At 37.2% G+C, this 263,424-nt stretch overlaps 4 protein-coding genes and 1 long non-coding RNA gene across 6 annotated transcripts; 4 read left to right on the forward strand and 1 right to left on the reverse strand.

The window, feature by feature from the left end:
* The first annotated feature begins 81,022 nt into the window (after positions 1-81,022).
* Positions 81,023-103,945, forward strand: LOC308640149 (transport and Golgi organization protein 1 homolog). Its single transcript, XM_081312161.1, has 5 exons — positions 81,023-81,481; positions 83,099-83,302; positions 85,478-85,581; positions 101,259-101,390; positions 103,641-103,945. Exons 1-5 carry the CDS (start codon positions 81,370-81,372, stop codon positions 103,689-103,691), a joined length of 603 nt encoding a protein of 200 aa, XP_081168287.1. The 5' UTR covers positions 81,023-81,369; the 3' UTR covers positions 103,692-103,945.
* Positions 103,811-119,863, forward strand: LOC308640142 (transport and Golgi organization protein 1 homolog; the record flags this gene model as incomplete). Its single annotated transcript, XM_081312156.1, has 20 exons — positions 103,811-103,898; positions 104,587-104,675; positions 105,081-105,191; positions 106,421-106,492; positions 106,672-106,776; positions 107,408-107,530; positions 107,629-107,734; positions 108,406-108,461; positions 108,550-108,640; positions 108,812-108,950; positions 113,475-113,576; positions 114,420-114,480; positions 114,592-114,627; positions 114,704-114,771; positions 114,891-114,991; positions 115,173-115,310; positions 116,283-116,359; positions 116,486-116,557; positions 117,966-118,116; positions 119,127-119,863. The coding sequence occupies 20 exons, from the start codon at positions 103,811-103,813 to the stop codon at positions 119,444-119,446; spliced, it is 2,106 nt and encodes a 701-aa protein (XP_081168282.1). The 3' UTR covers positions 119,447-119,863.
* Positions 119,864-123,179: 3,316 nt separating this feature from the next.
* On the reverse strand, positions 123,180-127,376 carry LOC308640155 (axin interactor, dorsalization-associated protein-like). 2 transcript variants are annotated; one of them, XM_081312165.1, is made up of 4 exons: positions 127,064-127,376; positions 124,937-125,059; positions 124,005-124,122; positions 123,180-123,859 (listed from the first exon to the last, which is right to left on the reverse strand). In XM_081312165.1, exons 1-4 carry the CDS (start codon positions 127,149-127,151, stop codon positions 123,763-123,765), a joined length of 426 nt encoding a protein of 141 aa, XP_081168291.1. In that variant the 5' UTR covers positions 127,152-127,376; the 3' UTR covers positions 123,180-123,762. The 2 variants fall into 2 exon arrangements, 1 of the variants encoding a protein (XP_081168291.1); XR_014020185.1 differs by lacking the exon at positions 127,064-127,376 and having other exon boundaries at positions 123,180-124,308; positions 124,937-125,060.
* An 18,136-nt stretch (positions 127,377-145,512) lies between these two features.
* Positions 145,513-243,043, forward strand: LOC308640144 (serine/threonine-protein phosphatase 2A 56 kDa regulatory subunit epsilon isoform-like; the record flags this gene model as incomplete). The annotated part of the gene is made up of 6 exons (XM_081312157.1): positions 145,513-145,629; positions 239,870-240,000; positions 240,159-240,218; positions 241,175-241,283; positions 242,864-242,921; positions 243,036-243,043. 6 exons carry the CDS (start codon positions 145,513-145,515, stop codon positions 243,041-243,043), a joined length of 483 nt encoding a protein of 160 aa, XP_081168283.1.
* A 1,494-nt stretch (positions 243,044-244,537) lies between these two features.
* On the forward strand, positions 244,538-250,319 carry LOC308640156. Its single transcript, XR_014020186.1, has 3 exons — positions 244,538-244,659; positions 247,597-247,724; positions 250,221-250,319. It is a non-coding gene; the product is annotated as an uncharacterized lncRNA (long non-coding RNA).
* Positions 250,320-263,424: the final 13,105 nt, after the last annotated feature.

Genomic DNA, 263,424 nt, shown 5'->3' on the forward strand with positions numbered 1-263,424 from the left:
CTCTCTCTTCACCTCTTTACTTATTTTTTGATGTAAATAATCTACAAAACTCTTCAGACCTCAGGGACTTATGAAGCCACTTAACAGTGAGTCTGTTTCACTGAACAATAGGCCATTGAAATATTTAGACCTGTTGCTGTCATCAGATGATCTACCTCATCTAATGAAATTTCAATTTAATTTATGTGTTAAGCATCAATTCCTTTGAAACCACTTCAATTAATACAAATTTATTCTCAGTTATTAGATGGGGAATTCAGAAGATTTATTTATATTTCAACAGAATTTGATTCATTTTATAATTACTGGCTTCTTGAAATTCCTTTATCCCCTGAATTCCAGTCTAACAGACTTCTTGGCCTTCATTATAGGCTGCTTCTTTTCAGACTTTTACGCTGGTACCTCTTCTTTCCTTAAATGTTAGCGTACTGCAGAGGTAAGTCTTCAACCTTCCTCATGGTTACTTCTGCCCTGGATGATTTCATTCAGGCCCATCTCAGATCCCTAACACTTTTGTGAGTTCTCTTCCTCTTCACATCTCCACTTGGTACTTAAGATTATAAGCAGCATATTCAAAATAGAATTTTTATTGTGGTTCAAACTATTTCTCTTTCTAGTTTTCTCCACTTTAGTTTATGGCATTATAAGAACAACTTTAAAGGAGGAAAACTTTATCTTGGCTCATGGTTTCAGAAGTACCGTCTACAACTGACCAAATCTGCGCCCAAGGTGAGGGGGAGCACCATGGCAGAAGGGTGTGGAAAAGGAGAGCAGCTGAGGACATGGCAACTGAGAAGCTGAGAGAGAGCTCTGATCACCAGGAACAAAATATAAACTCCACAATCCCACCCCATTGACCATCTCCAGCCGCACCTTAACTGCTCACAGTTACCACCACATCAATGGATTAATCTATGAATAAAGTTACAACTGTCATAATCTAATCATTTCATCTCTGAACACTCTTGTCTCACATAGGAGCTTTAGGGTACACCTCATATCTAAATCATAACACTCCTAAGATAAAAGTCATGTCTCATCTGGATTTAAAATTTTAAGCAAGGAAGTCATATGACCTAATTTATAATTTCAAAAGACAATGAGCTTCTAGCTAACGTTTTCTTTTCTCCCTTTGATTATTTTGGAAAATAGAGAGTGAGCCTTTTTTAGCAGAAGTCAAATCATATACCTTCCCAGCTTAAAAATCCACAGGTGATTCTGTATTTTTTTTAATAAACTCTAAATCTGTACCATGATGTCCATCTTCATTTCATAACATTATCTATGAACTGGTATAAAGCTATGAAAGACTGTAATAACCATTGGATGAAAGAGTTAAATTATAATATGCTTTTATAAGTCAGAACAATGGCTCATAATTTATCAGCTAGATGAAATTTAGCAAAACATGTAGGTTGAATAATGAATCAACTAATAGTTCTCTTATCTAGGTTTATATAGTCTATAAATCCAAATAAACCTCTCCTTTTAAAAAATATTTGTATGAATTATATTCAAAGCAAGATATGAAAATTTCTAAATCTCCTTATTATCTATATATTTTTACCCTATCGTTTTATTTCTTAATGAAACCAGAACGATTGTCCTAAATTCTATAGAGATTCTATTCTATGGATTTTACTTGATTCATTTTTGTTAAATAGGATATATTTTCTCATCTATACATAGGAGAACATAGTCAATGCTGTATTCTTTCACCAAGAGAAATACAACTGAAGGAATGAATATTTATCATTTCTCTTTGCATAAATATTATGGCATGCTCACAATTGATTTCCTGGGCATTAATATTTAGAAAAGTGTCAAAAGTTTTTCTGATGTATTTATCTAGTTAAGTTTATAAGTTAATAAGTTGTCTTATAAGTTTTCTTATGTTCCCAATATAATCTACCAACAAAAGGAAGAAATTTTCTGAGTTTATTTCATGTCCAATATGATTGGTATTTAAAAAAAATAAAAAGATAATCAAAGAATAGAGGAAGCAACTTTGTTTCATTTTTCATACCTGAACTTTTATTTTAGTTCAAATGCTTTATTATCTGAGTCATATTATTCATAAATTTTTATGGAAATGAATAATGTAAATCAGTATTTTCCAAACTTATATGATCATTAGGAAGATATGCCTTGACAAATTAAGATTCTTGGTATCCACAACAGCAATTATCAGAATCTCTAGGGAAAAGGCTTGGGGGTCTAGATTTAAAACAATTATACCAAATAACTTTTATGTAAAGGTATATTAAGAAAACAACTGCAAACACTAAAAAAGAAAAAATAAATAAATTTTAGAATTTATTGCTGAATCACAGGGAAAGATTTTCCTTACTTTGGGATTTATAATGGCCATTCTCAATTCTGTCATGTAAGAATCTTAAAGTATAAGATGATTATTAGAGCCATTTTTATAATAAGGAAACAGGTGTAAGAGGTGAACAAACTCCTTCAATGGAGGCACTTGGATTCAGATCTGGATACTAAATTATTAGCTTTGAATTATGGCATGTCTTTCTACACTTGTTTTTCCTCAGCTAATAATACCAATCCTTATGAATCCAATGATTTATGAATCAAAGACTTCATGGGAGAAGTCTATGTTACCCCTTTTTAAATAAACTCTTCTTTATATGCTTGCCTTTGGCGTGCTTCTCTAATGTTCAAACTTCAACATGTGGGGAAGCAGGACTCGTCACTGATAAACAGCTGTATCAATATTACTAGCAATCATGGTGATCTGAATTTTGGAGAAGTGCTGACTATGGGCACTCTCCTCATTATAGATCTGATTCTAATTATGTGATAATTGTGTAGCAGTCTACCAGAAGTGAAAGCTATATTTATAACTACATTATCTTCCCTGTGGTTGGAATTCCAATATAATATTTTGTCAGATGTGAAAGATACATTTCACATGTTTCCAAGTAAATGATATTTTAGATGAGTTTCCTTAAAATAGCAGCAAAAACTAGGAAGGGCCTAGTTTACCTGGGTTTGGAGAATTTGGTATACCTAATTTTAGCAATCACATAAGGAGTAACTTTAGTGTGATTGGTCTGATATACAGAGCATATCTTCACAGAACTAGGATTCACATCTGTAGATGGCACTCTTAATCAAGAGACCAAACCTTAAAAGAAAACAGTATGCCTTTTTTTTCCTAATGAAATTGAACTTTGGTCTCAGCAATTATTAATTTCATTTTCAGTCTTTCTTTTTGAAAAGTAGAATAAAATTCAATGAAAATCCAAGAATACAAACCAACTTAGTGGAATTAGATCATGACATTGACTAAAATTATAGCTTGGCTTTTATATTTCCAAGTAATGTTGATTGAACTACAATCATATATGTTCTGAAAACTTTTAATCAGTGTTCCATGATGATTATTGTGACTATGTGAAATACCTATGGAAATATAACCAAATAAATTTCATATAAAATGAAAGTGATTTGAGTTGGTCTTAAGGCAATATGGTCTTAATGCCACCAAAGAATTAAATACACAGATATTAAAACTGAGCTTGGAAAAATTATATTGTTTTGTTTTTAAAAGTTTTATGTGCATGTTTTACTTTTTTTTCAAGCTGTATAATTGTTATATTACTTGTTAAGTCTAGAAAGAGGCCACGCCATTCACTGGATAGTCCAACCTTTCTCTCCTTTTATGTGATACCAGGAGTCAGAAAAACCCATCTCGCCCTTTGATTTTAAAAACAAAGTTTTATTGGAACACAGCCACGTTCATTTATTTACATAAGGATTTTATACGGCTGCTTTTGTATTAAAGAGAGAGCAAAGACTCAAAGTGTTTACAAAGACTGCCTGGAAAAACAGTAAATTTTATATTATATAGCCCTTTGCTGACATGGGAGCAATGTATATAAAAGCAATTAGAAAGAGCTAGAGAGAGAAGGCGGGCGGGGGATAAGATTAAGGTTAGAAACACACAAGCACATGCACACACATCTGGGGATTCTCATAATTTATTCTATTTCATTCATCTTGCTTACATTTTGAAATTTATGGGGAAGGTCTATTTTCCTATTTTTTTATTTTCTTTAACATAGTTGTGTCATATTCTGAATTATTAATTTATGTATTTTTAAATTTTTCCTTTCTCTTTTCTTCCATTAGTGACTTCAGTGCCATTTTTTTACTTTATTGGAAAATACAAAACAAAAAATAAAGGCTGATAGGTGGCACTGGCTTTAACATTAGACAGAAATGTTTGGGTGCATATAAACAGGGATCGCTTTCTCATTCCCTAAACTAGAAGGCAGTGAGCTGAAGAGGAACATAAAGAGGAAAATGTCATTATCTGATTCCACTACTTTGCATTAGACAAAGGGGAATGAAGGGAAGGGAGCAGAGGATAGGAATAGGAAAGACAGTAGAATGAATAGGACATTACTTTCCTATGTTCATATATGAAAACAGGACCAGCGTAACTCTGCATCATGATGTACAACCACAAGAATGGGAAGTTAAACTCCATGAATGCATAATATGTCAAAATATATTCTACTGTCATGTATAATTTTTAAAAAAATAAAAAAGAAAAAGAAAAGGTTAGAAAGCTTGGGGTGCAGACAGAAGAGTCTCAATTTACAACTCTTCTATGTGAGTATTCACACAAAACCATCAATACATTCTGTTCTACCTAGCTGACCAACAGACCTGGACAATTATCTAAGTGTATATATCTAGGTAGAAGCCCATTGAACAGATGATGTGGAACATGGACACACTGAATGCCAGTGTGGATATTGAAGAGAGCTCTCTTGTTCTTGTTCAACTAAAATAATCCTGAAGAGAACATGGAGAGAATTTCCCTATATGCTGGAATGCTGTTGGAAACATTGACAGAGTTATAAGTATTTTAACTTTTTTGCTGTAATTTAATTTAAATTAAAATTTTAAACATTTATTTTTTTTACTTTTTAAGTAAACTTTCTTGCATCAAATATATTACATTATTCTTTTATTCATACTAAAATAATTTTAAAGTAATGATTTTAAGAATCTTATTCCATGCTTAATATAAACTTAGTTGGAAACTTGAAAGGTTGCAAATTTAAAATTTTGAATATGCATATCTTTCCAGCAAAGTAACTTGTATGCTTATATATCATCTGTAAGAATCTCAAAGTTCAGAGTCTCTAGATCTTGTTAAGTTTAAAGTGCTTGGATTTCCTCCCATGGATTCTTTTTTGTTGGTTTGTGATTTTAGGGAGCATATAAATAGTGTCCCTTCATTTCCTCCTGAGTTCAAAACAAGCTGAGAGATATACCTAGGAATTGATCAGATGGGGATGAGAATTTTACTTTTAATGGACAATCATACTGAGAGTAGAGTTTGGGGTTAGCAGGTAAATGAGTTTACTCAGATCTTACTCATGAATTAGCCAGGTATTTCCAACCTGCACCTGCAGTACAGATAATCCCAGGGCTCTGCAGGGGAGAAAGCCTCTCACCAGAATTTGGGCATTTTAGAAAAAGCTGACTTCAAAGAAAGATGGTGAGCTAATGAGGATCAGTTCCTTCTCCCAAACCAATGCTGGAAATAAATCTTCCCTCCTCTCAGGAAGAATAAATGAAATGTGAGTAGTGACCACTATTGTTAATTTATCTTAAAAACTTCCATGAGCAACATTTAGAATATATGAAAAGAAGTCACTTCCATCAATACAATAGTCTGTAGTTCTTTTACAATTTGAGTCAAAGTAGTTACTAATATAAAATGATAACGAGACATGCACAGTTTTGTCTATTCATATTAGTCTGTAAAAATGTTGAATCATATTTCTGTGACTCTGAAAGGCTTGACCCTATTAAATATTGTGCTAAAGTACTGTGCATTTTTAATTAAACTCAGTGAGTGAGACTATTCGGCATTTTATTTTTTTTAACAAGAAAAGAATGAGAAAAATCAACAAAAATTAGAGAGATTATTTTTAGATAGAAATTTATCATTATCAAAGTGGGCAATCTTAAAAAAATTACATTATAAAGTAGAAGCAGACAGTGAAACAAAGGTCCTAGGGAAAATAATTTATTTATTTTTTTATTTTTTAAGAGAGAGAGAGAGAGAATTTTTTAATATTTATTTTTTAGTTATTGGCAGACACAACATCTTTGTATGTGGTGCTGAGGATCAAACCCGGGCTGCACAGATGCCAGGTGAGCGCGCTACCCCTTGAGCCATATCCCCAGCCTGGGAAAATAATTTATTAAGGAAACAGAAAAAGGGAAGAAAGGTAAGATGGTCAATAAAGGATGGCTGCTTCTTCATGAGATAATGAAACTTTCACACTGGAGAGAAACTCTAGGAGCCAATATAAGACATGTGCCTTCCGTTATTCCACACAAATGCATATGGCAGGGTAGGTAGGCAGCAAGTCTTGGCAGCCAGGAAGAGAGTTGTCCTTGGGGCCATTCATTCCATGCCACATCTTGTCACAGGAACTACAGAGCTGGCTCCAGCAGCAGGAGATAGCTCTCAGGCAGGGGAATGTGCATGTTGGTCTTTGAATATTAAGCTGATTTTTACCTGATCTGTTAAGGTCCCAGAAATTAGAAAGAAAGCATTTTATGTTTCACCTTCCTGTTTGCTCTATATTTCTGAAAATATGTGACATCAGGTCAAAAAAAATTTTTTCTTCTATACCTAGTGTTCTGCTATGAAAATGGATGTCAAATTTTATCAACAACTTTATTTGCATCTAGTTAAAATATTATGTATTCTGGGGTCTTTAATCTATGGGTGTAGGAAAGTATAATGACTGCTTTTTGAATGTTAAACTAAACAAGCATTCTTTGTATACATGTTCTTCATTTATTATTCATTCCGTATCTTGTTGACTTTAAGGTTTTAGCTTCAGCATTCATGAGGAGAAAGACTAGTAACTTTAAATTCTCTTAATAATCTCTATCTACTTAGCATAAAGTTTATGCTGGATTCATAGTACAAGCAGTCACTCTTCCTAAATTTCAATGCTCTTTAAAACTTTAATATTGACAGTAATTAGTTTTTAAAATAATTTATATAATTTATCAGTAAAGCTTTTGAGAAACTTTGAAATTGAAAATTCAATGCTTAATAATAATGCTATGAGCTTTTTCTTCTTATAATAATTAGTAGGTTGAATTTTGCTAGAAAGTCATAAATTTAGTCTATTTTATTAAATTTTTAAATAAAAAATGGGCATCATTTTATATTTTTATCATAATATCTACACACCTTTTTGTAAAACATTTTTTTTTTATTTTTGACATTGAATTTAAATATTTTTGTCTTATATTTGATTCCTCAGTCTTAAAGTGTTAAAATATTACATTAAGAAAATTTTCAGGGGTTGGGGATGTGGCTCAAGCAGTAATGCGCTCACCTGGCATGCGCGGGGCGCTGGATTCGATCCTCAGCACCACATAAAATAAAGATGTTGTGTCCACCAAAAACTGAAAAATAAATATTAAAAAATTCTCTCTCTCTCTCTCTCTCTCTCTCTCTCTCTCTCTCTCTCTCTCTCTGAAAAAGAAAAAGAAAGAAAAAGAAAATTTTCAATGTATATAAAATAGCGAAATTATACCCTCCTCCCATTTACAGAAATCTCAATATAAATAACTGTTAATTATGATTAGTCATGTTATCTACCCCCATTCTAGTACATGTGCGTACATTTGCATAGGTCATAAATTTCATCCAAAAAATTACAGTGTTTTCTTTCACTCCACAATCACCACCACATTGTAATCATTACACCATTTTTTTTGTCCAAATTTTTCTTTTTTTTATGATTACCCATCCTGTAATCACTGTGTGGCGTGTCTCATTGCTTAAAAGGTAAACAGCAGGAATGCATGCACCAGTGACATAGGGACACTTTAGTCTTCCTACACATTGCAAACCCTGAATCTAGAATTCTCAGTGCACTTATGTTACATTGTCTATACATTCTAATGCTAACTTGCCTGGTTTGCTTCCAGCACTGCAGTACTAACAGTAAGCACATCAGTTATTTAATTATTACTTTTGTTTTCTTACTGGAGATTGAACCCAGGGGTGCTTTACTACTGAGTCATATCCCCAGCCCTTTTTATTTTTAATTTTGAGACAGGGTCTTGCTTAGTTGCTTAAGATCTCACTAAGTTTCTGAGGCTGGTGTTGAACTTAGGATCCTCCTACCTCAGCCTCTGGAGTCCCTGAGATTAAAAGTGAGGGCCACTGGGTCTGGCATGATTTATTTATTTTTATTTTTTATTTCATTTTGTTTGCCTACGCTGCCTTTGCAACCCTCCTGCCTCAGTCTGCTGATCTCTAGGATTACAATATGAGTAGGATGGCTCCTAAGATAATAAATCCAAAGATAGCAGAGCAGAAAAATATATTTTGAAAGGAATAAGTCATAGTTAATGCTGAGTACTGCCTTACCAAGACTTACCTTTTCTGCTTGTTTCTTTTGTAAATTTTGGAATTCATAATTGTCAACACTGTGGCAAAATGTCTGAAGTGTAATAGTATGACTATAAGTGTAATAAAATGACTTTTTTAGATCAGAAAAATGTCCCCAAAACTGTCATAAAGAAATTATGTGTATCGATTTAACCTACTTAATTTTAATGTATATTCATGAGTATTTTTGTGCATCCTATCTTGCACCAAAAACAGTTTAATAATATGATATTTAGGTTAAACTGGCACAATTTTTTTAAAAAGGGCTTTATATAATTGTCATAGCCCACTGTTTTGCAAACAGATTTGGCATAAAGTATTCCATGGTAAATATAGGATGCTTCTGAAATATAATAAGAAATCATTATCATCATAATATTTTTAATAACAACATAATATTCTTGAACTTCCAGTTGCCAAATTTGTCTAGGTTTTCATCTTTCTGTGTTCACTTTGATTAAATCAGGATTTAAGAAAAAGGCCCCCACATTTTATTGGATTCTGATGTACTTCCAGTGTTCTTTAGCTATAGTTTTTACTTGTCAATTATTGTCCCCTTGTACTGTACTTATTGAATATATCATGTCTTTTATTCCATTAGTTATTTCTAGGTATAGGAATTTGCTCACCATCTTCTATCCTTACTCTTACCTATTTCTGTGCTTCCCTAAATTTCTTATAAACAGTAGTTAGATTTAGTGGCTTGATGAGATTAAGGTCTGAAGGAATACTTCATAGCTAATGTTGAGTCTTCTTACCAAGACTTACCTTTTCTGTTTGCGGCTTTCTGGGGATGTTGAGAAGAATGAGCTAGTTCAGTTGTCACCTGACTGCTTTAGCCACTATAAATTTTACTATTTCCATTTCATCTATAGTTTTAGTGGCCTTTGGTACTTATTGTCTATACCCATTATATTACTGCAGGTTACAAGATACTAAAACTTTATTAGAGATTATTAACTAAATATTTTTAGACATTTATCATTGTCTTTTGGTACACAAGTCATCTCATTTTGTTAAACTTTTAAAATTATTTCTAAGTCTTGTTGAGTTTTCCAGTGATTTTTGAAAATTTTCTTCACTTTGGTTTTTCACAATAGGTTTTAAGTTCATTTTGTTCATATCCACCCCAATAATGAATCAGTTAATTTCCTCAGGACCTCGACTTCATTTTAGAAAATAACATAGATGTCAGTATTCTGTATTATTTTTTAATTTACTTAAACATTTTTCTTTGGGCTGAGGTTGTGGCTCAGTGGTAGAGCACTTGCCTAGCATATGTGAGGCACTGGGTTCAATTCTCAGCACTGCATATAAATAAAATAAAGGTTTATCAACAACTAAAAAACAATTTAAAAAACTCTTATTTTTCTTTGAATTATGGCATATTTATAAGTGTCCTTAATTTGTTTTATATAAGGATATTATCATTTTCTTTTTGTTATTGTTTTCTTATTATATTATAACTAGGGAGCATGTTCTATATAAGAGGCAAACTATGCCCTGTTGGCCAAATCTAGCACTCTACCATTTCTGTTTTACTGAAGTATTATTGATACCCAGCTATATTCTCCCACTTTTTAGCCCTCCTTCCCTCCATATTGTCTAGGGCTTCTTCCACACTACAATGACAAAGACCATATTGCCCATAAAACCTAGGATATTTACGGTCTACTGTTTTACATAAAATGTTTCATAAAACGTTTGCTGAACCTTAGTAGGAATTCTGATCATTGAAATGCATTATGACTTGCTTACAGCCTGATACAATTCCACTTTGAAAAAGATTTCATGTGTGTTTGAAAAGATGGTGTATCTCAAAGTAGTTAGGTTCAATGCCCTGTGTGTTCAATGCCCTGTAGGTTCCATTTACTAGCGGGCTGTTTAAAACGTTTGTATACTAATGAATTTTTAATCTGCTTATTTTATCAAAAACAGAGATTTATTTAAATATCCTATTTTAGTTCTCTATTTCTGTCTTTATTGTTGATTTTTAATGTGTTTCACCATCCTTTGCTTTTTATAATAGTTGAAACATGATTCATTTGTTATTCAATTAATTATTGACAATTATTACAAGGTGGATCCTTATAAAAGTCTGCTGTTTATTGGCAGCTTCATTATCTTACTAGGAAAATGCAAATCACTACAGCACTTTGGCTCTATTTCCTCCCATCCTGGGAAAAATATGCACATTTTCTTGTAGTTATATATCCACATATATTTTTCACAGTCACTTTTCATTTCAATTAACTTTCCATTCTTCTTTGTTCTTTCTCACATTTCTATGATTCTAAAATTAACTTTCTGGCTGAAATTACCAATCTTTTATTATTTCCTTTAATTCAGGTCTCCTGATTGTGAATCCTCAGAATTTTTCTTTATGAATCATATAATGTTTTTATTTTCCTCTTATCATTAAAGGGTATTTTTCAATCAGGTATAGAATTCTAATGTGAAAATTATTGTCTTTTAGCATATGAAAATATATTTCTATGGTAATCTGGTTGACATTATTACTTTTGTGAACTATCATTCTAAATGCTGCTAATTTGATGATAAGACAAATACTATGCAAACATAATATTATCAGGTGTGTGTGTGTGTAGCGGGGGAGACAAGGAGAGAGTGAATTTAATAAAACTGCATGTGAATTTCTTTCCTATTTCTACTTGAAACATATTGGGCTTTTTGGAATATCTTAGATCTTGCTTATCTGACTCTTTTCTAAAATATACACTAGACATCCTTGCCCTATTCTTTGTTCATTATCTTCTTACATCCATTTTTTTTATCTTTTCTTTATTTGCTTCTTCATTAATGATTTACTTTTAAATATGTTTTACTACACTAATATTACTTTAAATGTATTGTTATTTTTAAATTCACAATTAGGTTCTAATTTGTTCATTATATTTATTTAATTATACCAATTTTAGTTGTCCTTTTTTAAAAAATATGCTATTTCATTGTTTTCTAGTGTTAGTTCTCTCCTAAAATGTTTAATTTGGTTTTACTTCCATAAACTAAAAGCTGCATCCATTAATTTCAGTACTTGAAACATGTAAGTTTTTTTTCTTCAAATTATGCTTAATGTTTATTTCCATTTATATTTCTTTAATTTTATAAATGACTCACTTTGACTTTGTTCTATAGCTGTATATTTAAAAATATTTCTACAAATAATGTGTAGCCTATGATCTTGTTTTCCTTCAGAATGAATATTATCATATTTTGATTAATTACTTGGTGCACTAATAATGTGAGGCCATTTTAATCCATTTCAGATGTTGAGATTTCCAACATATCCTGATGATAAGAGCTGGGATTCACTACAAGCTCAATATGCTTCTTGTAGTTAACTCTTACTGAAAGAGAATGATTACTTTAGTTTTTCCTAATAATAACTTCTCTTTGATTTTCAAAGCAACACCCCTGACACATATCCTACTAGCTCTGTAAATTTGATAAATTTTTTTCTCAACATCTCATTTATTTAGAAATATCTCTTGAGGAAAGTAGGGTTAAATGTAAGCCCAATTTATTTGGATTTCTCTCTAAGTGTTACCTGGAGCCACATAAAATGATGTTTTGTACTATTAAACCAGAAGTTACATTACCATTCCTGACATGTAAACCTACATATAAAAAATCTTCAAAAATTACCACTAAAATTAGTTATTAGTAATAACTAGTTTATATCTATCTACAATATATAACTAGTTTATATCTATCTACAATATATCAATCATCTATGGAAAATGCTTAATATAATTTCTGTTCTACTTCTTAAGTATTGGTCAATGTTTTTATTCCTACATAGGCAGAACAATTAGTGTTCAAAATAATTTATTTCCCACAGGAATTCAGTTGCTACATAGGTCTTATTGAATACTCTTATTATCTCTTTTGTGAACTTTGGTCTACAAAGTTGGAACTAACATTTTTTTGTTTGCTTATTCACTTGTTTCAATTATGAACAGTGGTATTGTTTAAAGATTATATTTGTGTGCAAAGAAAAAACAAGGGAAAGGCCAAGTTGAAAAAAAATATATAAACTTTTATGAGAATTTGAGGATCCTTGAAGGGAAAGAAATACTTAAGATTAAGCCAGTAGCTTATTTTTTTACTGAATCAAAATATAATCTATAAGGGTATTTGACATTTTACAGAGTTTGAGTTTATTATTAAGGTATAGTGCCAATAATACCACTACATTTCAGTCTTGTGCTTTATTAAAATTTTTGATCATGATTTTTTAACAAATTGTCATTCATGGTCATGTTCTTGAAGCTTTTGTCTTAACTACACTTGGAAGTGGCTGAAAAGCAATGAGGAAACCAGAGGAAATGAGCAAACACTAAGTAACTGATTTCTCTCTTCTGCTTCATCAATATTTTTTGCAGAAGATGATGCATCCAACTGTCCCCGTCTGTTTACCACCCTCCTAATGTCACATCCTCTTTCTGTAATTAAATTATATAGAAAAATATATGTATTAGTGGGAAATATTGGGATATTTTCAGTTATTCTAGTTTTAGAATGCCAGCAGATACTTCTCTCTCTCTCTCTCTCTCTCTCTCTCTCTCTCTCTCTCTCTCTCTCTCTCTCTTCTGTGAACCAATAGTTAGAAAGAGCTCTTTATTTGAATGACTATTCTCTCACTTATGTACAATTGAAAATAAAAATAATGACTTAATAATATATTATCCATGACCCATTTTTGGTCAATCATAATAATAGTTTGAATTACATGACTTTTCTGTTTCTTACTCGCTGCTGTGCAGTCCCTATATTAGTCATGAATATCTGCTGAATAAAAGCATGGCTGAATGAGTAAAAATGGATTGATGGAAAGATTCATACCAATGTCCACAGTATTTGTTAGGAAATGAATACTCTTCATCCTGGTTGCTGTTCAGGTTTGCTATCATTTCTCTTTCCCTCATTGTCACACTGCCCTACAATAGGGTCCCTTCATGGAAGCACTATGGATCATTTGGACAGAATAATTCTTGCTGGGGTAGGTTCCAGGAATGGTAGGGTGGTTTTCCACACCTTTGGCCTGTATTCAGAAGATGCCATTGGTACCCTTCCAGTTCTGCCAACCCTAAATATCTAGAAATATTGTCCAATATCCCAGGGATGAAAATATAACTCCGGTTATAAACCATGACTCTAAAAATGGCAGAAATGGCCCAATTAGGGTTAAATTTCTAAGGTTTGCCAGTAACAATCACAGCCTGCTCACACCGTTTCTTCATCCATGTTTGAGATAGCCTCAGTGAGCAGTCATTCATCATGTCTCATTAATTTAGCGCTATTGATGAGCTTGCTCTCAGTACTTGAACAAACATCTGGAAAGACTGGATGTTGAAAATCAAATATCACTTGGGATTTACTGTGTCAATGCTTCTCAAACTCTCTGTGGTGAATGACCTTTTTATTTTTCTTTTATCTAACCCACTGTGGGCTAACATCCACCAATCATACTAATAAAAAAATGAACTCATGGAAAGAAAAGCCACAAATTTGGGTATTGCCTATTGCAAGGTCAAGTTGCTAGAAAAGAATGAATAGTTTGGTCTAACTCAATTTGGAAAAACATTTTATTTAAATATTCACAGGGTTTATTATTTGTTTTCAGTAATTTTAAGTAAAGAAGAGAATGTAAATAGTCACCAAGGCCCTTGGGTTCTCGGTCTGTAGGAAAACAAAATAATACTTTCAAAACAAATAGTTGTTTGTTTATTTATTTATTTATTTATTTATTTATTTATTTATTTAACACTACTGGATATTGAACCCAGGGAAACTCTATGCAGTCTTACTAAGTGGCTTATGGTCTCTATAAGTTGCAGAGGCTAGCCTCAAACTTGGGATCCACAGCCCTTATTGTAAACATTTTTTTTTGTAGCAGGGTCTCAGCTAAATTGCCAATATTGGCCTCAAATATGTAATCCTCCTTCCTTGGTCTTCCAAGTCACTGGAATTATAGGTGTGTACACAGAGCCCTGCTTAAAAATAATATTTTAAAACAAAAATATAAATATATTATTTCTGCAAAGAACTATCCATTATTATTCACATTTAATAACTGAGGACATTGAGCATCAGAAAATTTAAGAAAACTTTGCCAAATTCATAGAAGTTTGTGTTCATTTGTCAATACTGGGTATTGAACCGAGGGGCACTTTACCATTGAGCCACTTCCCCAGCCATTTTATTTTCTATTTTGAGACAGAGTCAGGGTCTCACCAAGTTTCTGAGGCTGGCCTCAAACTCATGATTTTTCTGCATCAGCATCTCAAGTTGTTGGGATTATAGGTGTGCCTACTAATAGAAGTATTAACTAATAAAATCAGGTTGGTAAATCAGGTCTGAAATCAAGAAGTTAGCAACTTACTTTTAATCTTTACAAAATACTTCATATGTTTTATTCCCAAGTCTTTCCTAAGAACCAAAATGTATATGTTTTAAAAATGCAATAAAAGAGGAAAATAAAAAAAGGAGAGAAGAAGTCAATAATGTACCACATAGTTTGCATGATGTTCTTCTCCATCTCAGAGCAGTATAGCAGAAGTATAGTTTTTCATAACCTAGTAACCTAAATGTTGAAGCCCTGGAGTAATTATTTCATTATCTGGGTCTCCACCACCTGTCATTCCTTCTTTTTTTCCTACTGACTACATATCACAATAGTACCCATGAATTTATCCTTTAAAGAAAAGTCTTATGTGGAATAGTGAGAGATTATTTTGACACTCCCATTAACAGTAGTGGAATACTTTTAGCAACTATTTTCCACTTATCTCCTTCATGAAAACAAATTATATTTAGATGCTTAAAAAGTCTTTCCATTACTTGCTATTGCCAGCTGTTCTCTGTTAAGTGACAAGAGTCGTTTGGCACTCACATTACAGATCACATTGGTTTTGAGCCATAATAGAGATGAAAATGAATATTTAAAACAAATAAAATGTACTTCAGTTTTATATTACAAATTCTCTTTATTCTGATTTTACATTTAGCACATAAGTGTGTGAGAAATTGGAAGAGATGAGAACAATAAAAATAACATCTTATTTCTAAATATTTTATTCTGGCATTTTTCATTCAATACCAAGTATATGTAATATAGAATAAACACATGTAATGGATGCTTATTACTCTGCACACTATTAATCTATGAGCACTCAGATGGCCAATATGATAATTACTCAGAACTCCCTTTGGATTGTCAAGAAAATCTGACCTTTGCACATTATGATCTATATATAAAATTGTCAAAATTGTGCTTATCTCTGCTTTAAAGAACATAAAAAGAGAGACTATTGATTTGGAAACATAAACATCTAGAGTAACTTTATAAGCCTTGAATATAGGTAAACAGAGTCCATGTCAAGTCCTTCTCTGATGATTCCCCAGAAGACTCCAGCCATGGCTCCCACTGTCATAGAGCCATAGATCTATAGAATCAGTGTTCTGGCACACCACATTCTTGTGAGAATTAGAAGTGATTTCTACATAAAATACTGAGGAAAATATGTGGTCTGTGTGTGTGCGTGCAAAAAACTTTGAAAAAAAATTGTTTCCAAAAACAAAACTTTACTTCATTTGATATTAGTACTCTATAATTCAGTCAGTGTTGAACAATAAATATGCAAATAAACAGTGGTCAGATGATATATATAAAACAATAGAACTCTGGCCTATAGTGTCTGAAGCAACTAGTCTTGGAAGCCAAAACAGGACTTCTACAGCCCAGAGTCAAACTTGTGCAGCAGTTAGCCCAGAACTGTTAAGGAGTTGACCAAAGACTGCCACCTTTCCTATGTTTTGATTGCCCATTTCAACTGAGGACCAACCTAAGAGATTCAAATATGTTCCCCAAATCAATTATGTAAGAGGACCCACTTCTATTTATTTATTTGATACTGAGGCTTGAACCCAGGATTACTTAACCACTGAGCTACATCCACCACCCTTTTTATGTTTTATTGTCATACAGTCTTACTAAGTGGCTTAGGGTCTCTATAAGTTGCAGAGGCTAGCCTCAAACTTGGGATCCTCCTGCCTGTCTCTGAAGTGACTGGGATTACAAGAATGCACCGCCATGTGCCTGCCTAAAAGGCCAAACTAGACATTTCAACTTCTATATGGCAAAAGTCCTATCACAGCACAGCTGAAAATCTGTCCTTTTTTTCATTATGAAACTTTCCCACTATCCTGCCAACTTTTGAGTCTCAACAAAATGCAAATGATGATGGTTGACTTGCTCACTTATGTATTTTAGTTAGGAAATGTTTAAAATTTAACACAATAACACCAAAGGTCTATCAGCAGCTAGGTACAGAGGAGCATGCTTATATACCAGCAACTCCGAAGCCTGAGGCAGATGGATCTCAAGTTCAAGGCCAACCAAGGTAAGTTAGGGAGCCCCATCTCAAAATCACAAGGACTGAGGTGTAACTCATTAGCAGAGTGCCCCTAGGTTTAATCCCTAGTACCCACCCCACCAAAAAATTCAATCAGCTTCTTTACCATCTGTCATGGTATCAACCAAACAGAACCCATACATTCCCTAAATAATGCAGTGCAAGTTAAGAGCAGATTCTCATGTCACATTTCAGAAAGGACCATTGACTATTTATGACATGATTAGGGTTGAGCTGATGCAAAGCTTCATCCACAGTTATTTTAGATTTATTTGGCAGTGCAGTGATTGCCACATCAAAAGTAAATTACATTTTGGAGAAAAACTCCAGGGTATGTCTTTCAAAACTCAAAAGAAGAATTTGAAAAAATTGTCATCCATTTTTCTTTCTTCCAAAAAGAATGCTAACCTGAATGGGGGTTACAGAAGTGTTCAGTAATTGAGATAAATATATTTTGAATGTATTATTTTGTGCTGGGATTCTCTGTAGTCATTTTAGATGTTGAGGGTCTGCATTTCATGAATATTATATTGAAATTATTGTAAATGATGAATGGGGAGATAATAATACATTAATTATAAATGATTTAGGGGTGACTTCCTTATGACTTGGATTTACCTGATTGGCCAGTGTGCCCAGATCTCAGTGGCTTTTGCCTGAGATGTGCAGGTTATGGATTTACTTACTTGTTCCACAACTGGAGAGACGGATTATGTAAGAATAATTGTCTTTAAACATTTTCACAAAAAGTATTAGGATTTCATTTCTAACTTGTAGAATATTCTACATCTTTAGTATTTCTTCTAAATGGTGCTAGAAATCAATGAACAATACGAATATTGAAGATTTCTCTTTCTGTGAATTCAGTTGGAAATGTGAACATTTGGCTAGTCAGAAGCCCATTGTAATTAGGTCTTATTGTAGTGAGATCCTATAGATGGCTGGGTTAAAGCCAATTTTCAGACAGACCAGGAAACCAGTCACTGAACCATCTTGGGAACCACAGAAATAATAACAAGATGGGAAATAATTCAGATATTCTCCCAGCCATCCCAGGGCTTGCTTATGTTAATTCCCTTTGGAGAATATATCATTACTAAGTTTCTGCTCTCCTTTACTAAGTAGTACAAAGAGTGAGGTCAGTGTTCTAAAATTTGTTTCTAGAAGAATCTTGTTCATTGAAAGCATCATTCTATAAAGTGGTGGCTTCCTACCAAACTCCATACCTGCATAGGATGTGTTCATTTATAAGATAAAAAGATTCCTCTGTATTTCCTACATCCAGGAAATTTTCATTTTGCTTTTTCCATGTTTGAAGCTCACAGGTCAGGCTGAGAAGGAAAAATTCAAAATGATCTTTTTCAGGTTTAACATTTTATTTTTCAACTATTGTATCTTCAATTCACACTAATAATTTCCATTTTAATCACAACTCTCATTTAGAATATCTCTGTTTGCTTTGAGTAGTTATTTGGAGCCATTCATTTCACAAAAAAATTTTTCCTATGCTTGTGGATAAAAAACCATAATATATTTTCACAAGAAAAAATATACATGGCAAAATATGTTTATTTATTTGTCTACTTATTCTTGATGTTGATCTATATTTGTATATTTACCCATCTTTGTTTTACCTGTCTGGTAACCGGGTAAACAAGAAATCTGCAGGATTTTTCATCATAATATAGGTAAACTAAAAAAAACAAATTTACAGAACTTAAATGACATTTTTAAATTTCAAATGACATTTTAAAGGGCTAATAGAGATTTTTTTTATTTTTACTTTTTAAAAACAAATGTTATTGCACTGGAATAGGAAAGTGATTGATACAAGTGGATTTAAAATCAGAGTTTATTATATTGATACATAGAGAAATTCAGCCCAAATTAGCTTATACAAATAACACAACACAGTCAGGCATTTGGTAACAATGGAGATGTGTTTTGAGAAATGTGTCATCTGGTGATTTAGTCACTGTTAAAAACATCACAAGTGTACTTACATAAACCCAGATGGTACAGGTCAATCACTTGACATGGCTTCTTTGTGCAATCAAGAGACATTGTAAACCCAAGACGAATGAGACTACTGCTACTACAACAGGGCGTCTTATTTTACTGTAAATTTTTATAAGTAGAAAACATACACAATAAAATGATGATTAGAAAACATAGTAAAACCTAAGCTAGTAAAATATTCATTATAATTATCAATTAATATGTACTTTATATAATTGTGTCTTGTATTTTATATGACTGATACACAAGAGCATCGCCACGAATGCAGAGCAATGTATAGCACTAGGCAGTAGGATGGTTGTTACTTCTTCAGGAGATGGGGATTTTTCAGCTCCATTATAATTATCTTAACGAATCATTATTGTATATGTGGTCAATCATCAACAGAAATATCATCAGGAGTATCTTATGTATATTTACCCTTATAAACAAAAACTCCAATGATATTTGATTCCAGGTACATCCAGATCATCAAGACTATATGATTTCCAGCACAGGACTATATAAAGATCTGGCCCATTTCCACCACCCATATCTCCCCATTTCTTTCATTTAGGTTTACTTCACTGTTGAGCAGCATTATCCTGAAACATGGTATCCCTCGGGTCCTTGCAAACTTTATAGCCAGTGGTTTCAGTAGAGAGGATTTTCGTTCTGAGTATTTAAGTAAACTGTGGAATTGAGTCTCATTTTTTCGATAGAGTCATTCTGGAACACCTGAAATAGGCACAATAAATGTACTCAGTGACTAAGTCCAGGCTAGACACTTCACTGGAGATGAGGTTGGGTCACCTTGACCCAAAACACATGGGTATAGATGGGAAAAGGTTATTTACAAAATAAAAATTGATTAGAAAAGAGCAGAATGAAAGACTGCAGGCAAAATTAGATATGCTAAATATAAGAATCAAAAGAGAAAAATAGCTTTATACTATGGAAAGAATTTGTTTAACAGGAGTTTTGATTGAAATTGAGAGCCAGTAATGAGAATGATAGAAGGTACAAAATTATCACTTAAAAATAACAAGCAGATTAATAGCTACTAAATGTTGTAAAGTTCAGGGAAAATGATCAGAGTGACCAAATGCATCATTTAGTGATTTCTTTGTTAGGAAAGAAAAATTTCTACAGTGTTGAGGCTCTGAGGGGAATAATGCTCAGAATGATAAAGTAGCTCTGTTTCTTTGTTAAACAACTCTCTAGAAATGTGATTTTAGAGTGGTATTTTTTGTTTTATTTCCACATCAAGAGATAAATTAGTGTATCCTTTTCCTGTTAAAACCTGTTATTATTGTGTATGGCTGAGTGATGTCTTCACTAGATGCTTTTTATAGAAGATAAAAAAGATTTTCCATTAAAGACTAGCAGAACTTTCATAACAGAAGTGTATTTTGGTATCTGTACATCAAAGTGCAGCTCAAATTAGGGAGAGAAACTCCATGCTCTGTTCTGCGAATTTCTCAGCACTGGTGAAGAACCTCACTACCTGGTGGATCTTGGAGGAGCAATTTAGTGCACACCACCTGTGGGCCCCGCAGACTAGTATCACCAGTGAGACATGGGAGAAGACCATTGCTTGAGGAAAGACTAAAATGTGAAAAAAAGATACTTGGGACCATATTGACAAATAGAATTATGAAAACATGCAAATCCCTTGAAAGACATGAGAAAAGTGATTACACTGCAATAAATGAAAGATCACATGGTCAAAAATGAAAATGAAAATATGAACTTTATAGTATCAATATCAATGCAACCTTATTGATTAATGCTTATTGGGGTGTTTTGATCACAATATATGACTATGTTCTGTAGGGTTTCAAATAGACAGCGACAAAACTGAAGCAACACTTCTCTCATAAATCTGAAGTGAAAAGCAACAAGCAACATAAGCAACAGATTTGGGGAGTTGACAAGTGTTGGGGATTGGCTCAGGGGCACTCAACCACTGAGCCACATCCTCAGCCCTATTTTGTATTTTATTTAGAGACAGGGTCTCACTGAGTTGCTTAGCACCTTGCTTTTGCTGAAGCTGGCTTTGAACTCATGATTGTCCTGCCTCAGCCTCCCTAGCCACTGTGATTACAGGCATGCACCACTGTGCCTGGCAAGCAACAGATATTTAAAGAAAAGAAGGTACATGAAAAAAAAACTCATATGATAAACAGGAAACTGATTTTAAGGAAATTGAGATAGTTAGAGAAAGAGGAGAGAAGAAAAAAAGTTTTAAAGTTTTTCTGGTATTACCAGAAATATGGAGAAAATATTTTACACATAAATACAATGAGGGTGTTATAAAAATTAAAAAAAATAGAAGGAAGAAGAGTTCTTAGAAACCGGAATATGACTACTGTTATAAAAAATAATTAGATATAATGAACAGTAAAATGTCAAAGGTTGAATATGAAATAAAACAGAAGAAAACTGAACATACTGCCTGTAGAAAGCCTACTGAACATTTATTTTAAAAATTTTAAAAATAGAACATAAGTCTAGGAAGAACTCTATGCATATACTGAAATTTCCATAAAATTAGAACAATTTAAAATGGGGTTGAAAGAAACAAAATGAGAGAAAAAATTAGGAGGAAAATTCACAGCACTGAAAATAAATAGTAGTCTTCTGATTGAATCAACACTTGATTAAATAAAAAAGACTCAAAGATTCAACTTTGTAAAATAGCAGATAGAAATGATAAAAGAGAAAGGACTAAAATATTTTGGTAGATTTTTTTCGAGTTATAAATTTATAAACCCAGCACTTACAGGTTTAAAAAAGTATACAAAAGTTGTTATACCTGGAGAGAAAGAATGAAGATAAAGGAGAGGGGGATATCCTATTTTTTATTCTCTCATGAAGTTCTTTGAATTGTTGTATTTGTCTTTGTGCACACATTATTTCTATGGTTTAAAAATTTTAACGTAAAAATCAAGTGCATGTGATAGTACCATCTTCATCACTGCAATTTTTTTCTTCTTAAAATATAAATAGCCTTTACAATTTGTATGTAAGTCAAGTTCACAGGTTTTTATTGATATGATGGGATGTAATGTGTACAGAGGAGTTCATGACCAGCCTGTATCCTAAATATTTTAGTTTACTCCTGAGAACTTCCAGAGTCCACCTCATTGGGGCTGAGGGCTTTCCCTGAAATTTCTAGAGGACATGTGCTCCTTGGTGTTCTGGTTTCTGTTGTGGTGAATGAACACCTCCTGGTTTCAGCCCTTGATAAATGACTCCTGAGAGCTGGTACTGGCCTCTAATATGATCGTTTCATGGTGTAGGGTTTCAGGAAACTTAATATCACATCCTTACTGGCTGCCTTAACTTTCAATTTTTACACTTTCCTGTTCCTCTAACTGATCTTTTTATATTTATGAGAACTCTTCAAATTCCTGCCCCAGGGTCTTTTCTATTCTGCAATGGGGGCACATGTGGGGAGAACTCAAACTTTGAGTAGGTCTGTTCCCAGAAAGCCTTATTTATATAAAAAATATTATATATATATATACATATGTAAATTTATAAAAACATGTGAATTTATATAAGTATATAAATATAAAATATATATATACATATATATGATCCATTGTGGGGTTTGATGAACATCTCATGTGAAAGATCTCTCATTAAAATGAAGAAAGTTATTAACACTGAATTTCGAGCTGAGAGTTTTATGTAAGATCAAATGTTATAATTTCAAATTCTTAGAGATGTGTCTTTTTTTCCCCCCTCAGGGAAATACATCGTTAGTGAGAAGTCAAAAGGAGTAATTCACATGAGGAGAAAAGTAGTGTAAATTCCTGGATGTGTAGTCTTCATTTTAGCCAGTCCATTAAAGGGCTTCTGGTCATAAATCCCATAACATTTTGAAATAATTGCTAATAGTTTTAGAAGAGCATATGTCAAGGGGCACTGCTTTAGTCAGCTTTTTTGCTGCTGTTATTACAAGACCTGAGAAGAACAACTTTAGAGGAGGAAAGTTTATTTGGGCTCACAGTTTCAGAGGTCTCAGTCCATAGACAGAAGGTTCCCCCATTCCTCAGGGCTCAAGGTGAAGCAGAACTTCATGGTGAAAGAGTGTGGTGGAGGGAAGCAGCTCACATGATGATCAGAAAGCAGAGAGACTAAGATTTGCTCACCAAATATGTACCCCCAAGACACACCCCCAATGACCCACCTTTTCTACCATGCCCTACCCATCTTCAGTTACCAGTCAGTTAATCCCCTCAGGGGATAATGCACTAATTGAGTTAAGACCCTCCTAACTCAATCATTAATTTCACCTCTGAATGTTCTTGCATTGTCTCACAGATGAGCTTCTTGGGGAATACCTCACAACTAAACCATAACAAGAATGCAGTAAAATGTTGTGAAGAACATGAGGATAAATAAGAACATTACAGCTAAGACAGAGAACAAAGAATATTTATGTTTCTTTCCTTATTACCTTGGGTAAACCTCTGAAACAGCGGAGACTAGAAATGGGTATGATGATCATCCTTCCCTTTTTTTTAATTTCCATTTCAGCGCAGAGCTGTCAATATTTCACCATAAAAACAACAACAACAAAGTTTTCTGTGGATTGCCATATTATAGTAATTTTTAATATCCCAAGAAACGTTTTTCTTCATTACAAAGAGATGTTTATTATCAATTGACAACTCTTTACAATATTACATGATTTCTTTATCTGCCAATGTGTATTATATTAATTGATTTTCTAATGGAAAAACAACCTAGCACTTTGTAAGTTAAACTCAGCTTGACTGTTGGAATGTACTGTGTACAAGCAGGTGTATTAATTTTGCTAATAATAGATATTTGGGTTAGGATAGTAGTATATACATTCCCAAGAGAGGCTGACGAACTTTCTCTACTGGCCCCATGAATATCATCTAGAAACTTCTAACCCTCACTCCCCTTAGGATTACATGTTTTGTTTTGTTTTCAAATTTGATGCATTTTTAAATATGGGTAAGCTCAACTTCAGGTAACTTTTTAAATATATATTTTCTTATCTCATTTGAAAGTAATGTGACTGGAATTAAAATGTCAGTTCTGAAGTGATTTTCCCTTGGAAACATTTCCCTCAGAGACATTGCTTTATAATCTTTCAGTTTCAATGTGCTACTGAGATATGTGATGCAATTTTGTTATTCTTTGGAATCGTAGCAATTCATGAAAGGAGGGCAGTGTTTACTTCTAAGGAGCTGTAATATTTTACCAAGTGAAAAGATTACATTGTGTGCAGAAGTTGGTTTCTTTTAGAGCAGGATTAGAGATGTGTTAGGGGAGGGGGACCACAATAAGCTTCAATGTGTCTGTAATAACATTTCTTGCACAAAGAAATTTATCAGAAGAAAAAATAGAAATTTACTAGGTTTAATGAAGTTTAAATTATGCTCTGGATTATTCTGCATGTATCACACACACATATATGCATAGGTTTGTTTACATGTGTATCACTCCCTGATAACAGAAAGACAGGTACTTCTTTGTAAACTTGTTTTTTGAAACACGATTATATCAATTTGAAAGTTTTTATTCAAGTTTAGGTACAATTAGGAACATATTCAAAATAGATATTTTCAGGAGAAAAAGCTCATCAGTGTGTAAATGTGTTGATGAGACAAGAAGTTAAATAAGATGAAAGATTTGGGAGAATTGGTGAAGAAAGACTGACATGCAGAAGTATGTTTTTGTACCACACCTTTTTCAAGAATTTATTAAAGGTCTAAGTCTGTGCTTGGATATTCATTTATAAAATGGAAATATAATCTATACAGTGTATACATTTTATAGAATACATTTTCACAAGCAATGTGTTTCTTTTAGCATAATACTTAAGTGACAAAGAAATCAAAAATACATAATCAGGAACAGACAGAAAAGTTTCATCATTTAGGTTTTGGTTTCTCAACTGTTGTACCTCTGTGTAACTACAAACCTCTCTCATTTAGCCTATTCTTCTTGAACATATTATGCAAAAATTAATCTGTTCTTCACATAAAATATAACAAAAAAGAGGTATATCACTGTACTCAGTAGCTTTACTTGGGAAATATTCAACAATTAGTCTGTTTTCCTATATATTATTTTACAAGTGGGGGGAAAATATATTTGTCTGCTGTTTTGTGATTGCAATGATCAATGTGGGTTGTCCATATACTGTTACTTAATGAATCTATTGTCTTCTCATTGCTATTGTTGTCTTCTAGACTGGATTTTTTTAGATTTCTAGATTTTCTATTTACTTCTGAAGCTGAAATTGTATCTTTTTAAAATCTATCTTTATCTTTTTAATGGTGTGTTTATTTTTATATAAGGTATTATAAATGTGAAAACAGATAAGCTTTAAATATCATCATTAAGTATAACTTAATATTTTGGAATACATGTTTTCAGGTTTTTTTTCAATTTGTTTATTAAAGGTTTAATCCTTTCTGATAAGATATTCATTTATAAAATGGAAAATTTTATCCTTATACATAATGAATAGATTTGTTAGGAAAAAAGTTTCATGCATACTGTTTTTCCTTGAAATATTTAATTTTAGTATCATAGATGAACTGTTTTAAGTCAAACAAAAACATGATTCCCAATATGTGTTTTAAAATGAACACAAAAGTAGAAATAAAGCTAGTCTCACAGGTATCAAAACTACTATAAATCTCATCAGATTTGGAAGAAGTATCAGAGGACAATCATAAAAGCAAAATGAAAATCATGGTACCTTGTCTATATTTTCTGTTTTGATTTTTTAAATTATGATTTTATCACAATTAAAATGTGATATATTTTATACTTTAGATTATTTAAATTTTATTATTTAAATGATAGCTTTATTATGTGTCTTGGTGATTGGTGATGCTACCTGTCTTTGTTCCTTTATTCCAAAGTTTATTGTCACATCACATGTAAATTTTAGAATTAGCTATTAAGTATCATAATTGCAATTATACTGAAATTATGAAAGATTTTAGGAAGAATGGACACATTTTTTCCAATAACAGGCTTTTACATACATTAACATTAAATTTATATAATCATCAAAAAGACTCCTTTTACCAAATGACAGAAAGTGGCATGCTATGTTGTTTTGTGTGGGGATGTTTGCAGTTAAACGAGCAAATCCTTTATGATTTAGAGAATTTAGAAAATTGAGATATAAAATATTAACTTGCTTTACTACTTAACGTTAGGCCCCCAATCCTCAAAAACAAACAAACAAAAAACCCCCCAACTCTTTAGAAATGCATAAACCCAGGCCCCATTCAAGATCTGTAAGACCTGAATTTTCTTTTTCTTTTTCTTTTTTTTTTAGTTGTAGAGGGACACAATACCTTTATTATTTATATCTGGTGTTGAAGATTGAACCCAGTGCCTCACATATGCAAGGCAAGTGCTCTACCACTGAGCCACAACCCCATCCCCTGAATTTGCTTTTTTTTTTGCAAAATTTAGCAATGTGATTCATTTACACATTGAATTTTGAAAGGTATTTGCCAGAAACACAGTAAGTTCTGTAGCTGGTGTTTGCACCTGGAACATTCTATCTCCTGTTCTCTTTACCTTTTCCTTTTCCTTTACCAAATTCTTTTTGTACAGAATCCTAACAAATTGTCTCCTTTTTGTTTTGACCCCTCCATTATTAGGGAAGTAACATCTTCTCATGAGAAAACACATATCATTTTGACCAGATAAACATTATTTTATGAAACAAGAAATCAACTTTTCTCTGACTTCTGTTAAATAGTATGCATTAGTTATTTTACAGGGAAAAACCAATAAATCCAATCTCTTTTAATTTCATTGACCTGTCAATATTTGAAAATAATTTCATGTTACCATTCATTTTTTCTAAGATGATAATTTTAACCCATTCCCAGATTTTAATATTTTTATCACTACAGCCTTCCTTCAGATATATTCTGATTTTATCATTGTACAACCTTAACATTCTATTCATTGACTAACTTAGTCAAGACACTTTTATTAAGAATCTATTAAATTCCAGTGCTTGTTGCTTGAAGATAAAATAAGAAGCAAGGTCTGCAAGTCACTGCCTTTATGGATATTGGGGATTGAACCTAGCAAAAGACACTTTAGCTTCATAATACTGCTATTTCTCTTGTTTTGAATGGTAAACATCTATTAATGGAGACAGACTTTGTCACTATATGAGTACAGGCCAGTTTTGTATCATTCAGTTTTAAGAGTAATTTTTTTCCACATTTTCTTATTGGTACATTATACTTGTACAGAATAGTGGAACTTTTTTGGTTACATATCTGTACATACACACAATATAACAATGTAATTTGGCCAATATTTTAAAACTATTTTTAGGACTGGCAGTTTAAAAAAATGAATAAATAATTTCTGCATACATGAAAATAATAATAGATTTTATAAAATACCTTACACATTTTCAAAATATTACATGTATAATAATTTTTAAATCACAGAACAGTCTAAAGAGGTATAAAAATACATGGAAGATATATACCATTTTAAAAACTAAGGAAATTGCTGTTCAAAAAAAAATAAATGATCTGAACAAGCTCAGATTTGGTTATTACTATCCTATCTTCAAAACCCTAATTTAAGGATATTTTTCACTTTTCTGTGCTGCCATTTTTGAAAGAACATGACCAGTTATCATTTATTGTTTTCTCTTTTTTTGACTTCCTTTTATTTTTTTTATTATTTCTTTTATCCAAAATCTTAATATTAGTAAATACTCCATGTGAATGTAACTAAACAGTGTCATTATTAGCCAAAAATAAAATCATCATTCAACCTGCCAAGAGACTTGATAATGGTGTGCTTTGCAAATCATATTAACAGGAACTTAGATTCCTTGATGTAACATTAGAAATTCCCCAAATCCCCACAGGTCCAATTTCAGCTATTATCATTGTAATGCTACTGTGCTTTTAGCATTATGCATTTAGCAGGCTCATTTCCATAAGTAAGCTTTATAAACATCCATTCACAAGTCTTACACTCACCAATAATTTTAGCAAACAGAATGTTTTATGCAATGGAAAGATGAAAATGATTTCATGCTATTTTTCTCAACATGGGACTCATATATAGACAAGTGTATTGAAGACACAGTGAGGCTTTTCTATGAGGTATTTGTCATTTATTCTCTTATTTTTAATCTTAATATAGATTTGCAGCATACACATTGTGTTATTAATGGGCATATAATTAGGGTTCAGGAAGTGTGTGCTTTTGGAGGCACTGAGAAACCAGGTTTGTTGACATGTTCTTGATTCAGATAGATTATCACCACAACTCAATCACATCAGTCAAGTATATGAGAAGTGAAAAGAAAAGTGTGAAGGAATTAAATACCTCACAGTACACATATTACTTCCTGATTTAAAAACACAATTAGTAAGTAATGACACAAAGGAAGATGTAATTTGCTTAAGAAATAATAAAAAAGTATTTATATACATATATATATATATATATACACACACACACATATATACACACATATATACACACATATATACACATACATTTAGATATGTCTATTTATTTGTATATATATAAACATGCTTGATAAAATATTGCTATAATTTGTTTCATTTTTCAGAATTTTATTATATGATTAATGTATTAGAATATATCATATGATAGAAAGACAAAGCATGAATTATATTTGGGAAATGATGAAAACATGTATATACATAAGTGTGTGTGTATATATATATATGTATGTATTTTGAGGGGGATGTTTAGGGATTGAACCCAGGGACATATAATCACTGAGCAACATTCCCAGCCCTTTTTTGTATTTTATTTAGAGACAGGTTCTTGCAAAGTTGCTTAAGGCCTCTCTAAATTGCTGAGTCTGGCTTTGAATTTATAATCCTCCTGCCTCAGCCTCCCAAACCTCTGGGATTACAGGCATGTGCCACACTCCCAATTGACAATAATATTTTATCAGTAATTGAGCTATTATTATTCTGTATTCTCTTACTCCTGTATTTTATATCTGTGTATATATATACTTTATGCAAACATGTGGTTCATTGAATAGGCTGAACTCAGTGGGATTACAAGATGAAAATGGCATTTTTAAAATCAACAATATTGAACCAGAATATTGCTAAGTCACTTACAATGTTCATCTCTTGATTGGGTGATCCCATAGGGCAATAGAGAGGTTTTACCCAGGTGAAAATACCTCAGTTAAAGAAGAGTTTCAGCTGCAAAGTTGCCATTGCATGATAACCATTAAGCAAATCTGTTTCTCTTCTGAACAATATTTTCAAAGCAAATATCAGGCTGATTAACTATTTCTAAGATTTAAAACTCTATGCAAGATAGTGGTGAAACCAAAGTTTTGAGGTGAAGCTGTATTCACTGCTTCTGCTGGCAGGAGAGGTCTGCCCTAGCTGCAGGCCTCTGCAGCCCAGGAGTGCTACAGCTCTTAAAGGCGGGCCATGCCCTGCAGTGTTGCAGAACACCCCAGCAGCTCAATGTCAATTTCTTTTTCTTTCAATGTTCTTGTCTCTTTTTTCAATATTCTTGTCTCTAGAATTTGAAGAATAAAATCCACAGACCAGGATGAGTGAGTGTAAGAAGAGTAGGGTTTACTGAATAATAGAAACAGGAAGAGAAACTGCCAGGACAAGAGGAGACTTGATAGCAAGTTTTCTCTCACAGAGTGTGCTAGTCTGGGGGTCTATATAATATTTAGGTTACTGCTATTGGCCCAAACTTAAGCTAACTATGGTTTGAAAAAGTAATAATGCTGTTAGTCAGCCCCGTATTCCGCTGAGTTTGCCTTTCTTCTGTTCTGCTTGGGGAAGCAGGAGGGTCAAGTCTGGAAGTGCGCATGCACAGTGATGTCTGGCGCTGTGTTACTGGGTGGAGTGTACTTCTGCTGCTGTCCTCACCACTCTCTGAAGGCCTAGCTGTAATAAGGTGACGGGTTGCCTTGCTTGGCTTACCTCTGCACTGGCTGTAGCGTCTCAGGCCTGCCATACCTTAGGCCCATCCACCCTCCTTGGCAAGCTGTGCCTGGAAGCCTGCTTGCTTCCTGCTTTGAGCCCACGGAGGGATGCCACTCTTACCACTTCACCAAACCCCTGCTGCTTCTCAGCAGGCACCAGTGGGCTGGCTGCAGGGCTTGCTGGCTGGGGAGCCCTGTAGTGGTTATGGAGCTTCAGATTGGACTCCCAACTAAACAGCTCCCAAGGTATGTGATGTTATTATTTTATATTGGGCTAACTCACATTTTTGAAATGCACATTGTGAAACTTTTAGAAAGGGAAAATGAAGTTCTTTAGACATATTTAAATATAGATCTCAAACTTACACAGGAATGTAGGAATAGGTATATTATACATCTTCTTATAAATTAAAAATAGATTTTGACAGTTGATACTATTAATATTTGCAATATCAATTAAAATTACTATCTTAAGGGTCACTTTGGGAAACCATCCGGGTGTTTAATTATTTTATGGGTAAAATGTCAAGATAAATTGCTTTCTTGGTGTACAAAAATGCACAATGAGAGATAATAAATGTACCCTAAGTAGATAGATTAACCTTGTGAGGAGATCAGTGTTAGCTTGAGCTTTCTCTTAATAAAATTATGAAGAAATATTTTTTGAGAAAAATAGCTACTGGCAAAGTATGTTTTAGTAATGTTGAAGGCAGCATACAGTGGCTGCCCTGTAGTTTTCATAGTGAACTTATGTAAGTGGTATGTGCTCAAATTAGGTACTGTGTCATTAATAGCTTTTGTTTTGAAAATGTAGGCACTCAAACAAAATGAAGACCCATCCCAATATACTAGGAGTTAGTAGTTAAATTTTTCTAACATTTTATGTTTTTAATAAATAACTTAAAATCTCTTAGTACAATAAAATAGTCATTCAAAAACATAGAGGTATAGTTTATTTCCTAGTAATTTCTAAAAATTTAGCACATATTTTAGAATCTTAGGAGTTATACTGCTCTAAACCTTGCTAAGCATCAAACCTCAATCACAGTGATTGATCAGAGGTGTGTGAAATTTTAACACACTTTGTGTTCAGCTAATAAGAGCAACTAATCTTAAAATTAAAAAAAAGATGAATCTGAATAAAGTAATTCATTATCTATAAGTATAGATAGAACCATATTTATAGTTTTTGGAATTTAAATTAACAAAAAACTGAAGCAAAATTTAAAACATTCATTGTTTTCAAATACTCATGAAATATTCATAAAAACCAAGGAGGGTTATCAAAGTTCTGAAAAACCTTAATAAATTCCCCAAACAGATGAAACCTTTCTCTTTACAATTAATTTAAAAATTTAAAAAGTAAGGCCAAAAGTGAAATCAAATAATTAATGACAGAAAGGTTAAATAAATAATACTATTGCATTAAGTATCAAAGTCTCCCTAATGTGCCCAGAGTGGTAATATGAAGAAAACTGTATTGATTTAAATCCAGTACTTAACTGCAAAATGGATTTAAAAAAAAACAAATACACCATCTTGTAACACAGGTAAATGTTCAACATATATACAGCTTTTGAAAGTGTGAGGAATTAAATTATAAAGCAGAAATGATGAAGATTGAAAACAGGCAATCAGATTCAATAACATTTTACCATTTATATAAAGTATAATACTTTAGAATACAAACTTTGTTTGGATGAAATAAAATAATAATTGCAAATAAAGTAGATTAATAATCATAAATTTGAGTTTGATATGCTTATATGATAACAAACTGGAAAAGTCAGGATAAAAATGCTGAGATTTTAGTAAAATATCAACATAACAGATTTTAAAAAGGTAAAATAAATATTAGAGCAAGTAAAAAGAAAACCTACATTTATTTTGAGTGTCACACCAGGGAGTTTTATAGGGAAGGAAATTAATTAGCTATGTAAATATAATAATAAACATTTATTGTGCACCTACTCTGTGCTTAATAATATGCTACATGTTAGAGTTATGAGAGAGAATAAGAGAATGTGAGAGGAGTGAGAGATGTCATACTCTTTTGAAGTTTATAATCAACTAATAAGAATATATTTGAAAAATCATAATAATGAGTGTATACTTTCCAACAATGTCAGTAATTCTGAGAAAAAAATGCTATTCTTCTCAAACTTCAAAGGAAATAATCTGGCATAGAATGATGGTTTTAAAGTCACCTTTGAGAAAGTGTGATTGATAGTGAGATAAAGATGTTGAACATGAATTACCTGGGCTAGGTGAAGATTAAGTATATATGGGAGGTACATTCGCAGAGTGCCTTATTATGTGTGGTATATGATAAGAGCACATTCATACTAGTTAATGCTATTATTGGTATTCCATGCCATTTTTACTTTTTATTTTATTTTCATGTAGATTTTTTTTAAATTTCTGGGAGAATCAGCCTCTGAGTTGGGAAGTGAGATGAATTCTTTGCATTAATTATCAACCAGTAATATGACAATATATGGAAATCAGTTTTTTACAAAAAAAAAGGTAACTAAGCTTGTCACTTAATATCTGTGCTTTTATGTAGATGAAATATAAATTGAGATACATTGTTGCTTTGGTTTAGGAAGTGGACATCTATGGTCTTTCCCCACTTTTCAGTAACCCGTACACCCATACTGTCTTGCTTTAATGGAACTTTCATAGTATTTTTTTCAGAAAGTATGATTTTAATATGATTAAAAATTAAACTCCATGATTAAGAATTAAATTCTATCTTTAATTTACTGTTGTTTCTTTTTAAATTATGTATGCAATTGCATGAAGAATCGCTAAAGAAGCCAAATAGTTGTGTTTTTTTTTTTTTCTGAAGGTGAGCATAGAGAAATATGGGAGGACAGCAAAGAGCTGTGAAATAAGATGGAAAATGTGTGACCTCATATTTATGAGAGCTCAAAAATAAAAAGGGAGGACTATTGACAGAAGATAAATTACTTGGTAATTGCAACTAGAAATAGATTTATTTAAAATATAGTAAATAAATGTCAGACAATTCATCAAATAGTTTCAAATAGGATGAATAAAATGAAAGTTGATGTGGTAGCTTGAGGGAGGCAAGTTGATTGACATTCTTCTGAAACAGTTTTCAAAAAGAAGTGAAAAAAAAAGGCAACTAGAATTTCCATTATTAGAAGGAATGTCTTGATGCTTCTCTGATACCACCATGGAACAACCCGGTCTACCTCTAAGCAAACTTTTATTATAGATATTGTCTTGAGTTATGGCGTACAAAATAATACCAAAATTATTTATACTATAACTGAAGCTGGTTATATATTTTTAACCAGGATATCATTCTGCTTTCCTCAAGTGGAGTCAATTTCAGTTCTGCACTTTTATCTGGGGCTATGATCTAACCTTTTATTTTTTTTATTTTTATTTGTGGTGCTGACGATTGAACCCAGGGTGTTGCACATGCAAGGCAAGCACCCTACCAACTGAGTTATATCTCCCTTCCCAGAGATCTGTGATTTACAAGGCTGTGTAGACTTCAGCTCTGACTAGAGTGGTGGCTAGAATCAACACATATCTCACAGGAGATAGTATCTAGAATCCCAATCCTGTTCAATCCAAGATGGAATTGGAATAGGCTATAAAGTTTGTTAAAGCTAGAAGCACTTCAAAAAGTAATTTCCTATTGAGGACATCCTTTCAACCCACCCACAATCTTTTATGGACATTCTAACCCTAAGGTTACAAACCATTGGCTTAGAAATAAAGTTGAATCAAGGAAATCTTCACAAATGATCATCATCAGAATTGCTGTGACCAGCTCATCAACAACAAAAGATCACAAGAAGGGGCAACAGGAGAATAAGAAAAATACAAAGACATTTTTAAATAAAGGTGGGGCTAGGTGGGACACTGTCCTCTGATGGAGAAACAGTGACCCAGAGCTAGCACAGCATGTGTATTATTATAGGGTCTCATGATCATGAAGTTTAACTATAGAAGCTCTGCAAATTGCTCAAAGCCTGTGAGTTATCAAGACGCTTCTTGGTGCACTAAAATGTTACAGTGTTTAGAACACCTTGTGGCTATCCTGCTGAATCTGGAAAACCCATTGTACTGGAACATGTAATAACTGTTGGTGTGAGAGCTGAGTGTCAAGGCTATTACATATCCTAGCCTTTTGGCAAGGAGTGTTTCCCAGGCTTGGCTTTTGCAGGTACCATAGGATCAACTGATGACCCATGCTCACTCTTTCTCTACTCAGAATATAATTTATTTTAGAAGTTGTAGAATTCATACTCATAGTTTATTTTGTTGTTGTTGAATATTGTTTTCTCATATAGACCCAGTATTGATGGGTCCCCCAGAGTAGGGGGAAAACAGTTCACATGGTTGGTTAGTGTGCAACTGATAAAACCCTTCCCTTCCCTTCCCTTCTAAGAGGAAGAGTTTTGAAATATCTTTAAGGAAAAGACAATTACCATTCTTTAGCAGCTCTTGCTAAAATATTTTAATGAATTTTTCAAAACTTATGAAGAATTGAGCAAATTTCATGGTTTTCTATAATCTGCCCTTGTGAAACACCAGATGATAACAAGGAATGTAATCTGAAAACAAAACAAACAACAGCCTTTGGAGATACTTGGGGTTTTGTAGGTTACATGCTCTGTGCCTATCCAGAGAAAAAGCATATACAGAATGCTTAGAATGAATCTGAATTTTTTGGCTTGACATATCCTTTCATGGGTAATTTCTATCTGTCATGATGGGGCTTATGGTAGTCCTAATAAGACCAGCCCATGTTATTCTCCAATGAAATGCTCAAGGGAGTACTCATTGTATTCTTTGAGCCTTTAAGGTTTTTCCCAAAATTCATGTAGATAGTACTTTAGGGTCTAGAGAATGTATTAATAAATCTTCTGTGGGTCATGAGAAAAGGATTCAACTAGTATCCAAGGAGCACAGGAAGTAATGAGAGTAGCTTTATTTTAAAATGCAGAGGTTAATCTCAGATCCCAGAAATGAACATTGCTTCAGGATTATCAACAATCCAAATTTTCCTCTATTCACAGTCTTTAATAAAGTCTCCTGGTGATAGCAAATAATATTTCCTTTCTCAGAAATATGTTTCTCAGCCTTGAAAGTGCCTTTGAATCATTAACTACAAGCTGATCCACAGAGATTCTGATTTAACTGATGTTGAGTAATACCTGAAATTTATTTTAATAGCTTATGTATTTCAAATGTCTTAAAATAATTATCTTTATAAATGTTGCTATATAGTTATATAAAGAAACTAACACATGTATACAAAGGAGTAATTCAATTGTATTTATATGTATATCATAAGATGTTGCAAATTCACAAAGAAGCACTATATAGGACTGGTATTTCTGACCAGAGGATGAATGCCAAAGACACACAGTTTTTCATTGGTTATTTAAAATCTCTGCTTCTTTAGTATAAAATGTGGGATGGAATTTTACAGTGTTGGAATAGAACTGCAATGAAAATACTTTAATGTTTTGCAGTAGGAAGCATTTTGCCCTTTTACATATAAGGTATGTTCAATATGTCTATTTTAAATTATCTCATGAAATTCATTGTTTCAGTTCCCAGACTCAATGTGGTGGCACCTAGAATGTTGTCTAATATTTCTAAAAGATTATAAAATTTGCTCACATTCTCAAAAGTAGAAGCAGACTTTTAAAATTTAAGTAGCATTTATAAAATTATTCTAAGAATTAGTATAGACCTCATAGTTATCCCTATTTGTCCTCCCCATGTAGTAGAATTAAATCACCACTCATAGCTATGGGATTTTCCTGTGCATCTACTGGGAGTTGTACACATCTTGCCTCATTGATTGGGGGTTTGTTGATATGACAGTTTGGCTAATGGTATGAAGGCATGATAAATTTTTCCCCATCATGACAGAAGCTTTAGTGATTACATAGTTTGACTTAAGAGCTTTTGCTCTTCCTCATAGTCATCAGTGAGCCAATTTGTGTGTTAGAATAGGCAGATACGTAGACTAGACCCCTAGTCAATCTGCAGACTTGGAAAAGGTAACTTATCAACCCATCTTCAGAATGATAGCAACCTGCAGCTGAAATGTAATGTGAGTAAAATAACAGATAAACTTTGTAGTTCTAAAAGTAGTGAGAATTGATTTTAGTTTTTGTTTGTTTGCTATTGTACAAAGTTACTCTAGGAAAATTATACATGCTTATTGAAGAAACACAGAGCTGTTAATAAAATTTTTCTTAAAATTTGGTAAGTATATGGCTCAAGGGCATGTCAAACAGTCTTCTTTGTTGATGACATCAGGAGTGAAAATATCTATTTTACAATGTGTAAACCATTGAGAAAATGGAGCTTCCCAGAGAAACTTAACAGAAACAAGAGACATTGAAATGATTCTAAAATTTGAAATTAAACACAATCCCTGAACACCAATAAGAACAAATTTTAGGAAGATATCTAAAATCATTGAGATAATACAAACCATATTTTAAAATAGAGGCATAAAACACTTGAAGAGGATTGACCAAGATAAAAAGGCAATAGGACAAAATAAGAGAGAAAAAAAATGAAGGATTACAAAGCAAGTAAATTCAAAATTAAAACTAAATTTTACATTGTATACATTAAAATACAGAGCTGAGGGCTGATGTTGTGGCTCAGCGGTAGAGCACTTATCTAGCATGTGTGAGGCCCTGGGTTCGATCCTTAGCACCATGTAAAAATAAATAAATAAAATAAAGTTAGTGTGTCCAACTATACCTAAAAATAAATATTTTTAAAAAATATAGAGCTGATCTGTGCATATTTGATCCATGATGTGTACAGAAAAAATGAGAAGTATGATTAGAATAAAATTTAAAAATTGATGAGAGAAATAAAACCAACAGTTTACAAATACAGAACATAAAATCACATTCTAAATATTTCTGAGAAAGAAGCCAGGGTTATTGAAATATGTGGAAATTTTGAAGAAAAATATGCTAAGCTTGAAAAAAATAACTGAGGTGATGTAATATATTCTATTAACATCCAGAAATAAAGAAAACACTTTATTAACTCAGAAGAAAAATACAGCTTCCTTCTTCTCTGTAGTCCTTTGATCTGGGATTGAAGTCAGATCTGAGGCAATTGTTACCACAGTCACTGGTAATTGGTTCATTTTAGTTCAATAAGACTAAAAAGCAGACTATTCTTAGGGAAGAAAACCTTTCCCTTCCCAAACCAACACACACATACCCCTCTGATAAACAAGTGCCTTGATCATAGTTGTTGGACATCTTACAGACACAAAAAGAATCGAAACCCCAAATTCTCTTTGCCTAGTGGAAGGATGGGAAGATATACCATTGAGGGCATTTGTCAATGACTAAGAAGTTAGCCTTACATTGTGAAATTTATCATCAGTTGAACTAATACATTGCCTTTTGATGTAAGCTACTTTTTTGAATATTCATATTATTTTCAACCAAAGTTACCCTAACTATGACCAACTCTTCAACTGTCAATGATCCACTTTCTATTTTCTATTTGCTGAGTTTATATTTCCTATTTACTCACTTTCTCAAAAATTTGAAAGTTGTATGATATACAAAGTCATTTAAACAAAAAACTTTAAGTGTTTTTGATCAATATGGTGTTAATACAGAATACAAATAATTTTAAAATATTCTTTGAAATAAATGCACATTGTGAAAATTGTTTAATAAAAATTATGTAACTGAATAATCAATGACAAACATAATAAATGACTACATAGAAAAGAAAATATCCATAAAAGTAGACATTTAAAATACTAAAAATAATATATTCTAAGAGGAATGTGACATAAGTTGTATGCACTTGTTTTTCTCAATATAGTCATTCACTCCTAATCACTCCACAAGTTTTGATTGAGTTACATGCACTTTTCAGAGTATGCCAATAAATAGGGAGATAATAGAAAAGTGATTATATACAGCTATATATGACAGCCTTAGAGAATGGATACACAAAATTGGGGGGTGGGAATAGTGGAGGTTAAATATAACAGTATTTTGAAAGTTATTTATTCTGCATCAGAAAATCAAAACTTGTATGAATCTCATAATCAGAAAAAGAACAATTTAAATAAACTAAGAATAATCATCCCAATAATATGAAATTGCTGAAGTTTTCATGCACCATACCGTCAGCTCAGGGTGGTGGAGAATACTTAAATCAGGTAACTTCATATTTAATAACCTGTTTTTTCTGTGAAATAAGATAAACTTAACATTGATTTATATAAGGTTTCTCTGAATGATAGTGAACAGACAAATGATGTAGCTTGCATTTTCCTGATCCTAATATGGAACTGACTTACAGAAAAAGAAAGGAATTAAAAACCTCTGAAGTTGAATGTTTTTGGTTAATATGCAGAATGCATAGTTCATAAGGACAGATTTTATCACACAGACTTCAGCCAAACTATATTTTAATCTTTAGTTTCATTATTGAGTTTCTGGATAACAAATTCTAGTTTTAGCCATCAAGGAAGAACTTTTTCAATAAGAGATCTCGGACTCTGGTTTTAAAAGAGAGACATTAATTTTAAATTAACCACAATCATTTTATTTTTTTATTTTTTTTTATTTTTGTATTGGTTGTTCAAAACATTACAAAGCTCATGACATATCATCTTTCATACATTTGATTCAAGTGGGTTATGAACTCCCATTTTTTACCCCAAATACAAGTTGCAGAATCACATCAGTTACACATCCACATTTTTACATAATACCATATTAATGACTATTGTATTTTGCTACCTTTCCTATCCTCTACTATCTCCCCTCCCCTTCCCTCTCATTTTCCCTCTCTACCCCATCTGCTGTTGTTTAATTCTCTCCCTTGTTTTTTTCCCCCTTTCCCCTCACAAACTCTTATATGTAATTTTGTGTAACAATGAGGGTCTCCTTCCATTTCCATACAGTTTCCCTTCTCTCTCCCTTTCTCCCACCCCTCATGCTCTTCTTCTGTGTTCTGATCTTAGTTGCTCTCTTTATATCAAAGAAAACATTTGGCATTTGTTTTTTAAGGATTGGCTAGCTTCACTTAGCATTATCTGCTCTAATGCCATCCATTTCCCTGCAAAATCCATGATTTTGTCATTTTTTAGTGCTGCGTAATACTCCATTGTGTATAAATGCCATAGTTTTTTAATCCATTCATCTATTGAAGGGCACAATCATTTTATATAAGATTAACCTAAGAGAATTCATACCTGTCTTATATTAACTAAATGAAAACGTAAAAAGAGATATGTTTATTAGAAATATAAAATGACTAAAATAGATTTAAAACCAGAATCATAAATATGTCCTTAATATTTTAATAACATCTAAGCAATATGCTATTAAGTCAAGACTCATGTGTCCTTAATTTACATGATTCTCTATAACAATGAAATTTAATAATAGAATACTACTGAAAAATAAACCCTTATAAATATAGTCTTTCCAATGATATGAAAAATATTAATATTCTCTAAAATACCTCATAATTGACTAAATAAAACTTGTTAATGTCCAAGTTTTATATTCAGTTTTTAATATGGTTTAATTTTTCTGCCTTTACTTATTTCCTTCATAAAATAATGGTAAAACCATCAAGAGTTGAAGGGATTATTGAAAATATGTGATGAGCTTGCATATGGCAGACAAACTGAAAGGTATAAAACTAGAAATAGTAAAATCAAGGTATTTAGCAAAGTAGTAACACTGTATTACTGTACTTCCTAAAATCAATAAAGAAAAACAAAGGGAGGAAAATTGAAGGAAGCAGGAAAATGGGGGAAAAGAAAAGAAATAAAATTGTCCATCTTTTTCTTCTGAGAGTGGAGTTAGTTGTCAGGTTACAAATATCACTCTATATATTTTTGTGGTACTAGGGATTGAACCCAGTGCCTTGCACTTTTTACTCAAGCACTCTGCCAGACCCAAGAGGAGTTATGGTTAGCATACAAATTTCACTCTTGTCTTCTCATGTGCAGTTGCAAATTAATCATCATAGGGATTTTAAAAATTATTTTCCTGTTCAAAATGCCCTATCACTAATCGTATATAAGTTCATTTCTACTTTCCTGAGCTTCTAGAACATGCCCCAAAGTCAAAAGACTTGGACTAACAATGATGAAGCAAAAGCTAAACAAAAACCAACCATACAAACAAAACCCTAAAACTGTAAATACATGAAATTAGAATATCTTTTAGTGGTTGGCCAGAATATAGTACTTGGTGGTGCGGCAGAAATGAATAAGAGGCAGGAAAAGATTAAATACTAACTACTGAAATAAGAAGGTTAATTTCTAGATCAGGAATAAAGGAAAAACATAATTCTCTGGAGTAGCATAGAGACAAAAATCAAGGAGAACAAATCAAGAAATAAAAGATATGAAATAAAAAGAAAATGTGGCTAACCTGGACTAATAACATGGCAGGTATTTCAAAGAAGTCACAATGTTGAAGGACTGAGACTCTGAGTTGCCCATTCTTCCCTTAAAGAAACTTCTACCTAAAACCTGCATCCCAGAGTTATCAATAAGAAGTATTATGGTCTATCTCTGTATTTCTGTATACCACCCAATTTATTTACAAAGGGCGATATGCATGATAGACATTTCCACAAAGAAATTATACTTTAAGTATTTAGTATTCTCCAGAATCTATATGAAGTGCTGTTGTTAAAATAAGAGGTGGACAAAAAAAGAAAAGAAAATATTTGTACTGGGCTGGGATGTGGCTCAAGTGATAGCGCACTTGCCTGGCATGCGCAGGGCGCTGGGTTCCATCCTCAGCACCACATAAAAATAAAATAAAGTTGTTGTGTCCACCGAAAACTAAAAAATAAATATTAAAAAATTCTCTCTCTCTCTCTCTCTCTCAAAAAAAAATTGTACTAACAATACCAAATAAAATATCAGAGAGGAAATCATGATATAGGTCTTGGGAGATTGATGCTTTATGGAAAGACATTTTCCTGTAAGAAATTACCGCTGAAATAAAGTCTTTCTGAACATTATCAAAAGACAAATAAAGGATGTCTTCTAGCAAATTAAGGACTTAAGGAATTCCCAGTGGCCAGGATGAGATGAATTATTTCACAGGAATTACACTATGTGTTGAGAAAAACAGATTTAGCTGGTAGTTAGTGAAAAGGTATATGATGGGCTGATCTGATCTTAAGATAGTATAAAATTACCATTAACCAAGACCCAGGACTAATTCCCAAGTATTTGTCATATAAAGCTGAAAATCTGATATTTGATACTGAGGTTCTTTTGTATATTGACTTCAAATTATGTGTTCTGTTCATTATAATCCACAATGGCCTCTTTCATTTCAAATAGGAAAATTTATTTACTGTCTCAGGATTATAGCTTTTTTGGTCTCCTCTGAGTTTTATATTGTTATTCTCAGTAATATACTTATTTAGATATTATTTATTTTTAAGTCTACAATATTCTCAAAGAAATTTTAAACTATTCAATGTTTATTGAGTTTTAGTCTTTCATTCGATAACCATTGAATTATTTCCTGCTGTTTATTGATCACCTACTATGTAAAGATAATTACATGGGTCATATGAAGCACAGGTAAATAAATAGAAAATGGCCTGTACTAACTAAGGTATTCATTCTCTTGAATAAAAGTATCATATGGTGATAAATATCTTCTAAGGAATGTAGATCATGATGAATGCATAAAAGGGGTATAAATTTACTTATTCGAGAATTCTGAGGAGGGTGATATTTCTGGCAAACTTAAAGGAACAGCAAGAACAAGACAAATTACAGTGCTTTATATGGTTCATAAAAAGTAATCTTGAGTAATGAATTTTCTAGACAAATAGTACAAAAATGTGTGATATACATTTAATTAATACAGACCATTAATAATGATTATTTTTAATACTAGTCTTCTTCATAAAAGGGATATTTCTCATACTTTTTAATCTATATTTATGAATGTGCAAAGTCTAGTACTGGTCATAAAGTAGCAGATCAACAAACATGTGCTGATTGTTTATCAGAGAATCAGATTTAGAAAAATACGTTTAAAAAGAAGGAAACAAATGTTCTGAACAGTACCACATGGCTTCTGAAAGTAATATTTTTCTTAAGTGGGATATTGAGAGAAGTTAGATGGTATTTTAACATATGGCGGACATCACTGATACAATAGCAACTTTATAAAAGAGTGATACGATTGGGGTAGTTAATGGTATAAAAATGGCGACATCATGAAAGGGAAAATAGTAGACATTTTGTACAAAATTATAATTTTGTTTCTTTCTAACGTAGAATAAAAGAAAATAACAGGAACTATTCCCAGCAGTTCCATGTTTAGTGGAGTATACACTCTATAGTCTTGTTTTATTTACATCTGCTTTTTTTCGTGGAGTTCCTGGTAGAATCGGAGGGAAAAAGAAACAACAATTTAATAATAAGTCTGTGAAAGTCACTGAAAAGGGTAATCAAGAGTTCCCAAGTATTGCAATGCAAGTAGCTCTACCTCAGAAAGAAATAACAGCATTAAGTTTCAGTCCCTTGGGAAAAATTACACCAGGCAGCCTGAGTGAGTGAAAACTATCCAATAAACTGTTCATGGACTTTACAATCAGTGAACTGTATAAAAGAGACTCAATTTCCTGAATTTCATGTCAAGGACTAAATTTACATGACATACCACTTCAAGTAAACATAAGCAAGCATGCTGGTACATGAACTCCTTGGGGACAAATGGGTTATCACTAAGTAACTGCCTGACCTCCCAGCCAGAATACTTTATGTGACTATAAATGAGCATTATTGCTCATGTTCTCTCTCTCTCTCTCTCTCTCTCTCTCTCTATATATATATATATATATATATATATATATATATACATATATATATATATATATATATATATATATACACACACACACACACACACACACATACTAGATAATTATTGTCTTCCATAGATGAATTTATCTGTAAAGTTTCCTAGAAACAGAAATAATTAAAAAAAAGAGAAAGAAAAATGTGTTACAGTAGATGGGGTAGAGAGAGGTGATGGGAGGGGAAGGGAGGGGAGGGGAGGGGGGATAGGAAGGGCAACAGAATACAACAGACACTAGTATGGCAGTATGTATAAACATGGCTGTATAACCAATGTGATCCTGCAATCTGTACATGTGGAAAAATAAGAATTCATACCCCATTTGAATCAAATATGTCAAGATCATTGTAATGTTTTGAGCAACTAATAATAATAATAATAAAAGAAACAGAAATAATAGTCTTCTAGTCTTCCAGTAGTGGTTGACAAGTAAATCAGATCAACCTTCCTCCAAAAGATGGCTAGAAATGGCAGTGTATGCCAGTTCTGAGCCCAGATTTCAAATGGGGTTTCAAGTTTCCTTTCCCTTTCTTGGAATTCTATGACCATGGTTGAACAAGCCCAGAATATCCTGCCAGAGGGTGATACAATACATGGAACAGGACTAGTCAGGCTAGCAAAGACTGCCATAGAGCCTTGAGCCCTCAGCAATTCCTCCACATAATCTCATATGCATAGGCTGAGAATAGCCAAGAACAAATACATCTAGTCTGTACAAGAAGAACTATAAAAGCAATACATTTGTTGTGAGAGATAACATATAGGTATTATTATAAGCACTAAGTAACTTGAAATGCCACTGAATATTTTATACCCTAGGCCATAAAAAAGGATTTAATATAGGTTTAGGGAAGTAAGCCCAGTGTTTGGGACCAATTTTCCTTTTAATCTGTTTACCCCTTCTTGAGAATGTAGTTGAGATGAAGGGAAGTTTAATAGTTCTTTCTATGGCCTTGTAGAGTTTAAGAGATTCATATATGGCTTATGCAGATAACAGTCTCTAGTAAATTCTCATACTAAGGCAAGACAAGTCCAGTGTTCATGGTATAAAATTAAGACCTTGAAGGACAACACCAGAAGTCAGAGTAAGTCAGAGATCAAATAGCCTCTTCAGATCCTTTGGTTTAAAATCATCTCAATCCTTAAAATTGAATTACTGTGATCCCAGGTTAATTCATCCAGAATCCTGACAAAATGAAAGTATAATATCAACAATGAAAGCAATATCACTCTGGACTTCAAAATCTAAAATTTAGATCTATCTATCTGTCTATCTATGAATATATGTATATATTAATTAATACCTTGCCCCTCCCCCTCCCCAAATTAACAAAGCATAACAGAGACAGGTAATAGAATCAAAATGTAGCTGAACCAGGTATAGTGGCACACACCCGTGATCCCATCAACTTGGAAGTTCAGAGTCAGGTACTTTGTAAGACCCTCAGCAACTTAGTGACACTGTGTTTCAAAATGAAAAATAAAAAGGACTGGGGGTAGAGCTCAGTAGTAAAGTGCCTCTGGGTTCAATTTGTGGATGGGGCTGGGTGGTGATGTGGAAATCAGCAGAAAGCCATAGAAATACATAGAGTAGGAATTTTAATATTGGAGCTATCAGATGCATATTTAAAACGACAATGCTTACTATGTCTACCAACATAAGAGATAGGATTATGGATGTCTGTAAAAAATTGAACAGAGAAGTTTTCTACTTGAAAAGACATAATAATTGAAATTAAAAATTCAATGGGTGATTTAGGAGAAACTAGGTACAGACAAAAAGTGAATTAGTGATCTCTGAAACTAACTTCTATGAAAATATAGGAGACCTACTTTTCCCAATTCCTCCTACTATATATAACTAAAAACCCTGAACATATAAAACAAGCATAATAAGACTTTGAAAGGTGTAGAAAATAGCAAACTGGCAAGGCATCTTTAGACCCAAGGAGCAATATGGTGGTGAGTTCCTTAAATGTCCATTTAACTCATATGTCCAGCATTTAAATCAGAAAAATATGGTAGCTTAGAAATGCTAATAGCATTTAATTGCGTTTCTAAGACAACCCCACTCTTCTACAAAGCCTGCATTCTGTAGCTAAAAGACTGTGAAAGGTACAACTAAGCAAGGCAGAAGTCTTTAGATAATAGTTGTTATAACCTAACACCAAAAAAAAAAAAAAAGAGAGAAAGAAAGAAAGAATAAATCTCTGACCATACTCCTAACCCCACCAGCAAAGGCTGGGCTGAAAATTGAAATTTATACACTTGCCAGGCTATAAAAAACACTCTACTCCATGCAGGAGTTGTAACAGAGAAGGTAGATATTCAGGAATTGAATCCTGGTGGATGGTTATGACCTTCTTTCTTGCAATGCCTTTAGGAGTCCATAGTGATTCTAGGCCTCACCTCCATTTGACAATAACAAGTCTCATACCTTACTGGTGTCAAAGTAGACATAGTAGGGGAGTTTGTACTTTTGCCTCTTCCCTGTGGTTAGGAGGATCCCCATACCCTGTGAAGTCAGTAAGCAGCAAAATAGCAACAGTAACAAGGTGCTCCTAACACTACAAGATTAGCATGTATCAAGAAAGCCTATTGGGAAGGTAGAACTTCTACCAGAAGTGACAACACCCCACCCTTGGGTGTTCACAGAGGCCAAGCCGGAGCCTTGGATTTGTCATAGAAAAGCATCACATTAACTGCCCTGTTAAAGGTGTCTTAGGGAAGCATAGTAAACCTAAAATCTCAAGAATTTCATTCATATACCAAAAATATGCAGGTTCAATGGAAAAATAACTTATACCAGGAACCACAAAGATCTAAGGAAGAATGCAAAAAGACAAAAAATAAATGACAACACCAAGTTTATAGATATAAGTATCTGACAATGTTATTAAACAATCATAACAAAAATATTTTAAAAAGCAGTCAGCAACATATTTATGAAAAAACAAAAGATAGCAAGTCTCAGTGAAGGAAGATAAGATGAAAGAAAGAAAGGGATACTGCTAGGCATGTGATGGACATCATTATCTCAAAGTACATGTAAGAAGACATGAATTGGTGTGAACATAATATATATACAGAGATATGAAAAAATATTCTCTATATGTGTAATAAGAATTGTAATGCATTCCACTGTCATGTATTTAAAAAATAAAATCAATTAAAAATTTTAAAAAATGGATACTTTAAACTGAAAAATATAATAAATGAAATTTTTAAAAAGAAAGGAAAAAATATATATGGCATCACAAGAGAATGGAAGGGATGGAGGGAAGAATTGGTGAGCTAGAAGATGGAACAATAGAAATGGAATCATCAGAAGGCTGGAGAAAAAATAGATTGAGCAAAATGAACAGAGCCTTGGGAACCTGATGGGCTAAAATAAGAGATCTAATACTGATGTAATCATTCTTTAGAATGGAAGAAAGGGAAGATGAAACTGAAACAGTGATTGGAGAAATAATGACTGAAAGAGTCCACAAATTTGGCAAAAGATATAAATGTACAGATATAAGAAGCCAAACAAATCAGATATCCTTCACCTAAAAATACATTACATATCAAGACACATCATATTCAAACTCTTGAAAACTAAAGACAAAGGTAAATCATAAAAGCAGCAAGATAACAAGGACATCTTACCTGAACAGAAAAAAAATGTGAATGGAAGTGGATTTCTTGTAAATAAACAAACATAAAATGGAGATCAGAAAGGATTAGCTAAGCATTTCAATTGATGAAAGAAAAGAACTGTGAACATGGCTCTATATTTTTGACAGTTTCTTTCAGGAATGAAGAAGAGATTAATATGTTCTCAGAATAAAGACAATCTGTCACCAGTAGATCTACTGTAAATGAATGGCTAAACACAATTCTATAAACAAAAAATAAAGTATAAATGAAGAAGTTTTATGTCTCTAGGAACATGGCAAAATATATATATATATATATATATACACACACACACACACACACACATAATTGACAATCCTCCTTCTTTTGAGTTTACTACAATGTTTGATAATTATATACATACAACTAACTATCTGATGTGCTTCTACTGTAAGTAGAACACTTCTATGAACATATACCATATTTCTCAAATATTCTGTGATAAACACCAATAAATTTTTAAATGAAATTATATGGAGTAAATTCTGTAACCACATGGAAGCAAACTAGAAATGAAAGAAAAAGGAAAGGCTCCAATAGTTTAAATAGCAAATACATAAATGACTCAGGTTAAAGGGAAAGTTTCAAGGGAAATGAGAAAATATGTTGGTCTGAATGAAAATGAAAATGAAACATAGCAACATTTGTGGATTATAAATAAAAAATGATGAGAGTGAAAGTTATAGCATGCATTAGGGAAAATGAAATGACTAAAATTAATAATGTGATCTTTTATGTCAAGAACATAGGAATATAAGAGCAAACTAAGCCCAAACAACAAAGAATAAAGAAATAAGGGTAACAGCAGAAGTAAATTTAAATTAAAAATATAATAGTGAAAATCAATAAAGAACTGATTGTAGATAGAGATCAATAAAACTGATGAATCTTCATTAAGAAAGACAGTGAAAAAAGTGATTATCAACATGAAAAAATGAAACAAGAGATATCACTACAGATCCTGCAGGAATAAAAAATAACAATAAGTAAATAGTAAGCCTATAATCATAGGTATAAGTTCAAGAAGTTAGCAGTAGTAGACAAATATTTTTTAAAAATTAGCAAGCAACCAAAACGCAACAAGAATGTAATAAATAATATGTCTAGCTTGGGCTGGGGATGTGGCTCAAGCAGTAGCACGCTCACCTGGCTTGCGTGCGGCCCGGGTTCGATCCTCAGCACCACATACAAACAAAGATATTGTGTCTGCTGAAAAACTAAAAAATAAATATTAAAAAATTCTCTCTTTCTCTTTCTCACACTCTCTCTTTAAAAAAAAAATCTACAAAAAAAAAAGTCTAGCTCTGTAACTATTAAGGAAATTGCATTTGAAATTTAAAAACTTCCAAGAAAGAAATTTCCAATCCCATATGGTTTCAGTTAAGGAATTCACCAAATGTTTAAAAATGGATAATACTAGTTTTACACATCTCTTCCAGAAGAATAGAAGAGGAGGGGATATTTTAAAATTCATTTTAAGAAGCTTAGATTACTTTGATACCAAAACTAAAAATAAAAAATGCTTACAAACCACATATTTGAAAAAAGACCACAATTTAAAATGTGTAAAGAGCTTTTAGAATTCAACATTAAAGAAATTAGAAACTTGGCAAAAGATAGGAAGGCATGTTTCATCAAAGAGGCTATCCAGATGGAAAATAAGTACATAAAATATGTTAAAATCATCAGCCATCAGGGAAATAAAAATTAAAATCACAATTAGAAATTACTAGAAAGTTACCAGAATTGTGAATATTAAAAAAAAGAAAAAACACAAATGTTGGCAAGAATTCATAGAAACTAGATTACTCATATCTTACTGGTAAGTGGAAAGTCATTTGACAGCCACTCAGGAAAAAAAATGGCCATTTTTAAAAAACTGAACATGCAACTACCATATGACTGAGAAATGCTCTTGTGCATTTATCCCAGAGAAATCAATTCTTATGTTTACACCAAATATGCTCATATGTATTTATAGCAGCTTTATTTTTAATAAGCAAAACTTGGAAATGGCCCAAATATCCTTTGCTGTGTGAATGGCCAGATTGCAGCACATTTATACTAATAACTCCTCAAATGTTTGATTTATACCAAGTATATGAGTGAATGCAATTGGATCAAAAAGCCAGGTAAAAGGGCGAAGATTATCCTTCCTTAAAAGGGTTTTGATTCTTGTAAGAAGCATTTCTAAACTGTAAGGGTGAAAACCACTTAAATATTTAAAAATATTATTAAAATATTAATCTCTAGTAAGTTTTATCTACATTATAACAGTCAAATCAGACTTTAAGACAAAAGCATTAATAGAGACAACAAGTTGTACATCATCTTCTGAGAAGTGTCTATTTAGTTCCTTGGCCCATTTATTGATTGAGAGTTTTTTTAGGTTAATTTTTTTGAGATCTTTATATAACCTGGATAGTAATGCTCTATCTGAGGTGTGTTGCAGTGAGACTCATATTTCTAATGTTTTGTTTCTTGAATTTCAATAATGAGAATTTACCCTTTAATGTTTCATCTGGTTATATTTTACCACTGTGGATAGCAACAAAATCTGACTATTAAAATATAGTTGCAAAGCACTATCAGTTTGTACAGCAAAATAAGTAAGCCTTCAAAGGGGCTTTTCCAACCTGGTAGACATCACCTTAACTAACTAATGAAAATCAACATGAACAGTAAAGGGACAACCCACCTCCATCTGCCTTCTGACACACTGCCCCAGGAAAGACTCGGTAGCGCTTTTGCTAGTATTTATCTCCAAAGCAAAATAACCTGAATCAAATCATGAGAAATACCAGAAACAACCAAATTATGAAATGTGCCATCTTGTTTATTCCACACTAGAGAACACTATAGAGATTTGACAAATGCGTGTATTTCGTGAACCCTGGACTATAATAACAAGTACTATTTATTGCTATGAAGGGCATTATTGACATCATTGGGAAAACCTTCTTAAGCTTTGTACACTAGCTATATAAGAGAATACCCTTATTTTTATACAGGAATGCTGAAGTATTTAGCGTTATCTCTCTTTTACTTTCTACCCACTAAACCTGCCTCTTTCCATAAATGTTTTTCTTCTCTCTCTCTCTCTCTCTCTCTCTCTCTTTCTCTCTTTTTGATATCCCAAAATATTTTTTAAAGAGAGAGTGAGAGAGGGGAGAGAGAGAGAGAGAATTTTTAATATTTATTTTTTAGTTCTCGGCGGACACAACATCTTTGTTGGTATGTGGTGCTGAGGATCGAACCCGGGTCGCACACACGCTAGGTGAGTGCGCTACCGCTTGAGCCACATCCCCAGCCCATCCCAAAATATTTAAGAAAGGGATTTGGGTACATGAAGAGGAGAGAGAGGGGTGATAAAGAAGGAATGAGGAAAAAATGTGGTAAACTTTTAATAATTGAAAAATATAAATGAAAGATACAGGAATTCTGTGTACATAAAATTACTGTAAACTTTAAATACATAATTTTTTTCTGTGATTCAAAATTTAAAAATGAAAATTACCCCAAAACAAGAGTGTTTTCTACATATGAAGGAAATGTACTTAAACAAATTGATTTCTAAATTATTTGGGTTTTGAGTTAATATGATGAAAATGAGGTGCACATTTTTAACAACTTGTAGAATTAACAAAAGCCCACAGAGCAAGAAAACTCTTTTCTCTGTAATTATGCTTCATGTGACTCCTCATGGCCCTCGGGGGTGGAACCCATCATGTTCCCCTGTGCTTTCAATTTTCTTTCCAATTAAAAGAATTATGGTTATCTGTTTACTCTTTAGGCCAAATTAAGTTGAGCTTCTGTCTTTGTCTTGAGGACCTTTCAGATTTCATATATTACCTGGAATATACAAGAAGTCTCTGATTATCATTCAAAGATGAAAGACATAATTTATAGATTATAATGTAAAATGGTAGGATACATCATTTTTCTGTGACAGAAAGTGTCTACATTACTGCACTCACTGAATGCTTTCCAGAAGCTCCAAAGTCTGACCAAGTCTTCTGGTTGATGAGTTCTTCTGAAGAGATAAATCTCAAGGTGGAATTTTCCACCAAGGCATGCATCTCTCTCATTATTTCCAACTGTATCTTTGACCTGATTTTTGATACATTTTACAGGGTTTTTGTTTTGCAATGTTAATGTTTTTAGAAACTTGCTAAACTGGATGTTGTCACCAAAACCAAAAATACTATACCCCATCTGCCATTGAAAATTCAGAAAGAAAGTTGAGCCAACTCATAGGAGCTGTGGCTAGGAAGCTGAGGGTGGAAGGAGAGGGGGTTCGGCTAGAGGTAAAATGCAGCAGCGCACCTCATCTGTCGCTCTGGGAACTGATGCTGGCCTCCAGAGGAGGCTTTCCAAAAGGGATTAAAAATCTCACTGCTAACCATTGAAGCTCTTCTAGCCGGCCTGATGAGGAGGCTTGGATTCCCAAGCACTGCAACTGGAATAGAGGAGAACTGCGGAATGGCCAGGCCAGAGGACTGAGCAGCCAGCAGAGGAGGGAGCCGCCCACCAGGACCATGTCCCCCATGGACAGATGAGGGTGGAATCTATCAGTTTACTTATTTAAACAAAATGTCTCTGGAGTTGCCTTCACAGACTGGTTATGACCGACCTGTTGCTTATTTATATGAACAATTGTTTTAGGAGTATGTTCTGGAAAGTCATCAGCCTCTTCTACAGAAATGTGATCCTAGTAGAGCGAAAACTCCACTTGTACGATGAGTGATTTTAGATTTGTCTGTGAGAGGCAGATTTGTAGGAAAAATAGAGCATTATCAACTTTGTGTAATACTCTAATAATACCTAATTAAAGGTGCTAGTATAAATTGTTCTTTAATAATTCAAAAGGCATTTCAAATCATTATTCTAAGTTAAATTCTATATGCTACTGCTTAGATTATGTTAAGGGATCCTGAAATATTTTAACAGCCAAACTGCACCTTTAAATAGAATAGGTGACACAATTTTCAAAAGTCTTAAGACATCCATTACATGAAAATGAGAGTTAAATGTAAAAAGAAAAATAAATGTAAGGTTTTTTTTTACCGATTTCTATAGTTCATGCAATTTATAGTTAATCAGACTAAAGAGACTCCTTAATGTATCTCTAATATCTCAAAGGTCACGGTCTTTTGTCACTTTTCTGATTGACTGAGTCTAATAGAAACTTGAGTTGGAGGAAGTACTTGTATTTATTTAACATGGACTCATGCTACCATCATTTTCTCTTATCTTTCAGAGTGAACACATATTGAATCCTTTCTCCATTTTGCTAAAAATGTAAAAAAAAACTATCAAAGAAATAAATAATTTATATTACTAAACACAACATGACAAGTTAGTTAAACAAAATGGAAATACACACACACACACACACACACACACACACACACATATATATATATATATATATATATATATATATATATGGCCTATACCACTTAACAATTATGAGGATGACATCTGATACCTTGTGATCCTCCCCAAGAATCCCAATACTAATTCTCATTTTCTTTTTAGGAGTTAATTTAAGAAGAAAAAAATAAATCCAGGCTCTCAAACTAATGCAAATATTCCTATAGAGTATTGGGACTTGAAGGTGCTACTGCTAAAGAAGGTCAAAGGGAAACATCCTCTAAAGGCCCCAGGTGAAAAGAAGGCCAACAATTAAGCAGAATCAGCTTACTGAGCCCTCCACTCTCACCCAGACAGACTCCTGGAGCAGCAGTCAATCAGAAGGGATTGCAAAGGATTGTGCTTACCTTAACCTGGGCATCAAATCTTCCCCACTGTGTCACAAGCCACAGGACCCGAGATGTCAGTGTGTACAAGATTTAAAAAGGGGCAGGGGACAGAGAATGCACATGAAAGCAGGAAACCCCATCTTTTTTTCTCTGAACTTTAGAATTTGGATTGGCTCAGCTGAACACAGGGGACCAATTCTATTGTTAGCAGCTCAGTAGACAGTGGGCAATTGTAACTTATAGCTGTAAAGGTTAGTCTGTGTTCAAAAAAGACACGTAAAGACAGCATGGAGTCTGGCATTATTTATCATCTGTAGACACAGTCACTACATAATGTCACTGACTTCTGAGTCAGTAGAGCACTCGGAGCAGCCCTGCTCAGCGGCAGCCCCCTGAGACAGCACAGGTACCCTGGGCCCCAGCAGAAGATGAATCAGACTGACGTTTGCTTGTAAGTCAGCCACTCTTATGAGCAGTCTCTTCTATAGCGTAAGTGGTTGAAATTATGCAATGACAGACTTCTCATATTTTTTAAAGGAAAAATACAAAAATACCTAAATATAACCTGAGTGTTCCTAGAAACATTACAATAACAACATTTTAAACTTTTCTTCCTTTCTTTCCAAAGAAGTATTTCAAATATAAATGAAAACTCTGATTAAGATGTATCCAATTGAACATTGAAAAAGACAAATAAGAAAAGAACATTTACTATGTATCAGGCACTTTGCAATTTGCTTTGGATGGGATAAGCAGAAAAAAAGATTGATTGCAAATCTTGCTATATAGTGAGAAAAATAAATGTAGAAAAATAGAACATAAACACTTTTTTAACATGCAATATTAGGGCAAAGAAATAAGAGTGAAATCAGAACCCCAAGTAATGAATCTGGCCAAGAAAGAGTATTGAAGAGTTTGAAGTATCAGTTAGGCCTTGAATGTTACCTGTTACTGTTACTGTCCACAGGCAGAGAAAACTATGAAGGACATTTGCTATAATTTGTATCATGACTGTCCAAAGGCTCATGCATTAGGGGCTTGGTCCCTATCTTGATGCCACTGGGAGGTGGGGGGAACTTAAAGATGGGGGGATTTTCTGGTCAATGGAGGCAGAGTGGGAGCCCAACATCTTCTCTTCCTCTTCCCTTCCAGGCTGTGAGGTCAACAAGTTGTTCCACCATGAGTTCCCACCATGATGGTCCAGTAGCAACAGGGACAACCAGTCTTGTGAAGCCTCCAGAACTGGGAGCCAAAGTAAACCTTTCTTTTCTTTAAGTAGACTCTCCCTAGTGTTATACTGACAGAAAACAGACCAACACAGATCTTCTAGAGAAACAGAACAGAATTATGGAGGACTGAGTCTGGTATCCAATTTACAGAAATTTGAGAGTGATTAGCAGGGTGTTTTATTTGATTGCAGACTTCAAAGTTGGGGTGCACGTAATTTCTTACTCCAACAAGGCCTGTCACCTAGCACTCACACCACCAGACCTGGCCCTCTTCTTCCTCCTCTCCCTCCAGCACAAAAGGTAAAAAGGCTACTTACTGACAACCAGAGATATGAGAAACTTGTGCTCTATATGTCTCATATGAACTGTAATGCATTCTGCTGTCATATGTCTATAAAAAAATCAATTAAAAAAGGAAAAAAAAGGTGTGTTGATGCTGACCTTCCTCTTCTTTCTGCCTCCAAACCCTATTTATTTCAGGGTAAAATGTATAATGGATACAAATACCTGCATGTATTAGCAATTTACAAGTTAAAGAAGGGAGAGTACCTGAGCTCCATATAATCTACCAGCCAGTTTACGAAATATCCAGTTTTCTTCAATTTTTCCACTGGTGTTCTCTCTGTAGTAAAGGCTTCTTTCAGAAGTAGGATGACATTTATACTTAGGAGTGACGCATTAGAGTCCTACACAATCTGAGATTGCTAATTGTCTTGTTATTGGGCACATGTATAGGTTTTCATTCGTGGACCATAAAAGTTCAGTACCTGTGGATCTATTCTTTGGGGCTCCTTATTAATTTTTTCCAGAAAACATTCTCTTTTCCTATTGGGGCAGTGATGGCTTCTGCTTGTGACAAGGACCAAGAGAATGAAGAGGTGGTGTCCATGGCACCATGTGGCAGACCAACCTGTCCTCCTTCTTATGAACTAATAATGAAATCCAATCGTTCAGGCTGTTGTTGGTCAATATTTCATTATTTCCTGCTGAGTGTTCCTAACTGATGTATCACACCAAGAATGATTCAAGAATAAAATGAATGCATGAATTCTGGAGAAAAACTAAACCTCCTCCCAGCTACCTTTACTTTCTACTGAAAATAAGTAACATCCCAATTTGTATCTGAGAAGAGTTACTAAAATTCAATGTTTTTCATTTTGTCCCAGCAGGAGATAGGATAATGACTGGAGAATAAAGCAAATGTAAGAGTGTCAGATGAGATGGGAATAGTCATCACAAAACGAGGACATAATGGGAAAGTTAAATAGTTGAAACCTAAATAAATCCATCGGAAATGAACATAGTTTGCCAAGAAATCTAGACTCGTGCATTATAGAAAAAGATGTTGTTCATCAGATAAGGTTGAGAAGTGCTGTACAGAATTGGGGGGGTGGGGACAAAAACAGATCCATTTAGTCCTCAACCCCCAAATATACGAAAGCAGGTATCAAAGTCACCCAGCTAGAAAGAGCAAAGAATTCAGTCATGATTTTAGAAGCTGACAACAGACCCATATTATCTCCAAAGATAAACGGGCCAAAAGGAAAACAATGAAGCCAATGTGATATGGAATACATAATAATAAGTAAACCAATAAGAAGAGGAGAAGACGGTTTGGAAACTGCAGATAAAAGGCCTGTTTGGGAAATCAATTTGCATCCAACGCCAAGAGATAACAAAGAGCACTGATTTCGTGAAACGAGGGTTCAGTGGTGAGATGTTAGGATGATGGTAGGAAATTTAAAAGAAGCTGTCAGAAGACAGGTGGCAAAGGGAAACAGAACTTACCAGGAAAGGCAAGGAGCCAACACCAACGAGTTCTGAGCAGAATAGGGCAGGGAAAATCGGTGCTGGAGGAAATGCTGAGAAGGAGAGTCACTGAGGACAGATGGGGAAGACGTTTTGTCACAGAGTGACTGTTCCTGAAGAGCAGAGCACACAACACCCCAAACACTCCAAACCTGAAATACAAGAGGGAAGATGTGCGTACCTAAAGGAGAGAGGAGCCAAGTTAACCAGAGAAACTGGTTACCATGTTCTAGGAGATTTAAAAGAACATGATTAAAAAGCAATTTATTTAAAGGAAATTCCCCACGTCTAAGAAAACAGAATAATAACAAAAACAGTCAGTTATTGCCAGGCCCATGAATTATTTCACTTCAGCCATCAAAGGAAAAGAAAACCCTATGTTGGAAATGGTACTGTTTCCTTATTTTACAGAAGAGTAATGTGGCTAAGCTCACCCATCAAGCGAGTGACAGATTTAAATGTTGAAGGCAACATGGTGCCAGTATAGAAGCTGTGTTCTTAGGCATATTTCTACCCACAGGAAGTCCAGATAATCAATCAATCAATCAATCAATATCTAAGTTATGAGGTTAAGAATAAGTAGAAATAAAATATTAGACAAAATTGTCATAAAAATTGTGTGATGCAATCAGACCTAAAGCATCTCTATTACTCAGGAAGAAGGTAGATTCATTGATATGCTGCATACTTCATTAAGTATAAAGGTAAAAGCTATAGAATTACTAAAAATGAGCTGTACAAATACAATTATCAAAACAGTGGAGAGAAAATATTAGAATGGGGGAAAGGAACAAACCAAAATAAGGCCCAAAGTTATGGGAATACATATAAAATATCACAAAAGATAAAAGTGAAATATACTTAACAAGTATAAGAGAAAGATTGCTAGATTTATGAAAAAGTAAGTAAATTAATACAGTGCTGTGCTATTATTAAGATCTGCACCTTAAACTTAAGGACACGGGAAAGTCCAAAGATGACAGCAAGAAGCATGTACAGCAAATACTTACTATCTCTCTACCTTTCCCCTGCCCACAGAAAAGAACAACAAACTGTCATGGCTATAACAATGACAAATTAGACTCAACAGCAAAAATATATTGCTAGAGAGAAAACTGACTACTTACTGACAAAAGTTTCAATTTCCTAAGAGAACATGATGATTACAAATTTATATCTCTTAAATAACTTTCAAAACTTGGCAGAATTACCCACAGTCATTGATAAACCCATGGAATAAAGTAAAATGTTTAACACATTTCAGTAAATGACAGATTAAACGAAAAAAATAAAATAAACTACCAAGTCCTAAATGTTATAATGTAAAGACTAACAAGACTGAATTTTTAGAAGTACAAGTAAAAAGTAGTTAGAAAATATCATAAAATGTCTGGGAATTAATCCAACCAAAGATGTGCAGCATCTATGTTACAAATTATAAAATTTTATTGAAAGGCAATAAAAGAAGCCTAAATGTGATTGGATAGGAAAAATCAATTTCACAAACTGACATTTTTATGAATTTGATTTATAGATATAATTCAATTTCAATCAACAGAGATTTTTCTGAAAATTGATAATTTAGGTCTAAAATTTATATGGAAAAAAACAGATAAAGAACTGTCATGACAGGTTGGAAGAAGATTGAGATCAGAGACAATAGTCAATGTACTGATAGAATGTTCTACTGTTAATTTTAATGCTGGATTTAAACATGTCTGTTTTACCATTTTAGCCCTCAAGTTTATTTTATATACATTTTATGTTCATGTGCTCTATTTAACAATAAATTCTTTTTGGAAATTCATACAGTATAAATTTGAAACTCATTTATTTGTAGAGTCAACAACTAAAAAATAGCATAACTTAGAGGTATACATATAGATTTCTTACTAATAGTTACTTACTTTTGAAAACTAAAATGCATTTTAATATAAAAATAATACATGTCTAATTTAGATTATTTGGAAAATATGAAGAAATGAATAAAAAAGTCACTACAACCCAAACCATTCACCTTGACCACCACGAATATTGCTATATGTCTTCTAGTCATTTTATCCATGAAGATGTGTGTCTGTTTGTGCATTTGTTTGTAAACTTTGATAAAATTATTGTATTATGTATTCATCTTGTGTTGTTTATTTTATTTGCCATTACAAATTAATATTTAATGTGCTTGGAACCTCATAAACTAGATTTTTTTAAAAAACAAAGGTACAGTGAAAATTATAATTGCTCAAGCAATTCTTTCAAGAAATAGCAATATTTTACAAAATAAAACTAGAAAACTCAGCAAAGATGGCTAATATAGCAAGGAAAATGCCTAATTGTAGGGAATATGTATTTTCAGCTCCCCCTCCCCCACTGAAAAATGGCAGGGGATAAGAGAAGATGCACATCTCATCCATTGGGTTTAGTCTGAATTATAATACTTCCTACTACATATGACATTGAATTTGTTAGTTATTAAACATACTCTACTGTCATGTATATCTTAAAAGAACAAATTAAAAAACTAACAAAAGCTTTTATAAAAAAGGAAAACCAAAATACAGTACAAAGGGTTTTCCTCTGTGCTTCCCTTACAGAGACTGTTCCCAATAGTTTGCATAACAGATGCCATTATTTCAAGTCCTGAGAAAGGGAATATTATATTGAACTTAAGAGTATGACCAAACACTTAATACACTATGCTTTCATCTCATTACTAAAATCAGAATTATCTTCAAAGCCAGGGAATCCCCTGAGCAGTGTTCCAAGGGAGAAATTTCTAGCAGGTTGACAAATTCTTCCTTTGAGGTCCATATCTTTTCCTCCAGCTTGCAGAAGAGAATTACAGGCCTTGGGGTGGATCTGGTCCCCAGCAAGTTATTTTATAAATCCTCCAGTGCCAGTACCAATTGAGACTTTTCTACATGCTGTTTTCAGTAGGTGAAGTATATTCCTGTCGTCGCCGAACTAGAAAGAGAAGGATGGTATTTGCATTGCCATGTTCCAATTCTGCCTTTGCCACTTATTGGCTGTTTGGTCATCATCAGTTTCTCAGCCTCCTCCGATCTCAGATTTTCCTAAATCTAGGAGATACAGATGGGTAAGCCTTCCTAACTAGGACTGTACTTTTTCAACTTCCCAAATGAGAGGTTGAAATGGAGTGTTAAGGCCACCAGGCGCATCCCCGCCCTAGCAGCGGCTCCGACTGGCTCAAAGCTTGGGGAGGAGGGACAGGGCGGGAGGAGAGGAGCCTATTCTGATCAATCCTGTGGCTGGCGGGACCGCAGTTCCCGCCTCTGGGTGGCGTGCGCGTGCATCACACACGCACGCTCAGCACGCACGCTGCGGAAGCGCGCGCGCAGGCCCAGCCCTCGTCGCCGCCGCCATTTTAGCTCCTGGTTCCGGCCTCACGGTGTGGACCGCTCGCTCGAAGAGGTTGGACCTGGGGGAGGATTACCCCTCCGGCAAGAAGCCTGCGGGGACCGATGGGTAAGCCAGGCCTGGGGCGCGAGGCAGCGGCTCGGGCTTTGTTGGGGTCCGGGCGGGGAGCGGGCCACGACCGGCGTGGCCGAGCAGGTCGCGGAGCCCGAGCCTTTGTTTTCTTTGGGGCTCCGTTCAGCGGCGGTCCGGGCGGAGCGGCGCCGGTTCGGCCGGCAAGGGCGCCGCGGATGTCGGCGGGGCCGGGTCGGGAGGTGGAGAGGCCTGTGGCGGCCACCAGGGCGCCGCCTCCGCCAGGCCCAGCCTGCCAGAGCCATTTTGGACGGAGCGGGAGCGGAGCGCGGACCTCGTGGCTTGGCTCCCGACTGAGGCCTGGCGAGGGTGGGGGAGGGCGCGGCGAGCGTTCGCGCCCAAGGGCACCGGGTTCCGGGCCGAGGGCCGGGAGAGGGCCTGGGAAGGGGACGGCGCCGGGCCGCGAGGGCGGGGAGCGCGTGGGTTCTCGTGTGGGCTGCGGCGGGGGTGGCGGGAGTTGAGCGCGGAGTCCGGGGGCAGGGGGAGCGGAGGCCTGCGGGAGGAAGGCACCGGAAGGCTGCCTGGTGGGCCGGGGGCCGCGTTCTGGAGCCTAGGGGCGCAGCGTGGCGGGAGAGCGCTCCTCCGTCCATTCAAACACTTCGGAGTAGACGGCAGGCAAACTTCCGTCTGCCGCCCACTCTCCCGCCATCTCCTTTATTTCCTGCTTTGGTGAAGACGGTGCTAGGGCTAGGAGTTGGCAGGCATACTTTTCCCCCCTAAGTTTTTATTTGAAGGAGCTTTTGAAATACGGAGACTTATTCAAGAAGTGGTTTTCATGCTCATGGCAAAATATCGCCATGTGGAGGTTGAGAAATACAAGATTCATAGGGTTCCGGATTCCTTTTCCTTAGCCATTCTCTAAAGGTACCGAGGAATTTAGCAGTTAACTTGAGGAATTGTATCACAGTCATTTTCTGGTCCAGTCAGTGTGTGTTTTCACTCTTGAAGAGCAGAATTCTCTGGGTAATAGGCAAAAAGAAAAACCTCAAACAAAAGTTCGAATGTCCAAATACCTTGCATAATTTCATCAGTTTTCCACGTAATCTTTACTGTCAAGGTGGAGTATAAATCAGAATGGGATGTACTTTTTGATACCTAACGTATATTTAATTGTAAATACAGAAATATTTATGCTGTTTTATTTTTGTAGGTTTTTTAGAAATTATGATATTAGGTATAGTAATCATACAATAACATAATAACATAGCATCTTAGACTGCTCCCTCAAAAAACATGAGCACGTTTAAGCTCTGTCACAGACCCTTAGAGTTGGAAACAACTTTCAAAAGAGTATAATCAACTCCATTCAAGAAATGAGAAATGGAGACTCAAGAAATGAGAAATGCAGACGGGGTGGAGTTAAGTGGATTGTGCAAGTTAACAGTTTTATAGTGGAATCTGGAATACTGCTTTTTGAATTTCCACTCTCTGACACACAGTCTGATACTGTACTTAGAATCATTACAGCTTGTTTTAGTGACATTTATAATAGGTTGGTAAAGCAGGGAACACTTGGTTCTTGATTTCCTTTCAAGTAAAAATAAAATTGCTTGTCGTTGGCTAAGATGCAGCTAATATCTCCAGTAAGAGGTCAGGTTGGATCAAAGTATACTGGAGAATTGACTCATCAGGTTTATTGTGTATGTGCACCATTTAAAAGGGCTTTCCTTGGGATTAATAGTCTCATGATACACTTAGGTGAATGCTCCAAAACAGATATCCTAAGTGGATTTTTTGGGTCTCTGATTCCCCATAATATTTGAGATTTGCCTGTATTGTGGAGTTCATCCATGAAATAGTGCTTAAGGTCTGGATAAATTCTGGAGGAAGTTTTCAAACTAACTTCTGTGTCATTTGAGTGCTATTTCTCACAGCGCTAGTTTTCTTTAGCAGTGGACTTCTGAAGTTTGTTATGGCTCAAGGCGTGAAATATCAAATTTCCCCCATTTGATAATTTTAAGTAACTTGTTGAATGACCAACAAACCTGTAGTGTTTTTTGTTGTTGTTGTTGTTGTCGTTGTGTTTTAGTGCTGATAGTTAGGAGGCGTATTTGTTTGAGAGCATAGGCATATCACTTTTGTGAACTCTTTTGTTAAACATGATTGTCCCATTTCTCTAGTACTAAAAAGGGAGGGTCATTTATTTAGTGGGAGATTTCATCCATGTTCTTGCTCGTATACTATATAAGGGTTTATTTACTCCTGCATGTTTTGTTTGGGAGCAGGTGGAGAAGTTATAGGTCTCTTACGTATTCTGCCTCTTTCCTTTTTTCCATGACCCTATAGAGTCTTCAGTATAATGTTACTAACAACAAAACAAACCTCTATGAAGTGTGGAAAACACACTAGATGTTGGCTTTTCGATATTTCCTGATCGATACATTGGTTGTTTATTATATACATTGATATAATACAAATAGAGCACATAATGTACATGTGACACTTCCAGACTTTTTACATGTATAAACACATTTTTATGACAGTCCTATATGATAGGTGAAGAAAGTTGCAGAAACAAAACAGAAAAGGCAAATTCCTGGAAATCTTCGGAAAACATTTTGTGATGAACAATTTTGGACAGTCTTGGCATTTTTACTCATGACTATGAAGTATAATATGAATATCAGTAGAATCTCTATTGTGTGCTTTTAGTTTTGCTCAGATGTCAGTAACTATCCTTTTCATTGGCTGTGTAGTACTCCACTTGTAAAGGTATATCATAACTTACCCAGTATCCTGTTCCTTGCTTTTTAGGTGGTTTCCCAGTTGTCATTTTATAGGTTAAAAGTATCATGAACATCCTTACGTATACATATTTGCACACTCATGGGATTGGAAGCTTGTGGAAATAAGATTGCCAGAAAAACTGTGTGTGTTCAAAATATTCTGATTTTGATGACCAGCTTATATCTTCATTTGCAGCATTTTAATACCTATTATCCCTCGTGAATTTTAAATCCCCCCCACCCCCCACCATACCAGGGATTGAACCCAGGGCTGCTTAACCACTGGGCCACTTCCCCAGCCCTTTTTATTTTTTATTTTGAGATAGGGTTTTGCTAAGTTGCAGAGGCTGGCTTTGAACTTGTGATCCTCCTGGCTTAGCCTCCTGAGTCACTGGGATTACAGGCATGTCCCTCCATGCCTGGCTTTAACATGGTAATTCTAACTTTAAAAAAAAAAAAAAACTTTAATAATAACCAACATTTACTGGGCATTTTCAGAGTTAGACAACACTTTCTCGTGTTAATTCATTTAATCTTTTCAATACCTCACAAGGCATTAATAGCTGTGTTTTGAGATGAGAAAAGAAATACTGTTATATAGCTATCTTAAGTGCTGAGCCAGAATTGAGCTGAAAAATTGTATAGAATCATACAATTTTTGTGCTTGACAAAAATACATATTTAAAAAAGAAAATATGCATAAGTACAAGCCTATACATATTTATGAAGCAGAGGGTTTAAGTTCCCACTTAACAGACTTAATTTTTATTCTTCCTATCCTATTGAAGATAGATAGCTTGAACCATAAGGCAGTATTTCTAGGTGATTGAATTGTTTTCTACATCTGCCTCTTTCCTTTTTTCCATGACCCTATAAAGTCTTCTCTGTTACTTTCTTACTTTAATCTTACTAATACTTTTCACTATGCAAATTAATAAATTGAGGCTTACGCCTTACCTGTGGTTATACTCCTTTTCTTTCTATACTATGATTGCCTTCATTTCTTGGTCAGCTCCTAATCTTGTGTCTTCAGAATGTATTTGATATTTGCTTCCTGTGTTGTAGAGTTTTTTTTTTTTTTTTTTTTTTTTTTTTTTTTTTTTTTAATGAAGCTATGGATGAAGTTGGTCTCTGAAAACCAATCTTTGTTGGCACAGGACTACAAGAGTATGTAATACATAGTTTACTTCTTCCATAATCCCTCTTCCCCCCAGTTTTGTAACTATTGAATTTTTGGTCCATATCTTAAGTATCTGATATTATGTGAGAAGTACAAGAGGAATTTATTAAACATTTTCTTTTCTCGGTCCTTCTTTTCTCCCCCATGATGGTATGAGTATTAGAAACAATCCTTTTCATTTAGACCAGATGTTCTTAAAGAGTTCACTCTAGTTATGTGTACCATTATCTTTCAGATGGCTACTCTGAATTATTTGTGACTATAGTGCTTCTCACTTGGTGAGCATATTTCTGCTTGCCCAATTGTAAACTATTCCCCATCCACATTTTGGGCTAATATGAATGCTTATTAAATATGTTGAGCACTATGATAAGGTAGAAGGAGGGAAAGAAAGCAGGTAGTTGATAGCATATTTCAAAGATAGGTCAGGACTCTAAAATTTTGAATTGTGAGACTTCATTTTATGGTTAGTCATTTTTCACATTTTCTTTTGGTTTTGAGTAAAACTTTCTAGCTTGTATACCCTATAATTCTGTAGCATGTGGACATTGAAATGGAAGAAGAAAAAAAAATCACCTGTTTAAAACAAGGATTTTACCCCATAAGTCTTTTTTTTTTTTAATGGAATAGAATGGCATATTTTTAGAAGGAAAGGATCCGATTTGATTGGTCAGCCTACCATTTCTGTAAATGGACCATTCTGACTCAGTGCTGGGTTTAGTATTTTATCTTTGGTCTGTCAAGAATTTACTATTGCCCCATTGATGTACCATTATGGAGAATGACTGCTCTTTCTCTGCTACTGATACTTACAGCACAGGAAACTTGTACTCATTTGTGTATTGTGAATAAGGAGCAATGACACATTTAGCTTCCTGTTGGTCCTCATTATTTTTAATCTGGGTCCCAACACCTCGTGGCAAGTTTCTTTGCTACAAACTCCTTCTTTGCTATAGGAGTTTGTCTGAAATAAAGTGGATTAGTAAAATGAGCAAGGAAAGATTATTTTATTTCTGTCACCAGGCCCTCAGAGGCCACCAGATACAGTCCTTTGTTTTGCTGCTTGTCAGGTTTCCTCACCTAGATTAGTTAAGGTTATCATCGTATTGGGACAATCTAGTAACTAGAAGTAGACATCATAATTGACTACTTAAAACTGGCCTAAGTTTAATAAAGTGGCTGCCTGCATAATTTTAGCATTTTTTAAACAGCAGTAAAATGATGAAGCTAGTTTTAATTCTGCTTTATTTCATTTATGGTTGGCCAGTATATGCGGATTTACCTTTTACTTCCAGTGTTTTACTATCCCCAAAGGCTAAATGCAAGAGTAGACACTGAAAGCAAAGGAATAAAAGTGTTTTAGAATTTTCGTTTTTCTTGTAAAGCAGTATACACTTACTGAATAAAATTGAGGAAGTACTGGAAAGTATAATTAAGAAAGCAAACTTGCAGATAATCCTCTAATTCATATTTGTATTACTTGTGATACTGTGTGTAACATTGTACTGTGTTCTTTTCATTTAGCATTAGAACTTAAAGCAAAGTGCAGCTTGAAGGAGAATCTAGGAAAGATTGTGGGGCTGTCTTCTTTTGCCCAATTTATTTCTGTCTTCCCCACTCCAGCTGCAGTCTCTGACTTCTGTTGTGGAAATAGGAAGTTTTTTTTTTCCTTAGGATGTCTTAACCTTATGTTGAAGTTTGTAGTAAGATAATTTGAGGCATCATCAAGGAAGGAAAAAGTTTATAGTGGAGTGTGGAAAATTCTTGATTGTTACTTCTAATAGTTATGTAATTCATTGAAATTTTACATTAATTTTTTCATTAGGTTAGTGAACATTTGTGCTCTTATGACTGTAATATTGCCTCGAACATTATGCTTAAAATTTAGAATCTGAATTCTAAAATTTTTGTTCTTAGGAAAGAACGAGATCGAGACCAGGATCGTGAAGATCTGTCTAAAGATCGTGACAGAGAACATGATAGAGGAGATCGAGAGCGGGAGAGGGAAAAAGAAAAGGAGAAGGAGTTGCGAGCTTCAACCAATGCTATGCTTATCAGTGCTGGATTACCACCTTTGAAAGCTTCCCACTCAGCTCATTCAACCTACTCGGCTCATTCAACACATTCGACACATTCTGCTCATTCAACACACACTGGACATGCAGGACACACATCACTTCCACAGTGCATTAATCCATTCACCAATTTACCCCATACACCTCGATACTATGATATTCTAAAGAAACGACTTCAGCTCCCGGTTTGGGAATACAAGGATAGGTTTACAGATATCCTGGTTAGACATCAGTCATTTGTGCTGGTTGGCGAGACTGGGTCTGGTAAGACAACACAGGTGAGTTACTTTTTCTTTTTTCTTTTTATTATAGTTGTTTGGAACTGAATATTACCTATTCTTTCACAAAGTAGAAGGCATATGTAGTCATCCCTACCTCATGCCAGAACTAATAAGACATCTAGGATATTTTTCAAACATGGATGAGTCATTATTTACTGGGCTTCTGTTAATAGATATGTAGGCTTCACATGGGCAGGTATGTTTGTAGAAATGGAAACTTGGATATCATTTGCAGTTAAAATACATGTAGCCAAATTGCCTTCCCTTCATAAGTAACCTGTCAGTTTACCTTTCCATAAGCAAGTGTGAGAGCATGTTTGGGAGTATCACTGGATTGGAGTTTTTACAGATCTAATAGGTGAAAAAAATAAACCTGGGGTAATTTTTAATTTGTGTGTGTTTCCCTGAGTGAGGTTAACTATCTTTTTTTTAGTTATATGGACTGCAAGTCAATTTGAGTATTTCATGGAGGCTTTTCGAAAACTACTACAGCAACCAAAATAGAAAAGCTTTTATTGAAGACTGAACTTTAGTGAGAACTATTTTCAAGTGAAGGAAAACTTAGTGCTGATGTTAGGAAAAGAAACTGTAGCCTTTTTTTTAATTAAACAATATTTAAAAAGTTTTAGAAACGTGCAAGTCTATAACTCTTAATTATGCTAATCTATTTCATTAAGTCCCATGTTTTTAAATTTGCAAATATTTCAATGAAATGGACACATGTGCATTCAGATACATTGGAAATAATGTAATACTAATTAATTATATCACTATACTAATTAAATGCTACATACTATATTTTTTATAGATGTTTTGCATCTAATACAATAGGACAAAATGGAGCATTGTCAGAGTATTTTAAATAATTATATCAACTGTTTTACTGGTTTGCAGAATATTAACACACCTGTTAATTAATCAGGCATTGTGTACTTTACATGTATTATATCATTTTAAGTTTATATACAACTCTGCAGGGAAAGTAATCACATTTTATGGAGGACCAGAATGCGGCTTAGATTAATGAGAGAACTCTGGTTTAGTGGGCTGCTCTGGGTTAAATAGTTTCTGGATTTAGGTAAGTTCAGCATTAACAGTTTTGTCCCTTTTCAATAACCAGTTATATTTATTTCATACTGCTGTTCTGTGGTCTGATGTGGTTCAGAGGAGTTTTTATTAGTAGTTAGTGTGGATAATTTAATCGATTCAAGGCACAAGAGGCTTGTGATGATTTGGATTACACATGCTTTCAGGGGTTACTTTATGTGAATATTGAAGACTGCAGGGAATTTTGGGGATGTGAAAGGGAAACTAGAAAGTTAAATCAGTAAATTTCATCCAAATGCTTTTTAGTATAGTTATCAAACTTGGACACAAACCTAATAAAGAGTACTTAGCAGTTGTTTTGGTTATCCCTGCCTATCAGAAAATGAAATCAAACATAATTTGAAATAATGACTTTAACTTTTGAAAGAGCCATAGAAAAGACATTTTGCATTGTGCTTGGTGTGCACATACTATGCCTATATTTGAGAAATTAAAGCTAGTTCAGTCAGGAAAAACATGAGTGAGGGTACAAGTTTAGAGAAGGGAACACTGCACACTTTGACTGGTGTGAAGGGTTGGTGGGGTAGGTGAGACTGGAGCCCTAGGTTGAGCCTTACTACCTCTTGCCATAGGTAAGGAAGCCATCAGAGTTTTTAATTGGAGGGGAGTGACACAAATTTTTATTAAAAATGTTCAGTCATGAAAGACCATATAGGAGATCCTAACAAGTTTTGACTTTGTGTGCAAGGTTAGTGGGAATGAGGAACAAAGAATGGAGTCTGTTTTTTACTGCCACTGAATAGGGGACATGGGAAGAATTAAAAGAACTTGAAGGAAGGTGAGAAATGGTTTTGCTTTGAACTTGATGAATTTGAGATACCAATAAAATATTCATTATTCAGAAGGAGATGTGACTACCAGGTTTGGGGGTAGGAGCTAGAGTTATAGGATTGACTTTGTTCTGTTGCAGGCAATGTTGGAATTTAAGAGAATAGAAAAGGCTACTCAGGACAATATATAAAACAAGGATTAGGTTTTGGGAAAATAGCCTCAAGTGGAGGAAGGAAGAGCAGAGCAGATGCCTACTTTGAGCAGACCAGTCGCCCACATCTTTCAGGATATGCATCCCTTCCAAATTATATTTCCTTAGAAAGTTTGAGTAGATGCCTTATCATAAGCTGTTCTGGGAACCCTTAAAAATCTCTGAAACCCTTTCCAGGGTCCAAGAATTTCTTAGTATTTTTCATACAAAACAAAATATTGCAGCATACTGAATGTAGAGACAGAATTGAGGTTTCTTCCAATAAGCTAGACATGAGAGATATGTAAAAAATAATAAAATGTGCTCTACTAGCCAAGTATTATTTTATTTGAAAAATATACATTTTAAAAATAGAAGATAGGTTGTTACTAGTAATTAGTAAACAATTTAGCTGCTTTTCAGTTTTAACTTCCAAATACAATAAATGTATTAATTGTTTGGTATCCTCATTTATTTTAACAGTATAAGGAGTTCTAAAACAGAACTGCTAAATTAACCAAAACTATACATTTTTAAATTATCAATTTCACTGGAGTGAAATTTTTAAAAATGTGAATAATCTTGCCTTAAGAATTACGAATTAATTTTAAGTATTTTTAATTTGTAAGTCAATACTTTTTGAGGATTGGTAAAATGAGGGTAGATAATTAAAACCTCATAAGAAGACCACTTAACATGGGTCTGTTGATTTGCAATACCAGGAAGACTCTGCTATTTTAGTGAAATATTTTGTTCATTTAAAACCATGTAAAAATATTATGTTCTCTGAGAAGCAACATAATCATCTTTCATTTGTTTCTCCAGTTACAAGTTATTTCCAAATTAAAAAGTAACCTAACTAAAATGTAATAATAATGCAATAATCAATACTAGTTATCAGATGTCATTGTACACATGGTGTACCCAAAAACCCCTTGTTTTTTCTATAGCATTAGCACCTGATAGGCTTTTGGAAGCTTTGGTGAAGACAAATCATGTCCTTGTAGCAGTAGATTCCAGTTTTATGGGATGGTCATTTGCTTTTTTCCCATGGTTCTTTTACAGTTAAGTCGGTCGAGAAACCATAAAATGAGAGAATCTATGAGTGTGTGGATAATTAGGAAGGAAATATGCTGTCATCCTGACAACCATCTTGTGGTTGAGATTTTCTCTTTCCCCTTTTCCCTTGATTGACCTTACTCAGTGAAGCGCTATTGCTGTAAGCCATATTGAATTTGAGACTGGTAATTACTTTAAAGATGGTACCTAAAGTGTTGCCACTGTGCATAACATTCCTGAAAGATGGATTGGAGTACTAGTAGGTGCTAGGATTTGGCTTCTGCTGGCTTACAGAATTTGAATTGAATTAAAAGATTCTTGTGCAACAAGGGAATATTTTCTACTTGTATCTGCATATTGTAACTCATTGTATGAATTTTGATGCTGTACTTATTGGAAATTAACATTTTTGTTATTAAGTAGAATTTGTTTCAAGTAGGATTTTTTTCATTGGGTAGACAAATAGTTAATGATGGGACCACTTAAACACTGGTGAGCATACCAAGCAAAGCTTATGTGGACCTAGCGCACAGAATGTAATCACATCACATCCTTGTTACACATGACCTCTTTTTGGATATTTTTCTATCTAAATTATATATGTTAAAGGAGTTATGATATGTTAAGTTTTGTTATAAATAATTCTCTGTCACTTGCCTAATTGAATTTTATTTTAAATTATTGGAATGAGATAAAAGTGCTTTATATTAAACATAGTTGATATGCGGCAGAATAGAATTAATTTAAATGTGAAATTATTTGATAGATTCCACAGTGGTGTGTGGAGTATATGCGATCATTACCGGGACCCAAGAGAGGAGTTGCCTGTACCCAACCCAGGAGAGTGGCTGCAATGAGCGTGGCTCAGAGAGTTGCTGATGAGATGGATGTGATGTTGGGTCAGGAAGTTGGTTATTCCATTCGATTTGAAGACTGCAGTAGCGCAAAAACCATCCTTAAGTAAGTACTTTATCTTTGGGGTTAGGTGAGCCAGTGACTCCATCACCTCAAGCTAGGGTGTGAGTGAGATGCGTCCCCACGGGAAGTCCTGTGTCCTACTCTGGGACCTCTCTTTCATACCCAGCCCTGTAGTGATCTGATGACATTCTTAAGGCTTCCTGGTCCAAGAACTGCCAGAGTAATCCTTGTTCCCTTGAAGCTGGACTTTGAATCCAAGTGATGATATTAATGTTTATGGTCCTGTCAGTCTCAAGGATTAAATTTGAACCTTTTCTCCCTTGACGCAGACATCTTCTCTGGAGTTTATTTGGTAAACCTCCTATCTTTATGATGGTGCTTTGCACAGTGATTCCTCTTCTCAATAGTAGAATGTTTTTTTTATATTGCAACTGATATTTATGGACATTTATTGTGTTCATCAACAGTACTGACTATGTCATGTGCTTTAGGTCGTTTAAGACCCATGAGGTGGGGGGCTGTGCTGGTGGCTCAGTGGTAGAGCACTCACCTCGCACGTGCAAGGGCCTGGGTTCAATCCTCAGCACCACATAAAAACAGAAGTAAAAATAAAGGCATTGTGTCCAACTTCAACTAAAAAAATACATATTAAAAAGACCCATGAGGTGTAGGAGATCATTTTGTCTTCCTTTTTCTTTTTTCCCAAATTTGGTCTCTGTCTCTGTCTCTCTCTCTCTCTCTCTCTCTCTCCCTCTCTCATATATATATATAGTTGTAGATAGACAGCATGCCCTTATTTTATTTTTTTAATGTGGTGGCTAAGGATCGAGCCCAGTGCCTCACACATGCTGAGCAAGCACTCTGCCATTGAACTACAGCCCTAGCCCCAATATTTATCTTTTTGTGCATTTTCTGTTCTGAAATATTTGAATTTCAGACTTGAAAGGGGTTTTGTTTTGTTTTGTTTTCTCATGATTATTTTTAAAATGACTGTTCTCCTGTATCATCAAGAGGGAGTCAATATGGGCTGGTGTGAGAGGGTTTTACTGACCTTTTTTAAAAATTTTTATTCATATATGACAGCAGAATGCATTATAATTCTTATTATACATATAGAGCACAATTTTTCATATCTCTGATTGTATACACAGTATAATCACACCCAGTTCCTGTATTCATACCTGTACTTTGGATAATAATTATCACATTCCACCATCATTAATAACCTCATGCCTCCTCCCTTCCCCTCCAACCCCTCTTCCCTATCTAGAGCTTGTTGTTCCTCCCATCTCCCACTCTCTATCCCACTATGAATCAGCCTCCTTATATCAAAGAAAACATTCAGCATTTGGTTTTTTGGGATTGGCTAACTTAGCATTATCTTTTCTAACTCCATCCATTTACCTGCAAATGCCATGATTTTATTTTCTTTTATTGCTGAGTAATATTCCATTGTATGTGTGTGTGTGTGTGTGTGTGTATTAAAAACACCACAGTTTTTAATCCATTCATCTATTGAAGGGCATCTAGGTTGGTCCCACAGTTTAGCTATTGTGAATTGTGCTGCTGTAAACATTGATGCAGCCGTGTCCTGTAGTATGCTGTTTTTAAGTCCTTTGGGTATAGATTGAGGAGAGGGACAGCTGGGTCAGATGGTGGTTCCATTCCCAATTTTCCAAGTAATCTCCATACTGCTTTCCATATTGGCTGCACCGATTTGCAGACCTATCAGCAGTGTATGAGTGTGTATTTTTCTCCCACATCCTCGCCAACACTTATTGGGGTTTGTATCCATAATAGCTGCCATTCTGACGAGTGAGATGAAATCTTAGAGTGGTTTTGATTTGCATTTCTCTAATAGCTAGTAATGATGAACATTTTTTCATGTATTTGTTGACTGATTGTATATTATCTTCTGAGAAGTGTCTGTTCAGGTCCTTGGCCCATTTATTGATTGGGTTATTTGTTTTTTTTTTTTTTTGGTGTTTAGCTTTTGAGGTTCTTTATATACCCTAGAGATTAGTGCTATATCTGATGTGTGAGGGGTAAAGATTTGCTCCCAAGATGTAGGCTTTCTATTCACCTCACAGATTTGTTTCTTTTGCTGAGAAGAAAGAAACTTTTTAGTTTGAGTCCATCCCATTTATTGATTCTTGATTTTAATTCTGGCACCAAAAGAGTCTTATTGAGGAAGTTGGAGCCTAATCCCACATGATGGAGATTAGGGTCTACTTTTTCTCTATTAAACACAGAGTCTCTGGTTTTATTCCCAGGTCCTTGATCCATTTTGAGTTGAGTTTTGTGCATGGTGAGAGATAGGGGTTTAATTTCATTTTGTTGCATATGGATTTCCAGTTCTCTGTATGTTATCCCGAAGAACATATTTTCTCCTCCACTCTCCGTGTCTCCTCCAAGAGGTGCTTGTGATCTTCCAAGCACACTTTGGGAGGATGTTATCAGCCTTACTTTGTTTCAGTGAGAAGAGAACAGTTTCCAGAGTAGGAACTATCTAAAAATGTCTCCTTAGTGATGAAAGCATTTATTGCCAAGACTTTTGTTGCTTTGTCAATTGTCTATATTGGCTGTAACTGCCAGGATTTTGCTGTTTAATTATTTAAACCACATAAATGGGCAATCTTTCATATATTATCTCTATTTCTTCTTTAAAAATGAATTATAAAATTTTAACTTTGACTCATTTGTATAGATGAAATATCTGAGACTCAGAAAAGTTAATGATTTGCCTATAGTCACACAATTAGACTTCTGACTCTTACTACAATCCTTTTGGCTATATTCCTTACTTCTGCTGTTGTTCTGGTAAGGAAGTAATTTATATTTCTGAAAACTAAATGGATAAAGCCCAACAGTGCACTGTGGAAATTGAGATGTGCAGGCCACAAGTCCCCAATATCTGTTCTGTGTTTATTTCAACACACCAAATGTTTGACCTCCGTGAAAAGAATGCCAAGGTAAATTAGGCAGAACCAGAAACAGGAACTCATATACATGCCATATATTAGTGGCAATTTCAGATGTTTGAGTTTCTTTCTTTGTACAGTTGAAAGTGGAATAATATTTGTCAGGGCTAGACAAACAGTAGATGCTGGCAGAAGACCTTGCCTTGTATATGACTCACTTCCATTAGTATAGTACACTTCGACATGACTTTTTAATTGTGGGGAGTGCCTCAGCCCTACTGGTCATGCCCAGCCTAAACCTCCATCTTCCCTGGATTTAAGGACAAGATACTTGTTTAAATTCCACTTAAGTTATATGATCCCTTTACTTAAAGTCTAATATTTTATGCATTTTTATTCTATTAAGTCTAAATCCTTATGCTTGATTTTCAAGGAAATTCATAATCTGACCTAAGCACACAAATATGTCATCCTTTATAGAATCCTTTTCTCTTAGCAAAATGAGATGTCTTTACTGTCCTTTAAACATACTTCTTTCTGCTGAGTCTTTCTTATGCTGTTTAATTCACTTGCCTTTTATTCTCTTTTTAGAATCTGAATCCTATGTACTTATCCAGGTCTAGCTCAAATCCCAAGACTCATCTCTTACGTTTAACACTTTAGTGTTTACAATTTGTACCAAAATAACGTTTTAGCATTTATTTTGTGGCAGGGTAGGGCCCTTGCCACCCTCCCACTACACTAACTTTTACCAAGGAGGAAACTGGTGTTACCAAGAAAGACCTGTTATTTTTTAGGAGTTCCCACTCTCGGGATTATAATGAGGATCTAGAGTCACCTCCACCCTTGGAGATAGATCCAAGCTTGGGGTCCTTCGGCACAGGTGTAAAGGTTGATCCATTGCCTAAACCTCTTACACTGGCACAGAAGATGATGTACACACACACACACACACACACACACACACACACCAAAACTCAGGGAGGGAGGGAGGGAGGGAGGGAGGGAGGGAGGGAGGGAGGAAGGAAGGAAGGAAGGAAGGGAGGGAGGGAGGGAGGAAGGGAGGGAAAGAAGGAAGGAGACCCTTTGAAATCCATTGAGAAATGATACTGTTCTGATCAATTTGTTGTCATTTTCTGACTTACCATATTGTGACCAAGCATAGTGCTTTTATTTTTATTATTTTTTTACTAAGACCTTTGCTAGGATTCACCTGGTTTATAACTTTCTACCTTTAAATATAACTGAATCTGCTGGAAGGTGGTGGCAGAATCTTTAATCCCAGATATTCAGTAGGCTGAGGCTGGAGGATCGCAAGTTTGAGGTAAACTTGGGGAACTAAGCCAGACTCTGTTTCAAAATAAAAACTAAACTGGGTATGTTGGCACACACCTGTAATCCCAGCGGCTCAGAATGGTGAAACAGGAGAATTGGGATTTCAAAGCCAACCTTAGCAACTTAACGAGGCCCTGAGTAACTCAGTGGGACCTATCTCTAAATAAAATACAAAAGAGGCCTGGGGATGTGGCTCAGTGGTTGAGTTCCCAAGAGTTCCATCTCTGATAGCAAAAAAAAAATTAATAATAAATGAATAAATAAAATAAAGGACTGGGGATGTATGTAGCTCAGCAGTAGAGCACCCCTGGATATTTGTACTAGGGAGTACAAAAAAAAAAAAAAAAGAATTTTCAATGCATGTTACTTTTTGTCTAGTTTATTTCATTCAGAATCTCCCTGTTTTTGCTATTATCAATAGTTCTTTATTCTTGCTAAGTATGTTTCCAAAATTTATTATCTATTTTCCTATTGATATACATTGGGGATTTTTTAAAGTAAACCAGGTTGTATTTATACAGTGGAAAATTATTAAGCAATGAAAATAAGAAGTACATTCACATTCAACAACTTGGATAAATCTTATAAAAATACATATGGAGCTAAAAAAGCCACATACCAAAGAACACATGTGTATGATTACACTGTATAAAGTAACAAAAGAGGCAAAACTAATCCTTGTTATTAGAAGTTAAAATAGTGCCTAACTCTGGGGGAGCGGAGGGAATAATTAGGGGAGCAATGAGAAAGGGCTCATGAAGGTGCATTTGATGTCCAATTTCTTGACCTGGGTTAGTGTTCAGTGGATATGTTTACTTTGTGATAATTCATTGTGCTATACGTGATTTTTTTTTGTCTGTTATATTTAATAAAAGAGAAGCTCTATTAACAGTAAAAAAAATCAATCTCTACATTCATGTAATAGTAATCAAATGCCTACTATATGGTTAATATGAGTATAAGGGTTCTGAGGCATGTAAGACAGACATGTTCCCACAGTCCAACATTGGGGATTTTTTGATCATTACAAATAAAACCACCATGAATAGTTGTGCACAAGTCTCAGTGTGGATGTATGCTTTTATTCCTCTGGAGTAAATATCTCGACAGATGTGATTTAATTTTTAAAGCAACTGCCAAACAGTTTTCTAACAGTTTGTGCCATTGTTTATACTACATGTTATAGTCTGCAGTTCTAAGAGAGATACCATAGTCTTAATCTTTGTCAACATTTGTTATGATGAGTCTTAAATTTTTTCCATCCTACTGTATGTGTAATAACATTGCAATTTTGATTTACATTTCAACTTACGTTGAATATCCTTTCATGTGCACATTCACCATATTTGTATCTACTTTGGTGAAGAAAAAAAATCTTCTGCCCATCTTTTCAAATTGGGTGATTTTTCTTATTAATAAGTTGTAAGAATCATTTGTATATCCTAGATATCATTCTCTTGAGAGAGATATGTTTTGCCAATACTTTGTCCTAGTCTGTCAGCTTACCTCTCCACTTCCATAACAATGAATATAGAATAGATAAAGTTTGTTATTGTTGTTGTTTTTGGTACTGGGGATTGAACTCAGGGTCATACCACCACTGAGCCACATCCCCAGATCTATTTAGTATTTTATTTAGAGACAGGGTCTCACTGAGTTGCTTAGTGCCTCACTTTTGCTGAGGCTGGCTTTGAACTTGCCATCCCCCTGCCTCAGCCTCTTGAGCCACTGGTATTACAGGTATGCACCACCACGCCCAGCATGAGACAAAGTTTTTAAGTCTGATTTATTTCTGAGATGAGAGAGAGAAAAAAGAGAGCATGAGGCAGAGAGAGCTAGTTAGTTTTAAAAGTCTCTGCCAAGCAGCTTTTTATATTTTCTTCCAGAAGTTGTATAGGTTTAGCTGCTACATTTAGGTCTGCAGTCTATTCCTACCAGTAGTGTGTGAGGGCTCCCATTGATCCACATCCTTGCCAACTTATTATTATCTTTTTGATTATAACCATCTTAATAGATGTGAAGTAGTATCTCACTGAGGTTGTACATTTCCCTAATGGTGCTGGGTATCCTTTCATTTGCTTATTTGCTTTTGCATATTTTCTTTGGAGAAATGTCTATTCTAATTTCGTGCCATTTGGCTTTTCATATTGAACAATAAGAATTGCTTGTATATTCTAGGTAGTTATATTCTAACTACATGAATTGTAAATATTTTCTTCTATGATTGTGTTTTCACTTTCTTCGATGGTAGCCTTTAAAAGTTTTAAATTTTATGAAGTTCATTACTTTATTATTTTTTTCTTTTGGTGCTTGGGCCTTTGGTGTCTTAACTACAAAGTCATTGTCTACTCCAAGATTTACCTTTCTTACATTTAGTTTTGGTTCTTACATATATATGTGTTGTCCATTTTGAGTTCTTACATTTATGTCTGTGGTCCATTTTGAGGTGATTTTTATGTGGGGTAGGGTTTAACTTAATTCTTTTGCATTAAAGACTACATCATTTTGAAATATATTTTTATTTGGAATGCAATTCTAGGATGTCGGTGTTTTTTTCTTTCAGAACTTGAAAATGTTGATGTACTGTTTTCTGATTTGTATGGTTCTTGAATGAATTTTGACATTTTACTTTCACTCCTTTGTACATAATGGTATCTCTTTTCTGTAGATGCTTTTCAATTTTTTTCTTAGCACTGGTTTTAAGCATTCAGTGTATATTTGTGTCATCTTTATCATTTTTCTTATTCATTGAGCTTTTTGAATCTGAGTGTTCATCAGATATAGAACATTTTTATTTATTATTTCTTCAAATGTGTTTTTCCCACCTCTTTTAGGAACTACCATAACATATATATTGGACTGGTTGAAGCTGTGCATACTGATGCTTTGTTCAGTTAAGTCTCTTTCTCCGTGTTTGATTTTGGAGTCTTTATCACTGCATATTCAGTTTGCTGATATTGACTTCTTCAATGTCGAATCTGTTGTTAATCTCATTCAGTGTAATTTTCACCTTAGCCATTGTTTTATCTGATTTTATCTAATTTTATCTGTTTCATCTAATTCAGACATTTTTATATCTTCTTTTTTCTCCTTTACATGCTTATGCTTTTCCATAGCATCTTGAACATATGGTATACAACTGTATTAATGTCCTTGTATAATAACTCTATCACAGTGCAATTAATGATCATTTCTATTAATTTTCTTTTCAACATGGGTTATATTTTCCTACCTCTTTGCATGCCTCATACATTTTTATTGGATTCCAAACATTGTGAATTTGTTGAATACTGGATATTTTGTATTCTTTTAAATATTCTTGAGCTGTGTACAGCTTTTTTGCTGAACTATCTTGGAAACATATTTTGTATTCTTTTAAATATTCTTGAGCTGTGTACAGCTTTTTCTCTGAACTATCTTGGAAACATTTTTATCTTTTTAAGATTCTGCTAGACAGGGGTTACCTTCAATCTTGGGCTAATTTTTCCCTTTTACTGACTATGTTTCTAATTGAGTTTTTCTATTTGAGTTTCCCTTCTCTGGATGTGGCCTGAAAAATTCTTTCCAGGGAGTAAATTGGGATAATCCTAGCACTCATCTCTCATGCTTAACTTTATATTAGAGGTCACTCTTATGCTGCTTATTATCTAATATCTGAGAACTGTTGTTTGTATTTTGTCCACTTTTTTTCCAATGTTTCATATGCGAGGGTAAATCTGTTGCCCCTCTTGGAGAGATTTAGTCTTCCATAAATGTTTAACACTATTCTCTGGCACATCATTTACAATAGATGAGGTTCTTCCTGGTAACAGCAGCATTAGGCCTACTGAATGCTCCTAGGCAAGTGCCTTCACAAATTTCCAATGGTATATGTTGTTATGCTGCCAATTATTTGTTTCAGATATGTTTTTCTTGTCTCATTTAGATTGTACTCTGACATTAGGAACACTTCATATCTTAGAATTTTATGTCCCTGCCACCCAAACTGGTCACATTTACCTTTAACAATTACTCAACCCTTACCCCGTAAGAATTCCCTTTGAGGTATTAAAGAATAATGCACTTGAGATTATTTATCTCCAGGCCAACAATCACCACCACATTCTATCCTGTTCCTTTTCTGAAGGTTTTTAATATAACCTTATATTAAACATCATGTTAAACATCAATGCCACATATTTAAATGCTATGAGTAAAAGTGAATGCCGATTCATCCACTAATTGTATGTATCCTGGTAGAAAGAACTACCACTACCTTATTGTGGCCAGTTGAGAAATTTTCTTCTCATTATCCACCAGACTAGTTAATATGTCTTTAAGGCAATAAGTTTAAAAGCTAATACTGATAAATCAAAATATTGAAAACTCTACAAACTAAGCAGGTAGTTCTTCAGTAACTGGAAGCACTGACTATGCATATAAAAGTATATCTGATTATGAGTCAAAGTAAATATCAAGAAGGTAATATGCAATTAGATCATTTTGCTATTCTGATTTTTCCACCAATGAATTATCATTAATTTATTCTACAATAAGAAAAATTCTACAACATACCATGTTCTATAATAAGAAAAAATTAAAACTAGTTTTAAAAGATCTACTTAAATATTCCAGTATCATGTAACCAAACAACTACTCTCCACACAAGTATGTTTTTATTCAACAACAAACACATTCAGGGGTACATTCCTGGAGTTGAGGATGCATGCTGCTGAGAGGTGGACCTTAAATGCCTTGTTCTCATAGCTTATTTCCTCTCAGTACTATTTATATATGGGGGCTTAATAGTTAATATATGTGTTTAGGTTAATAGTGTAGTATATTTATAATATTATTGGAACCATGAGTTTATCCAACAAATCATTTGTTAACTCTCTCATACATTCTAGGCATTTCCCTAGTCACTGATGTAACAGTAGTGAACAAAACAACTAATTTCCTGCTCGTGTTGGAAATTGTGTTTGAGGTTGGGTCAGAGCAGTCAAGTAGATAAACAAATGTAAGGCAAGTGGTAAGAGAAGTCTGAAGTGGTAAGGCAAGTCTGAAGAGAAAGAAAGGCAGGGTAATGGGCTTGATAGTCATGGCAAGAGGCTCTATTTTATGTAGGATGGCCAGGGAAGGCCTTTATCACATGAAATGCCACTGTTACAGAGACATGATAAAGTGAGGGGGCAGTTAGCGAGTCAGATGATTTGGGGAGTTAAGGTTGAGGCAAAGTTGCAAGTGTAAATGCTCTGAAGCAGGGGTGGGCTTGGTGTATTTAAATGGAACTAACAGACAAGAGAAGAATGTTAGGAAATGGGGAGAAAAGGATGAGGGGAGTCACATTGAATAAGAACAGTCCATAATAAGGCAGGGCAGTCCATAATAAAGTCATGGCTTTTTTTCCTGATACCAGAGATTGAACCCCCAGGGGCACTTAAACACTGAGCAACACCCACAGTCCTTTTTAAAATATTTTATTTAGAGATAGGGTCTCACTGAGTTGCTTAGGGACTCACTACATTTCTGAGGCTGGCTTTGAACTCAGGATCCTCCTGACAGCCTCCTGAGCTGCTGGGATTACAGATGAGTACCACCAGGCCTGGCTAAAGTCATTGCCTTTTATTTGGAAATGGGAAGTTATAGGAAGATTTTGAGCAGAGAGACACAATCAAATTTATATTTAAGAATATCACTCTAGTTGCCATCAGGACAATAGATATTGGGGGAAATGAGGGCAGAAGCAAGGACAGAAGAAGGCTATGGGAATCATTCAGGTGACTTATGATGTGGGTTTGGCCTGTATATTGGCTTAGCAGATGCAGAGGAGTGGTCAGATTCTGGGCATGTTTCAAATGCGTATTTGGAAAGAAGGAAGTCAGAAAAATAAATAAATAAAATGCTGTATAATTTATATCAAATTCTAGAAAATGCAAAACAATCTATAATGACAGGAGATGTTTGGAGACAGCCCAGAAAAGGAGAGGGGAGGGATTACAAAGAAGGATGAAATACTCTTTTGATTTTGGTGATAGTCTCATGGGTATATTCATGTCAAAACGTATCAAATCGTACACCTTAAATGTGCAATTTATTGTAGGTCAACTATATCTCAATAAAATTATAAAAATAAAGACATAATATTGTCTAATGGACTGGAGTTGGAATGTGAGAGAAAAGAGATCAAAGATGGTTTGTAAGTTTTGGGCTTTGAGCACCTGGATAATGGGAATTGAATTGTCATTCTTATTTCTGAGATAGGGAAGACTGAAAGGAGCAGATTTTGAGAGAAAAATGAGTTCAGTTTTCAACATGTTGTTAGAGATGCCTACTAGATAAATTTTATAACATAATAAATAGATGGTAGAAAAGACATGAAGAATGACTCAGATAGACAGTTTCTCTGTATGATCCACTGGTTCTCCAGAAAGCGCAGAAGAACACTGGACCAACAGGGACCTCTCATGGCCCCTGTAGACAAATGTTTGTGCACACCTTTTTTCCATCGTTTTCTTTATTTAACATTATGAACATGGTGGATTACATTCTTTTCTCTAAGTTTTAAAGATTCAGTTAATTTGGGGAAACAACTGATGGGTTCATTGTTGGAGGTTGATGAATAACCTTAGCAGAGACTATAGTAACAAGCCCTTGGTCACAGACAAATGAGAATGGCTCCACCCAGGATGGGAGCATTGCAGACACTCTTCCTTGGGTTGGCTAGCTTGTGCCTTCCCCCCCACCCTTAACTGTACATATCAGTAATTCAGCTATATTATGATTTAAATCATATTTTGTTCCTCTTGTTAGAAAGTACAATTGCTTGTTAGTTGATAGGTTGTGATAAAAAGGAGTCTACTCCTTGGGCTTGAAACTTAGCTCCATTACTCACTGGACGTGTGACTGCCTCAATTTACTCTAAAATAAGGATTGGAATAGGACCTACTACTACTGTAAGGTACTATTGTTCTGAAGATTAAATGAATTGATATGTATAAAACCTTCAGAATAACAACTGGACATAAAGAAAGCGTTCAAGAAATGTTAGCTACTAGCTTTCTTCTCTGACAATAGGTTTTGTCAGTTGGTTCCCACTAAGTTGTGGACTTTTTCGGACCAGGACCAGATATCTTGTCTTTTGATTTTCATCCACTCCCACACCATGCTAGGGCTTTGTCCAGCGTCTGGCATGAATGGTAGCACAAAATGAAAGTTAAAAATATGCTGTTGAATTAAATGATTTCTTCCCTTATGGATAAAGATAAGAATCTCAAGATCTTAGCCCAAAGACTAATGTCCATCTCTCTGCCCCCACCTGTCCCCGCCTTAAAAAATAAAGCAGGCCACTGTCTCCAGTTTACACCCTCACTCACAGTTCCATTCACCTTCCCCTTTCCTAATCAGAGGGATCTTGGGGTGGGGCTTCAAGGAACCTTTAGGAGTTTGAAGGGGAGGGAGCCTGGAACCATAGACTAGCTATGACAAGTCAGGGGTGGGATTTGGTAGTTCAGAAAAGGAGGTACCAGACCAGGAATGGGGGATGGGAGTGATGGTGGAGTGGGCTAGTTCAGGATGGACCAGAAATGAGATGTTGAGGAAAGCCAGAAAGGACCGGTTGGTGGAGTGGGGGGGGATGAGTGGGTGACCAGTAGAATCACACGGAGGGTCGCTTGTGAGGTCACAGAAGCAAAGGCAGGTGATTGGACGAGAAGGAGAGTCCTAGTTGCCAAGGCAGCGACTAGAGGAGAAGGTCTTCAGTCAAGGAGAAGTCTCCACTAGAGAAGGATGGAGCTCTGGCTCCTTGCGTTCTCCAGTAGAGTCTGTGGATCGACCCCCAGATATCCCTGCTGACGTGTCACCCGTGAAAGGCTTAAGCCTTCCCGGGCGCCTCCCCTTCGCGCTTCGCTACCCACCCGCCCCCTGAACCCCGCCTCCGGCGCCACCTGCCCACGCCTGCTGCAGCCTACTCCACCGCGTCACCGGCTCCCGAGGTGACCACAACATGGCTGTGGTGCGGGGGCTGCTCTTCTGGCTGTTCCTGCTCTGTCCTACCTGGCGAGTGCTGGGCCAACCGGACCCGAAGCACAAACTCTGTGCAGACGACGAATGCAGCAGTGAGTGCGCAGGCGGGCGGGCAGCCCGGGGTCTCCGCGGTGGCTCTTTGGGGCCGCATGGGGCTCCGATCCCCTGGTCCCCAGCCCCGCGGGCTGGGCTAGGGGGTCGCAGGATGATGGGTGGGGCGCAGGAGTGACAGAGCCTCGGGACCCTGCGTGTGTCCCCTCCGGCTCTGCCTGAGCCCCGGCCAGCCCGCTCGGGTTGCGGGGGGCTTCGACTCCCACTTGTTGCCAGCATTTTATGTTTCTCTACTGTCTGAGGCGGGGTTGGGAAAGATATAAATGAGAAAGATATAAATGAGAAACTAATGCACAAAAGTAGACCTGTTAACAGTACACATTTTATGTTAAAATTATAAAAGGGCTTTATTAAACATAATTTCTTAATCATAAAATACCTGTACTAGATCATGTGGGTGTGGAGTGACTAGCATAACATTTTTTTTTTTTTTAGAATTTAATCTCTTTTTATGTGGTGCTGAGGATCAAACCCAGTGCCTCACCTGCACTAGGCAAGTGCTCTACCACTCAACCCTAGCCCTAGAATAACTTTTAATGGATAGCTTGCCTGAATTCCCCTCCCCAGCATTTATCTTTTATGGATACCATGCTATTTCCAGTCTCTTGTGGGAGAGGTCACTTATTCTGGATTTACTCCACTGGGTTCTAAGGTCCTTGCATTCATATTAATCAAGGATGGAACCAGGATGACAAGCCTTGTAATGTAGTGCTTGACGCATAGAAGCCTTTCAATTAAATATTTGTCAAACTGACAATGAGCCAATATCCTGATAAAAGCTTTCTGTTTCCTGGTTTCATATTTGATCATCTCTATCCATTGTTTTTCAAAATGAAATATTTCAACTGAGAGTATATGATAAGAATTCCAGAAGGACATAAAGCCATTGGAAAATTTACTTCCCAAGAGTACTAATTTTACCTGATAATTGGGGAAAGAAAACAGTTGTACATTTAATCAAAGCAGATATATTTTGGATAAGAATGCAAAGTGCAAGTGAATGTTCAGGGTAGAATATTAAGCTGTAAAGAGATAATCTTTGCTCTGGATCCTATTGGTCTATGTCCTGAGCTCAGGAAGGAGATAGGTTCACCATTTGGCTCCTAGGTTACTTTGAACATATTTGAAAGGCACATTAAGCAAGCTAGACTTATGGAATTCCCTTCTCTATACTGGCTCGTTGAGACCAGCACACTTTTAGATGACAGAGTTCCTGTTATTTCTGAGCAGAATAGACATTTCACATTTTGTTCTGGACCAGAATTCTCTTCTGCACATTTATTCATGTGGGTGTATGTTGGTTTGCCAAGGGAAGGTAAGTTATTGAAGCCTCTATCATAAATGTATTTGTTTATAAATTCTTTGGATTAAAGGCTTCTTTATAAATTTGACTGTATAGTTCAGTCATCCTTTAAATGGGATGAAAACAATTAACCCTCCCGTATCCTTGCCCAGTTGTTCTCATGGGCGCATGCCAGGACATGGAGGGCAGTGTTGAGGTATCTGGAGCTGTGTGCTGAGGGGGAGGGCTGATCATTGGGCTTAAGTGGGGGTAGATAGTATCATCCATCTGATTAATGCATTCTTCTCCCTTGTAGAGATGCAGCCACCCCATGAAGATGATTTTCCTAAAGAGAACACAAATCATCTTAATAGAAATCTTCATGAAGAGCCTCGCCTCCTGAATCATCATTTTAATGTGAACCATCCTGAAGAGCCCAGCCTCTTGAGTCAACCTGTGACTGAGGACATGGGTGTCTCAGAAGTGTCTCAGATCCCAAATACTGAGAAAGTAGACCCAGGTAAAGCTTGCCAATTTTTCTCTACAAAGTAGAGGCATTATCATAATGAAGGCTTTCAAGGATATTTGTTGCCAAAGGTACGAAATAGAGCAGAGAGTGGTATAGGTACATGTGAGTTAAAAAAAAATCTCTTAAGTGAGAGAAAAGCAAGAATAAAGATGACTAGAAATCAAAAATAGGCCAGAGACTGTAACTCACCTAAAAGCAAATGTTTAGCTATGACTAGCTTGTGTAAACCATTTACAACTAAAATATTATTCTTCAAAGGCCTTATGCTCTAAAACTGTAGTTTTCAACCAGACCAACAGCACCAGAAACTCTGGGGGTGGGACCCACAATCTGTGTTTAGCAGGCCTTCCAGGAAAGTCTGGCCTGGTACAAGTTAGCTTGAATAATCACTGTTCATAGTCTCATAGATTCTGTGTTTTTTTCCCTTTTCTTCTAAATGGAATGTAATATAGCTCAAGTCCTGTTTTGACTTGTTTCCTGGACATGGTAATTAAACTTCTTCAAATGCAGTCAATGGTCCAGATCTTTATACTATATACTTACAGGAAACAGTACAGAACTGCAATCCATTTTAGACTGACACTTATGAATACTTCATCATAGTGCACAGTATCCAGTGGGAGATGAGAAACATTTTTTTCAAAAAAATCCCCAATGATGGCATCAACAGCATTCTACTTTTGTGTTGCTCACTCTCATTTTATCAGTAAATTAGATGATGACTAATTGTTTTATTTTATCCATCCAGTATGGTGCTATAAAGCCATAATTACTGTATTTTGTGTTTTTAAAGGTTCTGGTCTGTAAGCATAGCTATAGCATTATCCTACACCAGTGAAGGGCTTAGCAGCACTGATCTGAACCCCCCCCACCATCTGCACACACAGAGTGTAGGAGAACTCATAGCAAGGGGGGGGGGTTCAGTTAATTTGAGAAGGAGTAACATCAGTTCTCCCATTTTCCAGAAGACATTGCATCCATATATGAACACTACTGACTTCTGAACTGTCTTTAACTCCATAAGGTTCTGAAAATGAATCACGCACCATTAAGATTTGTTATTTTCATGCTCCAAAACTTTCAAGATTAGGGAAAACTTGGCTTACAAAATTAAGAATGAATTATTTCCCTGGCCTTTTAGGTTCCACCACAAAATGATGTCAATGACCTTTATAGGTAAAATCTTCCCAAATGTCATTTAATGTGTCTCAGGTGCTGAGATGCTGAGCCAATGGGGCAGACTTCACCAGCAGTCAAATTCATAGACCAATAGTGAATGGAGGGCCTGGGGTTGTAGCTCAGTGGTAGAGCGCTTGTCTAACATGTGAGGCACTGGGTTTGATTCTCAGCACTGCATACAAATAAATAAAATAAAGGTCCATCAAAAACTAAAAAAAAAAAAAAAAATAGGCAAAAGCTTAAAAAAATAGTAGTGAATGGAATCTCAGGGTTGAGAAAGACCTTAGAGGCAACTGGTCCAACTTCTTAATAACTGCATGTTGGACTCCTGCTGTTTAATCAAACATACCCCAGGCTCATGTAACTCATACTGAAATTCCACCCCTACAAGCTCTCAGGTCTAACTGGAATTCTACCTCATTCACAGAGCCTCAATGCAGGTCTGTACCCAATTCCCTTTAGTCTCTCTTGGTATTACTGTGTTCTTTTTAAATAGCTGTCATCTGTCCATTCAATAAATAATTGTTGAGTATCTCTGCCAGGTGCCAGATACTGTGTTAAGCCTTGGCTCATTCCACCTGCAAATCTACAAACCAAGACTCCCTCTCTTTTAGCTTTCCTAAAATTTTAAACACAAAGTTTCACCAGCACTAAATCCATGTTTGTTGAATGTGACCCTGTTTATATATATAATCTCTGGTTTTAAAAATTTTCCTTGAGTAAATATTGTTCTGGTAGCAGTTGTATGGCCATGGAAGTAGTGGAGAGTAGACTGGAGATTGTTCATTTTATAATTGAAGGGTCTGAAAGCTCTAATTAGGATTTTGAAGTTTTCTTCTCTGTGTTAATTGTCTTTAGGAGAGCCACATATTCCAGGCACTGTGACTCATATATTTAGTGAAACACTCGAAGAATATTGAAACTGAAGAGAGACAATTCTTATTCTATAGCATAAAATAAAATAGCCATTTCCCCTTTCAATTTTAGAGCTATTTATAACAGAAGGTACGGTGGAAGAGCCAGCAGATGCCACCCTTTTGGACAACATACTTTTCTTGTTATATTCATTCTTGCTTTATTTGTCTAAGATGGTAAGTTTGACATAGTTTCTTCAATTAGAATGTTGATTATTTATTAGTTTTTAAGTGGCTTCTGGTCATGAAGTGAAGAACTTAAAATGTCTTTATGAAAATGACTCCTGACCCTTTGAGTAGATAGCTCCTGAAACAAAAGCCATAGGGGTGTGGCTTTAATGGCTACTTGGTTTAGCACATGAGGAAGATTTGCTGTCTACCAAGGCTGGACATTTGCACACCTGTAAAAACTTGGTTCTTCCCCTCAGAACCTTTCATTCTGGCAGGGAGATAACAGCATTCACTTGAAACACAGTAAGATAATGGCAGAAAGAGAGGTATTTATTCGATGGTAGAACATTATTGTCCATAAATGCATTTATTATGGTTGGAAGGGTGATCAATAAGGTCAGAAAGTAGTTGAGATGTGTTTGAAACACAGGCAAAGGGCAAACAGGAGTCTGACATGTGGTTTGTTGTTGATTAGACAGGCTGGGGTGGAGGGTGGTGGGGGAAGCTGGCAGTCAGAAGAAATGTGTTCAGAGAAATGGAAACATGAAGAAAAGGATATTTGGGGAGGGCAGGAGAATGTGAATAGTTGGTGTTGTAAAGTGTGAAGTTGGAGGGGGATGGGCCTGTTGGAGAGATCAGCAAATCTTAAAGGAAGTCATGAGCCAAAGTAGCATTAGACCATTAATAGTGGGGATCCTTAGAAAGTTTTAAGAATGAAAGGAATTAGGTTAGATCTGTTTTTTAGAAAGAGTCCCTTAAGGCTGATCTTTCTAAAGAAAATCATGATCCAAACAAGACATTTAATCTGTCTAGAAGCTTATCTAAGCATTTTAGGACTTACCTCCCCCCCGTTGGTATTTGTTGATATTGGACTTTTAGAGTTTAATTATAGGAATGAGAAAGCTTTTAGAGGTTGGAGGATAAGATGGTCCTAGGGCCATTGTGACAGTAATCCTCCTCAACTGAAGTTGTTTCCTGTAGGTTGTGTTATTTCAAGGCTTGTGTAAGAAAGATGTTCGTGTTTTCCTTGTAAAATGTATAGATTTTGAAGCCAGGTAGATCTGGTTTCAAATCCCAAGGTTATCATTTAGAAGTTTGGGCAAATAACTAAACTTTTGAAAAAAGTTTTCCTCATCTGAACAATGTAGATAATGCTTACTCCAATAATAAGAATTAAATGATTTGACAAGGTAAAATGTCTGGTGAGGTGTCTGGCATTTTGAAGGGTTTTACCCCCACACACCCCCTAATTCTCATGTAGGCAGTCAGAAGGTGGTATAAAGACAATGAATACCTGGGGAGGAAAGACCACCAGGGTGGAAAAGATGTGGTGGGGAGAAACAAATCATTTTTCAGTTGGCTCCATGTTTGTTCATGATGGTGGCAGCCACCTGGGTAAGGGGTATGTACAAGCCAGGCAGTTAGAATAATGATATTTCCAGTGATTAAAGCAGTCTTCCACAGTCATAATTTGATTATCAGAATGAATCAGCATCACTTGGAAAGTTAACAGCCTCACGATATGGGAAGGATTTCTTTATTCATATTTTTAGGTATGCACAGAGCCCTCCTCTAGGTCTAGGTCGGGGGACATGAATGTGGTGCAGGTATGGTCAGTGATTGTACGGTGATAGGTAAGACATAGACGTGAGTGGCAAAGAAGAGGCAGAATGTTATGAGACTGATTTGAAAGGAGATTTCAAAAAGGCATTTTGATGGCCCAGTATATACAGGACATTGTTCGAGGACTAAAAGAGTCTAACAGGTGTAAGGCATGATTGTGATTTTTGAAAGCCTTAAGAAAAGGACTTAACAAATATATGCAAAAATTATGAACAAGTCAATGCAAAATCTTAAACAAGTAGTATGATATCTGATAGGACTGGATAGTAATAGGCTCTGATGTGTTTGGGAGATGTGCACCAATCAGATTCATTGATCAATGGAATCTTAGTAGAATCTTAGTGTTAGAAGAAACCTTGGAAGGCTGTTTCTCACTCATTGCTAGTTATTTTCTTTACTGTGGCCCTGACGAGTAGTTATGAGGCCTGTACACCAGTATTTTCTAGCATGAGTCACTCTCTTACAAGACTATCTGTTCTTCTGTTGTCTAGTTCATCCTTGTATTGACTCCAAATTTTTCTCCACATGATTTCCTCTATAAAATTGAATTCTTTTCTACATAGAAATCCTTTAAATATTTGAAGTTATATCTTAATTTAAAAATTATTTTTAGTATTTTTTATCATGGAAACTTTCAAATAAGAGCAGAGAGAATAGTAGGGGACTATAGGTAACCATAACATACTGTATATTTTAGAATACTAGAAAAAAAGATTGTGAAAGTTTTACCATAGAGAAATGATGTTTGAGGAGGTAGATATATTTAACTGATTTAAACGTTACATAGTGTATACATGCATCAAAATGTCATGTTACCTACTTCAATAATTATAATGTTTGTTTCTATGTACTAGTTAAAAAATAAATTTTAAAGCTTTAAAGAAAAGCATAGAGAATAGTATAATGAACCCACGGGCCATCACCCAACTTAACAGTAATTCCTTGATAGCCAATATCAGTGAGTTTTTTTTTAATTTGTTCTAATTGGTTATACATGATAGCAGAATGCATTTCAATTCATTGTATATAAATGGAACAAAACTTTTCCTAGTTGTACACAACACATGTGTAGTCCTACATGTACCTCGGGTAATGAGGTTCATCTCATTCCACCATCTTTCCTATCCCTATGCCCCCTCACCTGTCCTACCTCCCCTTTGCCCAGTCAAAGTTCCTCCATTCTTTCCATGCCCCTTACCACCCACCTCACCCCCATTATGGGTCAGCATCCACTTTCAGAGAGAACATACAGCTTTTGGTTTTTGGGATTGGCTTACTTCCCTTAACCTGATATTCCCATTCACCCACAGATGCCATAATTTTTTTCTCTTTTAATGCTATAAGTAATATTCCATTTCATATATGTACCACAGTTTCTTTATCCATTCATCTACTGAAGGGTTGGTTCCACAAAACTATGGAATGCTTCACAAATGTGGGTGTCATCCTCGCTCAGGGACCATGCTAATTTTTTCTGTATTGTTCCAATTTTAGTATATGTGCTGCCAAAGCAAGCACACTCTGAGTTTTAACAAATGTAGATAGCCATGTAAAAACTACCATAATCAAGATATAGAACAGTTTTTTCACTAGAAAAGGGGTTTCCTTGGGATCCTTCCCAGTGAGTTCCTTCACCACCTGTTCCAGGCAACCACTGATAACTTTTTTTTTAAACTATAGATTCATTTTTCCTACAGTACTATTTCATATATATGCCACTATAAGTGGACTCATATCTGGGAGTGCAATTGCCTCCTACGTTTAATGTATGTTTTTATCTTATGTGATACTGTCAAGCCATGCTAAAAAATGACCACAATCATTTTATACTTCCACCAGCAATTTAGGAGACTTCCACTTGACTTCATCTTCACTAGCACTTGGGCCATTCTAGTGGGTATGTCTTTGTGAGTTTATTTCCTGATAATTAATGATATTGAGTGAACTTTTTTTTTTCTTTTGAGATAGGGTCTCACTAACTTGCTTAGGCCCTTGATAAGTTGCCAGCCTCAAACTTGGGATCCTCCTGCCTCAACCTTCTGAGTTGCTGGGATTACAGACATGTGCCATGATGCCTGGATCAAATACTTCTTAATGATCTTGTTGACCATACTGTTTTTGTATGTCAACTCTCTCTGGCTAGCTGGAATCCAGACTTCTCCCAGCTCAGTGCCAACTGTGGGATTGGTTAGCTTATAGTTGTTCTTGGCCCTCGCAGGTACTGCTTAGAATGTAGCCCCAAACTGAAGACCACCTCCATGCAGATTTCTGGAACTCTTTCTTTGTGGCTCCCATCTTTCTGGTAGTTTTCTCTACATATTTTTGGCTGCTTAATCTCCTGGAACTCTGGTCTCTCTCTCCTCAGTGAGACTGTTATGCCCCATTTGGGTTCCCCTTCCCCAAACTGAGGTCTAGAGGGTGCCTCCAGGTAGAATGCTCACCTATTTGTTCTCCTGCTCTTAGGGGTGACAGTTGCATGTCCCTTGTGGCTTTCTATCTGAAAAATAGCTTTTTAAAAATATATTTTGACTGGGCATGGTGGCACATGCCTTAATCCTAGTGGCTCGGGAGGCTGAGACAGGAGGATCACGAGTTCAAAGCCAAAAGTGAGGTGCTAAGTAACTCAGTCAGACCCTGTCTCTAAATAAAATACAAAATGGGGCTGAGACTGGGGATGTGGCTCAGTGATCAAGTGCTCCTGAGTTCAATCCCTGGTACCAAAAAAAAAATATATATATATATATATATTCCAACTTTCTGGTTGCTTTCAGTGGGAGAACAAGTCTCATATAAGTTACTCTCTATTGATTTCTCCTTTTGTTGTAACTTTTTGCAATAATTGAAAAAAAATATGTTTGTGGGACTTCTAGGATATATTGTAGTTTGGGTGAATAAATGACATCCCCCTGGTACAACAATTTAACCTGTTTTCTCTATTGCCTTTTTTTTTTTTTTTTTTTTTGGTGGTGCTGGGGATTGAACCTCGGGCTCCATGCATTCTAGGCAAGTGCTGAGCTAACAACCTCAGCCTCTCTCTGTTGCTTCATATTTCTTGGAAATTGGTAGTCAGGTTTAGGTTCAATTCTGTTTCTTATGAAAACTTAATAGGAAATATTGCATTGACATCTGCATGTCCTCTCCTTTGATGTTGACTACTAGTCAACAGTGACCTTGGTGAGATTTGCTAATATATTACAGGTTGCAAAATAGCAATGGTCTGAGTTGCTGGGATTTTTCTTTCTTCATTTAAAGGCTGGGATGCCTATACAAATAAAAATTTATGATTGATTATTCTTTCTTTCTTTTTTTTTTTGGTACTGGGGATTAAACTCAGGGGCACTTGGCTAGTGAGCCATATCCCCAGCCCTATTTTGTATTTTATTTATATACAGGGTCTCACTGAGTTGCTTAGCAATTCGCTTTTGCTGAGGCTGACTTTGAACTTGCTATCTTCCCTCCTCAGCCTCCCAAGCTACTGGGATTACAAGTGTGTGCCACGGCGCCTGGCTATGATTGATTATTCTTTACACAGATATTTGGTTTGTATAGTTAAGTCAGGAGATAAACATTTGATTCCTTTTCTTCATTTAAACACTTTTCAGAATAGTAAGGTATTATTCTAGCATTATCAAATGATACCCAAAGGGGCTTTTGAAATCTTTTTAACTTTTATTTAAGAGTCAGTATGATGTCATGCATTTAAAAATATTTGGTGTGTTTAATCTAGTTAGGAATAGTAATTGTTCTTACCTGATGCTCAATTTCTCCCCCTTTTGCCTTGTAGAAGCCTCTTTATCTTGGCTCCTGGGACCCTTTGCCACCACCTAGTGGTCATTGTTACCTATTTCCCTTGCTTTTGAACTATGAGAGATGTTCCAAGTTCATCTTAAACATTCCCTGTCCAGACCTTGAAGGAACTATTTCTCTAAAAGAACTTTGATTCCTTTCAATAGGAAATTATATTTAGAGGCTACATTCCAAGTACTAAGATTGCTTATTGCTCAAATTGACTGTCATTTGTAGGCCTTTTTAGTGAACAAAGCTCAGAAATATATGGGGATTTTTCATCATGTCATTTAGATAATTCCCATGAAAATTCAGGATGCTAGAGAGATTTTACTTCACTTCATCTCTCTTAGATTTGTGTTTTCATTCTCTGATGTTGGAGTTCCAGTTTTCAATGACATCAATATAATTGTTTACAGTCTTGTGCCACTTAATGACATTTTGTTCATTAGTGCATAATAATGGAGCTAAAAAATTCTTGTCACCTAGTATTTTTAATATCTTTTTTGTGTTTTGATATGTTTAGATATATAAACATTTACAATGTTACAATTGTCTACAGAATTCAGTATAATAATATCTTATAGGTTTTTATCCCCAAAGCGATGATATACCATATATGAATACCTACGTGTGGAAATGGCTATATTTTCTAGGTTTGTATAAGTATACTCAATGATGTTTACACACTAAAATTGCCTAAGATGTGTTTCTCAGAATTTATTCCCATCATTAAGCAACACACGACTATATTTATGTTATTTAAAATACTTTCAGGAATGTATTCCTGAAATGAAATGAAATTCTCTTGTCTTTAAGCTATATCCCACTAAGGTATGTTTGAAATAATTCATTTCTGTGGTTTGTCACCAACATGATATCACAGGTTGTTTCATTTTTGCTTTCAATATTTAGGTGTTACTTTTTAAAGATTTTTTTGTTTATTTTACAATTATTTAAATATTTAGAAGAGCCAAAGTTAATTTGTAAAAATAAGATGTTTCTGTTTTCTGGTACTGGTGATTGAAACCAGGGCTCCTATCCACTGAGCCACATACCTAGCCTCTTTATTTTTTATTTAGAGATAGTTCTCACTAAGTTGCGTAGGGACTTGCTAAGTTGCTGAGGCTAGCTTTGAACATGTGATTCTCCTGCCTGATTTTGAAAGAACTCTAGCTTTTGTCCCAGTTCTGTCTACCCTGATGTTACTCTCTTTTATAGTTAACTTTTAAAATTTATTTCATTATGTATTCTGCTATTAAAAAATAAGCAAATGAGAAAAGGGATATGTAGCTCAGTGGTAGAGCACTTGCCTACCATACATGAGGCCATGTGTTCAATCCCCAGCACCATAAAAAGAAAAAGAAAAGCAAATGATTTTTACATCTAGCCATGATAGCTTTATATAGGTACTGGCTTCACCTTCCCAACTGAAACAACTAAAATAAATATGAAAAAACCCCACAAACAGATAAAATTTGAAGATCCAGCAACATTGAAGATCAAGCAACAAAGAATGATTCTGGAAACATAAGGAACAAATGCTGTGAGCTCTTTAGTTGTCCCAGCTTTTACTATGTTAAGAGATTCCCAAGCCATGACAAAGAAGGGGAAATCAGGCAGAACCAGAGGATACCATGAATTGAGAGATGGTGCTGAGATTCCAGGAAAACCAAAGTGACTAGAATTCACAGGGTGGAGTACCAAAAGAAGGTTGCTACATTGAGAGACAATTCTGGAAATCTGTGAAAGGCTCTCTTAGTGTTCAGCAGGGTATTGATCTGCACATAAGTGTGATGAAACTGCTTAGCAAGTCAGAGAAACAATCTTAAGTGATTAGAAGGAACAGGTCCTAACACAGGGACCAGAATAGCACCTGGAAAAAACTATCTAAGGAAGTTGGGTAGAATAATCAGAAGGGTGTTACCTCGGACTGACTATTACAATTTATGTCATACCTAACAAATATTCAGACCCAAGAGAATCAAATTGTTTCCAGTAATTTAATTATATACGAAATATTAAGAATAGTAATTCGTAATGTATGGCATCGAATCAAAGCTTACCAGGCATGCAAAGAAGCAAGAAAAATATAATCCACAATGATGAGGAGAAGAATCATCCAATCAAAGCCAACTGAGAACTGGCGGAGATGTTAGAATGAGGTAATGGCATTTTTTTTTAAAGTTATTACTACTATATTTCGTGTATTAAAAAGGTAAAAAGAGATATAGAAGATATATTTTAAGAAAATCAGACTTCTAGAGTTGAAAATATATGATAAACACAGGGGATGGGATTAATGCCAGAATAAGCATTGTGATGAAATTGTTAGTGAACTTGAGGACATAGCAGGAGAAGTACCCCAAATGAAACACAGGGAAAATTTCTTCTGTTAAAGAAAAGTGAACCAGAGCATCAGTGAGCTGTGGGACAGTTTCAAGTTGAGCGATGAGAGGTATTCAGAAAAATATTTTAAGAAATGATGGCCAAAAATTTTCAAAAATTTGTGAAAACTGTACATCTGCAGATCCAAGATATTAAATGGAACTAGAGTACAAAAAGCATGAATAAAGCTATATCAAGGTATATTATATCATAAATAAATTGCTCAAAACCAGTGATAAAGAGCAATCTTAGCAGTTAGAGAAGACATTTATGTAGAGAAGAACTAAGGATGACATCAGATTTCTTGTCAGAAATTAGGCATAAGAGAATATAGTGTAGTGATACCTTTAATATATTTGAAGAGTAATAATGTTGGCCGATAATATCATGCCCAGTGAAATATCTTTCTAAAATGAAGACTTGTACTGACATACAAGCTGAAAGAATTCACCCTACACTTGCACGAAGACAGCAGATGGAAATAATGGAATAAAGGAGTAAAGAACACTGAAAATGGTGACTGTGTGCATAAATATTTAAAATAATTTTTCTTATTTGAACATTTTAAAAAGTCATTGACTGTTTAAAGACAAATATCAGTGTAGTATGGGACTTAGAAAACATGTAAAGTAAAATACATGACAACAGTATAAATCTCAGAAGGGTAGTAACTATTGTAACATTCTTATTGAATATGTGAAGTAATATAGTATCATCTGAAGGTAGATTGTGACAAATTAAAGATGTATATTCTAAACCCTGAAGCACTAAGATTAGAAAACAGAGTTATAGCTTAATAAGCCAATAGAGGAATCACTAAAAATACCGATAGTGGTATTTCTGCAAAAGAATACAGAAAGAAAAGAGAAAGAACAAAGAACAGAAGGAACAAATAGAAGATTATATTAAGCTTACACCTTTGCACAGCAGTAATCCTATTAAGTGGAAAGTATCTAAATACATCAGTTAAAAACAGAGATTGTCATATTGCCTAAAGAAGCAAGACCCAAATAGATGTCTAAGGGAATAACACTGTAAATAGAAAGGTATCTCATGTTAAACACTAGTCAAAGGAAATCTGGAGTAGCTACATTAAACCAAAAGAGGTTGTGGGGCAAAATATATCATCAGGACTAAAGAAAGTTATTTCCTAATGATAAACGAATCAGTCAAGATTATATAATAAGCCTAAATGCTTGTACTTTTAATATTAGACCTTCAAAATACATGAAGTATAAAAATTGATAGAATTATGAGGAAAATGATGAATCCTATAGATTACATTTAGAGATTTCAATATCCTCTCCTCAGCAATTGGCAGAAAACGAAAAATAAAAGTAAGGTTGTAGAAAGTGTGAATGACATAATCAATCCATCCATTTGAAATTAATTGACATTTATAGAAAACCCCCAAGGAGCTTAGTACACATGGAACATTTACCAAGATAAACTATATTCTGGATCTTAAAAAAAATTATCAGTAAATATAAAAGTATTCAAAGTCAGGCAAAGCTTATTCTCTGAACACAATAAAATGAGAAATCAATAATGGAAAAATCTGGAAAATTCTCAAATATTTGAAAACTTAAGTGCCAGGCTGCTAAATACATATATACACACACACACACACACACATATATATATATAAATGAACAACACAGTACATTTATTTTTATGTGGTGCTGGGGATCGAACCCAGTGCCTCACACATGTGAGGCAAGCACTTTACCACTGAGATACAACCTTAGCCCCCACTGCTAAATAATTTTTGAGTCAAATAAATCAGAGAAGAAATTCATATTTTGAGTTGAATAAAACTGAAAACAACATATCCATTTGTGCAATGTCACTAAAGTGTTATTGGAAAATTTATAGCACTACCAGGCCCAAGATAGCTTTATTAAAAAAGAAGTCTCCAGTCATTGACTTTAGTTCCTACTATGAGAAACTAGAAAAGGAAAAATAAGTTAATCTCCAAGTAAGCAAGAAAAAAAGATATAATAAAGACCATAAGTCAGTAAAATTTTAAAAAAGGAAAATAAGAGAAAATCAATGAAACCCAAAGCTAGTTCTTTAAGATGAATAAAATTGATCAACATCTAGTGAGGGAAATAAAAGAGGAGACACAGATTACCAATATCCGCAATCAGAGAAGGGATATAGCTACAGATTTCACAGATACTAGACTGATAATGGGGATATTATGAACAGTTTATGTTAATTAACTTGACAATTTAGATGAAATGAAGAAATTCTATTTAAGCCACAAATTGCAAAAGTTCACTCCAGAAAAACAGACAATTTCATAAACCTTGTTGACTATTAAAGAAATTGAAGGTATAGGTAAAAACCTTTCTACAAAGAAAAAAATATAAGACCCAGATAGCTTTATTGGTGATCCAATTAAACCTGTAAGGAAGAAATGATACTAATTCCTAATAGTATTAGTAATACTAAACCCTTGTAGAATATTAAAGCAAGGAAATATTTCTCCTATGAAGCCAGTGTTATCACTACACCAAACCAAGACAAAGATATAACAAGAAACGGAAACCACATACCTCTCATGGGATCTCCAATGAATCTGTACAGAAATTCTAAACAAAAATTTAAGTCAAATACAATATGTAAAAGGAAAATACATCATAGACAAAAACTAGACTGATGATGGGGATTTATGTCAAGAATCCAAAATTTATTTAACATTTGAAAATCAATGAAATTTACCACATTGATGTACCTAAAAGCACAGTCTTTGTGTTTAGCTCAAGAGATACAAAACAAGCATTTAAAAAATACAGCGGAGGGGGGAAATGTTGGGGAGTAATATTGGCCAAATTATATTGTTATTTTGTGTGCATGTACAAGTAGGTGACAATAAATCCCATCGACATGTAAAAAAAATCAGCCCTGATTATTATTTAAAAATTTTTTTAGATGTTGATTGACTTTTATTTGATTCACTTATTTATACGCGGTGCTGAGAATCAAACCCAATGCCTCACACATGCTAGGCAAGTGCTCTACCACTGAGTATCAACCCCAGCCCCTCAGCATTGATTATTGATGTAGAAAAACAAACAACAAACTAGGAATGGAAGGGAGCTTAAAACATCCTCTGAAAAAATGCAGCTAACCTCATACTTAATGGTTGATAATTGAATACTTTTCCCCAAGATCAGAAACCAAACAGAGATGTCCACTCTCATTACATCTATTCAGCATTGTACTGGGGTGCAGTAAGGAAAAAGCTAGTATACTAAGGCAAGAAAAAGAAATAAAATGCACTCAGATTGGAAAGGAAGAAATAAAATTCTCTTTATTTTCAGATAACATGAATATATATAGATACAATCTGGTATGATCTAGAAAAAAGCTATTGTAAGGTTGACAGATAAAATTTACATCTAAAAGCAATTATATTTTCTATATATTAACAATGAATAATTAGAAATTGAAATTTTAAAGATTTCCATGTAAAATAGAATAAAAATATGAAGTATTTAAACATAAACATGGCAAAAACTAAAATGTATATATTAAAAACTATAAAATATTGCTGATAGAAATTAAAGAGAACCTAAATGGAGAGATATACCTAATTTATGAGTCAGAAGACTAAGGTGTCCATTCATCCCAGTTTAATCACCAGAGTCAACATTATTCCAATCAAAATCCCTGCAGAGTTTTGTAGAAAATGACAAGCTGATTGCAACAGACCTAGAATACGTGGCTTCAAGACTTAATCTAGGGCTGGGGATGTAGCTCAGTGGTAGAGCGCTTGCCTAGCATATGCAAGGTCCTGTGTTCAATCCCTAGTACCATACGAAGAGGAAAAAAAGAAAAAAAAAAATATTCTAAAGCCACAGTAATCAGGATTGCAGACAAAACATTGGAACAGAGCCAAGAATTCAGAGATAGATACACAATATATATGGCAACAGTCATTGACAAAGATGGAAAGACAAGTAGAGAATGGAAAGTTTTTTCAGCAAATGGTACTGAAATTACTGCAGATTTATATGCAAAATATTGATCCATGCCTTGCTTTAGACACCTGAATTAACTCACAGACTTAAATATTAAACTCAAAACTACAAAACCTCTAGGAAAAAAAATAAGAGAAAAATTTTTGTTGAACTTAGATTCGGCAAAGATTTCTTAAATTTGACAACAAAAGCATTAAAAAGGATTTGACAATGTGGGATTCATGAAACTAAAACCTCTGTAATTCAAAATACACTTTGAAGTGAATGAAATAGACAAAACACAAGCTGGGAGGAAATTACTGTAAAGTATTTATCAAGACTTGCATCAAGAATATATGAAGAACTCTTAGAACTCATTAGAAAAAATATAGTCCTGTAAAATAACACTTCATCAAAGAAGATAAACAGATAGTGAATACATTAAAAATGCTTGACATAATTATCAGGGAAATGCAATTTTGAAGCATAAGAGTTACCACTACACACTTATTAAATATCTAATATTAAAGACAATTGTGCTGAGTGGTTGGAGAAGAGATGGAGGAACTGGATGGGTACACAGCTGGTGGGGATATAAAGTGGTAGAATCCACCAGTCATATCCAACCATTCTTTTCCAAAGAAAAGATAAGTTATATAGCAATAGGAGGAATTTTATATCAGTGTTCTTGGCTATTTTATTTGTAAAAGCCCCAAACTGGAAAAAAATCCAAATGTCTATCAATAGATGATAGACAAATTGTGGTACATACATATAATGAAATGCTACTCAGCAATAAAAATAGATGATAGATAAACTGATGTAGATGAATCTCAAATTATGCTGAATAAGAGAAGCCATAGAAAATACAATATATTATCCCATACACATAAAACTTGAGGAATACAAAGCAATCTATTAAGATAGACATTTTGCTGGAGGAATGGGAAATTGGGGGGCAAGAAGGAAGGGTGACAAAGGGCAGAATTACCTAGAGAATGAGAATATTTTTGGACGTAAAGGATGTGTATATTGATTATAATGGTGATTTCATAATTTCATGTTAAAATTTATCAAATTGCACACTTTAAATACATGTAATTTATTGCATGTCAATTTTATCTCAAAGCTATAAGAAATAATATATTCATCTTTTTTCACTTTCTAAGATACAAATAGTATTCTATAAATATTTTTCTCTACTTCATTTTAAAAAAAATGTATTCTGGAAACCAGCTTTTAGCAGTATTTAAAATTATTTTCTTTCTTCTTTGGTTTATTCAACAACTTTCATTGATGACGGTTGTTTTAGCCTTTTGTGACCATCTTGTATTATTATAATTAATGCTTGAATAACATAGTTTTGTAAATACAAGTTTTAAACATTTGTTGTTGTATTCCCAGTATCTTTAGAAGTTAGGGCTGGGGGACTATAGCTCAGCAGTAGAGCACTTGCCCTAGATACCCTTCCCCAGCACTGAAAAAGTTAAAAAAAAAAAAAAAAGTGGGGCTGGGGATTTCACCCAATATTTTCTAGTACTTGTTTATTTTCTATTTTTACATTCATGTTTCTTATCCATTTGTAGTTTATCTTTTGAATAAGTAGAGAAAAATCCAATTTTATAATTTTTCATGTGGTAACGCTACTTATTAGAAAGTCTATTTTCCCCAAACTAACTTTTATTGTACCCCAAATGTCCAGTTGGTTCTGTTTCTGGATTCTCTATTCTGTCCCACAATCTCTATGTATTCCTGGGCTTGGACGAGGGTACATGAATTAATTATATAGTCTGCCCTCCCTGTATCCTTCATTGCTCTTCTTTTTCAGTGCTTTCCTGCTTATTCTTGTTCTTTTGAATTGACTGTATTCAAATTGACGACAGATTTTTAAAGATCCACAGATGTTCATTCCCTCCCCAAGTTAAACGTCCCCAGTTTCTTCAATTTTTAGCACGTGCTTTTCGGGGGCTATTCATGATTCTGTTCTTTTCCACAAGTCATGCAACCTTAAAATGTGGCATCCAGAAATGAAGCCACCGGCGTGGGGTGATAATGACATGATTCCTTAGGGTAAGGCTTTTTAAAAAGAGTGTCATCCACAATTGGAGAAAGTAACAGGACTGGAGTGAGCAGGGAAGGAAAGCCCAGTCCGAGCAATAGTCCTTTAGAAGGGAGCAGGAGAAGCTTCTCCTCTTCTGTCTGCACTTTTGGGGCAGGTACCTGGTGTCTCAACACATTGACAAAAGGGTTTTGCTCTGGGAAGGGCTGGGAGGCCTGACTTCCTCCTTTTTCCTAGTCTCTGCCTATAATCCCCTTCTGCTAGTTCCCTGGCTTCCTCCAGGGCCTTCTAAATCGCCGGTCCTCTCCCAGTTCAGGGGACAGATGAGCCTCTTTCCTTCTGGAGTCCTTTCATTTGGACTCTTCCGCTCCTCCCGCTGTCCCCCGCCGGGCTCCGCAGTTGGTTCTTTCCGCTCCCGGCCCCGCCCCTCGGCATCCTCCCTCTGCTCACTGCAGTCCGCCCAGGGGCTTCTTCTGATGATGCGTTTTACGTGCCTTGGGCGGAAAGCACTGCGGTGGAGGAAGGCAAAGTTCACTCCCAGTACCCGCCCCCTGTGCTGGGTCCTACCGAAGTAGGAAACGGCGAAAGAGAGGGTCCTGTGCTGTTCTGCAGGGAAGCGTCGCTTCCGCTCAGCTGTCCCTACACCATGGACTCAGTACCTGCCACTGTGCCTTCTGTCACTGCTTCCCCGGGGGACCCTGAGCTCCTGGGACCCCTGTCGGTGCTCTACGCAGCCCTCATAGCCAAGCTACTGGAGGTGAGGGTCCTATTTCCAGGGAGGGACCCCAGCTCTGGCAGGCGGGTGGCTGAGTTCTGGCAGAGTGGGTGCACTGACTGTCTCGGCGACGGAGAAATGGAGTGTGTCAGGCCCAAGGCTGGCAGGACGTGACTGTATTGTTAAGTGAGGCCGGTGAGAGTGTACTTGAGCTTTCCCCACTTGCATTTTTTTTTTTTTTTTGACGGAATAGAGGTGACAACCTCATGGTATGTTCCGAAATGCAGCCAACAATCCAAACAGCTAACGTTACTACAGGTTTTTTCCCTACGGAGACTGCTGGGGAATTGGGCCCAAATGACAGTTATCTCCTATTACGTGTAGAGGACGGTGAAAACAGGGAAGAGTAGGCAGGTGTTTACTGCACTGCCTTTGAGCAACCATTTAAAATTAGGCTTTGAATTTTATAGAAGGATGTTAAATTCAGAGAAGTTTATCTAAGCCAGTTGTCAAGAGTTGTCTGAAATCACATGTCACTTATCTGTTTATATAAGAGTGGAATGGAAGTAAGATTTAAAATCTTATACATATATCATCATTGTTTTTATTTGTTGCCATAAAATTAATTAGTTCTTTCATATATTTAAGTATTTGTCTTAAATGAATTTTTTAAATTATAAAAACCAGGTTATCTAAGAGAAAAGAATGATCCAGAGGGATTCTAGCCAGGTGTTAGACAATGTGATGATATAGGGCCTGTTACAAACTGGAAATGTATGCTCAATTTAAAGTATTTAGATTTGGGCTGGGGTTGTGGTTCAGTGGTAGAGCGCTTGCCTAGCATGCATGAGGCACTGGGTTCGATCCTCAGCACCATATAAAAAACAAAATAATGTGTCCACCTAAAACTAAAGATACATAAATAAATATTTTTAAAAAAGTATTTAGATTCATTATACTTGAAAACACTGCAAGCAAACAAAAAATATGAGACTGCCAGTATCCTCTCTCTTGAAGAAACTATTGGAAAATATTGAGGAGGTGGATTTCTGATGAGGAGGTTGGTTTAGAATTGCCATGATTCTTTGTGACTGTTTTGTTATAAATTTAAGGTTTCCCATTTCTTCTAATTTGTCTGTTTCAGCTGTTTACTACATTGCCTGATGATACTCAACCTGGAACTGATTTTTATGGACTACCATGGAAGCCTGTAGTTTTCACTGTTTTCTTTGGGATTGTATCCTTTGTCATTTTCTTTTGGAGAACTGCTCTTGTTGTGAGTAAATTAACTTACTTATACCTTAGCACATAAGCACAAGGATTATTTTATATAGTCACTGCCCCCCCCCCTTTTTTCTTTTTCAGTTGCTAAAACACAAATTAGTGGTTTAAGTCAAACTAACCTTATAAAATAATTTAGTGTGGGTGCATTTGGTAGAACTGGTAATTCTTACAGCCATCCTGACCAGTAGTTTCATATGTATCAGAAGTCTTAAAAGTGGGATAAAAGGTGGGATAGGTTAGATAAATATCCTTTTATGTAGCATATATGTCTAGTAATCTATCTTAAAGAAATAACTATGCTTTGAAGATTTTGGTAATGTTTTTCAATGGAACAGTGTATTAGATTGAAGACTTAGCACAACATAATTCATTTAGGGGTTATTGTATGTTCGATTAATGGAATAGTAGGCAGATTTATTTATTTCAAAGCTTTGAGGTACAGAAAATGCTCACAATTAAATGTGAAGTGGGAAAAAAAGCAGAAACTAAGATTTAAATGTTGATGAACTGTATGTTAATATAAACACATATAAACGGGGAAATGCTGCAAAGAAATACAGTAAAATGAGAAAAAGGAGATGAGATAATTTTTCCAGTCTTTTATATAAATTTTTCCCAGATTTTATGATTTCATCATATGTTCAGAAAATACCTTTTTATTTGAAAGTATAGATTATGTGTTGTCCAAAAATCCATTAAATGTTTTGTTCATTAAGTTTTTTTTTCCTGAGCAGAATTAGTCTATCTCTGTGTATGTGTGTACATATATGTATAAGTGTGTGTGTGTATATATATATATATATATATATATACATATGCGCTTATACATACTTATGTTTGTACTGTAGGTCATTCTGTTTCATAGTTATTTAACATAATTGGAAGAAAATTATTTTAGGTAAATGGACTTTGCATATGAAAAGCCTAACAGTTAAAGAGGCCAAAAGCATTGGATACAAATCTTTTCAAATCTGAGTGTTCTTTTTCTGATTTCTTAATTATTTCAGACATATCATTGTTAAGATAAGTTTCCTCTCCTTGTACAATTGAGTGTAAAATCTCTTAAAAAGTATTCCCTTCTTAAATAGAAGAATCGTTTGCCTGGATTCCTGTGAGGAATTTTCTAATCTCATTGAACTTTTTCTCAGCTAAAAGGAAAAAGGAAATAGAAGGATAAAGAGAAGGGAAAAACAGGAAAACGTTTTCTATTTCTCTCTCTTGTTTCTTTCATTTCAAGAACCCCGGTACCTGTTTCTCTTTTCACTAGGTTATGTGGGATCTGGTTCCTAGCTTGTTGCTCCTCAGTTTCAGCATTTGACTTTGGAACTTTAGTTCCTACCTTAGATGACTGTTTTTATGCTACTTCCCATTTTCCTCTGTTGTCATTTTGAGTAAAAGGTTAGCAAGGCTATGACATTAAAGAAATGTTCATTTCTTTCTGTGTTGGAGTTTTCTGAATGCAATTTCCTATTACGAAGATCCCATGGATGATCCATGGACACATCTGAGTATCCCATCACCATTTATAACATTTGAAAGTAATATGCTAAGTTACAAAGAAATTTAGTGATGTTTTAAAAAAAATTCTGCTTAGGTTTTATTATCAGGCAGTTTATTGCTGTCTTTTGGAAATGATTGTTTTTGTCCTTTCCAGAATATGTTAATTGTCATTTCTCTTGTTGCTTGTACATTTTCTTCTAGCAGTCTTCCCTTTCAGATTTCTTGCTATATATTTAGTGGTTTGCAGAAATAAGATGATGTAGCCTCTTAGTTTCTAAATTCAGCCAATAGCCAAATTTAAATTGGAGTTCTAAGATGTTTTCTGGTGAGTGAAAGTGGCATATCTTAGTACAAAGATTATGCCTTTAATATTGTTTCCTCGGATTCCTTTTGAATAGTCATTGTTTCTAGACTTTATCCTGGTTATTTAGAATTGTCAAGTAAATGATTTTGAGTACACACACACACACACACACACACACACATACACACACACATCTTTACTGTGAAATAAGGTACATATCTTAGTGTTTTTATGTCAGAGGCTATTTATGAAATATCACTACCAATTAAATTTAAAAGGCTTGTTAACCTTTACTTATTTTTAATCCTATAAATTATTATCCTGAACCAGAATGTTATTAAATTCTCACTTGGTTATGATTCTGACTGTTGTTTTAGGAATGCTGTTTCTATTGAGCAGATGTTTGACATCAAATTTAATCTTTTTTCTCTCTTCTAGGTAAAAGATAGAGTATATCAAGGTAAATTTTTAGGTTTCTTAAACTTGTAATAACCCTTTGTATTGGTGTTTGATGTGTGTTTTATGTATGTTAGAAGTAGATACAGTGACTTTTAATGTCTATTATCTTTTTTACCTCCTGAAAATTTTACTATTCCTAGGTTGCTAGCATGGATAATAGAGTGGATGATGATGGTTCCAGCTCTGAGATAGGAGATAAAGAGGAGGAACAAATTGTGGATAGGGAGATGATGATAAGTTTTAATTTGGGGCAGATTAACTTTTGAATATTGATGTAATGCAGATGTATTACATTTGAAGAGTATTTGTATGCTAATGATTTAATCATGCATTAAGTAATTGAGTAGATAATTTAAAGAACGGTAATGTGAATCAGTATGTTCTCATTTCTGTTTTTCTTTGCAAAGAATTAAATGATTCCATTTTCTGAAAAGAAAGTATTTTGAGAAGGGAGGAATATCAAGCTACAACACTTTACTGTATTTCCCATCTGCGAAATAAGCTTAAATTGAAATATCATTTTGGATGGGAGGGGTACCTGGGATTGAACTCTGGGGCACTCTACTGAGCCACATCCCCAACCCCCTATATTTAGAGACCAAGTCTCACTTAGTTGCTTAGTGTCTCGCTCTTGCTGAGGCTGGCTTTGAACTTGGGATCCTTCTAGCTCAGCCTCCTGAGCCACTGGGATTACAGGTGTGCACCACTGCGCCCAGCAAAATATCATTGTTCTTATATTTTTCTTAAATTTTAATAATTTTTATACTCTTATTGCTAATAAGCATAGATTGCTTTTTAAAAGCATAATACTTATGCTAAGAAGTATTTCCTCATAGTACCATATAACATGTCTTTGCTTTTAGTAGATTGAGTAATTGAATTTCATTTAGTGATTGTAATAATCTTGTGTATTTCCCCCTTTTAGTCAATGAACGGCAAATTTCCAAAAAGGTGAACAATTTCATGAAAGTAAATGAAGAACTAATGCAGAAATTGTCAAATTATGAACAGAAGGTATAATTATTTTTTTGTTTCTTTCTCCCTTGGTTCTAGCTTGAATCATTTCTACCTGTTTTAATTTAAAAATCGTATTTTAAAATTTTTGTTTCATTATTTCCTACAAATCATCCAAATTCTAAGCAGTCATATGTATTAAGTACTGCTTTCTTCTAGAAAGGGTCACTTGTCTGGAAGTAACTTGTATAGTAGCACTATAATTTGTGTATCTTAATTCTGAATGCTTTATTTACATAGATAAAGGAATCAAAGAAACAGGTCCAAGAGATCATGAAACAAAATATGATTCTTTCTGATGAAGCAAATAAATATAAGGTAAAAATCTCTTCTTTGGGGGGAATTACATTCTAAACTCAAAAGTAAATGTAATGAGTGAGTAATCTTGACACCTTTTTTTTCCAGGATAAAATGAAGCTTCTTGAAAAAGCGAAAGAACTTCTGGATGAGAGAGCTAAAATTCTTCATGTTATGTTAGAATCTGAGAGAGAACAGAAAGCTAAGAATCAGGACTTGGTAAGAGTTTTGCTGCTAAGTGTTACTGCAATTTGGCTTTTGAAAAATTTTGTAAAATTGGTTAAGTTGAACTTAGTCCAGCTGTTAACTAAAGTAAGATTAGGAGTCAAGGAAGTTGAACCCACTTCTGCCTATTTTGTGGAACTTTTAAGTATTGATACAACAAATTATTTTTATGGGCCTAGGAAATATTTTTATTCTCAACCTTGGATAATTTTCATATTGCTTTGCTCTGCCCTTGGAAACATGCAGAACAACTAAAAAAACTATTGTCCAGTTGAACGGTATTTGTTTACTTTTTACTTGAAAGAGTAATGAATTAATCAATTTTCTGTACTTAAAAAAATTTTACTTACATATTTAATTTTCAATTTCTATAAGTTTCTGTAATTACATAAAAGTTGCAAAAGATAGTAGAGAGTGTGTTCTGAAATATCCTACCCCCAAGTAAGCTTGATCACCTAGCTGAGGTAGTATTTATAAGATTTCTCCACTGTAAAAATTCTTTCCAATCCTTTTCATATTGTATTCTTTGGAAGTTACCATGCACAGCCCACAGTTAAAGTATGAAGAGTTACAAGCTCAGGATGCAGCTCATGGTAGAGCACTTGCCTAGCATGCATGAGGCCCAGGATTCAATCCCAGGCATTGCAAACAAAGATTGCAGAGTTATGTCCTCTTCCTTAAGGAGCGAGTATCTTTATAAATTTTTTGGAATTCTTCTGTATGTGAGATTAGTCTATTATTCCTTAAATTTTATCATTTTTTACTTCAGATAAGAAAATTTTAAAAATGATCTTGGGAAATTTTTTTCTCTATCACTAGAAAAAAAATTACTAATTTGAACTGGTTTACTTGAAACAGTAATTAATTAGTTAATTTTCTATGCTTTAAAACATTTTATTTACTTATTGCATTATGATTTTCTATACTTTGACCTTTTTTTCTGGTTATCTCATAAACAGTAAGGTTGTGGATGCCATGAAATATTTATGACTTCATTTCCCTCATCTCTTTCAGTTCTTGATTTTTTGCTTAGTCCAAAGCTGGATCCCCTGCATTTACCTGAAATGTAATGGGATGGCTTGACAAAAATTTTGTTGTGTTTATCTTTTTTAGTATATATATGTGTGTGTGTGTGTGTGTGTACACACACACACACACACATATATATCAGTATTTCTACTGAAATCATAATGCATATTTTGTGTTCTGTTTTCACCTGGCAGATAAGGGAAAATAAGAAATCTATAGAGAAGCTTAAAGATGTCATTTCAGTGAATACTTCTGAACTTTCAGAGGTAAAGCTGCCAACTCTTGCTAACGGATATTAATACTACATCTTATTTTTGTTGCAGACCAAAAATTTGAGGTGTGCTAAAATGTGCAAAAAATGAGAACTATGTGATGTCTGGTTTGGGAAAGTATAACTTTGTTTTTTCTTTGGAATTAATTCACTAACTGTAGTGTTTTGCATTAGCTTCAAATTGTCCTTAATGAAGCTAAGCTTCGTGAAGGGAAGGTGAAGTTGGAATGCTGTCAGCTTCAGAAAGAAAATAGCATGCTTAAGAAGAAGAATGAACAGGTAAAGAAAATTTGATGTCATCCATAATGTAAACTAGAGAAGTGAATATCATATCTTGTATCTTTCTTGGATCTGTTTCTGAGGTAAGGAATATTCATGTAGGACCTTTTCTAGATATGCAATGCTCCCCAAATTGAGTGCATATATATGGTCTCCATCTGTTTTGGATTTTTGGATTATTGCTTTTCTTATCAAATGTCAATCAGTTATTAACTTGCATAGCCTCAAAGAAACTTTTTAAATCAGAAAATTAAGTATTTTATGATCCTCTTTTGAGTAGTTACTGATTCACCGGCCAAGGGAAGATTACATGATAAGGAATCTAAATTTAGGAGACAGTCGTATGTGCCCAGCCATTCCTGCTGGAGGTAAATTATTTGAATTGGCAGCAATTTTCTGGGGAATGCAATAAACAGGGTCAACTTCCTGATAGCTCTGATGTTCTTACTGCAGCTGTGAGAGTTGGGGCCACTCTGCCCTCTTCCTTAACCAAGGTCTCAACCCCCTCGATTGAGGCAGGCCACTGAGGAGTATGGCTCTCTATTTCTTTGTCTAAGTCTTGTAGTCCTGATATATCCAGTGCAGAAACCCCTCCCTAACTCATAGGAATTCATGTGTTTTCACTTTTCAGTTGCAGCAGGAAGTCAAAGACTGGAGTACATCACACACTGAGCTCAGTGAACAAATGAAATCATTTGAGAAGTCCCAGAAAGATTTACAAGTAGCTCTTAGTCACAAAGATGATACTATTAATGTAAGTTTATACTCCAAATACATGTTTCATCTCATGAATTCTCCTGAAATCTTCTGAATTAAAATCGAGAGTCTTCCAACCTTTTGCTTCTTTTCTAGGCTTTGACTAATTACATCACACAGTTGAATCGGTTACAATGTGAATCTGAATCTGAGGATCAAAGTAGAGATGAGTCAGATGAATTAACCAATGGAGAGGTAGCAGGTAAGATCAGTCTCAGGGAGGTTGAATCCTTTTTTGCTTTCCTGTCTTTAATTAAGTATACAGATGCTACTTTTCAGCTGGCTGAATTTCTTCTTAAGCTTCAGGGTTGTAGACACATATCACTGGATCTATAGATATCTCTGTTGCATTGGCAGAGGTGGGTTGCTGGGGTATAATATAGCAATAGGCATGTGAAGAACACTGACTTTTTCTATCCCATTGAAAACTAGTAAGTACACTGCAGCTACAATAGTCACATCCTATACCTCTAAGTATTGAACATTGTACAGTAAGAGAAATTTATTTCTTAACTTATGCAGATGATACTTGATTTTGATACTCATCATCTCTATGGCTCTGTGGTTTTTTAAGACAGACACAGTACTTTTATTTATTTTTATGCTGAGGATCAAACTCAGTGCCTCACACATGCTAGGTGAGCACTCTACCACTGAGCCACAACCCCAGTCTGAAATTCACCTCTCTCTTTTTTTCTTTTTTAAATCTAAGCTTGCAATTCTCTTAAAAGTCATTAGTCTAATCAGTTTAATTATTTAATTGATTTTTTTTTCTTCTGGTGTTTGAACACAATCATTCTTTAGTTTGGGGAAGTTAGGAGAATATAGAGTTAAAAGTAAGGAAAGAAAAAGCTAAAGTCTTTTGTTTTTTAGGTGATCGGAACGAGAAGATCAAAGATCAAATTAAGCAGATGATGGATGTCTCTCAGGTATAGTTCTTTGTAAGAGTCCCATAGTGCCTGTGAATTCTTCCTGTGCCTCACTTTTAAGAATACCTCTCTTTTCTGCAATTTTTAGACACAAACTACAATATCAGTAGTTGAAGAGGATCTAAAACTTGTACAACTTAAGCTAACAGCCTCGATGTCCACAAAATATAATCTAGAAGGTGGGTTCTTCTTGAGAAGACATTGCCATGTTGGAAAGACTTAAAATTTTATTGGAAAGATAAAGAATGGCTTCTTGCTTTCATGCTTCTTACTTTTCTTGGCACTACTCCCTCAAACAAGTTCTTAAGTCCTTGTACACATATAGAGATAAGCTGTTTTATCCTTTACAGACCAAAAAAAGAAATTAGAAAGTGATTGCAATTCACTACGGTCTTCTAAAGTTGGACTGGAAGATGAATGCAAAACTCTTAGGCAGAAAGTGGAGATTTTAAATGAACTCTACCAGCAAAATGAGATGGCATTACAAAAGTAAGATTTTCATTGTTTGTTATTGTTATCACTGTGTGAACTAACAGATAATTTTATCTTTTCTTAAGATTATTTACAATTTCTTCTAGTTGTAATAAGTAGAGATTTGTCTTTTTTCCTTTGTGTTTTGTTTCCTATAAGTTGCATTTTTCTTTCCATCGTCAGTCTTAAGAGTCCTGAGGTAGTTGGAACCATAAACTAAGGCTGTGAGGACATCGTAATCAATTGTCAAATTCATATGAAGGCAGGAAGTGGTAAACTGGTATTAACAGTCACTGATTTGGAGATACCTCTCAAAGATCTAGACCCTTTCTATGATCCCACTATTTATTTTAATTACCTTTCATTGTGATCAGTTATGTAATTCTAATGTTTTGAACTTGTATCTCTAACTCTGGACCTTTAAAAATACTGAGTGATTTGGAATGACATGTGTTAGTAGAATAAAACTTCAAAAAGGAATAATATTTACTTATTGATGGTACAAGTTTTGGACTTGAATATCTGAGATGTTCACACTAAAAATTGAACTGTGGCAAGGACCTTAGGAGTTATGATTACAGAAGTACTTGTTTGTAGTATATATTTATATATTAATCTTCTCAGTGTGGAGCTAGTTATTTTTTCTTTTGTGGAGCTAGTTAATTTTCTTTTCTAAAATTCTTTGATCTCCAAGCGACCTTTTTAGAATCTCGAATTTTTGTTCAGGCCAGTTCTAAATGCCTGGCCTGTTTCAAAGAAACATTTCTCATTTTATCACTTTTTTTAAAAAAAGAACACTTGTTTTCTCTGCCTACTAGTAATATGAATGACCTAAATGGCAATTAATTTTCTTTGTAATGCAGTTAAATTGTAGCACTATTTTCCTCAACTCCTCCAAAATTCATTCAGTCATCATCTGTGGTTTGTACTCTTTTTACTCATCCCCAGGTACTATGTTAGTTCATGCCTGTGTCATCTTTTCTGTTTCTAACCTAGGTGATCTGTCTTCATTCTCCCTTATTTATATTTTTATATAATTTATTTCAAATTCTTAGTAATTTTCTCTATAGCCGCTTGAGTGGACTTTCTAAAATATAAGTCTGTCCATGTCAATATGTGCCTGTGGTTTATGAAGAATTTGCTTTCTATTTGATGACCTGTTCTTTTTTTCTTCCTTGTATCTTTTTAATAGTTTAAATATTTTTAATCATTTTCCTCATCCCCTGTATAAGCTTGATGTAATCATAAATTATAATGGAATTATAATTATAATTTTATTCATCTTCTCATAATTTAAAGGCCATGGTATATATTCTGGATTTAATAAAAACCTGACATAGATTAATAGGTTTATTATTATTATTTTTTTTATGGGCTTTAAGTAGCTCCTGAATCAGATAACTGTTGTGGCATTGTATGTTAGTACTTCATATACTGTGAACTCCACAAGACATTCATTCAATTTATACACATATTTAAAGTTTCTGTAGTTCTGCATTCTACACTGTTGGTTTCTTATTTGAAATTATTTTCATTCTATTTGAACATTGTCCTTTAATGATAGATTTGATTAGTGTATCAAAGGTAGTGCAAGGATAAACAGAGAATAGTATTTTATCCACTAAATATTGCTACCTTTATAATCTGTATTAGGTTGACATGAACTTCATGATTAGAGTTAAAACCAGTTTCCATTTTTGAAGGATCTTTCTTTTGGCTACTGAATTTTGACTGTTACTTAGTTTTAGCAATTTAAAAATATCCAATTAATTACCATCTGTTTTAAATTTTTTCTTTAAGGAGTCCATTATCATTGTTGTTTGGTGTTATCCCTCCCCTAGTTCCTGTAGTCATTTCTCTGTTTTTTTAACAGTTGTATTGGGAAGTGCCTAGGTGTAGTTTTCCCCACCCCACCCACATTTTCCTCTTGCAGTTATGTTGCTTGGGACCATTAAACATTTCTTGAATTTTCGAGTCTTTTTCTAAATGTTGATTTTACCTCATTCTCTCTTCTGATTATAATAATGCGTATTAGAATTTGGTTTCCCCTGCCTCCTACATTCTGGATTTATTTCTTCTGTATATTTTCTTCTGACCTGTCTTAAAAGTGCTAGGATTTATTTTACTTCCCAAATCTGCTGCTAAAATCATTCATTGAGTTTAGGATTTTAAAAAGTTCAGGGTTTAAAATATTATTTTAGTTGTAGATGGACATAATATTTATTTTATTTTTTATAGGACTTTTTTAAGAGAGAGAGAAAGAGAGAATCTTAATATTTATTTTTTAGTTTTTGGCGGACACAACATCTTTGTATGTGGTGCTGAGGATTGAACCCGGGCTGCACACATGCCAGGCGAGCGCGCTACCGCTTGAGCCACATCCCCAGCCCGACACAATATTTTATTTATTTTATGTGGTGTTGAGGACTGATCCCAGTGCCCTGCACATGCTTCACCACTGAGCCACAACCCCAGTCCTATTTCAGTACTACAGCTCAAACCCAGGACCTTGAGCCATGTGCTCTACTATTGAGCCACCTCCCCAGACTCCTTGCTCTTTCTCATAAGGGACTAGTGTCTTACTGTTTTCCAAGCCATCTTTAATCTCATCATTCTGCCTCTGCCTCCTGAGTATCATCGACTGTAGGTAGGTCACCACACCCAACTATTTCTTGGTTTTATAGTTTCTAATCCTTTGACAAAATTCATAATCTTTTTTTTTCCTCTTTTGTGGTGCTGGGGTTTGAACTCAGAGCCTTGTGCATGCAAGGCAGCACTCTACCAACTAAACTATATTCCCAGCCCTGAAATTCATAATCTTGACTTTACCTTTTTGACTATATAAAGCACAGTGATTTTAAAACATGTGCGGATAACCCCATTAGGTGGTTTCCTTTTCTGTGGGATTTTTTCTCACAGAATTTTGTCTTATGGAGTGCCTGGTCAGTTTTGATTGGCTAACATTGTTGTGATAATTATAGATGAAATTTGAGGACTAAGATGAAGTTATCTTCTTATAGAAAAGTGTTGAGGTTACTTGAGTAAGATTGTCACTTTAAACTTAGCAATTAAGATAATTCAAAAATGACTTGTCTTTTCAATGTTTCAGTATTGTTCCTTTTGGATTTTTTGCCTGTTCATCACTTAAGTGTGCAGTACTTTCTAATCTAAACTCAAAGGCTAGGGCTTTTATTAAGGGTCCCTTTATTTGTAGCCCCAAACACTTCTTTTTTCCTCTAAGCCCAGGAATTTGATGAAGGCTTAGTTCAGACTCATTATATCTTTGTGTTATCTTCAATATGTGGGTAAACTTAGGAGAAAAGTACCTCAGAGTGCCAGCCTTACTTGTAATTCTGAGATTCCTTTTTCTAATGGATCTTGGCCACATACATATATCTTCACTGCCTTTTTAGCTTGGATCCTTTCAAACCCAATTTTATATTCTTATAAAGATGTTTTAATTGTTCTTAGTGCTCTCAGACTAACTCTTTGATAATTGGAAACAAAATTCTCTCTGTCCTTCAAGATTCAGTTTTCTCCATATTCCTTCTTAAGCCAGTGGGGAAAATTATTATATTCCTTTAGGCGTCATTTATACCTGAAACAGTGAGCTCTTTTATTCTTTAGCATCTTACAAGGTAACTAGTATATTATAGCCACTCATAAAATACTCGCTGAAGAATTAAATGAGAAGCTATATAAGAATATATAATCCCCTTTTTCTATTTGGTATCAATAATCCTTTTTTACTATAATTCTTCTGATTTATGGAAAATTAAGTTTCAAGTTAATTATCTTTTGAATTGGAACTATGGCTAAAGTAGTACAAGTATAGCAGAAAATAGTATTTTTTAAATCATTAAATGTGGCTACCTTTGTCTCAGTAGATGAACATCTTGAGTTTCATGATCAGAGTTAAAACTTGTCAGTAGATAATACTCTGATCGTGGGTCAGTTTGGCTTCTTTTTCTGGTTGACAGACATTATCAAAACTCAGATTTGTCTTTTTGCTTAATTGCAATTCTTTTGAAATAGATATCTAAAGTGTGAAAAATGTTCTGTGGTTAATTGCATAGCTAAAAGACATATTCTAGAAGATTTTTTCTTTGACTGCTTTGACTGACTATATCTTTATTATGGTACCAGTCTTGGATTGAGAAAAGAGTTCCTCCATGACAAAGATATACTTAGTGTCCTACCCATGGCAGAAACGAGAAAAGAATTATCCCCTGCTTTATCCTAATATGTTTAATGATGTTAGGTTGATCAGTCCTGATCTTCCACATTGAAGTAAAGTGAGTTTTTATTATCTTACACACAGGATACTTGCCCTTGGGGCACATGTTGTTTTCACATTTATTTTATTTACTGGTAAGTAGAGAATTAAGAGGAGAAGTTAGAAAATGTAAGTGATTTGCCAGAGTTTGATTTACAAAATTGCAGGTTTGAATTCCTATTTTATGTGCTTAAGCATTTTATAGAATTGTGGGAAGTGATATTCACAGAGAGAAACTTTTGATTTGATAACTGGCTTTATTTTAGGAAACTGAGCCAGGAAGAATATGAGAGACTAGAAAAAGAGCAGTGGCTGTCAGCTGCAGATGAAAAGGTGGTTTCCGCTGTACAGGAAGTTAAAAATTACAAGTGAGTTCAGTTTCTAAAGGAGGGTGTCAATGTCTAATGAACTAGTGTTAGCTTTCTTTTTTAATCTTTTTTTACATTATGTAGATAGAAGAAAATAGCATGGAAGTATAAATAACGAGAGGATATGAATACATTCAATTCACACAGGAGAAAAAATAAATTTCAACTTTACAAATGAAAAATGTTAACAAAAATTTACTTATACCCAATGGGCAAGACCATAGGGAACTTGGTCAATGCAAACAGTTTTGAGGGTTTTGTATGTTGTAGTAATTCTTTAAGAAATCAGTTTGCTGTGTGATGTATCGAGACCCACAAAAGTGTGGCATTTGATAGACTTTGGAAATCTTCTATGGATATAATTTGAAAAAAAGGAAAAAAGTTTTAAGGAGGAAGATATTTCTAGCAGAATTACTTGAGAACACACTGATAAACAGTTAAGGAAATTATAATTTATCATTCAAAATCTCTAGCAATTAAATGATAAGGAAGTTATTAGTATTAGGTTTTTATTTTATTTATTTATTTTTGGTGCTTTACTACTAAGCTACATCCTTAGACCTTTTTTTTACTTTGAGACAGGGTCTCAGTTGCATAGGTTCCCACTTAATTGCTGAGACTGACCTCGAACTTGTGATCCTCCTGCCTCAGCTTCCCAATCATTGGGATTACTGGCATGTGGCATTGCACCTGGCCTGTAGTATTAGTTTTGATCACACTGGATTCATATAACTATAGAAATGTTTTTCTTATGTATGATAAAGTCTTTAAAAGTATAGATGATGGAATAAAGGGAAAATGGTCAGAATGTTTCAAATGTTATTCAATTGTTGTAATTCTTAGGCGGAGAATTGAAGAGATGGAAGAAGAATTACAGAAAACCGAGCGCTCATTTAAAAACCAGGTAGTAATTAATACTGTCCTGTAGTTGCAGAATTCTTTGATATCTAATACAATTATAGGCTATTATAATGAGTCCCTAAAAACATATTTTTTAATGTGTTGTCCTTTTCAGATTGCTATGAATGAGAAGAAAGCTCATGATAACTGGGTAAGATTTTTTCCCCCTTTTCTTTATTTTGTGAATAGCCTACCGCAACTGAATTTGAATATTTTCTCTTTAATAGCTCAAAGCTCGGTCTGCCGAAAGAGCTATAGCTGAAGAGAAAAGGGAAGCTGCTAATTTGAGACAGAAGTATGTGATTTTGGTATCTTACTATATGTTTTATAGTGTTTTAAGGTTATGCTAGATATTATCTATGAAGGAATAGATTGCTGTTTCATAATTCAGCCCATTCTTTCTCAATATTCAAGACTATTGGAAATGGCCCAAAAGATGGCACTGCGGCAATATGAACCCGTGATTGTAAAACCTATGCCGGGAAGACCAAATTTACAAAATCCTCCTCGGAGAGGTAGGGGACACTTTGTAAAAGGAGCTATTTTATTTCTTGGTGCAGAATGTATGTAAATTACTTTTTATTTCTGTGTGTAATGGTTATGAAATAATCTGAATGATTTGCTAAAGCGGGAGGTGAGGGTTGGTGTCAGGGAGAAGGCTGCCTTAAAGTAGTAACATGGCATTGTTGTCTTTAGGTCCACTGAGCCATAATGGCTCTTTTGGTCCATCCCCCGTGAGTGGTGGAGAATGTTCCCCTCCACTGACAACAGAGCCAGCTGGGAGACCTCCTTCTGCTACTCTTAATCGAAAGGATACGCCTAGAAACGGATTTGGTGAGCATTCACATGTTGCTTTATAGTAAACTGCTTCAAGGTTTTGTTTTTTTTTTCCCCTTTTGAATATTCTAATGAAAACATAGAATTTGGGCCTGAACAATATATAGAAGATAATTTCGTACTTTATCTTAGTGAATGTTTTCTGTAAAATCTGTTCTAGAATAGAAAACATTTTTTTTTTCCTGGAGGTCCCTGTATTGTTTTTTCCTTTTAAATTTTACACTGTGAAGTGTAAACCTTTATCTTTAAATTAAATCTCTATGGTGTTCCTTTCCCAAATATTATAAAAGTAGTCTTAAACTTTATGTAGCATACATATTTCCAACATGAAATACTGAGTCTTATTTCCAATTCTAAACAGGACTGTAGTCTTGGTAAGATTGGAAGTCAGGTTATACAGACTAAAGAAAAGCCAGCCTATACATACTTCAAGTCTATAGCTTAAAGTTTAGGACCAGTACTTATTAATCTGCTGTTCTATCAACCCAAGGCAGTTCTTTATTTTACTTAAGTCTCTTCATAAATTGTGATTTACGTATTGGGCAACCCATTTTTTTTAAAAAAATATTTTTAATTGTAGATGGACATGATATCTTTATTTATTTTTTAAATGTGTGCTGAGAATCAAACCCAGTGCCTCACACATGCTAGGCAAACACTCTACAACTGAGCTATGACCCCAACCCCTGGGAAACCCATGTTTCATGTTGCTTTCTAGTTATTGTTGAACCCTGACCTGTCCACCAGTGGTTTATTTCTTCTGAAAAATACATACAAGGGCTCTGATCTTCCTTTCCCAAGGGTCAATGGATGGACCTTTACCTCGTACTGGTCTTCTGAGGCATCTGGGAAACCCGTTGCCTCTGGTAAAGGGACCAAGTAATTTCAAAGAATCTGTAATTGTGGATGGAGGATTTTTATTCTTTTCATGTTAGAATAAGTCTGAATCCATTCTTTGATCTCTAACAGACCCAGGATGTGGTCCAGCTCACATGAACAACAGCTCCAGAAGTTCTTCTCCAGCTAAGGTGACAAATGAGGGCAAGGTAAGTTCTGTAGTTACTGTGAATCATGTGGTCATGCAGGAACATGCAGCTTTCCTACAGTACTTGCTCTTTGCTTTATCCTTCTTTGTGTTCTATTTGTACTATCCCATTTGTTTTTTTAAAAAGCAAACTGTTCCCCAAGAACCTGAGACCCCCTCAGTCTCCACCATTACTTCTTTGACTGAGCATCCAGTTGGAGTAAGTACTTAGAGGTTGAGAACTGAATTGGGTTTTATTCTGTGCATTTCTGGAAAGGATATTCAGAGCATGACACTGACCTTGTTTGCTTTAAACTGCATGCAATATTGAGCTTACTTTTCTCCTTCACTTGGGAATGTTGCTTAAGTGTGTACAACTATAATGAACTACAGAATGTGAAAAGTTATCACTCTAACTTTATATGGTGTTTTGTGTTGAATGTTCTAAGGCAAAGTAAATTCATTATAAATTACATAATTCATCATTTTTATTTTTGTTTGGAAGAATGTTATTTAAGAATTCCTCCATTTGTGCAAACCCTATTTTGAGTGATTTGAATTAGACTGGTATCAGATTTTCTGAAAGTGAAATACTGTTTCAGTGAAACAATGATAATCTGAAATGACCTCTTGAGCCAGTCCCAAGAAGTGGTCTCATTTGTTCACATAAGTGTATTCTCTTGTAACTGTGTTGCTATTATATCTGGTAGGTCTTCTGCAGCTCTATAATAAAATAAATTTTTAATTGTTTAGTTTCAAACCCACTACTCATAGGAAATGATAAATCAATATCTCAAATGGTGTACAGTAAATGAAAGTAAATATTAAAGCCTTGTCTTCCTAATTTGTGTGTATAGCACTGTGTTGGAAAATACTTCTCAAGTTCCAGTGTATATATATTCCAGGAATATACATCTCTGGAGAAATCTAAGGGCAGCTTAGATTAGACCCCAAAACCCTTTGTAGTAGAAGATTTAAAAGAGAGCAAAGACCCATTGTTAGAGAGGAGTAGAGGTGGGAAAAGCATGGCTTGGAGGCAAACCTGGGATTGAGTTCCTTTAATATGCAGTGTGGCCTTCAACAAATTATGATATTCCATTTGCTTTTGTTCCCTCTTATTTAAAACAAGACAGTCTACTTAAAGATCTCAGAGGTTGAATAATATATGAAAGACTTACTGAAGATACTCTGAATAGTAGCTATTATTACATGGGTAGAGAATGGATTTTTCATTTTATTCTGTTCATTCTTAATATGGAAATAATGAGCTATTTTGATGAAAGGGAAGTGATGGGGAGGGGGGGACTCCCTTTGAAATAGATTGTAGTGAACACAGCATGACATACTGGTCAGAAATCACCTCTGTTAATAACCTCTGCCAGTTCTCTTGCCTTTCCCTTTCCTGTGCAGATATAATCAGTAACAAACTGCTCCCTCTTGTGGCATCCTTCCAACTTCTGTAAGCTGTCAGGGGGAATACACAGGAGGGGTGGGTAGAGTTTTGTTGCACTGATGGTGCTCTCTGGACAGGTGCCTGTTTTGGGTTTTAGCTCTTATTGGTGTTGGTACTTTGTCTTAATATATAGGAATTTTAAAACTTTTAACTGCTTTCAAATCTTAAATTGCAGGTTCATATGGCTATGAAAGGGCCCCCTCCTTTCTCAGGGGTACCCTTCATGGGCCCCCCGATGGGACGGCCTCCACCACCTCCCATTTGGTATGGACCGCCACTTCAGCTCGGTGGGCCTTTTGGGCCTCGGCCAATTCCTCCACCATTTGGTATGATGATCTGAACAGTAGTGATTGACTTATAAATCACATTCATCTTTCATTTCTATTGCTTGCTAAAACGGTTGCTATCTCAGGTCTTAACAATGAAAGGATAAAGCTGAGTACATTTTAACTTTTCCTCCAGTTTTCTGGGACATATGGGACACTACATAATCTTATACTGAGATAGGCAATAGCTATCTCTCATAGACAAGGATAAGGGGCTATATACAGAAAAGCCAGAAATATTACTTCTGCAGATGTTTGTTGAAAATATGTTGATATGCACTGCAATAGATGGAAAGGTGGATGAGACACATGCCATAACTTAAAATTTTGTCACAGATATGAAAATCCTATAACATAAAGTTTGTAATCACCCATAATGGAAGCATAAGCAGTAGATTATAGAATATAGAAAAGGAAAAGTCAAACCCTCCTTACCTTGAGAAAAGTCAGAGGGAAGTGTTAAAGAGGAGGATTTAACAGTGACCTAATAAATGTTGCTGATTTAATTAGGTGGCTGTGGAAGGCCTTTTTCAGGAGGGCATGCACCTTGATTCTGATGGCATGTGTAAAGTCCATGCTGAAATACTTCATGAATTTTTAATGGATACAGTAATAAATAGTGGGATTTCCTTTTATCAAAATTTCTTTGATGTAGTAAAGTTCTTATTTCATAATCTATCATCTTGTCATGGTAATATAGTACTTCCAAATATAAATGGAGCTCTTGTGAGATAGAAATAATTCTGCAATTATATAGTAGGGAAAGAAAAAAGACAAGCCTGGAGCTAGGTAGAGCCATGTTTAAATCCTTAATATGTTGCTTCATGGCTGGTTGGTCAAAGGCTATAACCTAAACTTGTTCCATCTCAGTTTGCCTCATCTAGCAAGTCAGGATGTTCACCAGTTGATGTTCTAGGCTTGGGAGAAATTAAAGACTATATTAACATACTTGAAATCACCCTAGTTCAGAAATTTCTGGGTATTTACATAACTTTCTTTTTATTTTCCAGGTCCTGGTATGCATCCACCAATAGGCTTCAGAGAATATGCACCAGGTGTTCCACCTGGAAAACAGGATTTGCCTTTTGACCCTCTTGATTTTTTTCCAGGACCCGCACCAGCACCATTTAGACCTTTAGGCTCATTTGGCCCAAGAGAGTACTTCATTCCTGGTGCCCCATTACCACCTCCAACTCATGGTCCCCAAGACTATGGGCCACCACCTGCTGCAAAAGACTTAATGCCTTCAGGCTTTAAAGATGAACCTCCACCTACACCTAATTCTCAGAGTAGTGAGGGCCGTTCACAGGAGTTAAAACAGGGCCCATAAAATTAACCTCTGACACTTAGTCAGAAAATGGACTATGAACTATTCATCAAGTTAAAGGATTATTGGCTTCAAAATATAAAAGTTTATTTTAAATGGTTTATGTTTTTAGAATGAAGCTGCCTTGGCGCAGTATACATTTTGAGCCAAAATATTTTCCCCCTAAATATCCCCCACTTAAGCTAGAGTATCCTTCCAAGTTTAAAATGTGCAATAAGGAATACCTTTGTTTTAGTTAATGTAGCATATACAATTGCTAAATGATTTAGAATGTCATAATTATGGACATTTCCTGTGGAAATGCTTTAAGAACATGTATTTCCATTATCCTATTTTTAGTGTATTCCAGTTGATAACAGAGAAATGGTGTTTTATAAGCTTGATTTTTTTTCTCTTTCAATATCTGGTCAAAGAGACTATTACACTAAAAATGTTTACTCCAAGATCATACACTTCATTTTCCTTCTTGCTGAAGTTCTTTGTTGTAATAGTTCATAAAAAATTGTTTATTAATATTTCCCAAGTGTCTGTTGATTCATTGGATCGTCATGAGACTTTGTGCCATTGGGGAAGCATGTAAACTCACTCTCAGAACTGAAGATGGTGACTTGACAGCATATTCCCTGTTGCTCACTGTTAAGGAGGCTGGACCTTGGTCAACGGTGGACTTCTACACAGGATTTCTTTTACTTGTGAGAAGTCTTGTGGCTCTATTTTTGTAGCACATTCATGTACTTTTTTCTAACCACTGTCCATGTGAGAATGGTTTTCTGAGAATGAGTTTACATTAGTAGCAAGAGTTGTTTGACCTGAAGTTCTACTGCTTTTGCCATTATTGCATTATAACAGTAAAATATAAGGTGGTATGTTGTGTCTATAAGAAATAAGGAAATTTCTTTTTAAAAATGTACACAACACACTCTTCTCTTTCCCATACCTTGCCACTGATTTTCAAGGAATATGATAAAAAAATTAGAAAAGTATAATCCTCTAAGAATGAATTAAACTCTAAGGCTTATAATGTCTTTAATCAGCAACTGTGGGCTGAATTAAATTCTTGTTTTTGATAGATACTCAAATATATTTTATTTAAAAATCAATTAAAGCAAGTCCTGAATCTGTAACTACTGTCTTTAAAACAATGTTTCTAAGAACTAGCTCTCCAGAACTGTAATTTTAATTACGGCAATTTTAACAGTACATTTTAAGAGGTTTAAGATTTAAATAAAATTATAAAAGCCTGGCACTTTTGTTTACTGCTAGACCATATTCTTCCATTCTTTTAAATTCTAGAAAGTAATAGGATTGTTGAAACCTAGAACATAACATATCATTGTTCTTTTTATGTCCCCTAAGTATTCTCAAAATAGGGGCAAAAGCTTCAGTGTGAAACAAAATCTCTGTGAAACAAAATCTCTATAAACTACTGAAGATAACTCAGAATCAAAAAGAATTTGAGTCCTTTAGGAAGAATTCAATCTACATAACCTCCATTTAATATTAGAAGCAGCAGCTGTGTGTAAGAGGAAAACCATATAATAGCTTATGCCATTTTTAACCATGTAAAATAAAATTTAAGTCACAAACACATTTTGAATGTATCTTTCAACCTCTACAGGACACAAGGCAATGCTGAAGTTACTATAACTTCTAATTTTAAAATAGCATTTAAATAAAGGTGATGTCAGCTAGGAAGATAGATTTTCGAGGAAAGGCAGATTTATTATTTTATTCAAAGCAACAGTAGTTTTCCCTCTAAAGCCTTTTTTGTATTTATTCTATTAGTAAGTTATAATGCGTTCTACGTAGTTTATCTGAGCAGTTCTGAACCCACCCATAGTTGCCTCTCCTTACATCCATCTGATTGTACCACTTCTGTAGCAAAGCCCAAGGTAGCTGCCCATATACAGGTTGTGTAGAGAATACTGTCCCTTGATTCAATTATACTTTTGTATCTCAAAAGTTTTAGAAGTCCTCTCCAGCAAATTGTGTTTGAGTTTAGTTACTAAAATCATTTCATTTGTGAAGCAGTAGTGTTTCAACCTGAAAGTATTACTGCTATAGTTGTAATTATTGTCCAGTGACTCATCCTCTCCCACACTAGAAAGTAAATTTAAACAACTAATTTGTGAGATACAGATTGCTTTGTGTTAATTGCTTCAAGATAAAATCACCTTTTTTGCGGGGGGAGGTTTGGTCATTCAGGTCTGAATTAAAGCTAAGCTGATGACAATGTTCAATTTAAGTTTGTTTAATGCTGATGAAAGACATTCATACAAAGCATCCTCTTTTTTTTTCATATAACCCCATTCTTTGGTGGCAGCTGGGGTTGTGGCTCGGTGGTAGACTACTTGCCTAGCACAGGCAAGGCCCTGGGTTTAATCCTCAGCACCACATAAATAAATAGAGGTTAAAAAAAAAGCATTCTTATGTGAAGGATGCTAAATGTTTCTTCATATAAATTATCACTTTGAGGGACTGGGGTTGCATGTGAGGCACTGGGTTTGATCCTCAGCACCACATATAAATATAAAGGTACTGTGTCCATCGACAACCAAAAAAAAGGTTTTTTAAAAAAATTATCACTTTGATATACATGTTTTATAGTATGAGAAGACAGAACAATGTATCAGTTTTGCTACATTTTAATAGTAGATTTTAAGGGAGCAACATCAAACATCAGTAACATCAAACAAAAAGGTACTGAGTACTCCACAGGGTACAGAGTGCTGCCAAGCACCTTGGAAAGTTTACATGACATGGAGAAGATGAGGCCCTTCTCTTGAGAAGTTTACAGTCTGGAAATTTTGACTACTCAGAGTTTCAGTTGAGTGAACATTTTATTAAGGCAAATTCTTCATTTCCTAGAACTACTGTAGACTGAACTATTTTTGCACTTGTGAAATTAACCCAATCCAAATGGAAGAAGAGACTAAATTTGGTTGATAATTCTTTCAGGCTCATATAGTTTTATTAACATTCATCTAGTAAACAAAACTGACCTAACAGACAACTGAAAAATTAAAGACTAGATCTCTTGAAGTGCAAGGGCTAAAATAACTGTTATTCATTTTAAAAAGCAAACAGATGGTATGATTAGGGTTTACACTAGTTTAAAAATAGGCCAAGTATTGCATTCCCTTCATGCATTGTTCATTTAAAATAGTGAACATTAAAATACGTGGGTTCTACATGTAACCCACAAAAAAGCTCCTCACAAATCTTTATGTTCTATGTATCAAATATCCACCTATGAAAGTTTTATTTATGTCTCATCCTTAAGTTAAAAGTAATGTAAATAGTGAAATTATAATAGGCTAATGACCTGCATATTTTCATATGAATGTCAATATATCTAAATAGGAAATAAATGGCAGTTGTATATACCTATATTAAAAAAATAGAATATCTTTCCAGATTTTGCATACTCATCACTTTATAAAGACAAGGTATGCAGGTTTTAAGGTTTCACAATCAGTTGTCAGAAAAACAGCAGTTGTTCCTGCAGTATCTCATTAGCATCTGACTCAATTATTTTTAGATGACATGATTTAGAAGACGTAAATCCACCCAAAAATTTGTAATTATTCTGAGATGGTTTTAATATTAACCCTAGAATCATTAATGTTAACCCTAGAAACAATAGCAATGTGATGTAGAACAACTAATCAACATGACTAAAAATATGCTCACTTTCAGAAAAACAATCTAGTCATCTGGAAAAAAACCACAGCTACAACCTGGGGAACACTCCCATATAAGATATTGATCTGGTCAAGGCACACTATTTCTAAGTAGAACTATCAGATGAGGGTGAATTTAGGCCAGCTCTAAGGAACAGCCTATAAGACAGACCATAACTGATCCAATTTCCTTTCAAAGCAATCTGGTACTATCCTACCCACTTCAATTCAAAAGTTTAAAGTTAATTCAAATCAAAAGACCATATTGGAGCAAATGTGTAAACTCTAGCACATTCTTATTGCTGTATTAAGTTTGAAGATGAGCATACCTACCACAGCAGTATTGTTCCAGGAAGCAAGGTAGGAACAGTGGTAAATTAGGAAACACACTATTAATTGCACAATTAATAGAAAAGTAAAAAAAAAGTTTCAAAATCTACAATAAACCTGTATCCAAAGGAGTCATAACAATGAGGTGCTGGACTTTAGTTCTGTGGTACAGCTTTGCAATGGACTCACTGGTCTATAGGTACGGCTCACTTCCTGCCTCCTGAAGGATGAATATGCTACACAGAGCTATGATGGTTTCTACTGAGTGGTAAAATTCACAGAAATTCCATATTACTCATGTCAGAATCATTCCTTGTGCAAAGTTTTATGTAGATGAAGATAAAGTGGTTTCTTGGTCAATAACTGCAATTTCTTTCTTTTAAAGTCAGTGGGTTTCTTGTACCTGTAACCACAATAGAAAGATCATTGTTTAAAATACTTTGATGATTGATCTACTCCAATGTTATATTCTAGATGAGAGGGACTAAGAAGAAACATGAACTAGTAACCATTAGACCAGTATGAATCCTATTATGTATATCACTTACAGTTCTATTACAATTGGCCCAGGATTAATCTCATCCATCTTCATGAAAGCAAAACACTTGGTGCTGGTAAACCTTTTTTTAGGCTTGCAGTGTTTGAATTCAAAGAAGATAGCTGCACCTAAGGAATTAAAACAAACCACATAAGCCAGAGACCACACATTTCTTATGTGTCACCAGAAGCCTGTGATTTTACAAAGTAACATGTGTCAAACAGTCTGATGAGACAACTGTTGATAACTCACTGTGGCTGTCACTCCGAGCTCTTCTACCATGCCTGAGTGACATTTCTCCATATCATTTAATTCTACAAAGTACAACAAAATTGTATAGCAAGAATGTAAGTTATGTACACAGGTAGAATCATAAACTACCAAAGAATATAAAATATTAAATACCACAAGAAAAAACAGAAGTTACTTAAGTATCAGCAGTACCTATAGAAATGGTTTCAATAAGCACCTATATTAGATAGAATAGAAATTTAAAAGAGTTCCTTTTAAAAAAAATTCTAGCTTATATCATTTCTCTCCCTCCTGAAACCACCATGCCCAGATTGTCCTTTCCATATTCTTACAAACTAACTGCCAGTTATAGTATCTTTTTACCCAATGCATCTTATTGAAAGAAAGAATAATAATTCTTTAACTGTTAGTAATCATTAGGTTCCTAAAAAAACTTAAGGTAATTATTAGGGAACCTGCTTCCTTAAGTCTGTATTATGAGAAAAACTTCCCTATCAAATAATATTTAACCACATTATTACACAACTAGATAATGCAACTGCTAATTCTCATATTTAAAAAAAATGATTTGACTTTCTTTAAGTCAATATTCATAACTATGTGACGTAAGATCTTGTGTTAAGTACACTATGAACACAAACCCAGGTAAGTACTGTGTCCTTAAGAAGTCAGTAACTGATAATTACAAACCTTTGGTTAATTTTTCAATATGCTTCTGGAGCTCAATGTCCACATTAAAATTAACATATGTATCTTCTTTTCTTGAAGCCACAGGAGTATCTTGCACAGGAGTTAAATCTATGCCATTCAGATCTGGAGAAACAAATAAGTTTCTGCTTATGAGCATTCACATATACAGATAGAAAATCTAGAAACTGCAAAGGTTACACTTCCTAAAGAGGCATAGAAAGAGCTGAGAGGAGATTCTCAGGCTAAGAGATTCCTATTTGGTGTGAGCAAGTATGTGAGAATTATTGAAGTTCATGGGGTATGTGGAGAGAATTGAATATAGACTGAATAGGAGACCTCATGAAGGGGACAAGGAAGCCTTTACATGGCCAAGTGGACAAAACTTGATCTTCATAGTGAAGTGGTAAAAAGAACAAACATGTTTTCCTTAGGGAATAGCCCACTATATTTTTCTATGCAAAAAAAAAATATGGAGTATATAATTTGCCACAATGGAGCTCTGCCACCAATTTCTAACTTTGATCAAGTATATGACTTATTTAGAAAAGCCTTTAAACTTAACCTTATCATAATTTCCCTGTTAAGAACAAAAAATGGATGAGAACAGCCAACAAAAACCCTTTTGTTAATGAATAATTTTTCATATATATTATCTAAATTCTGGTTATACTGTTTACAACATACCCTGAATTTACAACAACCAGATGGTACGTTATATATAGTTTTAATTTTCCGGGTTTTAAAATCTCAGTTTAATCAAATTCAACAAGGACTTTTTTTAATAACTCCTCAGTGTTTATGTGTTATTCATTTATGTGTCTCAAAAAGCTCAAAAACAATTTAGTATATTTAATAATTAAAAAATATTTACATAAAAATATTTCAGTTTAACATGCAAAGGTAATTTAACATTTACAACATCATTGAATATTTTTGTGTATTATGTATACTTTCTGAATGAGTATGCAGTTTTACAAATGGCCTATCAAACAATGTAAATATTTTCCAGTACACTATATATTTGATAACTGGTAACATCGTAATTTAAAAGTGTACCAGTATTATTGCTGTGGATTATGTTCTTTAAATAAATGTTTTTCTTTGTGGTCATATTTTTCTTTTAATTAGCACTAATGAACCCGTGGATCTGACTTTATTTCTGCAATTGATAAAAGTTCCTCCATTTAACTTCAGCACCGATCTGTTCCTTTGGTGCAAAACTACAGGTTAAAATAAGCCCTTTGTACTAACTATAGTTATTTCTGTAAAATGGTATAATTTATTCCTTAATCACATCATCATCCCACGGGATTGCATTCAGGGCATGGATGTTATGGACGCACCCTACTTCCCTGTCCCCTGATTTTCATCTGCCTCTGTAGGACTCACCTATGTAGATACCTCAGTAGCACAGGAAGAAGAGGGGCTGAAGCAGGAGAGATGGGAAAACAGGACATGGGGCTTTGTGTAGAAAACTACACACACCATGGAAGGTGAGGGGTGCTATTGTTAATCTACATCCTGAAGGCTGTAGCTGCTGTTAAGGACAATGTGTATGTTTAGTCCGCACGTTAGATGGAATCTGAAGAGCAAAAATCTCAAAAGCAAAAACTCAAAAGCAAAAGTGAGTGTATAAGTAGGAAATATTTTTTTGTAAGTCTTTCAGAACTAGGGGCTGGGGATGTGGCTCAAGCAGTAGCGCACTCGCCTGGCATGCGTGTGGCCCGGGTTCGATCCTCAGCACCACATACAAACAAAGATGTTGTGTCCACCGAAAACTAAAAAATAAATATTAAAAAAATAATAAAAAAAATTTCAGTCTCTGGTATTTGGAATTTAGGCTGCAGTCCTTATTTAAAAAAAATCTGCAATCTATATTTGGGGTAAAAATGGGAGTTCATAACCCACTTGAATCTAATGTATTAAATATATGTCAAGAGCTTTGTAATGTTTTGAACAACCAATAAAAAAAGTCTTTCAGAACTATGGTCTGTTATGATCTCTTCTAGGATTCTGCCTCATTATAGAATGCATTAAAGTAAGTTGTCACATATACAAGACCATCCCCTGTCAAAAAACTTTGTCCCATTTGAGAAAAAAACATAATGCAATTTGCCAGTTATTTGCCCTTTACACTAACTGTAATATAGGGATCGATGCACTGTCCAGCGTCTTTCAGACCAATTTTCTCAATCCTGATAATGAGTAATGTCATTCCCGGTTCTGATGGCAACCTTGGTAATAAAGTACCTGGCAACAGAGAAACCTCAATAAAAGTTAGCTCCACCAATAATTCAGAGTAAATACTTTGACAAACAGAAGATATAGCCTACCTCTTAGGAACTAGCTAGGCATTATGTATTTTTATTTCCAAAATTCATGAACATCTGATGTTATACTTTTTTAGAAAAATATTTAATTTTACACATAATATATCTGCATTTCCCAACCATACAATCACCTTTAAGCAGAAATAATAATTTCTATAATAATAGTGCATAGTTAATTAATTAATTAATAACTACCAAGTGCAAAGATGTAATGTGACTGGAATTGTCAAACTCAGCTTGTAGTCATGACAAAGTGTAAAGTTACATGGAAATGGTGTTTTACTACTTACTGAGACATAACTTATGAACTATAAATTCCACTTCTAGGTGGGAAGAGTTGAACAAAGAACCCATTCACCTGGCTCTCTTACTTGGGAACTGTGCAAAAAATTACCTTTTTCTTTCCCCCCAAATTTTATTGCTGCTTCCAACAACACTACCCCTCTACATTCATGCCATCATTGTAGACTTGTAGCATATGAACTCCTCTACTGCTCAAGCTTTTCTTTTTTTTAATTGCTCTTTTTCTCCCTACTCCCATATAGTCCACCAATACTTATTTTGTAATGCAAAATCTGCATACTCAGCAATCTCCAGTCTTACATCTTACTATATCCATTTCCTGCCTTGTGCATGACCATTTTGAGATCCCTTGCATCAAGACATCAATAGTCCAAAGTGATCAGATTTGGGGGTAAAATATGCTGAATATTAAACTGTGTTACATCAGAATAACGTACTTAATGTTAAACATAAATTAAACATTTGTAGCTGTAAATATGAGTTTATAAAATAATAAGAATTTATTAGTACCATGTCATTTCACAGATTTGGTAATATAATAACTACACAAAACTTTATTAACCTATATACTAATTTAATATTACTAAATACTTCAAAATCAAAATCTTATGAATATATTTGTAAGAGTTGTTGTGATTGTTTTGTACCAGGAATTGAACCCAGGGGCACTTAACCACTGAGCAACATACCCAGCCCTTTTTATTTTTTTATTTTGAAACAGGGTCTCAATAAGTTGCTGAGGCTGGCTTTGAGCTTGCAATCCTCCTGCCTTAGCCTCCTGAGCTGCTGGGATTAAAGGCATGTGCCACCACATCCAGTGATTACAGATATTTTCTTTGGAGACTGAATCAATTAACCACTTATGAAATCATAGTTGTTATTATTATTATTATTATTATTATTATTATTATTATTATTATTTTCCTATTTCTGACATTATATCATAAATTAATGTTATAAAATTAGTTTGGATACAAAATGTTTGAAATTTTGTTATATAAGAAGTAATTCATCCCAGAAATTTATATTTGAATCTCAACTTTATTCTTGTTTAACTTGTGACCTGTGTCAAATACCTCTAAATATCAGCCTGTGAAATGGAAAAGATAATTACCTCATAGATTTATTTACAAAGTAGAATCCTAATTATGTGTACTTAAACATAAAATTTAAGTGCTTTAAATGTTAGCTTCTTTTTATTTTTTTCCATAAAATTGGTGGTTTGTCTTCCGGGGACATATGTCAATAACTGGGGACATTATTAGTTGCATAACTAAAGGAGGAAGTAAGGAAATGCTGCTGGCAGCTAATAGGGAAGGCCACAAATTTCTTTAAACATACTTGCACAGGATAACCCCCCAAAAGAAAGAATTATTTGGGATAAAAGGTCAACCCTTCATGGTAGATAAGCCATTTTTAGTTACATTTACTTTTTTTTCAGTTTTCTGAAGAGAAATGCTAATTAATAACCTAAGGAGATCTACAATTAGTCTTTAATTAACATAGCCCTAAAAATTCTCAGTTTTGCTTTATGTTCCTATTTTTGCTGTATTTAAGTCAAAGATGCATTGAAAAGAGCATGTATACCTTAAATTTTTGTTTTCTCTGTATTTTAGCCAAAAATTGCCTGGAAAAGAGCAGTATGAGGAGTCCGTGAGATGTGTGATGCATATGAAGCAACACTGTTTAACATTCATTGGGTCTGCCCAATATGTGGATTTGTGGTCTGTTTGGATTGTTACAAGGCAAAGGAGAGAAAAAGTTCTAGAGGTTGGTACATAATAATATAAATGTAAATTTTCTGTTATTTTCTTTGGGATCCTTTATCTGGAAAATTAGATAAATAAAGATAAAATTAGATAATAAAGCTTTCTCTTGTTTTTATTATGCATATATTACACTAATGTGCAACATATTCACAAAAAAGAAATTTGGGGGAAGTATGTTTTTAATTGGAGGAATAATCACAATTTATTTATGGCTGAGTTTTCTGGCATTAATCTGCCTCTACATCTTTTAGCCTGATTCAATAGTTCCTAATTGTAGACCAAACTTAGGTTAAATCTTGTTGCTTTCAGATTCCAATGTATAGGAGTCAGAAGTCCTAGAATCCATTAATTAAAATCATTCATATAAGGCACAGTTGAATACTTATTAGCATGAATATTCAGAAAAGGACTTTATCTGTTTTTCAAGTACCAAGCATTTTGAAGATTGTCATTGAAGTTTCATGTACAACTATCAAAGTTATATTTGTAAAATCATGAGTAATATATAACCAAAGTATGTTATCTTACAGATAAAGAATTATATGCTTGGATGAAGTGTGTGAAAGGACAACTTCATGATCACAAACATTTAATGCCAACTCAAATTATACCTGGTTCTGGTAAGTGTAAATGTATATTATTTACCTAGTATGATAGCTATTGATTGTTCTACATTAAAAGAACACTAAAAGAAATATCTAGGAGTATAATAGAATGAAGATGTAAGATTAAACTAATCTTTAAATATCTTACTCCAAGTTAGGAAATCCTTTAGGATTATCTTTCTTTAGGAAGATAAGCACAACTTCAGTGATGAAAGCCATAGCATAACCATTTTAGAAGAGGAAAATAGAATATAATGAAAAAGCCTTTGATTCATAGTGAAAGCTTTCTAAGATTTTTTAACATACTGCATTTTTTTAAAATACAGGTAAGTGAGAAAGTAATAGAGAATATAAACTTGGGTAAATGATTAATTCTATGATATTTGGAAGGGATGGCAAGGAGAAAAGAAATGGAAGAGAATTAAAAGATCACAAGAAAACCTCCATTGTTCCTAAATTATAAAACATAGTAAGAAAAGAAATGTATAGTCTTAAAAACTAGTAGTAATTTTTTATTAACTACCATTTTATTTTGTAGTGTTGACAGATCTTCTAGATGCCATGCACATTCTTAGGGAAAATATGGTATTAAATCCCATTGCCACTGAATTTACAAGTTGGAAGTTTTCCTACCATGAATGGTGTATCTCAAGTGAGAAAAAAAAAATCACTATTTATATAAAATTCATGGTTAAATAAAATAACTACTTGAAAATCAGTGTAGGACTTACACTGTGGATTATGTTTTCTATGTTACTATGTAAATGTCTTCTGACTGCTACTTTTTAACTCTCAATAAATGAAGAAATTGTATTTAAAAATTTAATTTTTCTACCCTTGTAGGTTTTACAGAATGTTCTTAAACACAGTAATAAAATTTCTCTGTGCATGCCTGAGTTCCAGCAGCAGAATACCCCTGAGAATTCTGAGAGTAATGGCAACCGCAGTCCAGGGAGTGATGTAAGCATAGATGGCAAGTTACTCCTCCAGAATCCCAGTCACCACAGCACTGGTAAGCAGATCTTGCAGAGCTATATTTTTTCATCTTTTCTTAAGTGAAAGGTTGAAGGAGAGGGTTATTTGAGAACAGGAAAACCATTAGATAATCCTTTCAGAAAACAAAAACTACATGGGGAGGGGGAATTTAGAAGTGAATGGTTTATGTTACTTAAAATACTTAGAAATCAAATTTTGATCTAAGTATTCATCAAGGGCTTTACAAAGTGAGCTGTGCTCTTATGACTGTCCAATATCAAAGAAATATGGCACTGAACATTTAAGAAGATGACTTTATTCAGACCACTGCAGTAGGGAGAACACTCATTAATGTAGAACATCTTTTAAAGAAAAGGAAGGGGTAATGGGGTTTTAGGGAGGTAGGGGGTCAAGGGAATCCTGATGAAGCATGCATATGGGATCTTACAGAAAGACAATGGGATGCTAATGTATTATAGCGTGGGTACAAAATCTGCTTAATTTTAAATTAACATTATTAATTATACAAAGCAATGGGTTTCACTATTACACTTCCATACATACATATAATGTGTGTTGATTATGCTCTATCATGATACGGAGCGCAACAGGTCCTCCAAATTCTCTACCTAGACGCTTAAGTAATACATTTTTCCTGGCTGAGAGGGCTTCCAGTCCCTTCTCACTCTTGCCATAAGTTGAAGGGACAAGGAACCAAAGACAGCGATGATGGCCAAGAAACTGGCTAAGGAGAGCAGTTTTCCTCTGAGGTCCTATCACGAAGGAATCAGAAATCAATTTCAGCTAACCAAAGACCCCCAGCTAACTGCCTCCCATATTCATGGTGCAGACAGCATGATTCAATCTGAGAGGAAAGTTAGAGAAGACGTCTGGAATTCCCTTTGGAACACTGCTCGGTCCACAATGACTGAGCAGCACCTGTGAGATCACTAGGCACGGAAAATCCTGCCCCGGCCGGGAAGAAACAGCTTTGGGAGGTATCACTGGACAGCTCCCATTGTCAAAAAGTTCTTCCCTTCTGCCTGCCTCTCTGCCACTTCCATGCGCGCGCAATCAGGCCTCTGGATGGCTACAAGGAAATGTGTTCCTCCTCACTGAGGGGCCCTTCAAATCTGCGCACAGACAGCTGTCACTCGCGCTCCAGTCATCTCTCCTCGCTTTCCCAGCGCATGTCATCCACTGCACTGGGCTTCTATTCTCTTCCCCTTCCTGACCATCCTCCCCTCATTTGCTCTTATCGGTGCAAGAAAGCACACATTTGCCCACACGTGGGTCTGGGAGGATTTGAACCCAGAGGCTCTGAAAGCTTCTGGTCGCCACCGGGTCGCAGTCACCCGCAACTGCCCTTGTGCAAACCCTACACTCCAAACCCGGACTCCCAGCTGCCTCAGCGTACCCCCGGCGAGCCCCCAGCCCGGGCATCGGTTACCTGACGCTTGTTCATCTTCCTCAGGTCCCCAAAGATGTCGAAGCCGGACGCGGGGAGGTGCGTCCCCACGGCGCCCGCGCGTACCATGGCAGGGTCTCTGGGGGCCAAATCGGCCCGCCGGCTCCAGTTGTCACAGACTGCTGCGGAGCACCGCAGGCCCCGCCCACCAGCCCCGCGTCCTTGCGGACCACGTGACCGGCTACATGCTTGGGCGTCTGGGAATCGTAGTCTCGCGAGTCTCGGCCACGGGTCCGCCCCGTAGGAATCGAGAGGAGAAAAACTACCATGCCCAGAATGCCGCGGGCCGACAGCCTCGGCCAGTGAAGACCCTGGGCTCCCAGGGAGGGCAGAGACTGGGCTCGGGAGCCTTCATCGACCCTTCCGAGGGACTGTGGGGCAGTGGGTGAATCCGCATGTCTTAGGGACAACTCGGGGAAGTGACTGCTCAAGAGAAACTGAATTCCCAAGACTCTGGTCAGGCGCCAAAAGGACACCTAAATATCCCTCGCAATTACCTAGCCGTGTATCTTGGCCATTGGATGACTGCGACACGGGGAAGGCGGAGCTTCTGCCTGGGGTCGGACAGTGCAGAATCGGGGTGGGGGCCCAAAGTAGGCACGCCTGATGGGCGGGGCCTGAAGAGGCGGGGGTTTTGAAACTGCAGAGCTCCGTGCGCTGGAAGACTACAAGAGTAGGGTTTGAATGCAAAGGAGCATCTTTAAATCGTCATGACCAAAATGAGTAGAAACAGGTATTAATTGAATGAATAAATAACCACCTAACTCTTATATACAAGGAGTCAGAGACCCAGAAAGGTTTGATGACATGACCAAGTGGCAGAGTCCGAAATGGAAATCATATTATGTAATGACAAGTCCTACATTACTAAGTCCCAACTTTAGATTACCTTTGATTTATTCACTTACTCGCTTCTGCCTTATTTATTTGGTTCCTTTATTTATAAATCTTCATGGAGCTCCTACTATACACCTAGTTCAATTCTAACACTTGAGAAAAATCAGCAGGAAAATGAGCAAAAATCCTTCGAGTTTATTGAAGGCAAACATAGTAAGATAAGCAGATTATAATAGTACCCGAAGGGTGGTGGTGGTGCTGTGGAAACAAGAGAAGCAGAGAAGCTGGATCCGGATCTCTGGAGGAAGGGAGCATGCTGCAATTTAAAATATGCCAGAACTTGACTTACCGTGAAGCTAATAAAAGGTGAGCTTTTAGATGCTTCTTGCATAGATCCTTTCCTGGTAGAAATACAGCCAAAGAGCTTTGTAAAGTTTTCCAAAGAAAGATACTCAGATTGCTGTTGATTAAGAGTTCTGGGGGTTTTGTTTGTTTGGTTTTGGTTTTGGTTTTGCATTCCAACTTTCTCTCCATCATACTTCTTTTTTTTTATTATTGGTTGTTCAAAACATTACAAATCTCTTGACATAACATATTTCATACATTCGATTCAAGTGGGTTATGAACTCCCATTTTTACCCCCAAATACAGATTGCAAAATCACATCGGTTACACATCCGCATTTTTACATAATGCCATATTAGTAACTGTTGTATTCTGCTACCTTTCCTATCCTCTACTATCCCCCCTCCCCTCCCCTCCCATCTTCTCTCTCTACCCCATCTACTGTAATTCATTTCTCTCCTTGTTTTTTTTCCCATTCCCTTCACAACCTCTTAAATGTAATTTTGTATAACAATGAGGGTCTCCTTCCATCATACTTCTATGCGGGTGGGTACAGTAAGCATTTGGGGATCAAATTAAGGAGAAGTTGAGTTGGAGTATTTATGTGACTCATGGTCATTTCCTGTCATCCTAGTATAGAAATGGCTTTAGAAATACTGTCACCCATTGTGCCACCTCATGACAGGAAGTTGCACTAGAGGTGGCATCTGATATGAGACTATCCTACAACCCCTGGCCTCAGAAGTAGGAGAGGAGAAACAAGGTTTGAAATGTACAGATCCAGAAACTTAGCTGTGTTGCTGAGGGACAGAAAGTGGAGCATCTATGCCCAGCCCCACCCTGGTGCAGTGTTTTCCTCTCTGGGGAAAAGGTGAAAGATGAGATGCTATACCTCTAAACAACTATCATGAGTAAAGAGACTCAACACTTGGTAGGCCTTTTTGTAATCTGGAGGCAATATAGATCTCTTTGAGTGTATATTTTAGTCTATCTACAAGTGACCCCTGAGGCTGCCAGTTTTAAGAGGTAACCATAAACCAGGTATGGTGGTGCATGCCTCCAGGGACATGGGAAGCTGAGACAGGAGGATTGAAAGTTGCCAGCCTCAGCAATTTATCAAGTCTTAGCTAATTAAGGAGACCCTGTCTCAAAAATTAAAAGGGGTGGAGCTGTAGCTCAGTGGTAAAGTGCCCCTGGGTCCAACTCTAGTACCAAAGAAAAGAAAAGAGGCAACCATAACAAGAAAAGGCACTGCAGCAAATCCAGCTCCTGTGCATTTAGATCTCATGATCCAACTGATACAATAGTAACTCAAAGTGTGGTTGGTAAATATGACAGATGTATCAAAACTCTAGCAAAAGAGGAACAGGACAGATTTTTATGATAGTGAAGGACTTTGTGCTCTCTCCATAAATGACTATATTCTTTTTGAGAAACAGCTTCTATATTGCCATTGGTCCTTGGGAGAGCCTGAATGCCCAGCAGTGAGATCTCAGTATACCATGCAGCCCAAGCTTCCTATCAGGTACTAAGTATTTTATGCTCCATCTAGCCATTAGGATGAATGGATGGATGAATGGAAGGATGGACAGATGAATGGGGCAGGAATTTATTTCCAAATGAAAATGGTACATAAGAGACCACTCTCAGGCAGATCCAGAGGAATGAGTAACTTGAGTAAGCAGGTGTCTCCAGCTCCTGCAGCCTAGTGCACTGCCTCCTCTCCTTCAATCCCTCCCTCCACTCCCATCTTGAGGATTACCTCATGTGCAGTTAACTAAGAAAGCAAAAACTCAAGTCTCGTTTATAATTGGGTCTATATGATATGCCAGTACTCCCAGAAAGTGAGTATTATGTAACACAACAGCCACACAGAGGTGATCCTAAAGGATACCCAAGAGGAAAATCTTCCCAGTGGACAGAACTGCAAGTAGAACACTAGATTGAAATATGGCCAGAAGTCTGGATCTACAGTAATTTGCGGAATTTTGTCAATGATTTGACTGGATCACTTTAGATGGGGAAGGAGCACGATTAGAATTTGGTGATGAGGATGTCTTTTTGAAAAAGTATGTGGCTAGCTAGACCTCTCAGAATGGGTACAGCCATGAAGATGGTGATATCCCAACTGAATTCCTACATCTCCTTTAAAGGAGGCTCTTAATAACCAGGTAGGCAGAATTACATTATCCATGAATATCAGTTAGACTCTGGTCATTCCAACACTTGCTCAATATTCCCATAACTTAAGTAGGCTTAGTGCAAAGACAGAAGTTATACATGGGCCAACAACATGGACTTTCCTTCCCTGAGGCTGACCTGAATAATGATTACTGATTGCCTACTGTGAAAAAAGTAGAGACCAAAATTGAGCCCTAATATGACATAATTCCTTGGTCAGAGCAGCCAGTTGTCTAGTCCCAGATTGGCTACATTCGTTATCTTCCACCATGCAAAGGGCAGGGAATTGCACTCACTGATATAGATACATCTGTACCTACGGACATGCCTTCCTTGCCACTAATGCTTCTGCCAGCATCATCATTTATGAACTCACAACATGACTCACTCATCATCATGGCATCTCATCAAGAAACTCTTTTCGTAGCAAAGAAACATACAGAAATTGGCATGTGGCTAAGAATAATATGTTTTTACTACATACGTTCTTGTCCATGAACAGCTGGATTGATTGAACAGGAGACTGGCTTTACTGAAGACTTGATAGTGGACTAATTGGAGATGATACTTTGAAACATTTCCATTTTCTCTTCTGGGATGCAGAATATGCTTTGAATTGATGACCATTCTATAGTGCTCTCTCTATAGCCAAGGCCCATACAGGGCCCAGAAATCAAGGGGTGGTAGTGAAAATGGTTCTTCTCACTATTATACCAAATCAACCATTCTCAATGGTTTAGCTTCCCATCTTGGCAACTTTAAGCTCTGCTAGTTTGGAGGTCTTAAATCCTCAAAAAGAAATGCTCTCACCTGGAAACACAGCAACAAATTCATCAAATTGGCAGAAGAAATGGCCCTCTGATCCCTTGCGGGTCCTTTTACCACTGAACTAGAGAGTATTAAAAAATGACTGATATAATTGATCCTGATTGCCAAGAGAAAAATGGATTATTGCTACATAATGCGACCAAGGGTGATTATATCTGGAATCTAGTCCATCTTCTGGGATACCTTTTAATTTGTCCATGATCAATAGATATTGTTAATAGAAAACTATAGCAACCAAAAAAAATTACTGTTGAGGACCTATACCCTTCAGCAATTAAGATGTTGTTCCTTCAGCAGATAATCCTGATTAGCCAAGGCCCGATTGGAAGTAAGGGAACTATATAGAATGAGTAGTGGAAGAAGAAAGTCATATCCTCTTGAGCTTGTGAGCAATTTTAGAAATGAGGATTATATTAGAGTTGCAAATTTTAATTTTTCCTACTATACATACACCTTAATTTTTAATATATAACATTTTTTTCTCCCCTCCTTCTTCCCATTACTAATTTACATGAAGTTGTTGGAAGTTAATTTCCCAATTTAGTCTTTAGGCAACAGAATATTCAGTGGGGCTAGGTCTGAATTTGAGAAATAATTAATAGAGCCAGTGAGGATACAATGACTGAGACTGTAAATGACCTCATTTTGGAGAAAGTGAGAACTTTGTTTTGCATTTACAAATATTAGCTGTAGCTTGTTAGTTGGAAACATAGGGTATTTTTATTGTTTTCCAGAAGTTCAAGTGTGAATAGAAGAATATAGATGAAGCAGAGTAGCTAAACCCCTTGCCAGTGATTAAAAATTATAGTAATTACAAATTACTGCCTCTCTGCAAATCTACCCTTCCTCACCCTGCTTTGTGATATGGAGCCGAACCCTGTAAACATTTCTCCTTTGCTTGCTGGCGCAATGCTAAACCATTCCAGTAGAGAGCGCTGGAGGGACACTGGAGGAGGGAGGGGTGCTGGTGTCCCTTTTCTCCTTGTCCCTGAGGGATGCAGATGCCAGTAGCATTGCAAGACTCAACGCTGCTCACCCTCCAGCAGGTTGCAATGGCGCCTCAGAGACTGGCTACCAGAGTTTTATAAGCACCTTAGCTGGCTTCTCAGTCACTCTCACTGGCTCCCCAGTGGGCAGGCTCCTTTTGCAACCTGTCACACCTCAGAGAACTTGTCCGATACCCAGTGGGTGGCACCCTCACCCTCTAAATGGAAAACTCAGCCCTCAGGAGGCAGAGCCTCTCCCAGGCTTCTTTCCTTGGGTTCTGTGCCTCAGCCCCATAGTGATTGTTACTTTCTGATCTGCTGTTCCTGTATTCTTTTTTTTTTTTAAGAGAGAATGAGAGAGGAGAGAGAGAGAGAGAGAGAGAGAGAGAGAGAGAGAGAGAGAATTTTTAATATTTATTTTTTAGTTCTCGGCGGACACAACATCTTTGTTTGTATGTGGTGCTGAGGATCGAACCCGGGCCGCACGCATACCAGGTGAGCGCGCTACCGCTTGAGCCACATCCCCAGCCCATGTTCCTGTATTCTTTATAGTTATTTTTACCTCTTAGTAGCTAATCCACTGTTACTAATATCATTGAATTTTCCTTTTTGGGGTTTTTGTTGAGATCTGTCTCTTGACCGATATAATTAATCATTCAGGAGGCTGCTCCAACCCCCAAACAGTGTCTTACTCAACAAAGTTCGTTGTTCTAGTTATTTTAATCACGAAAGTGACAAATCACTATTCCACTGAAAAACCAAATTACACACTCAAAAAATGGAATTCTCTTCATCCCACTCAACTCAGCATAGCCCCGTTCACTTCCCAAAGTTGATGTCCTTCCAGTCCTAGTCTCTCTTCTCTGATGAAATTCTTTCCCTTTTTGCTTTTGAAACAACGTCACAATGGGTGGTGTGTGGGATTTATGTGTGTTGGATCTGTAAGATGAAATTCCTAGAAACTGAATTATGGAACCAGAGTATGAATATTGAAAATCTAGCTGTCCCTCCAGAATAGCTAAACCAATTTCTTATTCTTCACAAAAGAGGTTTGACATCATGTGATGTCAAAATTGGGAGGAACCCAAAAGTCACATGGTTAAAAACTTTTTGACCTTATTGATGACAAACCCAGGGTCCAGAGAGAGAAATGATTTTTCAGAGTCACAGAATTACTAGATCTGGACCGGGTAGGGGAAACTTAAGTCCAACTAGGCTTGAAGGGATTACATTTTAAATAACAGTTAGAGGGAGGACTGAGAAAATGCTTCACATAAACTCTTCTAATGATCCTACATTTCAAATAAAATAGTCTGTGCTTCTTCAACCATGGTGATTTGGTAGCCTGAGTGACCCAGCTATTGGCCAATTGTTCCGTTTAGGATTGTAACGTCTAATGCTTCAAAGGGAGTTAGAATCCTTCTGGGTCAAGTTTCTGCCCACAGTTGGCATCTCCTCTGGCAGACTAGCTAATCACAAAGCCTCTGTTGAAATGTTATTGAACAGCTCCTCAATTCCCTAGTGAAAATAGAGCAGAGGCTGACTACTTATCAAAAATCAGGCTTCCCTCTCTTCCAGTTGCACCTTTTTATATAGTAGACCTTTAAAAACATGGAAGGAGGCTCACTTGATGAAGGTGAACTGGCAGAAACAGGGATACCAGCCTCCCATCCTTCCAGCCTCACCCACCATCCACAGGGCAGGGAACACTCTCGGTACTGTCACTCTAACAGGTTGATGTTGGAGACCCGTCTTGGACCAATTCTTGTTGCTGCTGGGCTCCTAGTCTTGTCGGTTTGATTTGTTCTTACAAAGGAAGTCACTAAATCAAGTGAGATCTCAAAATTCCGTGGGGCACCTGAACAGCCTCTGCCCACCCTTGGCTGGCTCTCAGCCTCTCCCTGGCTCTGTCTTCACTCCTCGTTCCTCATTCCTCCATCTTCAGTTGCGCTGTGATAGCAAATACTCTTGTGGGCTGATTCCCTCCCAAGACCCATAAAAAAGAGCAGAGTTGACTTACTGTTGGCTTTACTGCCACCGTCTGGGGAGGAGCATTGGCAATCAAGCCTTCCTTTATTATTCCTTTATTTGCCTATTTGTCTTTGTAGATGGATCCTTTTCTTTATTAAAATATGTTGGAAACCAAAACATAGTATTGTTTTATTTCTCCTTTATGAATGGAGAAGGAAATGTGTGAATTTTCCTTATGAAATTCCATAAACACAGGCTGACCCCACACGTTCTTAGTCATTCTCTGACGCTTTCGATCCCCTTGGGGGGGGAGTGAGAGAGAGAGAGAGAGAGAGAGAGAGAGAGCCCAAAAGAGAATTCTAAGAGGTCTCCCATATGACAGTTGGCTCACTCCCTTAAATATTAAGCTATTTGCCCCATCAGGCACTCGGAATTCAGAGCTAAAAAAGACAGTTTTTAGGCACAGCCAATGCTGTGAATGTGTAGGCATGATCACCATGCAGAATGAGAGAGGACCTCTGTAGACTCAGAGGTGTACCGTCTGGTTCAGAACCCCTTAGCACACCAGCATGACCTTTGTGAGCAGGAGGGGTGATTGCTCATGGAAATTCAAACACTGCAGAATCTTGGGGATTCTGGTCTGCTAAGGTGTGATGAGCACCCATTTAGAAACGGAGCACAAACAGGAAGACATCAGATGAATGACTTGGACTTCGGTGGGCTCCAGCACTTCTGCTGGGAAGGACTCAAGATGTCTCAGATCTGAGTCAGAGGCACTTGGTTAATGGTGCCAGACACTAGCTTTTTGAGTCATTCCTGACCTTCTCCATCTTTTGTACCTGTGGAAGAAAAGCACCATTACCCAGGGATGTCACAATCCAGGGTAGAAACTGGGGCTGCCTGTCCCTCCTCCACAACTCTTCTTCTACTCCACTGCCCAAAAGACTCTGGTCAAAATCAGCCATTTCTTATATTACCACCCTCTTCTACCCCAGCTGACTGCTCTGATGACCCCTTCCTCCTTGTAGCTGCTGCAACAAGCCCCAACCAGTGTGATGCTTTGGAATGTGTCAGAAATAGTTAGGGGCAGGGAGGTGGAAAGGAACATGACATTCATTAACGAAAGATGCTCATTTTGATTTTGTGTCTCATGTTACTTGATGCTCATGAAACAATCAAGAGCTCTAAAAATTTGGCCTCAAAGTTTAACTAAATGCTTTGTGTGTGTGTGTGTGTGTGTGTGCACGCGCGCGCGCACGCTAAGGATCTAGCATAGGACCTTGTGCGTGTGAGGCCAGCACTCTACCCAATGAGCTACATCTCCAGCCATGAATGCTTTAGTTTTAAAAATGGCAGAGAGGCATTTTCTCCCTACATGTTGATACATCAGTAATTTCCACAGGAATTTAAATAGACACAAGAAGGCTGCATCCTGTGGTATGGAGCATCCTGGAACAAGACACAGGACATCCACATTGTCCCCCAGGCTGTGTTCATACAGAGCAGAGTCACCTTGAGCTACTCTGGGCCCTAGCTTCCCTACCTCTATGGAAACAAATATGTAGCCTCTAACATTTTGTGGCAGGTTCCCCAATCATAGCCTCCAGGAAACAAAAATATTTAAATTTTATTTTCCTGAAACTCAGAAAAGTTATATTAAAGTCGTCTTCTGTCTGGTTAGCAGCAACAGAATAATCACTCTCTGTTTCACAAGTGGTCAGTTTGAGGGGACGTTTAAACTCCCTGCTCTGCCCACTCTTTTCTCCCCAGATAACAGTGAGTTCAGGGAAGTGTGTGGTGACTTGCGGGGCAGTTTTTTTGTCTGCTTTTCCCTCTGATCTGTCTCATTCTTGCTCCAGCATCCTTTGAAGTAGAACTTGTCTGGTCTGGTCCTCAGATGTGACCTCTCTTCATAGGGACACTGTCTGAGTCGCCGGCCTCTGTCCTCATTGCCCCACTAAAGTGTCTGAGGCACTGCCATGGCCTCTGGCCTTCCTAGCCACATGCATCATTAGCGGTCTTCTTTGAGTTCACCAGTCCTCTGCCTTTGGGGCCTTTCTTGACTAACTTCCCGAGCTCATCTCTATTCTGTTATCCTACACCTTTGCAGTTCAGGGACATGGCAAGGGAGTTGACACTCAGAGGTCCAAGTGACACATTTCCACTCTGGAATTATCAGTCTTGGAGAGGACAGGTGTTTTTATCCCTCAATCCCCCTTTGGGACTCAGCTGGAAAAGGTCAGATGCCAAGACAGTCCTTGTAACCTCGACTCAGTTATTTTTAACTTTCCTTCCCATGCCTTAGCTTCGAGAGCTTTGAAGGAGGTTCAAAGGAAAATGGGTGATTCTAGACATTTTCCTCTTGAGATTTCTCTGGTCTTATATCTAAATGGTGTCTCTGGACTTAGAAGTCAAGAATTTACCACCTGAGCCTCTGGCTTTATAACTTCTTTTTTCACCAAAGTTGGTAACTCATGTGTAGTTGTCTTTGCTGGGACAAGGACCATGTCTTAGGATTGAAATGACACTATTAAAAGAGTGGACATGGAGATGTAAAGCAAAGCTATGGGTCCTACACATGCCAGTATGACAATTCAATGACTGGGTGAACTAACCTAAGTTAAGAGTGCTACTCATTCAGGAAACTTCCTAAAAATCAGGAATTCACAGATCCTCACTACTTACACTGTTCTAGAACCCAAGGATTTAACAAGCACAAGACAGACAAGGTCCTTGCTTGCATGATACTGTATTCTAGTAAGGAAAGATACTAAACAAACAAACAAAAATAATTAGACTAATACAAAACATTTATAATTGTTATAAATGATGAGAAGTGTCTGGCCATTCCATATCCTAGGGGAAGAACATTTGGAACCTTGAGATCAACAATTACAAAAGCCTGAGATAGAAAAGAAACTAGAGGATATATGTAAGATGGATGTAAGAAATCTGTGCAAGGCAGGTCAAACATCAGAATAGCACAAAGGCATTATTCACACATTGAAATTTAGATAGAATAGGGTGTTTCAGTGAGGTAGGGTCCCCTGAAATTGAGATGGTGGTAGGGAAGTAGGGACAACCAGAACGTCATTTAATGATATATTTTTCCATCATTTATTCAGTTACTTACTCATTCATCCTATAATCACTCATGGAGAACTCTAGGGGTTATACAAACAGAAAAATCATGGTCCTGAATCTCAAAATGCCTACAAATCAGGGTTGGGGATTTAACTCAGTGGTGTAGCATGTGCTTAGCATTCATGAGGCCCTGATTTACATCTCTAGCACTTCAAAAACAAAAAGAAGAAAGAAAGAACCTACAAGGAAGGGAGAACCTATCAAGGAAGGAATTGGGACATATAATGAATTACATTCAGGTGCTATGCATTAAATGCACACAAACACATGCATGCACAGATCTTCAGTGCATCCTGGTCTGGAGGCAATGGAAACCCAGATGGATTGAAAGGGAGCCAAAAGTGCCCAAGGTTATTTGTCACTTGCTTTGCAAACCAAACCTTTGGAGGGAGAAGCAAATTCTCTTTTATAGGTTCTAAGGTTCTGATTTTTCTTTCTTTCTTTCTTTTTTCTTTTTTCTTTTTTTTTTGTAGTGCTGGGGATCAAACTACCACTGAGCCATATTCCCAGCCCTGGGTTCTGATGCTTGCAATCAAAAGTCCTGACTTTGAAAATGATAACTTCTATAGGGAGTTTAAAAGTCTACAATAATTAGATGGTAGTATGAGGAGCTCCATGGACCCATTCACTAGTGAAAAAAAAAAAAGCAAAACTGGTGAAATTTACTTAAAACAACCATTTCCAAGTCTCTGGAAATTGTCAAAAGGAATGTACAACGGATGAAGAAACACTTATTCAAGAGGACCTTTTAGTGCTCAATAAGAATAGTAAAAGTTAATGGTGTCTGAGCCACAACCTGGTCCCTTCTGCCCAGCTCAGCTTGACAGAAGCTCTACTCCTGGTCGGAGGGTAAAGAAGATGGGCCACATGTGGCTACTTCGGGAGGCTGAGAAGTCCCAGATGAAGGCACCAGCAGCTAAGGGTCTTGTGAGGGTTCACTCTCTGCTTCCAAGAATGGCTCCTGGTTGCTGTCTCTTCATATGGCAGAAGGGACAGAATGGCAGAAGGGCAAAGGGGGACATGCAGGCTCCCTCAAGCCTTTTTATCATCTCATCTGTGAAGGCAGAGCCCTCATGACTAATCACCCGGCAAAGGCACCACCTTTTAATGCTATTTTACTGGGGTAAAGTCTAAGCAAGAATTTTAGAGGGGCTCAAACATTCAAACCATCCCAGCTAGCTAGTTCACCAGCAAAAACCAGGACAACAGGCAGCTCCCAAGAGCCCTCCTAGGGTCAGGAAAACCTTCCACTGCCCTTGGGTATATAAAATGGTGGCATCGCTCTAGGAAGCATGTAGCAATCCCTCAAATGCTTAGTTTAGACATAGAAGTACTGTATGATCCAGTAATTCTACTCCTAAGTATGTGCCCAAGAGAAGTGAAAATATAAATCCATGCAAAACCATACATGTTGGTTAAATCAGTATCATTTATAACAACAAAAACAGAAAAAATCCAAATTATCCATCAGCTGATGAATGGACTAGTAAAATACAATATCTTCATACAATGAAATATTTGACAATAAAAGAGAAATGTAATACTGATACATGCTACAACATGAATGAACCTTGGAAAGTATTATGCGAAGTAAAAGAAGCGACATACAGGAGACCACATATTGTATGTCTACATTTATATGAAATATCCAGAATAAGTAAATCTTATATATAGAGAGATCTATAGAGACAGAATTGGTGTGTATGGAGACAGGACAGGGAGGGATGGGAAGTGTAGGAGGTGACAGGGAGACTGATAGGTGAAGAATATAGGGTTTCTTTTAGGGGTGATGAAAATACCCTAAAATTGTGTTCATGGTTGCACATCTCTAGGAATACACTAAAAGCCAGTGAATTGTGCTCTTAAAGTGGGTAAGTTATACGGCATGTTAACTATACCTCAATAAAGCTGTTTTTTAAGGGTTCTATAATGCTTTGATTCTCTGTTATTGGCTATGGCCGCATAGAGAAAACCATCACTGCTCCAAGAAGATTGGGTGCAGGTTCCCGGTTAGGGTGCCATAGGAATAGGAAGAAAGCAGGTCACAAGGCAGCCCCGATACCAGGGGTAGGGAAAAAAGATTCTTCCCCATTATTAGAGCAGTAAAGAATAATGTGCATTTTTACAATAATCCACACATACCTTAACTTGTGCACTGCAGGTTTCTTTTTAAATTTTTCTTGATTTCATAACAGAATTTTCTTTGGGGAAGTTTTAGAATTTGAATGTACATCTACTCCCTGGGGAAGGACAGTTTTGGAGCCATTAGTCCTCAAAGCAGGTTTTGGGGGTCGGTGCAGGGGAGTGTAGAAAATCCAGTGCCCCAAGGGGTAGAAGAGGGAGCAGCAGGTGTGTCCTGGAGTCCTCTGCTTTGGGAGGACAAAGTCTAGAATGGAGCATCCAAACAGGCAGGAGTGCTAGGGAAGAACCTTCTCAGGTGACAGGGGATCCTGCAGGCTGGCTGACCCCAGGCAGCCAGCCATGGGTCAGCAGCAGAACACCCCCACCTGCCAGAGCTGTGGGATGTTAATCTGGGACCCGGATCTTAAGATGTTTCCATAAAAACAACTAAGTTGTTCTTGTGAGTCGTAGACCAAGTCCCCGATACCAGGCAGAAGGCAATTCCCAGGACAGTGGCTGGGATCAACCAGCAGCAGACCTGGGAAGAAGGGCTTCTCCTGCCTTTGCTCAGGATGAATTCCAGATCCAGCAGCAGGGATGAGCCAGACAGCTCTGAGAGGAAGAAGTCGGACAGAGGCCGGCCCCCCGTGCTGCACCCTGGACTAAGGCCTAGAACTAAGGGAATTTTCACAGACTAAAAATTGAAAGTAATCATGAACGTGATGAAAGAGGAAGCCCCAAGTGAGAGTAATGAGTGGAAACGTGAGCTCCAGAATGTCCGCAGCCTTGTGCTCATTGTTCTCTGGGCTGAGGAGGGCCCCTGGAGCAAGGTTTCTGTGCTGATCAAAATTCCTTATGAGGATCCTTAACAAACAACAGCATGTCAAGAGAAGAGCTTTGAAATTGGGGAGAGAGGACTGAAGTGCCATAGCACGTTAGAGATGGATGAGAAAAAAAAAAGAAATGAAGGCTCATTTGGGTCGTAAACAAGAAGAGGGGCAGATGGGGGGAGTAGGGACAGAATTATAAGTGCTTTAAACTAGTCGGTGGGGAGGACAGATTTTAGATCTCAGAAGGAAAAGCCAGGACTAATCTGTGAAAGATGTCACTTTACAGGGAAAATTCAGAGTGGAAAAATGAAATAGGATTTCTTGTAGGGGTAATGAGTCCCTGGTCCCTGGAGGTATACAAGCAGAGATTGTTGGGAAACTATAGAAGAAATTTGTGCATTTAATAAAGAGAAAGTCAGGATGAACTCTAAATATCTTATGATCAGAGATTCTAAGTCTCTGAGACCTAACTGGAGGAGCAGTGAGAGCAGTGAACATAGTTAGCCAGAGTCCTTTATGGAGAATGGATTTCAGGAAGAGCAGTTAATCAGTAAGTAAAACAGATTGGAGAGTGTGGGGGCTGGGGGTGGTGGCCAGTTGGCAGAACAGTGGACATCTCTGAGATGGTGTTCCTGCTGCTCCTCTTAGGAACTGGCCCCTCTGCTCACTAGCCACAGGCTGCGGAAGCATCCTCTGTGTTGAATAAGATCCTGACCTCAGCCATACACCTGACCACAACTGACCAGCCCCAGTGTCTATTCCAGTGGACTTCCTGGGCCCTGCCCAGAATGGGCTTCTGCCTGAGCTTACTCAGTAATCCCTTCTCCAGCAATTTTAGATCTGGAAGTCTTTCCCTTGGTGGTCAAGACTACCCACTGCTATGTGTGCTTCATGAACCAGACAAGAAGAGACAATGTGTTTACAGACAGGGAGAAGGAGCCCTGCAGGGATGCCCAGGAAGGCAGAGGTTGGAGGTGAACAAGCCCTGCTCACCAAGTTCCACTGTTTCCTAGCATAACCTTGTTCCTACCCTGGATTTCTGGAGATCCCCTGGTGTCCTCATAATAAAGTCCCTTTTGGTTTAAGTTGGATAAAGAGCAGTTTCTGTCGCTTGCTACCAAGAAAGTCTTAACTAAATTCAAAGCATTTTTAACAATAGCATAAGAGGAACAGTCGGAACAGAAGGGGGGTGCTGACTTCAGTCACAGACGGAAATGATGGGCCGTCACACTTCCTGTCTGACTCCCCACAGAGGCTCTGAGACTGATGCCTGAGAACATGCTCAAGTGCCAATTTACTGTGAAGCTGGTAAATTGGCCATGGAACAGATGCTACGCAGAATGTGACTTAATTTCATTAGCAACTTTGCATTTGCCAAACAATGTTTTTGCCAGAAGTGCCAGCATATCAGGGTTGTGTGTTTGTTAAAATTAAGCAAGATCCCAGGGAGCCCTGGAGAGGGTCATAGGCTGCCTGGCAGATTGTCTCCCGGCTTCCTGCAGCAGACCCACAGAGTTGAGATTCCCAGGAGTCTCTGTTGCTTGCTGCCCCCAGCTGGACTGGGATGGACCACGGGGGAGGTTTTCCACCTGAGCGTCACTCAGTCCAGAAGGCTTGCTAAGAGCTTCCTAACACCCACATTTTTCCACAAGTGGCACCGCTCATGCCCACCCCCTACCCCAGAGGGACAGCCATCGCCTCTGCAGTTGGTAGTCAGTTTGCAGTCATTAGAGTGCCTTTCCTCTCCTCTTAACTGTTTTCAGTGGTGTTCAAGCAACTCCGCCCTCCCCTCACAGAGTGGATGAGCCTTAGTTGACTTCTCTCACTGGTAGCAATCCTTCTTTCCTTTGAAGCAAATGCTCTTTTTCATTAGGGTCTAATGATAATGGCTTTGAATTTGCCAGAAGGACTGTCTCAGCTACCCACACCTCACCTTTGGGGCGAGACCCCAGTCCCCATCACCAGTTTCACCATCAACAGCTTCATGCCCCTCGAGGAACATGGTCTCAACAAGTGCAAGGCTCTTTATAAGACATCTTCGGGTTGTTCTCTCACCAGCAAACATGCTCACTGGGGCTATTTTTCATCCACTTGTGGACTATGAGCATGTATTCACACACGACTAAATATTGTAGGTCATATGTCTCAGTATTGGCCTATCCCTGAGCACAGAATACCTTAATAATTTTGTCTTGAATTTACACTAATAGTATGTTTAGCTTAACAGATTTACATGATCTTTGGTCTAGAAATAATCCCTAGGGTCAGGACTTGCCAGAATTCTTTGGATGGTAAGTGACTCAAGGCGGATTTGGCTTTCTACAACCTTCTTAGGAAAGGCAGGTTGTTGAACCTCAGGACTCACATTTCCTATTTTTTTCTCTCTTCCTCTTATGAACACATTAGTTTTATTCTCCCAGGCTGACTTTTTCCATGGGGCCAAAATCTAGCTACCTTCCCTGCTTCACCTCCAGAGAGGAAAAAAAATCACCTAATCCAGAGGAGAAGCTCTGGAGTCTTCTAACAGGTTTACTTACCCCTTACTCCAGCCAGGGGTAAGAGGAACCATGACTGGAGCCTCCTCCCCCAGCGCCATGATTGGGAGGCTACACATCCTGGGAGGGGGCTGTTTCCCAAACCACCACATAGTCCCCCACAAGATGGAGGAGGTTCCAGGCAGGACCAGACAACAAAGAGTCATTCTGGAGGTGTCCGTACCATTTCCAGAAGAGGAGGCAGAGGTCAAGAGGCTGGGTGATTTGTCCATCCAAATCCCAGACTGGAAAGACAGTTATAGTTTCCAATCCAAGAGTGAGACAGAGTTCTGACAACTTGTTGTTCAATATTAGGGGTTGAATATTTGAGATCACAGTAGTCTTGGAAACTCTGGATTTTTTAAAGAGCCATATGCTCCCAGAACACAACTTCACATGTGGTAGATGCTCAAATGCACTGAATTCTACAACACGATAGCACTTAATTATTTTCTTCTTATTCCAAGTCTCTTGTCCTCTCTTCCCTGGCGTCTATGACGTCATGAGAGGGGAAAATGAAAGACTCAGAGCCCCCTGGTATAACCAGAATGGCAACTCAGTCCTAGAGCTTTTTACCTTCTCTCAAGCTGGGGCACAGCAGTGGAACCCGCTGCCAGCCTGATAGTTAAGGGGCCAGCGGGTATTCCGCTGATGGTGTTCTGAGTGATCTTCCTCTTTGCCCTTGAAGAGGTCCAGTCACATGGCAGTTGTAAGCTTCCCTCCAGGACAGACCTTGGGCTTGGGTAGGAAATGCCTAACCTTCCTGTAACTCTATCCTCCTTCTTTTGTCTCTCCTCCCAGACTCCAGTGTCCCAAATCCTCCCCTTGTACCAGACCCAGCCTCAGAATGGGCCCATGTTTCTCTTTCCTATCCCAGCCTTCCTCCCATGCATGACGACTTTGCGATAATCTGGAGGTTTTTGATGGGAAACCCGCAGAGACATTATCCTTATCCAAGTCTTTGATTTGCAAAACATAATGAGTGCTTAACTGCTAAAAAGTCAATGGGAAGGACTTCTATTTTGAACAATATGGCAGACTAGCTTTCAGAGACTCAATACAGCACACGGAACTATGCTTTAGAAACGGAATGCACAGTTGAACTGTCAGGAGAATAAAGGAATTATAGATATGTATAAGATGTAGATTCCTAGCAGCATAGAACCTGGATTTTAATGGGCCACATGCACAGGGACCATGAATATCCCAATTTACTTTTCAAAATGTTTAAAAATATAAAATTCTCATACAGTGAGAACAAATCAAAGTTTTATTTAACTCAGTAATGAGAGAAGCAGAAGATGGCAAAACTAGTTCGAGGGGGAGATACCAGAAATCCACGTGTAAAATGGTTCAGGGACACTGGTTACACAACTCTGAAGTCAAACAGAAAGAGGGGAGTGGGGCTCCCGGAGAGTCAAGGATCTATCTTGGGAGTGTTCTAGTTCTTAAAATTGGTGGTGGGTATATATTTACTTATTTATTTTTACTGAAACTATGAAGATAAATTAAATGACCTCTTGTAGGCATGATTTATTTATGATATATTTCACATACACACGTGCACACACACACGCACACAGTCAATTGGTATGAAAACCAGCAAACCGAGAGAGTGTGAGAGAGCAGATGAGCTTCCTGGATGCCTGGATGTCCCTTAGATTGTTTAGGGAAATGCCTCCTGCCAATCTTCTGCATGCCAGGAACTGCACTGACCTGCTCTGACACCTCCATCCCTCCACACCCTCTCGTGGATGTTCCGAGTCCATCCCTGGCTAGCTGTCCTACCCACGCAGGAGACTCTGTCATAGAGACTTGCTCCTGTTACGATTCCTTTGTCCCCCTTACTAGACTAAATAGCTTCTGAGGGTTAGGTCTATGTTTCATTCAGATCCTTTATCTCTTCAGTGACAAGAACACAAAAATAAATACATACACATATCAACACACACACACACACACACACACACACACACACACACACACTTTCCTGATTCTTTTTTTCCCCTCTAAATTGGGAGGACTGTGATTTGGGGAAGAATGGACTTAGGCATGTAATGGTTTGGATCTGGAATGTCTCCCAAATGTGTGTTGAAAGCTCGGTCCCCAGGGCAGCAACGCTTAAAGTGGGACCCTTGGAAAATGTTTGGAGCAGAGGACTCTGACCTCATCCATGGATTCATCCCTTGAAGGATTCACAGGTGAGTAGACTCTTGAGAGGTGATGGAAACAGAAGGTGGGATCTAATTGAAGGGATTTGGTTCCTGGTGGCATGCTCTTGGGGACTAAAACTTGTCCTTGGCTGCCTCCCCCCACCCCAACTCTCTTTCCTGTTTGCCATGAGGCTAGAAGCTTTCCTCCACCAAATCCTTCTGCCATGATACTACTACTTGCCACAAGCCTAAATGCAATGGAGCCTGCTGACTCTGGACTGAAACTATGAGCCAAAATAAACCTTTCCTCCTTTAAATTGGTTTTCTCAGGTATTTCATCACAGCAACAAAAAATCTGACCCACATTTTTATTAAAATAGTAGCTCATTAGATGCTGCTATTAGTAACAATAGAAGTTCTATCACTGAGCAATCTACTGGGCACAGAGAACCTTCAAATCCTCCAAAGGAGCCCTCATTGAGGTATACACTGGACACAGCCTTGGCTTGAGGCAGGCAATGGCACATCCTACCCCTCTGCCCAGGATGAGTCCTCAGCACCATCATTAATTAGCAGCCTTCCTTTTAGCACAAACCTAGATTTTATATAACAAATAAGGGAAGGAAAGTATCTAAAGTCTTCTTAAAATAGACCTTATTCTTGGGTAGAGCCCATAGGTCTCTCTTCATACGCTAAATGTTGTCATGTCAGTAGGTGATACCTGGAATTGTTGCAGTTGTATTTGTGACTAATCTGAAAATGAAACTAATTCCAAGGATGGCAAACTAGAGAGATGACGTATCAGTCAGGTGGAGGTAAGTTATGCTGCAGTAACAAAACATCTACAAACCTTAGTAGTTAACAAAAATATGGGTTTATTTCTTGCTAACATGACATGTCCAACATGGATGGGCTTTGCCTGGATCTTTTTTCTGGAATCACTTTGTACACACATCTCCTATCTGGAACCTGTTGATCTCATGATAGAAGGAAAAGAGAAATAACAAAACCTTCCAAGAGAGCATTTAATGCTTCTGCTTAGAACTGGATTATCTCCCTAAGCTCACATTTCACTCACCAAAGGACATCATATGGCCACGCCTGATGTGAATGGAGTGGCATGGCATAATCTTAACTGAAGGGTTGTGGCAAATATTTTGGAACAATCATGCAACCTACCTAGGTTGGTGAGAGCCTAAGAATCTGGGTCCTTATTGACATCACTGAGTTACACTCTGTAACCTTATAATTTTCCACATCTCTGGACTTATTTGGGAGATATTTTTAATTGACTTCTTCACCTCTTCATTGTTTAAACCATAGTTGCTTTAGTCCACAGAGATTGGGTGACCTCTTCCAAGGACATTGGTTATTTGCACATTTTTAAGCAAGAAAGCTCAAGATTTCTTATTATTTGACCCCATAAACATGACATAGTGGTCCTTAAGCTTTATAAATAGCCTCAAAGAGGTCAGGGGGATTTTTGTGGAGCAAGGCCAGATAGCAGAATTTTCAGATTTTTCAGACTCATAATTCAGCTAATTTGCTGTACCTTTATTCAGATAGTTATAGAGGTGTGTGATGAATTTTATTTATCCAGCAAATAATCCCCCCCACACACACGCACACAGGGGATATTTTTCTAATACTGAGGATTTACCCTAGGGGTGCTCTAACACTGTGCTTTATCCCTTTTTATTTTTTTTTTATTTTTGAGACAGGGTCTCACCAAGTTTCTGAGGCTGGTCTCAAATTTGTGATCCTCCTGCCTCAGCGTACTGGGATTACAGGCACATGCCACCATTTCTGGCTCAAACCACTCCTGCCCCCTTTTTGTTGGCACACTATAATTATACATAATAGTGGGATTAATCATGCCATATTCATATATGCATATAATTTGTCAAATAGCCCCTTTTGAAGTACTCCTACCCCATCTCTTCTATGTGGAATGTCTGTCCCCTTCAACGCGTGCCTCAGGATGACTCTGACTAGTGACTGTTCTTCAACTTTCTGGCCATAGAGAGCCTCCCTGGAGTCTCCAAAATGGCCGATTGCAAACGATAGAAAAACACCCCATTTCCAGCACACCAAGTAACAGAATTACTGTAAGCAGGCTACAGAGATGGGACCCAGAATTGAACCACCTGCTTCCCCCAGAACCTTGACCAAGGGAGAGGTGGGGCCTGGCTTCAAAACTGAGTGAAGCCTGAGAATGACACACACACTCTCTCATCTCTGCCTCTCACAGGAGAAGCTTCATCTCTCCCTGTGTGTGTGTGTGTGTGTGTGTGTGTGTGTGTGTGTGTATGTGTGTATGTGTAGACCAGCTTCCTCCACATGACACAAAGGTATCTGTTGAGAACTCTCAAGTTTTAGGTTTTCTGACTCCCCTAGTTCAAGTCCTACATCCGAGGGAAAGCCCGGCTTGGCCTGGCTTGGGGCAAAGATCTACCCCTAGTCAACTAACCTAGGTCAGGGTCTTATGATTGGCCCAGTGGGGTCAGGGGCCAGGTGTGCAAGGACCCAGCAGCTTCTGCAGGGACCACCAGGTTGGAAAGTGGAAAGGAGCAGTTCCTAAAACATCGGGGGAGCTGCCCTTAGAGGATGGGCAGGAGATGCTGGGCAGACACAGGACAGACTTCCACTCTGCCTTCCACAGCACCCCAGGCTTTGTGCTGTGACTGCATGTCTGCTCACTCCCCAACTAAGCTGAGTCTTGGGGTAGAAAGCTGGTTTTCCCCAGTGAATACACACCTCAGGCAATAGGGTGTAGTGGAATGACCTCTGACACCTAGTCCAGGCCTGATCCTATCAGTGTGACCTCAGATAACATCCCCATCTCTAGGTGACAATATGCAGAGTGGTGCCAACCAGGAAGCTTGACCAAGCCTCAAGGCCTAGCATTTTATTGAGAGTCCATCACGTAGACATCTGCAGAGGTGCCTCCAGCCCCTCCAGAGATGGAGCTAATACAGGTGATCCAAAACCTCCCCCTCAAGTTAGACTATGTGATGTCACTCCAAGCCCCCAAGGAACCACACTCTTGCTGGGCATAGAGATCCAAGGAGTTGAAAATCACCTCTTCGGAGTCACAAAGAGGAGACTGCTCTTTGGTAAGGCTGATTCCTCATTGCACTGTCATAAGTTTCTTATATTATTAGGTATAAATAGTGCCTCAATCAACCCTGCACCTTGTCTTATCTTACCTTTACATCAAGCCATCTAACTGGGAATGGAGCCCTTGGCAATCGTAGAACAAATAATTGTACCAGATCAGTTGAAGACTGACACACTTTAGCACATACTGACAAGTGGACACCCATGCACCCAGTAATGGTGCAAACAGAGAGAGAGGCTGGGTATGCAGGGACCATTTCCCAGAATTTCCTCTCGAAAAATGCTGGGAAAAGCAGCCAGTAGTGCATTTCAAATTTGCAGGCAATTTAAAAACAAAACATCTTCATTCAATTTGCTTTTTTAGTAAATCTATACTCATATATTCAAGTTCAAAAAGTACAAAGTGTGTGTAATGAGAAGTCCTCCCTCTCCGGCAGGCAACCCCAAATGGAATTCAAACTGATGGAAACATCTGCTTATTTGCTATCCCCACCCTTGTGTCCCTGGAAATATTCTGAGGGAACTTCATTCAGGTTTTGTTTGGTCCAAATGAGCCGCATATACAAACAACAGTCTTCATCTGAGTTGTGTGTCCTGCTCTCTGCCAGGCAGGCATGGGGTAGAATTCATTAGAAAATCCTGTCCTTCTATTATAACCTGGTCACCTTGCTCTGAGACTCTTTCCTGCATATTTTGGCAAACTCGGGGCAGCTTCCGCGGGATGATAAAAGATGATCTGTCCACGGAGTGAGGGTCTAAACCTGCACATCCCCTTTGCATTCAACACGTGGGTCTCCTCCTGTCTCTATCCAGGTGAACTTTATTTTACTTTGCTAAATAACGTGTTTTCCATCCCTTTGCCTTGCCAACTCGAGGCCCTGAGACCAACACATACTTTCAGCTATTCACCTGGAAAATAAAGCAACAGTATTCTAGGTCTGTTCATCTCCAGGAAGCCTGCTAGAGCGCCATGCGTCAGGTGGGCATGCTGCAGAGCACACAGGTTAATAGGGACCAGCTTTGCACACAGCAAAGCCCAGCTGGTGAAAACCAGGGAGAAATGACATTTGCAATTACCTGTTTGTCGGAAGCCGTGTGGAGAGTGTCTGGGGAGCATTTCATTTTGAAAGCACTCCCCGCACGCCCACTGCACTTCTTGGCATCCATTATCAGAGTTGGCAGCAACTGGGCATCTCTTCCCTGTTTCTCACCATTTGTGCCAAGAGAACAGAAGATAGGGAAAACAAAGCCCGGAGGGTCGGTTACCTGAACACTGCCAGTTCTCTTTCCCAACAGAGCTTCTTTTTTTTTTAAATTTTTTTTAAAGAGAGAGTGAGAGAGGAGAGAGAGAGAAAGAGAGAGAGAGAACTTTTAATATTTATTTATTTAGTTCTCGGTGGACACAACATCTTTGTTGGTATGTGGTGCTGAGGATCGAACCCAGGCGAGCGCGCTACTGCTTGAGCCACATCCCCAGCCATCCCAGCAGAGCTTCTAAAACCCTCAGAATTGTCTTTTTGAATGCTGCTTGGGACCTTGACCCTACCTAATGCACTGATACCACACCTTGACCTTACAGTCTTCAAGGGGGACTCGGGAGCCTGGCCTGGGTGTGCCTCCTGGCTCCATGGGTCGACTGTACTGATCTGCTAGGGCTTCCATCATGAAGTACCAACTGGGCTGCCTGAGCAACAGACATCTATTGTCTGGACTCCCTGGAGGCTGGAAGAGTGAGATCGAGGTGTCCACAGGTTGGTTCCTTCTGGGTCTATGAGGGAAAATCTGCTCCAGGTCTTTTGCCTGGCTTTTGCCAGCTGTGAACACTCTTTGGCCTTCCTAGGCTTATAGGTGTATTAGTACGTCCATCTTTCACGGCATCCTCCCTGCATGCATATCTGTGCCCCCATTTATAAGGCACGGTCGTGTTGGAACAGGGCCCACCCTTCTCCAGTGTGGTCTCACCTTCCCTAGGTACATCTGCAGTGACCCTGTGTCTAGTGTTGTCACATCCTGAGGTACTGGAGGTTAGGACTTCAACATGGGAACTTGGGTGAGACACAGTTGGATTGGTAACACCAGGTGAGTGACCTGGACAGGTTTCTCAACCTCAGATCCTCCACTTCCTTAAAAGTAGGAGCCTGCCTTCCAGTGGACACCTGTGAGCTGCACATTTGATAGTTCTGCACAGAACCTGGCACATAAAGTCCGTCTGGTCTCTTCAAATAATCACAAGGGCTTCCAGATTCATACTCTGTTGTTGTCTGATCAGTTTGGCCTTCAAAGGTCTTATTTATTGGGTTCTACTTCTGTTTAGAGAGAAATATCTACTGCTTAAAAACAAACCAATGATCTCAAAACAGCAGCACTTGAGGATGCAGAGTAGTACTCAAGATCAGAAGAGCTCACCCAGCCCTGTACTGAGCTACAGGTGATGGTGAACAGTGGGCCCTTCATGTGGACACAGGATGACCCTCACAGCCCTCTCACTCTAAGGGAGAGCAAGCAAAAGAACTTCCGGGAAAGCCCTCTGTGAAATGTACCCTGGAGAAACAGAAATACGAGAGGGAGTCGCTTCTCACCCACACCAGTTGAGAGAACTATTTGCCAACTCCACATCCTATTGATCCCAGTAATCGCTGTCTCCATCGCTGCCCACTGTTTTATGGGGTAAGAGGCACCTGTAATGTCAACATCATTCATTAGACCTCACGCCACCCCCAAAATCAACATCAACGTTTCAGGATGGAACAAGTCTTCAGAATTAGCACCACGCCCATAAATTAAGCAAAGTTCTGGGATTTGTCATTTCATGCAGCTGAGTGTTGGCAAAAGAGAAAAGAAGAGATAGAGAGAAAAGGAAGGAACAGGTCCAAGGAAACCAGGATCCCATATGCAAGACTTTGGGACTCCATGGCTCCAGTGGGCGCTGGCACTTAGCTGAGAGCTAGTTTTGTGGCACCCCCCCCCCCCGATCAACCACACCTCCTGATTGACACCTTCACAATCTTCCCAACTTCTTGCCACCAGCTCATGCAGATTCCACTCGCCAGCCCCCTGTGGCTCTGGGTTCAGGTTTTTCCTCCCACTTAGGACTGTGCCATTTCTTCAGCTCAGGTTTCACCGTGGCCTGACAGCATTCCTTCCTCACAGACCCTGCAGGCTCATTCGCCCCTCTCCTTCTGTCCCCTCACTTAGGTCTGACGTCTACGCTGGAACCTGCCCCTAGCTTTCATGTTCTTGGTCGGCATGTACTTTCCAGAAAGATGTTTTCCCGAGCAGTGGGATGATCAAGGCCAATGGACAGCCAGGGCTCCCTTGGGGCTATGAGGCCAACCAGGCAGGGCTGAGAGACAGACCCACCAGAAGAACCCGGGCACTGGGGGGGGGGGTCAAGACAGCCAGCAATCTGGAAAACACTCGGAATCCCAGAAAAGCAGCAGGAAGGCCAGACTCCTCCAGGGACTCGGGGAAAGCAGGTCAAGAAACCCCGGGAGAAGCCGATAGGAAAACCCAGTCCTTCTCCCAGATGCCAATCTAACAACAAGCACAGGCTTTTGAGGAAAGGAGTGAGGAGAGTTATTGCTTTGCTAGCGAAGGAGAAATGCAGGACTCCTATCCCAGAGGCTGTGACTGGGGCAGGGGGACAGGGGCTTTTTAAAAACGTGATTCAAAGGCTACACCCCAGCTGTGCCCTGTCAGGGGTCATAGTTCACTTGTAGCCTTCAGAGAGTCATTCGTAGCCAACTTGAGAGTCTGGACTCCTCAATTCCTGTGGTCTATGAGCTGAAGAATGGATACCTTGGCCTAGGATAGGAGGATGGCTAACCCTGCCTCCCTCCATGAGGAGTGAGGGAGAAGGGGAGAAGAGAATGGAAAAAAAGAAAGGGGGAAAATATATCAGTTTTAAAATAAGCCGCAGTGGCAGAGCAGCAAGGGTTATGTTCAAAGCATGAAGTGGACCCTGTTACCAAGACACAGACCCAGTGCCAAGTCCTGTACATTATTGTCAAATAAACAGATGACCTTGAAAGCTGAGAAGAGAAGCCCCTGACCCTAATGCAAACATTTAGCCCATCAAAGGAACTTGCCTATGACTCTTCTCTGGGAAGGGCGAGACAATGCGGGGAGGAGCTGCGTAGCCACTCCTGCTTGAACTCCAAGAGAGGGCCAAGGTAGAGACCGTGGTAGGTTGCAGACACCACTTTTCTCTCATCCCTGCATTCCTAAGCTCTCAGCCAGGCCATGTGAGGGTTTCAGAAGCAGCCTGTGTGCCCAGGTGAATACTCAACCTTCCTCAGCCATCCACAGTGTCCCAGGTCCTCTGTCATCATCTCTCTTTAGAGTTCCAAGACCCTTTGATTGGATTTTTAGAAAAGGCTATAACTGGAAAATATCCGCCACAAGAATTGTGCAAGAGAAAGTCTCTAGTTCCTGTGACCTGATGGTTAGGACAAGTGAGAGGAAAGATCACCACCTCCAGGAGGCAGGTCACAAGCTGTGTTAGTGTTATGCTCAAATTCGGGACCCCCCAAAAGACCACCAGAGACCAAGATCGATGTAAACAGCAAAGAGGGGTTTATTGTGAGCTAGCTTGGTCCTCCACGTGCACACAGCAATTGGTGACGCTGAGAGGCCCTGAGCCCAGGATTTGCAGCAGTTTTATACATTCTTTAGAGAAAGCAGGGACCCCCACATACATCATAGCATCTCTTAGCAAATCATCACACACCTCAGGAAAATCAAATAACAACTCTAAAACATGATTAGCACATCCACTGGCGGGAACAAGTTGGGTAGGGGTGATTGGTTACTACAAGAGGGGGATTCATTTGAACTGATTGGTATAAGCCAAGAGGGGTGTTCGTGCTGAACTACATGGTTTCCCAACACCATAAACTCCTGGGAGGGTCATCTGGCATCCCAGGTATTTCCCTGTCTCATGCTGATTGGTGGCTGCTAAGGGGTTGCTATGGATACCCACCTAGCCTGAGTGAGTCAGGGACACCTGGAGCAGCAGATCTCTCCTCTTATTTGTAGATAAACCACTTAGCAGTGTGGGAATGTGCCTAGGAGTGCTCTGTGGGTCTTTCCAAGGACAAAGGTGATGTCCTTCCTTGGACAGGCTTTGTTCTGAGGTAGAGGCTGGTTTTTCATCAGTCAGTTTCTTGTCACTGTGACAAATACCTGAGAAAAACAGCTTAGCAGCGGAAAGGCTTATTTGGGCTCACGTTTCAGAGGTTTAGTCCGTGGTCAGCCAGCTCATGGCTTCGGGCTTGAAGTGAGGCAGAGCATCATGGCAGGAGGTCATAGTTCATTTGTAGCCTTCAGAGAGTCATTCGCAGCCAACTTGCTCAGGAAAGCTGCTCAGCTCACGGAACCCAGGAAACCAGGGGTGGGGAAAGGAAGGAGCCAGGGACAAGATTTAGTCCCAATGGCATGCCCCCAGTGACCTACTTCTCCAGCCTTGCCCCTCGAGGGTGAAAGTGCATTCGGTCCCCACGCCACAGGTGAGGGAATGGTGTCTTTACTGGACAGTTTTGCATTTTAATGTCATGGGCAGCAGCTATCTTATAGACAAAAGTTCCACTATTTTTTTTTAAGAAAAGGGTTTCTTTTATACATCTCCTCTTCAACACTGGGAAATATCATCTCAAAGAGTATCTAGAAATACCTTAATAGAAACCTAAAGTTTTGAAAAGTGTTCTGGGTTAAATCATGAACTCCTCAAATTTATATTTTGAAGTCCTTACTCTTGATACCTCAAATGTGGCCTTGGAAACAGGGCCATTGCAGATGTAACTTGTTAGGAGGGGGTCATGCTGGAGTAGAGTGGGCCCCTTTTTCAACATGACTGATGTCCTTATAAAAAGGGGACTTTGCACACAGAAACATAATCACGGGAATGCCATAGGCAGATGTGCATCAAAATGTGGATCTGTAAGCCAAGGAACTCCAAAGGTGGTCAGCAAACCTCTGGAAGCTCAAGTGAGGCCTGGGGAATTCTCCCTCACAGTTCTCCGAAGAGCCAACCCTGCCAGTGCCTTGACCTTGAACTTCCAGAACTGTGGGACAGTCATTTCAGCTACCTACTTGGTGGTGCTTTACTATCATAGCCCTAAAATCCTCATACCAAAGGCACAGCAGTGGATATGAAAGATAAAGGACAATTTGAACAAAACTGTCTATTGCTGTGTAAGGAATTCAATAGAATCCAGGCATTGGGGGAAGCTGAGGAGCACATAGTTCAAGAGAAGATTATTTTGCTTTCTAGGAAAGTATTCTCTCATTTGGAAATCAAGCCTTGGGGTTTTAACCAAATTCTAACTCTTACTTCCTTTTGTTAAAAGTAGCATCATAGCTGGGCATGATGGTGCATGCCTGTAATCCCAATAACTTGGAGGCTGAAGCAGGAGGATCACAAGTTCAGGGCCAGTTTCAGCAACTTAGCAAGGCCATAAGCAATTTAATGAGATTCTGTCTCAAAGTGAAAAGGGTTGGGGATGTGGCTCAGTGGTGAAGTGCCCCTGGTTTCAATCCCTGGTACCGAAAAAAAAAAAAAAAGTAATGTCATAATGTGATCTCAGGTTTCAGTTCCAGTTCCTAGTTCTTTCCTGTATGTGGGATAAATCCCTGGTCAAGCACAGTGGCCAGGTGTCTCAACCCACAAGACAAGAACAGTCCCTGGGCCTGCCAACTAGAGGTTCCCTGTCCTTCTTGTCCTCTTAGAGAGATTTGGCAAGAAAGGGAGAGCTCAAGTGCATGCCTTGTGTCCCCCCGTTGGTCAAGCCCCAGGGGTCTGGTCACTAGCTCTGGGTTTTCTCCAGGGAGCAGTGACTGGAGGATCAAGCCATGGAAAGGAGGAGTGGGGAGGGGTGGGCAGAGCCCTGAAAGCCTCTGCAGGGGGAAGTAGGGAAGGTCTCATCCTGCAGCCAAGGGACAGGTGCCAGAGAGGACAAGGCCAAGTGGGGGAGCTGCCCACAGTCCGCAGCCTCTGTGCACTCAACCCCATGAGCACCTTTGTTCTCAGGCCTGGAGTCTGCTGCCCAGGATTGTCTCCTGGTCCTTAAGGAGTGCTGAGAGAGGGCAAAGGCCGGGGAACTGGCTGGCCTTGGTTCAAACCTTCCTCTCAGTTAGGAGCTGTGGGCCTTGGGCAAGTTACTTAACCTCGGAGTCTCACTTTCCTGTCGGTATTATGGAAACAATAGATCAGATTAATTATGAAGTGAATGAGGTAAAATAATCTATTTAAAGGGGTTGGCACATCGTCCAGTACCTGGCTGTCGCAATCCACAGACTCCCCCTCCCCCTCCTCTCTCCTCCTTCATACATACCTCCTCCTCTGACTGGCAGATCCGGCAGACCCCTAGGCACTGATCTCAGGTGTTTATTTGACTCATTCTATTAGTGCAGTGAGAGAACATGGTTTCTCTGTCCCCATTGCTAATTTTCAGGGGCAGGGGCCATGCTGCCTGTGGGTACAGAATGAGGCAGACCTTCCGGCTGCACATGAGAGGACACTTTTTCCACTTTAACAAAGAGCCACAGAGAGGTGATGTGAGTACCCTGGTGACCAGTCAAAGGAACTGCATCCTTTCAGGGCCAGATTGCACCTCAGCTGGGAGTAGGAGAGTGACAGAGAGTGGAGGAAACTGGCCCTCCCGCCTTCCTAAGTGGGGGGCACATCTCTGCTCAGGAGGCCAGTGTCAGGCGGACCCCACCTGGATTACACAGAGTGAAGGCATCTGCCTCTGACAGTTGGCTTCCGGATTATTAAGAACTTACACTGAAGTGTATATTATGACATGAATTTCAAATATACTAAAAGAGTTTTAAAGACATTAGGTCTTAATTTTCTTATGTTTATGCTATTATTGAAAGAAAAAAATAATTTTTTGATATCAAAGATTGAACCTAGGGGTGCTTTACCAGTGAGCCACAACCCCAGCCCTTTTTATTTTGAGCCAGGGTCTCTCTACATTGCTTAGGGCTTTGCTAAGTTGCTGAGGCTGGCCTTGAATTTTCAATCCTCCTGCTTCAGCCTCCCAAGTTGCTGGGATTATGGTTCCAAATTTTTCTTTTTAATGGAATAGCAAAAAAAAAAAAATTAGAGTCAATCATTCTGTGATTTCAAAATCAAAAGTAAAATGTGGATATGGTAAGACATGAACTGACAAAGTGACTGGAATTCAATTTAAACAGACATTGGAATTTGTTTAGAGGGAAAAATGAGTGCATGGGAAAACACTCCTGTAATTGTACACACACATGAATAGCCATCTGTCCCCTCTCTGGGGCAGTAAAATTGTGAGTGATTTTATTTCTTCAGGTTCATTTCTTTTCCTTTCACTCCCATTGGGCTCTGCAAGTTTTTTGAATTGAGAATGCGTTTCATAATCAGAAAGAAAAAAGTCATTTTCAAGAGATGTTTGAGGTTGGTCGTCTAAGATGGAGGCAATTAGGCTCACATTCTCCCATCTTTCTACTAATGAAGACAAGGAGAGCTCCAGGGGGTGTGTGAGTGCTGAAGAATCCCTAGTAGAGAAGATTCCGGAAACTTGCGGGTGGACAGTCGGTGAGAGGCAAGAGTTTGAATGAGCCGAGGGAGGACAGGGCCAGCGTGGTGGTGGTGGGGGGGGGTCTCCACCACGTTGGAGTTCCAGCTGCAGGAAGAAGGAGGAGCCCCAGGAGCCAGCAGTCCCGTCCTTCCTCCAGGTGGAGCCATCCACTGGTGGAGCTTGGCCACACGGCCGTCCCTGCAAGGGAGCCGGGATGTGGTGCCTGCTGGGTGGCCACCTGCCTGGCTAGGAGTCTGCTGTTAGGAAAGGAGAAAATGGATGCTGGGCTCAAACAGCAGCCTCTCGCAGAAAGATGGAAAAAAGGAGAAGATGCAGGGGACTGGAAAGTAAGAAAAGAATGAGAACAGAGGAAAAGGAAGACTCTAAGTGGAAGGGGAACCTCCACTTGCTGGGGAAAGCCCTGGGCTAGGTTTCGGCCAGCCCCTGCAGCATCAACAGGCCCCTGGGTAGCTCTTCTGTGCTGGGGGATGGGGGTCCGTGGCTGTCCCAGGGAAGGAGGCTGTCCTACCTGCCAGTACTTACCCAGCTGCACTTCAGACTCAGTGGCTTCTGTTTGTGAATCATTGCTTCAGATTTTGTAAAAACATTTTTTCTTTTCCTTCTTATGAGTCCACTCTGCTTAAACAACTTGACCGGACCACTTGAGTGGACTGGACAGGGGTGATGGAAAGTTGGGGACCATCCCCTACTAGCTTGAAAAATACAGCAGACTTTGCTCCCTTTATATAGAGCTTTCTCCTTTTCAAAAGGTTCTTACAGATGTCTCACTTCCCTCCTTTAACAGAACTGCAGGGAGGAAGAGCCACTGTAAAAGAAACGTGGGAGAAGGGAACAACAAAATAAGTAGGATACCCACTAAAGCATGGGTGACCTGAGGCGTCACGCTAAATGAAAGAGGCCAGATATGGGACAGATACAGGGCTATTCCACATACATGTCAAGAGTAGGCCATCCTTAGAGATGGACAGTGAAGGTTATCAGGGGTGGGTGGAGGGCACGGGTGATGCTGTGCAATGGATACCAAGTTTCTGCTTGGAATGATGAAAAGGTGGTTCTGGAAATGGTATGATGGTAGCCCAACACTATTAATATGCTTCATGCTAATAAATTGTGCACTCAGAAACAGTTGGAATGGAGGTTGTATGTGCATTTTCCACAATAAAAATAGATCCATATATAATTTATGTATTTATATGCACATAGATACATAATTTTAAAAAATATTATGTGCATATGGCTATATATATTTATGTGTGTATATACATAAATTATATGTCTTATATAGGTAATCATATATATTACGTGTATGTGTGTGCGTGTGTGTGAGAAAGGAAGTATGGAGGAATGCTTTTTCATAGCAGTGGTTTTGCAGTCCCCCCACCCCCGCCCCAACCGCCCGCCCAGCCTCCTCCTGAGCAGCTGCAGAGCCCTGAAGTGTGACTGCAGCCTCTGCCATTTGCTCTAGGTAAAGAGTGTGACTCGTCAGGGCCAACCACTGTTCAGCAGATCGTCCCAGCATGCCAGAGGCTCAGGACAATTACTGTGGATGGAGTGAAATCATGTGGAGGGGGGACAAAATCTTCAACTTCCTATTCAAAATTAAGGCATTATGCAAAGTAAGTGCACTGTATCTAATATCACCTTAACCAGGGTTAAGCATATTCTGCAAACAGGACGACCAGAGGCCGTTGAAACATGAAGGGTTGAGTGCGAGAGGAAAAGAAAGAGCTTCTCTCAAGCTGCCCAGCTCATCATGGATCTGTGTCAGAGCTGCACAGGGGTCGTCCAGTCCCATCTGGACACTGGTTTTACTTGACCTGCAATGATGTTTCTCTCAGTTGCCAATTCCTAAAAATCTGGCTGTTTCTTACCAGTATCTGGATTTCTAACTTTTTTTTGGTGGGGGGGGGATCAAAAAGTCTGTGTTACCAGTGACATTGACCCCTCCTTCCCACCCAGCAGATGGGTGGTGCAGGCACCCCCGTGCTGGGAGTGTGGAATTGCTATTTCTCTCCTGTACTTAGTTTCACTCATTGGTGTTCTCTGCTTGGCCCCAGGGGACACCTGGGTTCCCTGTGTCAGCTGGAAGTCTTACCCTTCTTTATCTCACCTCCTCAGTACTCTCTTCCCTGCCTCCCAATCCCCAGCTCAGCAGCTCTTTATTCCTGGAGCACTGGCTGTGTCTAGACCATTCTTGGTCTGAATCACATATTACATTTTAGAATGTAGTAGGCATGACGGAGCTAAACTTTTCTGAAATGGAAAATTTAATTATTTTCCCCATTCTTTCTCTATTTCTGCCTCACAAGACACAGTCATTAAATAAATCTGTCTTATGACCCCTAACTAGGTTGTGAGACTAAGGGCACAGACCACCTTAAAACACTTGGTTTTCTTAGATCAAGCATGGGTTGGTGTCAATAATGAATCGATATGTTTGGAAGGGTTTTAAGAACAAAGATGACTCATGAATTCCAGGGGTTAGAGCTGAACTAATGCTAATGTAGCCAAGAAATGGACTTATCCCTTGAAAAGTCAATCCATTTATCGTATCTGGTTCATGGGTCATGACTTATCTTCTCCTTGTTCAAAGGGCAGAATGTGTGATAAACTCACACAACCTCCTTCCTTGGTCTTGGGGAAGGGGGACTCATGGCTCCTGGACTGGCCTAATGACTTTTGCACGAGAACATTGTCCCTAGAATGACAAAGGCCATTTATTTTTTAATGCTCATGATGTAGTCTGAGTGGATGGATGCTGAATTAATGATTATAACTCAATAACTGATATGACTGATAGGAAGAATCATGGTTAGGAGATGAAGAGACTAGACAATCCAGGTGCTGACATAAAGAGAATGAAATCCATTGTTACTACCCACTTGAATCAAAGTGTGAAATATGATATATCAAGAACTATGTAATGTTTTGAACGACCAACAATAAAAAAAAAGAAATTCATTGTTACTGAGAATTCACAGTCACTTATTGGAAAAACATTCTTGATCTTTAAAGAAAAAAATAGAATCAAAGAAAACAGGAAGTTGAATTTCAGTGTCCAGCCTCTGCATAGTTTAGTACTTTCTAGTAAAGACAAATATCAGTGATCCTTTCTTTGCATGTACCATGTTCATGAACACATGTGTATATTACAATAGCAACTTCATTTGTGAGGTTCCCTTACTCACAGCTAAACAAGGTACTCTATGAACGAAGCACAGCTAGTGAAGTCTAGTAAATTTCCCTTATCTATAAAAATGTGGGACAATCAAGGAAGATTAGAGGGTGTTTCGTGATCATTTGAAATAAAGCAGTGAGTACTCAGAGTGAGTTACCTGTCATGTCAGACCGACAGGTTAGTTTGCATTGGTAAGTTTGTTTGGACATGTCAAAACTCTGCCTCTCTTCCTTCTGGATTTTCACAAAGTCCATAGGAGAACATTTTGTTTGAGGGGGGATGGCTCAGTTATGTTGTAGCCATGAGCAGCCCCTAAATTTCATGGCTGAGCACCACCATGTTTATTTCTCATGCTCAAAAGTTGTTTGTGGATGCAGGTGACTTGGTTTAGAACAAATGGCTTTCATGCAGCATCTCAGGATCTAGGCTGAACAGAGGGTCCACTGTCTCATTGCCACCTAGAACATGTGGCTTCCTCAATATTAAGGGAAGCCGTGTGAGAACACTGACTGTTGGATGGTTTGATCTGGAAGGGGCACAGTTCACTTCTGCTCTGATTCATGGCTAACTTCAAAGAACTGCAGAGCCCTTATCCTCTCATGTGCCCCAAAGGCAAGCAGACAAAGATATGGTACACACTGGAGGTAGCCACTGCACATGTCCACTCATAGTCAAAGTTTCTTCAATGAATAATTATAACAAAAATTATCTGGCAAATATTCCAATTTTTTTAATAAACTAAATAATATTTTTGTTCTCTATAAACTTAACTCTGAGCAGTAGGCAATGAGTATCATTCTAACTAGAGATTGCAATGGTTTGAATGTGTCCCCCAAAATTCATATTGCAACTTGATCACCAGTGCAATAGTGCTAAGTGGTGAGGCTTTGGGAGATGGTCAGAAGGAATTAATGCCCCTATAAAAGAGGCTCATGGAGCCTTGGGTACCTCAACCTTCTGCACATGAGGCTGCAGGAGTGAGGCACCATCTTGGAAGCAGAGAGCAAGTCTTCACCAGATGCTGGATCTGCCAGTGCCTGGATCTTGCACTTCCTAGCTTCCAGAACTATGCAAAATCCATGTCTATTAATGGTAAATTACTCAGTCTGTGGTATTTTGTTATAGCAGCCTGAATGGTCTAAGACAGAGAAGCAACTCAGGGAAAACAAAAAAGAGTTCCTTATCCATCCATCCATCCATCCATCCATCCATCCATCCATTCCATCCATCCAATATTTGTTTGTTTTGTTGCTTTGTATTTATTTGTTTAAGACAGGGTCTTGGTAAGTTACCTGGGCTGATTTTTTTTGGGGGGGGAGGTGGCAGAATAGGGATTGAACTCAGGGGTACTCAACCACTGAGCCACATCCCCAGCCCTATTTTGTATTTTATTTAGAGACAGGATCTCACTGAGTTGCTGAGGGCCTCGCTGTTGAGTCTGGCTTTGAACTCGTGATCCTCCTGTCTTGGCTTCCCGAGTTGCTGGGATTATAGGCGAGCACCACCTTGCCTGGCTTCCAGGCTGATCTTGAACATGCCATCCTCCTGCCTCAGCCTCCCCAGTATCTGGGATCACAGGCCTGCACCACCACACAAATACTTGTTGAGTGCCCACCATGTACAAGGCATTGACTTAAGTGCTGTGATTCAGCAAAAATCAAAACCACAGAAGAGGCTCAGTCCTCTTGAGTGTGTATTTAGTGGGGAAGATAGACAATGAACCAAACAAGTCACAAAACAGTAGGTATACATTGTAACTTCCATCATAATCATGTGATACAGAAAGTAAGGCCCAGCAAAGAGATTCAGGGTCTCTGGGGGCTGGTGCATTTTCAATAGATTGCTCATAGAAGGCCATGCGGAGTGTGGTTTTGAATAAAAGAGTCCCCCCATTCAGAATGTTTTGGGTACTAACCAAATGGAAGGCAGGCTGGAGGGTGACTGGGTAGGATTATGATATACATTTTGCCCCCGAAGGATTTACAGGGGAGAAAGAAGCTGCAGAGTATTCAAAGGGACTATAATGCAAATTAAATGTGATGTTTTAAAAATAAGAGTTAAGCCAGGCACGGTGATGCATCTTATAACCCCAGGCTGAGGCAGGAGGATCGCAAATTCTCAGCCAAGAAAAAGCACAAGGACTGGGCTATAGCTCAGTGGTAGAGCACTCCTGGGTTCAACTCCGCACCACGAACAAGCAACAACAACAACAACAAAACTCAGTATGTTTGGGAGGACAAGTAATTTGTCTTTGGCTGGAACCGGTGGGTAGGAAAGCTGGGAATAAGCTCAAAAAGATTTGAGGTCAGATCCCAAGAAGGTCTTAAATGTCAGACAAAGGAGTTTGAACTTCGTTGGGAAAAAAAAAAAAAGCAACAGTCACTGTTGAAGCTTTTGAGCAGAGAAGTGGAGTGGAGAAAGGCTGCTGCTTACCATAAATAAACCAGCCAGCTGTGCGAAGGCGGATGGGATCAGAGAGACCAATTAGGGGCCCTGGAAAGGGCAGGATGGAAACCGTGACTTGAGCAGTGGTTTGGGAAGTGCAGTGGAGAGCATCCATAATGAGCCTGGGAGAGGAGAGTCTGGGAAGAGGGAGGGAGGGATAAAAGATAAGTCTAGATAATTCTTTATTTTCTTACAATTTACACTTTGTTTCTGCTTTAACATTTATCTTTGATCCCCAGACAGGAGTCAGGTGGGAATTTCACCACAGACTCTTTTGTGAGGTTCCCTGAATGCCGATGGAATAAAGCTCCTTAAATTATGAGCTGTAAGGCTTCAAATCTCTCCTCCCAATGAAAATCTCATTAGCCTACCATTTGAAAAGGAGCACATTCAAGTCTGACTTTGTTTGGCTTGTAGGTTTGATCCCTTTAAAGTGATAGTTTTTCAGGAGTGTGGCAGGAAGCCTGAAATTTCAATTAGATTAGCCAGAGGTTTACCTGTTGGAGGGGAGACGGCATTATCTTTCTGTTGCTAGGTGATGGGTCTCCAAAGCAATAGTTCAGTCTTAAAGGATCAGAGCTCTCTAAATTCTTTTTCTTTTGAAAACAAACATTCAATTTAAAACTAACCCCAAATGCCCCGCAGACAACCTGCCTGCCCTGAGTCCACCAAACCCTTTGTTCTCCACATTGGCATGGACAGGTATCCACTATCCCAACTGCAGGAGGTGGGTAATAATAACCATGGCAGAGACTAATGCTAGCAGCCATTTCCATGGCTGTGTTATATCACAGGTCTATAATGCAAGTAAAATCTTACCTCCCTTTAACAGATGTTATGATGATAGTTCATTTTAGTGTGTGTGTTTCAATGTGGCTAAGCTATGGCACCCAGTCATTTGGTCAAACAGTACTGGATGTTGCTGTGAAGGTATTCTGTGGATACAATTAACATTTAAATCTGTACAGTTGGAGTAGAGCAGATTGCCCGCCATAGTGTGTGTGGGCCTTATCCAATCAGTTGAAGGCCCTAAAATCAAAGATTGAGGTCTGCCAAAGAAGAAAAAATTCTCAAGATTGCAGCCTAGAAAGCCTGCCTGAGTTTCCAGCCTGCTGTCCTGTGCAATGCAGATTCAACACTACCCAATTAGTTCTCTGAATTTCTCAGCTGCTGGATGATTTCTTTCTGATTGGAGACTTGCTAGGCTCCACAATTGTGTGAACCAATTCTTTACAATCTCTCTATCTCTCTTTCTCTTAATTGCTCTGTTTCTCTGGAGAACCCTAATATAGTTGGAGAGACTGAGGCCTCGTGTGTTCAGGGTCACACAGGTAATGAACAGCAGTGGAAGCAGGACTTGAGGGCAGTCTGAACCTGAGGAGCAGGGGGTGTGGCTGGGCAGGTGCAGCCACAGGCAACATCCAAAGCACATCTTCAAATGAATCCTATTAAATTGCAAACCCAGAGACATAGATGCTAGAAAAGACTTTTCTCCTGAGTACTCTTCCTCTCTACTTATTGATGTATGTGAGATGGGGTCTCGCTATGTTGCCCAGGCTGGCCTTGAATTCCTGGGTTCAAGCAGCCCTCACACCTAGGCTGGTATTCCTGGCATGCACCACTGCTGTGGCTTCTGATTATACCACCTGTCGTTGAGGCAAGAGCTTCCATCTGAATTTGCCCAAGAAGTATAACCAACCTCCCTTAAACAAAGTGGCTAAAAACAACACCATTTTATTGAGCTTACAATTCACCCAGTCAGTTGGGAGTTTTTTCTGGAATGGCTCAGCTAAACCCTGTCAGGTGCTTTGTGTGCTACGCAGTCAGCTGGGGGGGATGGCTTTACTCACACGACTGGCAGTGGCAAATGGATTGGTGCTACTGGGGCAGATCCTCTCTGCTCCAGTAGGCTGTCTTCACTTCCTTATGAGGTGGCTGCAGGGTTTAAGAAAATAGGACTTTTTCCCTGAGCCTCCTGCTTGACCTAATCCCTATGAATTCTTCATCTTTGATCCTCTAAAAGAGATTCTGATGTGGTTCAAGAAAGAACATAGTGTGGATCTGAGTTGGACAGAGATATCCACAGCATATCATGCGTATCTTTCTCTTCCTTTAAAGACACAGTGGCTTGGTCCCCCTGAAGCTACTTTAAAATAGGAAGGCCTGGCCCCCTGGGGTGGATCCTAGTACAATCTAGGGGAGGCAAGAGGCAGGTACCTCCAGATCTCAAAACTGCATGCCAGGCAATGACGGGGCAAGGCACCATCTTCCTGGGCTGTGTTCACTGGGGCAATTGGAGCTGGGGGACTGAAGTGGGAATTTCTCCTACAAAATGGCAGCTTCTGAGACATCCCCCCCTCACACCATTTTAGTCAGCTTTTCATTGCTGTGACCAAAAAGCCTGACAAGAACAACTTAGAGGAGGAAAAGGTTTTACTGGCTCATAGTTTCAGAGATTGAGCCCACCGCAGGCCAGCCAACCACATAACTGTGGGCCTGAGGCGAGGCAGAGCATCATGGTGGAAGGGCATGGAGGAGGAAAGCAGCTCAGGACAGGGCCACAGGAAGTAGAAAGAGTTCTGCTCACCAGGAATAACTATGAACCCCAAAGGCTGGGATGTCCCCAGTGACCTACTTCCTCCACCTACATCCTAGCTGCCTACTGTTACCACCCAGTTAATCCATAGATTAGGTTACACCTCTCATATTCTAACCATTTCACCTCTGAAAACTCTTGCATTGTCCCACACATGAGCTTCTGGGGGACACCTCATATCTATAACTGATAGATATCAGAACCCTTCACTAAATAAAGATACCATTTCTTCCTTCTTCCCAGCAAGTTTCTTTTCTTTCCCCTTCTACCACCTTCTCCTCCTCCTCCTCCTCCTCCTCTTCTTCCTCCTCCTCCTTTTCCTTTAAGTACTAGGGATTAAATCCAGGGGGACTTTACCACTGTGCCACATTCCTCAACCTTTTTTCATTTTTTATTTTGAGACAAGGTCTCACTAAATTGCTTAGGGCTTTACTAAGTTGCTGAGGCTGGCCTCAAACTTGTAATCCTCCTGCCTTAGCCTCCTGAGTCTCTGGGATTACAGGGGTACACCACCACACTTGGCTTTTCCCAGCAATTTTCTAAAATAAGTGTCTATCAACTCAAATAGAGCTAACAGGTCCTCAAGCTGTTAACTTTATTAAAGAAACTTTATTTCATTTCTATTTTTTGTGATTTTACAGTTTATACTTCAATAATTCAATTATTGTAACTTACCAATATTAAAGTGCTAATTTTTCTTTTTTTGATGACTCTGGGGTATGTATTATTATAGTATATTTTTACACTAATTATTATGAAAATCACACAACACAGACATTATAAAACACATACATGTAATATAACAAAAAATTACAAAGAAATATCTAAATAACTACTAATAAGGTTGAACATATGTGAATATTACCAACACCCCAAATGACTCCTGTGTGCTTCTTTCTAATCGTACCCATTCTCACTTTCCAGATATAAGTACTATTATGACTCTTGTAATCCTAATTTTTTTGCTCATTGTTATTCATTATATATATGAAAGTATCCTTAAACAATACAGATTAGTACTTTCCCCTCTAAATAGTCTATAAATGCTGTGTTCTGTCTTCCTTCTTTTGCTCAATATTATGTCTGAGAAGACTTGCCACAAACCTTTGATGCCACCAACATTCGCCCATTTTGGATGTTGGGTGGTATAGTCCACTTCACGAGGGCATAGCAATGTACTTAACCTGTTCTTATGTGGATGGACGTTCGGGTTGCTCTTATAAAGTACTATTTTTTTTTTCTAAAGTCAAAGTTTATCAATTAAGGGTGTTTCATAGTGAATTTGGGGGTTTCTTTTGTATCTTTATTTTGGTGTGATGCAAGTCCAGACTGTCGTTCCTGTTTAGAATTTGCATAATACTTCACATTTCCAAAGGTACCTGAATAATGTTAGACAATTCCAGCAGTAATTTTAAGTGAAAGAGTATATTCTCATATGCTGCCAGAATATAACTCTGCATGTTAGTCAACTTCTTATGACTAGACAAAAACCTCAGATAACCAACTTATAAAGAGAAAAGCTTATTTTGGCTCACAGTCTCAGAGGTGCAGCCTATGATTGTTTGGCCTTGTCCCTTTGCGTCTGTGGGAAAGCAGCATGTCACAGCAGAGGCTCATGGTGGAGCAAAACTACCCACCTCATGACCAAGAAGCAAAAGAGAGAGAGAGGAAGGGCCCAGAGTCCTCGAGTTCCCTTTGAGGACACGCCTCCAATGACCTAAAGACCTCACATGAGGCCCCACCTCTCATAGCTTCTACCACCTCCCAGGAGCACCACTTTGGGGACCAACCCTTTAAACATGGGCCTCTGGACCCACAACCAGACTACAGCCTCCATAAGAGCAGCTCTATCAGCTGGTGCAGACGCATATCCGTAATCCCAGCAACACAGAAGCTTGAGGGAGGAGGATCCCAAGTTCCAGGCCAGCCTCAGCAATGTAGCAAGACCCTGTCTCAAAATAAAAAATAAAAAGGGCTGGGGATATAGTTCAGTGGTAAAGTACTCCTGGGTTTAATCCCCAGTACCATTAAGGAAAAAAAAAAGGAGCAGTCATATTGCTTATTTGACCTGTGTTCATCCACAGTACCCATTATTTGGAACATAGTAGGTGCTCAAGACATATTTTTAAATGAATGATTATGGACCCAAAACGTTCAGTAAGTGTATAGCTCCTTTTTAAGTCCTGTAAAACTTTTTTTTTCACATTTTCTATTCTTTATCAAATAGATTGCTGCCTTCATTCTGCTTAATTTTCCTTCTAGGGTACTTATTAATGTTTAAAATGTTCAAATCACTCCTTTTTAGAAATACTATGGTAATTTCTCTTAAGCTTGGCAAATCATCAACCATTCCAACAGAGCTCTAGATGGCCACTGCTTGTGTTATCTCTATTTATATTCCCTTTAATCTGACAAGGAAGAGGACCTCCCAAGACCTGTAATAACCCATAAGACCGTTCATCATGTGACTGAAGGCACAGGCCACAATGGGGACCACGGTCCTCTTCTTTGGAGTGGATGCCAATCATGTTCTTGAGCATGGGATAGTCATTAAGGAAAGGTACTGAGAAGATCTGAGCCTTTGGATTGTGTTTTAATCAGAAATTATTTTTTAAAAGGCTGATGGATTCTAGTTGTGTAGGAATTGTCCAATAGTGGCACTAAAACTGAGTAGCCTTGCCTTGACTTTTTGAATCACTACATTTTTTTTTAATCTGTATGGTATTTGAAAATGGGTATATAGGTACTCTCTGTACCCCCTGCTTAATTTTTCTGTAGACTTAAAACTGTTCTAAAGTTTCTTCCTTTTTGAAAAGGAAGAAAAAAAAAAGATCCCCCCCCCCGCAATCACACACTCCCATTCTTTTTTAAATTTTTTTTTTTAAAGAGAGAGTGAGAGAGGAGAGAGAATCTTTTTTAATATTTATTTTTTTAGTTCTCGGCGGACACAACATCTTTGTTTGTATGTGGTGCTGAGGACCGAACCCGGGCCGCATGCATGCGAGGCGAGCGCGCTACCGCTTGAGCCACATCCCCAGCCCCTCCCATTCTTGATTCCTACACTAAATCAGATGAATCCGAATTTCTGAGGCTTGGGCCCAGGCATTAGAATTTTTTAATGTTTCCTAGAGGCTTCTAAGGTGTAACCAGTTTTGAGAAAATTGCTTTGAAGGTCCTGTAGGTTCTCTGACTAATGGAAGTAGCCCCTTTGTGGCGAATGGGTAAAGGCGCTTGATTTTGTTTTAAAAAATCTATTAGCTGTTGAGTGGATATTATGTACAGAGGTGATGTGGGTCCAGAATCGTGCTAATGGCTGGAAACAGGGAAGCACTATTAAGCAATGCATTAATCACTCTTGTGCCGCACTGGAGTGATCTAAGAAAGAGCATTGTGGGAATCAGCGAGCTGGCTGCCTGTCTGTGCAAGATAATGCACTTGAATTTAGCAACTAAGAGCACAACAGGTTCAAGGAGACAGGTCCCCTCCCATATGTTTATGGTGAGATAGTCTAGGGGTTGGCTCAGGGTCCTAATTACAGTAATAACCACGCATCCTTCACAGTAAACTGCAGGCAGGACCCTAATTAATGAGCTCAATTCATCTGAAGCAAAGAGTCCACCTACTGTGCATGAGAGACGCATATCCATCAAGCCCGGGCGAGACGTGGGGCCTGCAGAATGTGTTCTATTAATGCCATTTAACACCCTTTATCAGTGCCTACAGAGCACTTTATAAACATTAACTCTCACTGCGTTCATGGGGAAAGTTCTGATAACATGCTGCCTGGCAAGCAAACAAGCCTGGCCTTGGCTCAGCCCAGGAGATCCGGCTCCCTAGCCACCCAGCGCTCAGGAGCCTGAGGCTCTGCTCACTGCCTGGGCTGAGGGAGGCCAAGGAAGGACTAAGCCATGGTTAGTAGGGAAAAGGGTGGAAAGTGGTGTTTCTGGGCTACAGTCCGACTCACACTGGACCCGAGGTGAATCTCAGACTTCAGAGTCTGCATTGAGAAATGAGGATGATATCTTTTCTTCCATTGGAAAGGACTGTTTGAAGTTAGGTGCCCTGGCCCTTTTAGGAATTCTGCCTGCTCTGTTCAAGCCCTGAAATGTGGTTTCCCCCTGAAATATTATGTAAAGGCTGTGAGTTAGCTAGACCTGGGTTCAAATTCTAGCTGTTTGGCTTTAGGCTGATGACTCAGCTTCTCTGAGCTGCAGTCTCTCCATAGTCCAAAATGAGTTTTACAGTGCTACCCATCACATAGGACTGTTGTAAAGAATAAGTTAAGGTGGGTCAGGATCCTCGTTAGGATTCTGCCTGCACCTTACACACAAAGTTAACTGCTTAGGACAGTGGCAGGAATATGGGTCTCAATATATGTGACTATTCTTAAGCTAAGGTCCCCCTTTCCTTGGTATAAGGTTGGAGTAGGCAAACCTGCCAGGAGACCACTGAGGACCCAGGTAAGATGTCATGGCGGCCTCACTGCAGGAAGCAGGTGGTCTGAGAGCTATGGGAGATACAGGGCCTGTGGGCTGCCATCCAATCTGTGTTTCTGTCCCACCCAGGGATACCTTACTGTATTTGTTTCCCGGAGCTGCTGTAACAAAGACGCACAGAGTGGATGGCTTAGAACATCAGAAATGTATTGTCCCACAGTTCCAGAGGTCCAAGGTGCAAAATCAAGGCTTTCTTTGGGATTCCATGGGAGAGTCTATCCTATGCTTCTCTCCTAGCTTCTGGTAGCTTCTGGCAGTCCTATGTGCTCCTTGGCTCACATAGACAGATGTATCAGATCACTCTCGCCTCTGTCTTCACCTGGCTTTCTTCCCCGTGTGAGAGTCTCTGGGTTCAATTTTCTCTTTTATTTTTTTTAGATTTTTTTTTTAAAGAGAGGGAGAGGAGAGAGAGAGAACTTCAATATTTATTTTTCAGTTTTCAGCGGACACAACATCTTTGTTTGTATGTGGTGCTGAGGATCGAACCCGGGCCGCACACATGCCAGGCGAGCGCACTACTGCTTGAGCCACATCCCCAGCCCCAATTTTCTCTTTTTATAAGGACATCCATCGCTGGTTAGACCTTCTTTACATCAGCATGGCCTCATCTTACCTCGATAATATCTGCAAAGACCCTCTTTTCAATTAAGATCTCATTTACAGCCTTGTAAGGAGAGGAGGAGACACGAGGGATGCTTGTGCACAGAGGAAGGGCCTCGTGAAGACACAGTGAGAAGGCACCCACCAGAGAGCCCAGGAGACAGGCCTCTGGAGAAGCCAAGCTGCCAGCTCCTTGGTCTTGACCTCAGGCCTCCAGGACTGTGAGAAAATTAATTTCTCTTATTTATTCCTCCCAGTCTGTGGAATTTTGTTTTATTATTATCCTAATAATGCAGGATTGTAAAAGCCAACTGTGTGAGGACTTTCATTTGAGAATGTTCAAGAGATTTCAAGGAATAAACATTAAAAGGATTTTTCCATAAACTTGGAATGGAACCACCATTTGACCCAGCTATCCCACTCCCTGGTCTATACCCAAAGGACTTAAAATCAGCACACTACAGGGACACAGCCACATCAATGTTTATAGCAGCTCTTTTCACAATAGCTAAACTGTGGAAGCAACCTAGATGGCCTTCAATAGATGAATGGAGGGCTGATCGGTGGCTCAGTGGCAGAGAGCTTGTCTAGCATGTGTGAGGTCCTGGGTTCGATTCTCAGCACCGCATATAAATAAATAAATAAAAAAGGTCCATCAACAACTAAAAAAAATTAAAAAAAAATAGATGAATGGATAAAGAAACTGTGGTATATATACACAATGGAACTGGAACATTACTTCACATTAAAACAGAATAAAAAAGCCAATCCCCAAAAAACAAAGGCCAATGTTCTCTCCAATAGGTGACTGCTGATACATAATGGGAGGTGAGAGCATGGGAAAAATGGAGGAACTTTGGGCAAAGGGAGGAAGGGAGTAAGTATGGGGGCAGGAAAGATGGTGGAATGAGATGGACATTATTACCCTGGTACACGTGTGACTGCACATATGGTGTGACGCTACATCTTGTACAATCAGAGAAATGAAAAGTTGTGCTGCAATTGTGTACAATGAATCAAAATGCATTCTGTTGTCATATATACCTAATTAAAATAAATAAATAAATCTAAAATATGATTTTTTTCCTAGAATTTAAAAAAAAATCACATTCACAGGACCCAGAGGTTAGGACTTGGATATTTTTGTGGGGACATAGTTCATCCTACAATACCCTGTTTCAGTCACAACAAAGATAATTCAGTAGGCAAGCTCTCTACCACTGAGCTCTATCCCCATCCCTTTTTTTGTTTGTTTTTGAGACAGGGTTCCTCTGGGTCACCTAGGCTGCTGCCTGCCCTCAGGCTTGGCAATCTTCCAGCCTCAGCTTCCTGAGTCCCTGAGACGATGGGCATGTGCCACTGAGCCCAGCACCAGTGGTGTTTTGCTTTCATGGAATTTATTGCCATCACTCCCTAGGTGGCTTCTCCACCCCAGGTAGGCAGGGAAGGCCAGTCTTTGCAGGTAGGGTGAAGCAATCCTCCTTGGGAGGCTCTGGGTAAGCCAAGCGTTTAAACACCAAAGGGACACTGAGAGTCTGGACCAGCCTCCAACAGGCGCTCACCCATTGAGCAGCCTCACAGACAAGTCCAGCTTCCTCGATATTTTGTCAGGGCTTTGGGACTTTAAAACTGATGCTTTATCACCCAACAGCAGATGTTGTTCCTGGGGCTTCTAGAGGCAACTTATCACATCCACCAATGTTAATACACACTTTAACAACAAATACAACTGAAGTGCTTCAAACGCAGACTTCCAAGAACATACCCAATATCAGAGATACTACATCACCCCCAAATATTTCTATATTATCAATGAATGTCAACTCATTTCAATACTTAAGTCCTTTTCCTAATACACAGATCATACCTCCTTTAAAACACTTTCTTTTACACACTACTAAGCTTATCCATGGCCTCCTAGATGAACAGACCATCATTAAGTTTCTTCTTAGGGACACTGGCCTATCAGGGGATTTTCTAATGCTCAGGGGAGGTCTAATGGACATGGTTATAACCGGTGGAAAGTGGGCCTGAGAGAGGGGGAAGTGAAAGATGAGGTGAGCTTTCTGGTTTGGGTATAGGATGGCACTTCCGCCATTTCAACGAGTGGCGTGTTGGAGGAGAGCTGCTACGTGTGTGGTGGAGAGGGGCCGAAGTGAATTCACGTCCAGGTTGAGTTTGAAACGTACATGGGACACACATGGGGAGATTCCCAAGAAGCCAGCGACTCCCTAACATTCTGGTGTGGGATCTCTCCTTAGATGTTGACTTAGGCCCAAGAGGGGAGGTGATCCCTTGGAAGGTGTTCATAGCGGAAATAAAATTGAAGCCAGGGTGGAGCTGGGGTTGGAGGTGGACACTGGCCCCTCCACACAGAGGATGAGCAGCCCATGACACAGAGACCTGAGGGCAGGGGACAAGGGCAGGGTGAGACCAAGAGACAGATCCTAAGTAGCCTGATGCTCCACTGTCTGGCCAGGTAAGGATTTAAAACATCTGATGGGTTTTAGGGAGTGGCTGGTAGGGCAGACAGGATGCAGGTGTCAAGCTGGTAGTTGAGGGATGAAAAAGTAGATCACACAAAGATAGAAAATTACTTGAAGGAAGTTGTCTGGGAAGGGATAAGAGAAAGAGAGGACAGTGGCTGCAAGTGGACAGGGGATTTCTTTCTTCTCAAAAAAGTGAGGTTCAAGGATTTTCAAGTGCAGATGGGAGGAAACTAGGAGGAAAGGAGGGCTCCAAGGTTCAGGGGAGAGAGAGAAAAGAAGGACAATAAGTAGATGAGTGAAGTCCCTGACAAGGCTGGGGATGGCGGGATCCAGAACCTGGAACTGAGGAGTCACTTCTTATCTTTATACGAAGGTGACTCCGTACCTAGGCCCAGCCTGGCACCATTCCTGCACTTGAGCCCCACATCCTGAGCCACCGGGCTGTTTGCAAAGAGCCTCTCCGCTTCCCTCCTCCCTCCTCTCCTCTGTGCCTCTTCACCTTATTATCCCCTCCACATCTGCAGGGCTTCCCTGTATCTCCCACCGTGTTAGTCAGCTTCCTGTTTTGGCTCATGGTTTTAGAGGTCATGGTCAGCTGGTTCTATTGATTTAGGTCTGAGGAGAGGTAGAGCATGATGATGGACATAGTGAAGAAAAGCTGCCCGGGTCATGGCAGCTGGGAAGGAGCAGGGGAGATAAGGGACAAGATATGGTACCCAAAGTCATGCCCCCAATGATCTGCTTCCTCCAGTCATGCCCCGCCTGCCCTCAGTTTCCACCTCCTGAAATCTACCTACGAGGCTAGATCCCTCATGATCCTATCACTCCCCAAAGCTCCACGTCTGGACATTGCTTGGGAACCAAGTCTTCAAACTCATGAGCTTTAGGGGACGTTCCAGACCCCAAACATAACACCTTCCTACTCAAGAAATCCCAGGACTTGCCTATTTCCTGCGTGGAAAGGGAACTTTCTAAGTTATTTTTCAATGTCCTCCTGATCAGATTCCTGGTTACCTTTCCAGTCAGTCTTACACTCCCGTGTTTTTCCTCCCTACAAGTAAATTATTGTCCCGTTTAGAAGACATGTTTGTCCTTACCTCGATTCCATTCATTCATTCTGCTCTCCCACTTTGAAATAACCTCCCATATGCCCCAGCTGAACAAACCTACCCTTTCTAGATAGTCCAACTCAAGGGTTCTACAAATCCCATTTCTTCTATGTTTGTGTGTGTGTGTGTGTGTGTGTGTGTGTGTGTTGCTGGTGATTGAACCCAGGGCCTTATGCGTGCAAGGCAGGCACTCTACCAAGTAAGCCATATCCCCAAAGATCCAAAATAAGTGACTTAAAACTTCTACATTACGAAAGTTGAAAAAAACACAACAAATTATATCCAAAGTAAGCAAAGAAAATAAATAACTAATAGTAGATCAGAAATTCACAAAATTGAAAGCAGGAAATCAATAGAGAAAAATTGATAAAGCCAACCCTAATTCTTTAAAAAGATAAATAAAAACAATAAGTCTCTCAAGCCTCTTTCGGGCTAACAAAAATAGAGAAAACACATAAATTACTAATAAATGAAAAAGTAGACATTACAGATCCCTTGGACATTAAAAGTATAATAAATGAATACTATAAACAAGCTTATACCCATATAATTGAAAATCAAGATGAAATAAACAAATTCCTTGAAAATGCAATCTGCTAAAACTCATACAAAAAGTGATAAATAGGCAATCTGACTAGGTTTATATTTATTAAAGAAATTGAATCAATAATTCATAACCTTCCAAAATTGACAGTAAAAGGCCACAAGGGCTCTTTAGCCAATTCTATCAAACATTTAAAGAAGAAAGCATATGATTTATCTATAATGTCTTTCAGAAGGTAAAAGCAGAGGGAATATCTCTAATTCATTCTACCAAGCCAGCGTTACCCTAGTACCAAAACCAGACAAAGACATTACAGAAAAAGAAATCTATAGACCAATGTCTCTCATGGTCTTTGATAAAAAAAAAATTCTACACAAAATGCTAGCAATAACATCCATATTTTGGGGGTTGGTATTGTAGCTCAGTGGTAGAGTGCTTGCCTAGCACATGTGAGGTCCTGGGTTCCATTTTAAATATTTTTAAAATATTTTAAATAAATATATACCGCAACGAAGTGAGATTTATTCCAGGTTTGTAAGTCTGGTATAAGATGTAAGGCTGGTTCAACATCTGAAAATCAATACAGTCCATCACATCAATAACTGAAAGAAGAAAAATTACAATTCATCATACCAACAGCTGCAGAAAAGGTATTTGACAAGTTCAGCATGAATTTGTGATAAAAACTCTCAGTAAACTAGGAATAGGAGGGAGCTTCCTTAACACAACAGGTAAAATCTACATAAAATCTACAACATCACACTCTATGATGAGAAACTAGACTCTTCCCTCAAAGATCAGGAAGAGCAAGATAAAAAACATAAATATCACGATCACTCCTTCTCAGCACCACACTAGAAGTTTTAAGTAATGCAACAGCATGAAAAAATGAAATAACAAGCCGAGTGCCTGTAATCCCAGCGGCTCAGGAAGCTGAGACAGGATGATCACGAGTTCAAAGTCAACCTCAGCAAAAGCAAGTCGTTAAGCGACTCAATGAGACCCTGTCTCTAAATAAAATGCAAAATAGGGCTGGGGGGGTGACTCCGTGGTTGAGTGCCCCTGAGTTTAATCCCCAGTACAGGAAGGAAGGAAGGAAGGAAGGAAGGAAGGAAGGAAGGAAGGAAATACAGGCATGCTGCTTAGGATGACTGCCAGAAGCTGGGACAGTTTTAGACAATGGAGGATATAGCTTATAAGACTTAAAAGAGAAAGATATACCTTAGAACAAAGATACATCTCAGATTTGAAGAAGAAAAGTTTCTCATCTGCTCACTTGGGAGGCTTCTCCCACCTGTGTGTGGAACATTGATCTGTTAGCCAAGCTAATTTCAGGAGAATGTTAAATGATGATTTTTATCATTTGTGCTCTTTGTCTTCTTCACCCCATTAAATGTCCTCTTTCTGCTGGTCCTTATGCTTATGTTGGTCAGATGCTCAGTTTTTAAGCCTGCGTATTTCCTACTGAATTTATCTGTTTTCATTCTTCCTGCTTCATTACAACTGCTGAGGATGGATGGGAATAAAAAGTAACTCAGCTGTCCAGTCAGCAGCTGACCTGTGCTCACAAGTGTTTGTGTACAAGTGTTTGTAGCAGGTGCAAAACTTATAACCTAGAGGGATGCGAGGCTCCAAAGGAGTTATTTGCTATAGACTGCAAAACATTGTGACGGGAAACTACTCATGAAGTTGAGCCTCTTTCGTATTTTCATGGATTGTTGAGTGAGGTTTCCTCTGTGAAATACCTTTTTGAGGGTTGTTTATTTTTCCTGTGGGAGGGCTTGTTTTTAATTTTATTTTTATCTTCATTAATTGGTGGGATTTATTCATCTATTCCGAATACCATTTCTATGTCATTGGGGTGGACTGAATGATAGCATCCCAAAAGATGTCCACCGGAAACTGTAAATACAATCCCATTAGGAAAAAGAACTTTTGTGGATGTAAGTAAATTAAAGATTTCAGGATGAGACAAAACTGGATTAGCATGAACCCTAAATCCAATGACAAGTATCCTTGTAGGATAAGGGGAGAAGATCTAAGAGATAAGGCTAAGATGTGTCAGAGACCATAGTGATAAAGTCATAAGCCAAAGAGTTTATGGAGCTACCAGAAGCTAATAGAGAGAAGGAAGGATTCTCCTCTAGACTCTTGGAGGGGATATGGCCCTGGTGACGTCTTGATTTCAGATTCTAAGTGTCATTATAAGAAAGCCATACAAAAACTCAGAGACATTAAGAATAATGCCATGTGATGGTAGAGGCAAATATTAGAGTTGAGTTTATGAGCCAAGGAATGCTGCCAATCACTAGATCTAGGACTGGGAAAAAGGAGGATTCATCTACAGAGCCTATAGGAAGAGAAAAGAACCTTTCAGCAACTTTATTTCAGACTTCTAGCTTCCAGAACTATGAGAGAATAAATTTCTGTTGGTTTAAGCCACTAACTTTATACTAATTTGTTTTTGCAGACCTAGGAAACTAGTATAGTCACATGAATGCTTCAAGACATATAAACTGTAAATACTGATAATCCTTTCTTTCTAATTTTTCTACTTTTTGTTTTGTTTCCCTTCTTCATGCACTATCTAGAAGTCCAGCACAAAGCTTTACTCACTACTATGTGCCTACTCTAATATAGTGGTATATGCCTGTGTTTCCAAAATTGAAAGAACAACCCCACAATAAATATTAGTTTTCACCATGCAAACATCCTAGAAAAGATTATCCAGAACAAAATGGTAATCATTGTCCTGCTACAAGATATGCATTGATGTGATGTAAAAGACTCATTCTTTCACGTACTTTCCAGTACACATCTATTTAGCATTTACTCATTTCACCAAAATATTACTGAATGTTAGTATTCAGTATAATAAATGCTCTCAGCCAATTAATTCACTCTAATAACATCACAATTTGAGTAGCCACACTTATTGCAAGAAACACTGGGAAATTTTTTGAAGAATGAAGTTTAAAATGATTCACAGCAATTTCTAAGGTGTGGGTTGAGGAAGAAGTACACTAGAGAAACCTTTGACATTATTAATGACTGTATAGCTATGGATATGGTCTAGGAGGAGTGACTACAATCTATGAATAGCATTGTGCCTAAATAGTGGCTGCTCCTAATTGCAGGAGTATGACCCAAGTGCTTATTACAGTAGGATGCTTGTATTCAAAACTAATGATGATGTATTGGATTGTCTTCCAGGCAATGATATTAATTTTAAAAAAGCTGCCTATGCTAACTCCTTTCTGGGGGTTTATTTTAGGACTTTCTTTAATAAATTAGTTAACAGATATAATTTAATGTCTCTTGAGTTTAAGGCATTGTTCTTGGTGCTTTGAGGATATGAACACATACCAGCCATGATTTTCTTTCTTGCAATCACTCAGTTTAGTCAATAACATCATACATACTCCTTTATACATTTTGCCACTCAAGAGATATTTATTGAGATCCTCCTGTGTGCCAGACACTGAGGCACTGGCCAGGTAACCAGGATGGTGCTTCCTCCTGCAGGGGAGTGTCCAGGAAGGGATGTATTTCCTGGACTTTACAGGGAATAAGTCAAAAATGAATAAGGAAACATGAATAAATAAGACTAGTTTGTGAAATGTTAAATTTTATGAAAAAATAAAGCAATAATGGGACAGAGATTGATGGTAATGTTGTCAGGAAGAGCAAGTGAAGGTTGGGTAGGGTTGAATTCCTTGAGGATGTGATCAGCAAACATTTAATTACAAGCCACGGTATGCCTTGAGTTGCTTGCTAATTTTTCATTTGTATGCAGTCAATACTGAAAAAGCCTCATCTGGGTGGATGTTTCAAGTGTAGGTGGTGCATGAGTTGGATATTTACAATAAGAAAAAGAAACCAAAGCTCTTGGGAGCATGTGTCCATCGTCCGGAGCCAACTCCAGTCCACAGCTCTCTAGCTGGAGGGCTCCACTACTGGGTTCAGAGCTTTCTTATCATATGTCACAAATGTTTCTAAGGTCATCACCGTGTGGTGCTAACATCACAATATAAAGTGTAAGAAATAAAAATTAATTTTTAAAATGAAAATATGTAGTCACTAGGGAGTAGTAGATAAGGTGTTAGTAGAAAACCTTCTAGGGGGCAACATTTTACTGTTTTCTTTTAGTAACTGGTTAGTGCATCAAGTTGTGTCAAAAGGATGAATCAAAATACTATCCTCTCAACAAAAGTTGCCTCCACCTTGTGATTTTAAAACTATATAGGAGATACTGTAGACCTGCTCATCTTGAGTAAAATTCATAATAGCTAAAGTATGGCCAGATTTGATTAATTTGAGGATTTATATTTTCAAGCCACTACCAAGTAATGAAATTTAATGCAAGTTTTAGCATTAGTTAGAGATGTATCTCAAGAAGATCATTGTGGGTAAATGTCAGATCTATGGATGTTTTATATTAGCAAAACAGGGGAGGATTGAATAGTCATTAGACACATTTTCTCAAGTCAAAGCTGAGCAGTGTGATTGTGTTGTCAAAGAACATTTCCAGTTTTTTTTTCATATGTCAAATGAAAACAAAGGTTATATTTAAAAAAAAAAAACACTTCTAAAAGTTGTTGGTATTGTAAGTGGGTTGCTACTTAAATCAGAGACATAGTGAGCAAATTCCATGAAGTAGTCATGGTGAAAATATCAAATTTTATGGTTTGTCACAGATTAATAAGCAAATAATATTAAGGCTGTGCAAACCCTTTGTCAATAACTTGAGCGATTATTAAAGATTACACATGGCATGTTTAGCAAAAGAACAAAAACTAATAAATATGAACATCAATCTGTGAGCTGTGCCTCATTAATTCTTTACACACCAGTGAAAATGGAGTAAAGCTAGAAATGTTCATTGTATAATAAGTAGGGACCTGTGTAGAGAAGTTTTTAGAATACCATTTTCCATTAATAACTTAAGAGACTTTAAGAGATTACATGAAGTTTCAGTTTAAGTGAATTGGCATTGCCTAGATTTGACATGGAGTTCTGGCCTTTGCCCTTGATACAGTAGGTGACCTTCAGGTTCCTGGAATTTTCTGCCTGATGAGAGTGTCTTTGTTTCCAGGAGGCTTTGGGCACTAGATGGATAAACAATGTGATTTATGATGGGGTTTTGACGGGGCCATGTTGGTTTCCATTTCTGGAAGAACTTGAGACTAAAGGTGTTAACTTCACCTTTGGAAGGACTGATGACAGGTCAGTCATGCGGGCCATATAAATGAGCAAGCACCAGTAAAATCTCTGATATCAAAAGCTCAGGGGAGCTTTCCTGTGTGGCAGTATTCTGTGGGTACCATGACACATCATGGCAAGGAGGAGGTTTCACTGTCCGCAGTACCAGGCAGTGGACAACCAGAAGTTTCTGTATTTTGAGCTCCCCTGGACTTTTGTTCATGCACTCTCTTATTTTGTCTGATTTTTAACCTGACTGTTCCTGTAAGGAACAGTAACCATCAGTATGAGCTTTCAATGACTACTATGGGTTCCTTTATTGAATTATATATAAATACATATATACTTATTTTGTACAGTTTTGCTTGCCCCAACCCCAAATCCCTTTCACACTTATCTCAATAGCAAAACTCCCCTTTCCTACTTACCCATTTCCATTCCCTACTTATCTCTCACCCACTTCCACAATGTCTATATGACCCAAGCTTGATTAATTTTCTCTGATGCCCTGACCCTCAGAATAAAATGATGGTTGGTTCGCACCACCAAACAGCACCAGTCAATCTTTTCTGAGATTTTTCTGCTAAAGCTATTGAGAAAAAAAATCTATCTTCTTATTTAGACTTGCCATGAGAAGAGGACATATGCTTTGAATTGTTTGTGGCCACCAAGACATTTCTGCTATAGTGTAAAGAGGTGTTATTTTTTAAAAAGGAGAAAAGAAGTGTCAGGAAATTAATGACATAATTTGATTTTGGGGGGTTTGTATTCCTGAGGTTGAACTCATTGTGCTAAGTGAGCCCATATTCTCATTCTGCTTTTAGTCAGAGTATGTTGAGAGGTCCCCCTCCACCCATCACCCAGCACAAACTCATACTGGACACTGACAGCAGTGTTTCTGATGGACATGTAACAAACATTCCGAAATATATCCTGCATGCATGCTTCAATAATGAGTGAGGGAATGAACAAATGTTATGGAAACATTTGGGGTCATAAATCTTTGAACATCCACCCAGAAGTCACCCTTGCTGACATCTGAGAGCTGTATAGGGATAATACTCCAAGCATTTACTCACTTTTCATTATTATAGACATTTGATCAACATTTCTCTTGAGGACTCCCAAAGCATTGTGCTATATACTGAATCATGGATAACAAGACTTCATTTAGTCCTTTAGCTTGAGGCACCTGTTTATTAGGCAGGTGCCTTTCTCTTGAGCCAGGAGAGCAAACCATTTTAATGTGAAACAGAGAAGAGAATCACAACCCAGGAGAAGGGTTCTGACAGAAGGGGAGTATTTGTTCTTACAGCCTGGAGGGCAGCTGGCCTATCAGAAAGCCTTCCAAAAATTGGAACATGTGATGGGCCCTTCTGCCCAAGCTGGGAGCATCTTACTGTACCATCAGTGCAGCAAGAAGTAATCCAGTTGGGCCAAGAGGCAAGAAGGCCTCCAAGGAAAGGAATCCCAAAAGAAGAAGCAAAGATGAAAACAAGCAGAGTAGTTTTAACCTGTTCTCTTTGGGACAGTTATGTCAATATCTCTCATGATGTGATTCTTACTATATCTTCGTGTGTGTGTGTGTGCACACACACATATTTTTGTGTGTACAAGTACATCTGCATGCAAAGAATTCTTAGTTTAGGGATTAAAAGGTGAGGAAGAAAAAGCCCTTTCCCTCATTCTGGTAGAGGCAGTGGTACCATAAGAAGAGCTTGGGGTGGCTTTAGCTTTTTCCTATAATATTTTTTTAACAAGGTTTCCCAAACAACCAAAGCATACATGATTTTACCATATAAAAACTACTTGTAAGGGTTTTTCTAGAAGTACTAATGGCCCTTCATTACTTTGCTAAGCTCCTTTTGTAAAGCATTGCTGGAGTTACTTCTGATTAATGTCTTTTAACTAGTTATTGTGTCTCTATGACCAAAATACCTGATAAGAACAACTTAGAGGAGGAAAAGTTTATTTGGGGCTCAGGATTTTAGAGGTTTTCGTCCATGAAGGGCCAACTCCATTGCTCTGAGCCCAAGGTAAGGCAGCACATCGGGGGAAGGGCACAGTGGAGAAAAGCTCCTCAACTCATTGTGGGGTCAGGCAGCAGAGGGTGTGGGAAGGGGCTGCAGAGAAAATGCAGCCTTCCAGGGCACACCCCCAGTGACCCACCTCCTCCAGTTGTGCTCCACCTGCCTACAGTTACCACCCAATTAGTCCACTCAAAGGAGGTTGGACTGATTAGGTCACAACTCGTAATCTAATCATTTCACCTCTGAATATTCCTGCGGTAACAGGAGATTTTGGGAGACACCTCATATTCAACTCCAAACAGTAAAAAAAGAAATTTTCACTAATATTGCACTTTTACTATATCTTGAAATTACATAAAGTTTTGTGGAAGTCTTAGAATATAGAGAAGATTTCTTTCTGGAGACATTGGCAAGACTTGAAAGTGTAGAAAAGCTGTACTTGAGTCTTCAGGAATTGGTCTGAATTTGGAGACAAAGGAGACAGAGGCATTTTGAGCAGAGAATTGTATAAATAAAGCCATGGATATGGGAAAAATCTCTCCATATTTGAGCGCAGTCAGTCATTATGAATTGGGAATATTAATAGTCAAATGGTGGAGGGTAGGGTGGACAAATGAGCTAAGGCAAGTTTGCAGGGGACGGTGAATGTCAGACTAAGAATTTATTACTTTTTACGCAGGGAAAGTGGCTTGGTTGAAAGATTTTGTCAAAATCAGATTTTAACTTTAAGAAGATTAATTTTGTACTACTCTATAGAATGAAAGATAGAGACAAAAGACAGGAGGTAGGAATGTCTTGTCATGTCTGATAATGTATCTTTCAAATTCCATTTTTAAAAAAATGTCACACAGCAACCAAGAGGACTTCCACTATGCTTTCAGCATGGAATTCCATGTCAGTAGGGGCAATCATTTCCATTCTCTCTCCTGATGTCTGATGGAAGGCAGTTCCAATTGACAGTGAGAAGAATCATTAAATAGGGTCAAATGCACATCAATTAACTAGGAAGACAACAGCTTCTGTTATGCACATAACTATAATATCTTGTGGATCTGTGCTACCAATCATAAGTATTGGAGGAAGGGATTGTGGGCAAAAAGAGTCCAAGAAAAGGAGAGGCAGATAGAGAGGTGGAGGGAAAGGGAAGGGAAGAGTGGAAGGGACCTACAATTTGTTGAGAGGGTCACAATGCAGTGCTGTCATTCCTGACACAGCTTTTCTACATCCATTGCCTTGAAACAGATTCTAACTTCTTTCTGCAGAGAATTTAAATTATAAAACTATGGGGAGAATTTTCTGGAAGGCTTGTTGCCCTTCATGTGTGTTCACTCTACCAGACTATGTATGCCATCCATTTGCTAGTCCTCTTAAGATCCGTGTGGACACCAGAAGAAAGATCTTTCCTATTGTTCCAGGAAGCTCTTCACCCATGTTCAATAATTATCTTATCAGTTCTGCCTCAGTAGTTTTTCAGACAATCATGACCCTTCAATACTGAGTAAATTTAAGTATAACTAAAATATTTTTTCAAATAATTAATGCTGAAATAAACATCTGTGAGTATGGATATTTGTCTGCTTTTATCAGTTCATGATATACATTGACAAATTTCTTTCAAGATGTGCTTTTTTACGAAGTCATGTCTGCATCAATAGCACATAAGAAAATTAGACCAATTGCACCTTTTATACTATTGACTAAATATTTTTCTATTTTGATAATTTCATAAGCAAAATTACAACCATTTGCTGCATTAAACCTTTAATTTTTTTCATTTGCCTATGGAGGCTATACATAAAAATTAGAAATTATATAAAAATTTGTAAATTTTTAAGTAACTTTTTATTCAGGTAATGCACATTCTTGGTAGCAGAATAATACAGATCTTATGGTGAATACAAACTGCTTCTTTAGCTTTACCTCCTAAACTCAAATATCACTCTTCAGAAAAATCCTCCTTTAAAAATTGCTTCAACTTTAGATTTTCTTTAGGTCATTTCTATAGCTCACATATTTTTGACCTTTATGGATTTATTTATCAACTTAAGTGACTCCTAGATATATAAAATAAAGATTTAGCTCACTTAAACTTATCCATCGTCCTCTTTCCTTTTCACAATGTTTGGTACTTTTATTTCAATGTTATTCACCTGTTCGATTTTATAAATGTACATAATCAGCTTAAATCATTCTTTCTTCTCTAATGGAGCATGGGAAGTATTCTAGTTATCTATTGCTGAGTAAATACCATCTCCAAACAAAATGGAATAAAATCATTGCTATTAATCTCACTGACTCTGCATTCAGAAATTCAACCATGGCATAGTAGAGACAACTCATTTCTGTCCTGTGGTGTCTGGGACTTCAGCTGAGAAGACTCAAAGACTCCCAGGGCTCAGTTGGGTGATCTCACTTTGGGGTTCTCTGATGATTGCAGCTCTAAGAGGCTAGAGGTGTAGTCATCTGGAAGACTGTCTCACACATCCTATAGTTAATGATGGCTGGTGGTAGGAACCATCAGCTAGAGCATGTGCACATGATCTTTCCTGTAGTCTTCACAGCACGACAGGATGAGAGTAGTTAGTCTTCTTACATGATGTCTCAGGGCATAAAGAGTGAGTGTCCTAAGAGGAGGAGAAGAAAGCTGTATGCAGTGGGGATTACATAATGCCATTTCGCTTAACTTTGTTGGTTAAGTGGGAATCACTATTTGAGTGGCACCAAATCAAGAACAGGGGCAAAGTTTCTAAGTCTTAACTGAAGGGATGTCAAGTAATTTACATAGATATTTTAAAACTGGAGTCACATTTCCCCATGAACTAGTATCTGCCCCACAGACCCTCTTGTCACACAAATTATCATGGATGTTCCAATTGAAAGTTGATCCAACTTCATGGGAATTAGGCAGTTCCACCATGAATGGATTGCTTCCTTCTCTCTTTCCTTCATCAGCTTTCCACTCTACCAGATCACTTTTGATAGCACACAAGCCTTCTTTTATTTCTCTCCTCTTGAAACAAACAAGAAACAAACAAACTCTCTTCTTGGAGTCATGAAACCTGCTAGCTACCCTCCCCCATTTTTTCTTTCTGTAGCAAATAATAAAACCCACTGAGTTTAGTTCCTGTTCTCTCATTTTTCCCTAAGTGGACACTGTTCAGGCTTTTGTCTTCATTTCTTTTCACTGGAACAGCTCATGCCAACATCTCCAAATGCCTTACTGTTGCTAAGTCCAATGTTCAGTCTTCATCCCTCATCTTTCTTGCCATTCAAGCAGTAATTGACACAGGTAGTGGGACTTCTCCTTCTAATACTTCCCACTTCACTCTGCATTGCCACACTCTCTTGGTTTTCCTCCCACCTATGGGTTTCTTTTTTTAGTTTTTCTTTGTTAGTTCTCGGTATTTTATCCCTAACCCTTAAGATTAGATGCTGCCTTAGCTTGGGCTCCCCCCACCAACAAATCCCGAGATAAGGACTGGACTGCAACTAGTTATTTTTATCAAATTATTTCAAAGGGAAGAAAGAGGTAGTATAAAAAGCATAAATCAGGGAACGAGGAAAAACCAAAAGAAGATTATTTATTTATTGTGTGAATGGCTGGGGATCAATACTCTGGGCCCTCTCTGAGAAACCATATGAAATAAGCTTAATAGGGGTCCAATCAAGGCACTGATGAGAGTAGTAATTATGTATCCCACTGGAAGCCAGTTGTGCACATGACCGTTAACTGTATATTAAAACTTCCTGACATAAGCACTCACTGGAATGGCTGAGTGAGCTGACAGGTTGCCAGGCAATGGCCAGAAAGAAATTCCAGGGCAAAATCAAGAGATACATAGTGCAGCTAAGGTGAGAGATGTCAGTCTGTATGCACAGCAGCTGATTGCTACAGAGATGGCTGAAAGGAATAGGCCAGTAGAGGAATGCAATTTGGGGAATGAAAGACAGCCATTGTCCTTGGGTTTTTCTCTTTCCTATACGTTCATCTCCTTGGTGAAAATTTAGTATCATGGTTTTAAATACCATCTTTAGGCTAAAAATTCCCAAATTTATATCTCCGATCCAGACATTTTATACATCCAACACCCTATAGGACATCCACATTTTTAACCGCACAGGCACACCAGTCATAACATGCCCAGTGGTTCTTCTTCTCTCCCTCTTCACAATGGCTCCATCCATTTCAGACAGGAACATGTACTCCTCGCCATTTTCATGGTCCCTCCTTGGTACCAGCTGCCATCATCTTTGACCTGAAACATAGCAGGTGAGCCCCAGTTGTTCTCTGCCTCTCCCCTCCCTGTCTTTAGGCTCTGCTCAACAGACCAGCTAGAGGGTCTTAGTAAAATGGCATTCATACATGTAACTCCCCTGCCAGTTCTCTCCAAAGGCTTTGCACTTCACTCAGTGTAAGATCACACATGACCTACAGGGTCCCATGTAACTTGGACCCAACCAGTTTCCCTGACCTCGTCTGCCTCTCTCCTCTCCTTTCCTCTGCTCCATCTATTCTGGTCTCTCCGGTGGTTCCACAAATACCACAGGCCCACTCCAGCCTGGAATCGTTTACTTGATATTTCTTCTGCCTTCAGCATCGGAGCCTTAGATATCTATCCTTAAGATGAACTCCCTCCCCTTCTACTCTTTCTTTAAATATCACCTTTTCAATACTGCCTGTTGTGACCATCATGTTTCGGATTTCAAACCTCCTTTCACTTTTTTGTGTCCATAGTACTTGTGACTTTTTAACCTATGTATAATTCATATTTTTATAAATAACAGGATATAATTTACATATTTTCTGTCTGCCTTCCCACCTGTTAGAATGTACATTCTATACCCCTGGGATCCTTGCCTTTCAATTCACTGGTGAATTTCATGTATCTAGAACAGTGCATGATTTTTTTTTTAAAGAGAGGGGGGGATTTGTTTTAATATTTATTTTTTAGTTCTCAGCGGACACAACATCTTTGTTGGTATGTGATGCTGAGGATCGAACCCGGGCCTCACACATGCCAGGCGAGCGCGCTACCGCTTGAGCCACATCCCCAGCCCAGCATGATTTGTTAATGGTCATATTTGATGAGTAAATTTCCTGACATCTACTTTTCACTCTGCTGTAGCCTGTGTGACCTTCATTGAGTATGGACTTTTTTCTGAGTTTGAGCATCTTTCAAAATCAGCACAAAATGTTGTAAGCTGAGACTATTAGTTTGTTTCTGTTCTAGCATTTTATCATTAATATTTTATAAAACCAAGCTTGGTGAAAGTTTGCTGTATTTCCTGAAATCAAGAAAGTTAGTGAACAAATATGTTTCCGTATGTTATATTTGGCTTGGAAATCTATACTTCAGTGAACAGAATAAAAGTGAACATTATTTTTGGTGTATAACTGAGAAACAAAATCTGTCTTTTTAATTGCTGCAAAATAACTTTGGATAAAGGTTCTAGGGTACTTCACAAAGAACAAAATATACTTTGTAAAATGCAATTTTAAAATACATTTTTAGGTGTAATGGAGCAAATTTGCTAGTATCTTCTATTAGCCTTTCAGCAATAAACAGTTATAAATTGACATAAATTTATCTCTTATAAAATTTATAGTTACATTGGTAAAGATTTCCAAAATGCCCAAGGGCAAGGAAAAACATTATTTTCATGAGTTTTGAGGTACTTAATAAAGTTTACCTGTGTTTATTTCTAAATTCTCATTAGAAATTTTATCTAATTATAATTGCCACAAAATTGTTTCTGTTTTGAATCATAATTACTTCAAAAACTCAAAGAACATAAGCATGGTAAGAAGAGAGTCATTCCAAATTTCAATTAGTCCATTATGCTCTCATCTGTCTAATAAGTTAAGTAATATTTTTGAATACACACACACACATACACACTGAGTAAGAAAAAATTCCGGTTCATATTTTTAAGAAAAAATTAATACAACATTAATGTCCAGAATTATGCTTTGTGTAACTTAGTGAGGCTGATTGGCTAAATATGCTTTTCAGTGTGGTCTAATTCACCTAGCATCAGTCATATCATAGACAAGATCTAGGTTACTACTATATACTATACAATACTATTGTAGGCAAGTGAATTTCTCACTATACATACATTTATTAAAATACTCATTCTCTGCCAATGATTCTTTGTTCATTATGACTTCTGGGACAAGAACTGTGTACACGTATGAACTAGGAACAGATTGTTTAATGATACTGCCTTTAACAATGTGTTGTCGGCCTTAGCATCATTTCAGAGACAAGGAAGAATAAAGACTTTTTATTCAAGTAGCTGAAAACCCATGATGACAGACTGGAAAATACTATAAAGATGAGTATAGTTTTAAAAAATTAATGAGTTTTAAATTGAATAGATAACTTGAGACAAGAAAACTTTTAAACACCATTCTAGAAGAAGCTTTGGATATGTAACACTTATTTTAAATAATAAGTTGATCATTTTCTACTGGTTCATAAAATGTTCCTTTGTTTAAAACAAATAAAAGACCAACACTTGAAAGCTGCATTAACTGTTTTGGTGCCTCAGGGTACCCTCTGGAATATGATGGCTGCATCATATTCACTGCATTGCTGGTGATCCCACATGGATAATGCCGTGTATAAAGTCTTATTGGTCCTTAGTGAATATCCTATGCTCTGGGAGAACATGGCTCCAAAGATTTTTATGTCTTCTGAGCTTCGCATAAGAAAGGACTTACATAAGCTCGATATATTTCTCGTTTGAATATCCACCTGGTATAAAATCATGCCTTTATGGTTCCCTAACGCACCACCTTACTGTTACAGCAGGATTTATGAATTTTGTAAAATGTGTTAGACCTCAGATCTTTCACTGTAATTCTTAAACCTAATATACTGTAGTGGAATAGTGATTCTAATATCTCTGTATCTTAACTGTGCATAGAATGATGCTAAAGGAAAGACATAATCCAATGTCTAGTGCCTATGGATATTTTCCTAACACCTCTCAACACTCAATATACCATGTTTTACTGGGAATTAATTTAAATGAGATTGAATATTCAGAATGCTAATTTAAATATTTTACAAAAGTCTATGCTTATTTGTTGCCCATACATTATGAAAATAATTAATACTGGGCTTGATGCATTTGATATTGCATTATACACATCCATGACTGACTTTTAAGATGCCCAAGTATACTTGCCATATAATGCAGCCTAATAAAGTACAATAAACAAGCATAAATTATAATTCATGTAGAATGTTTAGCATTGTATTTCCAAAAAATAGAGTTTAATCTTGCCAATCTTATTATTTTCTCTAATGGATTGTGGGAGTGGGTATCCTTTGAATAGACTTTTTACAGTTTCTTTCTTACAGAGATCTCTAGGTAAATAAAAAGTGTTGAAAGAAGAGTACACATGTGTTAGCAGAAAACATATCCTTTTCAAATACAAAAAAAATTCCACAAATTAGAATAACTTGAGACTTTGGACTAACACTGGCTTTCTCAATGGATTATCGCTTTTTCTTATCTTTTGTTGAATTAAAGTAGTCTTGAGGAATTTTTAATTCACCTTCAGGAAACAATCTTACCAGATATTTTCCCCTTATTATCTTACATTTTAAAGGTATTTATGCAGAAGCAGAGCATGGAAGGATTTTCTTCTTGTTGTTGCCTCTTTCCATTATTCCAGTATTTGACCCTATTTCCTATATTTGTGAAGGTCTTTAATTGTTTCAGTTTAATGCAGTGTTCTTCCTTTTATATTTGTGACCTCTGACTCCACAAAAAATAATGTATGATAAGAGAGAGAGATTTGTTTGTAAAAATGATCACTTTTGGTAAATCCACATCTAACAAAGAATAATTCTGGCATGAAATTTTCTAAAGGAATCACTGTGTCTAGATTCCAGTGACTTCTCTTTAGTAACTGTTTCATGGCTGGTCTGAAACCAATCAATTAGAGGAGGATATATAAATTTGCAGAATTTCACCACTTTTTTGTTGTCCATTTGTTTAAAATTAACTGTCTACAAAGTATTCTTCTTTGTAGGAGAAGCAGGGAGCATTTTAATCATCTTTGGCATGTCAGATTTCCTTAGAGGAAAGACAAGAATTTGCCCACTGGTCATTGGTCTTTTCCAACTCCTTGTTTTTTTCCTCGTAGAAGAAAAATAAGGGATCTGTAATAGTTGGTAGTCATTTATAAACTCTACATCATTGATGACTTGCTATCCTAGTCATGGAATGTTGGTCTCAAATATAGAAACAAATCCAAACTAGGGGATATATCTTGTTATTTAAAGGAGACAGGGTAGTATCTCAATCAGGTAAATGCATTGTGCTTGTCAGAAATTCATGTCCAGTAAACTAGGAAGCTCAAAGACAAATTATAAGAATTACTTATAAGTCCACATTGACTCTCATCTCTCCGTTTTTATATCCATCCATCAGACTAATATTTATTATCTATTCCTTCACTCATTCATTCACCAAATATTTGTGGACCATCACTCTTGCTCTAGGTTGGATGCTGGATGAGATTCAAGTTATGAAAAAGAAAGAATAAAAACATTAACTGACTCATTCAAGGGGCTATGCATAAACTTATATAGGATATATGCTAGATGTGCATCTAACAAGGGGGCAGTACTAGTTACTAGACTACCAGGGCTAGACTGAGAACAGATCTTAGAGAGCCCTGCAAGCCAAGCTAAGCAGTTTAGCTGCTTCTTTGGGCATACTCTTATTCCTTTTTTATGATCATGAAAACCCACCTATTCCCTATTCCTCAAGATCTTTTCTTTCAAAAACAGCAACTTCATCAATTCTCTTAGTCTTAGTTAAAATTCTGAGGAAAGAATATGATAGATTGAATCACCCAGATTCAATTAGCTGTGCTTATGTTAACACAGAAGAAAGGACAAACAACAAATATTTATATAGAATATAAATGGTGTTCTAAGTCCACTTTTGCAAACAGTATTTATGAAGCCCAGAGAAAAAAGAATGGAAAAAAAGGGGCTGGCTAGGCACCACCAGCCTTCCTCAAGAATTTTCCCAGCTCAATTCTTATCCACTGATGAAACTTTCATATTGAGATATGTAGACGGTTACATAGATGGCATCAGCGCATGTTAGTCCAGAGTTCAGTATCTGAGGACAATTATTTTACTACATTCCATATGAAATTATTTCAGACCAGAAATGACATTTTACAAACCATTCCAAATGTCTCCCAAGCGTCCAGCTAGATACATTATAAACTCTTCTTGCTTTAGACTCAAAATTAGAGAGAACGAAAAGGAATTATGAAACCCCCAACCCTGAAATTCAAAGACAAAGACCTGATTGCTTTTCAGAAGTGAAAGAGTAGAGGGCATGCTTGAGCATGGATCTTGAGATACGGTTTAAATGGGAGGATTGGTGAATTCAAGGAGCAAACCCCTAGAAGAGGATTTCTAATTTGAATAAAGTGTATCAAAAGTTGTATGAAAAATCTTAAAGGATCAAAGTTTATTCCCAAACAATGTTAACCAAAAACTTTAAATACTCATGATTAGATTACAAGTTCAATTTGCTGTTGTTCGATTTCCCTCAGCAGCTTTGTTTCTCACAGTCCCTTCCAATCAATCTTATCAATTAGACAGTTCAATCTACGTTGTGTATAATTTTAGTCAGATTTTCCAGATATACTGGTAGAAGATGGACTTTTAAATCTGATGTGACCTCTCTAATATTTTCTTCTTAGATTTGCAGCATCATTGAATAGTTTCTACACCCATTAAAATATGGCAAAAAGCAAGGCTCATCAAAGCCAGACATTTTCTTTCTCATCTGTAAATTCAGAACTTCAGATAGTACCTGATGCTTAGTGAGAGCTCAACAAATTCTTACTCAGTGCCCTCACTGTATCATGAACTGTCTGAAATATTGGAGGGTGGGAATATACAGAGGACATGGTTTCTGCCACGTAGAGATGAGAAACAAGAGAATTTAGAGTTTTTTGAATATTTACTGTATTTCTGCACCTATGCTAAATGCTTTTTATGACTTCATTTAATTCAGACAATTTTATGAGCTTTTGACCCTTAAAAAGGATAGTTGTTTTATATTTCCATGTATAATTTCAAGAAAAGGTAGCAGAACTTATATTTTGTTCATATGAAACTGCATATTAATGTTTTATTTTCATTAAGTTGTTGCTTTTGAAAATATTTGTGAGTTTTACAAAGGTAAAAACTCTAAAAGGTAAGAGCATATTAGAAAGACCTCTGGTGTTATTCCATGTTACTCTCATTAACAATTAATAAAGAACACAGAAATAAATACCACCTGAGCAGGATGGTACATAAACAATGTATTATAGAGGGAATTTATCACATTTGATGAATTTTATTAAAAAATAAAAGAATTATTTTTCTGTTCATGAGAAAGGATATATTTAAAAAAAATTTTTTAGTTGAATGTGAACACAATACCTTTGTTTTACTTACTTATTTTATGTGGTGCTGCGGATCAAACCCAGTGCCTCACATGTGCAAGGTAAGTGCTCTACTACTGAGCCACAACGCCAGCCAGAAAAAGGATATTTTTAAACTATCTTTCTTCCAACAAGTTCCACTCTTGCTTCTTCACTTTGTAAAATTAGTGAGGAATGTAGCTTGATTTGCATTATTATTTTTAAAGGGAAACAAACATTTCCTTCACCAAATTTTGTCACTGTAAAATATTTTTTTATTTTATTGCAAAATAGCTCATGGTGAGGGATTCTAAGCATTAGCAATATGCCAATATTATTTTTTAATCTACAGGAAAAAAATGACAATGAGGTTGAAATTTAAGGAATTTCACCCAAAAATTCATTTAAAGCTTTTCTCTTTTACATGGATACAGTGATAGTTTTCCTGTTAGAGAGTAACTAATTTCCACAGCAACATCTGATGTTTGCAAATGCAGGAGATTTTTGTTAATCATATTTGAAAATTTTAATCATATCCTCCCAGGTATTTAAAATGCTGCTTTATTCTAGCAAATGTCCCCAATTTTGTTTTTAAAAAGTTTTATTCAGCACTGGGAACATTGAAAATTTTGAAATTTGTCCTAGACCTTTGGTTTTCTTTTTAAACACAAAGCATAGTTTTTAATGAAGGAAACATGACAGTTTGGAGACCACATAATTGTCGCAGCAGAGGTGGCATCTACTGTTGAGTTGACACAGTGAATGGGTCCGTCAAATTTCTTTGAATATGTCATGGAGCTTTTGAATATCTCAAAAACATTCCTTTGAAACTATCAGACAACTGTTTGATAGGGCTTTCTTATTTGTTAAGTCTCACAAGTTCTATTTTTCTCAGCATGCAGTGCTGAGCACAATGTGTGATGTTGACTGGCCTTTATTTAGATAAGCTGAGAGAGCATTAGTTTTCCTTGGGAAGTCATGCACATGCAAAATTAATTGAGGAACCAACAGACTTCTTCCTTCCCGGTTGCAATTCAAATGACTCAGGTGTAATGTTGTGCAGTTGAGAAAAGCCAAGCTATACAAAACCCAGCACAAAACAGTTGCTACTCACAGAATAAGGTGTTGGTTGTCTAATCCTCATTAAGGAAAGTCACAATTTCCAAATAGAGAAAAAAGCTTTCCCTCTACTGTAGACTCGACAGTAGCAAGTCTGCTGCTCCTCAACTGATATTTAGGATAGAAGCTACTGATTTCAAATTTCTGTGTTATTTTCTTCTCAGTATGAACGTGTTTTGAGAAAAGTTGTTTTCTCAATAACCACATTGGTCATCCTGACAAGTTGAATGACAATCTCTAAGCACAAGAATTTTCCAAACAATAGTTTTTCTGTTTTAAAGTGATATGAAGCAATAAATGTCTAAGGAACATGATATTTTAGATGAATTAGGTAAAGTTTCATCTCTTTCATGCATAGCTCATGCTCCACTAATCATCAAAAATGATGTTTTTGTCAAAAACCATAGAAAATTCATTGAAATCTTTATTGTATTAAAAATAATATTCCCTTTTGTGGAGTTATTCACATTGTTCATTGAGCCTCAAAATTGTTTTTAATCATCTGAAACATGGAAGGCCTATCTGACTGTAATAATCACTTCTCTGCACTTAACAAAGATCCAAAGAATAAGATCTACTATTATCTCCTTTAATCTTGTTTTGTGTGGTTCAGTTTAGAAAACGTAGCTGAATAATCTACTATCCAAAGTAGAGGTAGAATTTTTCTTTGATAGAATAAGAAGCTCTGGGTACTATTCTACAGTAGGCTGATTATAGGTAGCAATGGTGTACTGAAAAAATCTAGAAGAAAGTAGTTTGAATGTTTTCATCATAAAGAAATGCAAAATGAGGGGATATGTTTATAAAGATTTAAATATGACATGATGTGTTCATGTATTGAAATATCACATCGTTCCCACAAATATGCACAACTTTCATGTTTTTATATATCAGTCAAATTTGTTCTATCATTTTATTAGGTTTGCTTTTAAATTCTGTTGATTATCATACTCACAGTTTTATTTATAATTCCCTGAAAATATAAACTAATTTTCTATTCAAAATATTGCTTATGTCATAAATCAAGCTGTACCTACTAATGGCTTATGGATAATGCACTTCAAATTTCAATCATTCTGTGTAGATGAACATCCTTGCAACATTTAAACAATACAGAAAACCTCAAGTTTGATTAACTTGACCAATCCAATCATTTCCTAGGACTTTCCACAACTCACATGATTTAGTAGCGAAGAGTTAAAAGACCAAATGCTACATTCTCATCAGTGACCTACTAACACATTTCAAGGACATGTTGGGAACAATTGAGGGTTATGAATCTTTTAAAGTTAGAAAATTAGGACACAGATTAGAATCTAGGTTCCTTTCATTTTTGGAGAGAATAGTCAAGGAAGTCATGTTCTTTCTAAAATAACTTGATTTCTGGAGAGAAAATGAATAGAAAATTCTGTTGCTCAGGGAGAGTTGGTTAAAAGGTGAACCTCGGAACCGCTACACTCTCCAAGGGAGTGCTTTTAGTGTTGCTCCCTGAAGTCAACTAATGGATTGAAAAGGGACCAGGACAAGTGGTCACCAGAGGAAACCTGATGATGGGCAGCTGCAGCTGCTACCTGTACCAAGCAGGAGGCATTTAGGATGAAGAGGGGTGTGTGAAGATACATTGGAGGTGTCAAGCAGTGGAAGCAGAAAAGGAAGTGCCTCTTTCTTCCTCCTAGAGAAAAGGAAGTAGAAAAATGTGCAGCAAAATATAGGAAAACGTGTAAGGGGAGAATAATGAAAAAAATGCAGGAAAGAGATTGATGGTGTGGGATAACAACTCTATAGGTGTTTTGTAAAGCAGAGCAAAGCTCGAGTAAAAATAAAAATCATTAGATGTTAAGCCATTGCAGAAAAGGATCACCCACATATTTTAACATACAAACAAGAAACAAAATGGGATAAGGGAGGAACTAAAGAAGACAATAAATATAACAATACGGAGACACTCCTCAGATAATTTCCTGCATTGATAATAACTGATAGCATGAAGCACCTACTTACACAATATTCCTGTAATATATTGCTCAAGCATTTGGTTAATACAGTAATACTGTGTGCACTTTGCAGCACTTCCTTTGTTAAATGAGAACTAGGTTTCGATGAGGAAAATCTACTTGATGTTTTCAAGAGGAGCTCTACCCAGGGTAGGTTGAAACCTTGCCTCTTGATTCAGACATTATTTAGAGGCAGTGCAGTATCCTAGAAAGAACATGGACTTGGAGTCAGGAAGACCTATATTCTGCTGTATATTAGCTGTGTGACTAATTTTCAAGGCTTCGGTTTTCTTTCATATAAAATGAGCATCATAAACTCCCTGCTTTAGGGGATTGTGAGAATTACTATTGGTGACATACAAAGTGATGAGGTATGAGAATTTCAAAAATTAGAAGCTTCTGTCATTGTTCTAGTTATTGTTATTATTATTGAAAAGAGATCATAATAGGATAATTTGCCAGGTGTGGTGGCACACACCTGTAATCCTAGCGGCTCCAGAGGCTGAGAACAGAGGATTGCAAGTTCAAAGCCAGCCTCAGCAAAAAGCAAGGGGCTAAGCAACTCAGTGAGACCCTGTCTCTAAATAAAATGCAAAATAGGGCTGAGACATGGCTTAGTGGTTGTGTGCCCCTGAGTTCAATCTCCCTTTCTGCCGGAAAATAGGATAATTTGATAAGGCTTCCAAAGGGAGTATGTAGAATATGAAGTAGTTCTAAATTATGGTTAGGATGTGGGATCCCTGTGGAAGTACAGATTTTAGGCAGAAAACATTGGAAAAGACACCAGAGTGTGGAAAGTACGTGGAAAACGTCAAGCAGTTTGTTTCATTTGGCTGTTTGGAGACATGTCCAAAGACCTCTCTCTAACATTATGCATGTTTTACTTCTGTATGGATTGCTGAACAGTCAATTTCATTGCAGTGCTTATGATAGGCCTATGGTCTACATGTTTTATATGCTTGTGGTGACTTTTCATTCTCAAGAATTTGCTGGGAGCAGTATGTAAATGCAGCCTCTTCTGTATTGCCAAGGTCTGTTTCTTACAAGTCAGAGTGAAAATCTACATCAAAATATCACTTGACTTCAAAGAACAATAATTTTTCACTTGTTTGTACGGAGAGACAGTGAACATTTGTGGAAGCTTCTACATTAATTTGCAGAATGCAGATTATACCTAGTTGAAAAAGCTGTCCAAATCCTTTGCATATATTTGTTAAGCTGCAGATAGGCTCAGAACCTTCCAAAAGGAGGGTCTTCAGATGAGCATGACTTCTGAATTTCAGGTGGAACAGATCCCCCAAAAGGGGACATGGTTTTTCACTAAGTGGAACAAATTGGCTAAAAGCAAATCTTGGAATTGTGATGGCTTTGTAAATAGACTGAACTGAAGCAAGGATTTTGAGATTAGATTAATGCCAGCCTTAGCTAGAATAATTTGTGCTCTTGAGCATCTGCAGCTGTGAAATCACTGCAACATGCTCGAGTTGGATGTGATTCTCTTGTCCTGATCTCTGGTACATCTCAGCTCAAACAGAGATCCACATGTAGAAATGGGTCACCCTAGGGAACACGTTTTTCTGATATCCTCAGAGGGCTTTAGATTTACACATCAGCAAATGACTTACAATGAGGCTCAAAGAAAATACAATGTTTCCATTCTTAGATTGAAAATTATCGACATTTAAGAGGAAACTGCACACATTTCCACTTTTAGCAACCCTTCAAAATAGAAAAATTACAAGTGGCATCTCTGGTAAAGGCCAATATTTGGTCCATATTTTTTCTTGTAGGCTGTTAGAAAAGAAATAGATAAGAAAATAGAACCAAGGACATTTTTTTATCATATAGAAAAATGTCAAGAAATTTAGCATACATTAAAAAAGACTCATGTTTCAGGTTGGCAAAGGTAGGAGAAATTCCTAATGTGATGATGGGAGAGGGGAAATGGTATAGATTTTTCCTTGATTGAAAATAATTGGCTGAGTTTACGACAGTGAAAGGAATCTTTTATAGATTCCTCCACTTTCACTGGGTTAGATTTTTTTTAAACTTTATTTTATCTATTTATATGTGGTGCTGAGGATCGAACCCAGGGCTTTACTCATGTGAGGCGAGCGCTCTACCGCTGAGCCATAACCCCAGCCCCTGGGTTAGATTTTTAAGCTTTTAAAAATTGAGGATTATGAACTACAACTATATGCTACAATGCATGGATCCATCTTACAAATAATTACAGTGAGAAACCTCACACACAAAAATGCATTATATATTAGGTTCAGAAACAGGGAAAACTAACCCAAGCTAGAAGTCAAAGGGTGGTTAACCTTGAGTGGAGAAGAAGACTTAAAGAATGCACAAGGCTTCCCGGGGTGCACCTAAGCTGCAATTTCTTGATCTGGATGATGCTAGTAACACGAGTTTGTTCACTGAATGAAAATCCATCAGCTGTACCTTTAGGATGTGTGTGTGTGTGTACCCTCTGTGTTTGTCATGCTCTGATGAAACAGTTTTTGAAAATCTAATTTCCATAAAAGTCTCTTGAAAACTGCATCGGCATCTACTTCAATGGTTAAATTCTGTGACTATGAAAATATGTCAGTGGTGATAAAGCCTGGTGCCCGAGATGCACGGCAAGTCCTCATCAAGCCAACGATGAGCACATTTCAAGGCTCAGCGTCTCCTTTAGCAGGAATGAGCTAAATGTGCATGTTAATAGAGCAACTGAGAAGCCGAAAATTTGAAAGTGTCTAGGAACATATAAAACAACCACAAGGCAAGCTTACGGGACATTTGGGAAATCTTATGACCTTTTTTTAAAGTCAGAATTTCAAAATATTTTTCCTAAGATTTTCATTACAAAGTAAAAAAATACACATTTCTATCAGGGGAAACATACAACTCTTACCTAAAATAATGTAATTATAGTACGACATTATCGGGAGGCAATTTTTCATTCAATATTATTTTTGGTGTCAAATGAAATTAGAACTAATTTTTAACTGAGAAACATGTTCAGGGAATATATCAGTCCTTTGGAAGCATGCTGTATGATTTTGTTTGTTTTATTTCTTTACCTAAATGGACCACTTTCCAGTCATCATTACTCACAGGTGCTGAATCTATTTCTACTTATGTCCAGAAAATCAAAGCCAGACACCCATTTTATGTAATGGAAGGTTCAAGTACAGGACCACAGCATAATACTGGTATTTTTCCACACAATGGGGGACTTCTTGGCATGAGAGTCTGGGGACTGTCTTTAGTATATGCCAGAACTGAGTCCAAGAGCTGCCACTTACTGAGAAAGAAAGAAGAATTGCTTATGTTTTTTTCTGCAAAGATCTATTTCTGAGGATTTTACTATTGTTTAAATGAGATAATACCTATAAAACTTTTGATAAATGTCTTCCACATGTTAAGTATTTGATAAATATCCACCAGTAGGATCAGCAGTAGTACTACCAATAATGGTGGTAATAATAATAATAATAATAATAATAATAATAATAATAATAATAATAATTCATTCACATTTATGGGTGCCAGGAATGTTACCAGTACTCCTTTACATGTTAGCAGCCATGCTGGGGGTAGTTCTATGCAAATTTAGAGTCAAATTTGGAATTACTTAGCAATTTATTTCATGCAATTTCTATTCTTTGATATAGACATCTGCATAAAAAACACAGAATTCTAACTTCTGAATATTCATTCACCTCTCTTAATCTTTGCCCTGACTTCCTTTCACAGGGTCCTCCCTTCAATTATCAGTGTTATAAATGTTTAAATGCTAAATGTTAGGAAATATTTTCCATTTCTTTCTTATCTGAGGACTTTCTCCTTCAACAGAGAGTTATGTAATGCCTGTTCCCTGCTGGCCATTCTAGTGTGGAAGAAAGAAAATACATAAGAACACGAAATAATTGCTGATTTGAACATTTCTCTAAGGAAGTACACAAGGAGAAGTGATGGGGAGCAGCAGGCGATAGGCTCGTCCTCAGACACCTGTGATGGACTCACCTCTCCATGAGCGTGCTTTTTGCCTTGAGACCTGGCAGGATGAATCCAAGAAGAAGGTTCAGAAAGAGCAAAGGCCCTTGAGCCAGGGCTTGCTGAACACATTCAGATAAAAGCAAGGTCAGCAGGCATGCAGCCACAGGAAGGAGATGAGGTGAGAGAGGCTTGGGGAACCAGGGGGAGATATTATAGGGATTTGAGACCATGGAAGCTCCCTGGACAATCAGGAGCAGAGGACGACACATTCACTTCGGTTTTGAAAAACCCTGCCGGATGCTGGTGGGGAATGACACAGAGGATTGAGAATGAAGCAGTAGTGCAGGTGAGAGGTGGCAGAGGTCAAGAGAGAGGCTTAGTGAAGAGGAAAACTCAGTACCAAGATGGCTGGAAAAGGAAGACTCAGTGCCCAGGAGACTATTTTAAGTTTCAAAAGTAATAGGGAATGTTCACAAAATATGCAGAAACTATCCACTCTTTTATGAATATGCCAACTTCCCTGGGGCTTGTCGTTAAGAATGTACTGACTGCTCAGTAGTAGCTGCAACTATTAGGTGCAAGTTACTAGGAACTGTCCATGTAGGTGACTTCATAGATACTCTTCATGAATCACAGGTAGGGCATAGGTGAACCAGCCCAAGTCCCCTCTACTGAAGAAAGAATGTAAAATTACTCTCCTACTATGGAATAAAACCTTTTTATTATGAGAAAGAAAATGAAAGCTTGAGAAAGGTGAAGTCGTAAGAATAACAGAAGCTATCCATTAGTGCAGTGTGTGCCCTTCAAGCATGTCATATAGGTCCACTAGTTTAGTCAACATAAGAACCCTCACAGGCAAGTCCTAGGGCTGGTGGTACTGTTGGTTTCTCTCCAGCTTTAGAGAGGAGAAAGCCCAAACATGGAGAGGATAAACACTTTTTCAAGTTTCTACAGCTAGAAAGTGTCTCAAGTGGGATATACACAGCCTCGAGATTCCTGATACTGGCCGCATTTCCTCTAAGTATGTGCAGACTGCCCCTAGTTGGATGCGGTTCTAAAGAGAGTTTTGTCGTGTAGGCTGTGCTGTGTTGCCTGTCTTTAGTTGGGCTTTTCCTTCTTTCTTTCCTGTGATATTCCCATTCCTGATCCAGTTCTTTTTAAGCTCATTACCACTACCTTTCTTAGAAAGAAATCTTGGAGAATATAAATATGCGCTCATTATAAAATGGGTTCTGATGACCTTTTAGTATTTGTTGTGTTCAAACTGTAAGCAGCAGTTAAAGATGAAAGGAATTGGCATTGAGCCTTCTTAATTATTGTGCCTGTTTCAGACCTTTAATATACCGAGGGCTCTTGCTGACACATCTAAATGAGGTTTATAGAACCCGGAGCTGTGAATTCAGTGCTCATTAAGAGAGGACTGACAGGGTTGTAGAGTTTTACGTTTACCCTTTTAGAAAAGAAATCACCATGGATCTCAGATTTAGTGTTTTATTTTACCTGTGGATTACCTGCTGATTTGGAATTATCGTAAGTGTACGTTTCTAAAGGAAAGCCTAACATGAGATCACAGAAGCATGGCTAGAGAGAATGGAGACTGCGCTTGGTCAAGCTTTCTGAATTCTGTAAGGCACAGCTGATACAAGTAGCATTAGAACTCAATGCACACTGTGAACCATGCTGTCCAAGTAGCATTAAGAAGCGGGGTTCATGGTTCTGTGAATTTTACCTGCACAAATACTATGGCCATCTCTCTCCTGGTTGCAGGTCTTCAACTGGTCTTCTGACCTCCAGGAACTTCTCATTTGAACTTGCCTATTTATCATTGCCAAATTTGACTTCGAAAAGGGACAGTTCTGGCCATACAGTATTCCCCAAGTTTTGTTGCTGGTGCCCTGTTTTGCGGTGAATTCCATATGAACTCTCTTTCTAAAGATTATTTATCAATATTCATGTAATGTTGTTAGAGATATTAAGTCAACCAGTTAAGGTCAAAAGGCAAACAACAAATTAGTATATTTGTAAGAAAGGTGGGAAAATAGCTTTCTTATCTCTTGAGTGGATAGATCAGAGCATGGGGAAGAAAAAAGAGGTTTATGGCAAAACACATGTAGATAAAGGACTTGAGTTCTTATCTAAATGGAAAAAGACATAACAACTAAGCTAAATATGGTGGCAGATTCTTAACATATACATCAAAAACACATGTTCTAAAATATGAACCTTGGGCAATGACCAAGAGAACCAGAGAAAGATAAATAGGACTTAGATTCTGAAAGAAAAGCCATTCTGAAAGAATAACTTCCTAACCATGCTCAATTCCTACCATTAACTTTCTTTTCAGTGAGAAGAATTATAGACAGATGTTGAAACTGTAAACTGTTGTCATTCTTATATGTAACTAATGTTTATGCTTACTCTGTAATTCTTATTTCAATCTTCCTCAACCCATTCTTCTCTGGTCAACATGAAATTCTGAATATGAATTCAGGTGTGGTTACAAATAGATATTGTGCCTTAGGTATATGAATGCAGAGTGGACAAAGAGATCAACATACCTTCTGCCTGATACTTCATCAGAGTTTATTTCTATGTGAGTGAACAAAGTGTCACAAATACATTCTCAATATCCTGTTTGTTGTGTGGTTGATATTATTAAAGGATCTCATATCTCCATGGTTTTCTAGGGTCTCCTGATCCATAGGCAATATTCTCATCTTCATACTTACTTCTAACAGTGACCAAGATAATTAGCAAATAGAAAAATGCTTTGGGGGAGTATTCAGTTAAAAGAAACAGTTATGAATGTGAATTTCCTTATTCTGACTTTCAAAAATCTCAGAAAGGTCAAGATCATTTGGCAATTTGTTTGTTGAATGAACAATTATTGCCTTGTATGACATTCACTATGCTCGGTTCTAGGGAAACTTAGATGAATAACTCACTACTCCTAGTGACATATCTTTGGCTGAAAAGTGAAAAATTATTCTCTTGGGGATTTGGTTGATAAAGCTTCTGATTCCAATGATTTTTCATCCTTTACAACAATATGGGACACTGAGCTTTAGATACATAAGAGTAAATAGTGCCAGTCTCTCCTACCATGCTCTTTTGAAAGTGACAGTAATTCTAACCTCAAGAAAGGCCATGTAATTTCATAACCCCAAAAAACTAAGGGAGGATAAATAATCTTTGCATGCTTTGTGATGTGAGTCGTTCTTGTTCTTTTTCTTCTTTGAATGAAACACTGTATTTACAGAACATTATGCTTATTAACACCATTATAAGTGCCTTGCTCTATCTCTTTATTATTTCATATTCTATTAATGCCCTCTTAGATATAATGGATATTCTAACATCCGCTCACATTGCACAGTAATCTCTTTTGGTACATTACTAGACAATAACAACACATGCCTACTCAATGCACATTAATATCATCAGCTGCAATAATTTAGCTGGTACGTGTTAATGCATAGCTTCTCCCTTCTTATCCTTTTCCGTGTCTTTGTGTTTCTGTGTCATAATAATAATGCCTAGAAAGAAAATTATCTCTCACCATTTAATACATCATACATTTTCCATAAAATTGATGCTGTCTTATTCATAGATGACCCGCTTCTTGGTGAGGATCTGTTAGCAAAGCAAGCCTTTGCTGAGATTTCCTTACATTTTGTTTGTGATGAAATCTGCTGTCAGCATGAGGACCTTTTATTTCAGTGAGTGTCTTGTCAACTCAAATGTTTTCTTTTTCATTCTTGAACAACTTTTCCTCACTTTCAAAATACAGAAAATACATTCTTCCCTCCCCAAGCAGCAATTATCATTTACCAAATGACAGAAAAGACTTCAATTAATTTCATAAATAAAATGTTATTCTAAAATACAGTCAGATAAAACTGAGTATTAATAGCAATATGAAAAATTAAAAAATAAAACAACAAAATCCCAATCATTTGTAAGTTAAAAACAAAACAAAGCATAATATATTTTCCATATAACTATTTTTTCAAAGAGAAAAACAAAATTACAATTATGCGTTGTACAAATAATACATATTAAGACTGCCAGAATGACTGTGCGAGGCTCTCAGCGGGCCCATTTACCTTGAAAATAATTAAACAACAAGAACAAAAAACTTTTAAAATCTCTGGAAAATGTTTTAAGAACATGTAACAGAGACATGTTTATTCAAGAAAACAAATCAAATCTCTTAACATAGTGATTCTGCGGTATTTGAGACTTCTTCTTCCCCCTCCTTTCCCTCCATGTTATGAAAGGCTAGTCTGAACTGTGGGCAGGAAGTTGAAAACTCTTCCTGATACACTCAGTTTAGGGCTGCAGTTTGATTTTGAGAAGCATAAGTCACCAGTACCACTCCTCTCCCCATCCATACCGCATCTCCATGTGGTAGAATCTCAGGACTAGGGTCCCTTCTGCCATCCCATCCTTGCTGGTAGGATTGAAACTCTACCCTAGGCATATTAAGTTGAGAATACTGAATTCTATCCCAACACACCTTCAGTTTGCTCCTAAGTGAAATCCTAGAAGACCTGTAGCTAACATCCTTCCCTCTGCCAGAAACTTCTTCTATTGTAGAGGTGTTACTCTGTGAGAATCTGGACATTGTCCCCATCCCATGGGATGATACTAAGGTTGAGGTTCTGCCCAGGAAATAGGCAGGTTATAAGGACTGAAAGTTTCATCATTCTTCCTGGGGAGACTGAGGAACAGAGTATCAGGGACTTCAGGCCTAAGGGTATTTTTTGAAAATAGTAGAGATTGTGATGGGAAGAAGGGCCTGGTGGCAGTAAGTGACGGGGCAGACAAGCCAGAAGATTAAGGAAAGAACCGGAGAAAGAAGATCCCTCTAGGATACCACTCACTCTCTTGGGCCCAGAAGGCCATGAGCAGATGCTAAGCTGAGATCAGGAGCAGTAAAAATGGAATGTGGAACAGATTTGAAAACAAACTATAATTAGATCCACCAGAGAAGGATCTTGATCTTTATTGGCTCAAGGGACTTATAGTCAACATCTTTCTGAGAAAAGAGCTACTCTGGCCCAGGAATGACTTCTAAGAAACATGTTTAAAAATAAACCACACGCATCCCTGAAGATCTGGATGATGGTACATGCCCAACTGCTCTGTCCCGGGGGGGAACTGGAAAAAGAGATTACAATCCACTTGTCCCTGGCTAAATACTTGCCAAGATCATAACTGTGAATTCTCCAAGCTACATAAGCATCCAGTGTTCTAAAGGATGGGAACCTAACTGGCTAAGGGGGATTAAGCAAAACCTAAGACCAGTAAGTGATTTTGTGTTGACTCAATGGAGAGTCCTAGGAAGCAAGGCTAAAATGACTTAAAAAAAAAGAGGGAAAAATAGTGAGCAGTGACCTTGGAGGCTACATACTGCAGGAGAAAGGGGCTCATGGGATTATTACCAAATCACAAACTACATATACAAAACTAACAACAACAGCAACACTAACCTGTCTAAGAAAGAGAGGATTAGTAATAAGCGTATAGAGTTGATTATGAATATGTTCAAGGAACTAAAGGAAGCCATGTTTCCTCCCCATCCATGAGGTGCCTTTTTACTCTTTGGTTGTGTCCTCTGCTGTGGAGAGACTTTTCAGTTTGACACAATTCTGCTCATTCCTTTTTACTTCTGTTATGACTACTTTTACTGTTCTGCTCAAAAAAATTATTATTAGCTAAACCTCTGTTAAGAAGCTTTTCCCGGGTTTTCTTCTAGTAGTTTTATGGTTTCACATCTTACATTGAAGTCTTTAATCCAGTTGGAGTTGCCTTTTCTGTATGGTGTGGATAAGTCCAATTTCATTTCTTTGTATGCAAATACCCAGTTTTCAAAATAAATAACCTGACTTAAAAACAGTCAAAGGACATTAATAGACATTTCTTAAGAACACAGATGAATGGACAACAGGTTTAAGAAAAAAAGTTTAGCATCACTAATCACCAGGGAATTGCAAATCAAAATCACAGGATATAACACCTCATACCCATTAGAATGGCTACTATGGAGGCTGGAGTTGGTACAGTACATGCTTAGCATGCTTGAGAGACCCAGGTTCAATCCCTCGCACACACACACACACAAATAAAATGGGTGTTACCAAAAAAGACAAAAGGTAAGTTTTGCTGAAGATAAGAAAAAGAATCTTTTGCACACTGTTGAGAGGAATGCAAATTGGTGTAACCATTATGGGAAATAGTACAGAGATTTCTTACAATATTAAAAATAGAAGTATCTTATGATCCACTTTTCCCACTTCTGAGCATTTATATTCAAAGGAAATGAGATGAAGAACTCTAGGAGGTATCTGTACTTCTGTTGTTCATTTGTAGCCTTATTTACTATAATCAAGATAAGGAAACAACTAAATGTTCATTGATGGATTAAAGGATAAATATGTGTGTGTATAATATATATTTTTAAAAAGTATATATGTATACTTTTAAAGACTGAATAATATTAATTCATAAATGATATAATCTTATTTCATGTGAATTATATAAGAATATTATTCACCTTAATTAAGGAGATCCTGTTGCAATATGGATAAATCTGAAAGACATCTAATAGGTAGGACTCAGAAAGACAAATACTACATGGTCTCACTTATATGCAGAATCAGAAATAAAGGAGTGGTTCCCAGGAGCTGGGTGTGGGGATGGATGGGGTGGAATGGGATGATATTCATCAAAGGGTGCAATGTTTCAGTTGTGTTAGGTGAGTCTTGGAAATCTAGGGTACACCAATGTGACAGCAGTTAACAATACTCTATTGTATACTTGAAATTTGTTAGAGGAGTAGATCTAAATGTTCTTGCCACACACACATACACACACACACTAAGAATAACTATGCAAAGTGATGGATATGTTAATTAAGTTTATTTTGGTGATTATTTCAATATATATGATTGTTTATATTAAAAATCAATTTGTACACCTTAAATGTGTTATTTTTGTTTGTCAATTAAACCTCAAGCTGAAAAAATAAAACAAAAAATATAATAAGGCCTTAAACCACAAGATCACCTCAATAGATCAGAGAAAATATTCACTAAGTTCACACCCTTTCATGACACAATACTCAAAAGATTAGGAAAAAGAGGATTTCCTTAACAATATAAAAATTCTATGAAAATTCCACAACCAACTCTATTCCTAATGCTCAATATTTTCCCTAAGAAAACACAAGGACATTCGCTCTCTCTACTTCTATTCAACATTGTGCTGAAGGATCTAGCCTGTGCAACTAGGCAAGAAAAAAAGTAGAAAATTCTGTTTCTCAGATGATATGTTATTCTATACAAATACACAATAAACATGACTGTAAATATAGCAATACACCCCAGATTGAGCAAAAATTTAACACACTCTTATCAAGAGCCTAGCTGGCTTATTTTATAGAAACTGACAAGCTAATTCTAAAATTGATATGTAATTTCAATGAACCCAGAGTAGCTAAATAGTTTTGAAAAAGAAGAGCAAAGTTGGATGATTTACACTTTTACATTCTAAAACTTACTACAAAGCTACATGAATCAAGATGATGTGGTTCCAGTACAAAGCTAGACGTACTGATCAAAGGAGTAGACAAAGAGTCTGGAAATAAACTCCTAGTCTAAGGTCAATTGAAATCAATGAGGATATCAAGAAAATTCAATGAAAAAAAAAGAACCTTTATAATAAATTGTCCTGTGATGACTGCATGTCCACATGCAAAAGAATATTTGGACCTCTGCTTCACACCATACTAAAAGAACACTCATAATGAATCAAAAGCTAAATGTAAAAACTAAAAATGTAAAATGCAAGTAAATCTTTGTGAACTTAAATTGGCAATAGTTTCCTAGAGTAGATACAATGTAGATAAGTTGGACTTCATAAGATTCGAAAACTTTTATACTTCAGAGCACCATCAAGAAACAAAACAGACATCCCACAGAATTGGATATTTTTGCAAACTATCTCAGAAAGAACTTGTATTCTGGATATATAAAGAATTCTTACAATTGAATAATCAACAGACAAATAACTCAATCAAATGGGCAAATTATTTGAGTTGCTATTTCTTTGAAGAAGACACACAAATGGACTCCAAGCACTTGAAAAAATGCTCAACAACATTATCATTAGGGAACTGCAACTCAAAATTCCAATAAGATCTCACTTTACAAATACAAGAATGACTCTAATAAAATAAAAAGCAAGTGTTATCAAGAATGTGGAGAAATAGGAAACTTCAATATTATTGGCAAGAATGTAGAAGTTTGCAGATGGTTTTGAAAGCAGTCCAACAGTTCTTCAAAATGTTAAACAAAAAGTCATCACATGACCCAGCATTTCTACTCCTAGATATGTACCCAAGAAAAATGAAAACACAGCCATTCAAAACCTCATACATGAATGCTCATAGCAGCATTATTCATAATAGCCCAAAAGTGCAAGCAACCCAAATTGCATTCAGTTTATGAATGGATTATGAAAAGTTGACTTAACCTACAATGAGATGTTATTTAACTATAAAAGGAAGGAAATACTGATACATGCTATGCCATGGGTGAACCTCAAAAACATTGTGCTAAGTGAAAGAAGCCACACAAAAAGGCCACATATTGTATGACCACTTTCACAGAAAATATTCAGAACAGGCAAAGACCTAGAGGCAGAAAGTAGTTTAGCAGCATGAGGGCCCTGGGGCAGAGCACCTGGGGAGGGAGTAGAGAAGAGCAGCTGTTCTTGGGCCCAGGGCTCCCATTGAGATTATGAAAACATTCTAATGTTTGATTATAATGATGTTATACAACACTGTAAAATAACGAAAACTATTAATCGTCCACTTAAAGTGGTGAATTATATGATATGCAAATTTATATTTTAATACTGGCATTTAAAAATGCCAACCAGAGAAATGGTACATATATTCTGATTTCCACTATGTCATTGAGCATATTAATTAGAAAGGTATAACACCACGTAAAGAAACAATTATCACTGGTTGTTCATGTCTTTGAGTGATTTTAACCTTTTTTTCATTTTTTTTTCTGTTTTCCAAAGTTTGACAATACATACTACACTAAAATAACTTTTTCAGAGCTTTTATTTAAATAAGAGAAAAACAAAAAATGACATTTTCCTTTTTTTTGAGCATATAGATGTAGTTGAATTTTATGCTCTCCCTTTTAATTTTACTAAATGTATAATGTGGTTCTGTTAAAAGTTTGTTTTTTTTTAATTTTTAAAATTTGTTTTAATTAGTTATACATGACAGTACAATGACTTTGATATATCATACATTTGAATAGATGGGATATAATCTCTCACTTTTGAGTGCACAGGTTGCAGTTTGTTATCTCTGGCTTAGGAGCAGAGACACTGCCTTACTTGTGAGTCCAGGAAGTCTCTGCTCCCCACTGTCAGGTTTAGATGAAGGAGAAGATAACCAGGTTTTTATGAGACTAAAGGGAAGCATCATTTAGCCTCCTTCCCAAACTGAACTAGGATTTGAATACATGGTCCCATGTGAGGCATTAAGCTTCCATTTGAGACAGCAGAATATGTGGGGTCAGTAGTGTTTTTCCTTTTTGTTTTTGTTTTTGAATGTTGGTAAAGAAAGTAAGCACCCACCTCCTGTGGTTAGGGCAAGGAAGGTAAAGCAGAAAAACCCAGAGGCAGTGCTCTTTAATGCCTACTACCCTGAGGAAATGGCTCCTCCGAGGGACTGAAGTAAGACCTAGGAATAAGGGACTGGAGAGCTGGGAATCAGGAAGAAGTCCCCTGGACCTGTGCTCAGAGGCCAAGCTGCTGTGTTCTCCAAAAGGCAATCAGAGACCTGGACAGCAAATCATCCCACAGTACTTCCCTGCAGCAGCAATTAGACCTCAGGAAGCCCCTTCCACCAGCAGTGTTGTTAGCGAAGTTAAACATGAAGGAGGTGGAGAGGCAGAGTGGATGGGTGTGGGGAGCCATTCTGACACGTGATTGGGTGACTTCCGTTAAGGGCCTGAGGCACTCTGGCTGTGTCGGAGTTATCCCGACCCTTTCCTGATGAGAGAGCCCATCCGTGTGGGGGTGTGCGTAACCACTGACCCTGGAGACCCAATCACTGACCCTGACCTTGGAGTGCAGCCCCCCCTCAACCTTCATTGGATGGAATTCTCCCCTGAATCTCTTGTCCCCCCAAATAAAAGGCTACTCCCCGGCGTGTTCGCTCTCTCTCTCTCTCCTGCTAGCCCAGAGTAATCCTCGCTGCCCTGCTGGGCGGCTGGAGGCAGGGAAACAGGGAGGCGAGCCGTCTCGGACCTAGCATACGCAGGCCGCGTGGTAGAGATGGGTAAGGAGAAGCAATGCAGAATGAATTGTTTAAAAGTCATATTGTGTGCATATATAAATATACCACAGGGAACTTCACTGTACAGTTGAAAGAGCTAATCTAATTTAAACGAATAGATGAGCAAAAGGAGGTCTAGTATAGAAAAGAAAGGAATATGGGAGAGAGGAGGGAGGATGGGAAAGAAAATGGGTGGGGAAAAGGGGGTATCATGAACTGAAGTTGAATTCCATGCATGTATGAGTTTGTCCAGATGAACCCAACTACTTTATATATCTATAAAAGTCTAATTTTTAAAAAGTAGGCTAATAGGACATCAGTGCTTTATCCCTTGATGAGGAAAATCCAACAATCTTTCCCATGCTGGACCAAATATAATGTACAGCATGTTTTTTTTTTTTTTTTTTTTTTTTTTTTTGAAAATGCAGGGGGTAGAGTTGCTTATTAGGGAGACAACAAGATATGCCAGCTAATGCTATGGGCAGGGACTTAGCCGTTTTGATTTGGGTAAATAAAATGGTGATTAAATTATATCTAATTTCTTTGGACAGTATCTCATTTCATAAAAAAGTAAACAAATTGGATGTTACTCTCTCTGTTTTTTCATTTTGCTATTAATATTTTGTACTATGTTTAGGTTCAGTTGAAAAGATGTAAAATGAAGCAGGAAAAATGATGATTATATTGTGCACTTAAGTAAGCTATGTGCACCTCTTTTTCTTTCAAAAAGTAATTAGGCTAAATACAATGTAGTGTTGGATCAGTTCCTGAAACAGAAGAATATCTTTATTGCAAAATCAGGTGAAATCCAAAGTCTGAAGTTTAGTTAATAATGATGTCTTGATTTTGGTCTCTCAGGTTTGAGAAATGTATTAGGAAAAAAATATTGGCAATAGGAGAAATTGGATGAAGGATGTATGGAAATTTTCTGTACTTTCTTTACAAATTTTCTTTTTTTGAAGTAATTCCAAAGTAAAAAAAAAAATTCAAAAACTAATTCTGACTTACATAGTATCCTCAACATGTTATATTTTCCTAAAATTTCCAGCTTAGTGTTGTGAAAGTGTTTAGTGAAGAGACAATTCATGTGAAATTTTAACAACATTAAAGACTCAAAATGATGACACATGTTTGGTGCACGTGTTCCGTTTGGCTGCCACTTACTCTAAGGAGCACTCAGGAAAGGTGATCCTTTCAGTTAACATAGTTAAATTTGATACACACAATCAATTACAAAGAAGCTGTATGTTTGCTACCTTAAAACTTACGTGGGACCCATTTTTCAACTGGAAATTTCTTCTCATACTCTTTCTTGTGTGCTTTTGACCAACATCAACTTCACAGACATTTTACTTTAGTTTTTTATTTTAGCGGGAAATGAAAGCAGCAGAAGAAAAAATATGTATGCAGAGCATTTTATCATGTACTCTTTGGCACTCTTTCCTAAACAATAATCCTATACTGCCATCAGGATGGAACTTTCGACCTTCATTCTTCCAGTTTATCTACTCGAGGGGTGAACAAATGCTTCATAAAACAACCCAATGGTGCAATTATCACTTTAGTATTAGAGGGACGCCAGAAAGTGCTAGGATTCTATATTAGATACAACCTTTTATTGTAACTATAAACTCTCTGTGGCCTTTAGGTATTTGCTGCAGTGTTAGTAATGATTCATACTTGGAGCCTGACAAGAAATGGAAGGATGCCTTCTACTCACATTTGATAAAACCCATAGAAGGAGGTAAGTTTAGGGTAAATTGTGTGAAAGATAATGGTCCATCAAACATCCAGAGCCACACTTCAGTGATGTACTGGCAATTGAACAGTTTTCATGGCAAAATATGATGTTCCAAGTTAAAAATTACTATCCATGATTTTCAAAGAACATAGTGATGCCCCCAAGCAGCCTTCTCAATAGGTGAGAATGTGCAGCAGGCCTCTGTTCCACTTTGCTATTTGTGCATTCATAGTCTGGTCTAAATTATGAAATTCCTATTTTAAATTAATTTTACCTTTCTCCATAGTTTAGACCCACAGATATTTTTCTTTACTTTTGACAACTCAGAAAACACGGAGGATTGTTTTGTGCAAAAATTAAAGGGACATTAATCTCAGTGCCTTGATTCAATATACTATTTATATAGAGTCCTCTTCATAATTTCTCAAGATATTTAAAAAATGTTAACATCGCTGTAAACCTATGGGGCATTTTTCATTTTTTTCACTAAGCATTAGATAATTAAAATTTTGTTTTCCCACAGATTTTATAATTATAATTATAATGAATAAATAATATTGCATTAAGCAAGTTACTGTGCAAGCATTGATTGAACTGTTCATCTGTTGTACAACATTTCAATTTACTTCAACATTTTTTCATTGTAGATTACACTGCAGTTGGCATCTTTGTGCAACTATCTTTTTTTTTGTATAATTACTTTCTTAATATAAATTTCCCAGAGGTGAGAGCATTACTATAAAACAGTAGCTATGTTATAATTATTGAGGTACACTTTCATATTGTTTTGTAACAGTTTGTCATTTTGCTATGCCACGGACACACACATTTTAATGAAACTTGCCACATATCTTCATAGAACTCATGTTTACATTATAGCCCCCCAAATTGCCATTGGCATAGAGAAGTTGAAGACATCACTTATGTTTTTGCTATAGAAAACAGTATCTGCTATTTTACTTCATTTTTCTTTTAAAGATGGAATATATCTGCCTGAGATATGAACTACTCTTTGTTTTTCTAGATTTTAAAAATTGGACTACTACCAGATTAAACATTTAACACTAATATTTAATAATAGTAAATTTTGCTACTCAGCTTTTATATTAGTTGATATAGCTTCTCTCTTTTGTCTAGGTAAAATACAAACTAATTCTAATGTTTGTAGTACTCAAAGTTAGATATTGTTTTATTTATGCGTTCTTTTACTTTAAAAAAGTGATATCTAAAGTGTTTTTCAGCCAATGTGGTTTTTAGAGCTGCATAGTGACACATGAACAATAGACACTGTGACATAATTAGTTGTAAGAAATCATTTCAATTAAAGTATATTGTAATCACAAAACATCGAAGCCTACTCTTCTTATTATCAGTGATCCAATTATGGAAACTGAGTGTTGAATTATTCTGATCCTTGAAATTATAATGGTTAGACTTGCTTCTATTATTATTAGATAATAATACATTGATACTGATTAATGAGTTCTGACTATGGCAATGATTCAGGGAAAAAATGACAAGAACAAGTAAATAAAAGGATCTGTTTTAGTTAGAGTAATATGGTTGTCCACATACTCTCAAAGTGTTCTTTCTTTTAGCTAACTTCTATCTCAACATTTCTATGTTAATTGGAATGACCTTATTCACTGAGAAAATAACATGTGTGGAGGAGGGTGGATTCTGCTCTCACTCTGCTTGTCAAGCTGTGCATTGTCCAGAATATCACCAAACAATCTCCGTATGTATCAACTTGACAACTTAAAATTCTATAACCATATGATGATAAATAAGTGTTACTATGAAATAAGTTATAAAAAATTAGAAATGGGGGAAGGCCCACTGTTTTCATGGGAGACACACAAATTTAGTACAAATGATCTTCTCTGTTGAGTGATTTTGAAAGTTTGTTCAGGCATAACTTGGCCACTACCTGAGTTCTCAGATGAGTGTTCTATTATCCTCATAAGGTCACTTATGAAATCACTAATTGTCTTCATTTGGCTAATTTTTTCAGTGAAAGGAAAACCATTTTCGTTAACTCTTAGTGGTTTCTCTTGAACTTCTATGCAGTGGTGAGGACATCCAGGGATGGGAAATTACAATCAGCCTTTTCTCTGAAAAATTGAGCCAATGTTTGCCTTCAAATAAATGAGAGCTCGCCAAGTGTGGTGGCACACGCCTGTAATCCCAGTGGCTCAGGAAGGTGAGGCAGGGGGATTGAGAGTTCAAAGCCAGCCTCAGAAAAAGCAAGGCACTAAGCAACTCAGTGAGACCCTGTCTCTATAAAATACAAAATAGAGCTGGGGATGTGGCTCAGTGGTTGAGTGTCCCTGAATTCAATATCCCCCCAACCAAAAAAAAAAATTAATGAGAGCTCAAACAAGTTCACCTGGGTTGAATTATTTTTGTAGATTTGGGGTGCATCAGAGTTGTCCTCGCTGACTTTATTTCCCTTCACACGTTTTAGAGCTGTTGTTTTATCTGAAGGTTCCCCCAGTCATCTCCTGCTCCTTCTCCTTTTTACTTCACAAACTATTCCCCAATCCTATATTGGTGTCCAAGTTATGGAAGACCTGAACCAATGAGCCATATATTGAATGTTTACTGTATGTCAAGGAATTAATCAAATATATTATCACATTTTCTTTCCTCAGAGCAAGTCCATATGCTAAGTTTCTATTAAGCATACTTTATAGACAAGGAAATTAACACCTTGATTGGCTAAGCAACTAGATCAAAGTCACAGGACTAGGAAGATAGAGATAAAATATGTAGCCTCCCAAATTTATGCCAGTTGTCACTAAATTCAGCTGTAGAGCCAGGAAAGTTGATACAAGATGCATAACCATGAAAGAAATAATAATTGTCATGATCACTGAGAGAACATCTTATACAATATGTAACTTTATATGAAGGGGAGGATTTTTCTGGGTAGTGAAGTAGAAGAAGGGATTTGACAAAGCACCATGGTATCAAAAAATAGCAAAGATTAATGGACCAATTAAAATAATGGGCAAAGGATCTGAATAAACATTTTTCCAATGAAGATATACAAATGGCAGTAAGCACATGAGAAGAAGCTCAATATCATTAGTCATTACTGAAACTCAAAATACCAGTGAGATTCTAATTCATTCCAATCATAATGGCTAAAATGAAAGCACTAAGGATATGTTGCTGATAGGAATGGGAAATGATGCAGCCACTTTTGAATAGAGTTTGGCAGTTACTCAAAAGTTTAACCTAAAAAAAAGGTAGCATAAAATCCAGCAATTCCACTCCTAGTTTATGCCCCATGAGTATTAAAAACATATGTCCACACAAAAAACTTGTATATGAATGTTCACAGTAGCATTGTTGATAATAGATAAAAAGTACAAATGTGCAAGTCTTGTTACTTGATAAATGAATAACAAAATATGCAATATCTATATAATGAAATGTTATTCAGTCACAAAGGAATGAAATACTGATATATGTTCTGATACGGATGAATCCTGAAAACATGATGCATTGTATAATAAAATCTAGAAGAGGCAAACCCACAGAGACAGAAAATTGATTAGTGGTTGCCAGAGACTAGGGGAAGGAGGAATAGGGAGTAACTACTAACAAGTACTTTTCTTTTTTAGAGTGATGAAAACATTCTAGAATTAGATCATGGTAATGATTGCATGACTTTGACAAAATAAACTCAACAGGTTAGAGAAAAAGTTTAAATACAGTTAAAATTCCCACACTCTCTTTTTCTCCCCATTCACAGAGACACCACTGTACTTTATGAAAAGAAATGATTTCAGGTTCTCAATAAAAATGAATGTTACCGGCAACTTAAAATCAATACGATGGAGTCTGGATTATAGGATACACAGTAAAAAAACAGAAAGAAGGTGGTGAAAACCAACATGCAAAGAAATTAATTTTCCTATGGAATGTGAACTGTACTCTGAGGAAATGGTCATCCCTCCCCAGCTGCTGCCCAGCAGAGTGAATCATGCTTCAGAACTGAAGATCCAGGAGTAGGACTGTGGACAGATGTTACCGGGATATTTGTTAGCCTACTTGCAGGAAGGCCTTCAAGGTCTGTGGTGATGGTCCAGAGGGGGATGAGACCCAAAGTGGTGTCACTGGAACTGGAGCTGGAGGATGGTTGGAGTTACTTTTGCAGTTGATTCCATAGGGCTTGGAGATGAGAAGTGGGGATGGGGTGGGGGCAAGAGAAAGCAGGGTTGAGATTCTTCCATCTTCTGCCTGGGTACCTTGATAGTTCTCAGAGCTTTGTTCATTTATATTGAGAATACAAATAATTAGCAATGAAAGTTGGAGATAAATATTTATTTGAGTAATTTAACTTAGAGTTACTGGCAAGAATTTTGGGTAAAATTATCTTTTTAGAATTTAGAAATATGAATTCAGGACACAGAAGAAAGATTTTGAGCAAGTCTCTGAAATCAACTGGTATTTCCTCCCTGAAATTATTTTTACTCCTACCCTTCTACCTGCCCTGGGTGCCAAGAGCACTTTCACATGCCCTATTTTCAGGCTTTTCTAAAAAATTGCAAAATGAAAGCAAGTCATCATTGTTGTGTAGCCTTGAGTTTCAAAATAGAAGTTTGGATCTAGGGAAGAAGCAATTGCATTAGGAGAAAATTATTTTTGTGTGTGTGTTATAAGATCTTGGGCATTTCATAGTCTAAGCCAAAAAAAAAAAAAAAGAAAAGAAAGAAAAAAACCCAACAACAACAGATTGTGAGAAAAAATGCAAACACACTCATTTAGTCAAAAGACAATGTGGAGAAGAGTTGCTAACCAATGATGGCAGTAATTAGAGTGTTTAAATAAGGCGTAGCTCCTTCAGCTTTCTCAAGACTCCTACCCCTCATTTCTGTAAAATGGAATCCTGATAGTGAGGGGTTGGTGGTGGTTGAAGAGAGGGGTGGATTAGTCAGACTCATGTAAATTTTTCCCATATGAGGCCAGCAGAGCCTGGTCAGAATTCCTACTGACCAGAACAATCAGACAGCTGAAATAAAGACTACAGGTATTTTTTTTAAATAGCCATTTAAGAGATCCTATGAATTTTCCATGTGCACCAAAAAGCATCTGGGTATTTCTAGGTCATTGGTTTAGAAAACATGCCTGTTTTCTTATCTATGTACAGAGGGTCATAACAGCTGATTCATTCTACTATCCTTCCTACCCATGTACCCTGTGGCTCAGCATGATGCTTCTTCCAATCTCCCCAGAAGGTATTGATGAAGCAGAGGCTCAATTTGACAAGGTAAGGAGCAAGGAAAGCAGGTGTTCTGCTGCCCTGGTGAGGTCCACCGGCATTTCATGTGCTCCATCAGTAACGTGCACATCACAGATCACCCCCCCCACATTTTCAACAGGTTCTCAGGAAATATTGGTGGGAGGCACTAGGATCTGTCCAGCCTCGTTTTCCACATCTCCTCCCACTCACTGCTACACGTACCATGGCCGGGGAAGGAAGTCAGGCACGGCTCCTATTTTCTTCTTCTCTTATCCATATATAGTTTTCTAAAAAAAGCCTAAAATACAGATTCAAGTGATGATTTGGGGGAAAAAAAACCACACAAACAACTTCTTACATGTGGTAATGCTTCCTGAGGAATCAAAAGGAGGAATTAACACGTATCAAGTGCTTTTCTTACTCTGATATTCAGGTGCTAGATTAGAATCCTAGCATAATGGGACCTGTATATTTCCAAACATTAGCTATGATACAGAGGCTAATATTCCAGGTTTTCATTCCCCAAAATTTTATTTATGTTTAGCATTACTAGGTTTTGGCATTTTTATTAAAGATTTTCATGAGCCCCAGGGGAAAAAATATAACCTTATTGTGAAGGTCAGCTTTCCATTACTCTAACAAAATACCTGAGAAAATTAGCTCCACCCTGTACATTCCAGCTATGCAGATTTTCATTCTGAAAGGTCTGAAGACTCTCTTGAGATTGCATTTCTGTCACAGGGGAGAGTAGGAACAGAAGTGGAGCATGAACCCAGGTCACACAGGGTGCTGCCTTGGCCTGGAAGAATCCTAGGAAAATACTCCAAATATAGCTTTCACCGGGTGAGGTCTCTTCCAAACAGACAGAAGGTTGAAGCCCCAAACCTCTAATCCTAGTGCAATCCGAGGACAGAAGCAGTAACAGGCCCTCCATTGCCTTACACAGGAATTCATGATGAAAATAGGAAACATATTGTTAATATTAATGGCAAATCGGTTGAGGGGAAGAGCCTGCTCTTTTGTTAAGGATTACGAAGACCGAAGAATTGTTTTATTTTGAACAAGTATCAAAGAAATTCTTTAAGAAAGCACTTAAATAGGTCATATGAAAAAGGAAATTACCTTGGAAATTAAAAATAGAATAATATAAAATTAATATACATTATTTTATAGGCACTTCAGAATAGTAGGCTTTTAAGTAATAGGCTTTCACTACTTTAAGTGTGTTTTATTGGGACTTTAGTTTAGAAGTAAGAAAGTTTACCAATAATCTAGTTATGCTTTAAAGTTAAAGGTTAATGATATAATCATAGGTATGCTTTAAAGTTAAAAGTTAATAATAGGTCAAGATACATGTAGTTGAGTTGCATAGTCTCACTTAGTGATTGAGGTGTAAATGTAAAAGCCTAATTATGATTGGCAAAGGTTACAAAAAATATTTTAAACAATGGACTCAATATCTTAGGTAATTAATATGTATGTGAAAATATTGTAACTCTTGAAAATTATGTAAATCAAACAAGTTTTCAGCTTTGAAGCTATCCATTAACTACATGAAAAAAAAACCTGTAAAAAGGTATAAAAATAAATGCCCCTCTAGGGGTAGCAGATACTTCTGAAGGCTGTTTGTAACTTCCCACTGTAGTTCTGTCTCCTCTTCTTTTGCCTAAGCCACTCATCCTTCAGGATCCCTGGATCTCTGCTAGCTAGGGCTTGACCCTGGCAATAGAGATTTAATTGTTTTTCCTTTAAACTTAATGTTGACTCTGTTGATGGGATATATATATATATATATATATATATATATATATAGAGAGAGAGAGAGAGAGAGAGAGATATCTATATCTATATATCTATATATCTATATATCTATATCTATATATATCTATATCTATCTATATATATATACACACACACACACATACACATACATACATACCTGTGATTTGTGCTCATATTCTCATAGTACCACATATCAATGGGAGGGGGAAGACATCATAATCCTACCATTAGGCTCAAGGCAAAGTTGAAAATAAGTGTGTCTTTAATTGCTTATACTCCAGAGTCTGGGATACTGACAGATCTAGAGACCTGGCACCCTCCATCTCTTTTTCATTTTTAATGTTAATACTAGAAACTTTAAATTTTATTTGTGCCTCATTTTTTTTAGGGAAGTAGGAACATTGCTGCCTCAGGGAATTACTTATGAGTAGAAATATCAAGCTATTTTCTCATAAAATCAGAGAACAGATGTATTAAATAAAAATTTTAAATTGTGATATTTCTTTTTTATAGTAATGTATACATATGTATTCACACATTGATTTAACTTTATATACATTGATAAATTAAATGCACTTCTGTCTGGGCTGTTTTTATGTATTGTGAAAAAACACTGCCATGAAATGATTTCATCCTGAGACATATAATTCAATTCACAGTAATTAAAAAAATAATCCAGGGCTGTGGAGCATTATTGTAATATCGGTTAGTTGAAAATCAAACTCAGGAAAATTATAGACCCTGTCCCAGGAATCTATCTATCTATCTATCTATCTATCTATCTATCTATCTATCTATGTTTCTATCTGTCCATCAATCTATCTATCTATCTGTGGTCATAGAGCTCTGTAGTGAGTATCCATTGATCCCCAGTGTTTCTTTTTTTCTTTTTTCTTTCTTTTTTTTTTTTTTTGCTGCTGGGGATTTAACTCAGTGTCACAAGGCTACTGAGCCCCACCCCAGCCATATTTGTATTTTATTTTGAGAGAGTGTTTCACTGAATTTCTTAGTGCCTAACCATTGCTGAAGCTGGCTTTGAACTCACAATCCTCATTCCTCAGCCTCTCCAGTTGCTGGGATTACGGGCATGCACCACAGCACATGGTTGATCCCCAGTCTTTTATCAACTAAAAAAGAGAAGCCAACAACCTGTTTTTCTGACATTATTTGTTTCTAGGTTGGATGCAATTTAGTGTCACTCAAAGAGTTGGCCTACTAGGCTCTGTTTGGAGGAAGTGCCTGAAGCCCTTTCCAATCTGTCTTTTAGGTGAACACTGTCCAGTCCTCACCTCACACAGCCAGTGATGAGGGGGTGGGTTTCCACCATCTTTTTTTGTTTGTTTGTTTCTGAAGCCTGCCAATCTTTGATTTATTTCTATGCTTCCAAACCTAGGTCAGGAGTTCCAGGGTTCTGCACTACACAGGAGCTGAAAAAAAACTATCAAAGAAAAAAATAAGCATACTGGAAGCCAGGAAATGGTAAGGGTGTTTTCCTATTTTGAGACTGGGTAGGGAAGCTATTTGAAGCCAGTGGGATTGGCAATGGTAGGAACTGTCATAGGTGGTCAGGGCTCCTCAGAGTTTTCTCCAGTGTCTGGTGTCCAGAAGTTCTCTCTGTGGCAACTCAGTTTTCAGTTTGCTCTGACTAATCTAGTGGAGCTTAGATCAGGATTTGAGACCCCTGGCATTCTTTTCCATTATAGTACGGTGTTTTCAGGGCCTTCCTGAATTCCTATGTGGGAATCTGTGTGCCACTAGCCTGGCATGACCCCAGATTGGGTTGTGAAGACTGAGATAATCATCACCAAGAGGAGCCAAACTCCATTGACTGTTTTCCTTCATGAGAAAAATTATAGTTTTTAAGAACCCCTGCTTTTGCTCCTCCTGAGATTTTTTTTTCGTAGTAGTGGTTGTTGTTCTTGCTTTTTAATATATGCTTGTTTGTGAATAAAAAGTAATCCCAGAAATATTTATCTACTAATTCACAACCCCAGCCCTTTTTTATATTTTTATTTAGAGACAAAGTCACATTGGGTTGCTTAGGGCCCCAGTAAGATGTAAGACTGGCTTTGAACTTGCCAATCTCATGCCTCCTGAGCTCTCTAAATCTAGGGTAAGCAGTATAACAGCTATCTGTTATCCAGAACTCCAATTTAGTTATCCATAGTTCTGAGAATAAACCTCTAAATTTCCAGCTCTCACTTCACATTCTCAAAGCCAGAGTTCCTGCTCACCTTGATTGAGGATAAATAGAATAGATAGTAAAATGATCAGGCTGCTGTATAAAGGAGAGCAAGGAGAGCGTTCAACCACACCTGGAGGCTAGTGGATAGATATGTTAATGAGCACCATTAAGGCCTAATTCAAATGTAAAATACCTTGAGGCTCACTTGTGGAAATACTGACAACCAAATTATTTGTCCCAGGGGTGAACCCAGATGGAAGTTACAGGAAGAAGGGTGGGATACAGATGTGAACCCAGGTGGTAGCCAGGATTTTTTTTCAATATCTATTTTAAGTAGATTTTGCCCCATGCTCTTCCTAAAACCATACATATACTCCAAAGCTGGCATGGCAAAATGGGTTTTTCTGCTATTATGCCATCTCCCACATTGTGGAGTTCTATTTTCTCTTGCTTAAATAAATCTTATTCTTTTTACTCTTACCTTCCCTGAGTGTCCATAGATTTTATTCTTCAAAATTTGTGAGACAGGATCCCAGAAAAACCTGGTTATAGGGGGAATTAAGCTTCATCTCAAAACTCCAGTTTCAACATGATCGATTATTTTTCACATGTTTAATTTTAAAGGGATACCTTATTTGTAATTTTTATCTCCAAGAACTGGAGTTTTAAAAGATTTTTCTTTACCCCTGAGTCTTTCACATAAGACAAAAGAACAGAAAACTTAGGAAATTAGGTGACATTAAAAATAATGACTCACTTATAAATAAAATAGTATAGTTAATGTGTCCCAATTAAAGATACATGTAAGACCACTTTATTAAAATGACCTGTAGAATCATTCTGAACATTCCAGTAAACATCTTTGTGGTGGAGTGTAGGAAAATAATAATGGGTCTAGATTTGTTGTAAACTACAGGAAAGTTTAATCACAGGGCTAGAGTACACAGTGAATTTGAAGGCCAAAATTCATGTAAAGAACCTGGTACATTTTTAATAACCTGTTGTTACTGATGTTTACCAATGATGATTCCTTGCTTCCCTGAATGCTGAAATATAACACCAGAGAAGCACACCTAGGCAAGTAAAGAGTGGAAAGTGGAAGGCTTTATTAAAGGATAGCAGAAAAGACCCAAAATGTGGAATCTGTGGAAGGGGGCAGCCTTTCCTATTTTCCTAAGGTTTTCTTTTAGTCCTCCCACATTCCTTCCTTTTCCTCTATCCTGCAATGATAGAATGCAGGTGGTAAGGCCAAAAGGTGAAAGATAGGTGGACTGCGGGTGGAATTTGAGAAGAAAGGGCCTGGGGTGGTTTGCTGGGAGCTACTTCTTTAACTGTTCTTTAGTGTGAGTTCCAGGCCTTGGGGACATTAGCATTTTAATATTATCAGATGTGTTTCTGGTTTCCTGAACTCCATTCTCAATAATGGTCTCCATTTTCTTTATCTTGCTCAATATTAGACCCAATTTATATAACTACACTGTAAGGGACCGGCGAAACGTCCGAGGAAGAGACCACCAAGTGACCACTCATGCAATTGGCAGAAGGGGATTTAATGAGATTCCAGCATGCTGGGGCTCCATGCCCACTCAGGAAAGGGGAGCAGCCCAGAGCCCAGAGCAGGGGTTGAACAACGCTTAAGTACACTTTTTGGGGAGGGCGGGGGCTTTGCATACATCACAGTCTCCTTTAACAAATCACCTTACACCGCGGGAAAATCAAACAATTCTTAGACTTGATTAGTACATTCATTGGCAGGAACAGGGCTGGCTGGAGTGATAGGTCTTTCCTAAGGAGGGGGTTACATTTAAACTGATTGGTTTGGGCCCTGAATGTCTACCTGACAAGCAGCACAGGGTCTTGAATGCTTACATGAGGAGTTACACAGGATCCCAGGCCATAAATCAACTAAATGGCCAGTAGGGCCTTGTCTTAACTGCCTCAGGAATTTAACCCATGCTTTGCAGTTTAGAAGCAGGTTTACAATGCCTGGTCCTTTGCATTTTAACTCAGGCTTTGCAGCTTAGAAACTTTACCCTTTCACACTAACTACCTATCGTCTAATCTGGCTTCACTGTTTTACATTAATATTAATCAGTAGCTTTAATACTTTTTCAATATCTGTTTGGATTGAATCAATAACCCAGGAATCAGTGAAGCACAGAATATAGTTTTATCTCTGTTAGACCACGACACAAGAAAAGACCACTGACTCCAATTAAAATCAAATTAAAGCAAGCTTATTATTTCGACCGGCCTGGCTGCCTTGCCCCTCAAAATCGTGGGAGCCAAGGAGAGCCGCGAGGCTTCTTTGTGGCCCAGTTTAATAGCCCAAAAAGTTACACAAAGGGGGGTTACAGATAACAACACTCTGAGGAGCATAACACAAGTTTACATTTTTGCTGGCCCTGGCATCAAAATTTATGGAGAACTTAGAGACTCAGAGAGGGTCGTTATCCAGCCAGGGAAGGCCAGAATTTATGAGGTGTCACTAAGGTTTAGGAAAGGGTTGTTATCTGGTCAGGGAAAACCAGACATGGGTGAGTTCAGGGCATGGGCAGGCATTCCAATCAGCTTTACAACATCAACTAATGGCCAGGCCATACAGAAATCCTGATATTTTTACAGAAAACAGAAATGAATCCTTCATAACTTCTGACAAGCTGGCTTCTGATCTAATGAGACAACTAGGCTAGGTATATCATCTCCAACTGTGGTTTCAGGTCTCAAAGTGACCGAGTTAAGATTCTCCATTGAAGAATTTCCTGTGCATTATGTTCTCATTCCAACCTCCCATATTTGTTCAGTCCTTAGTTTTATAACAGATACCAAAGTCTATTGGCTTATTTATAAAATATCAGTTTCTTGGTCTTGCCTTCTAGAGATCAGTTTGAACTATAAGTGTGTAGCCTCTAAGGGGAACAGTAGCTGGAAGAAATCTTCTGATGTTCCTTTCATCTAAAAGGAAGCTATTTTTGGGGGGGATCATACCATGAATTCAACTCAGAGGCATTCAACCATTTAGCCACATCAACAACCCTATTTTACATTTTATTTAGAAACAGTTTGTTAGTGACTCACTATTGCTGAGGATGCTTTGAACTCTCCATCCTCCTGCCTCAGACTCCCAAGCCCCTGGTATTAAAAGCATTCTCACCATGCCTGTCTGACTGTTGTTTTTTTTTTTATTATTATTAAATAGTGTGAATAAAGCTACAATGAAAATATAACTGTAGTTATTTCTTTGTGAAAAGTTTCCCAATTCATTTAGATACATACCCAGAAATATTATTACTAGATTGTATGGCATTTTTTAAACCCAGATTTATTATTATTTTAATTCATTTAGGTACTCGAGTTTAACCCATGGGCACTTTGTCACTGTGCTATAGTCCAACCTGTTCCCCTTTTTTGAGACAGTGTCTCACTCATTTGCTTATGACCTTGCCAAATTGCTGAGTGTGGTCTTGAATTTAAGATTATCCTTTCTAGGGGACACAGAGCCTTCACCAGTGATTGCAGATTTTTTGGGAGGGGCTGGCCTGGTTTCCTAGGCAGACACACTTGTGTGTTAGCAGTCTCTTCACTAGTACAAAGCCATTAAATGACAGGGCATGCTTAGAAAATTGTTTTGCATTTTTAGCCATTATTTTCCCAAATGACTTTTTCATTTACACTGTCAATATCCATGTTTAAGTGGGGTTATTTTAACATATAACTGCACTTAACAGGCTGCTAATATAATGCAGCTCAGAGCAGCACTGCTGTGCACATGTCCATAATGAAAAAAAAATGTGTATGGTTCCTCATTTTCCATTATATTTTTTATGCAATTACAGATATTTGATAACAGAATTTACAAAATAGTATTGGTAATCTTGTTCCTAAAAAGTAACAGATAGCTAATTAGAATATAGTGCAATCATTTAAAAGAAGTCAATGTGACTTTATTGACCATTGTCTGCCCAGCACAGTCTTCCTAGAATTTGCATCATCTTGAATCACTGTGCTTTATAATTTCAGAAATCAACAAGATATATCTAGAACATAGAATTTTACCTTTTGATATATATTCAACAGGTCTGACTGGCTACATAAGGGATGTTTGGAAAGAAAGAAAAAAAGTCCTTGTGTTTATAGACCCAACCTGATCTTTTCTTAAAATTGGGCATCTTGCCACAAAACCATGAAAAGATAATTTCGGCTTTACTATAAATTACTGCAAATTCTGAACCTGCTTGGAATGCCTGCCCATGCCCTGAACTCACCCATGTCCGGTTTTCCCTGACCAGATAACAACCCTTTCCTAAACCTTAGTGATGACGTCTCATAAATTCTGGCCTTCCCTGGCTGGATAACGACCCTCTCTGAGTCTCTAAGATCTCCATAAATTCTGATGCCAGGGCCAGCAAAAATGTAAACTTGTGTTATGCTCCTCAGAGTGTTGTTATCTGTAACCCCCCTTTGTGAACTTTTTGGGCTATAAAACTGGGCCGCTAAGAAGCCTTGCCTTGGTCCTTGGCTCCCACGATTTTGAGGGGCAAGGCAGCCCGGCCGGTCGAAATAATAAGCTTGCTTTAATTTGATTTTAATTGGAGTCAGTGGTCTTTTCTTGCGTCCTGGTCTAACAGTGTACTGAGCAAATAACAAGATCAAAAATAGAATCCAGAGTTTATTTTTATTTTATTCATTATGGACACTTAATGGGTGCAGTACAATGCTTTGCTATTCCTAATGCAGAGGTTACCACTGTCAGGCAGGTGAACACCATCTCCTACACAGCACCTAAAATCAGTTTTCTGAGCATAAATTCCTGCTGTGACCCAATGAAAACCTGGATTCCTTCACTCAAGGCAGATTAGTAGTGCTTAGGTGTGCAGACCACAGCAGGGGTTCCCAGAAAAAGGGCTGGGGACAGAGTAGATGGGGGGACAGAGGAGAAGACCAAGGTTCAGGCATGTTTTGGAGAAAAAGGTGTGGATTCAATAAGAGGTTTGGAAAGAGCAGCTAAAACCCACTTTGGTCAAGAGAGTCCCTGAGATAAAGCGGGTGGTGGGGCATTTGGACATGGCCACCGGACAGTGAAAGCAGAATTTGCTCAAAGTTTTTGGATGATTTGTGTAATGGCAGGAGCTCTTTTGCCTGGGGTGAGGCTGCTCTAGAGAGAGGGGACACAGTTGTCAGAATCACTGAGTGGCTGGCACCCTGTCTCACTATACACAACACTCCCAGGAATACGTGGCCATGTGCAGGGTTCAGGCTGTGCACATGAGCTCCTCAGTGGCTGGGGAAGGCCCGTGGTTCTTAGGCTGCACCTAGACATCTGGTTATGGTTCAACCAAAATGAGATTCACTACTTGCATTAGCTGGGTCTTGCCATCTGGAGACAGAGGTGGCATTGTGGACCATGGCACCATTCAGAGACTGGAGAGCACAGGTGGCACCAGGGACAGGAGTCTGACATCTTAAGTTGGGCAGTGCATTCCCTGGCCTGTCCCAAGTTTTTGGAAGCCCTAAGGCCCAAGAGACCCTGTGAGTGGCCTTTCTTACTATGCTCATTAGTGTTTTTGGAGAAGGTGTCCCTGGGCACACATGCCATCAGCAGCCTGGCCTCACCTTTGCTAACTGGCCCCACTCTGTGCCCAGTGCTTTGTGTGCATTTTGGTTTTGGTCCAGGAGTGTTTCTCAAACCCAGCCATGTGACTTGAGGCACTATTAAAAATAATCAAGCCCAGGATTTGTTCCTACAGACTGATTTCTGCAATGAGCCCCAATGGTCAGCTTTGTTGTCACACTGCTGGTTGTGGCCATGAGCAATCAGGGTGGAGACCCCCTGGCTCAGTGCTGATGTCTTTGTGGAGAAGACACATAGTATGGACAAGAGGGTGTGACAGGCCATGGAGGAGCCTAACCACATTGACCTGTGACAAGCATGAGGACTTGAGACACACTCCCAGGTGGCCATTTTCTCAGAGTATCTGCATGAAAATGTTACCATGTGTGACTGGTGGCAGCTGGTCCTTCCAAGTAAGGGCCTGGGGTGCATTCCTAGTGATGAATAAACATTCTGATGACAGGGTTGTACTCCTGGCATGGGAGGGTGAATGGTGGCTCTGGATACGTTCAACAAGGGGACAACAAGGGCACAACATTGGTGGCGTCCAATCTCCTGTTGGCCACATTTCAGCCCTTTGTGAGGACATAGAATATGACAAGTTCATCAAACCGAGCTCTAATCTCTAGGGTATACAAAGAACTCAAAAAGTTAAACACCAAAAACCAAATAACCCAGTCAACAAATGGGCCAAGGACCTGAACAGACACTTCTCAGAAGAGGATATACAATCAATCAACAAATACACAAAAAAATGCTCACCATCTCTAGCAGTCAGAGAAATTCATATTAAAACTACTCTAAGATACCATCTGACTCCGGTAAGTATGGCAGCCATTATGAAGTCAAACAACAACAAGTGCTGGTGAGGATGCAGGAAAAAGGTACACTCATACATTACTGGTGGGACTGCAAATTGGTGCAGCAAATATGGAAAGCAGTATGGAGATTCCTTGGAAAGTTTGGAATGGGACCACCATTTGACCCAGCTATTTCTCTTCTCAGACTATACCCAAAAGACCTAAAAACAGCATACTACAGGGACACAGCTACATCAATGTTTATAGCAGCACAATTCACAATACCTTGATTGTTGAGCCAAAATGCATGCCCTTCAATAGTTGAATGGATAAAGAAAATGTGGCATTTATACACAATGGAATATTACTCAGCAATAAAAAATAACAAGATCATGGCATTCACAGGGAAATGGATGGCATTAGAGAAGATTATGCTAAGCGAAGTTAGGAAACCCCCCAAGAAATGCCAAATGTCTTCTCTGATATGGGGGGCGGTGACTCAAAATGGGATAGGGAGGAAGAGCATGAGAAGAAGATTACCTCTAGATAGGGAAGAGAGGTGGGAGGGAAAGGAAGGGAGAAGGGGAATTGCATGGAAGTTGGAAGGAGACCCTCATCGTTATACAAAATACATGTATGATAATGTGAGGGGGGAAAAAAAGAATCACGTCACCTTAGATTGGGCAGAAAGAAGTGATGGAAAAGGAGGGGAGGGGAAGGAGGAAAGGAAGGAGTGTAGAAGGAAATAGACATTATTATTGCTGTATGTATATACGTGACTGCATGACCGATGTGATTCTGCAACCTATACACTCGGAATAATGAGAAATTATATCCCATCTGATTCAAATGTATTGTACTTTCATGTGTAACTAATTAAACAAAAAAAATGATGAGTTCTCCTAACTTAAAAGCTCCTGTTCTAGGCTTCCTCTTGCCTCTCATGGCCAAGGTGCATAGGTTCTTGGGACACTTGTGATGGATGTGTTTTTGCTATTTTACAAAACAGCAGAACCATCAGCACTGTCATATTTGAGAATATTTTTGCTACTTCATTAACTGTCACTCCTGGGCCTCCCTGACCCTCAGCCCCACAATTTCTGGTCTGTCTGCATGGATCTTTGTCACTGTGAGCACTTCTGTGGCAAGCACGTGGCCTTCTGTGTGTGGCTGTTTTCCTTCAGTGCAACATTTCCAAGGGTCACTATGTTCTTCTACATTATTGTCTGGCCATTTTCTGTCACCTGGATGACCCTGTGAGGCTCAGCACCACACCATCAGGTGTGCCCAAAGGCCACCTTTGGGTGGGATGAAGAATGCTAACTTGAACATCTGTTTTCAGTTCTGTTGAGGAGCTGGTGAGAAGTGGCCCTTTTGGGTCATAAGCTAACATTATGTTTAGCTTTTTGAGAAATTGCCAAAATGTTTCCAAAGTAATTGTCGAATTTGACATTCCACCAGCAGCACTGAGAGCCCCCACTGCTCTCCACCTCCCCCACACCCAGGGTTGCCAGGTATCAGATACCAGTCTCCCTCGGAGGTGTGAGTGGTTTTCATCATGGTTTCCCCCAGTAACTAACAAGCTGAACACACAGAGTCATGATCAGTTTCATGGCTTTTTAAGAAAAAGGTCTGTTCAGATATTTTGCTGTTTGCAGCTAGGTTGTCTTTGATGGTTGATGGGTCATGGCACTCTTTACATATTCTGGATATAAATCTTTTGTCAAATATGTGGTTTTCAGGTATTTTCTTCCCAATGCAAAATCCCCATTACACTCACAGAATTTCTGGACATTAGAAAAAGGTCTTTGTAATTAGTAGGAACGGACCCATGGGCAATGCCTGGGAGATGTGGGGGGAGCATCTAGGACACACAATACAGGAACTTTGACCAGCCAAGAGGAAAGGAAATTTGGAAGAAACAGATGGGTAGAGAGAGACAGTAAGAAATTAATAACACTTGGTTGAAATCATTGGAGTCAGAGTCTGTCAAATAAGCCATAAAGTAGAAATACCGGGGCAACAAGTACCTTTGAGGAGTGGAGGATGAAGAGGGCTCCTCTGATTCTGGAGGTAAATGTTTTCAGATGCTCCTGAGTTTCTAGAAATTCAGCTTTGTGTCACGAAAGGGACCTTGCATCTTTCTTTGGCTGGGTTCTGAGGCCCGGCAGGGCATAGCAGAGTGACTGGAGAGGTCATTAATATTTATGTAGATTCATTTCTGGAATAAGACATCAAATGAAAGAATTACAAGTCCCTGTCCTCATGGTGCTTACAGTCTAGCTGGGACACCATAGTGTAAGTGCTAGACAATTTTAATATAGATGTATAATGAGAATTAAGCAGTCTGGGGCTGTAGAAGGGGAGGGGCTCATAGTTTAGGTAGATGGCATTAGCCAGTCTGACAAAGTAACTCCTGAAAGAAGCCTGACAGGTGAAGGACAGAGCCTGGATCTCAGGGGGAACTTCCTGTGCAAATGTCCTGAGGTGGGCCTGGTGCTTAGCTGAAAAATAGGGAGGTGAGCATGACTGGTGGGTGAGCAAGGCCATGTGGGTTGGAGAGAGCTGCAGGGCTTCCCAGACTCTGTGAAGACCATGGTCTCTCTCCAGGTGTAATGGACATGAGGGCATTGAACAGTGCTCATTGAACTGGCCATTGAACAATGAGGTCAGGCATGGTGTCTGCTGTCACCAGGTCCCTCTGGCTGTGGGTGGAGAGCAGATTGCAGGATTCAGGACTAGGTGCAGAGCAGAAAGAGCCATCAGGAGTCCCATGCAATGGCTGGAGAGATAGATGACCTGGCAGAGGAGGCTGTTGGGACGGAGGATGCAGCAAATTTAAAGAGATCACACATGGAATGGGGGAAAAGAGTCAGAAGTGATCCCAGACTTCTACCCAAGTGAATCACAGATGGACTTGTGTTTAATGGGATGGAGAAGGTTGAGAAAAGGTGTGTGTGTGTGTGTGTGTGTGTGTGTGTGTGTGTGTGTGTGCATGTCCACCATTCAGCTTCTGGCAGGTTCACTGGGGAGGGTCCATTCACAATCCATCATGATCAGGGGTGAATGGTGTGGTGTAACTCATCCTGTGACACCCACTCAGAGTTGCTGACTCTGTCCTGGGGAAGGAGAGCAGGAACTTCCCATGGCTGGAAGGATTGTGGTGAGTACAGAAGTAATCCTTCACCTCCAGCTGCACAGGCCTGGGGCCCTGAAGCTAATGACCATGCACTCAGATGCTCTGCAGGTCTGCCATCCATGCCTCAGCCTCCTGAAATTCCTGCAAATTACCTGTTACATTGTGGATGGCACAGTTCACCTAGGCATTTATAAATGTCAAGTTAATATTTCTTATTGGTTTTTCTGTTACATTTGTGTTTTATTACAGAAATCCACTTTTGTATCTATGCTTATTATACTTTCTCTTTTGTCTTATACATCATAGAATCATCAAAATTATGTTCTATAGAGCACGAGAAAAGTAGTTTAATATTGTAGTTCATCTTCCTTTCTCATAGAACAGGATGCAATTAATATTTGTGCCTTGTAAATAACTAATTTGAGACCTGGTGATACTTTGAGAACTGTCTTAGCTTTTTGTCACTGTGGACCTATTTTGTGGCACAACATTATGATGGGGAGCATGTAGCAGAGCAGAGCAGCTTCCTTCATGTCTGCTGGGAAGGTGAGAGAGCATGAGAATGCTTAAGAGCTTGAGTGAGAGCACAAGCCAGCAACCAGGGACCACTAGGACACACCCCCAGAACTAGCTCCCTTGAACCTAGGTTCCACCTCCTCCTGTTTCCGTCCTCTCTCAGTTGTCCATTCAGCTCTGAATCCATAATGGACTAATTCAGTGATGAGGTTAAAGTCCTAACCATTACAAGAACTTAATGAAAACTTTAGTTAAATAATTGTTATTTGATGATATGTTTATTAAACTCTTAAGATTAACTTCATAAGCATAGTTGATTCAAGTTTTACTAAGATTACACCCCCTCAAACCTTCTCTTATATTGGCTGTAAATTAGTCATTAAGCCCTTTTGCAACACTTAAAAATAGAAACCAAGTGAAAAAATAGAACTTGAAAAGTTAATCATTTCTATTAATAAGGAATGAAACGGGGTGGGTCAGATACCTTTTGTCAATTTGAGCAAGTTCATAAAGATATACTGAGTCCATCTGGGTCTTCTGGTTTTTTTTTTTTTTTTTTGGAGTAAGGGTTGGGTGGGGAGGCTGTGGGATTCTAGTCCTCTCTTTTGTACATGAAATGTTTTAACTTGCTCGTTGCCTCTCATAGTGAGCTCCAAGTTCGTTCAACACTTTGTGTGTGCCCAGCAACAAGAACCATCCCTGGCATATGGAAAGAACACTACTAAGGGGTCAGAAAGATGACAGGTGTTATTAATAGCATCTTCTATTCAGATAGGTTGCTGGTGAGGGTGTGTACTATTGAATCTTTCATAAACATTGCTATAGTTTTGTGTGCCCTTCAAGGCTTGGTTCCCTGGGTGTAGCCTAGTAGAATGTCTGTAAGTCATTTGAGGTGTGCTTTTGGAAGAGATTATGGGACACCAGTCTCTCCCTCTTCTCTAGTTAGAGATTTAATCATATACTTGCTCCCACATAATTGATATCTATACCATGAGGTGATGCCATCAAGGGGTGGCCCTGGTCATAGAGTCTTGTGCTATGGTGTTTGGCCTTTTAGCCTCTAAAACTGTGAGCTAAATAAACCTTTTCCTCTTAGTATCCTGTGTTGAGTATTTTATTATAGTGATGAAGAATTGATAAATACAAACACTCTTGCCCTACTCCACCCTTGGGTCAGCCTGGATATCATTTCCTCTAGAAGCCTTCCCTGTCACTGCACTTCTTCCAAATAGAGTAGTTAGGTCTCATGCAATTATACAGCTTACCGAACTATTTGTGCCATTTATTCACCTGTGTCCCTCATTAGACTAGGCTCTGAAAAAGCAGATTGTATCTATCTAAACCATTATTGTATCCCTGGCTCCTTGGCCATTGGCTGCCAATACATATTTACCTGAAATACTCATTTTATTTTAAACAAATGGATGGCACTGTAGAACCAAAAATGATGTCCCATTTTACTTCCCATTTTGGGGAAGACTACCCTTGAGTTTGTGCTTCCTGACATATTTGAAGGATCATTTTCACAGTTTTTTCATTTGAAGAAAAGCATCATACTGAAGCACATTCATTTTATTACCACCCACTTAGTTATGCTTTTGCTGTCAATCTCAGACTCATATTTTAAACACTTGAATTGTGCTTATGCATGTCTTGATAGTTTTTGATACAGATGTTAGTCTGCTTTCATTTGTGTGCTGCCTATATGTTCTTGAAATGTTTTGCTATAAAAGATATTACTTTTCTTTTAAAGCAATGGTAATGAATGTATTTAAAAAACTCAGATCAATTTCTAATTTTGTTCTTTAGCCAGAGGGACTCACCCACTGTCATTTTAAAAAGAAACAGCTTATTGAGTTATAGTTTACATGGCATAAACTCACCATTTTACAGTTTACAGTTCATTGGTTTTTAGTATATTTACAGAGTTGTGCAGCTATTACCACCATATAATTGTAGATGTCCCCCAAACAAACCTGTACCCATTAGTAGTCACTTCCCATTGTACTTCTTTGTCTAGGATTTGCCTATTCTGGGTATTTCATATAAATGGAATCATACATGATATGGCTTTTGTGTTGGCTCCTTTTCCTAAGCATGATGTTTGGAAGGTTCATCCATGTTGTAATAATAATATGATACACACTGCTTCTTTTCCTTTTATGACTGAATAGTATTCCATTGTATCCCATATTATCTGTCTCTTTATCAGTTGATGGACATTTGGGTTGTTTCATCTTTTGACTGTTTCAAATATTGCACTATGAACAAAGTTTTTGTATGAATATATCTGATTTCAATTCTTTTGATTGTACACCTAGGAGTGATGTTGTTTCATCATATAGCAACTAGAAATTTTGAGGAACTGTCACACTGTTTTCCAAAATGCCTATTACCATTTTACATTCTTATGAACAAATTGGATCCCTTACATATTGTTTCTTTGTTTGCCAAGACTCTTTATCACCCCCCTTTTTAATTAGAGCTGTCAAATAAGTAGTATCTTCTTCTTTTGCATTTCTGTAGTGATTAGTGAAATATATAACTGTTTCATGTGTCTTTTAGCCATTTGTATACATTCTTTGTGATTTGTCTATTCAAAAACTGTCCTTTTTCCATTTTTGCATTGAACTCACATCTTTAGGTTTAATTATCCATTTTGAGTTGACTATGTGGTGTGGGGTAGGGATCTAGGTTTATTCTTTTGTGTGTGGAAATCCAATTGTTATCAGCACCACTGGTTGAAAAGACTATTCTTTCTGCATTGAGTTATCTTGGCATCCTCATTGAAAAATGTTTGACTGTAAATTTGAGGGATTATTTTGGGATCCTCAGTTCTATTCTGTGATCTGCCTGTCTGTCCTGACAGTATCACACTCTGTCAGTTACTGGAAGCTTTACACTAAGTTTTGAAATTGAAAAGTTTCCCTCATAAGATTGTTTTGGTTCTCCTGGGTATTTTCACATAAATTACAGGATCAACTAGTCGATTTCTGTAAAGTCAAAGCATTTGACAGGGAATGGGTTGAATCTGTACTGTACACTGCCAATTGACCTGAGCCTTAGCTCATTTTCTCTTTTGGGCTATGTCTTGAAGGCATGGATCTCATTATGAGTATGTGGATGTGATATTATCAGGATTCTATTATTAATTTAAGATTATAAAGGATTGAGAACATAAATATGTTATTCACTTATAACATATATACTAAAACAATAAATATGCATTCTGATGACTGTTTTTTTTTCTTTTTTAAAATTTTTATTATTAGTTGTTCAAAACATTACATAGTTCTTGACATATCATATTTCATACATTTGATTCAAGTGGGTTATGAACCGGTTTTATAATGAGCATACTCATGTAACAAGAACCCAGATCTAAAAAGAATATTACAAGTATCACTGGGGCCCTTTTTCCCCTTTCTTTGTGGGATTGAACTATCTAGTTCAGTCTCAAATTTAATATGAAAAGCTGAAGAACATTTTAGACAGTTTACCAAATGGCATTCTTCCTAAAAGAATAACTGGGCCCTTCAACAGATGAATGGATAAAGAAATTGTGGTATATATACACAATGAAATATTAGAACCCAAGGCCTTGTGCCTGCAAAGCAAGCATTCTACCAACTGAGCTATATCCCCAGCCCTCACTGGGGACTTTCGATATTTTACCTTATGTTCTGGTAGAGCTGAAAGTTTATCCTAACTGTATATTTGGAACATAAGATTAGTAGGTAGCATAAACACTGTTTTGAGGTTATGGACTTCAGGCCTTGACTGGGTTCTGATCCTAACTCTACTACTTATTATCTCTGCAACCATGGGGAAGTTACTTAACCTTTCTATACCTCAGTTTTCTTGTCTGTAAAACTGACATATAAAAACTACTTCATTGGGAGAATTCAGATGTGTGGATTGCTTAGAAAAATGCCTGATAATTATAGTAAATGCTATGTGTGTTGGCTATTATTATTAATGTTATTGTTATTATTGTGTTTCTGTTCACTGCAATAGAAGCCCTTTGTCTGACTTGTTTATCACTATATTCCTGGATTAACACAGTGCTTGGCACATAATAGATAGTAAATACTTTTTTGAGGAAGGAAGAAATGAAGGGAGGGATTTTAAATAATGAATGATCATATGCCTAAATTCTTTCCCGAAGCAGCTTTTGACAGCTGTACTGTCTTTCATTTCCCACAGCTTTTGGAGCTATTTGACAGTGAAGACCCTCGGGAACGAGACTACTTAAAAACAGTTCTACATAGAATTTATGGCAAGTTTCTTGGTCTTAGAGCATTTATCCGAAAACAGATTAACAATATTTTTCTAAGGTAAGTGGAGTGTGGGGGATCGGGATATGCAAAGTTGATGTTTTTATAGAAATACTAAATAAGCCTCCAATATTTGAACATAGTGTACTGACTATTCCAACTCACTTCCTTCCCTTCCTCCTTCCTTTCCTGCCCTCTCCTCTCTCTTCTGTTTTAAGGTTTGTTTATGAAACAGAACATTTCAATGGTGTAGCTGAACTTCTGGAAATATTAGGAAGGTAAGCTCTTTCTATGTAATTACTTATCTCAGGTGAAGATTATTCTGAAGATTGGGTTCAGGTGGCACAGAGAAATGCTGGCCTAGGTCTCTTACTGTATATACTCTGGTTCTCTCTCATTTGTGCCTAGCATGTTTCCCAACTGACTCTACAAGACACTATTTCCTCTTCCTCTTGTTCCATAATTATGCGTTGCTCATTCCTCTGGAATGATTGAAAAAGCCAAAAGTTCATTTATTACTATAGAGATAATATATAATTGTAGTCAGGCCAGTCACATCAAAACATTCTATTTTATAAGCATAGTTTCTAGGCTACCCCTCCTTTGCCATATCTGTTGAAAGCAAGTTTATAATAGATTGGGAAAATTGGCCATTTTCAGTGGAACAATGTACCCAGGTGTAGTTCTGGAACAGCTGCTGCCTGGCATAGTGGAACAAATTGAAAAGACACAGCCTAATGTTGCCAGACAATGGGATAACTTAGTTTTTCCTCTTGATTTGAGGAGAAAAGAAAGTGAAACTCACCCAATTTTCTCCCATTGACCTCCCAAGGTTGGCCAGAGATTTCAGGAATGAGAAGGAATAATATCTGGAAAAGGAAAGAGATGTATAAAGGAGGAAGTTAGCAAAGCAGGCATCATATGGGGAAGATAAAGAAGGAGGAAGGAAAAAGTTAGGGTTTTTTATAAAAATCTTTTGGAAACCATTGGACTAGTTTTAAGAGCACTGGAGCCTTTGTTGGGTGATCATAAGCAAATTCACTTCTCTTAAACTTTCTTCCTACTTAAATGAACTCTTTGAAGTAACTAAAAAGTCTTGAATGCCACTGGTTGGTTTTGGTTATGGTTCTGGTCAAACAACTGATTAATACTTAACCAAGCTCACAGAACAGTTTCTTTTGGTCTTATGTGTTGTGGTAACATTGCTAATTTGTGTCTCTTTTCTTTTTCCTAGTATTATCAATGGCTTTGCTTTACCTCTTAAGGCAGAACACAAACAGTTTCTGGTGAAAGTGTTGATCCCTTTACACACTGTCAGGAGCTTATCACTCTTCCACGCCCAGGTAGAATTTTAAAGTGCAATTACTTTTGAAGCAAGATAAAAAGTTTGCAAACTCAGTGGTTTTGATATTGATATTTCCTTTATTAAAAAAACAAGTCTCATTAAAGTTTAAAAATACTCCCTGATGATAATTAGAATGTATAAATTATTTTTTTCTGTTTACAGAAGAACTGTGGGAATATTTATAAGATGGGGGCAGCTGGTGTTCAGTCTTGTTTTTTTTATGATTTTTCCAAGTTCATACAGATATTGAACATATTGCCTACAATAGAATGTATGTGGGCTCTTCAGATTCAGATCTTTGGACATTGTGTAATAATTTTTTTAATGTTCTTGAATATTTTGTTCTACCTTACTTTGCATTGGTTCATTAGTTGCCCTTTTGTCCCCTCTTCTACTTCATTCACCATTTCTTTTTCACTTTGCACACAGAAATGAACATTCTCACAAGTAAACAAGTTTCCAAAATTTTTACTTTTGTTTTTTAAACCTTCATTACCTTAGAAAGCATATCCCGTCTTGTCCCCATTCTAGTTTCTGTGTGAACACTACCTTGCATGGTAAGCATGTCACTAGAAGGCAGATGATCTAGGGGTATTTTTAATTTTAGTATTTCAAACCTCTGATTCCCTTCTCCTTCCAGTGGAAATGCTATTAGTTTGCATAAAAATGTAGCAATTTTATACATAATGTTTCTCTTTAAATTTGAAAATCTGTGTTTTGAGGAAAAATTAATCCATTATATTTCTAATTTAGAATACTATCAAAATGTTGGTGTTTGTGAGGGTGGATTTCTTGTTTAAGAATTTTAACAAGCCCTTCACACATATTGCCATTTATTTTTTGTAATGGGCTATCACATTTTGTGATCATTTAAAAGAATTTTTTCTTAGATATATTAGTATCAGATTAGGACTCTGTATTTCTCTAGGTTCTTAACTGTGACAGGTACAGTCTTTTATCTCTTTATGAAATTGTTAGTTTGTGCTTGCCATTGCAGGCAACCAGCTGGGTCTTGAGAAAGTGCCTACCCCCCCCCCCCCCCCCGTAGGATTCTTCTGAAAAGCACAGTAAAACCTAGTACTATTGGTGTTAGCAAAAAGAGAAAGAAAGCCCATGAGATAAGCCCTAATAGTATGTAAATGTGATATTTTCAGAATATACTGAATGTAATGTTTCACTTCTGCTTTTCATTAGCTGCAGATGCTTCATGTCTCAATACTCTTAAAAAAAATTCTCTTGGAACCGTTTTAGTGTTTGTCTTTGGCTAGAAAAAGTAGCTTTTAGCTGGGTATTATGTTGCACTCCTGTAGTCCCTACTCAGAAGGCTGAGGAAGGAGGATCACTTGAACCCAGAAATTCAAGACCAACCTGGGCAACACAGCGTAGCCAGACCTTGTCTTTTTTTGAAAAAGAGCTTTATATTTTGCTTGATATATTTTATTTTTATGATAGTTAAAATGAGTTCATAGTGCAGTTAAGACCAGAGTCTGGAGACATTTTAGGAAGTGTTAATACTTTATATTTTGAGCCATTAGTATAAGAGTTCACAATTTTGTCTTTCATATTTTGTTTCTTCAGTTGGCATATTGTATAGTCCAGTTTCTTGAGAAAGATCCTTCACTCACAGAACCAGTAAGTAATGTTTTTTTTTTCCTCTCAATTCAGAACTTAACTTTAAGAAAAATAACTTTTCCTGAAAGTAGTAGGAAAAATTAAATGCCACATGTTTTTTTTTCTCTTTTCTTATTAGGTTATTAGGGGATTAATGAAATTTTGGCCTAAAACCTGCAGTCAAAAAGAGGTAAGTGCTTAGTGTCAAGAAGTAACAATAGCTTACTAAGTGCTTTGCCAAGTGCCAGGCATTGAGCTAAATATGTAAATATACATCATCCAAAGCTCATTTGTAGCTCTATGAGGCAGGACTGTCCATCTCCTTTCATTAATAATGAAATTGAGGCTTAAAGGGGAAGGAAGTAGCCCACTCAAGCACACTAAGAACAGGTAAGTTGATCAGAAACCACCTCCCTAACTCCTGATCATGAGACTTTTATCCACTGTGTTGCTCGGTCTCAGGTAACCCCAGATGAGGTCCCATTTTATATGTTCAGTTGTCAATTCTGTTGTTCCCTTCCTAGTCATTCCCTTCGTAGTATGTAGATTTTGCTGTCACTATAGATGCTATAGCAAACTTCTCACATGCTTCTTAAAACACAGTATGGATGGGATCTTAATATGTACAATCTTAAATTATATAATAGCCGTTAGTTTCATTCACAAGTAGCTCTAGAAGGTTCTGACCTACAGTCATTTGCATCTTTGCTGAGACCTAAGCAGGAACACACACAGTGTGAGGTTTTGGGAAGTGAATCCTCAAGCATGCAGCTTAGAGGTGAGCCTAACTGAATCTGCCCCAGATCTTTCGTCACTCTGCTGAAAGGTTAAAACTACGTGGAACCTGGTCTAGAAACCAAGTTCAGCTGTTAGGTTTATATTTTGTGAGAATTTTAGGTAAACTTTTATTTCTATCATTTTTTCATTATATTTAATATAATTGACCAAATCAACTATTATTCCTGTTCCATCTTATAACCTAATGCTGGTCTCTAGGCACATAGTGCTGAAGCCATGAGATTCACTGTGCTCTCTAAAGAGCTTATGTGTATGTGTGCAAGTACATAGAATGGGGTCAGTGTTTGTTGACAAGCTTATGTGATACCTTCATGTGGGTGAGTTTGCTCATTTGTGTTGTTCATATGACTTTTTTCTATTCGGTTAATTGGTGTATCCTGTAGGAGTACTTACTGCAGTAGCTGAGACCACATTCACTTGGCAGATGACTGCCTGTACCACTGTGTATTTCTACTTGTTCATACCATAGGCCCCCCTCCCATTGTTTGAAAAAAGGTGGGGTAGGAGAGGTGGAGATAGCTAGGTTGCTAGCAGTAGAGAGGAAAGCCTGCTGGGAGAGTCCTGTTTCCCAGAGGCCAGGTGCAGTATGTGAGTGCTCCTTATTCCCTGGCATGTGTAGGAGTAGGCTGCTTTTTTCAAACTAGGTTGGATTCTGTTTTCAGTGTTGTAGGGAACTTTTGACGTATATCCTATGGTATGAATTCTTTGTAAAATGGGATAATGCATGTTTGTTTGGTTTTATGTGTATGTTTTTCTTAAAGTGGGGTGAACTATCATTAATCATCAACAATCATGTTGATTTTTAAATTAAGTGCCTCTCATTTATGTTTTGCTTCTACATATAGGTCATGTTCCTTGGGGAGCTGGAAGAAATTTTGGATGTGATTGAACCTTCACAATTTGTTAAAATTCAAGAACCTTTGTTTAAACAAATTGCCAAGTGTGTATCTAGTCCCCATTTTCAGGTTGGTAGTAAAGAGGACATGAGCAAGAGTGTCCTGTAGAACATGAATTGTTTTGGTTTGATTTCACTTGTCTTGAAGGAGATGTAATGAATGACAGCTGCTTTAAAAAAAAAAATATTAGTTTTTGTTTGTTGTTTTATTTGCTGCTTTTTATTTGAATTTTCTCACATAACAGTTCTTAACAGCCACCCTATCTTGAGCACCTGTTGCCTAATGGCTACTGTAATGGTGCCTTCTTGAATTCCTAAATACCCTGCAAGGAAGGCATTCTGTTTTTTGTTTGTTTGTTTGTTTGTTTGAACAGATTTACAGATAGAAATAACTTATCTCAGGGAAATTACTATAACTTATCTCAGGGAAATTACTGAGTATGAAGTGGGCTGGTTGGGTTCTTGAATCTATTAGAAGACTAAATAATACTTAGGAGAAAAAAAATGACCCTAACATTCTTTCTATACTGTGCTAGATGCTTTATGTACATTATTATCCTCTGAGGCTCTTTTCCATTTTTTGGATGAGGTTCAGAGAATGCTTTGCACGAAGTTCCAAATTAATAGGGCATGGAGTTAAATTTTGATCTTAACTGTAGCTTCTTGCTGAAGCCCATGACCTTCACATGGCCTGCTCTGCCTCCTTGTGGCCACTCAGGGAGAACATGGGGGAGGCCGACCTTGACCCCTGCTTTCAATGGTGGAGCCCTTGCTGCAGTGCTATGGAACCCCCATAGGAGAAAAGAAACGAGAGAAAAGAAATGGGAATCAGGGTTGAAAACATGGTTTTTTTAAATCCCCTGGCTGTCTCACTGAAGATCCATCTCACAAACCTAGAGGATTGACTGCTTGTCACTTTGAAGAGATTGTTCAGATTGTAGTTTGCAGCACAAAAGCACATTTCAAATGGAATCATTTGATGGGAACTTTCCCTTTAGTTGTCATTATCCAGCAGAGGCAGAGAGGTTGGCTCTTGCTGTTTTAATTTTTTTTAGCTGTAGATGAACACAATGCTTTTATTTTATTTACTTATTTTTATGTGGTACTAGGAATCAAACCCAGTTCCTCACACATGCTAGGCAAGTGCTCTACCACTGAGCCACAACTCCAGCCCTGTTGTTTTAATTTTTGACGTAGAGATGCATCATTTTGTCAAAGCAGCATTCTTATAAGAATCTAATGTTTGTGCTACAAAGAAAGAGGAAGAAAACAAGTAGAGACCATTACATGAACTATTGAGGTGACATAATACGTATCTGGATAAAAATAGAAAACTGCAGAACAGTATATAGATGATTTGCATATTGCACCTGTAATGCTCAAACATCTGGATTATTCACCATGTTTTTTCTTTTTCATCAGGATGTTCGGTGTAAAAGAGGTCAAGGAACCAGGTTTTCTTTTAAATGGGTATCACTGGGGAGGTTTAAATGATGCTCAGAAGCTTAGAAAGGAGAGATAATGTCTATGGTAGCACAGGCTGCCATTACAAAATAGCACAAATTAAGTGGCTTAAACACAGATTCATTTTCTCATAGTTCTGGAGGCTGGAAAGCTGAAATCAGAGTGCTAGCATGGTTGGTTCCTGGTGAAGTCCTGCTTTCTGGCATGCACATTGCCTCCTTACTCTGTCCTCACATGACCTTTGTTTGGTATATATAGATAGATAATTCATTCACTGCAGACTATTTATTCTCACTCTTCTGGTAGTTTTAAAAATGGTATCTGATACAGCCTCTGTCACAGTTTATATTGGATAGGATCATAGATGCCTCCTTCCCCTACCAGGCTATCAACACCTTAGGGGTAACAAAGTAAGAAAGTTAAGAGCAGAGACTTTGGATCCAGTTACTTGCTAGCCATGTGCCCCTGAGCTAATGGCTTATCTTCTCCAAGTCTTAGTTTCCTCATCTGCAAAATAGAAATAATGGTACCAACTCTGTTGGTTGTAAAGTTTAAAAGGAGTGGAACACTTAGCGCAGTAACTGACATAGTAAACATTCAATAATGATTGCTTTCTCTGTATTCTTAACATTTAGAACCTAGTGAATCCTAGCAATTTTATTGGACCAAGTGAAATAATCCAAATGGAAAGGTTCTGATTTTTCAGTCTATTGATAGGGTCATCTTGTACCATTTTTGTCTCTTGTAAGACATAATTTCTTAATCTGTATGAATTCATAAAATCTAAGATGTGCAACTCAGGCCCAACAGACCAAATAAGAATAGATTGGTAATGTGGTGGGCAGAGAATAGAAATCTAAGAGAGCAAGCTAATGTTGGTGCAGCCAGTGCCTCTGAGTCCAGAAACTAAGCAGCCATCTTTAAGCATTAAGCATCCACAGCTTTAAGCATTTACTAGCAGTATGATTTTGGATAGATTACCTGATCTCTCTAAACCTCTTGAAACCTACTTCTTGGATGTTGGTGAGGATAGTACATTGTACCTGCAGTGCAGGCTCATTGTCTGGCTACAGGAGGTGCTTAGTGAACATGGTTGCTCTACAGGGATTGGCACCTGTGGATTTTCCTGTGCATCTGTTGCTGAATACCAACCATATGCTAGGCCATGTGGTTGCTCTGAAGTATGTGGGACGGGAGAGGTGAGCCAGGAAAGGGGATCTCTAAGATGGGGTCAAGTGATGGGAAAATAGTGCAGTATGCAAAGGTAGTGTAAAGATACTTGGAATGTGAGAGTTGTATAGGGGAAAATGAGGAGTCAGATGAGATGGGTAAAATTAAAGGAGAATATAAATAACAGGAAAAACAGTATTTTTTGCCTTCTCTTAATTGATGAACTACTTTGCAACTTTTAGAGATTTTAAATCCACAAAAAATGTAAAATGTGATTAACATTTAATTTTTACTTTTGATTGAATGATTTTAAAATATTTTTATTTGGAAAGATTATAACTTATTATATCGTTATCTTTTTCTTTTCCCAAAGGTGGCAGAAAGGGCACTCTATTATTGGAATAATGAATACATCATGAGTTTGATAGAAGAAAACTCTAATGTCATCCTTCCCATCATGTTTTCCAGTCTTTATAGGATTTCAAAAGAACATTGGAATACGTAGGTTTTTGATTTCTTTCTCCCCCCTCCTTCCTTCTTCCTCTTTTGCATAATAAAATGTCTTGAATGCTCACTGTGTGCCAAATGATGTACTTGTTGCTAAAGACAGATATATGAAAAGATAAAATTCCTACTTTTAGGAATTTGTGGACTGGTTGGGAGACTCTGAGGTAAATAGATATTTTAACAAAATGGCACTATTTTTACTTGTAAGTCTTTGTGACCTGTCTATGAAGGTATATATTTTTGGGATACTCTGAAACTGAGAGATTTCAGAGTGGGTGATGGGTAGCAGTCCATAAATCTTCCAAAAATTTGGGATGGGAAAATCCCTTTCAGGCAGGGGCCCATCCATCACATAAGAAGACACAAAGATGTAAATGCACCTGTCAAGTTCTGAGACCTGTGAGGTTGGGAGGATTAAGGCTCAGTGTCTTTGGGGCAGGGTGCTGGAAGATGAGGTTAGAAAAGGGAGTTAGGTGGAGGCTGTGGTGTCATACGCCTGTAATGCCAGTAACTCAGGAGGCTGAGACAGAGGATCACAAGTTCAAGGCCAGCCTCAGCTACTTAGCAAGGTTCTAAGAAACTTAGCAAGGTTCTAAGAAACTTAGCAAGATCCTGTGTCAAAATAAAAATATACAGAGGGCTAGGATGTGGCTCAGTAGTTAAGCACCCCTGGGTTCAATCTCCAGTACCCACCCCACCCCACCCCCAGAAAAAAAGAACGAAAGAAAGAGGAATTAGGCCTACATGAATCCTAACTAAGTAGTTGATAAGGAGATACTGAAGGGTTTCAAAGAGGGAAGTCATCTGAGTAGATTTGCATTTTATAGCAAGGTCTATTTTTAAACAACTCAATTATTAGACATATTCTATGGGGGGGGGGCTTTAGAATCTTCAAGAAATTTAATCCAGCCCTATGAATATTAAATCATTCTCTATTTGAATTGCTTTACTTATTTTATATAGAACAGAAGGAAAATTTAATATAGAATTAAATAATTGATAGATGTATTTGTGCGTTTTTAAAAAATTTGCATGTTATTGTAAAATATCACATTTCTTCATTTTCAAACTTGCCAAATTTGAAAATAGTACTTGCAGAAATAAAGGAATGGTAAACCGTTGAGTCTTATTATATCTTGAGGACCTGGAGAGTAGTGTTTGGGAATGTCTGTTACTGCTCAGCATTTGGTGCTTCTCCATCACTCCCCTTGAGAGGAAGGTCAATCTGGAACCTTAATGACCGTAAGTTTTCCTTTTAATGGATACAGGACAGACACTACTCAGCAACTACTTTCTTATAAATGTTTTGAAAAAAATCAGACTTATGGTTTTTTAATATATTAATTTTACCAATGTCATCTTAGTAGTATTGAGAGCACATTTGTTGCAAGATGGAAATAACATTGTATATTTTTGTGAAGGGTAAAGCTATTTAGATTCTAGTATGAGGCTGTCAAACCCATCATGACACAGTTCTCACATTGTCCAAGAGCTTATTCTTCCATTAATAAGAATTGGTCATGGGCTGGGATTGTGGCTCAGCGGTAGAGTGCTCGCCTAGCACGTGCGGGACCCGGGTTCGATTCTCAGCACCACATAAAAATAAAGGCATTTTGTTAAAAAAGGATGGGTCATAATTGTGACTGTTTGTTTAGTTTTATATGTTATATAACTAACAATGACCATCACCACCATCTTGCCAGTTATCTGTCTCGTCAGCGTCAGTATTGGATCAGCAAAGGAGCTGAGCAGAGTAGATGGATTATTGATACAAATCACAACTGGGAAAATAAATGAACATTGAGTATGAATGTGTGTGTATGTTACATATATACATAGATGTTTGCGTATATCTGTGTATATAATTTGTTTTCATGGGAACAACTTCTGATTTTGATTTTATGTATATTAATACTTTAAAATTTTTTGTAGCTTCAGATCTCTAAGGTTAGTCCTACCATCGGTGTTTATTTTTAGGGTGAAGTTGCTGTATTTTATTTATTTTGGGTACTGGGGATTGAACTCAGGGGCATTTGACTTCCAGCCCTATTTTGTATTTTATTCAGAGACAGCACTGAGTTGCTTAGTGCCTAACTTGTGCTGAGGCTGGCTTTGAACTTGTGATCCTCTTGCCTCAGCTTCCCGAACTGCTGGGATTCCAGGTGTGCACCTCTGCTCCTGGCTGAAGTTGCCTTTTGGTGAAACAAAGTTATCAGGTGGCCATGGGTACCAGTAATTAGAAGGGTAAAATTAGATTTTTCTCCCCTACTTTTTCCATCCCCCTCAGAAAGATCTTGCCTTGAACAGTAAAGAATTTAAATCCCTTTATGTGGAAGTGAACTATAGGTCACTTCTAGTTGTTCCAACTATAAAGGGATGAAAACAGTTTGCAGTTGAGCTCATTCAGACAAAAGTTGTGCTTTCGTTTTCTTCATTCAGCATCCCATTATGTAATACTAACCAATATGTTCCCTTTTCTCTGCTTCACAGGGCTATTGTGGCGTTAGTGTACAATGTGTTGAAGGCATTTATGGAAATGAACAGCACCATGTTTGATGAGCTGACAGCCACATACAAGTCAGATCGTCAGTGGTAACTTTTTAAAGCTTTTTTGTCTGTAGTGCATTAAACTATTGAGTTATTTCCTTGTTCTTTACTGAAGTTGCCTAGTTGTACCAAATCATAGCCAGCACACTTTTGTTTATTTAGATTTTCATTTTTGCATGCTCATTAGCTGTGTCATTATTAGTGTGCCACTGAATAATAAAGCTTTCTGACAGTTTCATTTTGATAAAGCCTGCTTTCCTCCCTTCCTTTATTTCAGTTCTGCCTCAGGGTTAAGAGCCTGGCACATAACTGGTATTTCAGGCCCACATAAGGAGACCATCAGGTAGTTTGCCATCTGGATTCACTCCCATTCCTAACTTTCTTGGACTAGAATTGGGCTGATATTGTATTTCACTCCAGCAGCAGGAAGGATGAAGCTTCCTGCTTTTTTGGTGCAGATCTTACCTCTATTCTAGAATCCAACAAATTCATTACAATTTAAAGGCAGTGAGAAGAATGTGAAGGTTCATAATCTGTATTAGATGAATCTTAATATGTTTGAGACCATAAGGGAGAAAAATTAGTGGACACCTCTATAGTAGATGCTTATGGCTTAGTAAAGCCTTTCTTGACTTCCTTTACACAATTCTCCTGTTTTGTTATTTGTTGTCCAATATGTCCAACTTTCCAAAAGACATAAATAGGAAAATTAAGGAGTCTGGAGAACTCTTAGTAGTTTGGGCCTCTGATTTGACTTTGACCACCAAGAAGCAAATGTAAGCTTTCTAGATCACAAAACCATGGATTTCAGAGGTGCGTGTGAATGTTCATACCCAGGACCTTACTGAACCTCCTGGATAAAAGCCTGCATTTCCTTGCTTTTTTGCTTTGCCTGATTTTGAATGTATTACATGTGTTTTATTGATAAAAAGAGCAGTGAGGGGAAAGATTTGGTGGCAGAGGGCAAAGTACCATTGTATTGATATATTTTTTTTTAAATCACCAGGGATGGGGCTTATGAAAAACAAGTTTATTTTAGAATGTGGCAAGTATTAGCAACTAGCAGAGTCTGAGATTTTTTTTACCACAATATTGGGATAGATATCATTTATAGGATATGTTGTGCCACACTTGTAATGTAAATAACTTTTTCCCTTTTTCATTGGTGCATTATAATTATACACAATAAGAGATTTGTTGTTTCATATTTATATACGCAAATAACTTTATATTGCTCTATTAGCAGTTGTTGCAAATCATTAAATTTTTAATGACTCTCCATGCCCCAAACATAAATTGAAATCTTTTAAAAATGATAGCTAAGGGCACATTTTAATACCATGATACAACATTAAAGAGTGTGTAGTGCATAGCATTTGACTTTTAGAGCAACAGAAAGCTCATTATTATCATCCTACTTGAATAAGGATTAAATCTATATAATCCTGTCAATAATATTGGAAGGGCTGAGGGTGTAGCTCAGTAGTAGAACACTTGTCTAGCATGTGCAACACAATCTATTCAATTCCAGCATGCCAAATGAAAAAAACAAGTATGAAGAACTTATTTCTAAAATATTAAAATTAATTGGCTCATATTGAGTGAATAATGAAACTTTCATTACCACTTATGATCTAAACTAAATAGTCAAATCTCTTTAAAAGATGAGAATTAACCAAGGGGAGCAAGAATAACTAAATTTTGATAATCTGGCATAACAAAGTGAATTTTTTTATAGTGAGTAGACTTTCTTAATGAGAGAAAGATTATTTATTTATTTACTTACTTATATTTTTGGTACTTAAGAACCCAGGGGTGCTTAACCACTGAGCAACACCCCCAGTCCCCTTTAGAGACAGGGTCTTACTGAGTTGCTTAGGGCCTTGATAAGTTGCTGAGGCTGGCTTTGAACTTTCGATTCTCTCCGGAGCTCCTGGGATTATAGGCATGTGCCACTGCACCTGTCTGAGAAAGATTATTATTATTATTTTGCATTTTAAAAAATTTATTTATTTTTGCATTACAATTCTTAATACAACATTATACCATAATTTATCGTATCTCTGATTATATATAAGGTATGTTGACATCAAATTCACATCTTCATACATGTATTTTATATAATGATGAGGGTCTCCTTTCACCATCCATGCTATTCCCCTTCTCCCTCCATTTCCCTCCCACCCCTATTCCCTATCTAGAGGTAATCTTCCTCCTTTGCTCTCCCTCCCAACCCCATTTTGAGTCACCTCCCTTATATCAGAGAAGACATTCGGCATTTGGTTTTTTGGGATTGGCTAACTTCACTTGGCATAATCTTTTCTAATGCCATCCATTTCCCTGCAAATGCCATGATCTTATTCTTTTTTATTGCTGAGTAATATTTTATTGTGTATAAATGCCACATTTTTTAAACCCATTCATCCATGAAGGACATCTAGGTTGGCTCCACAGTTTTGCTATTGTGAATTGTGCTACTATAAACATTGATGTGGCTGTGTCCCTGTAATATGCTGTTTTTAGGTCCTTTGGGTATAGTCTGAGAAGAGGAATAGCTGGGTTAAATGGTGGTTCCATTCCCAGTTTTCCAAAGAATTTTCATACTGCACCAATTTGCAGTCCCACCAGCAGAATATGAGTGTACCTTTTTCCCGCATCCTCGCCAGCACTTGTTGTTTGTCTTCATAATGGCTGCCACTCTTTCTGGAGTGCCGTGGTATCTTAGAGTAGTTTTAATTTGCATTTCTCTGATTGCTTGAGATGATGGGCATTTTTTTGTATATTTGTTGATTGATTGTATATCCTCTTCTGAGAAGTGTCTGTTCAGGTCCTTGGCCCATTTGTTGATTGGGTTATTTGATTTTTTGGTGTTTAACCTTTGAAATTCTTTTGTATACCCTAGAGATGAGAGTGCTATCTGTTGTGTGAGGGGTAAAAATTTGTTCCCAGGATGTAAGCTCCCTATTCACCTCACATATTATTTCTGTTGCTGATAAAAAATTTTTTACTTTGAATTCATCGCATTTGTTGATTCTTGTTTTTAATTCTTGTGCTATCAGTGTCTTATTAAGGAAATTGGGGCCTAGCCCCACGTGATGGAGATTAGGGCCTACTTTTTCTTCTGTTGGATGCACAGTCTCTGGTTTAATTCCTAGATCCTTGATCCATTTTGATTTAACTTTTGTGCATGGTGAGAGAGAGGGATTCAATTTCATTTTGTTGCATATGGATTTCCAGTTTTCCCAACACCATTTGTTGAAGATGCTATCCGTTCTCCAGTGCATGCTTTTGGCACCTTTGTCTAATAGAAGGTAGTTGTAGTTTTGTGGGTTAGACTCTGTGTCTTCTATCCTGTACGATTGGTCCACCAGCCTGTTTTGGTGCCAGTACCATGCTGTTTTTGTTACTCTTGCTCTGTAATATAGTTTAAAATCTGGTATAACGATATCACCTGTTTCACTCTTCTAGCTTAGAATTGCTTTAGCTATTCTGGGTCTCTTATTTTTCCAGATGAATTTCATGATTGCTTTTTCTCTTTCTATGAGGAATGCCATTGGGATTTTGATGAGAATTGCATTGAACCTGTATAGTGCTTTTGGTAGTATGGTCATTTTAATAATATTAATTCTGCCTATCCATGAGCTAGGTAGATCTTTCCATCTTCTAAGGTCTTCTTCTATTTCTCTCTTTAGGGTTCTATAGTTTTCATTGTAAAGATCTTTCACCTCTTTTGTTAGTTGATTCCCAAGTATTTTATTCTTTTTGAGGATATTGTGAATGGGTTAGTTTTCCTCATTTCCTTTTCAGAGGATTTGTTACTGATACACAGAAATGCCTTTGATTTTTGGATGTTGATTTTATATCCTGCCACTTCACTGATTTCATTTACTAGTTCTAGTAAAGTATCTTAGTAGAGTTTTTTGGGTCTTCTAGGTATAGAATCATATCATCAGCAAATAGTGCTAGTTTAAAGTTCTTCTTTTCCTATAGATATTCCTTTAATTTCTTTCTTCTGTCTAATTGCTGTGGCCAGTATTTCAAGAACTATGTTGAATAGAAGTGGTGAGAGAGGGCATCCCTGTCTTGTTCCAGATTTTAGAGGGAATGCCTTCAGTTTTTCTCCGTTTAGAATGATGCTGGCCTGAGGCTTAGCGTAGATAGCATTTATAATGTTAATGGCTGGGATGAATCCACTTGATCATAGGGCACAATCTTTTTGATATGTTTTTGTATCCGATTTGCCAGAATTTTATTGAGGATTTTTGCATCTATATTCATTAGAGATGTTGGTCTGAAGTTTTCTTTTTTTGAGGTGTCTTTGTCTGGTTTTGGAATCAGGGTGATATTGGCCCTGTAGAATGAATTTGGAAGTACTCCCTCTTTTTTTATTTCCTGAAATAGATTGTAGAGTATTGGAATTAGTTCTTCTTTAAAGGTTTTGTAAAACTCGGCTTTATATCCATCTGGTCCTGGGCTTTTCTTGGTTGGTAATCTTTTGATGGCTTCTTCTATTTCCTCACTTGATATTGGTCTGTTTAAGTTGTGTATATCTTCCTGACTCAATCTGGGCAGATCATATGACTTAAGGAATTTATCAATGCCTTCACTATCTTCTATTTTATTAGAGTATAAGGTTTCAAAATAATTTCTAATTATCTTCTGTATTTCTGTAGTGTCTGTTGTGATATTGCCTTTTTCGTCACGTATGCTAGTAATTTTGGTTTTCTTCTCTTCGTTAGCATGGCTAAGGGTCTGTCAATCTTATTTATTTTTTCAAAGTACCAACTTTTAGTTTTGTCAATTTTTTCAATTGTTTCTTTTGTTTCGATTTCATTGATTTCAGCTCTGATTTTAATTATTTCTTGCCTTCTACTGCATTTGCTGATTTGTTCTTCTTTTTCTAGGGCTTTGAGATGTAGTGTGAGGTCATTTATTTGTTGGCTTTTTCTTCTTTTAAGGAATGAACTCCATGCAATGAATTTTCCCTCTTAGTACTGCTTTCAGAGTCCCAGAGATTTCGATATGTTGTGTCTGAGTTTTCATTTACCTCTAAGAATTTTTTAATTTTCTCCTTGATGTCTTCTGTAACCCATTGTTCATTCAGTAGCATATTGTTCATTCTCTGTGTGATGTAGGAATTTTTCTTCCTTATTTTATCGTTGATTTCCAATTTCATTCCATTATGATTGGATAAAATGCATGGTAGTATCTCTACTCCTTTGTATTTGCTAAGAGTTGCCCTGTGACTTAATATATGGTCTATTTTTGAGAATGATCCATGTGCTGCTGAGAAAAAAGTGTATCTGCTTGATGTTGGTTGATATATTCGATTAAGTCTAAGTTATTAATTATGTTATTGAGTTCTATAGTTGCTTTATTCAACTTTTGTTTGGAAGATCTGTCCAGTGGTGAGAGAAGTGTGTTAAAATCACCCATGATTATTGTGTTGTGGTGTTTTTGACTCTTGAACTTGAGAAGAGTTTGTTTGATGAACATAGCTTCACCATTGTTTGGGGCATATACATTAATGATTGTTATGTCTTGTTGGTGTATGGTTCCTTTGAGCAGTATGTAGTGTCCTTCTTTATCCCTTTTGATTAACTTTGGCTTGAAGTCTATTTTATTTGATATGAGTATAGACACCCCTACTTGCTTTTCCTATCAGATGAGTCTCCTGTAGGCAGCATATTGTTGGATCTTTTTTTAAAATCCAGTCTACTAGCCTATGTCTTTTGATTGGTGAGTTTAAGCCATTAACATTTAGGGTTACTATTGAGATATGGTTTGTATTTCCAGCCATATTTGTTTATTTTCGTTATTTAACTTGATTTGTTTTTACTCTTTGATTAGTTTTTCCTTTACTGTACTACTTCCCACTGTTGGTTTTCATTGTTATTTTTCATTTTCTCTTCATGTAATGTTTTGCCAAGGATGTTTTGAAGCACCGGGTTTCTAGCTGCAAATTCTTTTAACTTTTGTTTATCATGGAAGGTTTTTATTTCATCTTCAAACCTGAAGCTTAATTTTGCTGGATACAAGATTCTTGGTTGGAACCCATTATCTTTCAGCATTTGAAATATGTTGTTCCATGATCTTCTAGCTTTCAGAGTCTGTGTTGAAAGATCAGCCATTAACCTAATTGGTTTACCCCTAAATGTAATCTGCTTCCTTTTTCTTGTGGCTTTTAAAATTCTCTCCTTGTTCCGTATGTTGGGCATCTTCATTATAATGTGTCTTGATGTGGGTCTCTTGTGATTTTTGCACATTCGGCGTCCTGTGGGCTTCTAGGATTTGGATTTATGTTTCATTCTTCATGTCTCGAAAGTTTTCTAATATTATTTCATTAACAGATTCTCATTCCTTTGGTTTGGACCTCTGTACCTTCCTGTATCCCAATAACTCTTAAATTTGGTCTCTTCATGCTATCCCATATTTCTTGGATGTTCTGCTGGTGGTTTCTTATCAGTCTTGCTGTGCTATCTACATTCCTTTTGAGATGATACACTTTGTCTTTGTTGTCTGATGTTCTATCTTCTAAGTGTTCTACTCTGCTAGTGATACTCTCATTTGAATTTTTAATTTGGTTTATTATTTCCTTCATTTCCAGGATTTTTGTTTGTTGTTGTTGTGTTTTTTTTTAATAACCTCTATCTCCCTGTAGAGTTGATCTTTTGCTTCTTGGATTTGTTTATGTAATTCCTGGTCAATCCTGAAATCTTTATCTAACATTCCTTCTGCTGCAGATGTTACCTCTTCTATATGTTGAATTGTCCTGTATCGCTTGTGGTCCTTTCTTTCCTTTTCTTTTAATACTGTTCATGTTTCTTTCCAGCTAAGTTGCTTAGCACCTTGACTTTGCTGAGGCTGGCTTGAAACTCATGATCCTCCTATTTCATTCTTCGAGCCACTGGGATTATTGGCATGTGCCACTGCACCCAGTTAATAGTTTAATTCTTTATGGACCTATTTTCTATGTCTTATGACAGGATCATTTCCAAAAAATGAAATTCATTTCTTGTTTTATTTTTTTTCAGAAATTTTATCAGTTTTATTGAGGTATAGTTAATATTTTTAAACAGTGCTTGTTTAATTGATAAACTTGGAAATATGCATTTACTCATGATACTATCAACCACAATCAAGATATTAAACATGTTCATTACCTCCAAGAGGATCCTCATGTCCCTTTGTTGGTTTGTATATGTGTCTATATGTGTTAAGAACATGGAAAATGAAATCTATCCTTTTAAGTGTATAATACAATATTACTAATTAGAGCAAGTATGTTATATAATAGGTCTAAAGAACTTACTCATCTTACACCATTGAAATTTTAGGCCCACTGAGAAAGGGCTCCCTATTTTATTCTCCCCTGTATATCAGTCCCTGGAAACCAATATTCTATTTGTTTCTATGACTTTGACTATTTTAGATACCTCCTATCTAAAAAAGAAATCATGATGGATTTGTCCTTCTCTGACTTTTACCTTAATATAATATCCTCTAGTTTCATTTATGTTTTTGCAAATGATAAGATTCCTTCTTTTGATTTTTTTTAGACTGATAACACTGGGGTTGGGGGGCACTTTCTTTATCCATTCATCTGTATATGGACATTTGGATTATTCCCATTATCTATTGTGAGTAATGCTATAATGAAGATAGAAATGTTCATATCTCTTTGGGATCCTAATTTCATTTCTTTCACATACATGCACCTCCATGCTGTTTTCCAGAAGTTGTTCTTTTACATTCTCACCAATTGTATAGAATGGTTTAATTCCTTGTTCTTTTATTTTGCACTCAACCAATATTTTTGCTGTTTATTTCTCTTTCTTATTTTTAATTTAACTCACATAGTTACACAAATACAAGACATGAAAATTTTGTTAATGAGGCCGATATTATTGGATCTTATGGGTCATAAGGTTCTTGAGATGGAACTGGCAGCCTCACAGTGTGCATCTTCTACAGATTCCTCTCCCTCTGGAACTCATTCAAAGCTTAGGTATTATTACTCAGTGAACAGGAAGAGCAGACACTGAAATGTGCAAGAAATTACCACCACAGTCTACAGAGCCTCAACAGTTGCTGTCCTCTTGTTAACGGATGTGTTGTGTAAGGTACAGAGATGAGTCTTTTACTTTTCAGAGAACACCCTGACACACCCCAAAATTCAGGTCCCCAGGATCAAAACAACATGTCAGGCTTAAAAAATTTTATTAATGGATTTCTCTCTTTTCTTTAAAGATCATTCATGTATTTCCTGTTTCCAAGATCCAGTGAATCTTGGATGAAAAGAAAATACAGATGAAACGACATACTCTTTTTTTACTGCTCTTATAGAACAAAATTAAAATGTGAAAAATAAAAGGAGGAATATGAGTGTATTGACTTTAATACAACAGAAAGAGATCAGCAATTGATTTGATACCTAACTTTAATTGGTTTTCTAAATAAACCAGGATGAATATTGTCCAGGTGTCAGAAAAACATGTTTAGTATAGGTGAACTGGCTTGACTGAAATATTCTACTTATTTCTAGAAAATGGAAATCAATAGATAGTGCCTATAGCTAATTGAGATCTTTCAAACCTAGGATAGGTTGAAAATAAAATATGGTACAACTGATGACTGGATTCTGGTTTGGACTGCATTTATATTATAATGTCAGGTAATTTTTACACAGGGTGCTGGTGTTCACTAAGAAGTGTTCTGCAATTATCCTCCTCAAGCAATGCACACACAAATTAGAAGGATTTGATGGGAACTCCAATTTAGTGGTCTTCCTTCCTTGCTTTCCCTCCTCTCTTCTTCCCTTCCCTCCCTCCTCCTCTGATTCTTTCTTTCTTTTTTCTTTCTGTTTTTAATCTTTTTATTTCTCTGTGGTGTTGGAAGTTTTCTTAGTTCAAACTAATATGTGGCCCAAAGTCACCAGACTAACATCTCATATATCTCTTTTGACTTTAAAATTATAGCTATAATTTCCATGACATTTCCACTATATATGAAGTATAATATAAAGCTAATTCTTCAATCATTCATAAATTTAGCTGTTAAAAAATTTCTGAAAGTGCTTCTCTAGAATATTTTAAATATGACTGTTACTTACATAAATTCAAAGTCACCAGTGGTGATTATTTTCAAAAATAAAACTCAGCATAGTTATTTTATTTCAGTTTAAAAAGTTCTGTGATATCATCTTCTTATCTAGTCTTTGAGGAAAAAAAAGTCAGAATTATAAATAAAACCACATGTGATTGCTGAAAACGTCAGATATACTTATAATCAAGTGAATCACAGAGCATACATATATATATACGTATATATACATACATGTATATATGTACATAGACCTATATATGTACATATACATATACATATACATATACACATACATATTCATTATACCTTGTTTTCCTAATATATATAAAATGCAGAAACCACTGAAATGGAATGAATTATACTCCAGAATTGTCAGGCTCATTCTTTATCACTCATAAACTTGAATCTTAAATTAATTTTGAAAAGATATATTTTAAATGTTATGCCACCCTTTTTATAAATATATATGAAATAATCCATAACTTTATAAATGATACTCTAATGAAACCTAGTACCTAGATAATTTTCCAGGTAAACAAATATACTTCTATTAACTAGAAGCTCTGGCTACTCTAAGCTTGGCATCATTTTTGTAAATTAAATGTTTCAATAAGCATATCCAATATATGTTGCATGTAATCCATCAAAAATCATGCAAACATATGTAAATAAACTTTGTAATAACTTACCATTACCATTATGCAGGAACTTCCCATTCCATATTTTCTTCCCATTTCCACTGTTAATTTGTGAGTTAGCATGAATCTATTTTGAGCAGACCAAAGATATCTCTGATTATATATAGAATAAGCAGGCACATGACATAAATGAGATATTTCCTCTCTATAGAATAATGTGTCCCATTTATAGTAATTCTTAAGATCAACTTCCTTTTCATATTTAGCAAAATTTTTAACAAATTTTCAGATGGATTCAAATACATTATAGCATATTGAAAAAGGACATGTGAGGACAGAAATAAAGATTGGAATGAAATGTTTACATTGTCTTGACAAATACATTCTTTGAACAATTAACTTTTTACCAGATAAATATGCAACATCAGGTTTACCAATTTGTTATGGAATAGTTATTAGTTTATTGTTATTATGTTTTTGCTCATGACCTATACTTTTGGATTATCAAGTCTTTAGTCTTATAACCAACTTTTTAAATTATCAAACCCCATAACTTCAAGCTGTTTTATGTATAATATCCCTGATTGCATGTACCAAACTCATAATGAACAATGAGTTATGGATTGCAAAAGAGGATTTATGCTTGTACCTGTCTATAAATATTTGTTCACAAGTTAAACACACACAAGTGCTAAATCACATTTTTTAGTTTTTAATGTAAAATTGGAATATAAAGTATTTTTCATGAGAAAGTTATAAAATTTAAGAAAAGCAATTAGAAAATAAAAATATGCAAATGAGAGGCTAAATCCTTTTACATATAAATGGATTTATTTATATCTATATAGAATAAATATGTACATATATAATATTTTATAAAGATATACATATAAAATATAAATATTTTATATATACTATAAAAATAATTAATTTGGAATAATGAATTTCATGCTATTTTAAAACTGATGAGAGCAGGAACAGCATCTGTTTTGCTTTCTTCTACATACTGGGTACCCCACATAATATATGACATCTAGTGGGATTAAATAAATATAAACATCACTCTTGATACTAACATCACATTTTGAAAAATACATAATATTAAAAATACTTTTAAAAAATGCACATGACTGAGAGAAATCACCACTGATAGTCTTTCACTTAAGTTATTTCTGTGGGTTGAATTTGAAAAGAAAAAAAGTAGTCTGAGTATGCAATTGGAACAGTCCACATAAAACAGTAATCAGAACATCTAATTTTAAGCCAGGCATGGTGGCTCATGCCTGTAATCCCAGGAGCTCTGTAGGCTGAGACAGGAGGATCTCTAGTTCAAAACCAGCCTCAGCAATGATGAGGTGCTTAGCAACTCAGTGAGACCCTGTCTCTAAATAAAATACAAAGTAGGGCTGGTGATGTGGCTCAGTGGTGCAGTGACCCTGAGTTAAATCCCTAGTACCAAAAAAAAAAAAATCTAATTTTAAGGTTGAAGACAGAATTAAGAGAAACAATAATATAATGTCTGGTATGACAGAAACAGACCTAATGGACTCTATATTTCTCATGCTGTTTTAGAGCAGGGCTTACAATGTTGATTACATTATTTTTAGGTGAGCACATACAAAATCCTAGTTAATGTCTAATAAATAAAAAATATAATGAGTATTTCTGTTTTTATATGGAAAATAAAGGGGAACTGCCAAAGGAAATGTAATATTTAAAGCCAGGAGACTGGCTGTGATCTCCAGAGGGATGTGTTCATAGAGAAAAGTAGTCTGAACTCTGTAACATTAAGAGTAAAAGAGAGCAGGAAGTGGTGAAGGGGATGAGAAGGACATCCTTGTAGCAGGGTGAACTTGGAAGGGCAATTTTGGTGGAGTGTTGGGGGTAACCTGATTGGAGTGCATTTCAGAGAAGAGACAAAGAAGTCTGGACACAGCAAGTAAAGACAAAGATTTTGATGAGTTTCCCTGCAATGTAAAAGAAAAAAATGGCATGAGAGCTGGTGAGGAAAGAAAATATTCCAGACTGAAGAAATAACAAAATATTTGCACACTGATCCCATAGCAAGAAAAAAGAAAGAAAATATTAAGAATGATGGCGAGAGGAGGATCTCTGGAATATTGAAATGGAATAGGTGATGGATGATAGGATTCATCAATGAGTAGAGGGGCTGTCTTTAAAATAAATCACTAAGAGTTCATATTAACAAGTAGGATGGTTGGAGTATGAATGTGCTAACACTGGTAGATGGTTGGATGTGGTAGTGACTTTCTGTGAAAGTTTGCTAATGATTGCTACAGTTTTCTCAATGAAGTACTAAAAGTCAAGAATTTAAAGTGAGACAAGTTAACTCAGTTGTGCATTTTCCTCCAACCTGATGTTGCATGGTTGTAAGCCTGGTAAAGGAGAAAAGTTTAGTTAGACAAGATTTCTGTTTTGCCAAGGGGATAAAATAAAGCAAGAGAAACTTTTTTTAAAAAAGGAGTAGAGAATATATAAAAGGAACCAAAATCAGAGACAATGATTTTAATTTTGGTATATGGAAAAGCTATCAGGAGGGCAAAGGACAGTATAATAGTGCCCATGGAGCAGAACAGAGGTACTGATTAGATTTCAAGCGTCTTGAGTTCCAGGTAGTGACTATGAAATGGAAAAAAAAGAGGGATGTGGTTAGAAAGTGGACACATGCATGCTTTTACATTTGCAGGGGTTAAATTATGGTAAGACAGGATCTCTAGGACTTTCCCATGGAAATGAATGATTGAGGTAGGATGGAACCCAAAACCAATGAAGGAGGCGAGGTCAAACCAGAGAGATCATGTATTAGATTTTCCACACATTTACTTTTAAAATGCTCAACATTAAGTCACAAGCAGAATTATAATTCTTGAAAAATAAATGTCATTTAATATTATTGGTTCTAATAAGAAAAAATGATTGAAGTAAAAATGTGTATGCCCTAATTTCACCTTAATGTAAAGCCTTTTTGTTGAATAAAAGGCTGGCCTAATAATCACATTACTTGTGGATCTTATTTTTAAGTGGTACTTAAAGGAACTCTATAAATTTGCAGATTAATGCCCCCCAAATATGTACAACTTATAGTTAACATTGACAACTAACATGAAACAGAAAGCCTTCTTCCATGCTATAAGTGAAGGGAGGGGAAAATATTTTAGGTATGTGGTATCAAAGCAGCTTCTCAAAACACTGACATATCCCCATATCAGAAGCAGTTATGTGACTAGGTTTTAGATGAAAAATAATATGGGAGATGGTTATGAATTTTAAGAACCTAAGCCATGGCTGAATTTTAACCCTAAAGTTGATGGTACAAGCAGTTGAGGCCTTTGCAAAATGATTAGGTTCTGCCTAAGGGCATTGATAAGTGAATGGGACTTGTG

Source organism: Spermophilus citellus, assembly GCF_964194105.1.
Source record: "Spermophilus citellus genome assembly, contig: SCAFFOLD_149, whole genome shotgun sequence".
NCBI classification, from domain to species: domain Eukaryota; kingdom Metazoa; phylum Chordata; class Mammalia; order Rodentia; family Sciuridae; genus Spermophilus; species Spermophilus citellus.

Coding starts and splice junctions, on each gene's coding strand:
- LOC308640149 (XM_081312161.1), top strand. CDS start 81,370: ATGGCTGTGGTGCGGGGGCTGCTCTTCTGGCTGTTCCTGCTCTGTCCT. Junction 81,482..83,098: donor TGCAGACGACGAATGCAGCA/GTGAGTGCGCAG, acceptor TCTCCCTTGTAG/AGATGCAGCCACCCCATGAA. Junction 83,303..85,477: donor TACTGAGAAAGTAGACCCAG/GTAAAGCTTGCC, acceptor TTTCAATTTTAG/AGCTATTTATAACAGAAGGT.
- LOC308640155 (XM_081312165.1), bottom strand. CDS start 127,151: ATGACATTACTCATTATCAGGATTGAGAAAATTGGTCTGAAAGACGCT. Junction 124,123..124,936: donor TATTGAAAAATTAACCAAAG/GTTTGTAATTAT, acceptor TTAATTCCTTAG/GTGCAGCTATCTTCTTTGAA. Junction 123,860..124,004: donor GGGCCAATTGTAATAGAACT/GTAAGTGATATA, acceptor TTGTGGTTACAG/GTACAAGAAACCCACTGACT.